General features: G+C 38.5%; 8 protein-coding genes across 10 annotated transcripts; 6 read left to right on the plus strand and 2 right to left on the minus strand.

Annotated features, from left to right (window-relative positions):
- The first annotated feature begins 9,183 nt into the window (after positions 1–9,183).
- On the plus strand, positions 9,184–25,914 carry LOC139732164 (uncharacterized protein HI_0077-like). The gene is made up of 12 exons (XM_071643034.1): positions 9,184–9,328; positions 11,422–11,510; positions 13,016–13,131; positions 14,043–14,160; positions 15,284–15,399; positions 15,829–15,978; positions 17,299–17,466; positions 20,099–20,168; positions 21,090–21,168; positions 23,890–24,093; positions 24,737–24,797; positions 25,619–25,914. The coding sequence occupies exons 1-12, from the start codon at positions 9,204–9,206 to the stop codon at positions 25,667–25,669; spliced, it is 1,347 nt and encodes a 448-aa protein (XP_071499135.1). The 5' UTR covers positions 9,184–9,203; the 3' UTR covers positions 25,670–25,914.
- Positions 25,915–45,505: 19,591 nt separating this feature from the next.
- On the plus strand, positions 45,506–54,363 carry LOC139732182 (procathepsin L-like). Its single transcript, XM_071643055.1, has 7 exons — positions 45,506–45,729; positions 47,326–47,605; positions 51,007–51,159; positions 51,524–51,748; positions 52,377–52,542; positions 52,963–53,068; positions 53,709–54,363. Exons 2-7 carry the CDS (start codon positions 47,345–47,347, stop codon positions 53,806–53,808), a joined length of 1,011 nt encoding a protein of 336 aa, XP_071499156.1. The 5' UTR covers positions 45,506–45,729; positions 47,326–47,344; the 3' UTR covers positions 53,809–54,363.
- An 8,200-nt stretch (positions 54,364–62,563) lies between these two features.
- Positions 62,564–74,030, plus strand: LOC139732179 (poly(A) RNA polymerase, mitochondrial-like). Its single transcript, XM_071643052.1, has 7 exons — positions 62,564–62,698; positions 63,615–63,863; positions 64,834–65,061; positions 66,867–67,078; positions 67,927–68,150; positions 68,921–69,019; positions 72,655–74,030. The coding sequence occupies exons 1-7, from the start codon at positions 62,564–62,566 to the stop codon at positions 73,107–73,109; spliced, it is 1,602 nt and encodes a 533-aa protein (XP_071499153.1). The 3' UTR covers positions 73,110–74,030.
- A 9,581-nt stretch (positions 74,031–83,611) lies between these two features.
- LOC139732183 (uncharacterized) lies at positions 83,612–125,829 on the minus strand. The gene is made up of 10 exons (XM_071643056.1): positions 125,754–125,829; positions 111,228–111,427; positions 108,295–108,498; positions 96,552–96,749; positions 92,214–92,442; positions 90,481–90,809; positions 89,493–89,653; positions 88,930–89,080; positions 88,592–88,725; positions 83,612–87,660 (listed from the first exon to the last, which is right to left on the minus strand). Exons 2-10 carry the CDS (start codon positions 111,274–111,276, stop codon positions 86,053–86,055), a joined length of 3,063 nt encoding a protein of 1,020 aa, XP_071499157.1. The 5' UTR covers positions 111,277–111,427; positions 125,754–125,829; the 3' UTR covers positions 83,612–86,052.
- Positions 120,500–122,004, plus strand: LOC139732165 (integrase/recombinase xerD homolog). The gene has a single exon (XM_071643035.1). The coding sequence runs from the start codon at positions 120,573–120,575 to the stop codon at positions 121,596–121,598; it is 1,026 nt and encodes a 341-aa protein (XP_071499136.1). The 5' UTR covers positions 120,500–120,572; the 3' UTR covers positions 121,599–122,004.
- Positions 125,830–131,651: 5,822 nt separating the features above from the next.
- Positions 131,652–135,013, plus strand: LOC139732166 (uncharacterized). The gene is made up of 3 exons (XM_071643036.1): positions 131,652–131,717; positions 133,975–134,079; positions 134,782–135,013. The coding sequence occupies exons 1-3, from the start codon at positions 131,685–131,687 to the stop codon at positions 134,947–134,949; spliced, it is 306 nt and encodes a 101-aa protein (XP_071499137.1). The 5' UTR covers positions 131,652–131,684; the 3' UTR covers positions 134,950–135,013.
- A 5,148-nt stretch (positions 135,014–140,161) lies between these two features.
- On the minus strand, positions 140,162–149,797 carry LOC139732168 (COMM domain-containing protein 4-like). Its single transcript, XM_071643037.1, has 7 exons — positions 149,731–149,797; positions 148,878–148,943; positions 147,499–147,538; positions 145,878–145,997; positions 145,190–145,270; positions 142,829–143,005; positions 140,162–141,487 (listed from the first exon to the last, which is right to left on the minus strand). The coding sequence occupies exons 2-7, from the start codon at positions 148,929–148,931 to the stop codon at positions 141,447–141,449; spliced, it is 513 nt and encodes a 170-aa protein (XP_071499138.1). The 5' UTR covers positions 148,932–148,943; positions 149,731–149,797; the 3' UTR covers positions 140,162–141,446.
- A 1,673-nt stretch (positions 149,798–151,470) lies between these two features.
- LOC139732186 (kelch-like protein 24) lies at positions 151,471–175,481 on the plus strand. Of its 3 annotated transcripts, none has more exons than XM_071643059.1 (2): positions 151,471–151,598; positions 171,738–175,481. In XM_071643059.1, the coding sequence occupies exon 2, from the start codon at positions 171,853–171,855 to the stop codon at positions 173,998–174,000; it is 2,148 nt and encodes a 715-aa protein (XP_071499160.1). In that variant the 5' UTR covers positions 151,471–151,598; positions 171,738–171,852; the 3' UTR covers positions 174,001–175,481. The 3 variants fall into 3 exon arrangements, with proteins under 3 accessions (XP_071499160.1, XP_071499158.1, XP_071499159.1); XM_071643057.1 differs by lacking the exon at positions 151,471–151,598 and adding an exon at positions 159,287–159,753; XM_071643058.1 differs by lacking the exon at positions 151,471–151,598 and adding an exon at positions 168,915–169,137.
- Positions 175,482–269,661: the final 94,180 nt, after the last annotated feature.

Consider the following 269,661-nt stretch of genomic DNA (forward strand, 5'->3'; position numbering starts at 1 on the left):
AGAGTACACAGACCCAGGGGGTGGGGGTTCAGAGGAAGAGTACACAGACCCAGGGGGTGGGGGTTCAGAGGAAGAGTACACAGACCCAGGGGGTGGGGGTTCAGAGGAAGAGTACACAGACCCAGGGGGTGGGGGTTCAGAGGAAGAGTACACAGACCCAGGGGGTGGGGGTTCAGAGGAAGAGTACACAGACCCAGGGGGTGGGGGTTCAGAGGAAGAGTACACAGACCCAGGGGGGTGGGGGGTCGGGTCCAATTTTTTTTTTTTTTTTTTTTGGGGGGGGGGGGGGCACTTTTTCTTGCACTTGCGAAGGACCGAGGGAGTGGGATACAGAGCTAGAGTGTGCAACCTATGACGTCATTATGAATATCAAAATTAGTGACGTCATTTATTACCCCTTTCAGTAATCAATACGTCCTATTTCATTATATGTTTTTATTTCATTCCTCATTCATTTTTGTAATTTCTTTTTTATGTATCCTATATTCATGTTTCGTAACTCATCTATCATTTTCATATTCATATTCCATATTCTATATTGTCCCGAACAATACCCACAAGTTATGACACCCGAGACATGCTATTAGTACTTCCCTTTCCCATCAGCATCATTGAAACGGATCGATGTCCCTGGGATCATTGCTTTATTTGACTGAAATCAATTGAGAAACACAATATCTACTACATTACATATGGAAATAAAAGAATATCTATTACGTGTATAACAACTACAACAAAGTATTGATACCACAATGGTCATTTTTAAAAAGCCAATAACAATAACGACTAAAACTAAAGCCCCGCTTGATAACAGAAAATGTGATGGAAGGATAAGAAAGAGAAGGAATAAATGACACAAATTGAGATTAGAAGGAAAAGAAGATATGAAGAGGGGAGCGGATATCGAACAGAAGGATTTAACATTTCAAACATATCATTGTTGTGATATTCTATTCCTAAATTGTCTCTTAAATCAAATGATAGACTGTCGATGTGTCAAATATGTTGCATATAAATTTGTTTAGTTTTATCTGTTGTTGTGAAGAACCATTAATGGAAGTACTAATATACAGAGGCAACTATTAATATAGCTAATGTGATTTTGATTGTTCCGGTACAGCAATTGTCAGTTATTTTGTGGGAGACATATTTTACGACCAACTGCGCTCAGGAGTTTCCATTTCAGAACCTGTTAATCGAACGACACCTTCCTTTCACCCGTTTGCAGTGCTGTGATTAGTGGAAAGTTAAAATTTTACTTCACTCAATAGCCCATATTTTGGGTATCGGAGTCCAAGGTCAAGTCATATTTCACGTTATCAATTCAATAATGCAAACAGAGTTGCAAGTAACTTTGAAAATAATTATACAAAATAACTATAATAAAGTAAATGAGAGTGAAATACGATTGATGAAAAGAACAAAGAAAATGTACAGAAATATAGAAAATGCAGAACTATTAATACACGATACAGGGAACCCAAAAAAAAAGAGGAAAATATGACGGGGGGGGGGGGGAGAAATATAAGGGAGGGGGATAGTGAGAAGGACCCAAAACTGATGACATGAGCACAGCTGTACAAATTTAGAATGAAAGAAATACGAGTCACATATTATAGTTGAGAAAAACAACGCGAAAATTTAAAAAAAAAAACAAAGACTTACGGAAATATATGTATATGATAAGTGAACAAAGAATGAAGGAAAATGGAGATGAGAGCGAGAGGAGGAGAAATGAAGAGAAAGAGGGGGAGAGTGAAAAGACACGTTACAGATAAAGAAGTCACGGCCTGGAAAAGGCTTATGCAGTAACTAAGAAAGGGACAATAATCATCTTAACTTTGCAACTGATTGACAAATTGCCCTACATCGACGTAAATAAGCACTGAATTTATCAGTGTTTTAGTAGTAGCCATGATAAAAAAATCATGGGCGTACATACTCGAGCAGGATTCGAACCCACGACCTCCTGATCACCGGACAGGCGTCATCTCCATTAGTGGAGATGACGCCTGTCGGGCAATTTGTAGGGCAATGTAGGGCAATTTGTCAATCAGTTGCAATGAAAACATCTCGACGGAAAAATAAATAAATTTGAAAAATCATCTAAACATGTGTCATTATATAACTACAAAACTTGGTTTATCTAGACATGACTGCCCCCTTTTCACAATAAATAATTGATCCACCTTCATTTCGGGTATTTCCTGTGACATCTTATTCAGTGTTTCTTTCGATGTTCACTATAGGAGGCTGCAATGAAAAGGTAATGAAATTCACCACTTTTATTCTTATCGCAATGGGAAAAAATCTTTAATTTCTATAGGAATTTGATTCCTAGAAATTAAAGGAAAAATTCTTAGGAGAGTATAGTGAATATCTTGAGGGACCCCTAACACCCCCTTCATCAATGTTTTTGTTGGTTGAGATCTGGCAAACGATGGCAGTCTGCAAAATGCAAAACAAACCGATATCTGAATTCTTTCATTCCATTTGCAATTAGACTTTTTAATAGTACCCGTTAACTCATTAGTAGCTGAACTACCCGAGGCCGCCCGTGAGGTTGCCCCTTTTAATGGGCTACCAGAGGCCTGCCTGTCCGTTATCTGATAATTTTGTTTCCACTGTTTTCACGTGGAATACTACTGCCATTGAGTAATTTGAGGGAGGTTAGGGGTCAGCAGGAGTTTGTCGGAATTGTTTCTGTGATGAGCGGGTGTTTTAGTGGAGTCTTGGGCTTTCAAAATTATGGACGAATTGTGATAGATATGATAGGGGACAAATTTGCGGTGATTTATGGTTTGGAAAGTTGTAGGGTTAGGACGGTATTGTAAAACAGTGAAACTGTACTGAAGATCCCACGTTTGCTTGTTTTTAATCACCATCATTATCATCTCAACATTATCGCCACCTTCATTATCAGCTTCACCATCATAATCATTGTCATGTTTACAGTCATTGCCACAGACGGGTCATTATCATCATCACCTGGGATCACCATCTTGGGATTTTACAGTTTTTGGATTTATGATGTAATAGCTGATGATGTTTTATATAAACACTAAACAAAAAGTAAGTTCCCCCTAAAACAAACATCTATATTTTATGAATCAGGAACCTTTGAGGAAATCTGAATACAGGATCATGTAGCTTTATTTCTCGGCTACCTTTCATGTGAAATTCAGTGGATATCACTTGGTCACGCTTGAGTGAGCATGACTTAAAGTCAAAATGGTCACTTTTTGAAGTTCACAAGCCCAATTTTGCAACTTTGATTTGGTGATATCGGAACAAATTTCAATTTTCCAGGATAAAAAGGCATGTAACGTATAATTTATGTGCTTCCTATCGTACCATGTGACTTGTGCACAAAATTTCACGGTTGAGTGAACACGGGGTGAAAATTACAAAAATGGCCGATTTGACATGCTTCTCGTGGTAATTTCTATCAATTGAGATTGAATTCGTGTGTCGAACAGTTTTTACACACAATTCCCGTAATTTCACGGTTGAATGAGCACATTAAAAACAAAGAAAAATAACCATTTGAATTGTGCAGTCAGAATTGTGATAATTTTGCGCACTGAAATCAACTGTATGATGCTTTTTTATATTGTGCTTATACCCAAACGCATATCAGTTACCACCTGACATTTCAGTCACGCTTCAATAAGCACATGAGGCTGGAAACCCCCTTTTTTAAACCTACATAATGAAAAATTGGCAGTTTGGCCATAATCCCCATGGTAAGTTCATGTGAAGAGGAGGAATTTATGCTTTTGAAAGCTAACAATGGCTTTTGCATGCAATGTGGTTCATTTTACGGTTGAATGACCACATTATGAAACAATGATTTATCTTATCAAAATCATCCAGCAGGTGTTGCATTGATCTTCTGCATTTAAAATCAACTCAGAAACATTTCATTATTGCGTTTAGGACCGATATAAATGTCTCAGTGATCCTTGGCATTCCTTCAAAATTTTACACGTCAAAGGGTACATGGTGCCGGAAACCCTCCTTATAATCCATGGCTACATTTGATTAAATATTGAAGTATTCGTGGGGAAATTGGTCTGCCTTTAGTTTGAAGATATCCCCTTGTTGGAGCAGAGATGAGAAGTTACGCAAATTAAATCTTCGGGCCTTTGTTCTCGCTACTGAATAGTAATTTTGGCATTAAGTTGTTGATCTTTGTAACGTTATGAAGTCATGCATTAACTCAAAGGGAAAAATGTAATTAATCATTGACATGGTACCAAATTTCACTTTTGTTCAACATGAATATCCTCCCGTGCTGCACATATGCATGGAGAGTCTGGAGACAGATATTGATTGTGGTGAGATACATGTAGTGGCCTTTGTTGTTCATGTGGTGTTGATGATTGTGATGGTGATGATAGTTGCTTAAAATGTTGGTTGACTATTATGCGATCGTTATAGCAATGTAACACAGATTGGGGAGCATCTGCACTCACTTTTTAGGCTCTATCCACTAACACCGCTGTACACGTCTTCAAAACCAACCAAATGTAAATCTTATGGGAATTTCAGCCACGAAAATGGTTTTGACCTGCACACTTTGCTCATCTTATGTGCTCACTGAAGCATGTCACAATGTCATTTTTTATCGAAAAGTTATTTTTTAAATTGAAATCAGAGTAATTTCCCAACATTTCAACTTAAACATAAAAAAACAATATGTTTTATATTACATAGGGTAAAAAAGGGTTTCCAGCCCCACATGCTCATTGAAGCATGACTAAAATGTCAGGTAATCACTGTCATGCACAGTGGTATTAAACACAATAAAAAAAGCATTAAAACAATTGATTTCAGTGCGCAAAATTATCGCAATTCTTACTGCACAATTTGAATTGTTATTTTTCTCTGTTTTTAATGTGCTCATTCAACCGTGAAATTATGTGAATTGTGTGTAAAAATTGTTCAACACACGAATTCAATCTCAATTGATAGAAATTACCACGAGAAACACGTCAAATCGGCCATTTTGGTAATTTTCACCCCGTGTTCACTCAACCGTGAAATTTTGTGCACAAGTCACATGGTACGATAAGAATCACATAAATTATACGTTGCATGCCTTTTTATCCCGGAAAATTGAAATTTGTTCCAATATCACCAAATCAAAGTTGCAAAATTGGGCTTGTGAACTTCAAAAAGTGACCATTTTGACTTTAAGTCATGCTCACTCAAGCGTGACCAAGTGATATCCACTGAATTTCACATGAAAGGTAGCCGAGAAATAAAGCTACATGATCCTGTATTCAGATTTCCTCAAAGGTTCCCGATTCATAAATTACAGAGGTTTGTTTTAGGGGGAACTTACTTTTTGTTTAGTGTTTAGATTATGTTATCTATGAGCTGTTATACCTCCGCTTCCTTTTCCATTCTTATTTTTCTTACTTTTCTCTACCGTTACTCCTCCCTTCATATTTTTTTTTCTGGCAAATTGAAATATAATTATAGTATGTTTGTTATCTTGCATATCTCAGTATTGTAAAGTGATTATGTGCAATATACAAATGGTGGAATGTAGAAAGAAATGTAGATGATGATATAATCGATCACTGTTATTGTTTTTGTATGTGTTAATTTGCTTGTGTCGTATTTTAGGGCGAGTTGGTTTGAGTTGTTTCAGTTTATCGCGGGCTGACATGGGGGGGGGGGGGTGAGACTGGGAACATAGCAACAGGGAAGGTTTCTGGAGTTTTGAACATCATGCCAATTGAGTCGGTTTTATGCCACGTTTTTATACGATTGTTCTTTTCAGTTTGACTTTGCATGCATGTTCAATTATCTATTATTTATCATGTACTATTTCATGTTTCTCTCTCTCTCATATATATATATATATATATATATATATATATATATATATATATATATATATATATATATAACTGTTGGTCATAAAGGTGGAATATTTTTCCCCTCAAACTTTAACGGCATATCTATTACAATGTGCTTGGAAAATAATATGTTTGATGTATATCAATCACTTAACTTTGTTATCTTGCCGCTTACACACTTTCACAGTGATTTTTAACAAGTATATGTCTAAATCACTCTTAACTATGGGCATGAAACAACATTGATACTATTACAAAAGAAACTTTATCAACAGAATATTTGTTTTAAACGTCATTCAATTTTCCAGAAAACTTGTTTTGTGATTTCATTGATAAGTTCACATCAAATTAAGTCATTATTCTTAAGATTTCACATTGGGGTGGACATTTCAGGTATGTCCACTCCGGGTATATCCGCCCCTAGCACGAATCAGTGCGCGTAGGCGCTGTGGCATGCTGTCCACCAGGTTGTCGATGACGTCGACAGGTATGGCTTCCCACTCTTCCCTCAACGCAGCTGCCAACTCCTGCAGATTTTGAGGAATGACCTCTCTGCCGTTCATGTTCTATGGGGTTCATATCTGGCGAACAATCTGGCCATGGCAACTGCTCAACTACCCCTCTACCTCTAGGAATTCTCTAACTACAGCTGTCCTGTACTGTCTAGCGTTATCATCTTGCAGTCGGATATTGAATCCATACACATGTCTTTCATATCTCCCTGCAGCAGGGGCGTTCACCAGATAAGTAAACGCCACTAGTGGTGCCACCCGGTACCACATAGAGGCGTTTTTCCTCCGTAATGGATTCCGGCCCAGACCATCGCTGGGCCTCTTCCATCTTGGGTTGTCTCGTAGACACAGTCATCCCGAAGGCTTTCCCCAGCTAACCGACGAACTCGCTGTCTCCCATCTCTACGGTCAAGGATGAACTGGCTCTCGTTCATGAAGATAACGTGTTGCCAATGTCCCAGTGGAAGCGTCCTGAGCTGCCTGCCCTAAAGGAGACGAGCTACCCCTTGGCGAACCGCAGACGTGGACATCTAACCAATCACCGTGCTCGGGAGCCATGTTGTATCAATCTGAGATTGACTGTTGATCTTGAGACGTTGATTCCATAATGTCTCCTCCACAGTGTTGAAGACGACTCTAGGGTAACTTCCGGTTTTTACGGCTAAGATTCAACAGTTGGCGATCATCTCTACTTGTTATCAGTCTGGGATGTCCTGGTGATTTCCGTAGCAGTACATTTCCTCTCTCACAATGACGCTTAAGAATTTTGGAGACTGTGCCCTGTGAACTCCATAGGAATCCTCCTATACGAGACTGCTTGTAGCCCTCATGCCTAAGCGCTATCACTCTCTCGCGCATTGCCGTCAGCATTGGACCAGGCATAGTCTAGGGGGATTCTGTACCGATTTTTAATGCACACAGTACAGGGAACTTGGAAAAAATAAACCTTCTCTACGCGATGCAAAATCAGCAAAAAAGGCAATATTTCAACTGCACAGGGCTTTATAGTCTGCACAAGGTAACTTCGTTACGTAATAACACATTCCTCATGTTAAAATATCACCTGAATAATGGGGTGACACTACGTAATCAATAACATACCAGATTGTCTACAGACAGCCTTTTCAAAACGGTTGACTTTTATTCAAAACAAAATTACTCCACCTTTTTGACCAACAGTGTATATGTATATATATATTGTATTTGTTATTCTTCGTATCGCTGAATTTACTGTAATTCTTTTTTATCATTATTATTGAACGATTAAAATGAAATGAATTGAATTGAAGTGAATTGATTATATCTTCAAGAAATAGTTGGGATGTGTGATTAGCACAACGGAATTTGCATGAAAATTTCCTTGCGAAACATTCAAGTGCTTGAGGTATTTCTTAAAATGAAGCTCCTGGTTGAAATTTCGATAGTGCAAACATTGGGGATTCAAATTTTTTCTACGTCTATGCGCCACTCTTTCTAATAAATGCAATTTAATCTGCCGCTTACTAAACATTTGCTTCTGCTAGAGTGAGCTTTGATGCTTGATTGTTCCAACTTTCCGTGAACATAGGTTGTTAATAATCTACATTTGTTTTATATTTTTGGGTGTTATTATCTTATGTGTGTATTCGTAATCAAATTAGGTCGTTTTTACATAGGGTAACGTTTTGTCTTTGAGTTTGCACTAATTAAGATTTCAGGGTGTCATTTTCCGATATTTGTAATCGGTTTAGGTCAGTTTCACATAGGATAACGTTGGGTGTTGGGGTTTGACTTAATTACTAGTACGCTAGTATTTCGGGGCGTCATTTTCCGAAATTTATAATCGATTTATGTGGTTTTCTCATAGGATAGCGCTGTGTCTTGCAGTTTGCGTCGAGTTTGCATTAATTACTAGAAGTATTTCGGGATGTCATTTTGTAATCGATATTACTTGGTTTTCACATAGGATAGACCCTAGGATAGCGTTGTGTCTTGGAGCATCCTAGCAGGGAGCTATGGGTGAGACCTTCCTGCTTGGAGTTTGCGTTGAGTTTGCATTAATTAGTAGGTCGGCCATCAATGATCGATCATTACAGTCCGTATTTCTGCGCTTCATTCTGTTTTACATTTTCTGAATTTTGAGAGCAAACTAAAATCTAAACGACATCTGTTTGGTCAAAAATATGAATTTAATGATTTTTCAATAAAACGGCTTTTTTTCGAGTTTTTGTTGACTGTTGAGGTGAGATGTGTGATATACTGAAGTAAACGTACGTGACGTCAGTCATTCTTCGATAGGATGGATTTACCTGATCGATATCTATTTCGAGAGGGCTAGAGTGGCCTGGGAAGAGCCAGGTCCAGGTGCTGTAATTCATCCTAATTTCACCGCTAGCGGTTTGTATTAGTTTGCATTAATTAGTAATTTGCGTTAGTTTGCATTAATTAGTAGTTTGCATTGAGTTTGCATGGAGTTTACATTGAGTTTGTATTAGTTTGCGTCAGTTTGCATCAGTTTGCATTAGTTTGCATTAGTTTGCGTCAATTAGTAGGACCGCAATACAAAAGCTGCTCAGGATCTCAAAAGACTCGGAGGAGGTTTGTTTTCGTATTTCGTGGAATTGTACACAAACACGTCGATCGATACCTAATCGGTGAGGGTGCGATAGCGGATGATCGACTTCGGTGCTTCCCCTCCACTCGTGTGATTGTGTGTGCGTGCTGTTGTTACTAGCAAAGAGTGTAGGCCTACGTGTATAAGATGCTGGCTACATTGCACTGCTCGAATGACCAAGGCCTAGGTACTTTGTAGTGCTACACAGTGTCCGGGTCTGTTAAGATGGCTAATTCTTCTACAAATGAATTCGATCAAGAGCTGGTCAACGAGCTCAGAGACGTGGTTGAAAATTGTCGATGGCAACGAGTTGGGACTGCAGGTGACCTGCAAAGAAAAACGTGCACAAGGTAAATTGAGTTGAGGTGAACGTCGAACACCCGGGCACTCACACAGGCACACTGCCACTCCTGCTAGTGCTACGTACATGTTGTAATTGACATTGTTGAGGATCCGAGGAGTGAGGTATCAACGACAACGTACATGTAAGATCGGGGTAATATTAATTGGTAATACTATTAATACAATACAGCGTACTGAAAATTATCTCATCTGTGTCTAGTTCTATAGATTAGATAAAGAATATTTCAAGACACTAGAGTAAGTAATTTATATCTGTTATTAATATGACATATGATGAATATGATCAAGGAGGACAGTACGTACGTCAATGACAAGTCAAGTCGGTGACAGTGCCCAGTGGGGTTGTCTTGTTCTGTTCAAAACACAAATTCCACAATCCAGGCTTAACCAGTTTAGGACAGGCTGATTTTGCTACAACATGCATTTCCCATAGACACTTAATTGCCCGAGTATACTCGGGGGGACTCGCCCTCAACAGGTTAATAGGGCTTTCTGTGTGCCCTCTGCTCTGTGTTTCATGGTATTCCTTAGGATGACACAGCTCGGGTCCTGTGCAATGTGATACTGAATCATATCCCCTTTCTGGCCAATATTTTGTTTTCCTTCTCTCACAGTTTGTGCATGGTACTCAGTATAAGTATGCCAGTTTTCTGTGTATGCTACGTTCTACTCCCATTCTTTTCTCTGGATGTGTGTGGCATTCTGCATTGGAATTGATTTGGAGGTCAGTGATATTCTTTCATATATGTTGGAAATGCATTTGCTTTGTGCTAATGGGACACACTGGCACTGGACAAGGTAGATGCCATTGCCATAATTTCCAGAATATATGCAGCACTGAGAGATAGGACAACAAGCTCAGGCAACTCCATTGACCCACTTCAAAGAACTCCATTCAGCTGCAATAAACAGAATTTAGTAGTGGAGGTCGAGGTTGAGTGAACATGAAAGGAACACGGGCAAAACACAGCTAAAGATGATTACCTACACTGGGACTATGCTCAGTCCAACATAAATATCCACATGGTACTTGTAAATATTTCAGAGCTGGAATGCAGAGACCAAGGTTTGGGCTAATGTCTATTATCTCTACCTTGTATGAAGTTGAAGTTGGAAAGTGGCTGTAGCAGAGACTCCAACCCAAAGCACCTTCTGATCTGGAGATTCTCCCGCCTGAAACCCCTAGCAAACGGGAGACTCCAAGTTGATGTGTGTGAAGCGCGAAATTCCTAGGGTTGTAGATGCTCTCTGGTGCTATCTAAGGCTTTTTTTTCAACATACAATAGCGATAAGTAAGAAATCCTTTCCATCAGGAGACACAGAGCCAGGGCGGGAGAAATTAAATCTCAAACGGGAGAACAGGAGATTTTGCAAAAATTAGTTTTCGGCGGGAGATCTCCCGTCAAAAACGGGAGAGTTGGAGTCTCTGCTGTAGCATTCAAGTAATATGAAACAGCAAATAGTGGACACAGGATGGCGCACTGCACGACTCGGCCCAGGTAGCCGTGTGCCCACTACCACGTCCGCATACACGTTATAACCTTTGTGCACGCACCACCATGTGTTATTGTACCTGATGAAGCTCAGCAGTAGCGAGCGAAACGTTGTATACCTTACTAAGATTTTCTTCGTGAGACAAGTGATTAATTTGTTCCCCAATCATAAATATCTACCGTGATGGTCAACATCTTCACAAGAACATAAATGAACTTTAATTTTACGGCCAAATTGCATGAAAAGAGGTGCATCCGTTCTTCTTGCTAACGGTTCAGTAGAATCACAGTACCGTAATGCTATATCATAGGTAGGTTCATATTGCTAGAGTGAAAAATAGCAGGAACCTTGAAAGCAGCTTCAACAACAGAGCTGATCCCAGGGCAGCCCATCAAATGCTCACTACTGGTAATTTGATTTAAAAAGAGAAGACAACTTCTTCATTTCAGAAACTGTTAAGAAAGTCTCCTTTACTAAAGTGCCATTATCGGAGGTTGTTTTTTGTTGTTTTGTAAGAGATCTGTACATGCCATTTAGTATCCTTATCAGTTTAATATGGCAGCAAATTTTTCAACCATTCATGCAGGATTATGTCGGAAGATGGAGAAGACCTTGTGCTGGTTCACTTACCCCCTGACCAATTCTTTGCTATGGATGCAAGCTGTTCTCATGCAGGTATTCTTCCAAGGATGTTGTATTTCATTGAAGTAGATTCTTTTTGATTTTCTTTTGACTTTGTGCAAAATATGATTTAGTATTTGTATTCATTTGTGGAAGTTGAAAAGCCATTCTAAGATATCAGGTTGTTCTTTCATTTTCATCTGTGGCTTTACTGTTCCAGCTTTCATATCTCTGTAAATTTAGGGTCCATAAAACATCTCAAATCAGGTAGAGATGCAAAAACTCAGCAGCAAAAGAGTGAAATGAATGATTGAGATATGTGATATAATCTTGTCAGCCTTTCCATGTAAGAGTCATTAACATTTGAAATATGGTTTCAATAAAATGGGGGCTGTGCTGTACCGGTTTTCATGTAATTCCTGGTTTCATTAAGTGTAACGAAACTGTTTTAGATGAGAAATGTGAAAAATTAATGTTTAGAAAAAAGAAGTCAACTATTAACCCAGGCGGGGGGCCTCTGAGGCCCCCCCCCTCGACGTTTCACGCGATGTATCGCTATCGCGAGAAGCTATCGCCGCGACGTTTCATGACTTTTTTCTTTCGAGTCTCCCGCATCTTTTGACACCTAATTTGCGATGCCCGGGTGCGCGGTTCCGAAGTTGCGCATAAATATGCACATGCATGTCAGACCAAAAATTGCTCAAAAACATGAATTTGTGTACAATTTCAATGCAAACTGTGTTTACAGACAAATTTCATAAAAGCATGATTATTTTGGGGGTTTATTGATTAAAATCAATTAATAATGCATTTTCTTGTTCGGAACAATGTCACAGACAAATTTCATCGTAAAAACAATGAAAAACATAAAGTCGAAAAAACAATGAAATACATAAATTCAAAAAACAATAAAATACTTAGGAATTTTTTTCTGATTGTGCAATTTTTTTCTCATATATTTGCTAAGGACATTAAAAAGAATATTTACACCAAAAATGTGCGTGTTTTGAGCTTTATTTAGTGATTTATACCAAATTGTCTGATTTCATGCATCATTATGCATAAATTAGCATAATTTAGTGTAAATGATAATTTTTGAAAAAATTAACTTCATGGTACTTTAGATTACAACATAGGCAATGTGTGTGCCAATTTTCGCGCGGTCGACGGCCGAGATCATCTACCTAAATAGCCCGGCCTAATTAGGGTTAAAATGAAAGGTGAAAATGTGTGGTAGAGGACCTTGTGTAGAAAGAAATATCGAAGGTGATTAAGTGCAATTAAATTGTTCATTTTAAGACATCCAAGTACCACTGTTGGTACCAACAGTGGAACTGCCATTCATAGAGAAAAAAGTCCTATGAACTGCAATGTTTCTTCGATGTTACAGTTTAGCTAGTAGCAATGTATATAAGGCATTTCAGATGATTTCAATTGGTCTTTTATACATGAAGATGTATTGTTCTAGGGGGTTTTATATTCCTTACATATTGAAAAGAACATTTTAGATCTATTCATGGCATGGTTTTTATGTGCTTTGTATAACTGTCTGGTTTTAGGTGGTCCCCTTGATATGGGTGACATCGAGGAGATTGAAGGTCACTCGTGCTTGGTTTGTCCATGGCACGACTATGACTTCAGACTAGACAACGGAGTATCTACTTCAGGACTTAAGGTGAGAATATGAGACTTACCTGTACAGGCTCTCAGACTGCCTACATTGTGAGGCAGTTGTGTATTCAAAATGAATGTAAGTGTGGGTGGAAAATGTGAACCCATCTTATTCTGTCTTTTCATGAATTTTGGCATGAATCGTTTATGAGATTTCTCATCAGCAGCATTTACTCACTAAATGGTTACCTAGAATGGGACATATTTTCTTATACCATTTCTTGTGAGGAAAAGAAAAATGTAATCTATTTAAAACAAAAATGTGTTATGCCATAAAGGATAGATCAGTTATGAACTCATATAAACTTGAAACACAAATATCAGTTGCGAGGCTGTGAGTAATTTGGACTGCATCAAGGTTACTTCTGATGTCCAGTGCTTATCAATAAGCACAGTAAAGCTGCATAATGGCTGTTATTTTACATTTTTTCCCCAGTGATGTCATTGGTTACTATAACCTGTCAACAAACATGAAAACATTGTTGAAGTCAGTCAGGCATTTTCTGCTTGACAATCAACTATTACTCCTATAATGGGGTATGCTGTTTTTATAACCTCTGCTGTTTTGGCATTATTAATGCCTGGTCATCTAACAGATCTATGCCTAGTCATTCTAGAATAACTGCATCATTTGTTATTTTTGAGTAATTTGATCATTTTGCATCATGGACAGATGCTTTCCATTTTTATCAAAGTGCACATAGTTCTTTTGTTTCATAGGAATTCGTATTTGATCAAATTATAGGAAGTTATTGATGGCAGGCCATTCTGCCTGATCATATGTAAGTAAGTGTGAAGCAAAATAGATATCAGCTCTTCAACTATATCAGCATATCAGCTCGCCAGTCATTTGATTAGGGTGTTAAATGCTTTCTGCTTATTATGTGTTCTTGATTTTCCATTTCCTGTCCACAGCAACCAGTTTATGAGGTCAAGGTGGTGGAAGGATCTGTCTTTGTCTACACCAGATCTGAGCTGATAGTTCCAAGAAGTGATGCAATGGTTGATGGCTGCAGGGATTCATTGTCTGTTGGTAATATCTTGAAGCCACTCATGTGGTATTTCTTATCTTGTGAGTTGAAAAGTTGTGCTCTTGGACAAATTAGTTGATACCTGGAACACATTTATAATGAATTTATTAGACATTTAGGAGGTTAACCATATGCACTTGAAATACAGGTGAAATGTAGTTGAGATTTAGGAAGTGTAAAATAAAGTTGTCAGTCATATTCTTCAGGTATTTTGATGTAGAACTTGTATATGAAGAGGGCACTGTAAGAGGGCACCGTGTTTTCATACAAATGCTGAAATACAGCCAAGCCATGATATAGTGGGCATGAAATGTAAATTTTTGGTAAATTTGAATGTGTATGAAATGCCCATTATATTTGTCATTGATGAATGATGTGAAGAAATGGTCTAGTATTGTGTTAACTGAAGAGTCCATGAGTGATTGTGTATGTAATGTATTGCTCATTTCATAGACTTTTGTCAGCATTCGCTTTATGTTTTAAGGCGAGATGCTTTGTATCTCAAGCAGGAAGTAGATAAGACCACCACCACAAAAAAGGGGGAAAAAAGGCGACAACAAACCAAAGAAAGAAACATAGTTTGATCTTGTTAAAGGTTTGTATCCCTCAACTAGAATCCCTCCCCTCTGATGCCAAGATAGGGGATAAATTTCAGCTCATACTATTTAAAACTGTGCATTGAGCTTAGGGGAATGAAAGTAGAATTTGATCTTCCTGTCATAGCAATGAGAAATATGCAGAATCTTTCAGTTGCCTTGCATTGGAAATCACATACTTGTTTTTCAGTCTCCCTGAATCGAATGCTGTTGTAATCACACCACAAAGTTGTTATTTTCAGCCATACTTAGACCAGGGGCCCATTGCATAAAAGTTACAATTATGGTAACTTTGCCATCCATTGGTAACTTCCATGGAATTCTTGATATTGATTGGTTGTTGAGTATTGTTACCATGGTAGTTACCATTGGATAGCAAAGTTACCATAATTGTAACTTTTATGCAACGGGCCCCTGGTCTTCTTCACACTCAACCCCCAGTACCACATAATAAAATGAGTTTCTGCACCCTGTATCATGTCATTTCATTGTGTTTATGGGTTGATTTTTTTTATCATTTGTTCCTCAGAAGTACCAGGAGACAAGGCACCAGATACAAAGCTTGTATCTGAAGAAGCATTAGACCATGGGAGCTTATGTGAGTGGGCTGTGAGGATTCTCCGAGAGGCAGATCCAGTGAAGAAGGTGATTTCCAACAAAAAGATTCAGAGTCTGTCATCCAGTACTTAATTTCATGCAATCCAAAGAAACTAAAGATGACTACCTGTTTTAATGCAGCAGAAATTCAAGCCTTACATTTTTATATTACAAGCTTGAAAATCATGTAATATCCTGTATCATATGGTGTAGCAAAATCATAATATATAAATGCCCTGTAGTGTTTTTTTTTAAATAGATATTTTAGCCAAATCATGGACCAACTGGGGATTACACAGTGATGAAGAACTGAACATGTATGTTTCTTAAAAATGTTTATAGCAACGATTCATCAGCGTGCTATTGCACTGAAAAGGTAGATAGTTTCAAGTGAATTGGGCTCTTAGTGGTAGAATCGCCTGAAAGCAACAGTTCATCTTCATTGCACTGTTTTGCCATGTGTCCAATCAAATTCAGGTGCAAATCACAAGAGATGTGCAGCAGAAATGGCTGGGAGGGGAAATCAGCGACGTTGGCGAGTGCACACCACCTTCTGAGCCATCTCGGGATGAAAAGCTGCAAATCCTGCAGCCAGGCAAGATCAAGAGAGGGAGAGGAGGAACACTGGTGAGTGTGCCATCTTTTATCGCCCTCTTGCCGTAAAACCAGAAACATTTGTGGCATGAAACTTTTGCAAAGTGATGCCAGTGGTCTTTTTCGTGACATGAACCTTTCACAAATTGCATCTGGCATTCAATGCAGTGTATTGTCAGAGCACAGATATTTGTTATTTGCTTTAGTCTCTTTTTTTTTCCCCTGCACGGAAACTTTGAAAAGTCTGAAATGTCTGGAGGGTATCATTATAAATATGTGGGTTATGAGCTCTCCAGAAATAGTAAACATATGAATTAAAGTGAAATCTTATAGAGTTCCATACTTTGTCAAAGCAAAATAGTTTGTAAAACAGTACAATAGAAAGTGCTCTGTGTATGATATATTGTGTTTGTGTCAGATGTCAAACTTCTCAGATGGAATATTGGGGTAAAACTTAAGACTTATAAGTTCTAGATTTTGATTGCCATCATTGAAGTGTGATTGTTTGGTGTTTTTTTTTTCTTATTCCAAATGGTATTACATGTACAAAGGTAGTTTGTTTATTATTGTTACCATCATCATCATTACCAGTATAATGAAAATTGATATGCTACTGTATGCACCCTATTTTTAGCAAGTCTAATTTCTCACAAATCGGGGGCTTTTAAATAAATTATTGCGCGTCTACTGTGTACTGCATACCAGTATATGTGTGTGCTGTGTGCGTCGCATTCATGTCATGATCAGAGTCAATATTTTTGCATGTTCTGAAATTTGCAAAATAGCGTGTTGATTTGCATAATTCACAAAAATAACAACCCTGCAAAATATATGGCATGTATTCCTACGTATTTCAAAATCTTTATGCATGTATGGAACATTAGGACATGCTAGTTTGATCTCATTGTTAAAATACAATATTGTTACATGCACTTTTATTGCACTCTTACAACAAATGAACTTGTTTCACAGCGCTTTACAAAATGATATCAAACTTACATTAAAGGAGTAGGGAAAATAATAGATGAAAAGTACAAAATGTACATGATTGATTCATCAATTATTGAATCGAAAAGTCTTTAAAGTCTTCAAAGAAAACTGCAATAGATGGTGATTCCTGGATACTCTGGGAGAACTGATTCCATAGGCGTGGAGCAGCAGCCAAGGATTTGTCTCCTGTATAAGTAAGAATCCTTCGGGATAGATAGCAGGATTTGGTCTTTATTTCCAGACTGCATACTGGTACCTTGTCTTTCCAATGTCTTCAGAACATGTAAGGTTTTGACTGCCAATTTTATACCATTTTTGTTACCTCAAAGACCTTTCTCTCTTATTTCATCTTCAAACTGTCAGCAAAGCAGGATAGCCGTTCTGCACTCACTTGCCAACATTGAACAGTGGGCCATTGACCTGGCGTGGGACATTGTGGCGAGATTTTCTACCTTTGTCCTTGGCGATGGATCCAGACTTCCTCGGGAATTCTTCACAGACTTCATCAGGGTGGCGGAAGAAGAGGCCAAGGTACTTGTGCTCATGACACACTGTTGGGTAATTCCGTGAAGTTGGGGCACAAAGTGTGACATTTTAGCATAACTCAGTACTCATTATGCTATACATATATTGTTTATAGGCTTTACATTTGTATTGAGATCATACATTTTCCTGGAAATTTTGTGCCATTCAGACTCAATTTTGATGAAGTTATTAAAACGATATGTAATGGTGTCCAGTAGCATCGTGATGTGTCCATGTAGCATCGTGATAGTTAAAATCTGGTCCTAAAAGACAAATTAATGCAATTGGCTTGACCAAAATTTGATATAATATGCATTACTAGATTAGTCAGATAGCTAAATATCTTAACTCTCCTTTCCACAGATTTACTTTTACAAGAAAATTACACAATGTGTCACTATGCTACGCGGTGTCCACCAAATGTCACAAAAAAGGACACCGCATAGCATCGTGATACATTTTGTAATTTTCTTTTAAAATTAAAACTGTGTACAGGAAATTTGAGATATTTAGCTATCTCATTCATATCTTGTAAATATGCATATTGCATCACATTTTTGGTCAAGCTAATTGCCATAATTTGTCTCTCAGGACCAAATTTTAAAATATCACGATGCTACATGGACACGTCACGATGCTACAGGACACTGTTACATATTGTTTAATAACTTCATCAAAATTGAGTCTGAATGGCACAAAATTCAGGAAAATGTGTGGCCTCAATGCAAATGTAAAGCCTACAAACAATAAATGTATAGCATAATTCATATTGAGTTATGCTGAAATGTATTTTTTAAATATCACGATGCTACATGGACACTGCCCCAACTTCATGGAATTACCCTGTTGGATTTCCTTTCATGGTATATTGTAGCAGTTTATTTCTGTGCTGCCGATGTACTAACCACAGCAGTAATTTCTACAAGTCATCACATTTGTAGAAACTGGAGTTTAGCAAATGTGTGTATCTCTGATTAATTGACAGCAAGTCTCCTAATGCTCAATGAGACCAAGTTATCAATCACTTTAACGATTTTGTTTAGTTATTTCTCTACAGCTGTTTATGAGTTTAAAGATATACCGTATGTTCCCCTCCCCCCCCCCAAAAAAAAACAAACAAACAAAAAAAAAAAAAAACACACACACACACAATGGGACCTTCCGCAACGATAACTTTAAAAATAATGAATCAATTCAAATACAATTTCAGGGTATGAAACTATAACTCATTACCCACATCTTACAGACAACCCCATCTGATTTGCTTCAGTGGTCAAAGAGAAATGATGATCTTTGCCTTTGTAGAGCATGTCAGGAATCCCTTCCCTCCAAGTTCTGTCCATTGTGTTTACACATTGATATTCAGGTCCAAGAGCATCCAAGTGCTGAACTTGTAAGAAACAGACCCATGACATGCTTTACTATGATCCACATGTCTCTGTGACCACTTAACCAAATTGAAGAATGGGGTTCTTCGCAGAATATTGTTAAGATGATATATTTCTAGACCCTGAAATAGCATTCAGACAGTTTAATCATATTGAAAGTTATCGATGCGCAAATCTGATTGTTGTTTTGTTGTTGTTTTTTATGTAGTTCAAGTCAAGTTGATTTATTTCACTTCCAACAAACAAATGATAAGAAATACAAAGAAACGCTCATATACACAGACGTCATGAATTCAGTACCACAATGCGATGAACAGAATAACATTGTAAAAGAGATACAAATACAGAGATACAAATAACTGTTACATCACTGTGGTAAATGCATAAACAATATTGCTGGAAATGGAGGGGACTGCTAAAAAGCAGAGCTTGTAGAATGCAGTCCCCTCATAGAGATAAAAATATAATTGCAAAAAAAAACCAACAACAACAACAACAACAAATTTCCCTAAGCGGTAGCAAAAAAAAAAAAAAAAGACAGACGGAGTAATACACGCATACATGCACACATACGGACGCACATTAACAAACACATGGCAGCTCTCTTGTAAGGAAAAATTGATGAGAGGATAGAAAGATATAGTAGTGAAGAAGGTAGTAAGTCCGAGGTGGACAAGGGGGGGGGGGGGGGGGAGGGGAGAGGAGAGGGAAATGGTGGGTCATAACCAGGGCACTGGAGGCACAGAAGCACGGGCTCGCTGATGAACAAAGAGTAGTGAGAATAACGAAGCAACAACAACTTTGAAAATCAAAACTAAAAAAAGAAGAATGAATTATTATGCTGCATACAAAGTTTTTAGATGATTCTTTAACTTTAAAGAAAATGTATAAAAACTTAAAGCTTCTTTTATATTATTATCCAGAGAATTCCAGAATTTTGGTCCAGAAAAGGAGAATATACCATATATTTCCATCAGGAATATTGAAATGTGTGTATTTGAGGCAAGTCACTAAAAGCACACACAGTTAGTATGCTATGAAGAGAAATGACACGACTTCACGTTTCACTAAAAGTGGTACTGGCAAGGAGACCATGTTCAGAGTTCAGGAATCTCAATGAACTCAGGTGTTGAGGTATTTGCCCCCCAGATAATTGTGATGAAGACGAATTAATATTGCTGCCTTTGAGCTCTGAGACATATTCTTTGTCAATAGTGAATAACATAAAGGCAATTTAATTTTCTTGTCAGCATTATACCATCCTGAGTGAGAGATTACAAGCCCTTGGAAGTCATTTTGGAGCCCTGCCGGTTCACAATGGTAAGTGTGTTTGTTTGTTTTTTATTTCTGCGATTTCATTACTACTGTAAAAGTGGATATTTTTTGCGCGACTAATTTTTCACGCTCGGCAGGGGTAAGAAGAGTTCCGTGTGTTTTTAATTCCGCGGAATCAAGACATCAACTCCTGGAACATGTGGCAAGCAAAAATATTCGCGTGCTTTTATTTTCGCGTTAGTTTCGGGTTGCACGAAATGCGCGAAAATTTCCACTTTTACAGTATGTGCTCTCTGCTTGGTAGCTTATTGGTCAAGCTGAAATTGACATTCCAAGGTTGATTCATTCCCTCAGATTTACCAAAACTGACAAAAGTAACAATTTTTTTTACTTTTTCTTCTTGTTTATGTGAAGTAAGTTTTAATGTAATGTTATAATTGTGATTAGATGACATATTTTGATAAAGCATGGAAATACCCAAGATATTGAATATTTTCTACCCAGGAGATACCTAGAAGAAAATGATCTTTTTGTCTTTGCAAACATATTGTAGCATATCGTTCCTTAAATACGTTGTGCAGAGAGCTTAATAAAATGTTCAGTCCAAAGAAATAGTGAAGTACTTTTGCATGTCTTGATTGATATCAAAGCCACAAAAAAGACACCTATTGACAGTGCCAATAGGCAGCCATTGTAGGAGGTCATAGGTTGTATCTTGTGACATAAAAGAACTAAAACTTTCTCTTTTTTTTAAACCATTGACTTGTGCCTATATTTCACCACTTTTTATAAAATATGCATGCATTCTTAGCCTGGTAGAATAAGCCTTAATAAAAAAAAGTGGATTCAGAATAGGTAGTTAAGATTTTCTGATAGTGGCCTTAAAAGGAGAATATGCTCTAAAAAGACTGATTTTATATGAAAGTTGATTGAAATCTAACCTTGTTGTTTCTGTTCAACTTGCAGGACTTTGGCAGTCTGCGAGTGAGACTAATGACGATCTTCTTGCTCGGCTGGCTGTGGTACACATGGTGCATGAAGCGAGGTAAATCAACAGAGTTGCAAAATATAGTTCAGTCCAGTCCTTATCATGTTCAACGATCAATAATGTTTTAACTTGCTGACCACCCGAGCATTGAGAATTAAGGGTTTCTGGGACGAACACTGCACTAGGGCTTTCTATAGCTCAGTCGGTAGAGCACCGGTCTAGCAATCCGGAGGTCTCGGGTTCGAATCCCGATGGAATCCCATTTTCTTTGCTCACTTTTCCACTAATAATTGTTTAAATACTTGGTAGTATTGTCAAAGCATCAGTGATACTGAAAACAGCCTCTCTGTGCTTATAGTAACTGTTAGAATTGTCACCTTTTGAGATAAGCAAGTTCTACTGAGTAAACTATCATGTTGACTCCACGCATGAGATTTGCATTGATATTTCCCTGTGTGCATATGAACAGACATGTCTGATCAGTTTAGGCTTCTCGCTGATCCGTGTTTGTGATAGTCTTGTTTTGATTTGTAATTGAAGTCCTTCTCATAATTGTAGTGTTTATTCAGTCCAAGAGTTGTTTTTACTATAAATCCTCTGAACATGTTCATACAGACAGCAGCAGATCTCTGTAGCACAGCAAATTTGCTGCTGTAGAAAAGGAATGTCATTCAAATACCCACTCAGTCCTGAATCTTAGATCATTACAACCAGTGGATCAAAAAAAAAAGACAAACAAAACAAAGCTTGTACATTACAAAATGTAACTCACAGAGTGGTGACTACTGATGTGGCATCCAAATGTGTGCAAGGAAATCTTCGGTTGACGTAGAAAGGCTAAAATGTAACAGTCATTTCATGGGCCAGAGTGTGTTCACTCTATCAGTTTACAAATTGTTCTTATTCTCCTCCACTTTGCTTGAAGATGTTTCAGAAACAACAAAAATGTGTGCGAAATCAATGCTAATAATAAATTTGATGAAACAGTAAGTCAACACTGTACCATCAGTGTTCAAAAGACTAAACAAAATGAGAGAGGAACACCCCAATTTAGGTATGTATTTAAGACATTTGAAAGATGTAGCATTCAGGAAGACTGATCATGATAGTGCTTGATGAGAATAAAAAAATGCAGAAACATAATTAGTCCATCAGTTCTCTTCTAGTTTGATACCAGACAACTCATGTTTGGTGACAGACAGACACAAGTTCATTTTTTAACTCACCTGAGCCGAAGGCTCAAGTGAGCTATTGTGATCGTTCTTCGTTCTTCTCTAGAACCAGAAGTGATAGAGCTAAGTTAATACTATGAGTTAGTACATCGATGACTGTGGTTTCAAGTTTGTTCACGGCTTAATCAGGGGTGCCCCCCTTGGGACCCAAGGGAGGGAGGTGGGGAGGGGTCCTAATGGGACCTAAATTGTACATTTTTATCTTCTTCTTGAGAACCCCATGACCCAGTTTCACCAAACTTGGCAGGTAGTATCCCTAGGGTGTTAGGATCTCAATTTGTTCAAATGGGCACCCTGCCCCACCCAGGGGGCCCCCATAGGGCCCAAACCCCCCCCCCCCCCCAAAAAAAAAAATAAATAAAATAAAAAATAAATAAATAAATAAATAAATTAAAAAATTAAGGAATCTTTAAAAATCATCTTCTCTAGAACCAGGAGAAGTGATAGACCTAAGATAATACTATGAGTAATTACATTGATGACTGTAGTTTCAAGTTAGTTCATGGCGGAATTAGGGGTGCCCCCCTTGGGACCCAGCGAGGGTCTTGAGAATCCCATGACCGATTTTCACCAAACTTGGCAGGTAGTATCCCTAGGGGCATAGGATCTCAATTTGTTCAAATGGGCACCGAATCCCACCTGGAAAGCCCCAAGGGAACCAAACCTCCCAAAATTAAGCAATCTTCTCTAGAATCAGAAGTGATAGAGCTAAGATAATACTATGAATTAGTACATTAATTACTGTAGTTTCAAGTTTGTTCATTGCAGATCCAGGGGTGCCCCTCTTGGGGGTAGGGGGTCCAAATGGGGGCCTAAATTGTACATTTTCATCTTCTTCTTGAAAACCTCAATATGGATTTTCACCAAACTTGGCAGGTAGCATCCCTAGGGGTAAGGATCTCAATTTATCAAAATGGGCACCATGCCCCACCCCGGGGGACCCAGGGGGGCCCTCAATCCCCCAAAATTTAGGAATCTTAAAAAAAAGGGGGGCCCTTATTGTACATTTTCATCTTCTACTTGAGGATGCCTGGTCAAATTTTGGTAGAGCTCTATATAATTAAGATTAGTGACTGCGTGAAAGGTGACCTTGTGATTCTCAGGTGAGCGCTAGACCCGCGGGTCTCTTGTTTTTTGTAAGGATGCCAGAAGAGACTCTGTCCTCTAGTTTGTTTGGTTATGTATTTGTTTATTTATTTATTTATTTATCTGTTTCCTTATCTTTTTATTTATTTATCTATTTATTTATTTATTTATTTATTTATTCATTCATTCATTACATAATTCATTCATTCCTTCATTCACTCATTCATTCATTCATTCAGTCAGTCAGTCAGTCAGTATTCTTTTAACCAGGGTAGCCCCATCAGCAGTTGATATACTGTTTTTCTTGGGGGCCCTGCAACAGAATGACAAAATACAACAATCAATTCAGAATACACAAAGTTACAAATCAAGGACGTTCTACTTTACATAGCAATATAAAAGAAATAACAAAGCTGTGTGTAATGTGCAAAATAAATTTGTTTGTTTTTTAAACTTGCAGGGGCCTGGATGTGCATCCTAAGACCCAAGAGCGCTTTGCACGTCAGGGAGACAAGGAGTCTGTGGACATCCTGGAAGTTATCTACACAGATGAGATCACACACGTTGCCGCTGGGTTGAAGTGGTTTACCTACGTGTGCAGGCACAGCAACCCTCCCATTGACTGCATCCCTAAGTTTCATGAATTGGTTCGAGCCCACTTCAGGTGGGTGTCATCAAACTTTCTCCAAGTAGTCTTAACCATGAAATGCATTTTTACAATGCCACAATATGTAATTGATTTTGGAAATGTGTGCTAGAACTTTTTAAAATAGTGTAGCGAGTGTTGCAATATTCAGTATGTAGATGGAGAGATATGTTTCTCAGTTCCCTATTACATGTCAGACAGTTGCAGTTACCAGTTTGGTGTTTATGTTGCCTTTTTTCTGTTCCTGAATGCGAAGACATAGCTGCACTTTATAATGAGGGAGGGGGTGTTGTACATGTATCTTTTGTTTGTATTTCTTCATTCAATGTAACTAAATGCTTTGTCACTTTGTTATTAGTTTCTTTCTCTTCTGTGTCCTTTGTTTGGAGGAAGAGGATGGAATTTTACTCGCATTCATTCCATTTGGAAAGCCATTCCCGATGGAGAAAGTATTGCTCTTACCACTACTATTAAGACTTTTACTACTTCTAATAATTATGATGATGACAACAGTAAAGTCATTGCTGAAAGCAGCATTAATGGCATGATAACTTAATAATCGTTATTCTAGAATTGAAAGTCATTGCGTAATGAGTGTTCATGTTTGTGACTTACAGTGAGTAATCATTCATCACTGCCATATCACTGTCTTTCTTTGCAGAGGCCACCTCAAACCGCCATTCAATGAGAAAGGGCGTGAAACTGCCGGCATGACAAGAGAGGTAAAGACTAGCATGTTGTTACCCTATGTGGTCAATAATCGGTAGATATCATGATTGAATGAGTTATGTATTTTAGAGGAATCTGTCGTTGAAAATTGCTTTGTTTGGACTTATCTAATTTTGCCCAGTTGGGATATGCAGCACTGCATTTGTGTTAAATAAAGAGTAATTTGCAATTTACTATTCTCTACGCGTTTTCACCTTATTACCACTCAAGATAAGTATCATCAGCCAGCCACAATAAGAGTTTACTTGTGATTGTCATAAAGCAACAAATTGCATTATTCTTAAATAATCACTCAATGTATGCTAACTTGCTGTGGAGGATACGTACAGAATATTCTATTTCGAAGGTTTGAAATGCTACCGAGATGGATTACAAGCCTCAATTTTTATGAAAGAACAGTAACAAATATTCTGCCCCTGGCCAAGAATAACAAGATGTTCCACTATCATTGTGATTATCTTCTTCTTCTGAAACCCCAGAATTCTCTCACATAACTGTCTCATTGAATTTGTAAGTTTATCAAGCAGCAGCGCCAATAATTAGTACGAACTATTAAATACCTGTTTATATATTGTCATGAATTTGTATGCATACATACCAATATACATACACACATACATGTGTACCTGTATACAAACATACATTTATGCAATAAATATAAATGAATAATTGTATGGGGCACGCAGTGTTTGAATGATTTATTGAGGGGAGTATTTCTGTGTTACTTTTTTTTTTTTTAGGGGGGGGGGGGGTTGTGGTAGACATATGTCTAATATTGATGGTTTTGATTTTGATCTCTTCTTCATTTTTGCAGTGGTATCTGCCTCTGGTTAAATCAAGAACTGACAGTAATACCATGACTTGATGATGAACAGGCCAGTTTTCATTTTCTGGCATAAATTAGAATCCTTGTGGACTTGCCTGCCTTCAGTACATTGTATAGCACATTTAGGAAGAGATGTTGTGATGCAAATCTACACTGGACATGTGCAATATTAGTGCTTTAATGTGGTCAGCTGACTTCACCTTTGGTCATGATATCTGTGCGTGATGATAGAGAATGTATCCAGGCACTATCTTATGGAAGATATTTGACTCTGTGTGACAGGTTTTTTGATGGGAAAATAGACATCGGGCATAGTCTCAGGAGCTCATTATTTTCTATGCAAAATGGATGCATTGAGCTAGTGCTTGTCGGTGATTTGGAGATGTGCACATATATCTCCTGGAGGAACCATCCCATCCCTGCAATGTTTCAGAGAAACTTATTTGTCGTGAACCAATATATCTATTATTATATCCCTCACAAATTATTTCTTGTTCTTGCATGGTCGAGGGCAGTGAAAGTGACAAACCATATTTCCACTACGAAAATCCTGATCCAACTATTTCCCTATGGATATCATGAAAAAAAATATGCATCCTGCTGCCATAGGAATATTTGTCGAGGGCATGTGCACCACCCATGTCAAAAGTGTGTACTTGCATTTCAGTGCCTGAGACATCACATCATAGTACTGTTTTCCATCAAATGCATGGCATCTACGCATTGCGAGAGATTGCGAAGTTGATGCCCACACTTTTTCATGTAATTCTGTGTGTGGGAAAATGTAACTTTAGATCGGTCAACCACAAAATTTACTGTGCTGATACTCTTAAAATTGATTGGGAGGGATACAAAACAAATATACCATGCCATTATTGAAAATTCTTGTTAAACTTCATGCCTTTGGTGACTTCAATAACACTATTTTCTTTTGAGCTGTGCCCCTCAGAAAATAATACTATTGAAGTCACCTCATGCACATGGTTTAAACCTGTACGTCTTATGCCTGGTAGGTATATGTGTATTATATGTGTATACTGTATACATGGAGTCAATCTTGTTTGTGATGAATCTGTCATGGTCAGGCCCAGTGATAGCCATGAAAAAAAAAAATCACTTTTACTCATCAAAGTTATCTGTATCCTTCCTGTACATCATGGCCTCAGGGACTTCCTCAAACAGGAAAATTGACAGGTGTCTGTCTTTAGGAAAACCTACTAGAGTACAGTGTAAAGGGAAATTCTTCTGTGTGATAAAGTAGACTGTTCTAACAAAAAGAGTTCAGTCAAATATACAAAACAGATTTAGCTATGTTGCACAAAGAACAAGGAAGTTGTCTAATTTTGAAATTCAGTGTTTTCATAAAACTGATGTTGTTAACAGTTACATGTATGGAGGCAATGTCATAGTTATACAACTTTTGATCAGACAGGAATGGTTATGAAATGTTTTGTTTTGTTTCGTGCCTAGAACATCTTGATTCAGTTTATATGTGAGTGTTACATGGATCAGTACTTTACTAGTTTGCTACAAACCTCTGGTCCCTGACTTTAGGCCACTAATAGTCATACTTTACATTCAGATGTTTCTGTTAATATTTTTGCTTTAGGTTTGAGTGTTCTAATTGCTTTAATGTTTATTGTGTCATGCATTGTAACACATTTAAAATATTACATTTCAAGAGAAGAGAAGTGGAAGGTTTGTCAAATTTTGTTCAGTTTGTTTACTCACTGTTATTTTTACTTATTAATCATATTTTCTTCACATAAAGCTCCTCTTCAATCTCTCCTGGTGCTCAATGCATCTCACAGTCCATAGGATGAAGTCTTATTTCTTTTTGACAGCCTTGCAAGGAAGACTTTGAAATGGTGTTACATATTATATAATCTTCTTTAAAGAAAACAAAAAAAAACATGTATGTTGTGCCCAGAGTTCACAACAATGTAATACACGTATACCTCAGAAATGTATGTGTTTGTCATCATCTTAGTTTGGTTACTGTAGTACAGTATAGTGAATGAGGGTCTGGACTCTAGAAGAAGAAATCGTTGATTCAAATCTTGCCCAGTGTATACATACTTTAAAAACAGGGTTTAGCCACTGCTTCCCTCTTGAACCAGGGGTGTATGGTTACATGGAAATGCTGCAGTAATAATAATGGTGGGGTCCTCTGGTAGAAAAGGGATGATTCTAAAGCTGCCACTTGTACTTGCATAACACCACTGCCATAAATATGGATGAATCTAAATCTTATTGAACTGTGATTAGCATTCATGCTGTTTTGGTTGACATTAATCCTGCATTAGTGAAAGAGGCAGACAAAAAATATTTTCACCAGCATATAAATTGGCCTTTGATTAAAGTTATGCAGTTTTTAAGGGTGTAAAATTACTCACGTTTATTGTGTACAAGCATTTGGCAGAAAGGAGGGGGGGGGGGGAGGGAATAAAGCAACATAAACAAGGTGAAACAACACCACCGAATTTTGTAGCAAGTCAGTAACATTCTTATTACCAGTATTGGGCACTTGATAGCGTCTTTATGAATCAATTTATGAATTAATGAACTCTGGCTACCTTTAAAATTCTGAATAATGGATGCTTATTTATGTCGATATAGGGCAAAAAAAAAGAGAGAAACTTGGTGCAAGAATTCATTCATTTGAATAAATACACAATATCAGTTGCTATAATGGATAAGAGCCATCACTGGTTGTTTGGTGAAAGCTTAGTAGTCTAACAGATACAAAGCCTGTCAGGTAATCAGGAGATTGTTGGTTTGAGTCCTTACCTGAGTATGTGTGCCGATGATTTTTATCATGACTACTGCTAAAACACTGAGTAATCGGTACATATTTACATCAGTGTAGAGCAGTTTGCCAACCAGTTGCAATAAATACAGCTCAATGCAAGAATTAATTAATTTGAACATCCTTGGCTTGTTGTATGTTATAGCTCACTTATACCTGTGATCAGTGTACAATTGGTAAACAAAGATGCCAATTTTTTTTTTTTATTTGAGGGGTGTACTTTGTACGGTTTTGTATTGTACTATTCATGTCTCTTGCACAAAAGGTAGAAATAATGTTTGGTCTTTTGTTGAAAAAACAAAAAACAAACAAACACAAACACACAAGAACCTCATTTCGGCCTTCAGAATATTCTTCAATGCTGTTTACAAGGCTGGCATACCTGGTAACATAACTTGTAAGCTTGCTCTTTTCTATGATAGCTTTGCATTCTAAACCTCGTGTGTGCAGTGAGTGCATTTCTGTGCGAGATCCCATCAATTAGAATGACTTGCGGTTTTGTGCAACTTCCATAGTATCCCAGGCATTCTTTTTTATGGGGGGGGGGGGGTGTTGGTTTATATTGCAACATCTTCCATCTCACAGTGATAAATATAAATGTAATAACCATTTTAAAAAAATCCTCGATATAGACCGGGATATGACCACAGCCAGAAAACAATGATTTTTGTTTTGGTTAATTTTTTTAATTTCCTGCAAACATGGTTCAGATCCTCTCCTGGTTTTCTGTTTTATATTGTTTTGTTTGTTTGAGTTTTTTCACATGAATTTCCTGATAAACGAATAAACAAACAAACACCGGCTTAGACAGGGGTGTCTAACCTCCCCTGAGATGTGAAATGCATCTGTTGTAGAAGACTGTATGCATTGATCACTCGAAGTATCGTATCTTCGTGTTAGGACTATAACCACTTTAGCGCTTCAATGATTGAATCTACATGTACTTCCATGCGTTTCCTTTTTTTAAATGAAAATGGAAACAGGATACAAGTGTATATAATGTATGGTGTGGTTTTGACAAGGATGTCAAGGATGAGGTTGGGGCTATCTAATTAATGATGGCGTTGATGTATTGAAGTTTCGTTAACATCAATATTTGGAGGAGCAACATCAATTATCAAGAGTGATGACAGTGATGTCAACTATTGTTATGGCGATAGCTCTGATAGTAATTGTATCTCCTTCAAATTCATACATAATTATCTGGTATGTTAATACGAAAATGAGACAATATTCGGGTTACCTTTGTTTATGTTTTTCCATAGTAAGATTTTTTATTTTCCGCGGATAAAGTTCAGTTGATCACTTATGGAAGGCATTGTGTAAAAGAGTATGTACGTATATAGTGCCTTCCCACATTCATTTTTTTTTCAGTGCAAGAGCAGACTGATTTCCTTAAACAACATCATGATTAATCGATTTTTCGGGCGAGGCTGTTCGTTAGGATTTAGACTCATTGCAAACGTCTTAGGATTGAAACGCTAATTCCTTCATCGAATCTACTCCCTACATTGCCGGTTGCCCTACTGGTCGCCAGGTGAGAGCTGTTTGCAAACAGAATCAGTCATGTTTGATTTACCGGCTAAGTTGGCCCCACAAGACTGCCATTATATCTTGCCATGCAGCTAATATAGTGGTGGATTTCACTATTTACCGCGTCATACCCGTAATACCGACGCTTTCACAAATGAGATGGGTTGTGTACATTTGGGCTTTATCGCGACAAAGATGCTTCCAGCGACATGTTCATTTACAGAAACTATCGTGAAAGAAGCCTGAAAAACAAATAGAGAGAGAGAAGGAGGGAGTGAGAGAGAGATTTTGGAAAGAAAGAGCGGAGTAAGTAGATGTGTGTGTGTGTGTGTATGTGATACGTGTGTGTGAGAAAGAGATGGAGAGAACGAAATAAAGAATAAGAACAAACTTTTTCACGCTGGATCTTCAGTAGCCTACATCGAGTCACAAGGCGAGATTTAGTACGCCTGATTTGTACCATTCTAAACCACATCAGCAACAGATTGACACCATGTAATATCATGTCCTCTCAAGACTATCGTATACGCACCATTATATTCAGCTTGAAACGGACGCACGGCAAGGTTATAGCGTCCGATTATGATTAATAGAAGTGTGACTTGCGATCTTGTGTATCTGATGCTGATCTCATCTACTCGACACTGCCCTGTATGTTGCCATGTCAACATGGTCTTGATCTCCGTGTGATTGGACCTGATCTTATCGAGGAAGTTAGCACCTCTAGAGCGCGGGCAACCTCAAGAAACCAACATCCTAGATTTTGTAGCTGCGGACTTCAGACATTGATAAACGTTGAAAAATCCCATGTGCAGTTTATGAACATCCTGAGAAACATATAAAAAGCATCGTCTACAGTGTAGACTTTGTAGTTTGTTTGTTACATTGTACTCGTTACAATAACGGCCATCGCTACAAAAAGAAGACGTTCTGTGGGCAAAACAGACGCTGACTTATGGAGGGATTTGGCAAATGAGTGTCGCCTAAGGCGAAACATCTCGTGCGTAATTGTAAGATGTGCATCCTGCAAAGGGATGCTCTAATCGGTGGGCAAGAGAGGGGTGTTATTAACAGTGCAACGGATTATTTCTTTCACTCATAGAGCAGGAGAATATTAGAGAGAGATAGAATTTCTCCTTCCCCCCCCCCAAAAAAAAAAAGAAGGAAGAAGAAGAGGACAGATATGGCCCATGGCTCCGATAAATGTGAGCGCAGAGGAAGGAATTGAATTTGTGACTTTAAATTTATCACTGTATGGGATCTCGAAACGGATAAGATATCTGGAGCTTCGACGGATGTGAAACTTCGGAAATAACGCCGATCGTTATCCGTGTTTCATGCAGTGAGAATATCGTACTAGTCATGTAATTGGGTGCAACTTGGATCGTCATGTAGGACTTTACTTAATTTTGGATGGACTGACAAGATCTTTCAATAGAGCATCAAAAAAGACACAATCGTCCAATCGGAGAGGAATGCCTGAATATTGTGGAAGGGCATTCCAGGACGCACTTACATGTATGGGGGCAAGTATAATCAACCCCCTCCCAATCATAATCTTCATTTGCTACGAGTTTCACACTTTGGACTTCAGCATTTCTGATACCATGATAGAGTTGGTTTAGACTTCGTCTCCGAGTGGCGTGGGGCAGTCCCATGTAGAATATCTACATTTGTTCAAACAATTCTGGAGAAGGACTGCTGTACCAGCGAAACATCCGAATCATGCGATTAACGGCTGTGTAAAGCGGTTCTTTTTCACATCCTCAGGAGTTCAGGTTACCTGTTCAAAATTTCGGTATGGAGACACCCAGTGATAACTTCATAAACTTCTGCGATATGTGAGTAAATATGTGAGGGGAGAAATTCTGCTTGTGCCAAATGTGAGAATTATGTTATTTCTTCCCAGCATTGGCATTTTTGCTCATATACAAGCTCATGGACCTGCTGCGGAAATGTGATCAGAACTGTGGACAATCAGATATAGTGTAACTTGTCGTCCAGAGATGCAGATCACGATGCCGGTTTTCTAATTCTGATATTTTGCTCAAGGCATATCATCTGCCGTGCATGGGGCCTGCCACGAGCTGTGGTTTTAAACCCAAATAATAACTACATTTCCACTAGCGCGCTAATCATGGCTCGTTTGAACGGTTGTAACAATGGTGACTTCAACAAAATGAACTCGATAATGGTAAAAACACGACGATTGTCAATGGACGACGGCAGCGGGAGTGCCAGTGTCGGCAAAAAGACTAAACGGGTCCGTTTCCTTGATAATTCCCTCGCTCAAGAATTGATCAAGAGAGAGAAGCTTCGTCTCCAGGATAAGGTGATAGCCCTGAGAAAGAAATATAATTTCTCAGCAAAGGACGAAGATGAATCGGACTGTGATAATGGAAACGAGTCAAACCTTGACGTTGGAATTCTACCTCTCGCGGTTGTGGAGAGAGAACGGTCTAAGTCATATTCCAGCGTTTCGAGTGTGGGTCGCGAAGCGAAGAGGCCCAGGAGTGAGAAATCGAGACCAGGGCGTTCCGGAAGTCTCAGTCGGATTGAAGAACTTGCCTTGCCACGCGGACGGGCTAAGTCGCAACTTTCTGCACACAGAAGCGCAATAGTCACTCTTTCGCCGGAACACCTTCGCCTAACCATTCCGCAACGGACACCGCGGAGCACGACCCAGCTGAGGGAGCTTACCGACGATGAGATGGACTACCTTTTGCAGCCGAAATCCCTTCAAGAGTTTCACTCAATGAGTAGCATGATAATGGCATCTTCACGCTCATCAAGTCGGCTCAGTGGACGTTCCACTCCAAGTGGTGGTCGTCAGGGAAATGGCCGTCCGCAGTCGTCAACCAGAACAATATCCAGGCCAAACACCGGTCATAGTAAGTCCAGAGGGGTGATCCCAGCAGCAACAGAAATCAAAGTATCTCAAGTATCCATCGGAAAGGCTGTGTATAAACCGTCATTCAAAATTGCAGCAACAGGACTAATATCGATGAATAATGGTAAGAACCCTCAGCCACCGGGAGAATCTTCCGCGTCGAAAGCGTGGACAAACGCTATGGGTGTGCAATCGCCAAACCCGCTGACCGGTCGCTATCATCTGCCGGGCGGACGCGTACTCAGATTACGACCGCGACGACCAGCCTGGCAGGCGAAAGACCGCTCTAGTCAAAGTCATCATGCGAGTCTCCATCGGACAGACAAGCCTGGCACGAGCGATGGGGACGAAGAGAGCCATGGAGGTCAAGGTGATGTGTCCAGCTCAGGTACTGGTGTCGACAAGCAAGCTAACAGGAATTACCCGTGGAAAACCGAGGCAAAGGCTATTGACCTTTCCCAGCTTACCAAGGACCTGACAAAATGTCACTACCTTAGGCAAAGAGATGAACATGACACAATTAATGTTGCTGAAATCTTCAAGAAATAGCGCATATCAAATCTACTTTATATACTTTCCAAAGGCAAATTTGACTATAAACGTATATGTTAAAGGACAAGTTCACCTTCATAGACATGTGGGTTGAGTGAATGCAGCTATATTTGTAGAACACATCAGTAAGAGTTTGAGCAAAATCGGACAATCCGATCAAAAGTTATGAAGTTTTGAAGTTTCAGCTCAGTCACGGCTGGATGAAAAGACTACTATAGCTTGTGATGTCACATGAGTACAACGATATAAAGAAAGAATAAGGAAAATTCAACATATTTCCATTTTTCTCGCATAACAAAATAACACTTGACTTCTGTCTTTCAGAAGGCAGGGGGAATTATATTACCCTTAACATACGTCAGTATAGCAAGTCGAAAATATATGCGCTTTATTCAAAAAGTAAAGTTTTGTGAAATTCTCTTTTTATTTTCCTTATATAGTTGTACGCATGTGACATCGTACACTGTAGTAGTCTTCTCTTCCAGCAGCGACTGCGCAGATACTTAAAATATTCATAACTTTTGAACGGATTGTCCAATTTTCCTCAAACTTTCACTGATGTGTTCTACTAATATTGCTGCATTCCCTCAATCCTTATGTATATGAAGGTGGACTTGTCCTTTAAACGTCGAAGAGTCCTTGAACTTTTTATTAAAGAAGCAAAACGATGCAGGGAGTAGGAGTAGTCGTTTAGATTATAATTATGATTTTGTGAAGCAGTAATGATGGTGATAAATGTGATTTTGTCAAGGAAAAATGATATACATGTACTAATGTAGATTATTATACTGGTCATGGTAAAAGCAATAACGGATGTACACGGTCTTGATAATAGTAATGACATGGTCTTATTTATCCAGGGTAGACCTTTCCGTGTACTGCTGCCGTAGGACCGTTTTATTGTTATTATACTACAACGTTGTCTGAGTCCCATTTATACACTTGGCTATAGAGCAGAAAATAACGCATCTTCTTCACTGAGCTCCCTCTGTAGATGCACTCGTTATGATGATGACGATTTTTATGTAGGGCCTAAAGCAGTGTAATGAAACGGCTAATAACCACAATACCTACGATAATGATTATAAACAATGGATATTTGCAGCGTCCGCGCAATTTTCAGTCGATTTCAAGTACGGTATAAAGATGATAACATTTAGTTTAATGATATAACATAATGTCTAACAAACTGCCGTAACACCTGCACGTTTGAACTTTGTAAAGTGAATGCCGAGTAGAATCATCATGATGATCTTCGTAGACACACAAGAGGTGACTGCAATTGTGGTTCTAGGGAGAGATCTACTTTGTAGGTCAGGTGTAGTTTGTTTAGATATGATTTGATTGGAATAGAATTCAAGTGTTTTCCGTGACCCCCGAGGAAGCAATACATTTTGTAAGCAATTGTAACCACGGTACCGACGATCCAAAGATCCCTACGGCTGAAACACTAGGCAATGAGGATAAATTTACATTACTCTATAGGGGCACAACCGCCGAGCCATGAGCGTAGAGACTCGAATCCGGGACCTTGTGATTGATGATCCGTAGTGTTATCCACTGAGTCACAACATCTCATCAAAGAATTTTCTTTTCAGCGTTATGTTTAAGGCAAGGCTGTAAAGTGATATCTGAGACACTTACACACACACACACACACACATACACACAACACCCATAATGATTATTATTTTAATGAATTTATGGGATTGATTTATTGTCCGTAATGTTAGTATGGTTCAGCACTACATTAAGATCATACAGGCGAGAAATTTATGCAAAGGGCCTACGATGAAGATACTGTTGTTCACCAGGAGCGGAACAAAGGTGTACTGATGTCTTGAGCACTCTTTGTACTGTGCCATTTTAAGGACCATAAGACCACAAGGTTCATGCTTTTAAGGCGATTTGATTCAAAATAACATCTTTATTGCATCATGGACCTGATTGCATAAAGGAATAATCCAATGTGTAAGAGAGATCATTGCTAAAGCAATTCTAAAGCATAATATGCTCCGAATCCGGAATAACATTACGTTTAATGATAATTATTTTCTTTGTCTGCGTGTACAAGGTTCATCATTTTATTCTTTGTGCGTAGCCAAGTGTAGTTTTATACAATTAAATGACTTGATATTATATGACACCGATTGACCTTGAAAATAATGATACACTTCGATGCATGTATAATCATAATGATTATGAATCTTATGCTGTACAATTATTGTAAAAAAAAAAACTGCATTGTGTGCTATTAAGTGCCGATTGGCACAGAAAACCCTTGTGCGCTGTACACACTGTCCAAAGTCCCCAGCACAGAACATAAACAAACATTATCACGGCACGTTCATTTTAATTGTATCAATGCTATTAGGACTCGCTCTTCAGGTACGTATACTGTACATTAGATTTTTAGATTTTATTCGACTCTTCCGACCCCATTCCGGGGTATGAGAGTACAACACATAAATACAAGGTATGGTCATTACAATATCAAAGAATACATGTTTGTGATAATATTACAATGATGTATATAAAATAGTCTCTAACTACTAGACATACAGTGATATACAAATTGGCAAGCAAGGTTAACTAATCGTATGAACCATACGACCGAACGATCGTGACATACAACTACAAAATATGTACTAGAGATCGAGTATCACCGGATGCTTAATTTTTCTACCACTACGAGTTACAATAATAATTTTCTTTCATGACTAAAGTACACTCAACTTGTTCAGGCTTCTGCAAATTTGCAAAATATGACATGATCAGCCTCACATAAATACTAATCTTTTAAGCTGTCCTAAATGCGAACATGAAAATAATCTGGACATGTGTACTGAGCAAGGACGTTTAACCAAATAATGATTGCTTAAATATAACTGTCTTTCCTTTTCAAAGAAGGGGCATACGAAAACATAGTGAAATTCATCACCTGTTTCATGTCTATCACAACAAGGGCATTTAACATCCCTTTCATCAAATGACTGTACAAATCTTCTATTAACTGGCAACGGATTTGACCTACATCTAAAACGGCTCAATGAAATTCCATTCCTCTTACTCAACTGGACTAAATACCTTTCAAAGAGACTACTTGTATTCGATTACTGGCCAGGGTTCAGGAGAGTGACAACTTTGGCTGAAACAACAGAGCGCCATCTCTTGTTCAAAACACTCTGCTAGCGTGCCTGCTCGCGATGTCTTGTCTTGCCGAAGATGCCCACAATTAATAGGTTGATTATCATGGCTGTACATTGAAAGTGATACTGCAACCTTTCAAAAACAGTAATGGTTATGACAACATTTAATTTCCTGCGTCTTCCGTCATCCCGACTGCCATCGCCTCCTCCTCTTCATCCTTCTTTTTCTTGTTCTTCTTCTCCGCCTCCTATCTCTTCTTCTTTTCTTTCTCTTCATATCCTCCTGCTCTCTCTCTCTCTCTCTCTCCTTGTGAAAAGGTTTGGATCTAGCAGAATTTGCCACAGAAAATGATCGATAACCGGTTATAGATGTATAAAATAGTACAACTTGAAACGGAAGAGTCAACTTCTACGTCTAAAAATTGGAGAAGGCGGGAAAACACATTTGAAGACCTGAATATAAGAACGACCCAAGTCCAATTTTTGGCCAAATTCAGTTTGACATGGGAAAATGTAGCTTATGCAAGGACTCATCTTGTGTATTGATGAATCCTAATTACCACCGGAAGTGCCTGAAATGAATGAGTTAAATCTTATATTAGTGTAAGAAAGAAGGACTTGGGTCATTCTTACATTCATATAATAGCGCCCTCTCTCATCCTTCTCTATCTCTATAGCAGAATATCATGTACATGTATATGAATCAAAGAACGACCCAAGTCCATATGAATCAAAGAACGACCCAAGTCCATATGAATCAAAGAACGACCCAAGTCCACCACACAAAATGGCCTCTCCACAATTAATGTAAATGTTATTTGTCATAATTAAAATGTTCTAATTTGTATATACAATGTTGCCTTCCCATCACAGTTAAATAGAATATTATTGGACAAATAAAAAAGATATGAAGTTTTCTTTAGTTTACTCGAAATGGTCTTCCATGGACTTGGGTCGTTCGTATATTCATATACTCATTTGCCTCTGATAAATCCACTACGACGACATTGAAAGATGGAAAGATACTTCTTACAGGAAAGTAAAATAAAAATCATTCAGCGACATTCAACCCGTTACCACAATGATATTGTGTATCATCGTGGTAACGATCATATAGCCATATAAATTTGACATTTGTAGATTAGTCTCCAAACTTGAGAGGAATGTATTTATATATGCAACATATACCTTCACCAGGCACTTAGTTTACGAAATATGCATTGTAGTAGTAGCAGTAGTATAGTAGTAGTAGTAGTAGTAGAAGTAGTAGTAGTAGTAGTAGTAGAAGTAGTAGTAGTAGTAGTATAGTAGTAGTAGTAGAAGTAGAAGTAGTAGTAGTAGTAGTAGTAGTAGTAGTAGTAGTAGTAGAAGTAGTAGTAGTAGTAGTAGTTTTTGTTGTTGGTGTTGTTAAGATTACTTAATAGTGAATGTATCAATGTCCAAATTTCGTGTTCTCTTGACTGTATCTTTATTCATTTGTTTTTTGGATGATTGTTTGCTTGCTGGATTGCCTTGTTTGTTTGTTCAGTTCTAAATGTTTTTCTTCTTTTGATGAAGTCTCCCTTTACCACGATGACAAAGCAGGCTAGTATTAAAGAATCGAGGAGGCCATGGTATAGTCTGTCTTTCTTCAAGCAGCAATTACAGCGCACTCCCTTTATAACGGACACGGTTATAACGAAATACTCATAACAACGAAATAAAAATTAATGTTCCAATATTATCATCTATATATTTTCCGGCTATAAGGAGATTTCGTTATCAGCAAAAGAAAACTACTGGTCCCTATATCACATCTTTGTAACGGGAGTCGCCTGGGGTTTTTTTAAAGTTCATTCTTATAAGACCTACTAAGAAGTCTGAATAACATCTGTCTTTTTTATAGCCTAGCTGTAAGGATAACATAATTATACCTGTTTTCATAACTGTATTATCGTGGTTATCATTTTTTTCTACTCCGGGGGCATCTTTGTGTGCTTGTTTGTATGTGTGTGCGTGTGTGTGAGTGTGTGTTTGTGTATATATATATATATATATATATATATATATATATATATGTTTGTGTGTGTGTGTGTGGGAGAGAGAGAGAGAGTGAGGGGAAATATAGGGCGGCGTTAATGATTATGTTTGTATTTGATTTGCACCTGGTATATGCATGTTACTCAGTGTACGAAACATGTTAATGAAAATATAGCAACAACAACAAAAAAGTCATTTACCACTGCACACAATACAAGTTCATTATCAGGATTAAATGATTATTCTATTAACTGAATTGTATATTTTATACAGCATTTAGCCTAGTAGGGTATGATTCATGACACAATGGAATTAACACCGAAATACGCTGAAACTTTACCATAAATTCAAGGACAACCTACTGAATTTCAATGGTATTTCAGTCGGCAACATAAGTCAACCCATTCTTTTCCCCATGCACCCATACACATCTAATGCAACGCCCCCCCCCCCCACACACACACCCCTTGGAAACATAACACGCCTACGAAACACTGTCTTACACGTGACTTATCTATGCTCAAACCCACTTCAAGAAGATTACATTTATTACGAGTATTTTATCAAGAATTATCACTTCGATGTCATAAAACTGATAACTTCGAAGCCCTACAACAATGGAGTGTTTGTATACATTGCGTATTGTCACTAACAGTGTCACGAGCACAATATATCAATTTAACCTTGTCTTTTGTCATTACATTGTTCTCTGCTCTCATGTGATCAGGTTATAGATCTGAAAATAGTTGCCAACTTCTGATTTTATACACGAACATGCACACACACACACACACACATACACACACACCACATACGCACACACAGACAAGCATAGGGTGTCATTTTCATAATAATATGCGGTAAGCCGCGGACAGGCTATTGTATTCGACAGGAACTTGGACATTGGAAGGGAAACATCAAAGCCTACCAGGCTCTACCAGGCAGAAAAAAACAAAACCATTTCTCGTGAGTTTTGATAACAGAGAAAAAAAAAGTGAAAATGACACCTAACACACACCATGTGACTCGAATAAAGTGGCATTGCATTGGGGACAAGTTAACATTCCCTGTATACTGCTGAAACAGGACGAGCAATTCAAGCATTATAGGAGACCTCCGGGTGGTATTCAGACTTTTACATTTGCACAACTATAAATTAGTTCTACTGAGTACAGATTTTCATAATCTATAGTGATTGGGTTGAGGAATAAGAATGTTTTCAAAATCTATAAAAAAAAAATTGCAATGAACAAGGATGATGACAAGGCAGCCTCACCGTAACAACGCATGCGCGGGAGCTCAAGGAATCAGAACAAATAAAGAAGGCATGCATAGATTTCACACAGGTAAACTTGTTAAGCAAGGGTAATGGAATTACACTGCTACATTAAAATTTTCTTAAATAATGAGGCTCCTATTATGTCATCAACAATGTCCAGTGTAATTTGTTTAAGATTTTCAGAGTATTGGTTTCTCTGCGCAAGGACCACAATAAATTCCACAGCATCTTTATATGGAACTGTCGATTTATGTAGAGTGATTATGATGTGAAATAATGAAAATCGTCTGGAATGCTCCTTTAATGACCTCGCTATGAAACGGGAAGTGATAGTATAATATTAACAACTACAGATCTTGGTAATAGTATTGTGGTTGTGCACAAATGCAGTCTCATCCTTAACGAATATGCGATGCCACGTTGAGGTTTATTTCAACTTATACATACCAAATTTGAAATTCTTTTGTTGCTGCTGTTGTTGTCGTCATTGTTGTTGTTGGAGAGAGAGAGAGAGAGAGAGAGAGAGGAAGAGAAGGAGAGAGGGAGAGAGAGAGAGAAGGAGAGGGGGGGGGACCGAGCCTCCCCACCCCCACCCTCAAAACGTTTCCTTAAAGGGAAGATAAACCCCAAGAGCAATGTGGATTGAGTGAAAGCAACAACATTAGTAGAACACATCAGTGAAAGTTTGAAGAAAATCGGACAATCGATGCAAAAGTTATGAATTTTTAAAGTTTTGATGTTGGAACCGCTGGATGAGGAGACTACTAGAGGTTATGACGTATGAGTGGACAACAATACCAAGAAAATATAAAGAAAATTCTGCAAAAATCAATTTTTCATGAAAATTAAAAATTCCATCAACTTGATGTTGACATATGTTAAGGGTAGCAATTATTACCCCTGCTTTCTGAAAGCGGTTGGTCCATTGCTCTTTCATAATTCTAGAAAAGTGAATTTTTGTTGAATTTCCTTTATATTTTCTTTGTATTGTTGTCCACTCATACGTCATATCCTCTAGTAGTCTCCTCCTCCAGCGGTTCCAACACCAAAACTTTAAAAATTCATAACTTTTGCATTGATTGTCCGATTTTCCTCAAACTTTCACTGATGTGTTCTACTAATGTTGCTGCTTTCACTCAATCCACATTGTTCTTTGGGTTTACCTTCCCTTTAACATTTGCTTCTGCGACTATTGCTCCCAAGAAATATCTGCACGTCAAGCAACGCATAAATTCTACCCACAAAAACACAACCCTACCCCTAATCCTCACATCAAACTAAGCCTGAAACTGTACCACATTCCTAATCCTGACCCTATAGTCCTTGGAGAAAATGAGACCGGAGCAATAAGTCGCAGGAGCAAAGTCGTGTCATCCCCCAAGAAGAAAAAGAAAAAGAAAAGAAGATCTTCCTCCGCAATGTGAGGGTGGTATACATACAAAAAAAGGTACAATAACAATAAAGTAATTGTTGTTGTTCCTGGGTGTGTGTCGATCATTGTGACGTTTCCACCATGTAGTCACGACTATTCTGCAGTGTGGGTTGGTCAATCTTTAATAATATTTGGATTGTCTATGCACCTCTCACACATTTATCAAGACCATGAAATTGCGTATAGTAAATGATTCCTTTACAATCGTCATAGATGGCGAAATCATAAATCAGATTTTAAAAAAAAAGGAAGAGTCTATTATGATTATCTCATGATAACTCACAATACCTCTCATCATCATTTTGTTCTCTCATGCTTCTTTCCTTAATTGTTGTTTTCCAGATTGATCTTTGATTCACTTATGGGTTCATGATGATTGCACCTGCCATGACCCTGCAGGGCATGGTGGCCTTGCAATAGCTGTCGAGTGTAGGTATTTTTAGTATTATGACCCTTTTACATTCCCATTGAGATTATGCAGCTCAAATGTACACAGTAAACTAAAAGTGTATTTGTTGATGGATGTTTGCGTCCACGTTGTTGACACACAGATATCTTCACCACGTGATGTGGACTCTGAATTCAACGTACCTTCTGATATACAATATCATTTACACACAGCGAATAGTAGGGTCGTATCAAAGTGTACGTTTCATTTCTGTATTTTGTTGTGTTTTAAAATATCTTGAACATTATTAATCTTTTATTTGATCAAACAAAACGGCTTTGTTTATGGGGAGGCGGGCTAAACTGTGAAATGATATACATTTAACACTATTGCCAGTGTACTCGGACTAAGAGAAGATGCACCATTGTTGAATTCTTGCATGTTGATATAGTATTCATGTATTGCCCTATTTCTTTGAAAATATTTTTTTTTTTTGTATATGCCCATGTGTTAGTTATTATTTCCAGTCTAGCTGTTGAGAGATGAGGATGAATACAATAGTCATGACAAAGGTTTGTACTATAAAACAACAGTTTGATTGTGTTCTTACGATGCCTTTTATACAGCGTGCAATTCACATTATTATACGTCCGAGTTGGATCTAACAAAAATCAGAGGAATAGAATTAAAGGAGTTTCGTCACAGTGAATCGGAACTCACATGAAAAAGTTACGGAATTTTTATAGTTCATAATTTCACGAAATAGTTTATTGCTATATAATGTGAATATTGTAACGACTGTTATGGTCGTATATGTCTCACTTGACTTTTACATGATATCCAACCTAATTCATATTGAAAATGTTGTGTAATTATGTATACATCAGCAGCGAGGGGACAATATTTTGTGATAGTCTGAGTTTCTAGCTATGCGCTGAAGTTGTTCATTGCAGGCCTATAAGAATCTAGTACATCAAGGTAGCCGTTTGATCCTGATCAAAATCGGTAGAGGGTCACCTCGATACACTTCCATCATACCTCGTCCGAAAGAAGTATACAATAATCCTTATGGTCAGATAATGCATGGTCACGACAGCTGACAGAATTATATAGTCCCGATGGACGAAGTGAAAGTTATCCCACAACCAGGATGTGAGCTTGGTGGTGCAGTCAGTTCCTGTAACCTGATAAATCCATCAAATCCGATTTAACGAAAGGAATGCAGTGATAGGTTCCCACTTGGCACTGTGGCACTCAGTATAATGAATGTTATGCATTTTAATTGTGAATTAAGATCACATGTATCCCCCAGAATCGGTCCAGGTGTATCCCCATGACACATTAAGCTTACCCACCTCAGTCCCGATTCTTGTTGAAGAAATGCCCGACTAAAAGCGCAACCTATATTGTGGCATACAAATGACTATTGTATAGAGACAAAGTATAACTATTTATAGACAATAAGGGTATATGGTAAAGGTCTGGACGACATTTTTGTTGTTTTAACAACACGATCATAAACACAGTTTGTTTATTGGCATCAGTCACAAAGTTGTCTTTAACATGACTGTGTCCTCGGGTTGAAAGGGAAATAACCAAAATCCCCCCGGATTCCCCTCCATGAAGGAATCGATGCAGTTGTGGAAAGATCAGACAATATTATATCGGTCAAAAGTTAAGAATATTTACAGTGCTTGTTCAATCCATTTTGTGACGTCCAAGTGGATAAGAAGGCTATAACACAGCATACTATTTCTTGTTTTTCAATGAAGTGGACGAATATAACCACACAGGCCAATTCCTTGATATATACCGGAAATATAAAAAAAGGATAAAGAAGTAATTAATTAGTAATAGTGGTGGTGTTAGAAGAAGGAGGGGGAGGGGAGGAGGAGAAGCATTCGCATAAAAAAAAATAATGGAAAAAAAATGTGGAAAGTCAATATCTATAGTGTTGGGCATCTAGACCTACATGCTCAAGAGTGCTTTATTTTATATTCGGTACATGTTCACCTCCCTGCATGGTATAGGCCCTATACGTTCCTATAGGCCTGTGACACTGGTAAACATGACATCCTTACTAACCAAGCAGGGTATGGTGTGTGAAATGCCTATAATTCTTACAAAGAACAGAGAAGATCGAGGTGTAATCTCTTTCCACCTCCCTGCTAAGAGTCAACCGTGTGTCTTTGTATAGCTTATTTGCGGCCATCCTACAGAGAAAGCATGGTTTCTTTTTGTTCTGGATCATGTAAAATCATGCAGCTCGGTCATGATTGTGTTTTGTATTACGGCTGCAGAGTAGAGCCGATCATTGATATAAAACCAGGTTAATACTCTTACAAGCTTCGTATATGTGTAGTCGGATAGAACATTCTCCGGAGTTTGTTGTTTTTCTCACCGATGTTTTCCATGATTGCCATCTATCGAATTCTACCGAATGTGTCTTTTTCGTTTCTTGTTCAGAATCAGATTCACAAAATCATTGTAAACACTGAGTGACAAACTAAAATAATTTACATGCATATATTATTTGAATGAAGATAAACTTTTTTTCTTATATGGCATTGACAAGATTTTCTGCGTACATTTCAATATTGCACACCAGCACAAAAGATCTATATAGTCTGTAACATTGCATATGACTTTGCTGCCCCACAATAAAAAGGATATAGCTTTATAAACCAAATACCTTGGCATCGAGTCATGTCGATTATAACACAAGGGGATGATAACGAAACAAGTGGAAAGTGCAACGTACTTCCTTTATGTTCATATTGTTATACGATTACATTGGACTGCATTAGTGTGGAGTAAAACTCAGTACATTTCAGCTGCATGCGCAAAAATACAGTCGCAAATCTTTCTTTTAACCTTGAATATCGACTGTACTTGATAATGATTATTATCAAATCATATTACATGTATTATCATAACTGCGTGAATATCCCTGGGATACCAAGTTGAAACCTAGTAACCCATCAACTCGGTATAAAACCCATAGCCAGTCATGTTGCCTCAAAAATGTATATGTATACCCATGCATCAGTGAAATTTTTACGTAACTACCACTTGCCAGTGTTAGGAATAGTCTGGACAGCAGGCGTGATTTTTCAACAAGCCTACCATTATTTTGAATCAAGGTTCTTAGACAGATCGTGCTTTTGCATCCCGCTGTATTTCATTTATGTGAAGTTGAAATTTTCATCACAAATAAAAACACCTCCCGGAACATTATGTTAGCATAAATTGATAACATTCACTGAAAAAACAGGTACTGAGTACTCCTACTAGTACTTACTAGTAGTAAACACACAGGCCTTTTTGCATAACAGATGCCATATAGGCTATATAGGCAATGCATAGACAGCACTGAGAGAGATAGGGAGAGAGGGAGAGGGGATCGGGATTCGTTGCCTACAAAATGCAATGACAAGATCATGGAAATTCCCCCCCCCCCCCTTCTCCTTTCATACAAAGACAGATATACACAAATCACAATGATCACTTGTACATTTTGGCCACTTTTTGACAGGAACAAGGGCGCTTTGACGACATACTAGTAAAGTGAATAAGTACATCTGCTTACAAGACTAATATAGTATTCTCATTGCATCACACGTGTCAGTCGTCGGATGACGTCACCCTTTGATCACATGCTTTACGAAGAGTCACGAGATCGAAGGATTGTCTGAGGAACGCGCGGGGTGGTGGGCCAATCCCAACGTATTGACACTGTTGTTGTGTAACTTGGTTGTACGGTTCACTATCTTATGTTCACTGGCAAGTGTGAGCATCTGCATGATTTGCGTCGCCGGTTTCCGAACTATTACGATCTAAATACCAGGAACTGGTGTGGTACTGTGGTGTAGATCGGCGAGTTCGAAAGTCACGAGACAATCGATCTAACCTTGTGTTTTACCGGTTTACCTGTATTTAAACGACAAGCTGCCCAGCGGCTACTTGTAGTTGACGATAGAAACGTTTTCGGTGAAGCACTGTAAACTTCAATCCGCTCTTCACTTCAGCTCAGCAGAAACACTTGTTGGTGAGTTAATTTGTATCTCAGCAATTTCGGACTTAGATTCTAACAACGTTACCACGGTTACTCTTATTTTTTAGATGGACGGTAGTATAGACTGGCAGACTTATGGTCTAGAATCTAGTTTATTTTGACTATTAACACACCTACGTTCATGTCACTTCCCTTTTTGCCTAACGTTACATTCATTAGGTGTAACATGTTAGAACTTCGTCTCTAACTGTTATAGTATAAACACGTTGTTAGACTGCGAGTCTAAACCGAATAACTAATTAACTTCTTAAAGTTAAACTCTTGAAAATCTTGTCCTAGAATCTAATTATATCTGATCAACGCACAGCTAGAAGCATTCATTTACGATTTAATACGAAGGTGAATGACGCTTGTTTAGTTAATTGTTTTATCACGTAGGACTCCAGTAACGTAATGTTTCAGACCCTATCGCTATAGCAGTAAACTAAAGTGGGAGTGATATCCACTTAAAGGCGTAACCGCGTATAACTGACTTAATTGACTTACCAACTACGCCACTGGCTCGATGCGCCTGATTTTCACGGGATCTTCAGGAGGTTTGTGAAGTTTCCATCCGTGAAGTTCCAGTCCAAGTCATCAAGCGTTGAGTCAAGGTCATGGGGGTCAATTGTCACCTGAGAGGGTTGACTGTGTCAGTCAGGTGACCCCCCAGTCCGGTTAAAGTTGCAGTCCGGGTCTGGTTAGGGTCGTGAAGTACAGTGAATAGAGAATAGGAGGGGAAGTCAAAACAGACCATCCCCCAAAACCCAAATCCCACTACAACCCTATTCATTGGATAATTCGGCAATTCAAGAACTAACGTTAGGTAGGGTCTAATTTAATTGCGATTTTATAGCGTGAGATTTTGATTTTATTATTCCTCCTGTTTGAGTTTAGGGGATTGGGGACAACGTCAGCAATAACTTACATTCATAGATTAGATGTATAGACTCTAGCTTTAATCTTACATAATCAGATCCTGTGTACACGTAGGCTGTAAGTATCCAACCATCATTTGCTGAAGAAGTTAATGCGTACTTTCAGTGCCAGTACTGTAGGCCTAACTGTGTTAGCCTACTTACAAATCAAAGGTCTGTGTAAAATTTTATTTCAGTGTAGAAGCTTGTATGTTGAAGCTGCCCTTCGGCCCTTGATAGTCAAGAGGTGGCTGCACTGCTCAAAGGCATCTTATCTAGAATTTAGGGTGAAGCGAAGGCAAAGTAATTTGACACATTGATTTCCAGCAGAGTAAATGACTTGCACTCAGTTGAATATGAGACAGAGATGAAATCTAGATAACTAACATGTTAGAGTCTAACTGTTTCTACATGTAATACATCTCAATATTTTCTTGCCAGAGGTGCCCCAAAAGGCAGATACATGATGATGTACAACAACACAGACTCTGTACCTGTTCCCATTCCCTGACGAGTTGTACCATTATACTTGTAGGGTATACAATTTCCAAACTGAAACTAGAATCTGTGTATTGTTGGGTGATCTCATTAAGTAAGCCTATGCTGTTATTGCGAAATGATTTTGAATGTACACTGTTTGTATAATTTGTACTCATCGTCTTTCCACTTCTAGATATAACTATCAGCCAAAGATGTCAAGACTGGCAATTCTGATCACCCTTTGCCTGGCTGCCATTGCCAGCGCTGCCATTGTCATGCCAACCAGAGTTGAGCTCGATCCGAAATGGGAAGAGTGGAAGGCAGCACACGAGAAGGTATACACAGATAGTGCACATGAGCTGGAGAGAAGGCTTGTTTGGGAAGAAAATATCAAGAAAATCACCTTCCATAACCTTGACCACAGTATTGGAAAGCGAAGCTTCACCCTCGGCATGAACAAATATGGAGACTTGGTGAGTAAATGGTATCAGCCACCATTGGGCCCTAGAGTCTAAATGTTTTTGTTTACAAATTTCTTCAACCAATAATATAACTCTGCATGTACTCTAACTTTGCCTTAAGGCCATCGCACACTATACAACTTTCGGTAACACGACTGATAGACTTTGAATCCGAAATACTGTCACAATACTGATAGCTCCAGAATAAACATGCTTATTTGTTTCAGATCCATAGTCGCTAAATAGTTGCATGACCGAAAGTTGTATAGTGTGTGGCGGGCTTATTTGAACTGAAAAAAAAAATAGCTTCGACTGGCATAAAAGTTGACTTATGAGGGATTAAAAGTAAAATGTAAAGAGAAGAGGACTTGAAAAGACCTTCGACTTAGGCAATTATTTGACATACAATGTATGCGAGATCGACTTAAGTAAAGGCTGACTTTATGTCCCTTTTAGTGTCCTTTTTTTTTCTTTTTAGAGGGGATGAAACTTAGAATTCGACTAGAAATTAAAAAGAATGTTGCCAGTAGCAGTGGTCATAATTAGAAATACAAGTGCAGTCATGGATGAGTCCCTTTTTCCCTTTCTGATGCACCAGTGGGTTCGAAAGTCCAGATACAAAAGTGAAGAAAAAATTGCTAAACTCTAACAGCCTTGTCTCTGCAGAAAAGGTGAAAATAGCAGAACTGTGTCTGTACAAGATCAGATATTAAGTTTGATAGTCACCATGGACATGATTGTGTAAACTTGGGTGTGAACATCCTGCTCAGTGATGTAATAGTGTACAGACATGTGCTGAGAGTATACAAGCTGTAAGTTTCCATAACATGTTTTGTCACTTGTAGACCGTTACAAGAGTCAAGAACAAAATTTGGGTGTGTGTTTTTTTTTAAAGCATGACTGAATCTTTTTACACTACCAGCATTATATCTCTTGAACTTTGCATTCTTACCTGTGGTGAGTATTTCATTCATCTGGTAAACACCCTTTGTGCTAAGAAAGGTGGGTGGATGACTACAGGGCAACTGACTGGTAATCACAGGACAATGACACAGCAGATTCCAAGAAACCAGTGCAGCTGTACACTGCATGTGCTGTTTGGAAGTTTTTTACCCAGTTGTTTGATGTGTGGGTGTGTGTGTGTGTATGTGTGTGTGTGTGTAATTTTCATGCTTGACTACCCAGGGTCGTTGTGCCTTTGAAATGGATACTGGGAGAATGCAACTGAGCCTTAAATGTCCAAATAAGGACAACTTCCTGTCTGCCAGTGCTTGGAATGGGAAAAACCCATTTGTGGAGTACCCTCCCCCCTTCCCCAAGGGGGAAAAAATATTAAAAAGTACTAGATCATTAATTTTGCCAAGAAAAGGGGGAAAAGATGTTTGTTGTTTTAGTAGTTTCATGGCTGGTGTGCTTGAGTTTCACATTTTCACCCAAAAATGAGGTTTACTACATATACACTCTGCATTGTGAGGATCATCTGATGACCTGAAACTGGAGCTGTTTTGTAGCTTATAAATGAAAGCTTCAGGAATTGCTTTATTGTCAGTGCATGTACTCCTACTGTTACTATGACCTTTTGAAACTAGTATAAATTGAGTATATGAATATAAGAACGACCCAAGTCCAATTTTTGGCCAAATTCAGTTTGACATGGGAAATTGTAGCTTATGCATGGACTCATCTTTTGTATAAATGATAAATCATAATCACCCCCGGAAGTGCCTGAAATAAATGAGTTAAATCTTATATGAATGTAAGAATGAAGGACTTGGGTCATTCTTACATTCATATTGTAGCGCCCTCTCTCGTCCTTCTCTCATCTCTATAGCAGAATATCATGTATATGAATCAAAGAACGACCCAAGTCCATCACACAAAATGGCCTCTCCACAATTAATGTTAATGTTAATTGTCATTATAATATATGTTCTAATTTGTATAATACAATGTTGCCTTCCCATCACAGTTAAATAGAATATTATTGGGCAAACAAAAAAGATATGAAGTTTTTTTTAGTTTACTCGAAATGGTCTTCCATGGACTTGGGTCGTTCTTATATTCATATACTCAATTGTATCCCATGTGATGAGGAAGACAGCTACCACATGATTGCTAATAAATTTTATGGCTTTCACATCTTCAAAAATATAGTTTGTGAAAAAACGTGGATCAATAACAACCCGTAACTGCAAACAGCTTTATTGTCACCACAGTTGAATTGTTCATGTTTTGTAAATGGGGTTTCAGTTTTGCCCGATTCACTAGAGGAAAAGTTTGACATCGTTATTAGTCATTGTGAAGTTATGACAGCTGGTTGTCCAAGTAACTCGGGCTCCCATGTCATTAGTCAGCAACAGAACTAAGTGACTGTAATGTGAATTGTGACAAGCCCTACTTCCCTTTCCTGTTCCTGGCATTGTTGGTTTCAGTATGATCACAGTCACGAGACCCTGGAGGGTTGTGGGTGTAAAATGCATGCTTCGACTGATTGATTTTACACAAGTGGCAGCAAACTTATACAAATTGATGTTTTTATTGTTGTTTGCACGTGTGGGCGCAAATATTGCTTTACACAGATTGATGTTTTAATTGTTGTGTTTTAATACCTTTTGTGAACCCTGATCATACATGTTTGTATTTCTGTACTCGCTCAAAAGTACAACAAACTCAAAAGCAGATATCATATATCGTATACTTTACATCTAAACAACTCTTATCCCTTACACAGATGGAAAGTTAAATTCCAGCCACGGACAGTGGCATATTTCATGTTGCATCGTGGTACAGTCAAAACCAATTTAGATTTTAAAACATTCTTTCCCCATAAATTGTATCTTTGAATGACCGTAGCATTTTTTAGGATGTGAGCATGACATTTTAAAGCCCATTTTATCGTAACAAAGACGAATGTCTTGGAAAACTTCGTCATCTTGATGACGCCAGTCTACTGACTGATTTTGATTGTGGCTTGACAAGATAAAGGTGATTTTTCTCACTTTGACACGACATGAAATTTAAGTCTGTTGCAAGACTACTGGACAAATTAATGTGTACATTTTTGTTCTCCTCATTGTAGCAAGTACAATGCATATCAGTCTAAAAAGAAGGTGCATCGTTTAGGATGACATTGATGTTGAACATGGCTCACATGTTACAAATATTTCAGCATGAATGGTCACCACTGATTGTCTGTCTTACTGGTACAATGTATGCATCTTGTTCTTAGCTTGACAATCTACATGTAAGCAGTGATCATAAATGTTGAGGATGATAATAGTCTCTGTTTCATCAGGTGATCAGTTGTGGATGCAAGTTTCATACTCTCTCTGTCATGTTCAGTGAGATAAGGCCTAGCCTTCTTTCATAATTTGGATTTAATAATTTGTTTGAACTTTGTTTTGAATGCACAGAGAACCAGTGAGGTGCGATCCACTATGAATGGCTACAGGCAATCCAATCTCACGAAGTCTGTTGGTAGCACTTTCCTGACGCCCAGCGCAATCCAGCTGCCAGATACTGTGGACTGGAGGACTAAGGGGTACGTCACCCCCGTCAAGGATCAGGTAAGGATCTATAGAATCTTGTTCATGTTGATAAGATGATAAGAAAAGCTTTAGTGGAATCACAAGCACATTAGCTTTCAATTGTAGATCCTTGGCAATTTCATACTTTGCATGAATAAAGTGAACAGAATTGGTTTGATCCCAACCACATTTTTTTTTAAATCCTATGTTAGGGCTTGTGAGATATATGCATGCAGAGAATGTAAGTAGTTTAATGAAATTTGTTAAAGGACACAACATTAGAAGCCTTCTGTAGAAGATAAAAACCATGAATTACCAGAACTGGTGAAGAAATTCTGCTGGTAACATACATCTCCTCTTGTTTCCCCCATTTTCTTGTATTATTTCCTTTCTTATACTGTAGGGCCAGTGTGGATCATGCTGGGCTTTTAGCACAACTGGTTCCTTGGAGGGACAGACATTCAAGAAGACTGGAAAACTTGTCAGCCTCAGCGAGCAGAACCTGGTTGACTGCTCACGCAGCGAGGGCAACATGGGCTGTGAGGGCGGTCTCATGGACCAGGGATTCCAGTATGTCGAGGACAACAAAGGCATTGACTCTGAGGAGTGCTACCCCTATGAAGCTGAGGTAGGCTTTCTCCACAGTATGCCACCTATAAATTAGATTTGTCAGGATCTTCTGTATAGGAGATAGTATGCTAGGCAGCACTGACGTCAAGTTTGACCTCTGTATGTGACGACCTCCCATGTTTGAATTCAAAATTAAACATCAAGGTGTTCAGAGTATCAAAAAGAGGTCTGGTGCTGTGTACTAAACTTGGCTGTTTTGTAATAAAGTTGGTTTTCAACCTTTCACATCCTTGTTAAATAACATTTTGCTGTATTTGTTATGTTGTTATTTTCTGGAGTAGGAGTCATGAAAGTAAGAATTTGTGATGTTTGGTAAGAGCAATACAAGGAGTATTCTTGTTTTGTTGTTGTACACTCCATGAGAAAAGATCTATATTGGTTAGGCAGATTTAGTCAATATCAGGAATTCATATCAATATTTCAATTTCAGTTCATGATGAATTTACAATAGGAACAATTCTTTTGACTAGATGCTTTATTTGTAAGTTTTTGAGGTGATTTCATAATGATTAATCCTCTATAGTATCATTACTCTCCGAATATGTAAGGTATGCAGTCAATTTGGGTGAGAGATTTGAATATTATGCCACATAACTTGGAACTCCTCTACTTCTGTGCTTGTCCAGGATGAGACCTGCCATTACAACGCACAATGTGACTCTGCTGAGGTCACAGGCTACACTGACGTTCCAAGTGGAGAGGAGGACAAACTTAAGGAGGCAGTTGCCACTGTAGGTCCCATCTCTGTCGCCATTGACGCCAGCCACACATCCTTCCAGCTCTATGAAGGAGGTAAGTTGCAGTGAAGTACTGTATATTCATTGTATCAAAAAGACAGTATAGTAATATTACCCCCGCTACTCTCAGTAAGAAATGCAGTAAACCCATAAAACATCAAATGCTTTTTTGTTTTATTTTGAGATGCAGGAAATCTTGCAAAAAGAACACCAACAGATTAGAATGTAAACAGACAGAGTACACTAACAAGTCTCTGGCTAGCTTCTATCCAAGGTGAAAAATCGCCCGAAGGAGATTAGCGTTAGACTGGTGACTGTACTGTATTCAATACATCATTTTCTTTTCGTAAGGGAGAGTTTGCATTTACCCTTGAAGACAACTAACCCCTTGCAACAGACAAGCGTGATACTTCAAAAAGAGGTTTGTGTGATTTCATGTGTTTGTGATTTGACTTCTCTTGTCTCTCTCAACCAGGTGTGTATGATGAGCCCTCCTGCAGCAGCTCTCAGCTAGATCATGGTGTCCTAGTTGTGGGATACGGAACCCAGGACGGACAGGATTACTGGCTGGTCAAGAACAGGTAATTAAGTTGGGCCCATTTCAAGTTTGAATTCATGGTTCATAGTGTCTGCTCAGGAAGCATTACATGCCTTTTAGGCGAGCAACCACGGAACCTAGTCTGAATGTCCCATCCAAACGACTAGGTAGTGAGGATAGAGTGCTTTGATGCAGAACACAACTTTGGAACTCTGTCATGGGACTCCAGCTAGGGACTTAGAAAATGGAGAGCTCCTAGTCTTATCCACTGAGTCAAATGATCATACCAGTGTCTTCTCACTTTTTGATGTGTTGGCACAGTGCACTCCCATGACAGCAAGCATGGTTATAACAAGATGTTACAGTGACATAAAAATTCAGGTTCCAAAATTATCATTTACATAAATTTTATAGTTAGCTATACATTTTATTTTTGGATATATCAAAAGCAAACTGCCTGTCCTGAGGTCAAAGTTATAAGGGGAGTGCACTTTACAATAATGATTAAGATAGTTATGTTGAGTCACGTTGATAATGCTAATGATGATGATTATTATTGTTATTGTTATTATTATCAGAGCTGTACTATTATGATAATGACAAGGCTAAAAAGGAAGATTAAAAAATTAAATGATATTTTAGGCTCATTGTTTCACACAACTGTTTGTGTCTTCATTTCACAGCTGGGGAACATCATGGGGCATGGAGGGATACATCATGATGTCTCGCAACAAGGACAACCAGTGTGGAATCGCTACCTCCGCCAGCTACCCCCGGGTCTAAAGCCTGCTTATCACCAAGACAATTCTCTTTTGGGTTTGTTTTCCTCCAGGGGTGCTTTGTAGCCACACCCTCTGCCCAGAAGCATTGTGCACCATCATCCCTATCGCACATGATTCATCAGTGTTTTATTGTAATTGCCAATTTGCTCTTCAATGAGTCCTTCAAATCATAGTGAGGAGCTCTCAATATTTTGGGTGAAATTTAATGAACTTCACTTTGACAGAATGCATCTAGGTACAGGGTTTATTTATGTGGTACTCAAATGTAATTTAAAGTTGTTGTTTTTCATTCCTCAAGCAGGTAGTCTGCCCAAGGCTGAGCGTACTTGAAAGAAAGAAGAATTTGAAATGACACCATACAGTGTACTGCTCTTTTGCAGCAAACCCTTAGTTGGAAATTTCACCATTTGGTGGGACGTTCAGCCCTTTTGTGAGGGGAAGGGGTGGTATCATTCTCTGTATCAGCTGTTCGATCTCAGTGGGCCTAGTTTGAGTGGGCACTGCCTTTTATTGATGGCAGTACATGCAGCCTGAAAAGTTGAAGACGGGGGGGGGGGGGGGGGGGGGGGGAAACATGTGTCTTTTGGTGTGACATATACCAAGGTATAATTCAGTTTCCTTGAAGTATTTGCAGTGCATGAAACTTTCAACTTCACTGAGATGACCACAGCAATATGGGCATTTTTACTTCTTTCCTCAGTAAAATTTTATATTCTGTTTTAATGCCAGTTATGTAGAGTAGATTTCCATTTTCTTTTATTTGTTTTTCCTCCAAGTGTGTGTTGTCAGGGATATATTTCAATCATTGAATGTGTTGTGTTGAACAATGAAATAATTAATGTGTACATTCTGTTCTTTATACTTCACTCTTGTACAAATGTGTGTATTCGATGTTTAATTGTATCAACTTCAATGCAATCACTCAATGACATCATACTTTAAAAAGAAGGACACTGTGGCAGATGTTCGTAGTAAGCTGCTGTGATGCCCTTCCTTGATATGCTGTCTACTTTCCAGTGTGGACTTCATGCAATGGTACTTTTCATTATTTTGGAAGGCTTTAAGTCATCTGATGAGAGTACTGGTTTGTTTTATGATGATGATGTGTCTGTTATGAACACTATCATCCAGTCACTTTGTCATTCTTGCAGACTTTAGTTTGACTGCAGGCTGTGATTAGCTGGAAAATTACAAATTCTGAATGAATGCTTCCAGTAGACTTGTGAATGCACCTTTAACAGTATACATGTACCTCAAATTTGGAAAAACACTTAGATGAGCACTTAATTTAATTATCTTTTATTGTGCCTTTTTCAAAGGATGAGTTTCTGCAGATTTTGTCACTAAAGATAAAGAGATGCTTTTCTTCTGTTTGCTTAATTGAGTTTCTTACAACGAGGTGTATTTCAAGTATCTACTTTCTCCTTTCAGCTCAATCAGCTTTCAATTTGCTTTATTTTAGCTTTGTTGACTGTAGAGTAGGCCTACATGGTAGTCTTGTTTTGTAATAGTGCAATCATTGCTGACACGTAGTAGGGTCCACATTTGCTTATTTTCTCATACATCTTGAGTTCTGAGGCTCTCATATTAAGTACGTATATCGTATTTTTCTTCCTCTTGCTTATATTTCAGTGTCTTATTGTATTTATTGACTTGTATATTGTGCATGCATGGATGGAAACTCTGACCATAAATAAATCATCTTGTCCTCAAACTAGCACTATCAAATTATTGTAGAACCACTTGGAAGCTTAGAAATGAATGTGTAAAGTTGTTTGAGAATTTTATGTGTTTCGTGTAAAATACATTTTATATGGAATGAGAATAAAATCATGAATTGTGTATGAACTTTTATAAATTTGTGATTCAAAGGTCTTTAGTATGGTTTGCATTCAAGTTGGACACCATTGATCTGTGTGTTTGTTTATGTGTGTGTGTGTGTGTGTGTGTGTGTGTGTGATAAAACAATATTGAGAGAGCTTGCTAGCAGTTCAAAGAAATTTATGTGATGTAGCCTTTTTATCCACACACCATCGATCTCGAACTCCTCCAGTCGCTGAAATTCTCATTCTCTGTGAAATCATATATGTATATATAAATATATATATATATATATATATATATATATATGTGAAGAGTTTGTTTGCAAATACCGATAAGTCCATTTTTGAAGATTTTGAAGTACGGTCTCTGTCATAAAGTACAAAATAATACCTTTTAAATGATATATTGGTCACTACATATAACGTTATATTTTTGAAGTTATGGTCAAAAGAAGCAAAAATTTTCTTATTATTCTCTTTGTTTTTCTTGACCTTTAATCGCAAATATCTCCATTTGACAAATATGGACTTATTGGTTTTTGCAAACAAACTCTTCATATATAATTTATTTATTGATGGATTTATATATACTTTCTTCTTCATACAAACTTATAACTTTTTTCCCGTAGGATTCTTCTAACCCTCAGTCATAGGGTTGATAAGAGCCCATAATGGCATGAGGAGCATAGAATTGAAGAGATTTCAGACATTTTACTTCAGCTTTAAACTGAATTCCATTCCTCCAATGATGCATTAGTAGAAAGATGAATGAAGGATATGGGAAAGGAGATACAATGTATGTGGACTCATGTTTGAACAAATGATCTTTCATATCCTGGATGTTGATCAGCAAACAGCAGCATAGTACAGTGTAGTTGTGACGACACATGCAGTAATGCAACATGCTATCTAGACACTTGCAGGTATTTGATCGGGGAGGTACTGTAGTACATAGCTGTACATGTACCTCCTTCATGTGTTTCAGCAGACACAGGTCAAAGATTCATTAACACGCAATATACTTTAAAGAAATACATAATTACTACTGGTAGTCGGATACGTTAAGCATTATACGGTCCTATGAAAAAGTGGCAAAGGACCTAACCAATACTGTACAAATTAGATATGGTATTGCTTCACAAATATTCACTGCTCTGCACACCGATCTGGACCCATTTCATTAAAAAAAAAAAAAATTGCAATGAGGGCAACTCTTGCTGGAACGGCAATTGTCATAGTAACAACAAGAATCCAGCTTCCTGATTGGCTGTTGCTATGAGAAATTGCTTTTCCAGCAAGAGATGCCATCCTAACATGTTTTATGAAATGGGGCCCTGAAGTACATCTCTTTTCTTTCGTTTTCCTTTGTGAAAAAAAAAACAATAAACAAAGCCTATTAGCGAAGCAGTTATGGCTTTGGGGAAAAGGAAGGAGACTCAAGATACAAAACTATCAGTCAAACAAAAACATGAATTTTACATGTACCTTTGCGAATATTGAAGAATTGTGAGCCAATGGCCTGTATTTCGTCTGTTTATACCTATAGCATCACAAAATTCACAACTATAGTCTCAACGACAAGTCATTTTTTTTTTTTGGGGGGGGGGTGCAGTTATGCAGTTTTGACAAAACATGATTTCATATTTTCAGTATTTTCTGAAGAGACAAATCTAAATCTTGAATATGGAATCAATGAATTCAATCTAAGCAGTGTCTTGATTTTACCGTGGTCTTGTAAGTTTGATCCATGCTATGCTTTTTCATTTCAACCCACGAGCCAACTACAAGCGAAACTGACCCCTCAACAGTCCATCTTACCACTATGAATATCTTAGAATAAACTGTGTGCTTATCCTTTGAAAGGCATAATCTACCATTTGCAGACAAAACAAAAACCCAGCTTTAGTGCTTCAAAATAGTTCTAAAATGTGAGTGAGGAATAGGAGCAACCAGTGTAAAAAAAAAAAGTTAATCAGTACGCTATAATTGTTATACACTGTATGTGAAAATGTGAACAATACAAAATTGTGTCTAGACTAAACCGTCTCCAGTTATGGTTTGGTGAGAAAATAGTGATATCTCCTTATACATGTATTTAGGCTTTATTGCAAAATTGTTACATGGTACCTCTGGGATGTTTTGTGATACAACTGGCCTATACAAATATGCGTCAAATGTGATAACTCAAGCATTTTTTAAATCACCGTTCCCAGTGGTGAACAGTACCTTTAAAATCCCTTCAAGGTGACTATGCTTCCTTAGAGATGTAAATCCTTTCTTTGTATGGTCACAACAAAGAGCAGCAACGCAGTGTCCTTCAATAGATTATACGCTTCAAAGCTCTTCTTTTCTGGCAAGTAAGTATAATTATGCTACTTTCTATGTAGTGTGTCAGTTGGTTTAGGGACATACCATAATTTTGATGAGTCATAGCTATATAAGAGTAAGTTTTATGGAGTGGTTGTTGGTTTTGCGATGCTTTTGCAAAGAGAGTAACTCATATCGAAGTGATCCAATATCGCATAACTGTACAATTACATGACCAATGTATGGATTCTTCTTCTTCTGGCTACTGCTAAAAAAAAAAAAACCAAACAAACAAAACCGAAACCCAAAACAAACAAACAAACGAATCAACAAACAGCAAACAAATTAACAAACAAACAAAATCAATCTTTTTATCATCTCTGTCTGTTCATTTATTATTAATCTAAGTTTCTAGCCCCCTCCTCTCCCCCTCCACATATTTTGTTTGGCTTCTATATCAAAGCCAGTTTTTACTATTTGCGGATGAAACAAAAACTTGTTTATAGTTCTTCAAAATAGTTTCAAAATGTGAGTTAGGGATAAAAACAACCCATGTAAAAAGTTAATAAGTTGAATATTCAAAATTTGAACACTATAATGGTCTTGAAATTGTACCTATAGAATAAACCGTCTACAGTTATGGTTTCTTGAAAACAATAGTGATACATGTAGGTCTATCTCTTTATATTTTAGGCTTCATTGCAAAATCTTTATGTTTTGTGACACATCTGACATATAAATATAAATAAATATTTTTGTATACATAAACATGTACTGCTTCTAGTGGTAAAAAGTATATTGCGAGATGGGTTTTGAGGTGAATAGCGGAGGTGGCTCCGCTGCTGCAAAGGTCAAGTGCCTCTTTTTTTTTTTTGGGGGGGGGGTTGTTTTGTCTTGTTTTTCCAGTTTCGGTCGATCGTCACCACGATCACACGGACGCGCACGTGCACGCGGTGGTGTCGGCCACAGAACTCTTGTGTAAGAGTTCTGTGGTGTCGGCTGGCTGCGAGGCTAGCGCTGCTCGTCATCTGTAAAAAATATATCGCCCCCTACGTTCCAGTATCGTACAGTCTCTGGCAAAATGGCTGCGCCCATGGCAAAAATGTGGTGGTGGAGACTCTCACGTGCATCGTTTAACAATCGAAGACGTACGCTGTATTTATATGATGGCCGTAGCTTCTACAATGCCCGGAAATGCTATTCATCATCCGGAGACACAGGCACAAGAAGTTTGTTATCAAGTAAAACTAGCAAGAACAATGGTAAAGTTTAATGATAATTTTAATTCTCATCTAACCCCGGGACGCTCCGTATACACAGTTACACACTGTGGGAGCCCCACACTGCGTGTTGGGGCTGGTCGCAGTTAATTCTCATCCAACTCTCACAGGCACACCATGGCATTGGCATTGCAATAGTGGCATTCCATTCTCATTGCACGCGGCGCGCTAAGTAATATTAATAATTAATAAAGGGACTGTACAGCAGTACTGGTAGCCTTTAAACAAGGTGACTCGCTCTGCGTGCCCCCGTATAGCGCGTTTACCCCACAAACCTGTTGGCCGGCGAGTGGAGCGAGCCGCCTTTATCCACTCGTTCAGGGATGTGTACTTTTGTCGTTGTTGTTGCTTTATATTCTTTGACAAATTTGCGTACAAATTTGACGCAGAAAATACACACGGCACCAAGGCAAGCCTCATTAATATTAAGTAGAATAAGAATAGTTACTTAATATTAACGAGGCTTGCCTTGGTGCCGTGTGTATTTTCTGCGTCAAATTTGTACGCAAATTTGTCAAAGAATATAAAGCAACAACAACGACAAAAGTACACATCCCTGAACGAGTGGATAAAGGCGGCTCGCTCCACTCGCCGGCCAACAGGTTTGTGGGGTAAACGCGCTATACGGGGGCACGCAGAGCGAGTCGCCTTGTTTAAAGGCTACAGTACTGGTTGAGGTGGGGATTCATGTTTTGAACATTCCTAAGTGAGATATGAGAAACCTCTTTATGAAATATGAAAGAGCATGTAATTTTAGGAAGGATTCAACATTTGTTTGATGGAAATTGGTTTTCAAATGGCTGAGATATCCAAAAAAGTGATTTGACTGATATAGTCTAAGTGATAATAATAAAAAGCGACAGGCCACACTTGTTATTAGGATCTCTTTGTTTCACCTTGTTTTTGGATATCTCAGCCATTTCAAAACCTATTTTCATCAAATAAACTTTTGATACTCCATAGAATTGCATGCTCTTTGATATCTATAGAGTAACTGCGGCAGTAAGCGGCCGTGCAGCTGTTCGCGGCAGGTACAACATACACGGTAATATACCGCTAAACACAGCATTGCACTGTTACATGCACACTACACATATACTAACACACTAGCAATCAACAAAAACCAACCGATAAAATAGGCATGATCTCTGACGAAAGTGAAATTTTCTCACCTAAATGACAACATATCGCATCCAAAAGTTTTCGGTACTTCTTAACATAGCGGTTAAGAAACAATGGTCCAAGAAACTGGATTTTTTGTAGTTTTCTCGATGTTCATGGAATTTGAAAAGATATCCTCACGTAAAATAGAACTTTCGCGAGCCGATGTGGGCCGCCATTTTTTTCGGAAAGTGGATGTTACCATCGAAAAAAAATGAGAAAAACACGAGAAAGACATCAACAACACCGCCAGAATTGCGATCTTGTTTGCGGCCAATGCATGTGCGCACGCTATTTTCACGTGCTTTCGCAGTGGGAATTGGCGCTTATGCAATGTTCGCGAGACATATGAAGGCGTTTAGCTAAAGATCGCGGAGCACGCGCATATTGCCTAGGGATTGTACATCGTGCCGCAAGCAGAAATACTACGTCGCATATCGCCCTTATCGGCGAAAATTGTGCCGGGTTTTGCCCTGGTAAATCATGAAAACTGCGTTGGTCAATGGTAAATTTCTTTTATGAAAACAATTGCGTTAATGAATAATCTTGTCTATGATATATGGAATGGTTGAAAATAATTTGCCTGATTTGTTTACAAGTTGGAAAAACCCTTAACAATGCTTAAACTGCCGCAAACGGGATATTTTACTCTAGAGTGGTTTCTGAATATCTCGCAAACCGTTCAAACTATCAAAGACTTAAAGCTAAATCCTCACCTCAACCAGAACTGTACACACCCTTTAAATTGAGTTTCTAAAGGCGTGACCTTGTATTGTAAGTGATTTAAATGCAGTTTCGCTCCTCCTGCTGCACACGCGTGTAAACTAGGGTCTAACTTTTGTTAGATTTCTAACATTTGTTAGTAAAATTAAGTAGGCCTACTGTAGGTCTACGTTTACTTGTATTTACTACTGCTGGCTATGCTAGTTTTTATACACAGCCTTGTCGCTGTACACAAGTGCTAGAGCACGGGTATGCCTAACTGGGACCAGCAGCCCCAGACGCATAGCGTAATGGGGCTGCGGACTATAGCATTCAGGATCATGACAGGGTAGTATCGCGGATAGATATCAACTTAAAATCGAAAAATTTCTTCAATTTGAAGACGTAACCAGTGAAGTTGAAGGAAGTATTGACAACAGGCTTTGGGCAACATTTGGTTCTGCCAAAAGTCCCTTTCTGTTCAAATTGATGACTTAATGTGACTCTGTCCAGAGGAACCTGGGAGAGCTACACTGAATTGACAGCCAGCGCATGCGCACACAGACATCTTATCCGGTCAATGGATTTGAAATTTGTGCGCATGCGATGTGCGAAAACAAGATTAATCGTCACCATCTTTGGGACCATCTCCGGGATCCCCACTCGAGATGCGGTTCACCATTTTGAACATATCACGTAAGAAAAATGATCTGAGCATGCGCGAATTAATATTAATTTCAGTTCTCAGCAAGCCGTCCTGCTTCTTTTTTTTTCCACATGCATACATTGTGTATTATAATATGTGCTATGTTTTATCCATACCCGATTGACAGCAAGGCTGTTAGCGCATGCGCTGTGTAAGTTGTACTACGATACAAAGTGCGTAAGGACTAAAATCTCCAATAAAATCTTTCACCGGGGGGGGGGGGGGGGGGGGGGGGAGTTGGGATAACAGTTTGCAGAGGGCATTTCTTGGCAAAGAAAAGATCTAATGTAGCTATGGTTTGAGGTCAATGTAGAATGTACTGCCCTAGGAAAATACAGCTGGTTCAGTAGAATTAAAGGTAAGTACCGGTATCTGAATCTACAGCAGATTGTGATTGATTGTACTTGAAATGAGTGAAAATTCAAATGTGTACATGATCTCAGAGAACATCTGCTCTTTATTTGTCTTTTTCTTTTTTACTCTCTTGCATGCCAAAAGGAAAATGATGTGAAATTGCACTTTTAAGCTTTACTGCCTTCCCCTTGCAAAATTAGCTCAATATGGATGTTTACAACAGGACTATAGGAATAACCATGTGACGCCAAGATTAGTATTCATTATTCAGATGGACATCTGAGTTTCAGTTAAGATACTTCATTGTTTTCCCTTGTACAAAATAGCACTGATGTAATATGTTCACTAGTATAGATTTGAATGTCAAATTTTGCTACATGTACTTCAGGTTCTTCGGGCTCCTTTGCCACTGTCTTCCATGACATGACGCAATCCAGAAAGCACCAAGCCTCCAGGAGTCTTCTTGTCCGTCTCTCCAAGGACACACCCTTGGATAGCCTTCTGCAGTATTGCAACAGTCAGGGAAGAGTCAAACACTACTTTACATACTTCCAGAAGGTGAGAAGTGTGCCAGCCACTAACCCGTTGAGGACTAGTCCCAAGTATACTCGGCAGGTGTCTATGAGAAATGCGTGTAGTAGCAAAATCAGTCCATCCTCAACAGGTTAAGAATGGATTGGCGTAGTATGAGAAGGATGAGCTATGGATGAGGTTACGCATGTTTGTTTGTTTTTTGTTTGTTTGTTTGTTTGTTGTTGGTTTTTTTTACATATTTTTGATGATTTGGTTGTCTTTTTTTTTGGGGGGGGGGGGTGTGGGGAATTCAGCCTTTCTTGATTCAATTTTGTCTTACATTTAAAAATCAGCAGTACAAGTAGATTGAAAGATAGTATATTAGTAACTGCATAATGATCTGAATCTTCTGTTTACATCTGCTGTGGCATCCTACATGTTTGGGCCATTCAAAACAGCAGTGTTGACCACATGACTATGATGATGATATTTTTAGTGACTCTCAATTCCTTATGAAAAGGCATCAAAGCAAATGATATTTTGATATATAGTGTGCATGAATGGGTAACTTCCTTTGTAAGGAGATATGTAGGGCACATACCAACTGCATTCTTCGATGTGTCTATAATGTGGACAACAGGGTTTCATGCTGAGGAAACAACCACATGAAATAAGTGACAGTTCACAAACAAACAAAAGGGATAAATACCATACTAGGAAACTGGTACATGTACACAGACTATGCTGACTGTTCTGAAATGTGTATAAGTACACTGTTAGGTTGTTGTAGCATGAAAATTAATCTTTATTTTGTATTGAACTATATCTATTTTTTAACTCGAAGCTTTTAGGAAAGAAAACACGGAAAAATCTCTTTCCTTCACCACTATTTTCTTTTTCAGTAATTCTTTCTTTTTTTACAGTTGTCAATACTCAGTTCATATCTACTTTCCTTTGCCAGCAAGCTCATTATGTTGTGGTGGAGTTTAGCAGCCCGGACACTGTTCAGCAAATCAGCCAGAAAGCCCACAACTCGGATGGCAGGCCTGGCAGTCAACACAGCAAGGAGGTGGCGGAGACGAGGTTCCTCAGTTTTTCACGACTGCTAAAGCAGAGGGAGAAGACGCTAGGAGTCAAGGAAGAACCAACCATCTTGAATAAAGACCTGAACAGCTCCGAGCTCCTCTTCTCCTTTGCCCAGGCAAAGACTGTAAGTTCAGGTTGCACATACAGCTTTCACTACATAGAAACTGAGTGACAAATTGCCCTACATCAATGTAGATTAGCACCGATTAATCAATGTGTTAGCAGTAGCACTGATTAAAAAAAAGTATTGGTATGGAATTTTTTTTTATCATGACTACTCCTAAAACACTGATTAATTGGTGCTTATTTACATCAGTGTAGGGCAATTTGTCAATCAGTTGCAATAAAAACAAGTAGATACAAGAATTAATTAACTTTCACTTTTTATTGTTTGTCAGACATCTGCAGTACATCATTGTTCACTTTCTGACATAAGTGTCCAATGTTGTATTTCATTTTTATCTCCTCTTATATAAACATTATGGCAATTTTTGTGTTAACCATGTGGAGCATTCTAATCTTGAATGCCCTGGGTTTTCAACCCAACAGCAACGTCTTCCTTTTGATGTAGACTATGTTGTGAAAACTTGTATATAGGTTATTTTGTAAATCTTTTCTTTCTTTTTTTTCTTTAAGGTCGAAGAAAATGGTTATACTCTCTGGAATGCATTATCAATTTATAACAAGTGATAATTACAGACTCAATATATAACATTCCAATCAAAACGCCGCCAAAGATTCATACAGGTGCACAAATATGTAAATTGTGTGTCAGTGACGAGCTAGGAGAATCGCAATATTTTACTTCAGTCATTGATTTCAGACAGCCATTATTGGCAAAGTAAGTATATAGAAATAAAACAAAATAAGTTTTTCTCATATTCTTCGTTTTTGTATGTATCAAGAAATTTAGATGTTAAGCTCATGAAGTATGTGTCATTGATGCACCATGAGATCCAGCTTGGTGATGAAACAACATCATATTGAAGAAATTACATGTTTTGCAAGATGTACGATTCCATGCACATTTGGTGACCGAACTAACTTAGACTTCTTCTGCATGAATACCTCCTATAATACCGCTGTCAAATCAGGTGGATGAGCAGTTGGAGTTGCTTGTCCGTAATCAGGAGCTGAGAGATGCCGAGACCAGGCTCCGGTTCCTGGCCTGCTCCCTGATGGAGGAGGCTTTCCAGCGCATCCTTCCGGACGCGACGCTCCATCCGTTCGGTTCGTCTGTCAATGGCTTCGGCAAGCGGAGCTGTGATGTAGACATGTACCTTGACAGGGGTACGGCACAGGGTGTCGTTCCACAGAAACAGGTAACCTATCAGCAGTTCAATTTAAATATGGTCTTTAACCCTTTGAAGGCAACTGGCTTTATCAGGTGTAGAGGGATTCATACCCTCAGACATGAGATTTCTGTCTGAGTTTTGACCTCATATCACTTTGTTTTTTGTTGTTGTTTTTTTAAGACAAACATACAGTGTATGTGATAAGCTCAGTGAGCAAACATAAGGTGACAACTCTATCATGCTTCCATAAGTGTACAAGTGATGTAGCCATTCCAGTGATGAGTAATGGAAGTGGACTTTGGGTTCTAGAACTTCAAAGGTTCCATGAATATACAGGGCCAGTGCCATATTTTTCAAAGTAAGGAGGGGGGGGGGGGGGGAGGTCCAGTTTACATTTCTGGTGCCACTTACTGGTTTCATCAGCTGACAAACACAGTAGTAGTTGTAATAATAATGATGATGAGGATGATGAGGATGATGAGGATGATGATGATGATGTTGATGATGATGATGATGATGATGATGATGATGATGATAATAATAATGATGATGATAATGATAATGATAATAATAATGATGTTGATGATGATGATGATGATTGATGATGATAATGATAGTAATGATAATGATAATGATAATAATGATAATAATAATAATGATGATATTGATGATGATAATGATGATGATGATGATGATGATGAAAATAATAATAAAATATATCATGTAAATCAAAATCAAAAAAAAAATAATAATAATGTTCTGGTGTTTAAAAAAGAGAGTGTTTTGCACTGACCCTGAGCTGAAGGCTGTCACTGCAGTCAAGATGACCTGAGCCTGTCTCTGGGAGTAGCATTTGTGTTGAAATGTGTCATCCAAAAAAAGAATTACTTAGTCCTTGCAGATGGGAAACACATTCTGACCCTGGTTTTCAATACATCTTTTCCATGTAAACCAGATGGAATCACTGCCATTAAAGGGGCCCTGAAATCCAAATGCACGTTGATCTGTGTTGATTTATGATACCCTCAACATCACTTTAGCGGTGAAACGAATATCTAGAATCATTCCATATATTTTTAATGATTTTTTTCTTTTATTTTTCTTCAGATTATTTGGGAACGCCCAAGTGCTGAAATGTTTAACAAAAGACATTGGAATGCAACTTCCCCTCGACTCAGCATAACTTGCATGTTCCCTCGCCATGTCTTTTGTTAGTCACATTAATATGACAGAAACATGAAAGTTATGATGAGTCGAGGGGAAGTTGCATTCAAATGTCTTTTTTAAACATTTCAGCACTTTAGCAATGATTGACAGATGATGTAATCTCAAGAATATGAATATTGATTGGTTTGGAAGGATTTTTTGTGGGCATTCCCAAGTAATCTGAAGAAAAATAGAAGAAAAAAATCATTAAAAATATATGGAATGTTTCTAGATATTCGTTTCACCGCAAAAGTGATGTCGAGGGTATCATAAATCAACATGCATTTGGATTTCAGGGCCCCTTTAAAAGCCTTTACAGCAAACCCAAAAAGGTCCATGTGAATAGGTAGCCATCAAATTCGCATTGCCCTGCATCAACGTAAATAAGCATTGAATTGATCAGCATTTGGGTAGCCATGATAAAAGAAATTGTGGCCATATGTACTCCAGCAGGATTCGAACCTACGACCTCCTGATCAATTCAGTGCTTTATTTATGTCGATGTAGGGCAATTGTCAATAAGTTGCAATGCTTGCAATGTCTTGTACAAATAACCAATCATCTCCCTGTCATCAATCAAACAGCCTTTTTTCATGCACTTCTCTCCTCACACATTTCCACGACAGGGCAGGAATACATACAAGCTCAGCTACGACAGGCAGTCAGCTCACAGCGAGCGTGCTGCCACTCAGTCCACCCTCTTCACGTTGGCAGAGTTTCTGGAGAGACATGTCCCACAGTGTAGTTTTGTCACAAGGATACTCCGTGCCAGATGTCCTCTGGTCAAGTTCAAGCACCAGGCCACGGGGCTGGCCTGTGACCTTACGGGGGATAACAGGTCAGTGGTCAATCTTGTGTCCATGACTGAACAATCCTGTTACTATAAAGTTTCTCAAGAAATCCATGTATGGCAAGGAAAGATTCTGCTTCTTACTTTGTTTAATACAAATTTTGGAAGGTATAAAAGAAATTCAATTTGCTTCCGTTTTGTTTTGTTTTGTTTTTGTTTCTTTTTTGATCAGCATAATGTTGCAAAAGCATTGGTAAAATATGTTACAATATTAAACAATCTGTTCTTTTTCAATTTATTGGCTTATATCCCTATAATTACATTCTGACCTTGACTATCCAGCCGTCTCTTATCTGGACTTCTCTTTCATCTGGATGCGTTCATGCCGTGAAGGATGAAAAAAAAAGGGATTTTAACTCAATTAGAACTCTTACTAATCTCACACAATTTTCCTAGTGTATTCCCAATGGAAACATGTGAATATTACATTAGAATTTTCAATTTCTATAAAAGTGGACTCTAATTATAAGTAGGCTATCATAGATTTCATCCCTGTTGCGGTGTACACTACCTGCCAAGCTACCACTCTGTTTGTAGTTACATGGGATTGAACATGTGCAGAAATGTTGTTTTTCCCATATCCGGCCAGATGGCTTATCTGGATGGGTGCTGGTTCTGACATGGGTGGATAACAGATGTTGGATTTCATACAGAATATATATTTCATCTTGCTAGCTTTCACATATTTGTTCACTATTTATTTATTTTTTTCTTCAAAATTTAGATTTAAATAGACAGTCCATACATTACAAAAAAGAAGAAGAAATGTTCTTGGATTTTTCAAAGGGACCATCAGTGAAAATGATTTCTTCCTATGTAATCTTGATTCACCTTAGGATAGCTTTGAAGAGCTCTGAAATGCTCTACATATACGGCCGCCTGGATCCACGAGTGCGCCCTCTGGTGTTCATGGTGCGTCACTGGGCGAGACTGAATGGTATAACGCACAGCAACCCAGGGTATTGGATCACTAACTACCCACTGACACTACTCGTTCTCTTCTTCCTACAAACACGGCCAGAGCCTGTACTCCCAGCTCTCAGTAAAATTGCCCTGTTTGGTAAGTTAGTGAAACCATGTCTTTGCCAACACCACAGCATAGACTTTGAGGAAATGAATATCAGTCCAGTGTGATTTTTTCTTTCTTTTTGTAAGCCAGCAAGACTTAGACTATGCCCCAAAACTTGAGCAATCCCCCCCCCCCACAACCAGCTGCACAAAGGGTAACTGCAGGGCATTATACCTGGAGACAATTGCTTCAGAGATTTATTAACCTATTTGGTAATTGGGTTTGGTCATTAGCCATGGGAATTCTTATCCTGGAAGGGATTTATGGTGGTAGATGTTTGCTTTGGATGATTTGACAGGAAAGGGAAGTTGTCATGAGGCTGTAAATCTCTTCTGAACTATTTAAAGTTACAAAATGGCTGTGAGAAAGGGGAACTCTGCCCATCTGAAGATATTCTTAGTCTGTGGTCATAGAAAAATCCAAAGTAGTAAAGAGCCAAATATTGAAACATTGAAATAAAGTGGAGTGGATACCTACACTAATTTTCTCATATTTGTGACACAGTTGTCAGTAATTCCATTTCATTTCTATTGTGGGTACTGCACCCCTGGCTCCTGAAGCCCCCACATTCTAATCTGAATACTAGGGAGCTGCATAGAATGTGCTTTTGTGAGCCAAATCTTTTTGGCTTTTTGGCATTGTGCTGGGAAAAGTATTGTGGACAAAATCTTAAAAGAATTTAGTGTCAATAGGGTAGAGTCTAGAACATGAACCTTCTCAAATTAAGTCCTTGTTGAATGGTGTTCACTTTGGTCTTGCAGAGCCCGCCCTTGAAGGCATGGAGGAGGAGGAGAAGGATGTTGAGCTAGTCTTCTCCAATGCACCTCACATACCTGCCTCTAGGAACACAGAGACTCCAAGTAAGAAGTGGCTTGTCAACTTTGTCAGATGGTTCATACAAGTAGACACCTCTCTACACCCAAGGATAAACATAGTACTTTCCAAAGACATAGATTAACACATATATTTAACAAATTAGGTCAATCATGTGACATTGAAAAAGAGGGATATCTGTAGTGTGTATGCAATAGCATTGTGCCTTTAATGAATATACCTTATTGTGATGTCTCTTTTGATGCAGCCTCCTGTTGGGTCACACATGCTCTAAGAAAAGATGCATGTTTTTTTACTAGCACTATGCACCGTCACTTTTATCGTACATTAGTGACATTTAAAATTATCCTGTTCACCATGTCACCTCTCACTGACGCACGACACTTCTACCATCCCGGGAAAGTTTCAAGGAACTGCTGAAAGGGATTACTACTTCAAGGTTCAAGGTTTTGATTCTTTGAGAATTTAGTGTTCTATTCCTTTGCGTAACCCTTTCATACTATGCTTTGTTTGCCACAGGCTGGAGCACTTTCTTTCTCTGCCATCTGGCACAGTCTTGAAACTAATTATCAATGAATAGAGATTACCTAATCCCCTAAATCCCTCTTTGTCACTATGGCCTTCTTGTTAAAGTGAAGCACTTTGCTACACCTGAGTGGGCTTGCTAACTGTTCACCCTGGTCAAGTTTGGAGGGATTTAAAGGACAAGTTCACCTTCATAAACATAAGGATTGAGAGAATGCAACAATAATAGTAGAACACATCAGTGAAAGTTTGAGGAAAATTGGACAATCGATGCAAAAGTTATGAATTTTAAAAATTTTTGTGTTAGAACCGCTGGATGAGGAGACTACTACAGCTTGTGAGTCATATGCGTACAACAGTATAAAGAAAATGTAAAAGAAAATTCAACATATTTTCACTTTTTTCGCATAATAAAAGAGCACTTGACTTGCCTCTTTGTAAAGGCGGGGGGAATGATATTACTCATAACATATGTCGGTAACGAGTCAGGGGAATGTGTACTTTTTGTCTCGCCCACCGGAGGTGAAGGCGAGACTAAGGGATCCAAATGGCGTCCGTCCGTCGTCCGTCCGTCGTCCGTCCGTCGTCCGTCGTCCGTCACAAATGTTAAAGTTTACCTGCAAGACTCTCTTATGATGCATAACTTGGCAACTGTTACAGCAATGGCAGCCACACTTGGGTGATAGAAGCACTAGGGGTATCTTCATGTTATGGTGTTGTCAGAGGTCATGTGATGAGGTCAAAGGTCATTTGAGGTCATATATTAAAGGGTATGTGCAAGACCCTCTTTTCTATGTTAAAGTTTACCTGCAAGACTCTCTTTTGACAAATAACTTCACATAAGTTGCTTGGATTACAACCTAACTTGGGTCATAGATGCACTGGGGGTACCTTCATGTTATGGTGCCGTTGGAGGTCACAGGATACGGTCAAAGGTCATTTGAGGTCATACGTTAAAGTTTACTTGCAAGACTCTCTTATCACTCGTAACTCGACACATGTTGCTACAATAGCAATCAAACTTGGGTGATGGATGCACTTGGGGTACCTTCATGTTATGGTGCCGTAAGAGGTCACATGATAAGGTCAAAGGTCATTTGAGGTCATACGTTAAAGTTTACTAGCAAGACTCTCTGATCACACATAACTCAGCACATGTTGCTACAATGGCAATCAAACTTGGGTGATGGTAGATGTCTCTTGGGAAGTTGAAGGTAACCACAAGGTCAAAGGTTACAGACAGGGGTCAACGAACTTTTAGGGCCGAATGTTAAGTTTTTAGGGTGCATTTCGTTTATGGCTCATAACTTTTGATCCCTTTGTCCATTTGTGACCAAACTTGGATGGAACATGTCCCTTGGGGAGGTGAAAGTCGTCACAAGGTCAAAGGTCACAGACAGGGGACAACAAACTTTCAGAGCCCAATGTTATGTTTTTATGGCACGTTGTGATTGTGGCTCATTACTTTTGATCCCTTTGTCTGTTTGTGACCAAACTTGGATGGTAAATGTCCCTTAGGGTATTGAAGGTCACCACAAGGTCAAAGGTCATAAGCAGGTCAATTGACTTCTGGGAGTTATAAAAAATATTAATTCCTTGTACGCGAATGGGCGAGACACAATTTGGCGATTGCCTTGTTTCAAAAGATGGAATTTTGTGAAATTCTCTTTATATTTTCCTTATATTGTTGTACGCATGTGACATCTAAGTTATACATACACTGCAGTAGTCTTCTCATCCAGCGGTTACTGCACAAAAACTTCAAAAATTCATAACTTTTGAACGGATTGTCTGATTTTCCTCAAACTTTCACTGATGTGTTCTACTAATATTGCTACATTCTCTCAATCCTTATGTTTATGAAGGTGAACTTGTCCTTTAATACCTAATGCTGATTAAAAAGCTGTACAAGTTCAGCTAATTGGCCAGACACATAACAGGTCAACTAAGGAATAGCACATTGTTCAGTTTGTAATAGGCAATGGGTGATTTCAAGTTCGGTGCTAGTGCTAGTGCTAGTGCTATCTCAGCACTAGTAGCACTGGCGATAAAACCGAACTTGAAATCACGTCGGTGTTGGGAGTTGACCTCAAAATTATGATGTATTTTCGGTTGCTGGTGCTGGGCTCGGTGTTGAATGTCGTCTGCTGAACCGAGCTCGGCCGTTTGTGTTAGCGATTTACGTGCTTTTTCCCCATTGACTAACACTAGCCCCTAGGGATTATCAGTTTCGTCATTTCAAGTTCAGTGCTGATGTTAGCGTTGCCGTGCGAGACTCATATTCACGTCCATAATAGATGCACGTTTTACGTGCAAAGTGTATGCTAATACAGTGGTCGCCCATGTAACGTACTCGAACACTCTCGACATGGCTTTATAGATCTGAGCCTGGGAGCAAAATTAAGATAGTTGTATTTTGGGGAGTGGATGAAATTTGTGGCATTTTAATTTGTTTTCCTCACTATGTCTCTAAAACTAAGCAGTTTTGGCTATATCTTTTAATATTTGACTGTAATCACACGCTATCACTTTTTTTGTCGCGCAATTCCCGCGGAGCTCGCGGTGCTGGGATTCCAACACCTAGTGCTGGTGATCGATAATTTTGATCGGTAACTTGAAATCACCCAATATCTCAGTATTATAGATTATTATCAAACATATCTGTAGATACGTACAGAATGAATGACTAAGTATAAGAATAGATAGAGAATTAAGAGCACATACTGGGAAGTAGATATATATATATCGTCGCTGGGGTGACAAGACCTCGTATCTACAAAATGTCAAATGTTCAGGAGAGCCAAAAAACATGGCGGCCAAAGCACTATACCGAATGGGAAACCCGTTCCTTTAACGTGCCATGGTGCCTTCATTTTTGGGGTAAGACAACTAGGATTTGGACAGGACATCACTTGACCGATTATTTGACCATACATGCAAAAAAATAATTTTCACCAAAATTGCAGATACGAGGTCTTGTCACCCCAGCGACGATATATATATATATATATATATATATATATATATATATATATATATATATATCCCCACCCACAAATGAATATAAGAACTTGTGTGATGGATGAAATTAACTTGCCCTTTTTAATTTTTTTCCCCTCTTATCCTTTCACCAAAGCGGAGCTGCTGAGAGAATTCTTCCACTTTTGTGCATCCTTCCCCTTTGAGAAGTACGCCCTCTCAGTCCACCATGGGTCAACCTACCTAAAGCCAGTCACAGGAAAGGCCCTCCCCCTCTACATTGAGAACCCCCTGGAGTTGGAATTGAACACCTGCAAGAACGTCACGGGCAACCTGGTGGACCGCCTGCGTCGCCTGTCTCGTGAGGCCGTCAAGACCATGGACCAGCTGGAGTTCTACCAGTGCGATGGGGACAGCAGCAGAGTCCACTCTTGGGGCCTGGGGGCCCTTCTAGTGGGCTCTGTCCACGGCAAAGGACGGAAGCGGTCTGCCGCCATGGAAAAGAAACTCGGTGCCATGTTTAAGGCTCTTGGCAAAAGGGACTATTCCACTTACCCCAATGTGGACAGCTGGTGGCACAGGTCATTGTACAATGGACATAGACCAAGATGACCAGTCAGTCACTGTGCACTGGGCACAAACTAAGATTTGAACATCGGTACCGACAATGTAATGTTCATCACAAATTTGTTTCTTCAAGAGCTACCAATGTCACGTGTGCAACCAACCTGTCTTCCGCTGCCCAAACTACAACGTTTGTCAAGAGGAGATTTATAAACAAAGGTGCTCCTGTGGCACAGTAACAATATATGGGCATGCATGGTCAATTTTGCACTGGTAAAACTCATAAAGACAGTTGAGAGTATGTTGCACATCAACCTATGCTAAATTCCACTCCGCTATATGTTCTGATAAATCTCTTTACCAGATGACAATCATGACTTTGGAGGATAGACATGTCTGGACTTACTACTGAATAGGCTTGCTTTGTATGGAACATGCATCATGAAAAACAAAACAAAAACACAGCATAATAACATTTCAGAAGATTAAACTGTGCATGCTGGTAAATCTTCATTGCATTTTAGATCAATCAAACAGCATCCAACAGAAAAAGCTTCTTTCTACCATTGGCAGTGAGACGAAATCCTGACTGACCAAAACTTTGTTGGGTAAACGTGATCAGACTTTCTGCTGCATAGGCTCCAACATGCTTTGTGTTGACATGCATAATAAGAACAGAACAAAACCAAAACTAAATATGATTTCAGAAGAATAAACTATCAAGTTCCATTGCATTTAGACTAACCAAATAGTACCTGACAGCAAAAGCTTCCTCCTAGCATTGGCAGTAAGACGAAATCCTGATTGCTGGTGAGCTAGTTCCATCAAAGGTGCTGACTGGGGAAGTGATATGACAACGTCCAGTTGGCACGTAGGCCCAGATATTTTTGAATGCTGTAAGTGCTGTTTTTGTTGTTGTTGACTTTCACAATTCAGTTGTGGCTTGTGAACTAAAAGAACACACACAAAAAAAAACTACTGCCACCTGCATGTGTCCTGTGTCGCCCCCCCCCCCCAAAAAAAAAAGAAGAATAAAGGTCTAAGTGCACACCAGTGCATGTACAGTCATTCCTGCATTATGATGTTGTGTTTTGATTAATATAATTTCACTGCATTATGAAGGTGAGACTCTGCAGGCTATGGTTTAAGTAGTGGCCCATGGTTAGCAGGGATTCAAAGTATTGCTCATGAGACAGGGAATAATTTTCCTGGTATCACATCGCAATATGCTATTCATTTTTACACCACTGCTACACAAACTATCTTTTGTGTAGCAGTTTTCTTCCATAGAAGTGTACAGGATACCATTTGAAATATTGTTCATCAGCTGAAATTGCTAATCAAATTTGAGTTGAAAAATCATTCCCTATGAGACTCTTCTCATCCTTCCAGATGTCAAAATTTTTTGAGGCATTACAACCACATGGGTAGAATTATGTAAATGCGCAAGACTGACTTTGTGTATAGTCTGTTAGCATTAATTCTTTGTTATGATGGATATGTGGTCGTGTGCAAAATGCGGAATACTTCCATAATCACTGTCCTATTTCTATTTGCATAGACAGTCTCTGTATCACATTTCATCAGTTATAATAGCGAGAGACTGATTTTTAAATCATATTACACTGAAATATATACACTGTGTATACATTTTTTTTTCTTTTGGCTTATAACATATTGCAGTTAATGTTGCTACATGCCAAAGGCTACAGCAAGTGGTCAGTAATGTCTGCCCTTTTATTCTTGTTTTTTCTTTTTACTTTAAAAAAAAATGGATTAGCTGTTTTCATCCAAGTCAGGACAAATAGTAAAATCTTGTTTAATATGCAAAGGCCTTGACTGTTTCTAGCAGAGCAGCTCTATTTGTTGTCCTGCCTAAGGGATCCTCCAATTGGCAACACATTTTAACAGATTAAGTTAATCTTTAAGTTTCAAATTGGCAGTCCTTTGTATTCCTTTGCTGATTATGAGCAGATTTAATGAATTGAACTGTTTTTGCATAGCAACATTCAGAGTGATCCATTTAATGTGGACAAGGTGATGATATCTGCAGCAAAATAATACAGTAGTAGGATTGGTTCATCCTGCCTAGTATTATTGGTCTTCAAGGTTAATGGATGCCCTAAATGTGTGTAATGCAGATTTGCTAACCACCAAGTTGAATATGCCCCTCACTTGCCATGTTAATATCATGAGCTGACAAGAAGGCTAACAATACAACAACAAATCACATTGGGGGGGGGGGGGGGGGGGGGCAAGTATCATGCCAGAATCTGACTATACAAGGACATTCCTTTCTTTATCAGACTTGATTTGTTTTCAACTCCCAGTGTTATGTAATACACCATTTTTGTCTATGCATGTTGGTGCCTTTAACACCATGATGTGTGCCAATAATTCTCCCCATTGCTTATAACTATCAAAGCTCAAACAGCGGTGGTGCCACTCAATTTCCATAACAAAATGTGTGCACAGCGAGAGTTCTCTCTGATCATACACAAAAAATATGGAGCACTGCTTCTATCTCCAAACTACCATAGTTTTGTAGATTTTCTCAGCAATCGCATGTGTTGGGAACAGAATATCAAGTTATAAAGCTGTGAAAGCATTTAAACATTTATGTTAAAAATACATTTCATATGCAATAGGAAGAATTGTGTGTGACAGTCTGTCCTTGATCATGCATAGTTATCAGGACAATGAAAATATGATAGAATTTTGAGTGTCAGAACATATTTTGTGTAGTAATTATAACCTACTGATTTGTATGGACTTGAAATCAGACTCACAAAGACTCTTTTCAACATTCATAGAATCAATCAAAAAATAAATGCCATTGAAACAAACATAAGTATGTGCCAGTTCTCAGCAATGTCCTGTTTTATATGTGATATTTAACTTATTCTGGTATAAATCCCCATGCTCTTCTTCTTTGTGCTTGACATACTACTGTTGATTCAGTCTTTCATGTGTGAATCATTGTTTTAAAGAAATTTTATGGTTATCCCCTCACTGAAATACATTTCAAGTGACAGTGTTGAATGGGATATTGGATACACAATGGAATGAATTTCTAGATGAAAAAAAAAAAAGTCAAATATAAAAACAAGTTGTTATCATGTCATAACAAAATGTTTTGTTCTGTTGTGGGTTTGGTCCCATGCCACAAGAAGAATTTGCTCTCAAACTGTGTAGGACAAGACAGATATATCTCTCTATCAGCTTATGTGCACAAAAGACTTCAAAATCTTTCCTGCATTTTGAAAACTGCAGAGCGGAGTGATAAATAAACCAGCATCATACGTAAAGGTGATGAAACAAGAAATATCTTTTGTGACAAATTATCACACCGTCCGTGTCTTCATGTGTAGCCTGTCCTGGAGCATGTCGAGGCATTGTCAATAGAGATCTTCTTCACAAGGGTTCCTTCCACATAAAGGCCCGAATTCATGAAGGTTGTACAAATGAAACCATGGACAAAAACCATGGAGCGCCAAGTGTCGCATGGAGTATTTCGTTAAAAAATTGTTCATTTCGTCGACAAAATGACCGTTTCGTTAATGAAATTATCATTTCGTGGACGAAATGTTCATTTAGTTACAAAATATTGTCATTTCGTTACAGAATAATCATTTCATCGACGAAAAGACTGATTTCGTAACAAATATTCCGTGCAACACTTGGCACTCCATGGTTTTTGTCCATGGTTTAAACCATGGTTTCATTTGTACCACCTTCGTGAATTCGGGCCAAAGAGTACAAAAGGAGCTCATACAGTATGCCATATTGCTTACGAGGGATATCTCTTGATGCGTATTATGTGACAGAGGTTTCACAAAAACTGAAACGAGTCTCTTTGCTGTCTGTCAGTCAAGCATGCAACCTTATATACCTTTGCATACATTGGTACATACAGTACAGTCTCAAAACTGGATGAAGCAGCTTTCACCAAACTTGGTCCAAGGATGATGTTAGATGGGACAATTAGTTGAGTACATTTTAGTGACATTGGCAAGAGGTCAAAGGTCAAAAGGTCAAGGTCAAATGCTAAAAATGTTGCTATTTCCCCCATATCTATGCAATGCCCGCAGTTATTTTCTTGAAACTTAGTGTAGACATGTACTACTGTGTAAAGATTCTCCAGAGAGAGTTTCATGTCATAAGTTCAAAGGTCAAAAGGTCAAAAGTTAGGTGAAAATGTTGCAATATCACTTTTCTCGCAAATGGTTCAATGTATCTTCATAGAACTTGGTACAACTATATGCATGTACTGACTGGCAGGGATTATCTAGGGAATTTAGGGGTCATGGGTCAATAGTCAGGGGTCAAAGGTCAAGGTCAACTCTTCAAAATGTTACTATTTCCCTCATATACTAGTACATATTGTATATGCAATTATTGCATTATTAGTTTTAAAATTTAATATATGTACATGTATTGCTTAATGGAGATTCTCTTGGAAATTTCGAGCCAGAAGGTCAAAGGTCAAAGGCTAAGGGTCAAAGGTCAGGTTTAAATGAAAAAAAAAGAAGATATATTTTGTACTATAATTACACTCTTTCTTTGATACCTTGAAAATTATACTCAGTGCTTAAACTTATAATAAGGTCGGTCAGAAGTCAAGTAAAAATTTTCAATTCCCCAAATATGTGTACCTGCACTCTTTAATAGACCATTATAGCAAACCCAGTTCATGGAAAGTGAACATTCAAGATATTTCTGACAAACCTGTCATTTCGATATTTTGCCAGTTACGTGAAACTGTCATCGCACATTGTGAAGACATTGTACTATACACCTATTGGGAGAATCATGCATTATGGCGGAGGCATCAGTCGCCATAGCGACATTTCTAGTTTTTTTTTTCGATGTAATGATTATAAGGAAAAGGGGAATTTCAAACTCAAACAAAATTCCTACACAAACTCACATGAATTACATATTATTGATGATATAATTAACATACATTCACATCTAATTTTCATCTAAAAAACATGCATTGAGACATTTACTACCCTCAAAGCACCACAAAAACATGGACAGAAAACTTTTTCATTAGTACGGCACGGTACCAGCGATCGTTCTTCGGCAGCTACGTGTATTAAACATTGAGTCTCCCATATCCAGCCAAATCCCTATCTGGATGTCCGGATAGGAGAGGTCAGACTGTACCTGTGTGTACACACCGTGGCAGGATTATTGCAGGGTAAACTTAAAGCACCACTTTTTCTAGTCAGCCTGCCAATATTTACCAAGTACAAGTATCCACAAAACTGGATGTGAAGGCAGGTCTGGACACCATGATTGGCCAATGATTCAAGCCACTTGTATGGATGGATTTCTTGGTGACACACAGAGCACTAATTTTCTTTGGGGTTACACCCTTTAGAAAACATACAGTGCACTCCCATTATACAGTGCACTCCCGTTATAACGAAATGCTCGGGACCGGCAGTTTTCTTTCGTTATAACGAAATTTCGTTATAACCGAACAAATACAATATATAACAAAACCAAGGAAACCACGCATATATATCATGTTCTGTTTGTTGAATACTCATCTTACACTGTGCAGCTATGTGAAACGGGATGGTACACTGTACCTTTTAAATTTCGTTTGGATAATCACATTAAAGAGAGCATAAAATTGACGGAAACTGTGCGTGACACACGGAGCGAACACAGCGTGATGTGAAGCGTTCGCCCATGCTTGTTCCGGTACGTATTTTCGAAAGCAATCCGCATTTCGTTGTAACGGAGCACATTTCTTTTGTTTTTCTTTGTCTGTGGGGCTCGGAAAAGACTTCGTTATAATGAAAATTTCGCTATAACCGTGTTCGTTATAAGCGAATTTCGTACCGTAGACATTAATGGCGATAATTTTGGGACCAGAAGTTTTACTTCGTTATAACCGTGTTCGTTGTAACGGGAGTGCACTGTAGTAGACACGGTTATTAACCCTATTCTAACTGGGCTATTTGAGACCCAAGTTTTTACTGGGGAGGGGGTCAATTTGACCCCCCCCACCTTCAGATCTCGGCCGCCGATCACACAATTGCCGCAAAATTTTGCCTGAACATAGAGCCGGATGTCAACTACAAGATTGCGTGGTCATACAATAGAAAAATTTTGATTTCATAGTTTTTAATAAATTAATTATGCAAATTAACGCATGAAATCATATTTTCACCTATAACTCCATCAAAAAGACTGAAGAATTGCTAAATTTTTGTGTCAGAGTTCCTCAAGACACATCAAACAATTTTCTTGTAAAAAAATAGTGCAATCAAAATCAGATTCTTTTGTTTTTATTGTTTTGTTAATTTCTTATGTATTTTATTGTTTTTTCGATCTTTTGTTTTCTATTGTTTTTTTGCCAAAATTTGTTGGAGGCACTTTTTCAAGCTTATCTACATTAGAATTGATTTATTTCAATGGTTAGAAGTTGAAATACTCTAATTTATATCAATTAAACAAAAAATACACTTTGCATTGGATTTACACCCGAAATCATGAATTTGAGCAGTTTTTGGTTGACATACATATGCAAAACATCGTGTAACTTCAGAACGATGTACCCGGACGTCGCAAATTTGGTCTCAAAATATGTGGGAGACTTCAATGAAAAAAGTCATGAATAATGCGGCAAAATCTTTGCGCGTTGCGGAATCGTGGCGCGAAACGTCGAGGGGGGGGGGGTCAATTTGACCCCCCCGCCCCCCAGTTAGAATAGGGTTAAGAGATCCCGATTACAACAAAGTAAAAATTCAGGCCCCAGTATTAACAGCTCTATATTTTTCATCATTTATTTGTTCCATTACAAAGGAATTTTGATACTGTAAAAACAAGGAATGTTCACGTGCATTTTAATTTTGCGAATTTTGCAAGAGCCAAGATTCGTGAAATTAAAATGCACGCAAAAGTTCTTGTCTACACTGTATGCATTGAATGTGAGAGGCAACTTGTGAAAATTTCATGCCGCAAAAAAGGCCGTCGGCTCCAATTTGTGAAAATTTCATTCCGCGAAAATATCGTGTTTTACAGTATAATGAAAGAAAACCGCCGGTCCCAAGGACATTGTTATAACAGGAGTCGACTGTACACAATGTATTCCTGCCACCTCAGAATCCATGATGTCAACTACAGTATCTTAGTGCATGGCACATATTTTATTTAATTCTTCTTTTTTTTTTTTTCTTACACACACTCACACACACACACACACATTTTTTTTAAAATTCTTTATTCAAATTTTGTTCAGTGCCACAAACACATGCACACACACACACACACACACACATTTTTTTTTTTTGAATTCTTTATTCAAATTTTGTTCAGTGCCACACACATAGACACAGACACACACACAAAGACAACCAGTTGACAGCTGTGGCACAGTTCAAGGTATCAACTACAACATCTTGAGCACCATAATAAAGCAGAATGTGTCTTAAATTTACACACACAAACATGGACAGCATAAATAACAAGGTACAGACAGGAAACGATCCCATATTTTACATTGCGTCATCCATTTAATGGCAGTTACTATTCACAGAAAATACTTCAGTTTGCATGACTTCCAAAGGATACACACCCACCAGATTCCCTTGCTCATCTCTCTCCTCCAGTCCTTCATATTCAAATGGATGTGGTTGTGGGAACTGATCACAGCTAGCAATGTGGAACTTGAGTCAGTGGAAACTAACAAACATAGTGGGATTCTTCATGTGACAGTGCTTGAAGGGCGAAGAGTTCGCACCCACCCCCATCCTCCTCCATTCATCAAAACATCTGGGGACTGTTTCACTTTGCTCTAAAATCAATCCAGAATTCAGTTCAACTCATCTTAGGGACAATTTTGGGAATCAATCAGTCCTCACACGTTAGGAACCGTTTCATTTAGCCATTTGGTAACAATATCTTGCACTCACCCAGCTACATTCGAGAATACATCTTGAATGTCTTGTGTATCCTTTCCAAGTATATCTGATCTGAATCTGTTCCAACTTTGAGTTCATTGTTTGGCTCAATATTGTTCCCATGTAAGTGGAACAGGGCACATGATAACCAAACCTCAAAGTTTCAGAGATTATATACCAGTTTTTGTTTGTTTGTTTGTTTGTTTTTTTTCTTCTGAATTTTGTAAATTGAGCCAAACTTTGCAGACCAGCTTTACTCATATATTACTAGTCTTTGCATACCTCCGCATGGAAGGGTCATACACAGGTTCCCCAATGCTTGCCCCCCCCCCCCCCCATGCCCCATGCCCCCATCATAACAACATACTGATATCTGTGTGACATATCCCACCCAGCTATGGAAATTGCCTAGAGAAGGTATAGAAAATAGCTCATCGCTAGTCATAGAAGGTAAACACACTGTCCTGTCTTCATACATCAGTCCACCGAGTTCTTGTATTGATTCTCACTTGTACTGTAGAGTCTCTTTTTGCTATTTGCAGGAGGCTTTCAGAAAATATAGTTTGCAGTCCAATACATTTTGATATCATTCTAGCTTTGTGCTGCCTCTTAACAAAGCTATTCATGGAATCAATAATACACAGCAAATTTACATGTAAACAGCCCAGTCATCAAGCATTCCATTGGACCAACTGAGCTGCCTTGTTGCCTGCACTCTCCACCTGTTATATCCATCAACCTATCATTTTCATATTGTGACAAGATGCCAAGAACATATCTGTACAGAGTGATGAGAAATTTTGATAGTAGATATACCTGTACAACACAACTTCATGCCTACTGCTTAATACTTGTGCCAACTTACCGTATCTATACAAGATAAGCGTAGTATTTACCTATAAAGCCATACATACTGCTACATCTACAGATACACATAACATCACTAAATGAAGGATTTTACTACAAAGTAAAGTATAAATTGGGTAGGATGTAAGAGGAGTTTATCTACAAGTTCGTATGACTGGAGAGATAAGGCAACATGCACTGTGTGAACAATTTATTATGTCCACGGTGGCGGAAAAATCTTGCGAAGTTGAAGTGAATGTCTCGCAATGCAAAATGTCTTGTATGGGAGGCTTTCTAAGCCTTTAAATGGATACAGTGAGCATGACTACATACAGGGAAGTACACTGCAAACCGGTTCATTGGCATCAAGTCCCTCAAATTCCCCTGAGCTTCAGGGAAGCCCATTAACGTACAGGTGTATGTGCATTTTGTGTTCGTAAGACTGCACTGTATGATACATTTACTTTTTGTACTACATCCAATAGTTTTTCATGTATGTGCATTAATACAAGCATATCCAAGACATTGAGTAGTTCACAAATCAGACTGGTTACATGCTGTTCATTAACAAGCAATGTGAATACCTGCCAAAAAAAAAAAATTGAAGGGGAAGAAAACAACATCAACCCCCAAACTCCCAAACAGTGCAGTGCTTTGGCAAATCCATGAAATCCCTTTTTCGATGCGTTGTCAGTTGAAAAAAAAAGAAAAAGTGAACCATACTGTGACATAAGAATACACCTTCACACAAAGTTGGATAAACCACGTATTAAAGCGACATTTTCGGTACATGTACCACTTCAGTTTCCACCTGGAACACCACAATTGACTGGTGATATTAGACTGCACTCAGCTTGCATGGTACATCATTCTCACCTGAAAGATTCAGATATCTTACAGATGCGTCACTGCAGGAATACAATGTGTTTTATTCGTATGCCATGCATATTCTTCTGCATTTGAGTATTAAAGCACTGGCACTTGGCTGCAATCTATGGCAATAACAGCACAAAAGATGAGCAATAGTTTATTTTCATATCAACAAAGTGGGAAGCTATCATAGAGTACATGTTACAAAGATCACTTCCAAATGATGCTGGGAATACAGATTTTCATGCACATAGCATTACCTTCTACTGATGCCATATACCATTTTCATAACACATATATCTATGAAGTCATCATTTAGGGGAATAGGCATACTACCTTCAGCATTTAAAAAAAAGAGCAATTTAACTTGTACTTTTCATTTTTGTGTCCACTGGGTATGCCAAATGTGTGTAGAGCATAGCATAAATTTCACATGATTTCACAACGACATTTATAATTCTAACACACTCACTCATGCACACACATGGAAACACAAACACACACACACACAAACACACACACACACACACATAATCTGAAGATATGATATAAAGTATATAAAAAGTAACATGCAAAATGACATCATAACAAAATACTAAAATACTGGTATTCACAAATAAAAAATTTGTAGAATTACATAAACTGGCAAAGTAATGTTTCAGTCACTTTCCCTCATCTTTTTTTTGTACCAAATAATCACAGAGTAAAAATAGCATGGTTTCAGACATTTGCACACAAAACTTTTCACATCATTAAAGGAGTTTGAGGAATTCATGAGATGTAAAATTTTTCTTCAACTTCATTAAAAATCAATGTGTTTACTGTATATGCCGAATATCTCGCGAGGTTTTTATTTTCGTGAATCAGGTTCTATTCATGAAATTAAAAACCTGTTAAAACATTTAACTCCGATTCTGAGACAAATGTGACATACACACATGTATATATCTCTGTTCAGCAGGCCTACTGTACTCCACAATCTCAAATTTTACCACTTGTGAAATTGTAGGGAATTCCCGATTTCCAAGAATTTAGACTCGCTAAATATATGGCGTATACAGTACATGCACATATCTTTCACTACAAACTCGTTTAACACATTTTCTTGCACTTTACCAATATACAAAGACATAAAGTCTGCCATGACCACCAAAGTGGGTTTTCTATGCACTTGGAACCAAGAGTTGTACTATCTTGAACATGATCTTTACAACTCCATGCCTCAACCACCATCCCAGTATAGCTTCCTCAGTGGGCTGCAAAGGAGAAAACTCTATGATCAAGTATAAAGTTTCCAGCATTACTGCCACATTTGAAATTCTTTCCTGCAAACACAAAATTGGTATTGGCAGGCCCTGTGAGAAATATCAGAATAAATAGTCTGGGCAATACAAATCATGAAGTCTATCTGAATTTTGATGGCTATTAATATCATACAATCTTGAAAAGAGACTAGACATTGAGACAGCAACACACAGTATTGTGGCAAATTTTCTGCAGCGCAGAGGACACGATTGTGAGGACTGTCTAATTTTCCTTCAACTTGAAGTCACTGTCTGTTCTTTGAGCATTTCAACAACTGTAAAACGAGGAAAATTTGCAAACATTTTAATGTTGTGAATTGCGAAATAAAAATGCATGCAAAAGTTCTTGTCTATACTATATGCGTTGACTGCCAGTGGCAATTTGCAAAAATTTCATGCCGTGAAAAAGGCCGTCGGCTCCAACTCACCAAAATTTTGTGCCGCAAAAATATCTTGTTTTACAGTATATGCAGAGTCATGTAATACATACACAGTTTTGAATAATACACTGTGCCTGTGATTAATGTAGACTGACAATATCTAATGTCATATTCTTATGATTAGACTACTGAGAAATTTTCAAAAAGCCCAAAGATGACTGCAATAAGCTGTTGGGATACATAAATTTTCATCACTTGCCATTATTACATCAACATACAAAAGGTATTTAACATTGACAAAATAAAAAGAATTCATTTATAACACTGAAATGAGTTATTTTGTTTTTCAAATACGAACAGTACAAATCAAGGCTTCTAAAATGAATATTTACAGCAACAAATTGACTTTACAAAGCCGAGTACCCTTGCATAAATCATATCAATTTTGGGAAGTTAAATCAGTTTTGACATGGGTCACATAAAATGCACATAGAGGCTCACAGCCTTTCATAGTCCATAGTGGTTCTCAAACAACCTTTTCTTACTCTTCTAATATTTAATAGCAGTTTCATTTATGCAACAAACTGTCTATGACAGCCTACTCATGGTGTTGCTTACCCATGTCACACTGATATATCATGTACAAAAAAAAAATGAAAGTGACAAATAACTGGCAATTCAGCACACAAGAGTATTACATACATTACACTGAAATGACACAACAAATCAGCAAATACTTCTGATAAAAGTTGTTCTTTCTATATCAAAAGAAAAATGAAAGAGTAAAAGACTGACACGAATCCCAGGAAAGAAGTACCAGTACCTCAAGTATGACTGGCAAGCAATGCCATAAAATTCTCTTTTACAACTAGCACATTCCTCTCATAAAACTGCAAGCAATAAATGAATTGATTTCAGTATATAAGTGTGCGCAGACTATACACTAAAATTGAATTGCATGTACAATAGCAAGATACAATACTGGTGCAGATAGTAGAAATATCTACAATTAAAGGCAGTAGCTCTTTTTTTTTTGCAAACCACCTCATCCTAAAAAGCATAAAATGATGGACACTGAGCTAACATTCAAAATTAAAACACAGATCTTCATGTGCCCATGGGCCAATGCTGACATTTTTGAGCCATTCTTACAATGCTGTGTAACTAGTGGTATTCATCCATACAAACAGTGATTCACTGTTTGAAGCTTGGAGGTAAAATGTGAACTATTTGAATTATCTGACATTTGAACTATTTGCCTTTTTTATTCTTCTTCAGCTTTCTTAAAATTTTTTTGAGCCATACTGAGGACATCTAGTGACACAGCAGACAAGTTCTTGTGAAAGTGCCTTGCTGAGACCACTGTCACTTGATCAGTCTTTGTTTTCATTTTTTTTTTCTTCAAATTTGAAAGAGCCACCTTAAACTGTTTTTCAGACTGCTAGCATATTCTCTAAATCTGGACAACTATTCTTGAAGATATGAGAGTTATGGTATGATTTGCATACTTCTACATGTAAGAACATTGCTGGCAATGCGAAGTCATTTTGCTCTTCCTTTTACATACAGTTTTGGAAGAAAAGGGCACTATCACACAGGTGAAAACGTCGCGGGTGATTTTAGAAACAGTGTACATCAAAATAAGTAGATCTCAGCAGTTCATCTGGCTTCACACGCACTCCAGTTCAAAGTTTGCCTGCAGCTTGGGGCCACCATTGGCAAGCTTGCCATTAAGGGGATGAGCCTCTCCGTTGAGACTCACCCCAGCGTGCCCATTGCTCATCTCTGAACAGGCTACAGAGTCACTCTCACTCCCATTCACAACTGTCCTGCTGTTATTGTTCACATTGGGATCCACTGGACTGGGACCGGACCCATTGCAGTCAGGACCTTTGGAGTCCTTCTTCTCCTTGCCCTTGTGGACAGAAAGTTTGTCGGTGAGAAGTCGGAACGGCGTCACCTTTCGCTTCCCTTTGTCTCCTTTGTTAATGCTAGATGATGACCTCATGTGCACATTGCCATTCCTGCGATCAATTTCGCTGGAGTGGTCGCTACCCGACGAACTGTCACATGCCCATGAATGGGGGCGCTCTCCATCGGAGGCCTGACTGCTCACACTTCCATTCCGCAGCTTTTCAACAGTGCTGTTGCCCGGCTGCTGCTTGTGGGTGTTGGAGGCCATCTTCACCTGATGGCAGGAGGGGGCCACACTGTCCATCTTAGCAATGCCTGTCTGGACTTTGGTGGTCGGGCCTGAATCTGGGATGTACACAGCCATCAATTTCTTCTTGGAGCCCCTGTGGTGGGACTGCAGTGGCAGACTATTTGGCCGCCTGCTCAGACTCGGAGACACTCCATTCACTGCTTGGTTGGAGCTCCCTGGCCCACTGGTGCTAGCTTCAGAGCTTTGTGAAGCATCGTAGCCCTGGTTCGTCTGCCTGGGACTACTGCTCCTGGCCTGCTGGCGGTGGAGGTTGGTGTCGAGCTTTGCCACATTGACTGGTGGATTGACACGACCTGACCTAGGGTCAGTGCCTGTCATGTGACCCCAAGATGGCATACTGGTAGATTTATTTTTCTGTTTGCTCAGGTTGTGAGACAGATTATCAGTGATCTGATCCTTGCTAAGCCCAGCCCTCATCTCATTGACAACCAGTGGTTTGCTGGGGGACACAGATGGCTCACTAAATCCATATTCCTCGCCAAACTTGGAGCTTGACTGTTTTGGACCGTACTTCAGGTCTGTGGTGTACCGCTCAATGCTGTCATCAGAGTGGTGCAAGTTCTTGGGATCCACAGGAGGTGCTGAGGCTGTAAGGTCAATGAGATTCAGGTCTGACTGTGTGGACAGACTAGTGCTGATGGTATCTGGAGACAGGAGGCGTAGACGCTCATTCTTCTCCAGTCCACTGCTCACTGACGAATGGTGCCCATGCAGGTTCTTGGCATCGCTTGTGGTACCAGAAGTCTCGCTGCCTGCACCACCGACTGGCTGGCCGTTGCCTCTCACAGCAATCATGGTACCATCTGCAAGGCGGGCTATGCCGGGATACTCTGTGGCGATGATCTCCGCTGGCCTCGATGTGTAATCGGTGATGGTGTGTGTGGGTAGAGTGTTCCCTTGGGTTGTGGGATTAATGGTGGGGCTAACGGTGTTGTGCTTGTCCCACAAGACCATGAGTTCAATGATGCGCTCCTCCACACATAGTGCTGTCAAACGAGCCTCAGCATCATGGTCCCAGCAGTCCTCAATGGTTTCTCTCAGGCTCCTCAGTGCCTACATGGTAAGAAATGAAAAGAGGTTTTAGGGAACAAAGAAGTATACGAGGACTCCAGAAGAATACTGCTCGGGTAGCCTATGATATATCATATACTGCATGATATATTTGTGGTGATGTAAGATAGACATTTCTAGGCAGTAACAATTACAATGCTGATTCAATAAAAACATTCTCACTTCTCAGCATCACAAAGTCATCAATTCTATCTGGGCTCCCAAGTTGGTTCTCACTCACATCTGAGAGTCACTTTCATAGCAGCTGCAATGCAATTTTGGGTTTGTGTCAATCAAATTTGATATGAACCAACAACCCAAAACAATACTACACACTAGTTCTGGTAAAGTTTATTTCAATCCTCCATATACCACTATGCACATCATAATTGCAAAATTGTATCTGTCTCATTTAATGTGAGCTTCCTTACCATCTTAAAATGTTTGAAACCTGCTTCAAGATTTCAAGATTCCAAGCTCAAGATGTGGCAACTCACTAGCAGCTATAGAGTACCGAAGTGATGATGTTAGTCTTTTGTTGTACCATGGTAGCTCGGGTTAGAACCATGTGCAAACATGGTTAGCAATAAAAGTGTTCACAGACATGGCATGGTAAGGTTGTTTAGAACCAGTTTCCATGGCAATGAATGATTATGACATCACACTTCGGTACTAGATTTAGCAGCCCTTTTGCCCATCCTACTGAAAAAAAAGAAAAAAAATCTCAAGGCAATTATAATGCACTGTCCCCTTGGCAAATGATAGTTGGTCTGAAAGGTAACCACCCACTCCAACTAAACTGCTAATGTCAAGGCCAGCATGGGCACATTTACTTTGTCTGTTCCTGAACTTTGAACAGGAAGCAAACATGAAACCAGGATTTTGGGGGAGTATTTGATGGACTTCTGATGGTTATTGTCCTGTCAGTTGTTACCTGGCTGTTTTCCTTCCAGGCATCTGGGAACTGTGGCCTCTTCCTCTCTCTGGACACCAAAATCTGCATGTCCTCAAAAGTTGGATGCTGCCCAACTTCCACCTCAAAGGGCATTTGGTAGTTACCCATGTCATCTGCAGATGTTGGGGGAAATTAAAGGATAAAATGCACAACCTTAATATTACAACTATATACATTAAAACACACACACATATTCATCTGAAACTGGATAATCATAGATGAAGCAATTAGCACGAGCAACCACAATAGCAACAAAACATTTATCATCAGGTATCACTAAAGTAATCAAGAGTCAGATTGTTCATTGACAAGTTTACCCCTCGGGTAGAGGTCTTTGCATCGAGTAGCTATCTCCCAGATGACCAGTCCAAGGGCGTAGACATCTACCTGTTTGAGGGCGCACTCACAATCTCGTAGATTCACAGCACCATCTAAGACCTCTGGTGACATGTAGCGGACTGTTCCAACCTAAATGGGATACAAATTTATGATAACCAATTAATCAGTCACAAGAAGTAATTGTCATTACAGGATATGCATTAAAACAAAACCCAACCCACACCCTACCCCCTAAAAAAAAAACCTTCGTCAAATCCATTTTCACCTTTGCATAACTGATTACATGCTAAACTTGGGGCATATGACAACATTGATACCTTTACTCCACGTATGACCGATGACATATGTTGGGAGTCTGGTATTAAAAGAAGATCTACTAAAAATATGTTCATTATCTTACATAACAGATACCTGGATGATACAGGCTTGTCACTGAATAAGCCCAAAATGACAAAAACACTTCACTACACTTAAATTTAATCTCACATATCAACAAGCTTCATTCAAGCTATATCCTCTATGAAATCAATATATCACTTACATCAGTGATGGTACTGTTATCGCCATCAGCCTCTCCAACCACACTGGATCCACAGACCTTCATGGCGAAGCCAAAGTCACCTATGACACAGTTGCCCTCCGCATTCACCAGGATGTTGCGGCTGTTGATGTCCCTGTGGACTACTGCTGGTTTGTGGTTACCTACAATGTAACAATGATTTGAGGAAAGTGTACAGCAAGGTTACTTGGTAGGGAAATACTTCAAAAGCAGGAAAACAGAGATGATGAAATGACAAAGAATAGAACAAATCAGTCTTGGAAATACAGACGAATAATCAGTCCTACCTCATGAGCATCTGCATTTGTTGTTTTGCAATGAACATATATTCTCGTAATTGATTATTTCTTACGGATATGTCTATTGACAAGCATTATGAAGCAAAGTCATTAAGCTTCAGCCCTGGAATTCCTGGTATCCAAATGGGCTAAACTTGTTGCCAGGTCAAACAAGTTTTGCTCAAATACTGTGATGACAGCAGTTACATTCTGACTAGGCAATACAATGCATGCAATTTTGACACACGTTCACCCCGGGCCCACACTCACTTGACAGCTTGATAAACTTTTTACAGGCATTTGCATCCGCTGAAAATTTGACATATCACCTTCCATTCAAATACTACAATGACCTGAAAGATTTACCTCAAGACCAGATCAGATAAACAATATACCCAAGAATATACATATCATCAAAGTAGGCATTGGTTGGAAAGATTACAGAATTGATAAAACCATGTTCATCATTTGAACTATTCCTATTTAAAGTCCCACAATTCTGTGTCAAATAAGGGCAAATAACTTTAGGAAACAACTCAACAATCTTGTCATTTCGTAAATACACTCTTGTTTACAAAATATTTTGACTACTGAAGAGCAGGGAAACTATGCAATGATTAGTGAGCGAAGAATCCAACATTTGATCATTAACATCATCAACTGCAGTGTTCAAATTTCTAACCAAGACCCACCTGGAGTGTCCACAACCTGATGCAAGTGGGCCAGGCCTGCCGCAGATGTCTGCGCCAGCCGGCACATGGTGTGCCAGTCGAAGGTGTTCTCCCGCAGGTAGGACATGAGGGAGCCCTTGCTGATGTAGTCTACCACCAGTAGGTGCTCCACCCAGCCGTCCTCCCCGATGCGGTCGCCGGAGCCCACGTACTGGAGCAGGTGGTTGTGGGCGAGGTGGGGCAGGCTCATGATGTCCACCTCGTTCAGGTAGCACTGCTTGGAGGCTCCCGTGAATACCTTCACTGCGACCTCCTTCTCACTCAGGGCCCCGCGGTAGACATTGCAGTATCTGAAAGCATATTAAAGGGGCATTCCAGACATTTCATATAACTTCACATCGGGTAGTACATAAATCGATGGTGCCATGTACAGATTTATGGAATGTATTTTGGTCCTCAAGCAGATAAACTGATACTATGAAAAACCCAAGATAATACACTGAACAAGGATGATGACATAGCACGCTCACACAGTCAGTGGCGGATCCAGGCGAGGGCGCACTGGGCACACGCCCCACTTTATTTTTGTTAAAACAAAAGAAATAAAAAGAACAAAAGGGCGCGTGTGTACCCCCCCCCCTTTAATTTTGTAAAGGCGCCCCCTCTTTACGGAAATCCTGGATCCACCCCTGCACAGTCCAGTAATGTAGCAACGCAATTCCATTACAATACCTCTTGGGTAACATGTTCACCTGTGTAGAATTTATGTGTGCTTTCTGCTTTTATTCTGCTTCCTTGAGCACCCAATCATGCATTCTTCCACCATCCTTGTTCAATGTGATTTAGTATGAATTTTTATTTTTATTTTTTGAAAAATGAAATCACTCTTAATTCTAAAACTTTGTACCCAGTATACTCAATTTAAAGATGTTCAAATGCAAAAGTCTAAACATAATCTAGAGGTCTCCTTTAACATCAGCATAGTCTTTGAATGTCATCCTTTAATCTGTACAAGCAAATGTACATTTCGTCGTGCGCATGGCAGATTGTCGTTAGCGCGCTTCCGTGCGCATGGCAGATTGTTGTTAGCGCACTTCCGTGCGCATGGCAGAATGTTGTTAACCCTATGCGCACTCCCACACCCTAACGACAATCTGCCATGCGCACTCCCACACTGTAACGACAATCTGCCGGGCGCAGGGAAGCGCGCTAACGACAATCTGCCATGCGCACGACGATTTGAGCAGGTCTTGTATAACACAGTGAATAACAGGTATTTCAGGTATTCAGCTATGAATCTTTGCAGATCTTGGCTGCAGAAGCCAATCCTCCTGGAAGACTTACACATTTGTAAACATTCTTCTCCCAGGTATATTAATTTATACAGCTTATATTGTGTGGTGTCTATGTGTTATGTTACTTTTTATTGCCACCTTGAATGTAATTTGTTAATTTGTGTGTCTGTGTGTGTAAAACGGATAATTGTAAAGCACGTAGCAAACATTAAGTTGTTAAAACATGCTATAGAGGCTCACTGTCATTACATCAGATCTGATTTGGCTACAGTCTAAGTAGTTGCTTTTGTTGGTGAATATCACTGCAAGTTTGTTTGAAATGGCACCTAAGACAGTTGAAAAACATCACTGATGGGCTTTGGATAATTGCTGGGAACAAGATGGACTTTGGATAATTGATGGGTACAAGATGGACTTTGGATAATTGTTTTTCTCCACTCATCTCTTTGTCCTCCTTACCTCCCTTGACCCACAAGCTCCATCATCTTCAGCTGGTCGAGGTCAAAGGTCGGCTCTGGGGGTGCAGCCTCAATCATGGGCAGCTGACTCATGTGGCCTTTGCTGGGCCGCATCCTCAGCCGGAAGATGAAGTACATGATCGCTATGGCAACCGACACACAGAAGATGGGTATGATGGCAATGAGGATGGTCCGCTCCATATTGTTGTTCATTGGATCTGACAGGACTTCTGTGAATGAGTAGCAAGAAATAAAAAATGTTGGAGATGAAAACAAGAAGAAAATAAAATATGTAGTCTTTTTGTCTAGTTCACCCATATACAATGTACAATCACTAACAAACTTGTTTTCATTTAGCATCAATGCCTATAAAAGGAGTGCCCCTCAATGCACCTCAAAAGGGGTCTACATGTAGAATATTGATGGAGTTTTTTTTTTTTAAAGTTCTTGTGAATTCCTCCTTCTAGTGTATTTAGTGTTGTTGTTGATCAGATTAGTGCATCTGGAATGTGACTGATGAATTGCACACTCCCATTAAATTTAAAACATTGCCATCCCTCTGACACAGACCCTTTTATTAATATTTTGAGCTGACTTAAGGATGAAAGATTGTTTTGTTCTCCTATCCATATCCATGCTCATTTTCATGTCTTCCTTCTTAATCTCTGTGGGGGCCCCTAGTTGATGTGGTGTACACACTAACCGTTACTGAACCAAATTTTGTCTGCAAGATTTTTTTTATGTCATCTCTTTTTTTGTACAGGGGAGGAAGGGATAAGAGGGAATGCATAAAGACTGTTTGAAAGAGTTTTAATGCAGCGCAAACCTAGAAGCCTCCAGCAATTACACAAGACAAGGTCTGCATTGGATAAGAAGGGTGCTGTTTCTTGAGACATGATAAATGAGAGGATGAGCCATAAGACCCGTCTGGCTGGCAGTAGGCTAGAACTACACCCTGCGTCTCTGAATATTAATGAGTGTCTGCAGCGGCTGTGAGCTCAGCAGCGAGTGGTGATTTACAGACTGCTGCTCCAGTCTGTGGGGTACCCTGCATTATGAATAGCAAACTGCCTGTCATCAGCCTGTTGTTCTCTTTACAAAGCAGCTACAGACAAAGCAATTGCGTGTTTACACACTGCCAGAGATAAAGTCTGTCTCCTGTAAAGCAAATAGAGAACAATGTACTATACAATATACACTGTGCCCCGTTCCAGATGGTGAGAATGAAAGCCAATGCACCCAACTGTATAAACTTTCTTTAAAGTTCATATGTCCCTTTTGCAACTCCGAAAATTGGATTCCTTCCATAAGCTTGTACAGTATATTGTAAAGGCAGATAATTCAAACCTTTCCTCGCAATGACAAAACTGGAAAGTTCTTTATGATGGAAAGGGAAACAATTTCATAGATTTCCAGTTAATTTATTCAGATCCTGTAAAAATTTTAAGTGTTGTATTCTCAAGGGACATGGGGTTAGTTTTTCATTTCTTTTAAAAAACCCTTGAGGTGTATTATCCAAAGACTTCATACGTGATGTTGGGAAACATTATTTTTTTGACCATGCAGAGTTGTTTTTTTTTTTTGCCATTTGCAAAAGGGTTATAGAACCTTTCAGACATGCTCTGAGCTGTTTTGAACATGCATAGAGCTTTGAGTGGTATCAACTGGCAGCCACTGTGGTACAGAATTGACATTTTACTTCCCCTTTGGCCTTCCAAGGAGAGAATAAGATATAAACTATCCCTTTGCCCATTCCCACAGAAAACCTACCCTTGTCAATCTTGGAAATTGTCATTCAAGTACAACTTGGAGTAGACTATATGAAGGAGTGCATAAAAGTACCATGTATAATGCTATGTCTACACATACATTGTACATGTACATTGTACATAGCTGCCAACATGTCTGTGCACAATGTAAATCATTCTCTTGAAAATCACGTGTGGGTTGAATTGCATAGAAGTGCATAGTATATCTCTTATGATACCGGTATATATATATATAAAAAAAGACTTAAAGCAGAATTTTATGAGGCCAAACGGAAGTCACATACTTAATCTACTAATACTAAATTTCACTAATTGTTGACAGCAACAGTGTACATGTTTATACTACTCTGTATGTTCCCGGCCGCCTGTAAAACCGTCAGACACCGGACGTGACATGAATGTAACAAGGAGCTACCATACACCCTACAAACACATAGTTGCCACGAGAACCTTGACAAAATATGGTCGAATGCAACAAAATGTACAGCAATCATAAGGCAACTGTGACAAAACATGCACTTAACACGGCACAACATGATAAAATTATAAAAGGACTGTGAGATGCCACGGCATACACATGCTTCCTGTCCCAGTACGGACCATCCAAGTTTTGTTGTCACATTTTGCCACTTCCACCCTGTACAGCCTGCAAGGTTTCGCATCCGCACCTTGCCTTTTGACAAGGCCGTCTCACAGTATGGTATGTGGACAAGCCATGTGAGCTTAGCAAAGGACGACTGTACAGCCTTTTGTGATCTGCTTCGTACATTATTATTCATGACCACAGGAACTCTATACTATTACTAAATAATCATCATAGGGTTCCAGTCATGTCAACCAATGGAACACATACTGCTAAAAGATAAATACAATGTACATTTTGATAATATTCCAGAGGTCATGTGATATTTTATCAATTACATAAGGGTGAAATGACCTGCGGAGTTACTCTGGACAAATGGAATGTTCCTAAGCCGTAACTTTACAAACATGGTCTTGGGGGTCTAGTAACAAAAAAAAAAAAAAAATTAGTTGAACTGTTAAAAATAATTGCTGGAAAATTTGTCATGATGCTATAACTGAAATCAATCAACTCTGTTTGCAGTAACTTACATTTTTGCAAACTTTTTCATCCATTCTTTTCTATATCATAGACCTGGGAAGGATAAACATGTTGTAAACACGATTTGCTTACATGTAACGATACTAACTGCAGAATTGCCTGTATGCAAATTGGGCACTGATAGACAGACACACATATTGGTCAATTTTTTGCTATCAAACTCAGGTTGCAAAAACTGGTAATTCACAGGGCTAACATCAGGATGTGAAGTAGATCTCATACACTATATTCAGAATTTTTATCAACAAGTCTGAGGAGTACTACTCAAAGAGAAACCATCGATTTATGAACTGAAAACTGCCAATAACAGTCTAGAATTGTATCATTATTCATCTCCTGGCTATTAATTTCAGTAGCCCTCAAATGATGATTATCGTGAATTTGATTAGAGAGAGTGATCATGTCCACATTAATGCCTTCATAACTCTCCACTTTATTGCACTAACAAATGCATCAGACTAAAATCAAGAGCTTCTTCCGGGAAGCACAGGTTATGAAATATGATGTCATTCATCGATTTCACCATACTATCGTGGCGTACATGCATACACACACACACACAAAAAAAAAAAAAACCACACAAACACATGCGCAATATCCCATTCTCCATCTCCCTCACCCCCCCCCCCCCCCCCCAACTTCATCACAGGATATGGTGCCTCTTCCAATATGAACAAATGGCATGATCAGAGGCACAAAATCCTAGCTGTGCCAAATCCACTAATTGGACTGAGTCATCTGGGTGCCAGTGGTGCGGCATCAAACCGGGAGGAGGATGGGATGGGCACAGAATATTAGAATACTGCAGGCAGCGTCCGACCTTTCAGCAGCAGCAGAAAGGCACAAACGATGAAAGGCACAAAGGTACAAGTATTAAAAGGGGGGATGGGGGAGAGGATTTATTATATCTGAAGAGGAAAAGTGGCATATTACGCTGTACACTGAATACATTCTAAATAAAAGAGCAGAAAGGGAAGTGAGAAAAAGACCATAGAACAAGGGATAGATTGCTTGCAAAACTGCAGCAGTTTTATGAGTTTCTCAGAACCATCACAACGTCATATGGCAAAGCTTCTCCTGGTAATTATTCCACTTGCATTTAAAGGAAAGTAGCTAAAAATTATGACTTAAGGTTCCACAAGGTTAAAAGTGTTTAAGGATAAATATTGTGAAAATCAGACTAGAGTCATAATTACTTTTCATGAATTTGATAATCCTCTGTCCAACCCAAAAGTGAAATTTAATTGTCCTTGTTTGCCAATGTACACATCTACACCTGTATCATCACAGGTAATGGTTTTGTGGTTTTGACATTGGTCCTAATAGAAGATTCATGCCTTTACAGATCCTGAAGTTAAAGACAAGGAAAACGATTAAAAGGGGTAGGTTCGTATGTTTTTATGTTCTAGCTTGTTTAATTGCCAGTTTCCATCCAGCAGGGACTTACTGTGCTGTGTGAGGGGTGGCTTTGTGGTTGGCATGGGCACATAGGCATCCGACACGTTTTCGTTGCAGTAGTCACTGGAGCAGCAACACAGACGGCTGGTTTGGTTCCTTGTCTCTTCCAAGATGGTGCTGGGTTTCATGTGTGCTGTACAGTTCCTCTGGCTACAGCGTAGCGTAGGGTCTGAATTGCCCCAACACCCTGCACCATGCACGACACAAAAGATACATAAAGAAAAGAAGGCCATTACTAGTCAACATGTCTACACTGTATGTACAAATGCAGTATGTGCAGAACACATACAAAATGTACTGCAATGAGCTGCATTTTACCAGCAGAGACTTACTCATGTACACTGTACATATTGTAACATATTGCACGTGAGCATGTCAGTGCAGTGAAATGGATGTCCTGTATTAGTCCCATTTCAACATTCCACTCCAGAAAACATGTCAGTGCAGGTACAATGTACATGTAATGCTTGGTCAGAAAGTCAAGCAGCACTGCATCCCAAGTAAACTGCTATGAATTGGTTCAGCAAAGATTTTCATACTGATTTTGACAGGGCTATGAAACAATCACAATCATGAATCAACTGAGATGTTTTCTGCTCTCAATTATGCTCCCACGCCATAAATAGTAAGCATACACTGAATTAAATTTACATCTCCTGTAAACATGAAAATTCTTGAGGAAAGTGAAAAGTGGACATTTTTGTGTGCTATTTCATGCTACCAGAAACTATCATGAAAATAAAAGCATGCAAATATTTTTGCTTGTGATATAACACTATCTATTGATTTGATAGTGCAGAAATGAAAACACACGAAAATCATTACACTCGGTACAGTGGAAAAAAAAATGCTCAGATGAAAATAACCACTTACATGTAATACAGAAACTTCATTTGATATCTGTTGTGATTTAAAGCTATAACTAGAAATGTCGCTATGGCGACTGATGCCTCCGCCATAATGCATGATTCTCCCAATAGGGGTATAGTACAATGTCTTCACAATGTGTAATCCATGACAGTTTCACATAACTGGCAAAAAAATAAAAATATGACAGGTTTGTCAGAAATGACTTGAATGTTCACTTTCCTTGAACTGGGTTTGCTATAATTGTCGAAGAGTGCAGGTACACATATTTGGGGAATTGAATTCTGACAGACCCTTTTATAAGTTTAATGCATTAAGTAATTTCCAAGGTACAAATGTATGAAGAAAGAGTGTAATTAGAGTACAAAATAGATTTTTTTTTTTTTTTTTTTTTGGGGGGGGGGGGGCATTGAAACCTGGCCTTTGACCCTTAACCTTTGACCTTTGACATTCTGGCTGGAAATTTCCTGGAGAATCTCCATTAGGTAATGCATGTAGATATTAAGTTAGAAAACTAATAATAAAATGCAAGCATTTCATATACTAGTGTATGAGGGAAATAGTAAAATATTGAAGAGTTGACCTTGACCTTTGACCCTATGACTATTGACCTATGACCCCTAAATTCCCTAGATAATCTCTGCAAGTCAGTACATGCGTATGTACCCAGTTCCATGAAGATACATTGAACCATTTGTGAGAAAAGTGATATTACAACATTTTCACCTAACCTTTGACCTTTTGACCTTTGACCTTATGACATGAAACTCTCTGGAGAATCTTTATGCAGTAGTCCATGTCTACACCAAGTTTCAAGAAAATACCTTAGGGCATTGCATAGATATTGGGGAAATAGCAACATTTTCAGCATTTGACCTTGACCTTTTGACCTTTGACCTCTTGCCAATGTCACTAAAATCTACTCAACTAATTGTCCCATCATACATCATCCTTGGACCAAGTTTGGTGAAAGCTGCTTCATCCAGTTTTGAGTTATCACGTAAACAGATAAATTTCAGGATTTGACCTTGATCTTTGACCTTTGACTTCAGTCCGATTTCACTAAAAAACTAATCAAGTAATTGTCCTATCATACATCATCCTCCGACAAAGTTTGGTGAAATTTGCTCGATCCAGTCTTGAGTTATCGCGTAAACGGATACAATTTCATGATTTGACCTTGACCTTTGACCTTTGACCTTCGGCGGATTTCACCCAAAATCTAATCAACTAATTGCCCCATCATACTTTATACTTGGACCAAGTTTGGTAGAATTCAAGTCAATATTACTCAAGTTATCGCGTAAACGAAAGCGGACGGACGTACGGACGTACGGACGTACAGACGTACGTACGGACGTACGGACGGACGGACGGACAACCCGAAAACATAATGCCTCCGGCACCACTTCGTGGCGGAGGCATAAAAACTGAGCATAAACAAGAACAGTACACACAATGTCAGCAGACCATGGAAGTTGCACCTGTAGGCAAAATTAAACAAAATGTCAATACTTCATGTTGTGGAAAGTCAAGTCAAAGGCTTTAAAATTGTCATTATACATTTGTACAATGCAATAAGAGACATTACAAATTAAACACATATTTTGTATAACTGTACAGCATGCAACTGTATTTGTGAGGTTCCCAACGTACATGTATATACATGTACAATTATACACACATTACAGTTTCTACACTAGTACATTTGTACTGTACACAGTTATGGTTCTCTCTTCATACACTGTATGAAGTCATATCAGCAATTACAAATTTGAAATTCTTTGAGAACTTATGAATAGCTGGCAGCATAAACACCCGTTCAAATGCATGACAGCAGGCAGCAGGAAGCATGATGAACAATCCTACATTGTATACAACATGTAAATATCATGCAATTAAACGAGCTTCTTACAAGTTGTATGTGTATGTAAAATTTCATAAATTCATTGTAAATATTTGAGTAAAATCTTCAGGGATCAACTGAATTTGATTTCAATATTCTTTAAACAGAAGCCTGCAATCTTGTACTCTGCAAGCACCATTACCTCCAGAAGTGTGGTAGACATTTTTCCAGTTAAATACAGTATGACAAAGCATGCCACTTCTTCATCTAAATACAAGTATCCTCTCTCACCAAAAGACAGAAATAACAAATATTTCCACAAAGAGAAAAACAAGAAGCATCCGCTTTTTGGCTCTGTCACTGGAGACAGTGCGTCAACACACATTTGTACAAATTGACGCCTAAATGTATGCCCTTGGTCCATGGAGAGTTACTGTCATTTCAACTGATTTTTTTTTTTTTTTTTTCATCACAGACTTGCAAAATGCCTGGCAGGAAGCAATGTACACTTGACTGCCTTTCAAAAAAAAAAGAAAATTAAAAAAAAATGTAATTTTATACATTATGGCCTACAAACATGTAGATGTACAATGTAATTGATTTACCCAGTAGAAAATGGCCAACATTTTTTTCCTTTTCCTTTTTTTAACCTACTGTACCTGGCATACAAACACAATGTAATGACATGTAGGTTCATTCAACTTCTGTATTGCATCACCCACTACTCAATGCTCTCATTCACAATATTTGTACAAGCACGTAATGATTACTGTTCATGTGCAATTGGACATCATTACAATGTACATATTGTACATATTGCATGAGATGTGACAATTGTATCATAAGAGCCGATATATTCAACAGTACACTTTTTCCCATTTTTTTCTTCTCCAGGACAAGGTCTGCAAACTCCCACAATGTGAAATATACAATGTATGCTTTTGCTGCACATCTCTTCCACTTAACATACTTTTCAGCATTTTATATTTGAACTCAAAACCCATCAAATTAGACAGTCAACTCATATCAAGATTAGTATGCCTGTAATTTAACTAACTTGTGTCACTTATTTTGTCAATGTTATGATACAAAGTCATTTGACTGTGTAGATTTTTTTTTCCTTAGTGTACATGCTTAACTGACAGGTCATCAATGTGCAAGCATTTAAATTTGCAGTATAAAGCATAATCATGTGATTCACTGTCGACATTTTCGTCACAATTGTCTCAGATTACACTGGTTTTCAAGGTACAGCATGGTGATAATACACAAAATACTTTGTGAGACAAAGCATGTATCAAAGCGCATGTCCATTTGTATATTTGAAGTAACCTGTTTTCAACAGAGATGTCAAGGTCTTAATATTGCATTTGAGGCAGTCCTAGCTAGCATTAGAAGAAAGCAAGCCTATACACACTGGTAGGTGAACGGCTGATACGTTAAGTTGTTCACTGTCCCTCTTGACTTTGATCTTGCCAGGAATGTTTTCTGAAATACAGAAATACAAGTATGTTGTATTATACATACAAGTGGTACATTCTGTCAGCCTTTGAAAGCAAGAACATACACTGTCCACTGGAAATAGTATACAAATGCATTGTACATTCTAGCGGTCAAAGTATCTGCCTTTGACATCTCGTATACTAGAGTATGTTTCTTTTTCCCACATGTACACATTGTAGCAAATGTAACTGGCTACTTTTTTTTTTTCAGTCCACGACACGTTCTATAAATGTAATATGCTTGATTGTGTGCCCTAGCAATGTTTCAAGGCCCAGCAGAAGTTCTACAGTGTAGTTGTACTCCTATACTTGATCTTTTTTTTTCTCCATACATTTTACTGTACAATTGTATCTCCCATCATATGAATGCATACCTGTACATGTACAGTACCTTTATCAAACAGTTGTACATGTACAGAATGTACAAGTTTCTGATATCCAGGGTGGTCCACAACTTGAAATTTGAGCATATTGCAAGCTCATCAGAATCTGAGAATATTGCAGAAATTGAATATGCGCGGAGCGCACACAATGAGTACATACGTAGTACACAATATTTTGCTGCTTATCTCTCTTTGTGCAGCTTACATTCAATGTTCTCTCTCATGTTTTGCACACAAATATCTAAGTACCAGGTAGTTTGATGTTTCTTATGTTATGCACATGTTTTGCACATTTTTGAATACTTTTACTTTGAGCTTGTTGCAAATTCTTGAGGATGTTGCATAGCATGTTGCTGGCTTTTGAGGATGTTGCACAAGAATTTTAGCATGTTGCAGCGACATGCTAAAACCCCTCATGGATCACCCTGACACCTGTGCCAATACTTGCTAAAATGCAACGGCATTGTATTTGCAATATAGAAATAAGAATTTCTTCCAGATGTTGAATCAAATTCAATACAAATTTCCAGAAATTTCTAGGATGAGAGAGTGACCGTTTTACACACGTACATGTATTGTAATAGCACGATATGATCATGAGCATGTGATTGCACAATGATCATTGCATACCTGCCAACATTTCAAGATGAAATACCCTGTATCTTACTCATGGATTGCAAAAATCTTATTTTATATGCAAACTGAAGTTAAAAATCTTACTTTTAGTCAAATCTTCAGAAAATACACATGAAAGGTATATCTTAATATTTTTTGTTAAATCTTATTTCTCTGACAGAAAATCTTATTTTGCTATTTTTAATGTAAAAAATCTTATTGAATCTGATAAAATCTTATTAGTTAGCAAGTACAGTTTTATGTCATTGTAATAGCCATTCTCATATGCTACAATGTAAAACGTTGTGTGATAATGACACTCACCAGTACACATCAACTACCCATCTGTATCATCTCTTGTCACGCTCAATTGATGCTGAAACAGTAATTATGCTTGCCTGTATATCTCAATGGTCTTCCAGCATGCCCTGCACTCGTGCAGATATCCCATCTTGCCAATTTTCAACTTGACGCGCAAAATGACAAGAAATTTCATTCCTTTCCTTGCAATCAAAGGGCAAATCTATCTAGAGCATTTGTTAGACGTTCTAGGAATTGACATGCAAAAATCTGAGCATTGTTCATTTACATTGTACCATAATTCCAAACTAGTATACAATAGGGTGTAATTATTCCATGTAAACCAAACAGCAAAGCTAGTGGCAAAATATTCACTAGGACATCAGATCACATTTTACAAATATTACACCATATCAATCAACCCAGACTTCTTTCAAACTGCATATTACATGTACAAAATTGTACATGTACTTACGATATCCATCGCTCAGGGTGATAAAAACTCACTTGTCCAAAGCAACTACTGGAGTTTGTAACAACATATTGTGCAACAACTACACATACATGTACATGTAGACACTTCTTATGGTGAAATCACAGTATTGTACAGCTGTACTTTTATCTAAATGGCCAAGAAATCAGAAGTATTTTTCCCTGCAAATCCCAGCGACTGAATATACTCGTATGCAATATTAGCTTAGTTTTATACCAAATACATTAGTATAGTACTTTAGTCAAAAATATCTCAGGGAAAAATAAATGTATTTGCACACACACACACACACATATCCACAGACACTGGAATACATACTTCGCATGTAAAAATTCAAGTGATCTGGATTTGCACAGAAGACTCCAATGCTATTGCCAGCAGCTCTACTCTGACTGCAAACAGCATGCATTTTAGAACATATGGTTCATTTTCCCCCTCAAATGTTGCTCTCAAAGAGAGCAGATCTTTGGCACGCAATTGCTACAACTAAGTCCATCTTACTCTTACTATACTTACATGATCAAATCCAACAATATTCTACAATGAGAGTGATTCCATACACGACGAAATAACCACTGCCGATCACTCACGGAAATCAGGATAATAAAAGCATCGGACACCGCTATTCCATCACCAACATCATCTCGATTTTTGGTGCCCTCTCCCCCTCCATCCTATAGTGTGTACTCTGTGACTCATTCATAGGGACGATGACTTGGGCATGCATCATCCACAACGTCTCCCTCCTGGCATCAGCATGATGGTGGAGGGGAAAAAAAAGTCTGTGCAGAAAATATCAAACAGTAGTATCTCACTGTTCCGGACCTTTTTTTTTTTAATCGATAATGAAAACCCGAGGCACCATATCATGGTTCAATATGTTTGTTCAGGTTTATTCAGGTGTTTCTTCACTGTCAAAATGCTATGGGCATCCACTGAGCGAGGGGCAAAAGGTTACAAAAGAGGGTCATACATACGACTGTACAAACCTCTTTTTATCACAGAAACCTACTTGTAGATCGTATCTGTTTTTATACATATGTGTAATATGCACAATACAGAAACTGTACTTACTTTGGGGAAGGGTGATAAATCATACAACATCATATGGATACAATGTATGTTTTAATTCTTCAATTCTTGTATGACATACTTGTACATTTGTATGCAGTCATTTTCAATTCTCTCTATCGCATATACATTATAACTTACGGTACTATAAAAACTCAAATGGCAGCGGCGCTATTACATTTCTACAACAATGAGTCAGCGCTACAGCGCCAGCTCTATTTGATCATCATGCACAAATAACATGGAGTACAGATGTGCAGTATACATGTATCTTGTACATTGTATCTCGAAACTACACTACAAGTAGTTTTGTAGATTTTCTTGAAAGACATAGGAACGAGAGATTTAAATAAGGAAAATCATATGAAAAAGGTGTCAGAGCAGAGAAAAAAACGTCTCCTGAAACAGATTATTGATATATGACCCAATACAAGATATTCGCGCCATTAAGAAATCACAAGTTAAAACTGATGGATTCACTCCACCGATTTTTGCCCCGGAACAGCTGTCTTTTTCAAACCCTAAATCACAATGTCAGGCAAGGGACCAAACCCTATACAAGTGCAGCGGTACATTGATGCAGTCATTCATAATGCACAATATATTCCCGGGTGACCAGATGCAATATCTGCGTTGTGTTTCCTCGCATTGGCTTTCTCAGCTGAACCATTAAAACGTCCAATTCTCACCCTACAATGTAGCGTGTATATCTTACCATAAGAATTTGAGTTTGGTGACAGAATTAATTGAGTGATGACGGTGACAATGACACTGATAGTGACAGCGGCAAAGACGAGCAGGTAGAAGAAGAAAGGGCAAGGCGATGACACGGAGTGGGGTGAATAGATTTTTTTGTTTTGTTTTTAAGTTCATGTTGATATCTGCGCGCATCACAAGCAGCATGCGTAGGGTTCCAGATGTTGCACATGGGTGCATGAAATCACCTCATTCATTTGCACGTTGCCTATGGCCAGCGCACGGACCTGACCGCTAGCAACTAATTGTGTACATTTATAATGCGATCCATCAAATTTACAGTGAATGTTCTAAACTGCAATATGTTCACTTACAATGTTGTGGTTAACCACATTTTTACGTCTTGCATTTACATGACATAAATGCCAACAATACTCTTTACATAACTGTAATTGAAGCTACATTTGTACAAGACAATCTTTGCCACAAGGTCATTACAATCCTCAGGAATGAAGGGAGGAAAGTCTGGTTTTTAACAAGAACTCTTTTCTCTGATAAATTCCTTCATGTTTACGCATAATTGCTTTCAGAGTAAAAACTGGTTCACAATTTTTTTTTCTGAAGTGCCAGTTTGCTATGCAAGAGGTTATGATTTGTGTATAACAACATACAAATATACGGTACACTCGTATGTGCAATGTATAAAATGTGTAATAATAAGTCATAATTTGGACATCAAGTTATTTTTGCATATTGAACTTGCATGTTTGCTTGATGAGTCAGTGCGAACAAGTCCCCTTCATCATCACAGAACAGTCTCCTTAGAAAGACAAAACACTGATAAATGAAATCAGTATTAAAACTGTGAATTGTGTGCAGTGCACTGTAATGTCAATACACACTGGGACAGATGACTCATGCCTAATCAATATTATCATTTGGCCTGAAAAATCAAATTGAATCATTCTGGATTTTGCCTTGATATCATGATGCCTGTTTAAGTCAGCATCATGCATGAATTGAATAGGCATCCACGCAGAACATATTAAATTATGTACAACTACAATGTATAAGTATGTATCAAAACAATACAACATATTAAATTATGTACAACTACAATGTATAAGTATGTATCAAAACAATACTGTACATACAGTAAAATCGGAACTATCAAATACAAACATGAAATCAACGATATCTACATTGTACATCTTGCAATTTGAATGTGTTCTTACCGATCAGCATGACAATACTTTTGATTTTGGCTTTGAGCAAACCTGTTACGTGAAATTTCTACATTTACATGCAAAGTTCCATTTATTGTAAATTTAGTAGTCTTGCCATATCTATTGTCATATACATTGTAATTTCACCTCATTTTGTCTCCTATGCAATATTAAGTTTTGTTGCACATGTTGAATGATTAACTATTCTTGAGAGCATGGAGATTTTGCAGTGAGGACAGCAGAGCAAAAATGAGGATGACAACTGACTAAATTCTGTTTCAACTCTTGGTTACATCTTGTCTCGAAGATGCTTCTGGTATGTGTCACCTGCCAGACATTGAAAAAAAAAAGTATTAAGAAAAACCAAAAGAACAATATCTGCAAGTACACAATTGTAGGGACCTCAAAATAAGTAGGCATGCATCCTGGAGTGGAAGTGTGGCACCGAGTTCTAAGCAACCATTCAAGGATATCATACATAAAATCTACTATGTATTTGTGGCAACTGGGTGGAGTGGTGAGCATTTGAGTCTTACATGTACATGTACATGTACATACTGAGTACAAAATGTACAATATGTGTACAATTTTTTGTATTATACCACCTTGTACCATAGGAAATGCAGAGTCTGATTCCTATATTTTGCCTGGCTACATAGTCCTTTCTATAATTTTCTTATAAAATGGAAGATATACATTACGCCCTACATGTACATTGTACACACATACATTGTACAGTACTGTACTATTGCACAGTACAGCACATGTACATGTACAACTGTACATATCTGACCATACACACAAGAAATAAAATATACAATGTACATCTAGAACTACAGGGTATACCAACAACTAACATGCCTGCTTCCAATACAGCTGTATGATTGCATGCACCCAGGTGTAGTGCCCCACCTGCTATGACCTTCACCATCCAATCTACTGTATGTATATTGTAATTATGCTGTGCATGTACACTCTTACTTTTACTTTTTAAAACACAAATCTAATTAATCTAATTACCCACCTAATACTGTGATTTAATAGTGAATGTTACATACAGAGACACACTTACAAAACTATATTACTGCACATCTTTCCGAAAAGCAAGTCACATTGAAGGTCAATGTTTAATCTACTGGTAATGCTAATAAAAGATTTTTTTTTTTCGTTTGGACAAAAGGTGTTATAAAACAAGACTAGAAATGTCACTATTGCATCTGGTATGCCTCCAACATGTTGCATTATTCTCCCAGTACTTGAAATTTACTGATCTGTTGTGTTCGAATATAAAACAACTGTATCTTTGGGCCACACTTCCCATCAAACATACTACATGTATTAAAGCATCTATCGCCTGTAACAGCATGGTCTGTGTAATTTCTTTGAGAAATGAAACATCTACTTATTATAATCAATTCAAATACATCTCACATCTACTTATTATAATCAAATCAAATACATCTCATTCCTCTTTGTGACCCTACATTGTATTAAATAATCTTTATATATAAATTTTCCTCAGATATTACATCCTGTATGAAACTTGACGCACTTCACAGCACATTATTGCTCTCAGTCCCTGAAACCAAAATCCCCAAATTATACTCTAAAATCATTTGTCTCCCTATGGACACATCTAGCCAAGGTGCAACCTGAGGGTGAACGTATGATATTGAAATCACACTACAATAATGTTCACCAAATACTGCATGCCAAGGCGGTAAAGCTTTTTCCACGCTCAGACTTCATTTGGTCCCTGGTCTGCCTGAGGGGCAATTATGAGAGCTATAGTATATTGAAACCAACCAGATTACACCCACACAGCCTATGCCATGCATGCACAGGAAACACAAACACACAAACACACAAAAAGAGTGGACAAGTAGACTTTACATACAATCTACACACAGTGCCATTGCATATAATGTATAGAAGCATATACAAATAAAGACATTGAATGTAATAATGATGATTATTGATGATTACAATAATAACTAGAGAAGCACTCTGAGAGCACAGACCTCTGCCAAGCAGCTAATTTCCACCAATGATCTTGTTTTTCCATAGAGATCAGTAATTTCCACCCATGTATGTGCATGCTGAAAATCACCCAATTTCCCAATATAGAAGCCTTTTGTTACATCATCAACTTCCAGCTGAGCAGTGAGTCTTGCCCTAGCAGAAACAAGAGCATGCACTGTAGTACATGTATGAAAAACTTTAAAATGTGCAGCTTGAACTCCCAAGTGCATTGATCCTACCTGCCTAAATATCAAAAATCCTTCATAAAATCTATAAAAATTTCCCAATCATCTGTTCCTTGTGTCATTCTCAACTTTTCCTGCAAGTTTCATCCAAATCCGTTCACAACTTTTTGAGTTATTTACACACAGACAAACAAACCAACAAACAAACAAAGGGTAATGAAAACATGACCTCCTCCCTTGGCGGAGGCAATAATAACAATAATAATAATAATAATAATAATTACAATAACAATAATAATAATAATAATAATGAAAAAATTATACTGATATAAATTGACAGATACAGCATTAATAGTGGATATAAACAAGATAGAAAGTGCAAAAAGTGTCATGATAATGGAAGGAAAAGAAAGAGAAGAAAAGAAGAAGAAGAAGGAAAGAAGAAGGAAAGATGTAGAAGGAAAGAAGGAAGGAATGGAGGCTGGGAAGAGCTGGGCTGCAGCAAATACTGGATCTTACACCGTACCTTGTTTCTGGATCAGAATCTCATTCTCATTGGTCGGGTGGACGTACCAGAAGGTAAAGCAGCGGTCGTTCAACTCTGGGCAGTGGATGGTTTTGTTGTCTGGCAGGATGCGCCCCATGACCTCATCCTGGCTCATGGGGTCATGCTGGTTTTCAGATGGATGGTAGGCACAATAGATGGCCTCTACACCTCCCATGCACATACCTGAAACAGCAACATCAATGACTGATACAATCACCAGTCCACTAGATTAAAGCTAACAACTTGACATACACCATGCAGTCAAAGAGGTACATCAAGAGACATATTGCATAAGAAAAACTCAGTGTGGACCAGAATTAAAGCACAGAAACATACTCCCCCCCCCCCCCCCCCCCCATAGTAAGTTCATCTCTCAAGCCTGTATAGTAACATTTCACTGTACAATGTGGGTATTATGTTGGAGCAACACTTAGTTTGATAAGCGGTACTGGTACTATGGCAGGAATTCATACATTTTCACAAATATGTAAACACCAATCTGATAAAATATCTATAGTGACACTACCCACTGACCTCTTACCATGTCATTCCATTCATCATTATGTCTTTCTGTGAAATGCACTGTAATTTATCATTGGACATTACAAGCTAAGTGGCTGGGAAATGACTTTTTTTTTTCCTGCAAAAGTTTAGGTATTTTGCATCATTGAAACGAGTGATTTCTTGCACATCAAATCACACTCTTGTGTACTACATGTACAACATACTGTACTTGTAGATAAGGGTCAATTGATAATTTACAACACATACAATTTTTGCAAATGCTTAAAGATGATATAAAGTTTTGGTACCTCAAAAGTTTCCCTGAATTTCCTTGTCTTAGTTTGTGTTTCAGGTTAAAGTACCTTTCATATTACTAACACTGTGAGACTTACACGCCCCAAAGTGCTCTCATGTCTTAGTAATCATGCAATAATGGTTTCGTACCAGAGCTGCCGTATAGGCGGCGAGGTAGTACACATATTGTACGAAACCATTATTGCATGATAACTGCGACCAGCAGCGTGCAGCCCCATACGCATAGCTATGTAAACTGCGACCAGCAGCCCCATACGTATAGCTACAATGTACAATGTAAATGGGGCTTCGCATTGTGGCATTCAGGATCATGACAGATTTAGTATCGCGGGTAAATATCAACTTAAAATCCAAAAATGTCTTCCATTTGAAGACTTACCAGTTAAATTGAAGTATTGAAAACAGGCTTTGGGCAACGTTTGGTTTTGCCAATAGTCCCTTTCTGTTCGAATTGATGACTGAATGTGACTCGGTCGAGAGGACCTTGGGAGAGCTACACTGAATTGACGGCCAGCGCATGCGCTGCCTGTAGTATTCAGTGTATGTAGCTCTCCTAAGGTCTTCTCGACCGAGTCACATTCAGTCATCAATTCGAACAGAAAGGGACTATTGGCAGAACCAAACGTTGCCCGAAGCCTGTTTTCAATACTTCAACTTAATTGGTAAGTCTTCAAATTGAAGAAATTTTTGGATTTTAAGTTGATATTTACCCGCGATAGTAAATCTGTCATGATCCTGAATGCTACAATGCGAAGCCCCATTACGCTATGCATATGGGGCTGCTGGTCGCTATGCGTATGGGGCTGCTGGTCGCAGTTAATTGCATGATTACTAAGACATGAGAGCACTTTGGGGCAAGTAAGTCTCACAGTGTTAGTTATATGAAAGGTACTTTACCCTGAAACACAAACTAAGACAAGGAAATTCAGGGAAACTTTTGAGGTACCAAAACTTTATATTATCTTTAATTATCTTGGACAAATAATCACAATGAATGAAAACAAGTACATTGTACCTGGAAACTGACTAACTATAGAAGGAATCTAAACATACAATTCCTAAAGCCTACTGCTCTAGAGTACACTGATAAACTGTTCCATACTACAGATTGCACTTCAGAGATTGCTTATCATGTATGCAGTATACACAGACACAAATATACACAGACACAACTTCACAGTAAATTTCCTTCAATTTGTCTCCCTCTACAAATAAAATTTGTAAGATTGCAAATGCTGATCTGTATTTAACAAACATGTCTAAAACCCCCCTCTGATTATAATATTGAACCACTGCTTTCAACTTCACAGTAGACAGCATTTATGACTGAATATATGTAACAACATCTGTATCACAAGCTCAATAGGGACTCTTCTGCAACAGAATTGAAAGTTACAATGCACAGTGTACCCTGCAATGCATATAATGCACGGCAATGTATTCAGTGCACATACACCATTGAGTTGCAAGGTTTATTGACCCTAGATAACCTCACATCGGGATTTGTATCCTGGAAAGTTTGCCGAGGTCATCATGACTACAGTACATTTTCCCAATAGAATGGGGAACAGTGGATTATTTCACATTCCTATCACATTTCCCTTTGTCGTAAAGTGGTCTGAATAATTTTCTGTTCAAAAAGTCCAAAAGTGGGGTTCTACGTTTGCTGCAATTCATAGAATTTTAACACTGGAGAAAAGTATATGGAAATAGCATATGCCAAGGATATTGGCAAACCTTCAATGCATGCACATTTTTTTAGACAGTGCACAACAATGAAAGCATAATGCTCTTTAATACCACAGTAAAAATTTGAAGAACTTCTTCAATTCAGAAAAAAAAGAAAACCCCAAAACACATAATTCTTTGCTCCAGCATATCCCAGATTAGTTAATAACTTTCTTCTTCCAGATTACTTCTAAGAAACTGCATACGTTGAAGCATAGTGTACAATATACATGTACAAGTATGTTTAGTTGCCTTTGCTTTGAAAGTAATCTACAGTGATACTGCCAGAGGAGATTTCCACAGAATGATATAACAAACATGATATCCGGAGGAGGGTATGACATCTAAATCACATCGATTCTCACCTGACAACAGAAGGCTCAGTGTTGCGGTGATCACCACCATAGTATCCATGTCTTCTTTTATGTTTCACATACAAGCTGTACCTCCAATTCAAGTAGGCTACTGGTTGACATTCTAACCTTAGAAACTAAGGTGAATGATTCTGCTCATCTACCATCTCAGCCCCAAACAATTTTTTATGGCATCTAGCAGAAGTATTAATCTAAGGGATGAAAAAGAAGAAGAAAACAACAAAGAGAGAAGATCATTGAACTGGTTATATGAACAACAAAACAACAACAACAACAACAACAACAATTAAATGGATGCTCAGTTCTACAGTTATCATATTTTCATGACGCTGGAACCATGCAATATACTATGTTATACTGATGAGAAAGAAACTACACTGTAAAAGACACTTCTAATACAGGGAATAATTTTCCTGGTATCGTATCACAATTTGCTATGCATCTTTACACCACTGCTACAAAAACTAACTTTTGTGTGGCAGTTTTCTTCCATGGACGTGTACAGGATACCATTTGAAATATTGTTCATCAGCTGAAATTGCTAATCAATTGGAGTTGGAAAATTATTCCATGTAAATACAAACTGTACTCACACACAGTACAGTAGTTGACTTGGGAATTCAAATCCACCGATTTTACCATTCTTGTTGACTGATTGTTATTCTTAGGCAAAGGAAGACAACATGGGTACACTAAAGTAACAAACTTGGCTCTACATACTGTGGGCATATTTTGTTTGTACTACAGGTAATGCATACAAGTTTGTTGGAAGTTTAATAGAAATTCAGATGTGATGTGTTTTGGTTTGCTCCACACAGTGCTCACATGAATACAATAGCAACATTGCATATCATATGTACAATATACGTATAGTGAGTTGGTGCTCTTTCAGACGAGAAATATCCAGTGTACAAGTAGATGTGCCCAAAGAAAAAAAAAAAAAGGCAACGAGTGTGACCAGTAGCATGTACAATTTATACAAAAGTCAGCAAACCTTAAAATGACCTTTGACCCTACTTGTATATACTAATTTTTTTTTTAAAGAACACGGATAGCAGGATCACCAAAAACAGCAAAAGTTAAGATTTGACCATAATACATCTACAATTTAAGTACAAAATTACAACAATCTGTCAAAAAATGGCACTTGTATGCCTCAAGGTGCGGTGACACCACACAAGACACCACATCAAAATATGACCTTTGACACTAAAAAGGCAGAATACTGGGACCAGTATTACCAGAAATAGGGGTCTTACCAGTATTCATCTAATGATAAAGGTCCACATGAGTTTAGAAAAAAAGGGAAAAAAATCAATTAAGAAATAAAGAGAGTACTCACATACATACAAGAAATATAACATGGTCTCAGGCCTTGACTCTATAATAAAAGGCTTCCAACATTGGAGGCAGCAAAGAGCAGATCAAGATTTGACAATGACAGGGTTCTGCACATACAGTGTAACTTGAACAAATCTGTCAAGAAACGTTAAGAAATGTGGCCAGTAAAGTGTGATGAGGAACCCCCTCCCCCCCAAAAAAAAAAAAAAAAACGAAAAAAAAAAAACCAATTGATATTTCACTTTGTGTGTATTATACAGAACAAGAGGGCACTACCACCAAAAGTTAAAGGCAGAAAGATTTTCCATAATACACTCCCATATATCGAATTTGAATAAAATCTGTACAGAAACACAGCTCATATGCCGCACACTACACTGCAAACGTCAAACAAAATGACTTGTGACCCCAGGTAATACTTATTTATTACAGTAGATGGAAACACTGGCTGGTATCACCAAAAAGAGAGGTCAATGTTTCACCATGATGCATGTCTATACACGTTTTGAAGAAAAAACTAGATATATCGCTACGGCTACTGATATGCCTCCGCCATAATGCATGGTTCTCCTAATACATGTAGGTCTATAGTACAATGTCTTGACAATGTGTGATGACAGTTTCACACAATTGGCAAAATATTAAAATGACAGGTTTGACACAAATGTGCTGAATGCTCACTTTCCTAGAACTAGGTTCAATTGGATGAATGATTAAAATGTCAGAGTGCAGGTATTTGGGGAACTGATGATTTTTACTTGACTTTTGACCCTTTTATAAGTTTATGCATTGAGTAATTTTCAAGGTATTGAGAAAAAGTATAATTTCAGTATCAAATGGGAAAATAGCATTATCTAAACCTGGCCTTTGTCCTTTGACCTCACAGTTCCAAAGAGAATCACTGTTAGGTTGAACATGCATTTGAAATATGTAAGTTTCATGATGATACCTTGAGTTACTTTCGAGATATGGAGGAAAAAGTGCAATTTAGCACTTTCACTTGACCTTTTACCTTTTGACCTTTGACCTTTTGGCAAGAAACTTCCCCAAAAATATATATTGGGTAATACATGCCATACATCAAGTTTTTTTAAAAAAAACCTTCAGGCATATTGCATTTTAAGGAAAGTAGTGATATTTTGAGGAGTTGACCTTGACCTTTGACCCCCCATGACCTTTGATCCATGACCCCTAACTTCCCTAGATAATCACTGCCCATCGGTACAAGCATATATACTAAGTTCCATGAAGATACCTTGAACCATTTGCTAGATATGGAAAAAAACATGAAATTTCAATTTTGTTTTCACAAAATAACCTGTGACCTTTGACCTTTGACCCTGTGACCCTAAAATCCACACAAAGTATTATCCCCCAAGGATATACACAACTGTACCCTCATACCAAGTTTGATGTAAAACCACCACACGGTTCTTGAGATATCGACAAAAACAAAACGGGACGGACGGACGTACGGACGTACGGACGGACGGACGGACGGACGGACGACCCGAAAACATTGCCTCCGGCCACTTCGTTGCGGAGGCATAAAAAATGATTTAGAAATTTGCAAGAAAGAGCACAAACAAGAAATACAACATGGCAGCTGCCGTTGACCATCTAAAAGGCAGAACATTGGGGGCAGCATCACCAAAAGTTACAGGGGTAAACATTTGATAGTGATTAACCTCTGCAAAAAATCTTGAATGAAATCTGTCAAGAAGTGTCGCTAGAAGAGCCCCCACATGCAGACCCCACAAAAAAGAACTTTGTATACATGTATAATGTACACTGTTTAACGATGGAACAAGCGAGGGCGCCATAGTTAAAAGTTAAAGGAAGGAAGATTTTTTTTTCATGATCTACATCTCCATAATGAATTTTAATCGAATCCCCCTCCCCCCCCCCCCCCCCAACACGTAGCCAGCATTGTGCATATAAATGTGATGCAGCAGCAGCATAATACTGCCGAATCCTCCAGTACACATACCAGGGGAACACACTACTCCATCAAATAAATTGTCATTACACATGGTAGAGATATGAGATCAGCCATGACAGCAATCACTACCTTTCCAAACAGAGATAGCAATACAAGTGTAGCTTTTCCAAATTACTCGCATGAATTTCAATCAAATCGGTTGTCTCAAAGCGTCAATATGGATAGCGACTTTCATATTGTTTTTCAAAACAAACACACTCTTCACGAGAGATAGCAGTTTGCATTACCTGCATGATCTGAAACTGAAGTTTGCCATCTAAACATTATGCAGGGTTGCATTATGCCACATACTGAATAAGCTGTTATTTTCGCATACAGATATTTTCGCAAATGAGGTCACATCATTTTCGCAAGATGTTTTTGTGAATTCAACAATGCTGAACCTGAACCAATGCTTATTGTAAATGCGCTATTATACCCTTGTATAAGTTGTTATTTTCGCGTGCATATATTTTCACAAATGAGGAGGTCACAGACATTTTCCTGAGATGTTGTTTTCGCGACTTGACATCAAGGCTTATTGTAAATGCGCTATTACCCTAGGGCATGGCAACATTTTCACATGTTGTTAAATTCGCAAAACTTAAACCCTCACGAAAATAACAGCCTACATGTATACAGTATCTTTCAAGTCATAACCGCGACTCAACGTGGGAGCTATACAACACATGTTATGGACAGGAAAGAAGCCAGTTTAGAAATGCATACTACACGTAATCATAATGTGTGTGTTTGTGTCTGTCTTGGTCCTGTGCATTCCACCAAATGCATTTCTCACCCAACTTCATCTAACTTGCCATAAATCATTGCCTTTCATGTCGTCGCTCAAAACATCATCACTCTTCATGAGACTCCAGTCTGAAACTGAAGTTAGTCATCTAATAAGATTTACGCAACATACAAAGTAACCAGGAACTGAAAATCAGTACTTTTAGAGTCTACAATGAATATGGCAAATTGAAAGAAGTCTTTGAGAAGAGTGTGTGAGTGTTTACCTCAGTACAAAACTGTTATATGTCTGTGTGTGTATCTTTGTAGGTTCGAGTGCATACCCAAGTGTATACCCTGAAGCACAAAATATTACACAAGGCTCACAAGGGGTGTTCAAGGGTATGGAGATCATAATGGCTCATTTAGGCCGCGTTCATGCGAATTTCGTAGCCAGAATCACAAACATGAATCATGATTCAAAACGGTGTTTCAAATCACGGTCTCGGCGGAAGAGCGTTCATGCGGGCTTTCGCAAGGCTGATTCTGGCTCTGCTCATCCTTTGCCATTGCGCAGCGCACTGCGCAGTTTGACATAGAATCGGTGTATGGCGTTGATGTAAACAAACAAGTGCAAGTATGGTACCGAAACACTGCACGACTCATAAGACGTACACAAGCTTGCGAACAGAGCAAGAAGCTGTGGGATACCCTACCAGACACGCATGCGCACAGCGCACAATGACGTCATAGAATCATGATTGAAATCACGGTTGCGTTCAAGAAATATATTTTCAATTGTTAGCTGAGCTAACCTATTAGCATAAGAATGTTGACAGGTGCCGGGTTCGAAGCTTTCGCAGGCGGAGAGAGCTGTAGAGCTCACTGACCTAGTTCGACACGCAGCAGAACGGACGTCTTATTCCTTCTCGCTTCCATTATTATCGTGCACTAGCGGCAATGTGACTCTGCTCTCCGAAATCAAAATGTCGGATCAGGAATTCAGCAGAGAGCAAGACCACACCCTGGGTTCTGAAGTCCCCACAGTTTCTCAACCCGCAACACTGACCCCGTCATTTGTGAGCGACGCCATTAAAGAGGCTTTCGGTTCCTTTAAGGAGTATTTTGACTCTTCTATCGCCCAAGTGAAAGAGGAAAGCGAGAAAAAGCTCTCTGCCGCTTCCACGGAACTTCAACAACTAAAAAGGGCGTCGGAATTGTCATTTCGTTTCAAGGGCAACAGAGTTCAATTCGAATTCAACTCTAGTTTGCAGGAAAAGCTAGAGAAGGGCGTGGCCTTACTGGAGGAAGGCAAGCACGTTGCTGCCCTTTCCAAGTTGAAAGAGGGCATAGCCGACATCAGGAAAAGAAAGAAGTTAATCAGGCTTGCTGATAAATCTGATGCAGGTTAGTGTTTCAAAAGAATTATAAACATTCTTTGTGAGAGGTTCTAATCGTTGGTGTGATAATGAGGAAAGCGAGGGCGCGGAGCGCCTGGGCTAGAATGTATGTATTTTTAGAAGTGAAATTGAGTGATTGTTGCACACTGTGAAAAATTGAAAAATTGTATGATTATGTATGGAAATACAGTATGGAAAAAAAAAAAAAAAAAAAATTGTGGGGGGGGGGGGGCAAATGCCCCCCCCCCCCCCCTGCTGGGTACGCCGTAAGGCCATGGCGATAAGGGCTGAACACTCGTTATGGAAATTCCATGATATATTATATATATATACAACCTGCAAATTGTATCGTGACAGAAATATGCATTACATTGAGCAGGCTGCTGCTATTATGTAAATAAGTTTCAGTCTGCCAGCTTCGGTGAATTCTTGAATATGTGATTCTCTACAAATTATTTAATTGTTATGCAAAATAGCACTAGGTCTATCTCATTTTATAGGGTGGTCAGCAGTTGACGAATATCTGAGCGATGACCTTGCAAGCGATTCTGAGGATGAAAAACGTATCAGGCAGGCACAGGCAAGGGCGGCGAGAAAACGCAAATCGTCTCGGAACATCCCAGCCGCCAAGGGCAAACCTCCGAAGAGTGATGGATATAGGACTGCAAGCCCTTCTTCTGGTCACTTTTTTCGCGGCTTTAGCGGAAAAAGTAGATACGCTTATGGGGGTACCGGTAACTCCCCCACCCTTGGTTGGCGAGGGGCCAGCAGTGGGCCAAAGTCGACAGATTTCTGCTTCGCTTGCGGAAAGCAAGGGCACTGGAGAAGGGGGTGTCCAGGGGCCGGTAACCAAGGTCCCCCGATCAGGGATAACATCGCGCAGCAACGCTAATGGTCCTGCTTCTATGGAACAAAATGAGCAAGGTAAATTAGTTTGATCGTTTAATCCGTTGACTACGATGCACGAGTTATCTCGTGATAGCCGTTCCCCACCCAGATACTAAGCATGAGTTATCTCGGGGAAAAAGGAGCCCTTGAATGCACACTTTAAACCTAGAAATTCACATATAGTGGAATGTTAATCTGACTGAAAATAACATTCAATAATTGATGAATCAAGGGAACTGACATAGACTTCCTTGGGGTAACACCTTAGATATTAGAAGTGAAAATGGGGTGGAAAATCAAACAGCCAAGTCCGCCCTGTTAATGCGGCGGTATCGAGCGAGACTCGCGTATTCAACTAGACCGTAAGCAACGGGATAACTGTGTTCTCAACATGATTGCGATGAAGAACAATGAGATGATAGTGTATGAGAGAGGTCAGAGGAATAATTAAGAATGTTGTCATCAATGATGAATGGATAATGTAGTCTACTTCTTGTTGGAAGCGGGCATAACCAATTCGTGAGCTAGTACTTCTGATCTGAGTTCTCTTGTGATTTTACCACGTACAGGCGTTCGGTATGACACGCTGCATGGCGATGGCGCCAAGTTAATCCAGTCTTCCCTGAAAGATGAGTTGGAAACAGCTTCCGGTACTTCTCGAGATATTTCGGAGACAGACTTTAACTGCCCTAGCGGAGCTAGCAGTATCGCTTTTGCTGAAAGTGAACGGTACGAAGAAGAATTTTACTTAAACAATTACTTTGAATATGAGCAAGGTAGCTCAGAACCGATAGTCAAAGGAAGACTAAAGGCGTCAATACAATTTTGGAAAGACATTGGTGCATCTCAATTTGTGTTAGATACCATTGAACACGGTTATATGTTACCGTTATTGCAGACTCCTCCCCGACTAGAATCAAGAAACAATAAATCTGCCTTGTCTCACCCTGAATTTGTCAATGAAGCTGTTCTTGATCTATTAAAGAAAAAACTAATTGTTGAGTCTTTTGTTGCACCTCATGTTGTTAACCCCCTTTCAGTGTCAATTCAAAGCTCTGGTAAAAAGAGACTGATTCTTGATTTACGTTTAGTTAATAAATATTTGTGGAAGGACAAAGTTAAATTTGAGGATTGGAATATAGCACTTACTTATTTTAAAAAGGGAGATTTTATGTTTTCATTTGACCTTAAGTCAGGTTATCATCATTTTGATATTTTTCAGGACCATACTCGCTTTTTAGGATTTAGTTGGGATTTTGGTAATGGTCCTAGATATTATACTTTTCAAGTATTGCCGTTTGGCTTGTCCACAGCTCCGTACGTCTTTACAAAATGCCTCAAACCGATTGTTAACCATTGGCGAAGTAAAGGGATATTCATTGTTTTGTATTTAGATGATGGTTGGGGTCGTGCTGCTTCGTTTGATACATGCGAAGCCGTGGCCAAGGCAGTGAAAGATGACATATTAAAAGCAGGTTTGGTACCTAATGTCGAGAAATCGCAGTGGATCCCAGTCCAATGTTTGGATTGGCTTGGGTTAACATGGGATAGCAGTATTGGTTGTCTAAAGATTACCAAGAGGAGGATGAAGGACTTGGAGTCATGTTTGGACACTTTTCAGACACGTTTGCCAAATGTTTCAGCAAGAAAAATAGCGGCTATCGCTGGAAAGATCAATTCTCTTTACCCAGTAGTGGGTGCTTTAACTCAGTTAAAAACCAGATTTATGCATTACGAAATCATTCGCAGAGATCATTGGGATAAAGAGTACAATATAGACAGTGACAATAACTTGATTGCCGAGTTATTTTTCTGGAAGGAAAATCTTGGCATCCTTAATGAACGCATGTTGTTTGAGTATTCTATTCCACAGACCATTGTATACTCTGATGCCAGCAAGTCAGGCTGTGGAGCCTGGATTGGTGAGTGTGCTGGCATGAAAATGGCAAGAAACTGGACTAAAGTAGAAATGTCGAAAAGCTCCACTTGGAGAGAACTTATGGCGCTAAAGTTGGCGTTGAAATCATTTGCACCCTACTTGCGAAGTAAGGTTGCGAAAATAATCACAGACAATAGAGGTGTAGTCTCTATCGTGGAGAAGGGTAGCATGATTGCAGAATTGCACGAGCTTAGCTTGGACATTCTTAATTTTTGCAGAAAAAGTAGGATCACTTTACAGGTTCACTGGGTTCCCAGAGAGGAGAACCGTTGTGCAGATGCACTTAGTCGGATTATTGATTTCGATGACTGGGGAGTTTCTGTTGAATTCTTTAAATTTTTGGATGAGTTGTGGGGGCCCCATACTGTTGACAGGTTCGCAGATGATTCTAATTTCAAATTACCGAAGTTTAATTCTAAATATTGGTGTCCTAATACGGATGCAGTAGACGCGTTTTCGTGCGATTGGGCGGGCGAGAATAATTGGCTGGTGCCCCCTATCGATAGTATTGGGCAAGTTTTGAATCACGTTAGAGTGTGTTCCGCTATGGGAACTCTAGTTGTGCCATATTGGCCTTCTGCCCCATTTTGGCCCCTTTTGTTTTCGGAGAATAGAGAATCTCGTTTATTAATATCGCGTGTAGTAAGGATTGATAATCCTGAAGGAGTTTTCGTTCAAGGCAGAAATAGGAATTCTATATTTGGGACAAAGAAATTCCAAAGTCCAGTGTTATGTGTACGATTGAATGGGGTGGCGAGCGGCAAATGAAAATTCTGCATAATTTCATAACGTATCAGTCGTAGGACTATATTATGGCATCAGCCGCCTGGCTATGGAATCAGCCGCATGGCTATGGAATCAGCCGCATGGCTGTGGAATCAGCCGCATGGCTGTGGAATCTGCCGCAGGGCTGAATGAAAACTATGTAGCTTTCTTTCCGCGGTTTGACGAATTTTTATGCTGCGCTTGGCAGCGGCGAATGAAATTCATCTAAAATTTTAGCCTTTGGGGTCTATACACCATGTTGTTTAGGTGTCGAATGTATAGCATGTCTTGTAATGACCACACAGGATAGGTGTAAGTTGTGCTATTCCTCTTTTTATATTCCCCCCAGATTTTCGCCACAGGACGAATATGGTAAAACATTGACCAAGATTTTGGCAGCTTCAAGAGCTGATAACACGGTTTATAAATACAAGAGAGCTTGGTTAGCCTGGGAAGAATGGTGTACGCAATTTAAGGTAAATTCAGCTCTGGCCGAACCAGAAGACATTAGTCGATACCTCATTCATTTATACCAAAGTGGTGCTCCTTACTCCAGGATGGAGTCGGCCTTTTACGCTATAAAATGGCATTATGACTGTAATCCCAAGGTACACATTAACCCGTGTGATCGGAAGTTTCTACACATTGTACTTCAAGGATTGAAGAAGCTGCTGTATAAACCAATTGTAAAAAAGGAACCTATTACACCAGAAATTTTGAAGGCAGTTGTAGAGAAATATAGTTCTTCCACTAGTTTAGTGGATATTCGTTTATGTGCCATGATACTGATTGCATATGCTGGATTTCTACGATATGACGAACTGATAAATATTCGTAGGTGCGATCTTGATATGTATGTTTCCCATGTGAACATTTTCATTATGAAAAGTAAAACTGATATTTATAGACAAGGAGCATGGGTCCTCATAGGTGCTACTAATACACCAACCTGTCCGGTTTCGGCTTTGCGGAAGTATTTGTTGGCTGCGGAGTTAGATGATCCAGTTGATGAGAAATTTCTTTTCAGACCCGTCAATTATTGTAAGTCCAAAGAATCCTACAAATTAAGGGATGGACAATTGTCATACACTAGGTGTTTGGATCTGTTACGGGAAGCCCTGTCAGCAGTGGGTTTAGAACCGAAAAAGTTCGGCATGCACAGCCTTCGTAGCGGCGGTGCTACAGCGGCCGCAAAATTTGGAGTCCCAGATAGACTGTTTAAGAAGCATGGTAGATGGCGTTCAGAAACTGCCAAGGATGGATACATTAAAGATAGTATGAATGATCGTCTCTCGGTATCTTTGAATTTGGGCCTCTAAAACATTGCGTATGGATATAACGTTGATGGTATATGATAACGTTAGTAAGCAAATAAACTGCCTTGTTTATTCTGCACTATTATGAAGCATGTGAGATATTACTGACACATTGTTTATGGAATGAAACTTGGATTAAAATCTCCTAAATGAAATTGTATGCGTTTTGTTTCCTTGTTACCCGTTCTTTAATTGACTGAGAGGGGAGGGCATAGGAATAGCCCTGTCTTGCCGTCGAAGCTTGGTGCTCCCCTAGGATTCAGGTATTATGTATATATTATGTTCTTTTGCAGGTTATGCGTTAGGGAAGGGAGGCGGGATTGAAAATAATTTATTCACGTTTGAGTAGCGAATTAGGGAATAAATATATTTTCAATTGTTAGCTGAGCTAACCTATTAGCATAAGAATGTTGACAGGTGCCGGGTTCGAAGCTTTCGCAGGCGGAGAGAGCTGTAGAGCTCACTGACCTAGTTCGACACGCAGCAGAACGGACGTCTTATTCAGAGACGGAATTGCGACGTCCATCACTGGTATTGTCGGGACGGCCTGCAAGCTCAAGATAGAGGACCATATGACCAGGACGAAACATCTGTCGGGATAAGAGCATCGGGAGGCGGTAATGGTTCCGGCATGTCAAGAAGCAGTTCGTGAGGGTGGTTTCCAGGCGCGTACGTAAGTCATCAGTTCTCTCCGTCCGTTCTGTCTTGCCGTCGAAGCTTGGTGCTCCCCTAGGATTCAGGTATTATGTATATATTATGTTCTTTTGCAGGTTATGCGTTAGGGAAGGGAGGCGGGATTGAAAATAATTTATTCACGTTTGAGTAGCGAATTAGGGAATAAGAAAAGTGAAGAAAAGCAATAGGGAGATGGTGATAGAGAGAGAAAGCCTATACCTCGCGAGCATGTAATGTGAAATTACAAGTAACAAACTCAATGTAGGCTGAACAAAGAGAGTTGATTATTGCGTTGTATTCCTCTCTAGGGTGCATACACATGTGTACATGTACTCACACCACGTGGATCATAATTGCACCTGTCTCTCACATATACACTATACACTACAGTCGTATACAGTAAAACACGATATATTCGCGGCATGGAAATTTCGCGAATTGGAGCCGACGACCTTTCTCGCGGCATGAAATTTTCGCAAATTGCCACTGATCTTTAATGCATATTGTGTAGGCAAGAACAATCGCGTGCATTTTTATTTCGCGAATGTTGGCACTCATGAAATTCACGAAACTAAAATGCGCGCTAACATTCGTTTTACAGTAGTTCCTTGACTTGCTCCATTAACCCTCTTATCTTCATCACTATCAGAGCAAATTCTTTGCAATGTATACAACACCTGCTTGCAGCAATTTGTACAGTTAATTCTAAGCCGACTTTGAACTTGTACATTGTAGGTGGTCTTATATTACATCCCATAATGGAATGTGCCCCGAATTTGCTCATTCCATTCCAACCTTAAAGGTCCTGTTTACCTTTGGGAATAGTGATCAAAAAATTTTCAAGATATCACATTTGACGCATATGCGTAGGTCTGTTGTATCACAAAACATCCTACCATACCAAATTTTTGCAATAAAGCCTAAAATATAAAGAGATATCAGTATTTTTCTTATTAAACCATAACTGTAGACGGTTTAGTCTGGCAACATTTTTATTATAACTGTTGTTTATATTTTGTCTATTTAACAATTACTTAACATTGATTGTACGGATTCAAATTTTTACAGTGGTTGTTTCTATCCAAAACTCACATTTTGGAACTACATTGTATTTCAAAGCACTAATGCTGGGTTTTTGTTTCATCTGCAAATGGTAAATTGTGCCTTTAAGCTACCATATCATTTCTTGAATAGGGGCCTAGATGGTCTACTGAGTATTCCGTACAAATGGCATGTTAGGGTTAGAGTCCTTTCGAAGTCAAACTTGTGTAAATTACAGCCCTAAAATACAACCCCTGCCCTGGTTCCTCTGGCCTTGCCAATTGCCCTACAGCTTGGGCCTTGTCCACAATTACTGGACAGTAAATTTTGGACGCACACATCTCTGCGTATAGATGACATTCAATACGTGCAGGACTGCATAGACTAGCCTTACTGAGCATTGTAGGGGTCGAAATCGCCAAAAATGCGACACAAAATTTAGAAACACTAAGAATTTCAAATTTCACCTCAGATTTCAATTACTAAGAAGATGTTAATCTATCACACGATTTTATCACATAAATTGTTACTGTACAAAACGATATTTGAGCCTCATTTGTCAATGTTCTCTCTGTCGTCCGCTCGGTACAATTGTGGCCACGAATTGAAATTCCGGTGCATGGACGATGCAATATGTAAAAGACGTCGAATAATTTACATGCACTTGTATATTCCATTGCAAAAATTGTGTCCGGAATTAGGCCCAAAAAAAAAAATTGTTGCATTGGCGTAACCCGCCCGACCCTAAAAATTCCGCCGACCCCATGTTTTTTTATTATTTTTTTTGCTATCGATATCAAATATCTTGTTGATTGCGATCGCGATCGCACAAACCCGGAAGTGGAAACGGCTCTGGGGATATCGGATGTACGAGGGAGAGATCTAGCGCCTCGCATAAGCCTTCCTTGATCAGTACGTCATCTGTTTCCAACACGGACACGTACTCCAACAAGATTTATTCAGTGTATACGTAGCATTCAGACTGCGATGTATTGTGCACAGTTTTGCCATAGGTTTCTTGTGTGGAGAACTTACACGAATCTGTATATGTGGGACTGTAATAGAGATCGCCGTGTGCGATGAAAAGATCGTACATATGGGTCAATTTGCATCTATCTTATCTAAGTCAAAATAGTAAAATATGAAGTGAAAACATTCAGGATAGGGATTTCAACATCTTTAAATTCTGTGAAGGGGTATAATTCCAGTAATATCGGCCTCATAAATGATTTGTAGAATAGATGAACACAGCACATTCGGTGCAGCAGTTGTAACTGTTTACTGAGCTGAGCACGAGTTTTACACGTAAAATGCAGGTAGCAAAAACAAAAACAAAAAAAACGAAAAAAAAATCCGCCCGACCGACCCTATTTGAAAATCTCATGTTACGCCAATGTAACAATTTTTTTTTTTTGGCCTTACTGCGATTTTACACTGTGCTAAAAAATGACTTGTTGTAACTAGTTAGAGGGGGTAACTTCATGTCTATTTTCCAAAAATTGCAGGGGAAGGGGCGGAGTGAATAATTTAGACCATAACACAAGCCACCCATGACTCGACTACAATACCTACCGGCCTGATCCGAGTAGTCGGATCAGGCCGCTAGGTGCGGCAGTCTTGCATTGTGCGACTACGCTGGCGCCCGTGTTTTGATGGGCGCTCTGCATCGGTTGATTAAAACTCGATTTTTGAAGAAAAAAAAAACAGACAGGATTTTTTTCTTCTTTTCATCATGGATAGTGGACATGTGTGTGTAATAAAAAATCACCGTGCAAAGTTGCGACAATTTATACGTCAGATGTGAGATGAATAAGAAGTGAATAGGGGGCCTCATGAGGCGTTCCCCCCCGGGCCTCATGAGGCGTGGGGGCGGTCCTCATGAGGCGGGGCAGTCCTCGTACGCGGGAGCGGTCCTCATAAGCGGGTTTCCCGGACTGTCCTGATTGGCTGTTTGCTGTGGAAAGTTGTCATTCCAGCAAGAGTTGTCATCCCAACATCTTTACTTTATGAAATGGGGCCTGCAGGACTCGACACGCGACAAGCCAACCCATGATAGCTCAGCCTCAGCCCAGTCAGCCACTGCACTGTACAAGCACAACTGCTAACGCACCAGAGTGCGTAAACAGTCAAGTCTGACTGAGAAGCGCCAAAAAACTCAACAAAAACAAAAACAGCAACGGCAACAACAACAACAACAACAACAACAACCTGGCTGCAGTTGAATTCAGGACGTGCAGTGACAGTGTAGTGCAGTGCCAGTGCAATGCCAGTGGTGAGCCGAGTCTGGAGTGACGCGACGGAGAAACTGAGCTTTCACCATGGCCATGTTCACTAGCAAAGATTAAGAATAAGATTAAGGCTAAGATTACCAACGGTAGCCACAAGACAGGCAATCATTAGTTTGCACGCATATCATGTAACAGCGTCAAGACAGTCACTCACCAATACTGAATGAGCCAAGCTGGTTGCTTGTTCTCGTATTAAGCCAGCCGATCATGCAAAGTGCGGGTTGCGATCAGATCATGAGCAATGGGCCTGGGACAAGCAACGAGCGCCGTGCCTATGCAGTGTGGGCCCATTTCATGTCAGGGGGGTAAACAACGTAGACCCTATCTCTGGCAGGCAATAAGCGTCAATGGCTCTGCAATAAACACAACACGGCAGCGTAGTTTGTCAATAGGGTAGTTTTAGTCGGAGATTTCGGTCAAAGTTGCCAAACTAGTACTTCCTCAGTTTAAATATTTAAAATATGATGCGTTAAGTTATAAGACAAACTATATATCCATAATAAATATAAATTTTGTTACATAAAATCTTTTTATAAAAAATTATCATATTGTTTTTCTTTTGTGCCAAATTTTAACACTACAGAAAACTCTTTTCATAATAAAACTTCTACTGTCGCCAGCTTGTCGAACGTTTCACTCACACAAGCCAAATGGTGTGACTACGCGCCATAATATAATTCTATGAATCCACTTTATTTCCCATAAGTGCGTGTCTTCTAGTATGCGCTGTTCGAATGAGATAATCCTGATTTTCCTATTCAGATACCAAAATCATGGGTTAATCTCAAGAGTTAATCTGTATTTTTGTTGTCGGTGCGGATAAATATTATGTCCGGTATGTGAGAACACGCAGAAAATGTAGTCTGCTACCTCTCGCGAACAATTTTGATTGTGCATTATAACTGCGGTTTTCGAGGTTGAAATATTAGATGATCATCGTTTCTAGAATGTGAACTAAGACGTGAAGGGAGCATCTATTGACAGAACAAGATCATATGTGCAAATGTGTAGGAATTAAAGCAGATCATTGACGTGCTGGAAGTGCTGGGGCAATTACTGTAGTATTCATGGTGTAATGAGTCCCAAACGTATCGGTTTACGGCGTAAAAAAGAGCAAGCAGTGCATGTTGTTAAGCAACTGCTCATTGACAAACATTATTCGAATTCATATTTTGGTTTCAAAGATCACCTTACACATCAAATGCGAAATACTAGAAATTCAATGAATTTTGAAATCACAAAAATATTGTAGGAGCCTATATACCATCCAAAATGTGAGTTTGTCAAAAAGTAATTAGAGAAACCCAGTGATAAAACGATTAAAAATACATTATGCTGATTCAATCATTAGATCAAAGCTCATCCATTCTGTCTTCCTTATATCTTTGATAGACATATTTTCACAGATTAAGACAATCACTGAATATCATACACGTGTCCATGTGTGTGTGTGCGTGTGTGCAGGGGCGGGTCTAGTAATTTCGTAAAGTCGGGGCGCCTTCACAAAATTAAAGAGAGGGCACACGCCCCCCCCCCCCATTTTTTCCATTTTATTTCTTTTGTTTTAATTAAATTAAATGTTTTTGTTTTGTTTTAATTAAAATTAAAGAGAGCGCGCGCCCGGTGCACCCCGCGGGGATCCGCCACAGATGTGTGTGTGTATGCGTGTGTGTGTGAGGGTGCTCTCTAAAAAAAAATCGAGTGAAAATATTCACTCTTAAAAGAGTGAATACAAAAAAAGAGTGAATTTAGAGTGAAATTGGAGTGAATTTTGAGTGAAAATGTTCATTTTCACTCGTTTTAGAGTGACCTCAGGGATCACTCCAAAATCTTCGAGTGATCCCTGAGGTCACTCCAAAATGAGTGAAAATGAACATTTTCACTCAAAATTCACTCCAATTTCACTCTAAATTCACTCTTTTAAGAGTGAATATTTTCACTCGATTTGTTTTAGAGAGTGTGTGTGTGTGTGCGTGCGTGTGTATATATATATATATATATATATATTAATTTTATTGTTAATATGAATTTGACATTGAATGAAACTCAAATAAAGAATATCATAAAACAAAAAATATATATGTGTGTGTACTTGTGTACTAAAGTTCCATTTTCCGTAATGGTCATTCATTCGGCCTTGATTCGTTTGCAGATCCCACAGAGTATCGTTCATTGACAGGCGTGAGAGATCCTTATGAACTTTGCGCTTGATTAATTACAATATACCAATTAAAGGGGATGGCTAGTAACCGATCAGTGGGAATCAGTGAGAATGCTGAGGGATGATTGTTCCAATCCTTGTGGGATTCATTTAAGAGTACCATATCTACTGTTGTGTGAAAATTATTTGCTTCAGAATGGTCTCATATTCAAGTAATGTGCAGATTAATGCCCCGTAACTGACCAGGCACGCTAACCTGGAAACATTAAACTGCACATTACTTGAATATGAGACCATTCTGAAGCGAATGATTTTCGCACAACAATAGATATATAATGTACTCTTAAATGAACTCCACAAGGATTGGAACAATCATCCTCCAGCATTCCCACTGATTCCCACTGATCAGTTACTAGCCATTCCCTTTAAACATTAGGCCTATATGTAAATCAGGGTCATTTTATATTCACACACGTTTTCATTATTTTGAAATCACGTACAAATGTCTTCAGAATTGTGCTCCATCTTACCTCATGAGTCTACTTTCACGTCACCAATCTAAAAGACAAGGAATGCGGTCAGGCCAAGACCCAACCCGGCTGTCTGTCCCTATGACTCTTACTCGGACAGGAGACAGATCCTTCTCAGCAGCTGCCCCACGCCTATGGAATCAGCTCCCTCAAAGTATCAGGGAATCACCATCTCTGTCAGTTTTCCAGAAGTCGTTGAAGACTTTCCTTTTCAATAACTGATTGATTCATTATGTACTTTATTTTCTTTCTCTCCTTGTTTGTTGTATTTTTTTTCCTATCTTTCTTTTCTCCTACCTTACGAGTGAAAGATGGATTTGTGAAGCGCTGTGATACATTTGTACTATTTGTAAGAGCGCTATAGAAATACTAATATTGTATTGTATTGTATTGTAAATATTTTGTTGTATTGTCTCGTCTTATAGTGTTTTGCAATATTGAAACCAAAGAAACAGAGTAGCGGGACAGTAGAAAGGAGTGTTATTGAAACAATACAAAAGTCCGATAAAATGCAAGTTTGATAAAATGGAAAACATTCTAGCAGGGAGGTGGAACTGATTCTAGGGTATATTGTAAAATAAGATTGGGTTATTATTATCATTATTATTTGCCATTTCAACGTAGGGTACGAATAGAAAGTCATATCACAGTCATGATACAAAGAATGTGGTGATTCTAGGTGTATATACCACTGGTTGCAAGGGGAGGGACATTTTATGAAACCATTACGTAAAGATTGTATATGAAACATAATTGAGAGAGGGAGAGAGGAGGGGAGGGGAAGAGAGAGATAGAGGAAGACGAAGAAGAAGAAGGAGAAGAAGAAGAAGAAGAAGAAGAAGAGAGAGAGAGAGAGAGAGATGGAGGAATAATGTTAGGAATACACTATTATGTAATGTATACAATATTGCATGTTACAAATTAAGCTCGGGTCTCCATTATTGTGTCGAATTTTTCCAGCCAGCTTCAGAGGCCAGTATGACAAAGCATTGTCATGAACTCACTGTGATAACATGATTTTTCACATCTATTATAAGTGACAATATTGTTCTCTTACTCATTTACTTTAGCACGTTAATCTTTCAACATCAGATGTTTTCTTTGCTCACACGGAGTATAGAGGAATATGCAAAGCGACACACAATAATTGTCATGCTGTACTGCAACCGGTACGCTTGCTGCATCATTCACATTTTTCTTTTCCTTAAAAAAAGATAAAAATGCTAAACTTTACCGAGAAGGGGTGGTGGTAAGTCGCATGGTGGCAGATAATAAATGCTTAATAAAAGGGGTGACTTAATAGATTTACAATACTATTACCAGCCATAAAGACTACTGTGACAGCTAGGAAGCTCGCATTTTGTATACTAGTATTTGTTATTTTTTTCGGATTCATATCTGGATGATATGATAAAGACAGCAGTCATTTTCTGATAACTTTTCTTTTTGCTGACATGTCACTCGCGATCACTATAGTTGTCCTCTTTTCTGTACCTCTGTTGTAAGTGGCGTGCAAATATAGAAAAAAAAAAGTAAGTTTAATTTGCGTTGGTAAAATGTTGTAAAACTGCACGAAGTTGATATATCACATATACATGCAGACGTATTATGATTATGATAAATGCCCGAATATATACGGAAGTATAAATATGAACATAATTCCTTCACAAGCTTCTGCTTTGTTTAATTTCGTTTTTTCGAAATTAGGGATGAGGTCTGTCGTATTGATTCAGCTATACGTGTAACATTCATCCAAACTAAGTGAAGTGAAACTAATGACCATTATGAGTCGTAGGGACAATTTATACTGTGCTTATCGCTTTACTTTCTCGTCTTGCAGTATATCATATTGATTTGTGTTCGCATCGATTGGTACCCGACAAAGAACAAGGAATTCTCCTTTTAACTCCAACGAGCTCTAACGATTAAAGGACAAGAATGGTAATGAATGGTGAGCACCTACAAAACCTAAATAATGGTGACTGTGATACCCTCTTGTTGAGTGCTTCGCTGCTACAGGCGATCGACCTTCTCTAAAAGAATGCCCGCTGTTTTTCCAATGAGGCAGCGAAATGCAGTCTCCGGCAATCGATTTTGTGTGCGGTCTTTAACATCCGCAAGAGGGCATATCGACATCGCAATGCGATATACAGGCATATATATATATATATATATATATATATATATATATATATATATTACATATATATATATGTATATTATATATATATATATATATATATATATGTGTGTGTGTGTTTTTGTGTGTGTGTGTGTGTGTGTGTCAGAAATAAGGTCAAAAGAATTGGTATGAATGATTCAGAACAGTGCTATGATCTTGATGATTCCATCAATGTACCACAAGCAATTATGACATTGTTTAGATTTACTCGCTCTGTCTCTCCCTCTCCCTCCCTCTCTTTCCTCTGTCTTCTCCTACCCCACCTATCTTTTCCTTTGTGCAAAGTCTGAATCGTAGCAAAGATTGAAGCAAAAGCCTATTTGCAGAATGTGAAAGGTGGCTTGATAATCAAAGAACAAAGTTGCATATTATGACACCACGTGACCTTAATTTTTGTATAGGCAACGTTCATGGCAGTCCACATTTCAGGGTTAAATTCAGAGCTGTAATATTGCAGAATGGAGAAATTTGCTTTCCTTTGTTTTGTTCAATCATTGGTGGAAAAGGTGGAACTTATTGCGAGGATACACTGTAAAGGCTCTCTATAAATGTCTACTATTATTAATCAGAAATCAAGTGGCGCTAAAAAAGGGGGAGGTATGTTCATATCGCGGAATTATGAACTAGTATGGGGAGGGAGGGATCCTCTCTCGTCTACCAAAAGAAAGTACGAAGACGGAATATTCCGATCGATTTTCTAGGAGAATGAGAGAGAGAGGAGACCCCTTTAAAGTTTGATATGCACGCACCTGGGACAACAACAATGTTTTTTCTTAGGCCCTGTACCTCTGTCGCGAACCCAGCAGTGCGTAGCAACCAGAGACGCGTCGCACGGGGCAAGTCCGTAGGTCGAGAGCTCCTATCCGGGACCCATTGCAAGGAATAATAGCTTTATATGAACGTTTCACATGTGTGGATGCCAACAAGCCATAATATTTGCACTTCTCTCCAGTCACTGGTCTCCGAGCTTGTAATATTACACCAGACTCGCACAGCGATGTGAAGCTAAATTCTTCCAGATCCTGCACAAGGATTGCCATATTATACGACCGGTTACAACAGGGTGACTTTGGAAATGACCCATCCGCACTGTAATAACTGGTTCTATAACAACTGCTCTACCTTGATGTCATTTCTCGACGTGATCTGAGTGCACGACTGTGTTGGAAAAGGATAAACTTGATAATATACCTCTTAGTCGTTGTATGCAATATGTGTCGATGGGGCTGTCCAACGGTAGACACGGTGAGTATACATTGTGTCCCTAACGCGAATTTAGGCAACGAAGGGGATTTACTTACGAAAAATAAATTATAATCACTACGGACATTTCACTACCCCCTCACAGAAAAGAAAAATGCTGATATGGCCATAGACTTTTGATATTCTCGCTTTCATAATATTTCTTGCAATAGCGACACCCTGTTGCACTGCAACATAGAATATGTAATCTGCATGGTTTTCAAATAAAGGAGATACATACAGATGAATCCGACTTCAGAGCACTGTAACTTATATGGCGGCCATAACTGGTTGGCTTCCAAAGAAGAACAAAAGCACTTTCAATGGTTAGGCATACTTGAAGCTCCCCCCCCCCCCCCAATTAGAAATTATACCATAACAGCATAGTAACCAAACCGAATTGGTCCCGATCGTGCAGAATGTTGGTGCCAAACGAATCAGACCTGCAGTACACAACCTCCCGGACTGTCAACACAATTCAAAATACCAGTAGCATTAAAATTTACATGAGTAATTGCAAACGCTACTACATTATTATAAGCATAAATAGGACAGATTTCATCTGAAACTATAAAGTTGACGATTTCCCCCTCTCAAGCTCTGAATTTGTTGCGATCACATCCCAAAAAGCAGACAACGTTCAGAGAGGATGACTATCTTACTTTGGACCTAAAACATTTGTGTATAGTTTTGTATGAGTTCCCTTTGTCCAGCTAACAATTCGCGTGTTTTGGAAAACAGCTGTACGTCGTTTATTGTGAAGCCGTTAATCTTCAAACCACCCCAAAAGCCAGCTCCTCTGGATATAAAGGGCAATTCTTGTGAGAGATAATGCAGCTTAATACACGACAAAGCAAGATTACAAAAGGAACTCTTCTATTTCTGATCGGATTGGCTATCCTCAGTAACCATAAGCGCGTTAAGTGATAGTCATGGGCAACAATCTTCACGTTTTTCTCGTTTCTCGGCAACATAACAGCCTGAGTCTGGCACGCATACACAGGGAGGTGCATCTCCCTGCATAAGTCATGCTATATAATACGCATAACTTAGTTTGTATTCTTTCTCCAGGTAACATAATGATATCTTTAGGCTAGGCTGAGATTGAGATCTGTGAAATCACTGATTTTTTTTTTCGGCAAGGTTAGTCATGAACTTGTCGTTATCCTGCACGATTTACTGAAAGTAATTCTCCCTTTTCTGTGCTTTAATTTCTATATGGGCATCCAAATTAATTACATTTTTTAAAGGATGTTTCCAACGCCCTATTACAAACTTAATTGTGTCTGAAAGCAAATATGATTACTTGCATGTTTTCTTGCTTGTAGGGCAACTCCCAACTCCATTTATCCCTAAAAGAAGAAGAAGAAGAAGAAGAAGAAGAAGAAGAAGAAGAAAAGACTACTTTGATGATCTGGAGAATACAGGGCTAGTAACTGCATCACTTTTTTTCCTCTGACAGTGGGTATAATAGGATCGATTGGCTTGGAGACTATAGGTTACAACCTGGTGGCGATTCGAGTCTCACTGGTCGCAGAGACGTCTCACGTCTCCTAATAGGGACTAGCTGGATTTCAGGGCAGTCGCGAGAGAATCGAGCATATGCGATTTTAAATAGACTTCGAGTACCCAGCTGGTCTCAGAAACGTCTCCGCGACGTCTCTTCAGTTGCAGCCAACTCACGGAGCTTGTCCGCGACTTATAGATTTGTCCTTGCGGAGACCCGCGGCGACTTACCGGCGACGATGTGGAGACGTTTCCCGATGTCTCCGCAACTGAGAAGGTCTCTATAAGAGACGTCGCGGAGACGTCCCCGCGACTTCTTTGTCACATTGTTTGGAGATAATCTCGGAAGTTGCCCTATGAGTCGCCTTTTTGGCGAGAGCGCAAAAAGCCATTTTTTTAGTCTTTCGAGTCGCAGACTCGCGGCGACGTCCTACATCACGAGATAGGCCATATACGGTGGCAATAGCTTGATGAATCAACAACAAACTGTCAATGCAATTTGAATATCGTTATTCAATGCTCAGTGGTAGAGGCATATTCCGAAATCAACTACAAACTAAAAATGCGAAACAATGTCAGGATCTCCTTTGTGCATGTCATATCATTAGGCTTATCTGTTAGCATGTGTTTAGACGTGAATATGCATTATATTTACATGCTTGTGTTATACGTAATGTAGTGTAATTTCATGCTCAATATTACACCTTGTGCTATATTATGATATGGTAATGTCATATCCGTGATTTTGATCCAGACTTACCAATGCAAATGGTGCGGCACACGATACTGTAAGGCCTGTATGAGGGGGGACTTCACTGGGATAATGCTGGAATCGGCGAGGTGCCGCACTTGTAACCAGGTGAGTTAGAGAGAAATCCTAGCTGTTTGTCATTTCTCACTTCTCATCTCAAGTCAGCCACATAAGCCATCTTCGAGCACAGCCAGAATAATTTTCGAGAAGTCGGTGTAATGGTGAAAGAAAAGCATATTTTGTCAGATAGGATGGACCCCGTGGCAGAACAGTGACACCATCATGACGATGTTATTAGACAGCTCTATAGGGTAATCTAGTCATGTGCCCTTAAACTGCATTCCATTAGCTTGTAATTTTACATGAATGATATAAATTTTGAACTTTTGTGGTACATGACTGAATTCATTTCTTCATTCATGATCGTTTGCGGTTTCGTCACACTATCATTAGAAATACGTATGATAATTACGTACCATGGAGAGTAACTCGAGATCACATCAATATTGTTTTGATTCTACACAAGAGCCAAATTTTGCTACTTCACAGTGGATCCTGCTATAGTTATTTTGCTTCTTTGAGAAGTTTATTGTTTTTTTATAGCATGTATTGGATAATCTTTTCACTGACTATGCCAGTGATAGCTATCGGTTGGACAGTATGCATAACTCAAAATTTCCCTCATGATAATGATAAGAACTTGTTCACGAAGTCGACTTCAACCAAAATTAACTTTTGATCCTATACATGGAAGTTCTGTACAGTGATTTTATGCCGCTTTTTGTACTCCTTTTCTTGATGCGCATGCAGAAAAAATGTCAGGGACCTCGTGTGGAGTACGTGGAGCCCAAAAACCTGCCATCAGCGGACAAGAAGGGCCGAGGAAGATCGTCCAAGTCATCCAGATCGAGTAAATCTGGAAAGTCGAAGAAATCTGCAAAGTCGGGAAAGAAGTCCGGAAAGAAAAGAAAGAAATGAACCTTTTTTTTTTTTTTAACGAGTTTTGCTTGCGGGGTTTTTAGTGTGTACCCCAAAGCCGAATATCTAGCTGCGTAGTTATCTTTGGCACTGTCGCGCATGCTGCAGTATCACCTCAGGAAATACGTATAATTTTTACACGCTGTATTCACAGCAGTAACCCACGCGCACAATTATTTTTCGCATGTAGAAAGATAATACGGTGTACACTCGAAGCGGCAGTTAGAGGCACTATAGTTGCAACTTAACATTCTCTGAAGATAATGATGAGCTATCGTGGCTGCCAAGCAAAGGACGTTGGACTGTTGATGATCAACGATCATAGAAAAATCAGGTCATATCATAAATATACATGTATGTAGCTACATTGGAAATTCTGTCTTTTGAACCCCTCCTCCCACTCCCCCCCCCCTCCTCCCCCAACACATCTACACCAAGGGAAAATAAACGTAAATCATACGATTCCAATGGTTAAAAGAAAGTTTTCAGATATCCTTGGATTGTTTCCATCTGGAGAAAGGCAGATAATTGTGGATTGTATTATATTATGACTGATTAGGTTTTGATATTAACATGTCATATCTGACCACGAATACACTGGAAATGTTTGCACTGATTATAGAATGTATAAGTCTAAAAGGATAGTTGCAATACCTCTCTCTTTTCTGCCTTGGACATCACTACCCGTTGGCGATGATCGCTGATGAAATATTCTTTTTCCAGCCTTTTGATCTGTCGTCACACGAGGGCAGCATTGTGGATGACCTTTCGCCATGGATATATATTTTCCGCACGACGTCTCCCCAAAATTGTATCCGTCATTAAATTTTCCTGACCGTCAAAAGCAGCTCTCGGCCTCTGTATACCACATAAGATGCAGCAATCTTCTGCATTTGATTTCCTTTCAATCTACGATATTCTCATCATTCTCCGATGACATCACAGATCAAAACTCTCTATTCCGCTTCTCATCACTTTGCTAATCGTCTCTGTGCCATGATTCGTCAAAAGCTGCAATCCATATGAATAGCAATAATTTAGTTGGGAGCTGTATCATAAAGGTTGTCTTGCTATTTTTGTTTACAATAAACAGAGCTAGTCACTGACCTATCTACAAAACAAAGTTTCATCAATTTATTCTTTATGATGGTGGACCCACACTTATTTCGTTTGTTGTATTTCTTTTACAGACGATAGAGGAGTGTTAATGCTTCTGAAAGGCTCTATCATACACGCGTTTCAAACGTTATTACGTTTTATGGTCAAAGAGAAGAATATGCAATGGAGGTGTAAACTATACATTGATATCAGAACTAAAATGTTGAATGCAGTGAAAGAAAATAAACCGTGACTGATTTTCAATGTGGAATATGACGTTGCAAACTTTGTTGTATGCTACTTTATTGTCAGGTCGTAACTGTTGACTCTTCAAGAAAGCAAGTTTGCAAACTTCAGAATGCACGGCTTATAATATACATGAACAATTATGACAAATCTTTATATTGCATTCGACAGTATTGTGTACAGGTGGGAGTGTTGCGCGTTGTCCATGCCAGTTAGAAAATTTACCGTGAAAGAGATATTGTATTATTTGAGTATTCAAGATTTTTTGATATATTATCCATGATTTTTTCCTTCATCTTCTTCTTCTTATCATTATTACTATCGTTATCATTATTATCATCACTGTAATCATTGTTATCATTATTATTCATTGTGATCATAATTATATTGAACAGATTTTGCACAAACCACCTGGTTTTTTTTTTATTGTCAACTCATGTTTCAGTAAAATTCAAGCGCGTGCATGGACACACACACACGAACACACAATCTCACACACATTCAAACAAAATACTTTTCCATCTCCCCCCCCCCCCCCACACACACACAAACATGCTCACTTTTTCACACAATTTCATCGTATAAATCAGAGTGATGCGTATAATTGCCGAAGTAGGTAATGCGATGTCAGCAAACGAACGTGCATTTTCATTTCCATTCCCCCTCCACTCCGGCCCCTTTAATGCAAGTAAAAGCAAAACAAAGCAAAACTAATAACAACAACAGCAATAACCACAATTAAACAAAACAGCTGAACGATAACAACAAGGCATAGCATATGTGGGGCGCTGTGGCATAGTGGATAAAACTCTCGACTCCTAATCGTAGGACCCCGAGTTAAATTCCCGCCCAGTGCTTACGTCCTTGGACAAGATGTTTTTATCCACTATGTCCCTCTCGACCCAGGTTTATAAATGGGTTCCTAGCACCGTTGGGGGTAATAATAATGGCAGGGCCCTCTGGTAAAGCAGTGGCAACACTCAAGAGGCCACTGTGGATAAATACAACAATATTATCATTATTATTATTATTATTATTATTACTATTATTGTGATTATGATTATGATTATGATCATGATTATGATTATGATTATGATTATGATTATGATTATGATTATTATGATTATTATTATTATTATTATTATTATTATTATTATTATCATTAATAACAATAACACGAAAAGGAAAAATGCACTGCTTCGTCACCCATTAGATTCCATGCCTAGATGGCTGAAACATATTCAACAATACTTCGAGCTATACACATATTATATATCTTACTGTCAACATGTAGCATGCAACAAAGTAATATGAAATCTGATATCATTACAGAAATAAGAAGAAGAGGCAGATAGCAAGGTGACCTTGTTTGTTGGTTTGTGTTTTCTTGCATGCTGGAGTGAAACTTACTAAGCAGAAAATCAAGAAGTATTAATGGCAAAGTGATCAGATCACAACAGTATTCATGTTACATAAGTTAGTCTCTTGCATAAAAACCGAAATCAACCAGTCTCACAAGTATCCAGAGTCTGTAACGCATTTTGAAATCATTTTTCAAAGACACTCAAACTGTAATTGCTTAATAACTTACAGTTTGATATCATCCTACCCTTGATATCAAAATAGCTACCAAGTAGAACATGTAAATACCCAACTTGTCTCACTCCTTCGTCTGGTTAATATGATGCTTGAAATTCACTGTTTGACACACAGTGGTGGTCCCTTTGGTACTGTACTATTTGAACTACATGTACTTAGGATCCCTTGTTTCTGAGAATGATTCCTGCAAAATTTTGTAGAAAAGAAAAATCTCGTAAAGAACTGTAGATATGGAAAAAAAAAAATAATAACATCACCACTGGCCCCATCGCCTCATCTTTGACAATGGCTTCTTCCTCATGTGTGGGGACACAGCTGTTATACATGGCTTGATATTAACGACACTCGTCTAATCAGACATAAAGAGTTAATACCAAGGGCAAGGGGGAATGGCAAACACTGATCTCCAGTCATAATGGTGCAGATCAGCACCTCAGGGGGGAGGCAACAAGCACTCATCTGCGGTAAATTATGTCACCTCAAGGGAATGCACTGGCAAGTCCCTATAAACTGACATGGCCCAGGGGTAATAGTCTTTTTGAAATTCCAGTGGAGGGGTTGCAAATCAATACGATACTGAAATAATTTCATGGGTATATAAGCTGTAACTTTATTGCAAGTATACTATGAACAACATGTCTTTCATTTTCTTTTCTTTTTTCAACATTAATAGAGAATTTACTCAAAGCAGATGAATCTTCCAAGTGAATCTGTGAAACATAAGTAGCAGGGTAGTCTAAATTTTGGCATTCATAGACAATTAATCGCTAGAAAGTTTAGGCTCTCAAAACATCATGTAATCAAAACATGAAATCTTTCAGCATATATATATATACAATGTAATATACATACTACGTAAGTACCAAGTAGCATCTTAGTTCCTTGACAAAAAAGTCTGATGGAAATTTTTAATCATCATTTAGACATTGCCAATAGACTTTCTAAGTGTTTGCTTGAAGTTTTCCCTTATCTACCTCTTTGCTTCACTCATTTCCATTAAAGTGACTCCCTCTTTTGGAAGAATTCTTGTTTGAACTGTGAACTTCCATGGAATGTACAAAGACTTACATTTCTATTAAACATGAAGATTCGACTGGTGATGAAAACAGCTAACAACAATATTACAATAAATCTATATATCATAGTAGTCAAGATTAATTGTACTTCAGGAGTGTTTATATACATGTATGACTGATATGAGATGCTCCTTTGTTATAATTTGTGGCACACCCTGTCCTGCTGTATGGGTCACTATTATGAACACTTGCCTGTTAACTGAATAAGTTCACGTACTACATGTATAAGCTGTAGCTGAATGAATTGTCACTAAAAATTTCATCACTATATAAATTTTCACACTTTACCAATTATTTCACACTGAAACTTTACTTAAACTCACAGAATTGTATTGAAGAAACATAATCCATGTCATACATTTAAAAATGCAATTCTTTGTAGTCATGTACAAAAGTAACACTAACATTTGCATGGTAAACTCTACAGTAACATTGAGGATCAAATTGACATATCTCTACGTGTTAAACCCAAGTAGGAAATATCATGTACAGTACAACACATATCTTTACGTCATAAAGTGTGAGAACAGACATCAGATCTTCAACTATGATAAATTATAGCAAAATATAGTCATATAGATGTATAGAAATGATCACTAGTGGATTTACTACAATTTCTTCACAGTCTCATTAGGTGGTACCTACCTACAATCTCACTGAACCTTGACCACAGCAATGGATTTCAATTTAATGCTGGATGAATTATTTTCAATCTCGCGCAAGGCACTCTGGCATAATAACAGCACTGTGGACTTTCATAATGGGCCAACAGGCAGCCATAAACTACTAAATGTATTTGGGAAGATGAATTCCCACAGGTTGATGCAATTGTCACCTGCATGGCAGAAGGGCCCTAAGGCTTGGAGGCTCAAAAAACAACAAAAAATGATGATGACATCATATTCTATGAAAGAGTATTCAAGACTCTGTCAAATTATGTCACAAACAGAAATTTGATTTGGGGGTGACATTTTGTGCTTGGACCCATCTGCCATGCAGGCGACAGTATGTCAAAGCTTGGACATTAGCATTATATAAATACAGTATGTGAAACACTGTTCTAAGTGTTACTTTTAATGTAAATAGATCGCAAATGGTCAGACTGGTAAAAAAAAATCAGTCTTTTAACACAAGCCAGACAGTGCTATCTCTATGTTGAAATATTTTGTCCCAAGTGACAGCAGTGCAATGTATGTGTTTGATTTAATGAGGAAGTACCCATTGGTAGATTTTAACACAATTCAACCTCACATCCTGCCATTTGCTGCACAAATCAAGGAAAGGGTTTGAATGCTCCCCAATGCGTAAAAATGTAAACATTTCATCACTAGGGGTCGGGTTTGTACGCTGGCCATATCCTACATACAGCAAATGAATGTGGTGATTTTATGCACCCACATGCAACACACGGAGGTCAAGTGGGGTCACATACACACAGAGAATATATGCGGTAATCGCATCTAATTTTTCCCTTGTTATCATGACTAAACACTGTCACTTCAAAACAATTGTAACAACTGCTGAGAAAATTGACAAAACTGTGGTAGTTTGGAGGTAGAAATAGTGCTCCATGTTTTTGTGTGCGGTCAAATAAAGCTCGCTCTGTGCACTGGCATCTGTGCACTGGCACAGCATTGTTGACACACTGTTACAGATGATTGAATAGCACCCCTGCTTTTTGAGTTTTTACAGTTATATGCTACAGGGAGAATTGAAATTCCTTAACATTGTTTTATTCATCTCAGCAGGACAAGATTGTGAGCACTCTTCACCAGGATGCCTCACCCATGATACCAGTAGCTGACACAAAAAGAATCAATGCATCACTGAAATGGCATGAAATGACAAGTCACACCTCTTCCTAGGTCATAGAATGAAATTTCAACTCATGATACATGTGTTTTACTTAAGTACAATCAAACCTATACATAGCCATTATTCAACTGAAGCACACACACAAAAAAGACCTTCATACACAGGTGGCCACTATCAACATATTGGGGACAGATTTTATGTTATCACTACACTGATTCTATCAAATACATGACTCAGGCAAGTCTTTCAGATGCAATATAATGCAAACAGTTGTAAGATGTTACCACATAAGTGTGGAAAATGGTTACTGTTGGGTGGATGTTTACCATTGTTACTTTCTTTTACTCTCAGTAACAATTTGGTGTGCCCCAATAAAGGCCATTACGCATGATATGCACAAACCCTTGTCAAAAGAATAGTAACTATACCTCAGCAGACAAAACTCAACATGGAGTCTGCCACCACTCTACAAAGTGAAACACAAGTCTTGGTAAACAAATTGGTCGGTTGTGTGGCTGTATGCACGGTCGTCTGTGGGAGTTTCTAGTGGTTGTGTATAGCAGGTAGCCACTACCATAGATTTGACTGTATTTCAAATGCATCGTGAAGTAAAATGATTAGTCTGCATAAAAATATATCTCAATAATCCTCCATGTATTCTTCTCATGACAGTCCCTCCATCAGTGTCAGAGTCTGCCTCAGCTCTACAGGACACAGAAAATACACATAAAACAAACAGAAAATGAAGTTTAAAAATGATGGTACGCTCAATAAATCATGCATATCTCAACAGTTTCATCCATGCACAAATTAACAAGAGAACAACAATGTATATGGTCAATGTGGGGTGCCAATTACCTTCACTGTAAATGGATTCTCTTTCATACAACTGTAGTTCAAGACACCCACTAACTGAGTTCAAATTGATCCTTCAATTCCTTGCACCGTTCTTTGGAAGGGCATCACCATGGCTGGATTTGGGTAAAGCACTGAATAGATATCCTAGGAAACTAGGTACTTTTATCGTTCACTGTCAACCAAGGAGAATGCTTAAGGTGAAATCATTGTTCATTTTGTTGTTGCTTTCAGGCGACACAAAGGTGCCTTAAACACATCAATAGACATTACAGGTAGTCATGTGTTATGTGATTCACTGTCAAAGCAGGAATTTGCTAGAGGTGACATACAACATGTCATCTGATACACACAATCAATTGACTTTAATTCTTGCAGAATTTTTGTGGAAGGTTTTTGAACTTTGTAGCAAACTTCACAAACTCCATCCATACGTGTTATCATGCCTTGAAGTCTTTGTGTTGCCAAAACAGCAAGCTGACTTTTCTCAAAATGTGACTATACTTCCCTTCATTCATTAACCCATTGAAGACATACTGATTTTCATATAACAGACATTTCTCATTTACCCTAGCCCGAGAATACTGGGGGTCTAGTCTTCAATGGCCCGAATTCACGAAGGTGGTACAATTGAAACCATGGTTTAAACCATGGACAAAGACTGTAGTTTTTTATGGGGCGCCAAGTGTCACATGGCCTATTTCATTATGAAATCAGTCATTTTGTCGACGAAATGTTGACATTTTGTAACGAAATGGTCATTTCGTCGACGAAATGACTGCTTTCGTAACGAAATGGGCCATGCGACACTTGGCGCCCCATAAAAAACTACGGTCTTTGTCCATGGTTTAAACCATGGTTTCAATTGTACCACCTTCATGAATTCGGGCCTAAGGGTTTATATGTATATCAAATCAAATCACTCACCTCAAAGTATGCAATAAGCATCACAACACATCAAACTTGCATGCATTTGTTGTTGTTTTTTTTTTGGGGGGGGGGGGAGGTCAGGGGTCATTATAATAGTACATTATGCACATGCCTAATATTTAATATATTATTATGGCAAAGAGATTAAAGTTTGCTAAAATGCGAATCACTAAAAATGATAACAAAGAAGGTGTTGTGACTGAAAACAAACAACAAATCAGTCTCAAAGTGGAGGAATGACAATTTACAAACATATCTACCATTTATGAGAATCCGGAACTTGTCTGACGAGACTGAAAAGGAGGTGACATCCACGGTGTCCGCGTCTGGGTTGCGCAGCTTCAGTCTGAGTTGTAGACTAGGCTCATTGATAGCCTGAATCTCACTGGAGCCGAGAATGTAGTCCACTCTCCAGTCAACGGAATCAAACTTGGATACTGTTGGGTTAGAAAATGCAATGGATGAATCATTTTTCTTCTACCAGAATAATTTGATTGTTTTTGTATGAAAGTTAAAGGATTTAAACCTGACCTCACCCAAAATACATCAATCAAATGATGTTAATTGCTCTACTGTAAACTTTTACAAGAACTTTAGTAGAGACACTTTGCTCCAGTTTTGCACCTTGGTGAGTAGGGACATCGTGGGCAAAAACATCTTGTCTACAGACAAAGGTTTGCGGCATATTCACACTCAAGACCTTTGTCTGTTCAAAAGTCAGTCACCCATACAGCAACTTCTCTCCATAACATTTTTCTTAGCCTAATCTCACACAACACAGATGAATATGACATCAGTGTTTTCAAACAAGGTGGGCTAAATTGTTTTCAAAAGTTGTGAGTCTGATGTGCAAGCAAGTCACCTTGTATAGCACAAAACCACTAATATCGCTAAGCGGTAGTATTAAGAATTCATAGACGAAAGTGACACAAGACATTCTGCATGTATGCAGGCTTCACAGAATCAACAATCTAAATATTAATAAAATATATATAATGACATAAACATCAGTTGCCTAGTACACACTTAATGTTTGAAGTGGCCCTATGATTGCTAAAGCATAGTTGAATTGAATGTGGCTTATTTTGAATAGTTCTGAGTAATGTAATTCAAAATATAAAAATTAATTTAGTGATACTGAGAAACACTGCTGTCACCCTTCTGAAGTCCAGCAGTAATTTTCCTGTAGATAATACCATCCTGTCCTTTCTAAACTGACAACACTTTTTTTCAGCATATCCTATATTCAAGGAAGATTAGTTGGAACTGGTTTAATTAATTAAATCTAAACAAAATCAGGGGGAAAAAATCTACAAATTTGCCAATTTGAAACATAAACATGAACTTCAATCTTGAAGAATGGGTTGCTGATTTAAGGGTCTGTCATAAATGCAGCAATAAAGAAGCATTCTATAGTTTTGTGACCAAAATGAACAACAGTATTATGAACAAAATAGGGCTCAAATGAAAGAGAAGTATTTATTCCATCCTATGGAACACTATCAATGAATATGGATACCTATTATGGGATACGGAACCTAACCGTAGAAATGTGGTTTTCAGGACATGGCTGGTTAACCCTTACTATATCTTATTCTCTGATTGGCATCTTGATCTGCTGGAGTGCTTTCTTTAATGACCAGCGCAGATGTCTGTAAATTAACTGCCAATGAATAAGACTACCTAATGCCCTAAATACCTATTGTGTCACCTTGGCCTTTCTGTTGGACTGAGGCGCATTTGCTGCTCTGGTGTGCGCTTGCTTACTTTTACTTGGGTCAAATTTGGGGAAATTCATGGACGACAGGTGAAAAAGCATGGCAAGAAACAGTTAAATGCCCAGGCACATAAAGATCTAAAAGCATGGGGATTCATGGCTGGCTGGATTGAATCCATCTTAATAGAAATCTATCTTAATTCACTACCCACAGGGGTAGATTTGAAAACCATGAATAGCGCCCTTCAGCTAATATATGCCTCAAAGCACATGCTCACTGGTGACAGTAAACTCCAGACAAGATTCTTTGGCTGTGTGTGTACATGTACTTACATAGAGATAAGTGATAAAGCAATTCTCGGTATCGCCAATACCTAAGTGCCATCCACAGAGAGCGTTTTAGATGCGTCATGGGATAGCTCAGGGGACAAACTTGCCCCGGTTTTGCCTGCAAATGCACTCAGACCACGCTCTGCTTTATCCAGGGGTACTTTTGGTTGAAGATTTCGTCGCTTTATATCATGTGACAAGCACATTGAAGCCTTGCAGTAGTTAACCATGACTCTAGTGACCACAAATCAGCAAAATTTAGAAACTTTCAACTCTTTTATGCTGAATTATAGCCAAGAAAAAAGGGGTAATAATGGAAAAGCATACAAATAACTCCATTGAATCGTATGGGAACTGCGACTTGCGCGAGACAACAGGAAGCGAACAATGGCACCCAGGCACACTCCATCTGTGACAGGGCTCCTCAGCGTGCGCAGATGTTTTCTGCGCACTGGCAATACCGAGAATTTGTTACAGGATTTCTCAAATATATGTGAGCCGGGCCAGTCTCGAGCCGGGCCAGTCTCCCACTACATGATATCCCCCTGCTAACAAAGGGTTGACTATGACTTACATCTGAGGCTCTGTGACCTCAGTCGCTCCTGCATCTTGTCCCTCTTGTCACCATAGGACCTGCTGAGGGCAGTAGAATGCTCTGCATAATAAACAGAATTAGAATTCATCAATCTTAATATCACATCTCATCATGACTGTCATACCCAAATCCACCACTTCGGCTCATGACCTTCCTTCCATGCACACTGTATCAATTCAAAAACTTCAGCAAGTATGTGATTTACTATCATGTGAGTTCATCATCAACATGCCAGGAAATTTTCTGGTTTACAAGAACTGTGTCACAATGTTGAACATATCCTGCTGTGCCTACTCTTTATTTTTATCTATTATGATTATTTCTTTCTCTTTTTTGCAAAACAATGCAGCATACCAAATGATCATAAAACTGGCATATCTTTCACAAACCATCATGGAATGTGCACCAGACACAGACCTCAAAGAATGTATTTCTGACTCATGGTGTGCAGTCTTAGCTCCGATGAAATATGCTGGTATTCTCCTACACACCTCCCATTGTCATTGGCATCATTTTCATACTACTCCTTCTATATCATCACTTATTATTCTATCATCATAATTTTGGCTGGAACTACAGCAGCATTATCACTTCTATGATTTTGCACAGTGTATGTCCTGTATGCAAACCATGCATCATGCCTTAAATGCTGCACTGTGTACTATACCTTTGGGAAGACCCAGCTGTTGCAGTTCATTGGACAAAGATTCCCCATCTACGTTGTACTTGGCTGCACTGGTCAAGATGAACGTCAAGGCAGCAATACTGGCCTTCACATCCCCTGGCTCTGCAGATGCACAATAGGAACACCACAAACAAGATTATGGGTATGTTCATAATATTAAAATATATATATGTGTATACGGTGAAACATTGGAGCTGATTTTACAATCAAGAATGTCTTGCTGCAAGAAAAGACGGGGGGGGGGGGTGGAAAAAGAAAAAGTAAATGTTAGTAAAACAAAGATTAGTATATCTTTAAGTATATATATTGTCCTTGGATTCCCTTATGAATGGACTCTAAAATACCGTTCCGCATATATGCATTCATATAATGTGATTTAGAATGACGGCATGAACACCAAAGTTGATTTGCTTTGCATTCCTTTCTGTTAGAATTCTAAATGATATATCACGATCAAGGCCCATTAGAGAAGCTGATGATATACAGATTATAGACAAAATAATATCCTGGGAATATTCTCATTTAATGCACATCCATTGAACAACTGGTAGAAGATTCAGCATTATGATAGAAACCTAAAGCAGTATTTATTCATTCTATTCAAATCATTATTTTTGTTTGTACTTTCTGGTTTTTCCTGTGTGTTTTTTTTTTTCTGGGGGGGGGGGATGAGTGAGCAAGGTATTCTTTTTTTTTGTTTTTTGATAGCAATTAGTGTTGATTCCCATTACAAAAGATGCCATTCCTGCAACAGTAAATGTTCCAAACCTTTGATATTCTAAAATCCAAACTACAAAATACTAAAATAACAAACAGGATTATTCAGTGGGGAACACTTGGAGCTCAAAAAGTTAATATTCATCAAAAGTGTTGATTAATGGGGCAGAAATAATGCTATCAACATTCTCATATGTTAACATCATTAAGAGTTTAAAATACAACATTATATGACAAATGCAGATGATCAAAGTACTGGTAAAACACTGGAAATTAATGCTTCTCACCATATTCTAGAATTCTAGTTAGAATTCTAAATGATATATCACGATCAAGGCCCATTAGAGAAGCTGATGATATACAGATTATAGACAAAATAATATCCTGGGAATATTCTCATTTAATGCACATCCATTGAACAACTGGTAGAAGATTCAGCATTATGATAGAAACCAAAAGCAGTATTTATTCATTCTATTCAAATCATTATTTTTGTTTGTACTTTCTGGTTTTTCCTGCGTGTTTTTTTTTTTCTGGGGGGGGGGGGGGGGATGAGTGAGCAAGGTATTCTTTTTTTTGTTTTTTGATAGCAATTAGTGTTGATTCCCATTACAAAAGATGCCATTCCTGCAACAGTAAACGTTCCAAACCTTTGATATTCTAAAATCCAAACTACAAAATACTAAAATAACAAACAGGATTATTCAGTGGGGAACACTTGGAGCTCAAAAAGTTAATATTCATCAAAAGTGTTGATTAATGGGGCAGAAATAATGCTATCAACATTCTCATATGTTAACATCATTAAGAGTTTAAAATACAACATTATATGACAAATGCAGATGATCAAAGTACTGGTAAAACACTGGAAATTAATGCTTCTCACCATATTTGGCATCAGCTGTCAACTTGTAAACTTTTTCATACTGTGAAGAAAGCCAATAATTGAATCAGAGTATGTTTAAGTAACTTATACTGATCATGTCACAAAAAGGCATGCATAATTGAACGGAAACTTTACCACACTCTACACATTTAGAAAAATCCAAATATTTGAACTGTTAAAAATTTCCACATTTTGCATTGCATTCAAACTCACACTCATATAGTTTGAAAATTGTCAATACTTCTTTCTAACCACAGCTCCCTTTAAGCTTTATGGCTGTAATAATCATTCTAACTCCATGACCAGAACTTAAGCATCAAACATTTTATGCAGGTGATATTACTTATGTTGTATAGCACATGTTTTATAAGAATTCCATATATGCTGTATTTGTCAATTCTTTTGACTTCTAAAAACAATGTTTTGTTGTTTTTAAATTGAAAGGTTAATCGCAACTAAAACATCTGAAATATTCATGTATGTTAGATATTTACAGGAAATCCTTTGTTGAACAATTTTGCAAGAGATAATCTTAGATGCAAAATCCAGATGATATAAGTATCCCCCCATTCCTTCTGATTTATATGGAAGATACTTACAGTGTACATTTGAACATCAAATCAGACAGCATTACCATAATATAAATTACTACTATCATGGGCACTGTTAGCAATTTATCTGCTAGTTTTGATGAATTATCATCTGAGGCATCTAAGTACATTTATGCCATATTTCACATGTTACATTTGTATACCAAAATAATGTGCACACTTTCTGAAACTGTATGATTTACTTCAAATATATGAATATCAACTAACAGATTCATGGGGACGGACGGCGGAGTTACTGTAAAGAACAGAAGTAGTTCAAACAGTCTCTTTAAGTTGAACCAAAATATACGGCCAACATTGTATAAATGGGAACATGGCTTTATTGGGACAATCATGAAGAGGTCATATCAGAAGCCTGTTATTGTCAATACTTAAAGAAGTGGAGGAACTGATTTGGGACACACTTTCATAAAGTTGTCATATACAAATTGAAATTCTTATCCTGCTAATGGCACAAACCCAATAAATAAGCCCAAATTGAAGCCATGGGTATTCCCTACATCTTACTTGTTATAGAACTACATAGAATGCTGAACGGCAGCACATGACTTATGGCCAGACTAAACATTATTTGTGTATGTATGGGGTGATATGTATGCCCATTTTTTAACTTTGAGTAGTACATGGGAAACTGAACTCTTGCCTCTATTAATCGGAACAGCAAATCATATTGGGTGCTAGTCTTAATCCCAACTTGTCCCAGAAGAGCACTTGGGATTGTATTGTATACTGGCATGGCAACACAGCACTTCATTTCTCATCACTTACATCAATTTGCTCTCCCAATAAGTCCTTTATGACTTGGCCACAAAGTTGTTTCATCTTTATTGAAGTCTGCAGAAATGAAGTACAAATCAATACAAAAAAACAAAATGATGAGAAAATGTTTCAATTCTAGCTTGCTTATTGTGCAAAAATAGTCAGTGTTATATGGGATCATGTCAGTTTACTTGCGGTTTACCTGTTTACCTATTTGACCTTTCATTGACTATTTCTTTTTTTTCTGGAATTTCAACCAAATGAAAGTTGAATATTTTATCAGACAGGATTTTACCTTCACTTTCTTTCTTTTCAATTGATGTTTGTGAGAATTACAATTCATCACACTGCAAAAGTTGTGGATGGATTAAAGAGAATTGCGATAATCTATATCTCTGAATGCTGAAAAACATGCTACTTTTCAGTTTCAAACTTGAAACTATAAAATTTAGGTGACTTACTCAGAAGAGAGAGCAGAAACAGGAGAAGTAGTACAAATTATCTAACAGAGAGACTAATATAGTTACACTGACAAAATAGTGCACATGTAGATGGCTACCACGGACAGGGAGATAGGCCAAAAGATACTACAAAAGGGAAAAAGAAAAGATCAGGCCATGAATTTGATCAGATCAGTACACATCACATGTGTTGAATAATATTGTTATATGCTCCATCACTTTTCATTAATTTCAGTAAGGTAATTAGGAAATTACAATAAAGACATCTTAAAAAGAGCCAAACAGCCAACCACTGAAGAGGTGCTGACATTGGATGCCATCACATGCATACAAATACTACTCATTTCTTGCACCTCTAGAAAAGAGCAGCAAAGACGAATGTGCTTGGAAGTAAAACATACTATTTTACTGAGAATGCTGATTTCAGCGAGGACCCAGTCTGGACAATCCAAGTCTCCACAAAACCTGAACCTCTGTAATCACACAGAAAGGAAAATGAAATAAAAAAGCACTCTAGGATTATGTAGAGGATATTCATATTCAAAGTGAGGAAGACATAATATTCTTAAATCTGTTGTTTAAAGCCAAAACAGACAGTGTAGTGCTATTAAAGGAGGGCTCAAAATTCATCTTCCACTATCTAGAATTTGCTTGCAATACATTGAAAGGGTCTACCAAGATTTGCCAGGATGACAAGTTGTTTTGGAATATTTTGAGATTAGAACTGTAGGATAATTTCGATCATAGTGCACAATTTTTATTCCCGAAGAGCCCTCCCCATTCAGCACTGTTGGGAGGTGGAACGTTATAAATGTGATGATCAATTTTGCCCTTGCAATCATGTTCTTCAACAAGCTGTATACATGTACATGTGATTCACTATATCATAGCACGGAAGATCGATGGACCCTGATCATCTTTATTGGGAGGCAGACATGCTGCCAAATGAGCCAAATCACCACCCTTGATCTTGTCCAGTGAGTAGGTAGTACTATACTATACGGTATCCTACACGGTACTAACTACATCGCGGTCGCGAAGCGACGCACTACAGCGGCTGCGTGTAGCTATGTTGGTACTAGCTTCATCTTTATTTATGGAAAGGGTACCTTTCATACCCCACCCAACTTTTTTATTTCAATCTCTAATCCAACATTCCAAAAGAGGTCAAAGTTTTAATGGGGTTGCATGTAAATGGGATGTGGTATTTTCAGCAGGGTGAACATTAAAGAGAAATTATCAACCCAAACATAAACCCTAACCCCATCCCTAAATCAAGCTAACGCTAAACGAAACCCAAATCAAAAGACACCAGAATCTGCATGCCCTATTTATGTCTGGTTAGGAGAGGACTCTAGAATCCACCACAGGCCCAATTTTTTCAACTTCCTCAGCCTTTCATGCGGGTGGTACTATATTGTACATCTTATCTTTAGACCATCCAACTTGGCATTTTTAAATTACCAATTTCTGTAATCCTGGAGCATCGTCTACAAAAGTCAAAACATCAACGTAAACTTACAACCCCTTTTGTGTTAATGCACGGAGATCGGTCATGGGATCAGGATCAATCTGACAATTTGAATAAGGAGATGGTGTACTATGTACTAAGCATAGAACTACTGGCTGAAATACTACATAGTAGATTAGTACAAATTGAATTTAGCTGGTGCAATCATTGACCGAAAGATCGGTCTGTATCTGTCCGTCGGGGAATGTTCCGCGGAGACTGCGTCTGGCTTCACGGATCCCTCCGTCTACGGAGGACAGCGTTAATGGCAAATATAAAAGAGTCCTCCGGACGGACGGATCTTTCTGTCTAGTGCAATCAAGGAGGTAAATTTACGGTACGAGTAAATTTTTACCTTCTCCTTGCTGCTGCAATACCCAGCATAAAATCATATAGGTGGGGCTACATTCTAGTTGTACGTTTAGCTTGACGATTGATAAGTTGTTATGCCTAAACGCAATACAAGTGTATGTTTCAAGGAAATCAAATGATAATGAATGGTGCAAGAAGTGGGGGCTATACTCACCATTTTGCATTTACGCCTGATGAAAATCAAAAGAAACAGTTGGGTGTCTCTTGCGAGCACGACACACTATCGGGTCGGGTGGGTGAGGGTCAGTAACTTGCAGCTGTAACGTTTAGGCCTATATCGTATGTGACGTTCTCTGTGGATCACGAGTGCGAGTACGAATGCCGCCGCCCATCGAGCCCTGAGAAAATGCATGAACGAGCCCTCTGGACGTGTCTTCTCAGTCCCAGGTAGGTGTGTGCACAATCATGTTATCTGTGTGTTGGGGGAGGGGGAGGGGGAGGGGATGGGTGGGGGGGGGGGGGTAGATGTGAGCGAGGGTGATGACGGTGGTGATGGGGGGGGGGGGGGGGGGTGATAGGGTATACCAAAGAGATATCTCTTTGGGTATTACTAGTACGTTGCACACTGTACCGATAGGTACACTTTTTACTCCATTATCGCAAATAGGGCAAATAGACAGCAAGTGCTAGAAAGACCATTTTACAAGCAGATCTCTAGCATGGTGATACTTGTTCTCGGTATATAGTGCTGACTTTAAGTTGCACATAAACACTCAGTATATAGGCCTACACATACAGATAAAGCAACGGAGAGACTAGAGATGTCGCAACATCCCAACAGAAGGGGCTTTTACAGTTGTTGAATATTATGTCTTTTGACGCAAAAACATACAGAACTTGAGCTATAAAATGACATTTTTTTTTTTTACTCATTTAAACTGCGGTTAGAAACGAGTGAAAATTCAGAACCTAAGTTCATAACTTTCTTATTATTTTAGGAAGTCATGCTCGATTTCGATAAAGCGTTCACCATATGAAGGTTCAGTTGATTTTACTCTGTTTGCTTCAAAAACTTGAGCAAAGACAGGCATTTTCAAGGATGGCACTTCAATGTGCGTTTACACTATAATGCATACATACCGAATTATGCATTAAACGTGGCCATGTGGAGTCATATATTATCAGCTTGAAATGCATGGGCAGCTAATACCTCGGTGGTAATAGTCATGATAGAGTGCAGACTTCGTTAATTGAGTCTGGTTGTATATAAGAAAACAAGAGCATCGACTCAACTTCACTTCTATTGGACCTTTCAAGATACCATTGCGTTTCTTTAGAGATGTATGATGTATGTGTTGATTTAGATTATTCATCGCAACCCTCCCCCTCAAAGAATACACTAACTCATATCTTTTAAAACTTTAAAATAGTTATTATCAATTTGACACAATTTTACAACCTGCATATACGCACATCACGTGCGGACACGATGTTGACTTACAAATGGCATGATACTGGCATATCAATATTTCCTCCAATGCAGTGGCGGATCCAGGCGGGGGCGCACCGGGCGCGCCCCTTTGATTTTTGCTAAAACAAAAGAAATAAAAAGAAAAATTGGGGGGGGGGGGACGTGCGCCCCTTTAATTTTGTAAAGGCCCCCTTAAGGAATTCCTTGATTCGCCCCTACAATGGCATGTATCTCTAATATTGATATTGATATCATAATTGGCGTATATCTTTTGTATAAATGTCTATCATGCTTATGTATCTATACACTTATAGTGTTTTGTGTATGTATCCATTGGACGTAGGCCCATTTACCGATGTAACGTATATGCATGCAAACAAAACAAATTTCAATTATCATTGGGCCATAAAATAAAAATGAATTCTACCTTAAATGAGTGCCCGACTTCCTGTTGCATTAAACAAAATACGATATTGATCGCCCATGACACAGAAAATCGGAAGTCTCCTCAATCCCTAATTTCATTCCATAATCTGCATGTCTTCATGAATGTTCCGACAGGCAAGCGATTGCAACCATACAGACAGAAAAATAGAGCAGGAATATTTAAATTGTTGAAAAAAGAAATGACGTAAAACTTGAATCGTTTAGGCTTGTCTCTTCGTGGAGTCAATTCGTTTCCACGTTTTTTTTATGGCTTTTATTGATACTCTTCGTTTTTATTTGATAGCTCGAGAGCTTTATCCTTCATGACGTCATGCATGATACAGTCGTGCGGCATGCTGAAAGTTTACAAGACAGGAATGTGCCACCATTTACATCACGACAAGACAGTCTCGTGGCTCAGTACAGCGTGTGGCATTTACTCTTCCTTTCGTTCGAGACAATGACGTCATTAGACAGATGAAGCGAATGTATCCATTAAACTGCAAAGAATGTGCAGTGAAGCTTACTGCAAATTGGCCATTACAGACCATCCAAAACCCGACTCGAGGCAATGAGACAAATTGTGTTCATGTCAATTAAGACTTGACTATCTATCAATGAACGTTGGTCTCGATCCAAGTTCCAATTATGGTAAGGAAAAGTAATAGGAGAGTTATGAGGGCATGACATCATTGCCCTTTCGGGTGGGGGGCGGGGGGGGGGGCATTTTATGAAGCATTTTGTCAGATTTTTTTTTCTGACAAACTGTTATAAGGTACTGAAATCCTTGCATCTGATTGGCTGAGTGCAATTTTGTCCGACAAATTTGTCGGACAAAACGCTTCATGAAATGCCCCCCCTAATTTGCGTATGAGACAATGACAAGTGTATAATCATTTTTGCGCGAAAACATGCAGGGCCTGCGTGAAAACTACAGAATTTTAGAGCTTGTACTTTTGTCCGCTCTTTGTGGAACTCTCTTGGTTTGACTTCTCGCTTCTTGTCAATTAAGCCTTTGGCACCATCAATCGTTCTCTTTAAAAACTATATCTCATTGGTATACGGGGGAAGCCTTGGGAGTGGTCGAGGAGGTGCACCTCGTTGGACTGACTACCTCTCTGACAGAAATTGATTCGTTTCATATCATGGTTTTGAATCTCATACTCTCTCAGATTCGTGATGTGTTTCACAGGGCTCGTTATTGGATGCTTTTGTTTGCTTTATACATTCATACTGATTTTCAGAGTTCACCCGATGAATGGTCTGTAATATTATTTGCTAATGATTCAAATCCTTTTTTTTTCACATCTTGGTTGAATAACAGACGATTGATTGTCATGGAAACTTCACAATAGTCACTCAGATATAAATTTTAATCAAGAATGTATACAGGAATTCTACGTAGATTGAAAAAAAAAATTCTTGTAATAATGCTGGTACATGTATACCATATTATACCTTAATTCTCCCATACCTTCCTCATTGTGTTCCTGCCTGGGACAGGTCATTTAAGCCATACCTTGATGATTTATAAGTAGTTCATTAGAAAGCAATGAGGATCATATATTTTGCATGTAGATTATCCCCGTTCAATTATATCCCGAATGGTAAAATGCTAAAGTGATTTATATCATTTTCATGTCTAAACTACACAAACAAGAAGTCCCATCACCGGCAGCGCAATCTATTTTGTTTGTTGAAAATAATAGTTTTCATCATTACCCTACAAGACAATATTCTCTTCATTTACCTCTGTTGAGAACCCAGGTCATGCAAAGAATAGTTATTAGTTCAGACTGGCCTCATATTTTGTATTCCTATGCCATCAAATGTAAAGCTATCCCCAAACTTTTTAAGAGCATGGCGTAATTAGTGTATGTTGAAATATATAAGTTACTATCAGAAGAAAAAAAAGTAGGCCCTATTGTTTGTTATGTCCATTTTCCCCACATCTTGCTAGTATTCGTCACTTAAGGTTACCAGTATTTGCATTCAAGCTATGTTTGTTTGTTTGTTTGTTTGTTTGTTTGTTTGTTGTTGTTGTTGTTGTTGTTGTTGTTGTTGGGTTTTGGGTTTGTTTGTTTTTTGGTGGGGGTTAGATTTCCGTCCATAATGGTTTATTGTAACATTTTTTTTGCCAGTTCAAGAAGAACTGTTCTAATACATTGTTTATACTATACATGTATTTTGTTAATGTTATCTAAATGTTGTTTCATTGGCGTATCATTTATCATCATTATGGAAAAACAAATTAAATCAAACAAAATCAAACGTCGCACTGAACACGCGGACTTTTCTTTAATACTCTTGTTTACTCTGATGTATTGCTTCTTCTACCCTTTCATGACAAGATAATTTACTTATCAAAATATAACTTATGTAATAATGAATGGCTTTCTACAATAGTCACATAAAACTCTGCAAACAGAAAGGGTTTATGTAGAATAGTCTCAAGTATATAGCTAGTCCTGTCCAGTGAGAGTGTATAGAAGGAAACAAAAACCCTTTTGAAGGACAGGCATCATATTAACGGAAAGAACATCGTTGACGTAATGCGGCAAAGTTTACCTCTAACGTATACTAATCTACCTTTAGTGATATGGACGATTAAAGGTGATGATGATTACCGACAATGATATCAATTGACAATTCTCGATATTGGCGGTGGCCAGGGGGCCCGGTGGCCAGGTGGCCCGGTGGCCCGGTGGCCCAAGGCCACATAGGAATTAATGTCGGGCCACCAAATTTCCAAAAAGGTTATGTTTTTGTGGCCGAATCAGGCGACTAAGATTCAAAATGGATCGTTAATATCCCGGGCCTCCAAATTTCAAAGTCAAGGTTTTTAGTGGGCCACCAGAGAAAAAAAAGTTAGTGTCGATCCCGGCAATAAGGTAGGCCTATAGCAATAATGACAATAATTATAGTCACTTTCTCACTTGTAGACATGGTTAGACACAAATAAACACACACACATATATACAATCGATACACACAATAGCTTCTGTCAAATATAAGATACGTGCCAAGTCTGCGCTTGCTGACGAGTGTGCGAGACTATAATCCTATATGATACAACATTCCTTCACAATGAGCCACATGAAATCCCTATTGGAAAATATGACTCACCTGTTAACCCGAAGACATTACAGTCAGCATTCCTTCAATCTTTAATTACGTGACGTCATATCTTAGGCCCCGGTCACGCAGACGCGAAGACTGGTCGCCGACCTCCAGCAACCCCAAAACACCGGCGACTATCGACAACCGTGGGTGACGAAAACCTCCAAATTCTCAAAAGTGTTGATCTGGAACTAGATGCCGATCTGTTACTTACCAGTTGCCGACTATTTATTTGCAAACATTTTACCTGTCAAGTTGTGTCATGTTGTGTTTCTCCTGTTTTGTTCCGTCCTGTCTTAAATTATTTTTGTGCTATATAAGTATTTGCAAATAAGTATTTCATAAGATTTTTTTAGTGGTTCACAATATACAAGCATGCTTTTTAGTGGACCTCTCAATTCTTTTTATTTTGTCAACTGAAGCATAACTTTGTATTTTTGCCGGTATGCATGTTTATCTTTATCTGTATCATTTATCCTTTGCAAAACCGAATGTATATGCTTAATATAATTCCTGATTTATTCTGTGTTATGTTTTGTTGGGAAAAAAAAGAATGAAAATAAATGAACAGAATTGAATTGAATATGTACCGGTTGTCAAGCGTCTTGCAAACGTTTTGTGATCAATAATTATGTGTGTTCTTGGAGACAAAGAAACATTGATGAAATAAAGGAATACATTTGGATAAAAAGAAGAAGCCGAGATACTTGGGAAACAAGGAAAGGAAGACAGGCACAGAAAGAGACTGAGAATTCAGCACGTGCCTGAGTATTGTTCAGCTGACAGTCTTCATGTTCCAATCGTTTCTTTCTATAAGATGCTCTATCCTGACGTCTTGTCAACAGACTAACCGACACTGAGCTCTTAATGATGTCTCCTGATTTATCACCTTGTGACATGTTGCTGCATAAACATGAACGCAATTCAACCTCAACCATAGCGAAAGAAGAATGGCCAATGCCAATGTAAGCAGTCCTATTTACATACCTAAAGCAACAGCATCACGCCAAACAGTATACGTGTAACGATAGGTCCGAAGCAAAAAAAAAATGATATATACATCAAACTATGTCATACAAGAAGAGCCATTAGCCGTGTGTTGTCAACGTCCTTCCGACGACAAAAATTTCACATACACCCAAGCAGCATCATTGGTTCCAATTTTTCTTAAAATTTCATCTGAAGACATCTGGGGACATTCAATGAATCGTTTTGTCAGATATTTCTTCTTTTTTTTCAGACAAACTGTTATAAGCTGCATATATCCTTGCATCTGATTGGCGGAGAGCAAATGTATGTCAGAGAAATAGCCGACAAAACGCTTCATGAAATGTCCCAGGTCTCAATCTAAGCGCGTAAATATATATCATGACTTTTATGACATTACACTTTGTGTGGACTTCAAAAAGACGTTTCTATCAGGCATCCTTGGACTTCATCTCATGTACTTCATGAATGTTGCATTCTGTCATTTTATGAAATTGCTGAAGTTAATGTTTAAGGTATGACTTTTCAGTTCGGACAGAACCGAACCTATAATCGGAATAAGGATACACCCCTCACCCAGAGAGAGAGAGAGAGAGAGAGAGAGAGAGAGAGAGAGAGATTATCTATGACGATTTGAAATCAAGATTACTGCTTTGAAGGACTATACTCCAATGAACAAATGCTTTGCCAAGACTTGTCGGCTCTGTTTGCACGCCCTCTTCTAAATCACACTGTTCTTCTAGGTGTCAGACGCTGTGCTTCTCTCTTCTGTTATGATCCCCTTACCCGGGCTGTTTACCATCGCAATTCTCTCAGCTGTTCGTCTACAGCTGATGTAGAGTCCTCATACCGCTTATTCATAACTTGTGACTATCAATTTCGATGGGCCACCCTCCTCATAACACCTACACACATTCCCACCTCAACGGAAGTGTCCATGTCAATCACTGTTTAAGAAACTAGCCAGTGAAAGGGGCGAGGCAGTTTTGAAATACAGCATTCGGAATGGTGGCCAGCGAATGATGCCTTCAGCCAGCCGGCAAAGGGACTGGCACACGGCGCATGTTTCTAACGCAGGGGCATAGCTGGACCTGTGACGTCACTGGTACGCTGCGCTCCATTTTAGGAATGGCGAGACCGGGGCGGGCAGGCGGGCGTTCACTATTCAATGTGTGATGGATGTTTGCACCTCCTGCTGATTTTATCGTCATCACTAGAAGGAGTTTACGGTCTGGGAGGAGAAAGGGGCGGTGCATGAATGCAGATCAAAATGAGTGTAGTAGTCATAACATTCTTACTCTGTTTAAAGATAAGCATCGTAAATCGGTGAAGGAAAGCTGTACTGATCTATAGCACCATCTCGAGAAACTGGCACCTGCTTACACTGTTGCCCGCTGTCTTTCTTTTCCCCCACTTTCTTTTGTCTTTTCTCAGTTTTCTCCAATGACAGAAGAGTGAAATGAAGAAAAAAAGGTAAGCCCAACAACTTTATTTGATAATCTGACAAAATTCTTTGTCATTGGGTTTAAGTATACCTTCGTACATCCACGAGACTTGTCCATTTCTCTGACATACTAGTTTGTAAATATGTTATTTAACTTAAGTATGTTATCTTTGTATTGTATCTTTGCAAAACAAAATTAAGTATCAATCATATTAGATCAGGTAACTTGTTTCCATTTTACCACTTCTTTTTGTCTTACACTTTATAATACTCCTAATCTATACAATTTTAAAAATTTGCAGTTTAGTATGAATATACACAGTATTTTTTTACAAAGATAATGCGTGTGTTTATTAATATTTTAGAATTACTGCAAGGTAATGTTTAAGGTTAACACTGAATTTACTTTGAAATAAAAAAAAAATAAACAACGTTGGATGTCGGTTGCAAAGATTTAGAGATTCGGTGGTGTGCTCCTTACATCCTCATCACCGAGGTTCCGATGTATGACTCGTTTTGTGGAGCAGACGATTGTTGCGATGACACAGTACGGTTCGAATTCGTTGGTCCCTCTTCTGCGTGACCCGACCTTTGCATGCCATCGAGCTGACGTCCACAGCCCCAAGATCCGCCTGCCCCCACGATGCACTCATTCCAATCGACAGGCTACACACGTCTGCATACCAGCACCTCAAACCTTGTTTTCATCACAAGATACTGATCACCACTCGGATACGTCGATGGCAGCGAGGCTCTAGCCGGTCTATTCTTAGTAGGTCCAAAAAGTGTTATCGTAGAGCTATTCCCTACTCCTACTCGGACCAAGAAGCGGGTGGCACCGCGATGCCAAGGCACCGCCGACGTATGCAGAGAGATAAGGGACCCGAAGAATTGTTGACGAGCCGCCGCGATCAAGCTGCGTGGAAGCTGTAGGAGATACGGCTTCAGGAAGTATTTACGGCGCCACCCCCACTCGCCCATCTACCGAGCTTGTTTGGTATGGTTGCGTAAATGGTCTCCTCCTTCGTGACCTTTGGGGATAGCTGACAAGAACCCTTACTACTCCCCGGCTTTCATACCGACGAGCTGGGTTTATTTTTTCTTCATTTCAGTTGGACCCAAGCCTCGGCCGTCACAAGACATCTTCTGCCACTGTAAGTCAACCTCTTCTTTATGTTGATGTTTTAATTCATCAAAATCCTCCTATCAAAGGGTGTAGATATTTCTACACGTACACTTTGTTTACTTCATCCTTACCTTTCAGTATAAGTGTCTGTGTGTCACGAGAGAGTGAAAGGTTTCTCGTAAAGATACTATTGTTTTCACATGCAGATTTTGAATATCTCGTGATGTTTCCTGTAATCATGGGTACTGAGTAACTTGTGATGCACAACGCAAACACAGAATGATCGAGTTGTACTTGAATGATAATTGTTTGTCCCGAGGTCAAAATACCTTTGATGGTTCCTTGTGACACTTGAATTGATATACCTATAAGAATGTATATGCTGTAGAGAATCGGAGTAAACTTGTCACAATTTCCAAAACGTAACACCAAAACTTCAAGACGTCTTCCCTCAGGATCATGGAACAACGGAACGGAAAATGTGTGTCATTTGAGGAGCAAGGAACCATGATATCACAAACTGGAATAAAAAGTTGGAACACCACACAGAGGATTATCCTGATGAATCTCACCAATGATGTACATAACAGAGAACCAGCTGCTGAATACCACTTAAAAATGGCACCACCGGAAATCATATACGAGATGCCAAACACGACGGGATACACGGGTAACCTCATGGTAAAGTGGGCAACGGACACATGTGCTCTTTAGACACTGACGTGGAACGTACCACTGCTATCGTCGCCGCCATACTGTGCGGATATGTGTTACATCGCTATAGGCCCTCCCACTGCGAGTTCAGGGAGACGGCCTCACCTGATACCAGAGAATGTCACGCCTGTTTTATTCGCTTCTGAAGCGAAGATACCGGCTTGACCATGGTCAGTAGGTTTCCTGGCGAGCTGTAGATTTGGCTATAATCTACGTCCATGGAATTATAATTACTCCTGGTGCGGAGGAGTTAAAGGACCGCATGAGATATGGGTGGGGTATATAGTTTGCTCAGTCGTGAGGCTGTATGACACATCGAATGCCACAAAAAATTTGAGACCTTCCAAACTGTATGAATTTAGCTAAGAGGTACAACGATGAATAATTATGGTCAGTTCCTTGTAGCCCGCGGGCAGCAAGTGACATACTTTTGATATATATATTCTTGATCTCTTGATATTTAGAAAAAAAACTACAAAAAACAGCAAAAAAAAAGTAAGGAGAACGTTGAATATTTTCATTGGTGGGTCGACATTGGCCTCTAAAAGCAATCAGAACGTGTTCGCTTACTATTCACAAGTCCGTTCTTTATGATGGAACAAGGATATTCTAACGAAAAATTTCAAAAGTGGAATCCAGCAGTTTGCAGACAAAATAGTGAAAAATTTGTAAAGTGAGTCAAGAACAATGTCTCGTGTCAGGGAGCAAATTACGTCGATTAAGGCGACGTGATATATATATATATATATATATTAATGGTGTGATCACGTATCTAAGTACGTATGATTCAAGTATAAACGCATGTGATGTGAAGGCTGTTATAAACTTCTACTCGGAGTTATTAAGTGTGTAACCAAGTATTTATGCTTTTGATGAGTATGAAGATATCACATCCTTGTGGTTGATATTCGACGGATGCAGGGGCAGGCAGGAATATTCAAAAAGTCATACAAAGAAGAGTCATTTTGTCAAAAGTTTTCTTTTCTGTGATGTTAATAACTGACAATAACGACGGTTAATCTATACTTCCAGGCTGTATTTTCAAACTTGCATGTAATGCGTGAAAAAACTTTTCTTCACTTTGGTATACATGAGGATTTTAAGACAGTGCGCTTACCACCCCTGTGCAGTGTTTTGAGAATGTCTGGCCTCTTAAATGATATCAGATGTCTTTCGCATCGCTTTCGCATTCCTATACAGCTCTGTGTAGGTCGTTAGAGATGACCCATGTGACCTTTCAATGCACGCCAACAAAAGACGGTGATTCATGCATAATGAATAATATTCATCAGTCTAAATAAGACACATATATCTTGCTCTTAAGATTTTTTTTTCTTTTTTGTTAGTCAAAGTTCGAGAACGCGTTACGCTTATGAACGAGAGCTTCTTATCCGTGCATATGCATGTTTAGAAGTTTCTGTTTACGTTGTACCTTTGCATGGGTGTCCATGTGTAAAGAAAGACATCGCGCTTGCCTTTCTAAATTACCATAATGACTTAAACCTTCTTAGAGTAGATCAGACAATTCTTTTTAACTTTTTAGCGTATATTTAGTATATCAACAAGAGTGCGTAAGGATGTACCGACCGAAAGCGCAAAATATTGTCCTAACCGTGATACATATTTCTTTGACGTTATCAATGTGAACATTGAAGAAATGGATGGTAAGGCAAACAAAAGAACAATTTGCTTCGAGACAAAATCTGTTAGAATATCACACAGGACAATCAGTATAAGTTGGATATGGCAGATTTATCAATGAAGTGTTATGACATTTCATGATTCATAATATTTAATGGTAAATTCACACTATTTTATCTCATGTATTAAAAACAAGTTTGTTTATATGATTTTACGGTATAGGATTTGTGACACCATACGTTGAAAGCATTGGAATAAAACATTGTCTGGTCATCGATATTGTGATTAATTATGTATATGCATATATATGTGTATGTATATTGATTGTATTCCATTATTTGCAATGATATTGATTAACTTATATACATCTGTAAGTTTTTAACTGTAGATAAACTATAGGCTATATACTGTATAATGCTCTGTGAACAACGATACAGACATTTTGCTCACCACAAACATCCTGCTCGCTTGTGTGGCATTTTTGAAATAGTTCGCATGTACGTGCGATCCCGCCGGGTTTGGGATGTCTCAGATCTTAACTGCGCCTTCTCTCTGTAAGATAGCCATATGATCTCTATTCACTGTGGAAGGATTTAGGTATGAAGTCCTAAAACTGTATAAGGTATTGACTTTAAAGTACACAATATGCCTTTCAAATAATGTCATCGCATATTCATACATAATATATATATATATATATACATATATGAATTATAAACATTGTATACATGCACTGTACATATATACATCAAAGGTATATAGTATACAAATATACATACACATATACCGTACGCGTGTATCTGATAATTTAACGCGTGTGGTCATGCAATGTCATATTGAGTGTCTGAGTGGTCTGTCGCATTTACCAGAACTTACCTATTTAAACACTTAACCATCATAAATAAATGCACACTGATAATTTTTAATGCAATATAATTAAAATATAATGAGAGTTGACTTTCGATAGCATTAAATAACATTTGAAATAACATTCAGAATTACACAGGCCTAAAAAAAGATTACAATATAGACATCAATGCTTTTCTGAAATGCTGATTTAATGGGTGATGTAGTACATATAGTATAGTATAGTTAGTGAGTGAATGAGATGTAAAATGTTGTGCGAGCCGGGAGCCTTTGAATACTCTGTACGGATTGATGGCGCTGTTCTTCATCATCATCATTATACACACACACACACACACACACACACACACACTGTGTTTGTGTGTTTCTGTATGCGTGTGGATCTGTGTGTGTGTGTGTCTGTACTCAGTACTAAGGTCAAAGTAGTAAAAGCTCTTCAGAACCCCATCATGGATTTTGATTGGTGCAAAACTCGATACATAGGTTCAAGAATATTCGCGGTTGAATGAAAATATCAAAAGTTTTCGATGAGGATCACGTTACTTTACTTTGCTCTCTTGCACGGAGCGTTTCCATTACTTTCGGGTTCGAAATACATCTACATCTAAGGTAGATAACGGAGGGATTTTCAGCAATGCACAGTCAATTTACGTTAATACCGGGATAACTTGAATTTGCTTATCATTGAGTATATCAACAAGCTATACAAATAATCTACCAGTTCTATCAGGGTTTTTTTCTATACCAATGCAGGTAAAAAGGGGAGTGAAATCTTTCGAAAAATATTGTGAATACATGTATGCAGTAAAACATTCATCGTGGTATGTTCAAAACGGTAGTATCTTAAATGGTTAATGACAATCTTTACTCTGTCAAGAAAGTGAAAAGAAATCATTACTCACAAAATGTTTGAAAATAATCTCACACAAACTTCATTCTGAAACAAAAGTTGCGGCAGCTGAACGAAATGTACATTTGTAAAACCATATTTCTATGATATCCTTCAATTCTTCACTATTGTCTTACAGAAAGAGTCAAATTGATCAAGTGCCCCCCCCCCTTCTCTCTCACTCTCTTTCATAGAAATCATGCAAGTGTGACGTCTGAATATACATATCTATGTAGAATTTTTCCCTTCAATTTTTCAATTTCAATTTTTCTCTTACTCTCGTGTATGTGTACATACATGTCATCGAGAGTAAGCATTTGTCATGTCACTATAGCCTGTCACCGACCCCCACCCCCAGTCAGTCTCGATTAATGGGAGCCTGCTTTTGCTGTGATAGGCCTTGGGCGGTCTTTGCAAGACAAAATGTATATAGGGACCGGATGTATCTCTGAAAGCTATCGTCAGCTGATATCCGATTTCACTCTGCATATTGTTGTACGTCCAAGAGTGGGAGGACGCCAACCTTTGTGCCACTCACAGTTAGATCACAGCTGAGATTTATGAGGTGATGAAGTCAAAAGAAACAAAAATGTCGTCAGGTTCTTACAGTATTACTAGTTCTGTTGGTGAACCCATCTTATGTAGCATTCTATTTGCAAACTGTATATATAGCTGTGAGTCACTCGTATTCAATTATTTATTAATTTCATGTACACCTGTACACATAAACACACCTATACATAGTCATAATATCAATGTTCCACAATAATTTATTTTCACTTGCCCAAAAGGAAATCCTACTTTAACGGAACTAGAAATAAAAAGTAACAATAATTTCTTCTAATTGGTCTTAGGTACCAATACCTTTTTATGGTATTTGAAGTTTGAGATAAATCTTGGTTTGAGAGCTGCAAGAGCTGTCATTTATTATGAATTCAGATATTTTCGCAACAAAGCTCAACAGAACAAGAGGGTGGGCGTTATTATCGTTTTATTGACATCTCAGAACCCTTTTAAAATATTTTTCATCTACTTTTTCTTCAGATCTTTTAGATGAAAAGATGAGGAGAAGGGCAGGAGGGAGCCCTAGTTTTAATGTCCATGATTTTGATGATAAAGTTATCCGATAATCATTTCTGTCTGTTGATCATACTGAAATACCTCAACGACTATAATCAGATTCAAGTCAGCGGGGCTAATTTTGTTGTTGATTTTTATGCGAACATATTCCATTCTATTCCATTCTATTTTATTTTGTTTTATTTTATTTTATTTTATTTTATTTTATTTTATTTTATTTTATTTTATTTCATTTCATTTTATTCTATTCTATTCTATTCTATTCTATTCTATTCTATTCTATTCTATTCTATTCTATTCTATTCTATTCTATTATATTCTATTCTATTCTATATTCTATACCTGATTGGCTCGCTGTGGGAATTCTGATTTTAAGATAGAAATTTTAGATTTTTACATTTCTACTTCCCATGACATAAGATTTCGCATGCTCCATGCAAGCGGACACACACACACACACACACACTCACACACACACACATATATATAAATATAAATATATAATATATATATATATATATATATATATATGCATATATATTTGTGTGTGTGTGTGTGTGTGTGTGTGTGTGTGTGTGTGTGGAAAGAATGCACATAAGGACACTCTGTCATTGGAAAGCATTCTGTACTGTAATGCTTTTTTTTTTTTCCGAAGAGATATATATTCATCGTTAGGTTCATTCCACTCTCTTTGAGATCCAGGGACTCAAATGAAATTACGGGGACATTCCAATCACCAGATATTGAGTTGCTCCCGCTGCTCATAACTACCTCATTCCACAGTCATTCCATGCAGTTAACATTAGTGTGCTCGGCAATGTTCTTGGTTGTTGGCACAGTAAAGTGCCAAAGGAAATTGCCTCACTTCTTACATAGGGCAACGTTCGCAAATGTAGCATGGTGAACATAGATCAGCGTGCATCACGATAAAAAGAACAGGTGCTTAACAGAATATGCGTTTACATCTATCTCAAGTCTTCTATGTACAATCATTCAGTGATATTTCAGTCTCTGCAGAGCTACCAAGTAACACAAACACACACACGTACATGCACACACACAAAACATAGATTTCCAACCACCTAAAAAATTCACATATTTTAATAATATTTTTTGTTATCAGAATATCAAATCCAAAATGTCAGATCACAAGATTGACAGCTTAAAAATGCTAAAGCTCCCTGCCGTAGGAGGGGTTTGGTACATCCCCCACACATACACACGCACACACACCCTCCTCTGCTCGGTCACTTTGATCCCTCTGGCACTGACAGTCCCGCAAAATCTCACACCTATAGTTGCTCTATGACCTTGGCATATCTTTCGCTGCTGTCTTCTTATAGTTTGCAAAGCAAATGATTTATACTACAGCAGCGAAATAACAAAATACTAGCATATGCTGAGCTGGTCTTGGGTAAGACGTGAAACACAGTAATAATGTAATATTGCGAGCACTCGCGTCGTATAATCGCCTACCTCCCTCGGGAACACATACCTATCGATAACATTGTAATGTCGATTAGATAAGGTCACGAAGAAGGCGGAGTCACGGGTTCACTATCAGAAGAGTGAAAGGCCATCAGAGACGGGACGGCATGAAACATGTTGCAATGTAAATGCGTACTTATAAACTGTGCATGTTCTTCAATGACGTTGTCCTGCGCTGACATTTCATTCTATTTGGTCTGGCTTCATCGTAATTATTAATTGCAATTCAATATTAAAGGACAAGTTCACCTTTATAAACATAAGGATTGAGAGAATGTAGCAATATTAGTAGAACACATCATTGAAAGTTTGAGGAAAATCAGACAATCCGTTCAAAAGTTATGAATTTTTAAAATTTTTGTGCAGCAACCGCTGGATGAGAAGACTACTGCAGTGTATGAATAACTTGCGTACAACAATATAAGGAAAATATAAAGAGAATTTCACAAAATTCCATCTTTTGAAAAAAAGTACACATTCCCCTGACTCGTTACCGACAAATGTTATGGGCAATATTATTCCCCCTGCCTTTAGAAAGAGGCAAGTCAAGAGCTCTTTTATTATGCGAAAAAAGTGATAATATGTTGAATTTTCTTTTACATTTTCTTTATACTGTTGTACGCATATGACTCACAAGCTGTAGTAGTCTCCTCATCCAGCGGTTCCAACACAAAAATTTTAAAAATTCATAACTTTTGCATCGATTGTCCAATTTTCTTCAAACTTTCACTGATGTGTTCTACTAATATTGTTGCATTCTCTCAATCCTTATGTTTATGAAGGTGAACTTGTCCTTTAACATGGTACGTGGTGCAGTATATCATTAATCCTAGGTATAAACAGGCAATGAATTATTATCCTATAAGGGACGTCTTTTACATGCAATTAATGCGGGCGTTTAAGAATGCATTGCTGTTGAAATCACAGAGTGTATGTATATTGCCTCGACCTCCATCCTATATTGATGGAAGACCTCACATTAGGGAATGAAAATCGTCCTTGACTTTCCCCCCTTTTTACTGAGCAAAATACACTGTCTAAACTAAGCTATCCAAACAGTCCACACGCTTGCACTCGGCGTATGCAGATTGTAAAGCGGTATCAACAATGTCAAAGGGAAAAAAAAATCATATTTCAATAACCTAGAAAAAATAAAAGAGTGAATGCAGGCATTTCTCCTGCAGAGATTGCCATGTTATTTATGACCACGAGATTTATGACCATGATAACATGTTAACTAATTTTTGGTAACTCTATTACTTTTGTAGCCTACAATATTCAGTGAATGGCTGCTGAGAATAAGCACTGCTCTTCTATCGAGGAAATTATTTAAGCTGTTTTGTTCAAAACTAATATGTTATTCAAAACGTATAGTTTGTACTCAATAAATGAGTGTTAACATTTATTGCTCATACATATTTTGCACAGAAATTTTCATCTGAACAGTGTCTGTCTATTGATTACATTGCTTTTTGGCCAGCCAGCATCGGCCGATTGAACGTAACAAAAAACCTGTACAATATCCAGTGGACGTGAAGACAAGTTTGATCCTCCCTGGGTCATCAGTATTCATCGCCTTCACAGCGGTTGCATTCTGCCCTTTCGAATCGGCGAAGGCCTTCTCTGCACCTGGGATTGTCCGATGCCATGTTGCATTAAAGTCGGAATTTGCAAAACGCGAGGGACTGCTAACTGTAGGAGGCAATCCTGTCAGAAAAAAAAAGAGGAGCCTTGTCCGTGTGATATGCATGGCAAAGAGGCTTGGTGTACCAGCAAACGTTCAACCCATTGGGCATGGAATCTTCCAGCCTATGATTATGATAATTCTGACATGAAGATTCTTCACGCTTCACGCTTGTCAAATCAGATAATTCGGAGGTAGATTGATAGTTCTCTGGACAATTTGGGATTTACTGCAATGATACCATGGTGATGGATTATGATAAATTTGAGAGAACGAAATGCATAATGGGTATCTTGTAGTTACACTTCTATCGTATATAGCAACTTGTGAAATTTTGTTTCATCAACTTGCTTGCGTTTCATCTCCCCGCGATAAAAGTGTATTGACTTTAAGTCATTCATCAGGGCAGGGCCTCCCCCTCTTCTTGTTTTCACTTGCTCGACGGGGCGTGCACTCATCCTTTAAAGTTTCAAGGAAGGTCACGGTAAGCGGCACTATAATCAAGGCTGACATGCGCATGTTGCTCCAATCATGGCCGCCAGTCTGCCTGCAGCAGAGGAATATTATGGCTTGAAAAATGGCTTGATACGCAGCATGGTAGGAGGACAAGGTTCCATACGACGCCCAACAAGCTAATGTATTACTGGGAGTACGAACGGTCGGATATAGGAATGGGTTTTTTCCCCTCGCCATTTACACAGGGAGCGTTCATCACCGGACATCTTGCATTCGTTTCCACGCAATTTTTACCGTGTACTCTTTTTCGTGGTGCATTGTCAAAGCGGAGTATATCCGTAACGAAAGAGGAGGAAAATGGATTGTAGGAACCCGCAGAATCGCCGCATTGCGGCTTTCATTGCCCTTCTCATACTCGTCATCACAATTGCGATTGTGATCATTGTCATAGTATCGTCATCGTCAAAGTCATCAGACACTTTGTCGACAACTACGCCGATGCCCCCATCACCCTCGGAAGAAATACCTCCACGGACCACGCCCATGTCCGAGTGACGATGGCTTTAACTGCACCATGTTGATACGCCTACCAAGTACGTTTTCTGCACCTAATCTTGTACGTTATCTGAAATACTCGCAGTGTTATGAGGGAGAAAGAGAGGATGGGTGCGATAACCTTTTCTCCCCCATTCATCCATCACAAAGGTTTGGAGAGTTGTCTCTTTCATAGCTTGTTTCATCTGACATTAATGATAGTGTCTGGTAAAGTGAACTCACGTGTCCCTTACTGTTTAATGAGATCGTCGGCACTCGCCACTCGGTTTCATGCTGAGTTCAACTGAGCATGACAGTTTGAGCATGTTGTTACGTAGCATAACAGACGTACTTTTTTCAGCTACCATGTCTGAAATATTGTAATGAATGGTAATCGGTCATTGCAATGTTTGTTGCGGTTGTTTTGAGACATCATGCAGTTTCGGTAACACGGTTAAGGTAATGCAGCGAAGATATACCCACTAATATTTGCAGCAACATCAATGTCACTGTTGACAGGAAAATCATGTAGCTGGAATTGTATAGGCCATGACTGTACGGTATGTGGTTTACTTGTTTGTTTCTTTGTTTGTTTTGTTGTTGCTGTTTTTGATGGAACTACAAGCGTTAGAATGTTGTTAAAGAGCACACGTATTTCCGTCTTAAGCGCTGCCACGTGGACGGCTGTATGGTGTCTGAGCTAGAAAGTCTAACTCATCATTGTTCATCGATTGTTTGTTTGAATATGTGATCACATGTCACCTAAATCAAGTATATCGTGCGTACAGAAGCATAATTTTGCAAAGTGATGATTTAAAAGGAACGTATACAATAGGTGCATAATGTGGTTAATGGGCATCATCTGTAGTATGACACACAGCATTATGCTAGGGAAAGAAAATGGAAAGGAAGCTCCTATTGGCTCTCATCCGTCATTTATCTTTCATGAATGAATTTCTTGTCAACATCTCATCTATTCTGTTTTTGCAACAGATTTGTTGCGTACTTATATCACAATGACAAGTTTCAACTTATGTAGATGAAAAAAACTTGCAATATCTAGGTGATAGTTTTGTGAAAACCTGGTCTTAAAGGGGCATTCCAGACGATTTTCATAATTTCACATCATGGAGTACATAAATCGAAAGCTCCATGTATAGATTTGTGGAATTTATGGTGGTCCTTGAGCAGAGAAATCAATACTCTGAAAAAAACCAAAACAAATTACACTGAACAGTGATGATGACATAGGAGCCTCATATAAGATTATTTCAGAAATGTAGCTATGTAATACCATTACATTACCACGTGCTTAACAAGTTTACCTGTGTAGAATTTATGCATGCCATCTTCTTTTGTTCTGCTTCCTTGAGCCCCAACTCATGCATTTTTATAGTGAGGCTGCCATGTCATCATCCCTGTTCATAGTAATTTGTTATAAATTTTGAAAATATTCTTATTTCTCATCCCAATCACTATAAATTCTGAAACTCTGTACCCAGTATAACCAAAATATACAGTTAACAACAAAATTATTCATACCCCTGAGAAATTATTAGCTTTGAGCAGATTTCTTACAAGTGAAGGATGGAGTGATGGTGATTGGGCGTTAACATTTTACTCTTATTCGTCCTCTATAAATTGACATTAATTCCAGTTTCACCTCATTTGCATAACAATAGAAATGTTGGAGATATAACACCCAATCACTGTCACTCCATCCTTTACTTGCAAGAAATCTGCTCAAAACTAAAAATTTCCCAGGGGTATGAATAATTTTGTTGTTATCTGGACATAGTTGTTCATATGTAAAAGTTTGAAAATCATCCGGAGATCTCCTTTAAAAGAGGTTAAATCTACGAATTAATGTATGGGAAAGTACACCCGTATTCATATACGTATGTAACTGAAAGAATTTGGAGATGGGTGTGTGTTATATCAATTACCTGATGCAACAGTTGATTATCTTATTCAGTCTTTTGTACTCTTTGAAGAAAATGTATCATGCAACGTAAATTTTAATAGAATTTAAAATAAAGTTTAAAGATCAAAGAAAATCGACGTTACATTTTAAATCTAGCAGTGCCGAACCAGTTTGCAGCTTGATGAAACATTGAAAAATACCTGCTAGTTTGAATCCCATTCGTGTGACATTCGCTCCTCTACGGTGCAGTGGAAAGTTGCTAGAATTGTTACACTCTTTAACTCTTAAACATAACTTATAGCCACAGACTATATTTCTGTTAATAATGTCAATAAATTTTTGATTTAAAGTTCCTAAGAGACAGAGTACTATTAGAATCTGCTTTTCCGTAAGCAGATTGTATTTTCTATACAGCGGCAATTCGTCTATAAACTATGAAATGAATGGTAGTGATGTCTCCACTGTATTTCCTGTATCGTATTAGGCATACTTGAGTTTAATTTCAAAGATGAATCGTAGTATCAGATTTCAATCATTTTTGCGGGTTCTCAGCTTCAACTTCAGTTAAAATGTCATGGGCGTAAAGTGTGAACCTCGTTCGTTGTGCTTTCAAACGAGACTTCTTTACCTGCACTAACATTTTATACCGTAGGCCTTACGTGTTATTATTATGAAATATCTGTGAGTGCCTTTTTAATCACTTCATATATATTGTTTGATTGTTCTTTTACACAGATCCCACCGGTTTCATCCTTTCTTCTCTCCGTAGCAAACACAAGAAACTTTCTTCTCTCCTGGGTACAACTTCCTCGGCCTCACGATAGGGACCCCGTCGCGCCGCAGACGTAACATGACAATTGCTGCCATGGAGACGTCTGCATCCCTCCTCGGTGGTGGTGGCGACGACTATTCGTACTCCTATCGGGTCCGTGACCGTCGCAGCATTTCAAGCAGCCCTACTCCGTCAACGACATCGAGTTCGAGTCATTCGTCTTCGGGCTTGTCGTACTCTTCGACGACATCGTCATCCCCATACAGCAGCGGCAGCTCCCATTCGACTTCAAGATCGTCATCGGGTCAATCAGGCTACGGTGGATCTTCAAACTACAGTGGCTCATCGTCTTCCACTGTAGCGCTAGCATCGATGTTGGCCGGCATAGAGGTGGTAGGGGAGAAGCATGCTGCAATTATCGAGCGACAGGGCAGCAAAGCAAAGCTGCGAGCAAAGCTAGAAACACAGGACTCTCTTGACAATTTTCCTGATAAATATCAGTTTGAAGATAATAAGCATGTGGCAGAAGTTGTTCATGGACTGAAGTCTTTGTATGAGCAAGGTGCACTGGTTGATGTTACGTTGATAGTCGATGACGAAGAGTTTCCTTGTCACAAATGTGTGTTGGCAGCCAGCAGTCCCTACTTCAATGCCATGTTCACCACCAACTTGGCTGAGAGCAGACAGAGTAAAATCCGCCTGATTGGTATAGACGCCCCTTCGATGCGCCTCATCCTGGACTACGCCTACACATCACAAATTGAAATCAATGAGGACAATGTACAAGGATTAATGCTTGCGGTCAACATGTTCCAGATGCCTACACTGCGTGATGCCTGCGCAAGGTTCCTGGAAAAGCATATCACCGTAGGAAACTCTATCGGCATCTACTTTTTTGCTGTTGCGCACAATTGCGAAAAGCTGGAGGCACTTGCTAAAACCTTGGTCATGGACAACTTTTCCGAAGTTTGTCGAGAGGAGGAGTTTATGAGCCTCAGCAAGGACAAAGTGATTGATCTCATTTCCAGAAATGAGCTGAATGTTGACAAGGAAGAGATCGTGTATGAGGCCGTGATGGCGTGGGTCAAGCATGACCCTGAATCTCGCCGTTCCGACCTCGCCGATGTAGTTGCTCACGTTCGCTTTGGCCTTATCAGTCCCTACTATATCCACGATGTGGTTGAGCGGGATCGCGTCGTATCGCACAACAAGGGATGCCAGCAGATCATTGACAGTGCCTTGCAGTATCACGTTTTGCGTGACAGACGCCAGGATCTCGACTTATCCAAGGTCAACACAACTGCGCGCAAGGGAATGCCGTTCGCCGATATGTTCGTCTTCCTGAGCAACACGAGCGAGATGTTAAGCGATATCAACAATCCGACAACGTACCGCGTAAAGGCGCTGCCGGAGCTCATGGAGGATGCGGAGAGCGTCATCACCGGTGAGAACAGCATCTACGTCATGGCACGGCAACCGACGGAGTTCAGCGGGCGACGTTTGTATTCCAATCGCAGAGGCGGTCTATTTCTCTACGATCATTTCGAGAAGAAATGGCTTCCGCGTGCCGCGATGAACGTCGCCCGCTGCAACTTCAGTATGGCGGTGTTAGATGGTCTGATCTATGCTGTTGGGGGTAGTGATGGCGATGACGCTCTTGCGAGCGTTGAGTGTTACAATCCTACCACCAATATCTGGAAACAGATATCACCAATGCCGCAAGCTGTCAGGTTTGGTCACAGGGCCGTTGCTGTCGGAGGACGTCTCTACTGTATCGGCGGTGAATCCGAAGACACTGTCCTTGATGGACTCTACTGCTACAATCCACGACTCGACACTTGGGAGACCGTAGCCAACATGATTCTTCCTCGTACCTGTGCTAGTGTCGCCGTCACCAATCGCGAGATCTACGTGATAGGCGGAAGTGTGGCCATGGGTGAGGTGGGACCTGAAAACATGTTGAAGTCTGTCGAGATCTACAACCCCGACAACAACGAGTGGCGCTTCGGACCGGAGTTGCAGGAGGGTAGAATGTCCTTCGTCACCGCTGTCTTGAATGGAAGCATCTACATCTTTGGAGGAGAAAATGGGATGGAAGACTGTGAGGCGGAAGTGTGGCGGTTAGAGCCTGGTCAGTCGTCCTGGGTGGAAGACAAGGAAACGTGGCCACCTTTGGTGTCTCCATATAGCTGCGTAGTAGGGCGAATGTCTAAGGACTCGGAATAAAAAGTATCTGCATTTATGCTTGCAAATTATGTTACAATCGCAGCGTCATAGTAGTTGTTCTTGAAATGAGGACAATTTCATAAGGTTGTTGGTTTTTGTTTTTCATTTTGTTCCTTGGTCATTTCTACTTCTAACACCAGGTGATCTGAAATTAACCCATTATCTTAAATGGCCTTTTGAATTGGATTCTCAAACTGGAGTTTCACGTTAGCTTAATTGTTGTTTAATCCCCATGTTTGGATGTTCTATCTTGCAAAGTATAGGGTAGATTGGTGTAAATATACATTTGTCATAGAGACGTATGAACATTCTACTGTTTGAAGCTTAATGTCTCATTTTCGCCCTTGACTGCATGCTTCTGAATCCATCCAAGTAACTTTGAATCTTTTTCACTGGTTGTAATGTCTATATCTTTATAAGTATGCCATCCTGAAATTATTCATTTAAACTTTTGTACTTGATATGAGGTTCTAATATGCTTTCCCGTTGGACTGGACATATCAGATACCCATCCCAATAATGTACCATTTTCAGGGCAGTTGTATGATTGTAATGTATTTACTCTCTCTTTTTTTAGTCGTTGTTATTGTTGCAATAATCGCATATAGCTTTCGCAGTTCTGTTGATATCGGTGGAAATAAGTGAGAAGGGTTGGAAAGTTTAGATCATGTATGGTATGAGTGCTCTAACACCGTCACTATTTCGGCTTTGATTGAAAGGTATTTTAAATTGAAGATTTCGCAATCTGCGCATCTGCTTCAAAAAGCTCCATGACCAAGATGCAATTGGCCATGATTTTAATGTGGTAAAGAGTAGGGAATTGTTTTGCTGATGTGGTGGAGTTGACACTGTTAATGGTACGTGACAATGATCGGCGGCATCATATCAACTCGAAGTCACGATTCAAAGAGAGTACGGGCTAATACAACTGTAGTGTGGAAACCGTTGGATTAGCAAGAAAGTTATTAAATGCAAACCTGTATTGAAATCAGAAATGTAATTGGTTAAGGAATGTGGTTCGAACTCATGTCGTCCTAATGGAATAAGTGACGAGATTTGGTCCATAAGGACAGTAAGAAGAAAAAAAATGAGACGCTTACTTTTTTGTTACTTGGTGTAAAGGTTTGTAACTTTGTGAAAGTCGGTCTTACTCGCTAAAACATTGTTTGAACATACTCACCTCTCGTAGCGCATGGTAGTTCGTGTGACATATAAGAGCATTTCGTGTTATTTATCATGAAAACGAAAAAAAAATAACCTTAGCCATTTCTACAGGTACAGTTGGCGATAATCCAGAAAATATGATGAAAGTCATCATAAGATTGCAAATGATTGTGACAACTATCGTTTTTAATGAAACATAATCTTGGTGCTGTCTTTAGTATTGTTGTCCTATCATCGTCAGAATTATTCTTTTATCTTTCAAGGTGTTTACTGATGTCCTTTGATATCTATTATTGTTTCATGACCACTGCAAGACAAAAGCAACATCCCCCCCCCAAAAAAAAAAAAAAAAAAAAAAAACACGATGTTGAAACCTGGCAGTTTGAATGGTCTTGACCTGAAAGTCGACTTCTCACATAATTACACTTGTCTACCCAAAATTCATCATAGATATCACATCACAAGAATTCCTCGAGCAAAATTAGCATGTCTTCTTTTGTATTGTATTGCGAACACACGACAGAAAGCTTTTCTTGGTTGTTATATAGGCAATATATTTCAATTCTTCGGCTAGCTAATGTATTATCGAGTATAATCAAATGCAATTTTTAGTCATACCGCCGCGTAATTTGCATGTTTTCCTACCCAAAAATTCGCAAGTTTATAACATGGAACAAATCACTGCTATACTAGATTATTTGTCAGATGGCGAATATATTTCCGTTGTATTCACCCTTTTCGTATAGCTAGCCATAACCCTGTCCAGTATATATGGAGCTATGTCACAACTTGTTCGACTTGTTTACATCATTGTACGTTACTGTAAGAACGCATTTTGGCCTTTACAACCTCTTGTTCAAGCAATAACAAAATGATTTACCAGTACTTGTTTACGTAAGTATTCACATTTCTGGATATTTCCCCGAAGGACGTACAGCCATCTAGTCATTTATTTATTTCATCTGTTCATTGTAAATACGTTTCGATACGTGAAATCTGTTGCTTTGTCAGGAAAGCCTGGAGTAAGGATTCTGCTTGTTAGAAACATTCTTTGTCAGTAGTTTATGTTTAAAACTTGAAGAATTTTGTATAAGCCCGTTTCTTCATGCGAACAAAATCGCCACCCCTGTCAAAAGTTGAAACCATTCCATTAAAAAGAATTGAACAAATCGATCATGAAATTAGGTTTAAATAAGACACAAACCCTTTACAGTTTGATAAGGCTGATCAAATAGTTTTGCTCTTTGAAAAGTTAACGCTTTCGAGTTTTCAAGATGTAAAAATGCGGAGAATCATAATATGTACTGCTACATGGATATATACAATCAAATATGGTCTATCGAACTACACTTTGTATATTGACCAAAACACTTTCGATATCACCGGCCTTTCAATATGCCAGCTTATCACGCGAACACGAAAACGTAGTTTACGATAGGTAGTTGAGAATAATCAAGAAAATGTACCACTTACCGCTAGTACCCGTATTGTGCTCAAGGAAAAACAGGTTCGCAGTGTCTTTACAGACAATCGTAATTGTGCACTTGAAAACACCACAAAACAAAACAATATCACTTACATTTTGTTGCGGGGTTGCAATGGGAACAAAATAATAACATCTGTGACATGTGACGTCTTCATTTGAAAGTGCTTGTAACATTAATGTTCGGTTATTTGTAGTTGCATAAGGTCGAAAATATTCTTTAATTGGTCATAAACGTGGAATCGTCTGACAGGATAAGGTGATTACACTGTAGCCGTAATGGTGTCGTCGTATGCATAGTGTGTCAATGTCATAACATTCATTCATTCATGTTAGTATACAATAAACGACTGTTGCGCACGAATGTTGTTCCTGTGTTGGTCAACTGTGTGTTGATTATGGTGTAAATTTTGTCCTGTGCTATCAATACTATTACGCGTTGTAATATTTACCTTATCAATCATCTCTAAGTAAGTTATGGAGTTTCCAGTCGCTTCAGGACACTACACTGAAGCAAAAACCTTCAAAACAACTTCTCCATCCAAAGACAGGTTGCCTTTTAACCCACATCGCCATATAGTTTATAACTATTTGCTTAAATCTTATGTGCTTTTATACTCAATTAACGATAAATTTACCCTGAAATAGTGATGGTGTGATGGTGTATGCACTTGATAGTTTTCTTCTATTTTCGTTATATCACACCGCAGACACTATGGAATGGATAACACAGATACACATGTACACGTGTGTAGAAGTAACAGAGAGCACAACTGGCTCAAAAACGAAGGAACGTATGAAATGTATCTCGGCTAAATGTCAGTGAATAAATTACCGACGTACATGCCCCAAGCCTTGTAATTTCTATCCTGACCACAATTTATCGGGGATACGTGTCCCGTTATCAGTCCGTGAGAGAAGCGCATTTTGTTTCTCTGCATAAGTGGATTTATTCTGCAAGCATAATCTCACTCGAAGTACCTTGATTCTCGGGTTTGTCTTTTTTTTTATAATGCAAGCAGATCACTTTAACCATATAATTATGTTGCAAATGTGCGGCAGCAGATACATTAGGCTATATCGCAATAAAGACTTACGAAGCAAACACATTCACATGCAAACTTACTGAGCATGCAAAACACTGAGTAATCAGACAGCACACAATCATGTAGAATTTAATAAAGATGCCTATGATATGGCGCAAATACACATGCTGAGATGATAAGCTAAAGAGTAATGCAGTCATAGCAAACGCTTTTCTGTATATTGGATTTATTGATTGGTTAATACCCAAGTTTTGATCTGATGTTCCAAACTAGCTTGTGAGCGAGATAATAATCGGTAACAATTAAGGCCTTCTGATTACAATATTCTGTGAAGCCAAGACCTATCGATACACTATATTATACTATGTGAGCAGAACAGCTCCTTATTTGCGGTCATCGCATAATGATGCGCTGCGGGACCACTAGATTACATCTAAATCGACTTAAGCTGCATGAGGTAATCAACGCCTACGATGTTGCAGGGGGGCAATCTCGGTTACACACACACACACACATCCAACAAAAAACAACAACTACGATTTCGTGACTTTTGAAAGCCTTACGTAAATTCATCTTCTTCCTTTTCCCTTATTGTGTAGTTGGAAATATAGAATAAATATTGAAGACATGTCTTCTATCATTTTTATCATTTGGTGTAGGATTTTCTAATGGGGTCACATTTCCTGCTTCATACAATGATTTTTAAGTAGCCAATCTTTCTCTTTCCTGCAGGGATCTGATGTCACTGGTATGGCATCTTATATGAACGCGTCATGCCAATCACCAACACCATGTTGAAGATAGATTAGGTAGCCTAGAGCAGCCCTGGTAAAAGAGAACCTTGGCTGTCATCTGGCTAACTCTACATTTTCTTACTGACTTGTTTTCTGCTCGCGGTTTGGGTATTAGTTCATCACATCTGAAATATGGGACAATGAGAATACAATATCCGCAGTACACGGCATGCCCCAGTTTTATAAGAGATAAATACAGGTGACCCTGGCACGTATCTTTTTCTCAGTATGAACAACGGCAAAGGTCTCAGAGAAGATTTAAAAGTTCATAACTGGTATCCTCGACATTTTTGTCAACAGTATCATACTATCATCCATTGTAATACTCAAATTTTACTGATTAAGGAAAATGATTTATGACATGCAATGAGAAGCACATTTCTTATGAACATTAATTAAGAAGAGGATCGCAAATTAAACATGGGTAGCGTCTTATAGTAGAGACATAGGACTAAATGATGTATTAACATTGGCTACGTCGACGTGAATTAACTTATGTATAGGTGTTTATAAACGGGCGAGTCACTTGTAGTGATGCATATATATATATATATATATATATATATATATATATATATATACATTCAATGAAAAAAGTAAGTTCCCCCTAGCATTTTTGGATATATCTCAATAAATATTTTACCGATTTTCATAATTCAAACGGGAATGGATAGGGAATCTTATTACTCATAATATGAATGGCATATCATTGCCACCAGATATCATTACTGGTGTGAAAATGCATTTTATGTCAAAATGCATGGGGAAAAAAGTTGCATTTAAGGTTATGTGAAGCATATTGTGTACATTTCCTATGCAAGTTAGCAAATGACCTTTTTAAACTGTTATGTAATTCTCAGGAATTTCTTCAGGTACAATGTGCTTCCCTATTAAATAGATGTTATGCATATTTTTTAAACAATAGGCCTTTTCAATATGAAAATGTTTGTCGAAGCCATGTGCTTTTTGCAGAGAGCATGGACCAACATTGAGCCGCGCCAAGTACAAACTTTAGTTAACAGTATGAGGAAGAGATGCCGGCTGGTCATTGAAGCGGATGGTCGACATATTGATTATTGAATACTTCACTGTATGCTCATGAAAACAAAGAGATAGAGAAATATGCAATAAACCATGCTTAAAAGTTCAGAATCATGAGTGATTGTTAGATTATTTGTGTAAAAGTCAATGCAATTTTGACATAAAATACATGTTTTCACACCAATAATGATATCTGGTGACAATGATATGCCATTCATGTTATGAGTAATAAAATTCCCTATCCATTCCCGTTTGAATTATATCGGTAAAATACTTTTTGAGATATATCCAAAAATGCTAGGGGGAACTTACTTTTTTGGTTGAGTGTATATATATATATATATATATATAGATAAGTAACAAAGCTGCAACAAAGTTCATGCTGTATTCACCAACGGTTTATTTCTTCTCACAAATTTTCGGGCGTCTCGCCGCCCTTTCTCAAGTGTTGATACTGAGAGAACAATAACAAAATTTTGTTATTGTTCTCTCAGTATCAACACTTGAGAAAGGGCGGCGAGACGCCCGAAAATTTGTGAGAAGAAATAAACCGTTGGTGAATACAGCATGAACTTTGTTGCAGCTTTGTTACTTATCTTTATATCTTGCCAACACGTGGACTACCTTATCAACATATATATATATATATATATATATATATATATATATATAATATCTGATAAACTCCATCTGGATGTCGATCCCCTTTATGGTTAGGAAAGTTTCTGCTGATAAAATGCGGTCTGTCGTCAACGTGAAATTATATTCTTTTACAGCACTGTTTGCTTATAGGTACAGTATAGAAGAAGGTTTACCGTTATTTCCATATCTAAGTGAGATTATGCCAATACGAGTAGAGGAAACACTGACTCATGCGAATATTATGTCTCACTGGAGAGATTCACACACATATGAGTGGAGTTTTATACAAATTGAGCCAAGTCAAATGTTACAATTTACCACATACATTCATATAATTTCACCGTAGGGAGTGGTTTAATTGTATTACTTACAATACACACGCACACACTTCACAAAATATACATAATCGTTTCTTTATGTTAAAGAATGTATGTATATGTATATATACAGGGCCAGCGAAGCGTTTTCAAAAGTGGGGGGGGGGGGGCACTTCCGGGTTTCATGAGCTGAAAAAGAAAAGGTCTTCAGCTCATGTTTCTCCTTCCACTTCCGGGTGTCTTCAGCTGACAAGTAAAAAAAGAAAAGAAAAAAAGCTCTTCAGCGGAAAAACAGAGCCTTCCCGCGCTCACACTTCAAGATCTCTATCTATTTCTTTTCAGTGCCACTAACGTACTTCCGGATTAAAAAAAGTGGGAAAGTGATGACACCATATATATTCCTTGCATGGTGCACAAAAAGTGGGGGGGGGGGGCGAGCCTCCCTGCCCCCCCCCCCCCCCCCCCCCGGTTCCGCCGGCCATGATATATCATAAGAACTAGTAAAAAAAAGTACTAGTATACACTACACTGACGAAGGCCCGAGGCGGGTTGAAAATTTTGTGAATAAACACCTTCTTGTTGGAACTACAGATGGCGTATTCGAGACTCCCTCTTCTTATAATTAGGTGATACGCTATCAGCGTATCACCTATTGTGATTGTCAAAATCTCTCTTTATTAGGTGATACGCTATCAGCGTATCACCTATTGTGATTGTCAAAATCTCTCTTTATTTCTTTTTATTCTTCTTTCTTTCTGGACAATTTTGTGTCATCAATATCTCAAGAATGACATTACGGAATAACATGACATTTTCAGGGAACATGTCTCATGACAATATCTAGCCACAATAAGGTTTTCATGACAGTAACATATCTATGACGTCGTCTAGGCGCCATTTTGTGATTTTTGGACCATGTTACATGATCGATCATAACTTCATAACTAAAGGTCATTTCTGTATCATTTTTTGTGGACATAAAGTTCAGGTCACGTTCTATCTTACTTCTTTTGATGCTAATTACCTAGGACATCATTAAGTGCGCGTAAGCGCGCGTCAAAATTTTAAAAGGCTCAAAACAACTTTCCAATGGGAAATCTCGAAGTTTCAGACAATTTTATGCGTTTCAAACAATTTTGCGCGTGCGCGTCCGTCCGCGCATTTTCGCGCGCACAGCGCGTCAGCAACATGAAAATACACTTTTTTTGACAGATTTGGATTCCTGATACTTTGAGCAACAATATCCATTGATTTCTAATCGATTCCTACAAATAACAAAGCAATGCACTTGCGTCAAAGTTCAAATTTCGCGTGCGCGTCTATGTGCAAATATAGTGAAAAAACATGTCTTTGTTTATTTCGCCATAGCTCTTTAAAACGTCAGGTGACCCTATGTTTTTATTGCATATTACAAAAGCATATAAATTGGACATGACGTTTCAAGTATCATTATTTCCATAATTACATTATGACGTCATCATATCGTCATCTGAAATCAAAAAAGTGGAATTAATTTTTTTGAGGTACTGTTTCTGACATTCATTTGCTCGTATCTCTGTTGTTTAAGCTCAATATTATCCCAAATTCAGATATGTTGTACTTTGAACATTTGCCTTTCAAGTCCATGTCATGGTTTTGAAATTTGATGACGTCATCATGCTTTAAATTGTGTTTAAAGGTAAAGACGCAAAATCGGACAAGTTTACGTGTTATGTCTATGGGAGGTGATTTTTTTAGAAACCATGCATTGACTTGACAACGTTTAAGCACCTTTATCTCAGCTGATTTTGCTTCATTTCCTCTGAAACTTATTTATGTTGTAGCTGTGACAATAAGCTGCAGTAATCATGCATTTTATTCTTTGAAATCTCCTCATGAGGTTGACAATTTTGCAATTTAAAACTGAAAATGAGAATGGAATGCGGACCAAACGATTCCTGATTCATCTTTCACGTACATAAGCTTACGTTCCTCTAATTTTCTCGTCGAGACGTATGGTCGAGTGGTTAGAGGCGTCGTCTTAGAAACGTGAGGTTGCACACGTACGGGTTCGATCCTCACAAGAGCACGAAAGAAAATAATATATTTTTTTTACTTTTTTTCTTCAATAGAGTACTACACCTTCGTCCATGTAGAAATCACGTTTGCATGTAAACACACCTATACGCACACACTCACACAGTATACCTTTGTTTTGCGTTGGAGACTGCATTACTTCGACTGCTGCAAAATTATAGTTTTGCAGGTTGGGCTTTTCAAACTGATATAGTATACTGTCACAACATGAAATTTGTTCATATTAATTCAGTAACACAATGTAGTCGTGGTTACTTTGTGCTGATTTATACATGTAACAAGCTATACATTGTAAAAAAGGTATTCAGTCTTCTGTATTGATGATTATTTGTCAATTAGTGGTTTTTGTGGAGTTTCAGATAGTGATAAAAAGTATGGATGATAAGTGCAGCGATAATTCCTATAGTTAGTTCAAAGCTGTGTTACAGATGTTTGATACATACATTTAGCATTGTGTGTGTGTATATACGTGTGTATACAGGTTGGCCATATGACACATGCTAGACAATTACTCTTAATTGATTAGCAAACGTGATCAGCTATGGAACTGAATATGGTACTAATGTATGATGTTAATGATTCTGATTAAACTGTGACGAGTTTAAAGGGATAGCGTAACTGTGTGTAAAAATAAGGCAATTATAAGGATATTTTAGGGCAATTTGATAACCATGCCTATAATAATTTCATACAGGTACTAATGCCTGCCTCATATTCAAATGATAGATCGTCATGTCAATAGCAAACTGACAACGTACGATGAATGTGTTATATATTGAACAACTGTCTTTCAAGTCCATAACGTTCCCCATATTTTCCCGTCGAGACGTGTCGCCGAGTGGTTAAAGGCGACGTCTCAGAGACGTGAGGTTGCGGGTTCGAACCCCACAAGATCACGAAACAAAATAATTAGCTACTTTACTGTTTTTTTTTTCTTCAATTTTGTATTACATATTCGTCCATGTAGAAATCACGTTCGTATATAAACGCACCTATACACACACACAGACACACACACACGCCATATCCCTCTTTTTTGTGTGTTGGAGACCACATTGCTTCGACTGCAGCAACATTTTGCAGGTTGACTTTGTCAAACCGATCATAGTATGTAATGACGACGACTGAGGTGTTGTACTTTGAACAATTTTCTTTCAAGACCATGTCATTGTTTTGTAATTTGATGACGTCATTACACTGAAAATTGTGATTAAAGGCAAGGTATCAAAACCAGCCGATTATAGGTTTTATGTCTGCGGGACGTATTTTTCCCAAGTTGCCAGAAATGGCATAGCGACCTCAGTCGTTACAAGGCCGCTTTTCCGTCTAGCAATGCAATAGATGTTCACACGGCCACGTTAGTTGAGTGGGCATTGACTTTCCCCCCGTTATATCTATACATTGTTGTTGTTTTTTTGTCTTACCATTTCCGTGGATGACCCGTGGTCGAGTGGTTACAGATACGGTTTCGCATGCACGCTCAATATAACTTCAAGGTGCCTATATCACATTCTTTTCTTTGTCGATCACAGATGACTGTCATCTCATGACCACAAGCGTATCACCTAACTCGTCCTCAATGTGACGAGTTTTCATGTCTCGTTTTTAGGTGATACGCTTTTAGCGTATCACCTATTGTGTTTGTCAAAATCTTCCTTTCTTTCTTTTTATTCTTCTTTCTTTCTGGCACATTTTGTGTCGTGAATATCTCAACATTGACATGACGGAATAGCATGACATTTTCAGTCAACATGTCTCATGACAATATCTAGCCACAATAAGGTTTTCATGACAGTAACGTATCTATGACGTCATCTAGGCGCCATTTTGTGATTTTCGGACATGTTACATGATCGATCATAACTTCATAACTAAAGGACATTTCTGTATCATTTTCGGTAGACATAAAGTTCAGGTCACGCTCAATCTTACTTTGTAATGCTAATTACCAAGGACATCTTTACGCGCGCGTACGCGCGCGTCAAACTTTTTAAAGGCTCAAAACAACTTCCCAATGGGAAATCTCGAAGTTTCAGACAATTTTAAGCGTTCCGCGCGTTCGCGTCCGTCCGCGCATTTCCGCGCGCAGTGCGCGTAAGCAACATGAAAATGCACATTTTTTGACAGATTTGGATTCCTGATACATTAAGTAACAATATCCATTGATTTCCGATCAATTTCGACCTATAACAAAGGAATGCGCTGGCGTCAAAGTTGAAATTTCGTGTGCTCGTCTATGTGGAAATATAGCGAAAAACATGTCTTTGTTTATTTCGCCATAGCTCTTTAAAACGTCAGGTGACCCTATGTTTTTATTGCATATTACAAAAGCATATGAATTGAAAATAACGTTTCAAGTGTCAATATTTCCCTAAATACATTATGACGTCATCATATCATCATCTGAAATCAAAAAAGTGGAATAATTTTTTTTCAGGTACTGTTTCTGACATTCATTTGCTCGTATCTCTGTTGTTTAAGCTCAATATTATCCCAAATTCAGATATGTTGTACTTTGAACATTTGCCTTTTAAGTCCATGTCATGGTTTTAAAATTTGATGACGTCATCATACCTTAAATTGTGATTAAAGGTAAAGGTGCAAAATCGGACAAGTTTACGTGTTATGTCTATGGGAGGTGATTTTTTTTAAAACCATGCATTGACTTGACAACGTTTAAGCACCTTTATCTCAGCTGATTTTGCTTCATTTCCTCTGAAACTTAAGTATGTTGTAGCTGAGACAATAAGCTTCAGTAATCATGCATTTTATGTTTTGAAATCTCATCATCAGGTTGACAATTTTGCAGTTTAAAACTGAAAATGAGAATGGAATGTGGACAAAACGATTCCCGATTCATCTTTCACATACATAAGTTTACGTTCCTCATATTTTCTCGCCGAGACGTATGGCCGAGTGGTTAAAGGCGACGTCTCAGAGACGTGAGGTTGCGGGTTCGAACCCCACAAGATCACGAAACAAAATACTTAGCTATTTTACTTTTTTTCTTCAATTTTGTATTACATATTCGTCCATGTAGAAATCACGTTCGTATATAAACGCACCTATACACACACACAGACACACAGACACACACCATATCCCTCTTTTTTGTGTTGAAGACCACATTGCTTCGACTGCTGCAAAATTCTGCAGGCTGACTTCGTCAAACCGATCATAGTATGTAATGACGACGACGGAGGTGTTGTACTTTGAACAATTGTCTTTCAAGACCATGTCATTGTTTTGTACTTTGATGACGTCATCACACTGAAAATTGTGATTAAAGGCAAGGTATCAAAACCAGCCGATTATAGGCTTTATATCTACGGCGCGTATTTTTCCCAAGTTGCCAGAAATGGCATAGCGACATCAGTCGTTACAAGGCCGCATTTCCGTCTAGCAATGCAATACATGTTCACGCGGCCACGATTGTTGAGTGGGCATTGCCTTTTTCCCCCTGTAATATCTATACATTTCTTTTTTGCCTTACCATTTCCGGGGATGTCCCGTGGCCGAGTGGTTAGAGAAAGGGTTTTGCATGCACGCTCAATATAAATTCAAGGTGCCTATATCACATTCTTTTCTTTGTCGAGCACAGATGACCGACATCTGATGACCCCAAGCGTATCACCTAACTCGTCAGCGTGACGAGTTTCATATCTCGTTTTTTATTCTTCTTTCTTTCTGGACAATTTTGTGTCGTCAATATCTCAACAATGACATTACGGAATGACATGAAATTTTCAGTCAACATGTCTCATAACAATATCTAGCCACAATAAGGTTTTCATGACAGTAACATATCTATGACGTCATCTAGGCGCCATTTTGTGATTTTCGGACCTTGTCACATGATCGATCATAACTTCATAACTAGATGTCATTTCTGCATCATTTTCGGTGGACATAAAGTTCAGGTCACGCTCTATCTTACTTTTTAACGCTAGTTACCCAGGTCTTCATTACGCGCGCCTACGCGCGCGTCAAAATTTTAAAAGGCTCAAAACGACTTCCCAATGGGAAATCTCGAAGTTTCAGACAATTTTAAGCGTTTCAAACATTTTCTCGCGTGCGCGTCCGTCCGCGCAATTTCACGCGCAGAGGGCGTAACCAACATGAAAATGCAATTTTTTTGACTGATTTGGATTCCTGATACTTTGAGTAACAATATCCACTGATTTCCGATCGATGTTGACCTATAACAAAGGAATGCACTGGCGTCAAAGTTGAAATTCCGCGCGCGCGTCTTTCTGCAAATATAGTGAAAAAACATGTCTTTGTTTATTTCGCCATAGCTCTTTAAATCGTCCGTTGACCCGATATTTCTATTGCATATTACAAAAGCATATGAATTGTAAATAACATTCCTAGTATCAATATTGCCAGGAAAACGCGATGAAGTGATCATATCGTCATTTTGAATAAAAAAAGTGGAATTGATTTTTTTGAGGTACTGTTTCTGACATTCATTTGCTCGTATCTCTGTTGTTTAAGCTCAATATTATCCCAAATTCACATATGTTGTCCTTTAAACATTTGCCTTTCAAGTCCATGTCATGGTTTTGAAATTTGATGACGTCATCATACTTTAAATTGTGATTAAAAGTAAAGATGCAAAATCGGACAAGTTTACGTGTTATGTCTATGGGAGGTGATTTTTTTTAAAAGCATGCATTGACTTAACAACGTTTAAGCACCTTTATCTCAGCTGATTTTGCTTCATTTCCTCTGAAACTTTAGTATGTTGTAGCTGAGACAATAAGCTGCAGTAATCATGCATTTTATTCTTTGAAATCTCCTCATCAGATTGACAATTTTGCAGTTTAAAACTGAAAATGAAAATGGAATGTGGACAAAACGATTCCTCATGTATCTTTCATATACATAAGTTTACGTTCCCCATATTTTCTCGTCGAGACGTATGGCCGAGTGGTTAAAGGCGCCGTCTCAGAGACGTGAGGTTGCGGGTTCGAACCCCACAAGATCACGAAACAATTTTTTTTTATTTTACTTTTTTTTCTTCAATTTGTATTATATATTCGTCCATGTAGAAATCACGTTCGTATATAAACGCACCTATACACACACACAGACACACACACACGCCATATCCCTCTTTTTTGTGTGTTGGAGACCACATTGCTTCGACTGCAGCAACATTTTGCAGGTTGACTTTGTCAAACCGATCATAGTATGTAATGACGACGACTGAGGTGTTGTACTTTGAACAATTGTCTTTCAAGACGATGTCATTGTTTTGTAATTTGATGACGTCATTACACTGAAAATTGTGATTAAAGGCAAGGTATCAAAACCAGCCGATTATAGGTTTTATGTCTGCGGGACGTATTTTTCCCAAGTTGCCAGAAATGGCATAGCGACCTCAGTCGTTACAAGGCCGCTTTTCCGTCTAGCAATGCAATAGATGTTCACACGGCCACGTTAGTTGAGTGGGCATTGACTTTCCCCCTGTTATATCTATACATTGTTTTGTTTTTTTTGTCTTACCATTTCCGTGGATGACCCGTGGCCGAGTGGTTACAGAAACGGTTTCGCATGCACGCTCAATATAACTTCAAGGTGCCTATATCACATTCTTTTCTTTGTCGATCACAGATGACTGTCATCTGATGACCACAAGCGTATCACCTAACTCGTCCTCAATGTGACGAGTTTTCATGTCTCGTAATAATATTCGAAGTCCAACACACACACACACACACACATATATATATATATATATATATATATATATATATATATATAATGTTTATAAATATATATTGTAGTTGCTCCGCGTATTGGCAGTACTAGAAATAGCAATAATAATGTCACAACAGAGGAATGCATTAAATGCCAATCTTGACTTTAACTAAAAATCCGAATTTTCGGGGGTCCTCCTCCTTCGTCAGGGATGACAGTGTGAATATCATCCGGACATCATTCACACTGCCATTCCTGACGAAGGGGGAGGACCCCCGAAAATTCGGATTTTTAATTAAAATTAAGATTGGCATTTAATGCATTCCTCTGTTGTGACATTATCATTGCTATTTCTGTATATAATATATTATATATACATTACATGATATCATATAATATAAATAGAATTATGCATATGTACGTACTCTGTAGTTATTCATTTTGTCACAAATCACGAGCATTTCAAAGATTAATCAATTACATTGGATTTCGTGATCTGTTTGTTGTGACGGATATCAAGCCTATCATTTCCGTTAACTTACAAGTTCCTCACACACACACACACACACACACACACACACACACACACACACACACTCACACTCTCTCTCTCTCTCTCTCTTTCTCTGGTGTGCCTCCAAACAGCTTTGAGTAACATATACGGCCATATATACAGTCAAATACGAACTCATATCATCGAGTCACACACAAAGTGCCACAGTATTTCCTAGATAGTAAAAACATATCTACACATTTACAATCGCAAGTATGGTATATGCAATGTCAGCCAAATAAGTTAAAAGAAAATCTGAAAATATCAAGGCACTCCCATCACAAATGAATATTTACGGAATATCTTTTTTATATAATATTTATAATGTCAAAGAATCATTTTGGAGATTTTTTTTCCCCTTCTTGTATGTATTGGCATTATCGAAGATAGATGGCGCTCTATTGTTTGCTGTTTCTGTTCACATTCAACAGTTTGCGCGAGGTATTTCAGCTGAGTCAAAAGCTGGACTGGATTGACATTTTGACCAGTTTCGACATACTCACGGGATGAATCGATTCTATTTGGACTTTCAGAACTGCATGGCAAATGTGTAAGCTTAGAGCGCCCCCTTGAGTCCTGGGTCGTTTCATTAAGGGGGGGGGGGGGGTCCTTTGAATCCTTTAGCACTTGGCATTGTCCTTTCTTCCTTATCTATTCCCCATTCTACGAAATTGCTTCCTTGCAGTCATTGCTTTACTCCTTTGGTTCGTCCCTGCTATATCAGTCTATTCATCTCTCTCTTTTATTTGTTCTTTTTTTTATTCTTGGTGTATAAACTTTACGTCCCTATACTTTTTTTTTTCATTAGTTGACACTTATCTTTTTTATGTTTAGGGTAAAAACCCGGATGCTAATTTTATGTTATATATAATCGATGATACATATATATATATATATATATATATATATATATATAAAACATTGAGCAAAGAAAATGGGTTTTCATCGGGATTCGAACCCGAGACCTTCGGATTACTAGACCGGTGCTCTACCGACTGAGCTATTGAAAGGCCTTAATTCTCTTTGCTCGTGTGGTCAGAAGCTATAGTGTGTGTATGTGTGCCACACACACACACATTAACCTGACATAAACCCAAAGGATTTAAATCAAAATTGGAATAAATGCGAGGGATCGCTTTTACAGCTTTTATAATATATATATATATATATATATATATATATATATATATATATATATATAACCCCTCAAAAAAGTTTGGAAATCTGAGTTTGATCAATCATTTCTCATTTTCCTTAGAAATGATTCATTAAGATTTTGTGCTTTGCATAGTACCACACAAAGATTGTTTAATTCTCTTTAAAATGATACCATACTTGTTATGATTATCGTATACATGAAGGTGCAGTGCCTGCAAATATGAGGTAAAATCAGGATTTAAAAGCTGCAAAATGGCCCATTTTTTGACGTTCTTAATGGAGTTTCCTCGTTATGAGTGAGTTCCCCATTGTTTCTTTGGTGTTCATTTACTGTAACATCAGCATTTTTATCTAGTGAAACATGTATGCGTTCAACCAAACAGATAAACAAACACACACACACACACAAACACAAACGATCATGACTCAAACCATTTTATCTCACAGAAGCTCACCACATTAACCACAACAAAGACATAAAGAAGTGAAATGGCATGGTCTTGGTTTTATTGGAGTTTAATCTTTATTTGGTCTTCATTTTGTCGTTATTTTTGTCTTTACTTTATGTTTACTTTGTCTTTATAATTGTCAATGAACATGATCGGGGCTCAGTATCTGGTGGACGACCCAAGTGCTTGCACCACTGCTTGGCACCGTGTCCTCATGCTGTTGATTAGCTTCGTGATTCACTGCTGAGGAATGGCGTTCCACTTGTCAACCAGTATACCTGACGGAGTCCTGCCAATGTCGTTGCATTTGTGACCCTCTTCCCCACAGCTCGGCCAAGTTGATCCCAAAGATGTTCTATGGGGTTGAGGTCGGGGCTGCATGCAGGCCAGTCCATTCTAGTGATGCCCTCTCTCTCGAGAAAGTTGCGCACAAGTCTCGCTCTATGTGGTCTTGCGTTGTCATCTTTTTGAAGCATCTCAGCTTCAATTTGCTTTTTGAACATTGCTTACACGTGGCATGATGTACAACCATAAAACATGATGAACTATCAAAATTGCCTGGCATGGCACCACTGAAAACTTGAATGTGAAGTTAAGATGTCTATTGAAATTTGCCTCCATGGCTGACCAGTTGAGAACAAAAGACATAACACAAAAGAACATGTTCTCTATTTACTCTTTACGACCATTCTCATTCATACGGACAGTTCTTGTTCATTTTGCAGCTTTTCAATGCAGACCTTATCAGACACTTTTGAGTACAGCCCTTTACTTGATAGCATAATCATATAATGAGTAGGATATCATTTCAAAGAGAATTTGATGATCCTTCCATTGATATCAAGCATGTATTGTACAATGCTTACAAACTGGAGAAATTTACAGCTGAAGTCAGATTTCCAAACTTTTTTTGAAGGGTTTATATATATATATATATATATATATATATATATATATATATATATATATATATATATACATATATACATATACATATCATGCATAAAGCATTGATGAGTGACACATTTATTTAGTATGTTATTTTTTCCTATCATGGAACAATATATGAATAAAGAAAATAGTGTGCGCGAATATATGTATGAGTAAATATGCACGGCCATATTTTCCACCTATGACCTCTTTACGAATTCATACGAGTTTAAAGTCACAGAGTAAAAATCTATGAAAAAAAAAAGGTATTCAACATAATTGGAAAATCTGCATATCTCCCGTAGATTTACAAATGCGCTGGAATATTTGACAAGAGGAAGCATTTCAATTTGCTCTGGACTCCTGTTGCGTTGTTTCACCTTGTCTCCTTGAAAAACGTTTAGGGTATACCAATGATAGAAAAATAATAGTAACACTACAATGACATAAATCAAGTTGATAAATAGCAGCAGTGCATACGGGTTGGTACTTTCATTTTAGAATATCTATTCAGTTGATGAATCTGAAGAGATTAAGCTTTTCATTTCTTTTTTTTTCATTTCATTTATTTCATTCTTTCTCTCTTTTTCGGCAAACATAACACGAAATGAATCAGAAGATATAACATAGGCATGTAATTCGACTTTACATGGTAAATGATAGTTAACTATATTACAAAATTATACATGCATACCGGCAAAATACAAAGCCATGTCTGGAGAAAAAAAAAACGAGAAAGAATTGAGAGGTCCACTGAAAAGCATGCTTGTAAATTGTGGACCACTCAAATGATTCGTAGTTTTCTACTTTCTTCTCCGCGGTCTATTTTTCGGTGATATGGATGGTGATCTATAACAACATCATCTTGGAGCGTTTTTATATTCTCAGGGTCATTTTTACCTTGGAAACACTCCCAATAATTTTCACCAGGGATTGAAATAGCCGGATAGCGTGAACTTAAAACATAAGATTAAACATAAAACATAACCTTTCTTCCGTTTGTACTGCGATGGGATGGCCAACTAGGGATTTTTAATCAATATTATAAACAAGTAGTATTTGACTTCTGAGGGCATATATTCATTGTTTGCTATTGTTGATAATCCACTAAAAAATGATGGATTTAGCGCCTTTTGGAAGCAAGCTCTTCATATATATAAATCATATATAAACCACATACGTTGATCACTAGCTACGTCCGCGAATGCTCTTATCTTCTCGCACTGAATAAATAATGAAGGAGCTACACTGGTTCTGTACACGGTCGGGACCCCTTCTCGCATCTTGATATATATATTTCTTTATTTTTTCCATTTATTCATATGTGATCATAATTTTTGAGTCTATTGATCATCCATGTCATTGTTTTGCTGAGGCAACAACAACAACAAATAAAGAACAATGCAATATATTACTGGACTATTCAAGTGAGCTGTTCTATAACATCCACCTTCCTACAAACACATACACACAGACAAGAATTATTTACACTTTCACAGACTACAACACATTCTGTATGAAACGATGCGAGTCTTATAAGCAAGTGCTTACCAACGATGACATAAAAGGGGACATACAATGCGCAAAGGCAAACCACGTTCACGCCATCCGGCTATTTCAATCCCTGGTGAAAATTATTGGGAGTGTTTTCAAGGTAAAAATGACCCTGGGAATATCAAAACGCTCCAAGGTGATGTTGTTATAGATCACCATCCATATCACCGAAAAATAGACCGCGGAGAAGAAAGTAGAAAACTACTAATTTGCAACTGCGTTCTCGTGACGGGAAAAATAAATAGAAGTTAAGTTGTCGCTCACGACAATTTGCGGCATACATCCGTTCGTTAGCTTGCATCTGAGATAGGCTTCTTGGATTGGTTAGCAATGTGTGTTTTCGAACATCCGATGAAGTCTTTGAATTCGCACATCGTGGAAATGGGGATCGCCGCGTTTGCTTCAGGCAACTTGCTATTCCCTCTACCATAACGATGAGATATCGCTATATGGTGATATCACTATAATATATCCAGTGACGCATCAATATTCTTTTGCATTGAATTCATCACTCTACACTAAGCTCTCTTTACTCATAAGAATAATTTAGAACTGTCGGAGTGCCTCATGCACAATATCTTCTTTGTACGTTGTGCTTTCCTTTGTCCTATGTCATCAGATATCCATGAATAATTGCATAACTTAACGCGGCTTGAATCGTCCAGAGTAGATTCTGTTATCTATTTGCTGGTATATTATAGCTTTCGAATATCATAAACGATTGTTTTAAGGAGTAAAATTATTTCGAAACATTCAACGTGCATATGACGTATCTTGTTCTTTTAATGAATGACTACTGCGTCATCAATTGACGTGAAATTGAAGCACAGGCTGCAGTGTGATAACATATATGACATGTGATAACATATTTTGACCGAAGATACTACCAGCATCTTAAAAGCATGATACCTTCTATACAAATCTGTATCAAGTAATATATACAGTGAGAGTAGGAATAGAGAACATTGCAGGATATCATAAATCCTTTTGAGTGACAATGAAGGAAATACGACAAATGAAAAAAACACACACACAAAGAATAGACTGTCTGTAAATGAATCCTTGTAGGTAGGATTTCAGTTAAGAACTTGTTGAAAAACGCCATGAAAAGGCTTAAAACTGTACTGCATTTATCTTAAATCATCACTTATGGCGTCATGAGTATTCCGTAAATTACTTATCTAATGATCATTCGTGGTTATTGTAAACACTACAAGGCAAACACGCATCGATACAAGTCAATCATTTGCCTACAGCTCTTTATATGGTATATTGAGAAAGAGAAAAGCAGACCCTTCTTATGTTTCGGATTTGCTTGTCTGTTGTTGTTTTTTGGCATGAATCTCCTTGAATTGACTCAGCTAAGCTATTGCATAAAAATGCTTCTTTTGTGCGTATTGGATGACAAACACTGTTTACACAGGTTTGAAATAGGGCGGGATCATCGCCAGGCTTTGTAATGGCCTCGTTACCTGTTTCTGTATGTGAATGAAATAACGGGTATCCTAATGCGTCACTTAAAGTCTGTAATTCTGCAGTTTGAGTACAAATGGAGAAACGCTGAAAGCTGTTACAATACGCAGATGGTTCATCATTGACACCCAGTACTTGAAGCCATGACTTGCAAGGTTCCCTCCTATAGTTTAAATGAATAATAAGATGGAATGATAGACATTGATAATAGAATGATGCACTGTGGCATAGTGGATAAGACTCAGGACTTTCATTCAGAGGTTCCGAGTTCGAATCTCGGCAAGTGCCTACATCCTTGTACAGCTTTTGTACAAGATGCTTTTACCCACTACATGTCCCAATCGAGCTATGCGTATAGATGGATACATAGCAACAATTTAAATAGTAATGGCATGTAGAGCAATGGCAACACGGAAGGGGCTACCCTTAAAGAAGATCATGATAAGTTTTATCATGAACATTATTATCAATATTATCATTATCATAAACTAATTAACTAGTGATGGTGGAATTAAGAACGGGGGATGACTATTTCTTTTTTTTTGGGGGGGGAGGGGGACGCACTTAGAAAACTCCGTTTGGCTAGTGACTGTGTATCAAAAGCAAAACATGAAATCAACACACATATATACATGTATATAAGTATATAATATGTTGATTTAATGTTTTGCTTTTATTTCTCTCTCTATATATATATATGGATTTTATATGTATATATATATATATTATATATACACATATATATGTTATATATTATATATATATATTATATATATACACATATATGTGTTATATATTATATATATATATATGTATATCATATATATATATATACATATATATGTTATATATATTATGTATATATATATATATATATATATATATATATATATATATATATATATCATTATCCTCTTTAAGTGTGTAGTACTATCAGACTAAAGATTTAGTTCCAATAATTTCGGATTTGATTATTTTTCTTAATTTCTTTACACAGGTAAGGATTGCATCAAATTTAAAGGAAAAAAGAGAAATCTGTAGCTAAACAGCTTGCCGTCTCACTTACGCAAGCAAACGGATATCCGTATAAGAGTGGATAATTCCACCTTTTCTACACAATCACGTTTGTATTCATATGATTTAACTGGATAGATATTTGCCAGTTAAGATAAAAATCACCAATAACCTTTACAAGAGTGTTACAAAAATTAGTTGGAAATGAAATTTTACCCTTCTCTGCATTCACGAGCAATTTGTCGAAAGGTAAGAACACCACATGGCTGACCCCTCCTTATCATTACTGAGTCACCAAAGTGCTCAAATGAGGATTTTGAACGGCAGTTTTTGGCAATAACAAAATACCTCAAAGGCCGCCTCTACAAGGAAATATTTTTATCATGTTAACCAAATTTTTGTCATAGGCTGCTTTGCGTGTTGTGTTCTCTCTTCTTCTACTTCTTTCTCCCTCTCTATCTCTCTCCCTCGCGTACCTGTTCTTTCGGTCCCTTTAAGCCATTTTATGTGATATTCATGAGCTCGAATTATTACTCCCGTCAATACCTTTTCAAGAGGATATGATAACAGGTCTGAAATGTTGTTTTTTGAAGAGATATGCCTGCTCTCCCTAATGCTTCTTTAGCCTGTATACTCTTACCGTAACCGCAAGGGATAAAAGGAAAACAAGCATGAATATATTATTCTTTCCATTTTAAATGCCCCCGCGGTAATAATGCGTCAGTGCGATTGAATCTTTTGTTCCCATGCTGATGATAATCTGCCGTGTCTGAAGAAAAAAAAAGGATAACAGTTCGTCATTCCGAAGATTGGTAAAGCCGAAAATGAAATAAGGTTCGTGTTCCGAAAGTTCATTAGCACGTACCTCCTTTTCATTTTCGGATTAAACGAACCTTCGGAATAACGAACCTTTTTCGCTATCGGAAATACAATGTACCACCTTTCGGAATAACGCCACAAAATAATGTTCGGAATATAATGAACCCTTTTCGGATTACCAGTCCTAACATCTATAGGTACACTTGAGTGTTGAGAGGGGTTGAGCTTAATTTGTGTGTGAGTTTTGATTTGTGTTGAGTAATTTGATTTGATTTGGGTTAGTTTGAGATAATTCACTTCAGTCACATCGGACAAACAATAGATATTGTGCAAGGGCTTATGGCTTCAAGTACAGGGTGTCAACAATTATTCGATTTGATTTGATTTGATTTGATTTGGTTCAGCGTGAGATAAGTCAATGCAGTCACATCGAACAAAAAATAAGGTGTGGAAGAGCTCTCAAAAGCATTACAGAAGTAAAATGATACAAGATTTCGGTCATTTTTCTCTCTATGTATTTCGAAAATATGACTTTTTTTGCTACTGCTTGACTCGTTAGTAAGGTAATATGTAATTATTAAAAGGTCATTTTGAAGAGAAATTGTTTTTGAGCAATCTTGAGTAATTGATCGGAGTTCAGGCCTGTTTTTAATGAAAGGAGTTTTTCCTTTTGTTGAAAATGAATTAACAAACGTGCTTTCTCCCACTGTCGCGTAGGGATGGACATTCCCTACAAAGTTCACAGAAATTGCCTTTACAATTCCTTCACAAACCTCTAAATTCACCATTCTCGGGATTCTTCTGACCAAGCCTGCGGCAAAGGATGCGTGATAAATGCAGGTCTGTATCCTATCATATAGTGTACTGAATGACTAATTCAAATCCGTTTTGTTGACATGTTGTGACGATAACAGGTTTGGTGTTCTGTGGGATTTGCAGAGAATATGCCTTCTGTAATCCAGAATACACATTTTAAAATCACAAAATTATTCGTAACCACTCTTTCGATTAAGCCTGCACGTCATTCAGCTCTTTGTATGGTTTTTTTCATCTTTACTCTACAAGGCCTTGCCCTTTTATGCCCTGTCAAATTGCTTTATTTCTTAGTTTATTTGTTTGTATAGTCTCTAATACAGATTACTCTCGAGCATAATTATGGGTGAGCAGGGTCAGTGCCTTTCTGTATGGCTCCCACTTACTGTTTTGTATTCGAAACAATCTACTTTATCCATATTCATCTCGACGTACACGAAAAGTGCACATGGCATTAAGTCAAGTATCAACAACGCTAATAGTGTTTTTAACAAGGTCATTATCGATGGTCAGTGTACGTTGACATTGTATACTTCATGAAATGAAGAAAGCGAACTTTTGAAAACAGCTAATCTATTTGCAACTGATTGACAATTGCTAAGTAAGCTGATTGATTATATAGCTTTCAGCAGTCAGCAGGAACTATATGTTACTTTTCCACCGATTTCCTCGTATAGGGCCTACAACATAAAATACGCCCTCGTCTTGCACGAAGAATTTAGAATTTGTCATCGCAAGTTGTTTTTCTTTTCTTTTCTTTTGGTACTGTGATACTGTTTTGCCATCATTAAGTGTAGTTGCAAAACCGTTCTAGATATTGCCTTCTATTTCGAACTTCCCTATTTTGCATCTTCTGGTTTCCTTCTAGCAGGAGTGTGAAGAAGCATGTTCATTTTCTCTCTTACTCAACTCACATTATTTCAGTGCATTCTAATTGAATAAACTAATTTTATTCATTTACCCGACAGTAAGCAAACCATTTGATTTATTCAACATATTTCAAAACAGAGTTAATCCACCTTTTTAATCAGATGCATAACATGTCAGATGTAAAACACCGCAAATAAAAACTCGTTGACTCGTTTTAGTTTGAAACAAAAAAGATAAACAGGCGAAGGAGAGCAGATTAGATAACTAAATGTATGATGCGATCCATAAACACTTGTAATAAATTATGCAAATCTACTCTAAAATGTTGATTAGAATAACAGCATTCATATTAATACAGACACAATAGAAATAACTTACTTGACCCAAACGACTCTTTCGAAAACTTTATTAGGATCTGCTAACGGAAATTGAACCGCATGCCACTCCTACAAATAATCGTCATTAAACTATCAAATTATTCAAGGAACTCAAACAGTCAAACCAAGAAAATCCAAGCGGCATATTACGTGAACTGTTAACTGTCTTGCTGAGTTGATATTTTAATGTATAATCTAAAGTATTTTCTAACAAATTTGATTTATCTTTTTTTTTTATCGGATCGTTGTCTAGACTCACCAAATAAGGAGAAAGGTCGTAGTTATTTCAATACCAAAAAGAAAGAAAGAAAGAAACAAACAAACAAACAAACAGGACATCCCGTGCCAAATACAGGATCCCCATCCGATTCCATTACATCTCTCCTTATCTAAAATCATTGAAAAGAGTGAACTCGAAATAGTTTATGGATTTTTGAATGACAATGGATTGTGCTAATCCCTGACCAGTTTGGCTTTAGAAAAGAACACTTACCTGGTTATGCTGTAAACCGTTGTAGATGATTATTCATCAAGTCGAAGTGCAACCTTCAAATCTTTATAAGCTTGAAACTGGTCTTTAAACTTACGTCGTGGGACGTTTCGCCGATAAACAATCAGCTTCTGATTCAGCCTATCACATTCATGAGACTTGCGTTTGATACAATAGATCATATTATTTTTCTTGTACACAATGACAAATATACGGTATTCAAGGATACATTCTAGGGCCCCTGTTTTTCTTCAGAATAATCATTTTATGTAAAATATAATGATCTGGCATATCTCCCTCCGTTGCTTAGTATTAATCTGTTCGTGGGTGGTACGAACATTTTCCTTACTGGTCACATTAATTAATTTCAAATCACTTGAATCATTTCAATATGGTTTAAAGGGGATGGCAAGTAACTGATCAGTGGGAATCAGTGGGAATGCTGGAGGATGATTGTTCCAGTTCTTGTGGGACTCATCTAAGAGTACACTATATATCTATTGTTGTGTGAAAATTATTTGCTTCAGAACGGTCTCATACTCAAGTAATTAGCAGTTTGATGCCCCGTCACTGTACAGGCATGCCAGCCTGGAACCATTTAACTACACATTACTTTAATATGTTTAGATTTATTCCAAACAACGAGTTTAAGGTGATGATATCAAAACATGTTTCCCACATAACATGAACGTGCAATATTTAATGTATAGTGTACTGAACACACTTTTACAGGCAGATCAAGATCATCGGAGCATAACGCATACACCTCATAACACTGTACACTCTCTGCACTGCTGTTCACTTTAGTGAATGCCGGTATAATTATATGATGTACTCTTTTTTTATGTCGTAAGTTTATCTTCCTAATCAAGCTCTGCTTATGAGGATGTCCCCCTGCATTTCCAATTTCATATATACATGCATTTGATATATATGAAATGCATGTATTCTCTTTTAACTTAATTTTTAACTAAATTGAAGGTACACTGTACCTTCAATTTGACATTGTTTTTATATTTTATCCTTACATGTTTTTTATACAATCGTACTTCAGCATGCGCATTACAGCTTTTGAACAATTCATAAAATTTATGACATATTGTCAAAGTTTGTTACATGTTATATTAGAAAACGGAATGCAGAAATAAACTCAAATGAACTGAATTGAACTGAAAACGAATAATATCCTCTGTAAAAATATTCCTATGTGCACCGTTACAACGTATAATTCTTCAACATGTGAATGCGAAGTGGTGACACTGAGTGTCTAGCCCATGGGCTGTATGACTCGTGAGCTGTGTAATTCATGGGCTATATAATTCCTGGGCTGTGTGACTCGTGAGCTGTATAACTGGTAGCTTGTTTGACTCGTGAGCTGTATGACTCGTGAGCTGTATGACTCGTGGGCAGTATGACTCGTGAGCTGTATGCCTCGTGGGCAGCATGAATCGTGGGTGACGTGACCAGTTGGCAATCCGTTTCAAAATATTGAATGCTGAAAACTGACATTCAAACGGTACACTGGAGACTAGTGAGTGTATTTAGCAGAGACGACAATATGTGATTTCTCTGTTGGATATTGAAACATGATGGCCCTAGTATGTTGCGGGTATCTCTTGTGATAACGCATCCTGGTAAAGAGAGTAATGTCATTTTGCGTTTCTTAAGGAAAATAAAATTATATACTTTACAAGCACAAAGTGTACTCAGCATGGTATTCCTAAATTGCCAAATTGCAGGTAAAGTTGATAAGATTTATCACCTGATCATTATATCTACAAAAAGATTGCTAAATTTGAGAGTGTTATATGTGTAAAAAGTAAGGAAGCAAAAAACGATTTAGACAGGCACTCGTGGTTCAAGAGAAAATGCACCTGACATGAATATTGATATACTGTAGCACAAAACTGGCACATTCATGACATTTGACGTTTCATAGAGTTGAGCAGTTATACGAGTGTCGGCAAATCGCCTCAATGACGTCATAATCATGCGCAGCTCGGGATGAGTGCTCATCGTAGAGACGTAAGGTCATCATAATAACTGCCATGACATAGGTCTCCACTCATAGTTTTAAGGATGCGCGTGGATCACTGGCGCAGTTCATCGTGTAAGTAATCTCATCAGCAGTTCAGTAAACTCAATCCCCATAAGGATTGTAATGACGTGTCAGTCCGCATCTACCCCAAAATAGGGCAATGTCAAACGCCCGCTAATGCGTCGGTCGGCGACGAGTTCCCTGCCCTCCTGAAGTCGATGCGAATTCTGTTCAATCGAGTCTTCCAGTCAACCACGATAACGAGCCAGGGCGCGGGAGATCCAACAGGCCATGCGATGCGATCAAAATGCATTGACTTTGTGTTAATGGCCAGTTACTCATCAGACCGTGAAATATTGCGAATTACGAAAGGGCGGTACAAAGTATTGGTTCCCTGAAATGGTCACGTCATACACGTGACCATCCCCACTGCTGTGCGAGATAGCACAAGCTATTATGAATAACTCTTATCCTGTATGATAGAGCTACAAAGCGACACCTTTGTTTGTTTGTTTGGTTGTTTGTTTGTTTTGTTAAGGTCATGACTGTCTCCTGATGATGGAGTGGACAGTCCATGAATGCGCTGGTGTAATTATGTACACGTGAGTACGGACAGTTTCCCGCTTCAAAAAGATGAACCAAAAAAAAACCCAATTAAAATCTCCGAGCCTAATATTGTTCAATACGAATTATTTCTGTCGTGATAAAGCACAAGACGCTTTGAGTTTTGCATTCAGGGAGAAGAAAGGTTTCCTCATCAATTGCAGTTTCCAATTACCTTCCCCGGAAATAGATGAATAGATAAAGGGTTTATCAATTGTTATCTGTGTGTTTGGGAAAATCCCAAGAAAACCTGTGAAAAAAATTGTTGATGATGATGATAACGGTTCGTTGCCGTAGGGATGGTCACCAACGGTGATTTTTTGTGCCCTGCAGCATGGATCGATCCGCGTTCATACCTAATCAAATCGATGACGTCTCTTTGGCGGAAACGTGACACCGGTTTGAATGGAATTTGAAAGAAGAAGTCAATTCTCAGATATTTATGTCCATTCTGCATTATGCGTCATAATATCCTGTACTCCCGAATAAAACAAAGTTTATCTCTTCTTTTCGCTCATATTTCCTCTCACCTCCCCCCTTTTCTTTCCCTATATTGACTCCTTGCATGCCGGTGGTTGTTGCGTTATGTACATTGGACTGACACAAAATAGAAGCACATCCCCTAGCAGTATCTCAGAGTTGGGGAAAAAAAAACCCGAATATCTGCTCAAAATTGCAACATCTGTTGATATGATGTAGATCTCTAGTTTGCCTGATTATTTACATACGTGTTTCCTTCCTCGATGTTAATCCCATGCATTTTGTAAATCATTCCTCCTCTTCACATGAAGCCATATACACATATAATGTATCTGGGGAATCTGGTGCAAGGTGAAGTGAGCTCTACTTTCTGAATAACAAGTTTGAGATTGGGATTTTGGTTGCTCAAGGCTTTCCAAGCGCTATGGCCTTCCAGAGGCAAATGGTAAATGAGTGACGTAACGCCTTCAGCACTCCAATAAAACGCGTTTATCTTTTTGTTCTAATGATGCCTTACCACTGCCTGTGATCCTTCTGAATCTCATGAAATGCTGCCTACCAGAAATACAAGTTCTTCTGTATGATTAGCAGTGACGTAATTTTTAGTTGAGAGTCTGTTTCATGTTGCTATATTTACACTGTTCGAAAATGAGTGTAAGCCATTCTAACGAAACTATGATTCTTACAGTTTTATATCATCTTTTTGTTTGGTTATAATGTCTGACCTTAGTTAACATGGTTACAGTGATCCATGGATTATCTTCGTACACAATGTGTTCACTATGTAGGATTTATAGAAGTTTTGGTTTTGCCTTCATCCATAAAGTAGAATCATTTGCAGTATTTTTGTTAGCGATGTCCAGAACGTGTTAAAGGCCAATGAAAGCACTGATTATGCTCCATTTAAATCCGGTCTTACATTTCAATTCGATGAAAACAGCTAAGAGGGCTTAAATCACAAATACATATTTGTTGTGTTTAAAAAACAAGCAAACAATAATACACTCAATTATGATTTACTGATATAACTTTAACATGTTATATCCATTTGAGGTGTTATTTTGCTCTGACGTAGTTATATACTTGAGCCTTCTTTTTTATTTGGGGGGGGATAATTTGCTTGCCTTGTACTGATTTAACATTAACATCTTATATCCATTTGAGGTGTTATTTTGCTCTGACGTAGTTATATATTTGAGCCTTCTTTTTTGTGTGTGGATAATTTGCTTGCCTTGTACTTTAGCATTTTGTACAATACATAATTCTAGATCTATCCATGGATTATTAAGATTGTGAAATACGCTAGCTTCTTTCACCTCTCCTGAGACTACCTCTTCAATTTGATCATCTAATTCCATTTTACCACATTTTCTTTTTATAAATGATTTCATGTGTGGTCCACGAAGTGTATTTTATCGAGAAAGTTAAGTAGTACATAAACGTGTCATTGTTTTTTTTTTCACTCTGCACCTCCTCTACTTAATGTCCGTATGTGTGTATGTACATGCATATGGCTGTGTATGTATATAATATACCTATATGTATGTATTATATTCACATATACATATTTGGGTTAGTAAAGCATGCAGATGCGCAACTCCAGCAGTAGTCACTTTTTCACCTTTCCGCTTCCTATTTGCTCACTCCCTGCATGTTCCACTGTGGAGCCGGGAAATGTGCAAACGCCGGGAAATGTGCAAACACCGGGAAATGTGCAAACGTTTCGCCGGGAATTGTGCAAACGTCTTGCCGGCAAATGTGCAAACGCCGGGAAATGTACAAATGTCTCGCCAGGAAATGTGCAAATTTCATAGACGGGAAATGTGCAAACATGACGCCGGGAAATGTGCAAAAGTTCAATTTTGCCGGGAAATGTGCAAACCATTTACGTTAGCAATACTGTGTATAAAGATGATAGATAAGGCCCATGTCAAAACTGCGCAAGAACCTCCACCATTAATATTTTCTTTCAAAGATCCTTGACAGATTATTTAACAAAATTGGCAGGTAGCACCATCATGGCAATGGGATCTCAATTTGTTTAGATTAGTCGTACTCCCCCCCCCCCCCCCGTAAGAAGGGGGGGGGGGGACCTCAAAGTCCCAGAACTACGGTTTTATCAAAATTCTTCTTATATTTTATAACCAAATAAGATAGAGCTTGGTTGGTGCTATAAAGACATTGATGACAGTAGTTGAAGTTTAATGACAAATCCAGGGATGCAGGGCACGAGGCCATGTGTGTGTGTGGGGGAGGGGGGAGGCTTCAACTCCCCTCCCTAGCCCCCTTTCGGGGGGGGGGGAGTTGAAGCTTAAGATTCCTAAATCTCTGGAATTTTTAATCTTCTTCTGAAAAAAAATGAAAAGATAGAACTATGTTAATGCTATGCAGACACTATAGTTACTGAAATTTCAGGTTTGATGATGACGGATCCAGGGGTGCCCTGATAGGGGGTGTGAGGGGGAGGAGGAGGATCTTCCACATTTTCTGTATGTTCTTGAAAAATCTTAACGGAATTTCACCTAACTTGATTTTGATTTGTTAAAATGATCCCCTCCCCCGCCGAAGAGGAGGGGGGGGGGGGGGTTGAAGCCTCAGAGTCCCTGAACTCTGGATTTTTTTTTAAATCTCCTGTAGGACCGGAAAAGATAGAACTAAGTTAGTGCTATGAAGATATTAATGACTGAAATCTCATGTTTGATTATGGCGGATGCAGGGGTGCCCTGATCGGGGGTGGGTCGGGTGAGGGGGAGGAGGGAGATTTTCCAAATTTTCTCCATCTTCTTGAAAAATCTATGACGAATTTTCACCGTCCCAACCCCAAAGGTGGGAGGAGGTGGAGCCCCCCCCCCCCCCCATCTCAGCCCCTCGAAAGGGGACGAGACGAGGGTTTGGGGTCGTTCGGGTGGAATTCAGAATTTCAGGTATTTCTTGAAAACCCTACGCATGACAAAAGGAATACATATTTGAAGAAATTTTCTGTACAACTAAGAGTAATAGAACACAATTTGATCACAATTTTTAGAAGGTTGGCATACTTTGATGAAATTTCACGTCTACTTATAACTGTCAAGTGGTGGCTACCCTCGTCTTATAGCCCCCGCTTTGGGGAAAGGGAACAAATTGGACTTGTTGCCCCTTCGAACAAAGTGGGATTCTATTACCCTAGAGATGCTACCTCCCACGTTTGGTGAAAATCCGTCAAAGATTTCTCGAACAGATGCAGAAAATGTGGAAAATCCCCCTCCTTCCCCTCACTCTACCCTCCCCCCCCCCCCTCCCCCCGGATAAGGACACCCCTCGATCCGCCACAATCAAAAATGAAATGTCAGTCATTAATGTCTTCATAGCACTAACTTAGCCCTACAGAAAAAAGTAAAATTCCACAGTTTATGGACTCTGAGGCTTAACCCCCCCCCCCTTCAGCGGTGTATGTGCGTATGGAGGGGGGGGGGGGGAGGCTCATTTTCTCAAATTAAGATCATATCACCATAAAATGCAATCTGCCAAGTTTTGTGAACACCCGTTGTAGATTTTTCAAGAAGATGCTGAAAATGTGGAAAATCCCCCCCCCCCCACATCTGGGCACCCCTGGATTTGTCATCAAACGTGAAATTTCAGTCACTAATGTCTTCATTAGCACTAACTTACCTCGATCTTTTGCGGTTTGACAGAAGAAGAAGAAAATCCAGAGTTTAGGGACTCTGAAGCTTCAACCCCCTCCTTTGGCGGGGGGGGGGGGGGGCTCATTTTATCAATTAAGATCATACTACCATAAACATGCTATCTGCCAAGTTTGATGAAAATCCGTTGTAGATTTTTACAGAAGATGCTGAAAATGTGAAAAATCCCCCTCCCCCCCCCCCCTCCCCCGATCTGGGCACCCCTGGACCCGTCATAATCAAACTTGAAATTTCAGTCATTAATGTCTTCATATCACTAATTTACCTCTATCTTTTCTGGTTTGACAGAAAAAGATTTTAAAATTCCAGAGATTAGGGATCTGACGCTTCATCCCCCCCCCCCCTCCTTTGGCGGGGGGGGGGGGGATAGGACTCATTTTAACAAATAAAGATCATATCACCGTAAAGATGCTATCTGCCAAGTTTGGTGATAATCTGTCGTGAGATTTATCGAGAAGATGCTGAAAATGTGGACAATCCCCCTCCTCTGCGTCACCCCCTCCCCCCCCCCCCCAAAAAAAAAAAAAAAAAAAATCAGGGCACCCCTGGATCCGCTCTAATTAGAAATGAAATTTCAGTCATTAATGTCTTCAAAGCACTAGATTAGCTCTATCTTTTTTCGGTTAGGCAGAAGAAGAGAGAAAAAAAATCCATAGTTCAGGGACTTTGAGGCTTCAACCCTCCTCCTTTGGTGGCGGTGATTGTGGGCGGGGGGGGGGGGGGACTCTTTTTAACAAATTACAAACATATCACTGTTAAGATGATATCTGCCAAATCTGGTGAAAATCCGTTATGGGGTTTACAAGAAATTGTTGAAAATGTAAAAAAAAAAAAGACAATTTGTCGCTATAGACAGGTGGTGGCTACGACATGTGGTAAAGGTAGTAATGATTCATCCGCAGGTTTGATTGCAAGTTTCTCTTCCATCTATACATAATATAGGTGAAATGAACGGTTTGCACATATCCCGGCGGCTTTTGCACATTTTCCGGCAAAATTGAACATTTGCACATTTCCCAGCGTCACGTTTGCACATATCCCGTTGATGAAATTTACAGATTTGCACATTTCCCGGCAAGACGTTTGCACACTTCCCGGCGTTTGCACATTTCCCGGTGTTTGCACACTTCCCGGTGTTTGCACATTTCCCGGCTCCACATCCCTCCCCTTTTTGCTATTCCATACCCTCGCCCGCTCCGCCCGCTTCTAGTATTTCTCCTCTCCTGCTGCATGCACTAGTAGCAATTTGTCAGCCTGCCAGTTCATAATCGCCTCTCTGTGTGTGCTCCATCCCCACCTCCTCGTGGCACTGCCTCGTGGTACTAACCTGGATACCTGGGCTCTACAGCCTGGGAAATCAACAGGGCTCTGGATAGGGAAGGAAAACCCGAATCAAACCTCGGAGGGGTCAAAAGCTCTCTCCCGGACACGGCATACCATCGCTGCACCCGGCTGGGAATTCATTGGCCTTGTGCCCAGTCTTCTGCACTTCGGTGCAATGGCCACAACTCCTTCGGGAAACTTAATCTAATCCAATCCATTATGAAAGTTGATCCTAAACCACGGCCCCGAGTCCCGGTGGCCACCCATGGCAGAAGGGTGGCAGGGGTGCTAAGAATCTGCCGGTCGACGACACTTCAGGGCTGCCATCCTTACAGGTACCCAGAGTGAAGACAGCAGGAAGAGCAACAGTCCACCCCCGGAAGAAGACTCCTACGATCGATAGAAAGAGGACATCTACAAGGAACAGCGCCAACAAGAACAACACAGGAAAAGAAGACCACTTAAGAAATGTAAGTAAGCGACCAGGAACAAGTGCCAGGATACAAGGTAGTCAACAAAGCATGACGCATATTATACATGAAAACACTTCCCATAAACACAGGAGTGGTGACATACTCAACATAGGCACATGGAATGTGAGAACCATGAGGACGGATTGCCTGTGGGACATTCTCACTGAAGAAGCACTGCGATTCGACATAGATATCCTTGGCCTCAGTGAAACGCATCTGACAAACAGAGAGACGTTCATAACCAAGGACAAATTCACAGTCATCCTCTCCAGTAGAGCAGACAACATCGGCAGGGAAGGAGTGGCCTTAATGATATCAAACAGAATGATACAAAGCCTGGTTAGTTATGCAGCAGTCTCATCTCGACTTATAACAGCTAAGTTTAAGATGAAGGAAGGCACTCTGAACATCATCCAGGTCTATGGACCCACATCAGCCCATAGTGAGCAAGACAGTGACCTGTTCTACGACATTCTACTCCATCACATCCAAAAAGTCCCAAAGAAAGAAGAGCTCATTGTCATGGGCGACTTAACGTAAAAGTAGGATCTGATGTCAGCACATGGGCACCAACCCTAGGCAAGTTTGGACTGGGCCAGAGGAATGACAGGGGAGAAAAACTCTTGGAGTTTTGCACACTTCATAAGCTTGTCCTATGCAACACACACTTCCAACACAAAGACTGTAGGAGGACAACCTGGATCTCCCCATGTGGAACCTACAAAAACCAGATTGACTTCATGGTTACAAAACAAGAAAGTCTGAAACTCTTCCACAATTGCAGATCATTCTCATCAGCAGAAATTGGTTCAGATCACCGTCTAGTCTTGGCAAACATAGAGATGCAACCAACAAAGTCAAAGCGAATGAAGAGCCTTCCAAAAACTTTTGATGTGAGCAGATTTAAGGATCCTGCCATCGCAGAAGAGTTTAGAGCAAGGATTGGAGGAGCCTTTGAAACGCTACTTCAGCTCGAGGACAAAGATGTTGAAACCTTGTGGACGAAGTTCAAAGACACAACTAATGACATCACTGAAAAAGTTGTCGGGTTTAATATTGGTAAACGTGTAAAAGGTTTGCTTGAAGACTTGCGTAACGCCTGTGAAGAAAGAAGGAAGGCAAGGATTACAGTTTTAAACCATCCAAATTCAGAAAATAAGAAGAAATACAAATGTCTGAACCAGAAAGTAAAGCGTGATGTGAAACAGTGGAAGAAGAATCTGCTCAATTCAGAAGTTCAAGAAATGGAATTAGCGTATGCAAAAAAAAAAAAAAAAATGACAGTCATGAGTTATTCAAAAGGGTTAGGCGATTAGCTGGAGAAAAAGAAAGACTTCAACCGGCTGCTTAGAATAAGGATGGAGAATTGAAAACTGCTCCTGCTGAAGTCCTGGACTGCTGGAAATCTCATTTCAGCTCTCATCTAAATGTGAAGTTCTCAAGAGATGAAAACATTCTCCGGACTATACCGGATCCTCCTCCTGCAGTTTCACCTAGTGAGCCATTCTCTATTGAAGAAGTTGAAAAAGCCGTCAAAGCAATGAAGAACAATACAGCCTGCGGTTTGGATAAGATATCTGCAGAAACTCTGAAGTCCGGAGAACCCTGTATGAATCAACTTCTCCTTAAGATCATCAATACTGCGTGGGCTGAACGTAAAACACCGGAAGACTGGAGCAAGGGACTCGTCACCCCAGTACACAAGAAAGATGATAAGCCTGACCCAACTACAGGGCTATCACTCTACTATCCACACCAGGGAAAGTGGAGGATGGTACTGAACAGAATACAACAGACCATCGACAGTTACCTCTCAGAAGAGCAATGCGGCTTCCGAACTTCCAGAGGAACGACAGATGCCATATTTGTAGTACGCCAAATCATGGAGAAAGCTAGAGAGAGGCGGATCCCGATTCACTGGAACTTCATAGATTTCAGGGCAGCGTTCGACACTATCTGGAGGGATGCCTTGTGGAAATGTCTCCGTTCCATTGGAGTTGACAGTGTATTGGTGGACCTGATTGAAAGTATCTACAATCAATCGAAATGTGCAGTGCTTGTGAATGGAAAGATCACTGAATGGTTTGATGTTCTCACAGGTGTAAGGCAGGGATATCTCCTCTCGCCCAGCTTTTTCAACCTCTTTCTCGAATATGTGATGGATGGCATCAAGACATCAGATGGTGGAATCCACATTTGCAGAATGCATATCAATAACATACGTTATGCCGACGACACCACGCTATTAGACCTGGTATTTGATAAACTACAAATTTCTACACAGAAACTGGAAGAAGCATGTAAAGCATGGGGAATGAAAATTAATATCTCAAAGTGCCGAATAATGTCAAGCGAACAAGGTGACATCACAATAGATGATGAAGCGATAGAAAAAGAAAGACTTGTCTTTCTTGGCAGCACTGTCCCATCAGTAACAAATGATGTTAAACGAAGGACTACCCTTGCAGCCTGGGTTTCGGCCGTCTGAAAGGAACAATATGGTCAAACCAAAACATCTTGAGAACCTTAAAAGTGAGAATATTATGGTGCTGAAACATGGACCCTAAGGAAGGCAGACACAAGCAGATTGGATTTCTTTGAGATGAGATGCCTCAGGACCATTGCAGGCGTTCAGCTTCTAGACCGCATCAGGAATGAGGACATCAGGAAGTCTCTGAACGTCACAAGATCCATCAGCCAAGAAATCACCTCAGGCATGAATGAAATGGTTTGGGTATGTCATCCCCATGCTAGAGAATCGCCTGCCACGTGAAGCTTACTACAACGACTTCCACACAGCACGACCACCTTGTCGCCCTCCCCTCATATGGAAAGACCAACTTCGCTGTGATACAGGATCAACTCTACTGACCTTGAAAACCAGGCAAAGGACAGGAGAGGTTGGAGTGAGCTCACCCGGAGGAGTGCAAAGGGACACACCGTCCTACGCCTATAAGTCGAGTAAGTCATACACATTTCTTTCTTTATCTCTCATTCTCCCCTTCCCGCTATCTCTCTCTCTACTCCTATTTTTTTTTTTTTTTTTGGTATTATTATGATACTTATTTTGTGAATTACGCTCACTATCTCACTATTTTCCCCGTATCTCTGCAATTTCAAATGGGAATATATAAAACTTAGTTCATATAAATGTATATATATTCTGGGACAGCAAGAGGTATTGTTATATTAATTTGATATCGTTAGTTGGGGATTATTTGAAGAAGGATGTGGGTCACGGGGTCTCAGAGTATGGGTCGGGGTCGGGTGAGAGTGCGAGGGTTCCCGATTATTTGTTTTATGAGATAGTCTAGTCATTTAAATGAAATTTGGAGAAGAAATATATAAAGAGTTAATATATGTCGGGGTTGTGCAATCACATTTCCAAACACGTTATTTTTGGCTTATTATTCATGTGAAATTGTTGTCTTGATTATTGGATATTGCTCAACTTATTGATTTGTGTAATCATGATACTTTCTCACTCATTTGTACTATACGTGTCAATGCTTCATTTTGTAACTGTCTGAAGGTCATTGACACTATCCCGTGGGCTACGAGTTGGTCATACGAATAAACAAGCCTTTCTGATATTATTATTACTATTGTTATTATTTTCATTATTTTTATATAGACGTATTTCACTTCTGTTTAACGGTGTATGTACACATTTTGCAATACTTTCACAGTAAATGGCCTTTTATGGCCCATTCCTGTTTGGGGTTTTACTTTGCTTGATTTACTTCACTTTTATGGTTTGTTTGTTTGTTTATGTTTGTACTCTCTGTGATGGACCCCATGGAAGAACAGCATTGTCATATTAACAAAGCTGATTATGGGCAATCCATCCGTGTTTTTTATTGTTCTTTTGTGGATGTAAAATATATTCGTGGCAGGGCTCGACACGAGCTTTCTTTTTTTTTTTCGTATGGTGGTCCGCCGTTCGGGTCACTAAACTCTTTAAATCTGAAATTTTAGTGGCCCGAGAAAAGATGTATAGTGGCCCCAAATAAATGCAAAAGTAACAATCCATTTGGAATCTTATTTGCCCTATTGGGTCACCAAAAGATGAATTTGGTGGGTCGACACCAATTTTTAGTGGCCCTTATGTAGAGCCTATACATACATGAAATATGCCTACTACTACTACTACTACTGCTGGTGGGAGCACCGCGGCATTGCAGGCGAGGTTTGAGACTCTAAATAGGATATCCTGCGATTGAGCTCTTCCAAATCTTTGGATTAAAATTCTTTCAGTAACTATGTCGTATTTAGCCAAGATGTTTAAATGAGTGCCCGGCAATGCTTGTGTGATCGAAGAGGCATGTTTCTCTCTAAAAAAAACCCCAGTGTTTACACGGTAATGATTATCCCTAAAAAATATCAAATGGAGATTTATTCAACTCCATCACAACAGAACCTCTAAAACTAGAACTTGAGCCCAGCAGCTATAAGTCGCACTCTTCATCCTCCATTGGCCACATACCCTCAAACAAATTATGGGTATTTTGGATGTGCTATTCTTTGTTTCCTGTCTTACGTATCAAGATACAGGAGAAGCAGAAGATATGTCGTCAGATCAAAGTCACGACGTTATTAAAGGCACACAGCCTACGGGCATTTCGCGTAACTTGCTGTTTAAATACAGGTTGATCCATAGAAAAATGAGTTTTAACGTTCTTACATCCAAACACCCATAAAAATATGAGCCGACACATCGGCAATGTAATTTTATGCCACCAGCATTTTGGATCCTTGTGATGATTGCTTGCATAAGTACATAAGGATTGGTACAGTTCTGGTTGAGATTGGCTGCAGGTTCCCATTTTTTTTTCATGAGATGACAAAGGTCTTATGAAATATTAAAGGCCATACAATCTTAACAGGAATTCGAAGTTTATTTGATGAAAATCGGTTTTTAAATGGATGAGGTGTTCAAAACAAAGATGTCCAAACAAAAGATGGGACCTACCTTTAATTATGTCCACTTTGTTTCACTTTGGGGTTTTTTTTTGGTTGTTGTCTCAACCATTTCAAAACCGACTTTCGTCACATAAACTTTGAATTCCTCTAAGAATTGGACGCTTTTGAATACACCATTTATATGGTTTCTAATTATCTTGCAAAAAGTTTAAATCTGAATCTTGCATCTCAACCAAAACTAAACCATCCCTTTAATTGCGACATTTTGGAATCGCTGGCAGTCTTGCCAGACTTTTTATTTCTCACGTCCAACTAGCTCCTCCTACTAATACGGATATGAGAAACGTACTCCACGTGACATTGTCAGCTGAAGAGAAATTTAGGGGGAAAGCCATTTTGACACTTTGTTAAGAATGTAGTGCACTGACATTTGTTTCCATCCCTAAGAATTGCACATAAGATCAGTGAAGAAAATTGTTGTGGAGAGATTTTTGTTGATTCCTAATTTCTTGGTGCTCTCTTGACATCACATCATTAATGTTAAGAGAAGCGTGTTTTTTTTTTTTCATCTTCCTTAACACTTTAGGTCTGAGTGTGTGTTTATTTGTGCTGTGTGAGTATTTTTGTTACCTGTGATGTGTATCTTTGTCTGCGCAGTTTATGGTATCTTTTCAGAAATCTTCTCATGTGGCCCCACGAGGGGTCGGCGTTTCCCACCGGGGTTTTTTCCGTGTATTGAGGGAGAATCTCTTCACTGGGTTTGTCGTTGTCCATGAGTGAAGAGGAATCATACACAAGCAATATACAACATTGCTCATCTAACATCTTCAGTGGGACTCGAACCCAAGTCATATTTTGACTGCGAGGCGGACACCGTACTGACTAAGCAACCTAGTTTCTCTTTTTAAGCTATTCACAAAAATTAACAGAAATGTGTCTTTCTGTACTCATGTTTTGATGTATGTGTGTGCGTTCATGATTGCGTCAAAAAAACCCAATAACAATGTTGATGAAACACTGAGTTTTACAAAAGGGAGTCATGTGAACAAACGCAAAAATACCACAACCTATTTTAATCGATTTTTCATTTCATTTTTCATTTTGAAAAACAAACAAACAAACAAAAACAAACTTACAAAGAATTGACGCGTCTCCTGACACTATACTCGAATCTATTTGGGAGTGGACTAAACCATTTCCTGTCCGCCTATACAAAGCTCATGAACATTTTGTTTACATCACTCACTTCCACAGGAATATTTTAACACGTATGATAAGACCAATAATTAGTCCCTTGAACATGGTGATTTTTTTTTTCATAGAGCATTGCGGTCATTAGCTAGTATGCTTCAATCACGAACTGATTATCATGATATGAAGAACACAATCACTTAATGAAGGACACCTTAGATTTTTTCCTTGATTTAGAAATTATCGATATAAATCAGTATTCGGTATCATATAGGTCATTTGAAAGTAGCTATGATTTTCCAATACTTAATTGCTCGAGTTGCACTAGTCATGTATTTAGACGCAGTCAGTGAACCACATCATTCATTGATCGGGCTGACCAGATAATGATACTAATGCCGTATGTCTCACTTGTATGCAACTTTTTAAAAGCAACATCTATCGATTGTCTAGGATAAGCAAATTATTTCTGCCGAAAATCACAGAACTTCGATGCATTTTCCTTCGTAATTAATGCAATTTTTTTTCACATTCCGCTCTGTGGAACATGAACAACATTTTAGATTGTTACTCTAGCAGTCTAATTACTCGAGAATTGAGGATTACATTCATTTTGTATATTCACTTACGTGTTACTAATAACATGGATGAATCTCCATTCAAAAAAAAAATGACATCACAGATGATTCTCCTCAGTACAATCTCAAGCCATTTCAATTACATAAATTAGCAAGAGAGTTTCTCGATGACATGTCCATAGATATCCTTAATCTATATCGAGGGTGATCACTATGAATGATTAATGACATTCGCTATTTGCCCTGGGTCCCTCCATGAAGTAATTATGTCAACGACCTCATGTTTGTTCATATTGTAATAATATAAACTTATGATACGTTATTAACTTATTCATAAGTACTTCGACACTCCATGTGATCTAATTTTAAAAGAACATTCAGTTCTACAGCTTCACGGTGAGCTGACTTCCTTGGCATCTGTTTTGTCACTTGATATCTGTAATTGACAAACATCATTCACGGGTACACACCTCCATCCACGCTTCGTGGAATATGCACAGGACACCAAGGTAATCGACGAAACCCCGAGACCATGCAAGTCCCCGTTTCACATGTGAAACTGCTGCGTAAGCCGGGCTTTTATCGGACTTTTATCCAGACGTGTATATTTGTTTGTTTGATTTATTTTTCTTCCAACACAATTTCATATAATAATATACAGTAATATCACATAAAATATCAGTATACATTATACATGGAGGAATACAACTCACAAAGAATCAAGGACTGCTCTGGAGACTCAAAACGACTGTTCAAAATTGCAAGTGATCTTCTGAACAGAAAGCAGAAATCACCTCTTCCAACACATCTGGCCTCATGTTTCAACATGTTCTTCACCTATAAGGTTGATGCTATACGTGCATCATTGCCGGATGTTAGAAGACCTTCTGGAGCGCGTCAAACTGCTACAGTAATGGACACTCTGACTGCTACCAGTGAAGATGAAGTCCGAAACATCTTGTCAGGGTCACCAGCGAAATCTTGCAAATTAGATCCTATCCCAACATCTCTTCTGAAGAAGTGTTTTTCTGTCATTGTTCCTGCCATGACAAACATCATCAACATCAGCTTCGCCACTGGAGTAGTTCCTGCGGATCTGAAGAGAGCTGTTGCTCGTCCGACACTAAAGAAACCAGGAATGGACACTGAATCTCTTCAGAGTTTCCGCCCAATCTCCAACTTGTCATATCTCTCCAAAGTCTTGGAGCGTGTCGCTTTCTCTCAACTTTCAGAATATCTGTATGATAACATGCTACTTGACAGCCATCAATCTGCATATCGGCCTAACCACAGCGTGGAAACACTCCTGACCAACTTAGCAGATGATGTACTACAACAGATGGATAGGGGAAACGTTACAGCTCTAATTCTCCTTGACATGTCGTCGGCATTTGACAATGTTGACCACGACATTCTCCTAGACCAACTTTTTTCTTTGGGAGTCAGTGGGACAGCCCTGCGTTGGTTTACCTCATATCTGACAAATCGTCGTCAAAGTGTGATCATTGGTGATGCCTTGTCCCAAGAAAGCAGTCTGATTTATGGCGTTCCCCAAGGTTCGGTAGGAGGCCCCCTCCTATTCTCCCTGTATCTGCAGCCTATTGGTCCCATCATCAAGAGTCATGGTATCAGCTACCATTGCTACGCCGATGACATACAGCTCTATGTGTCTTTTCCTCCAACCTCCACCTCGATGTCATTAGCTATAAGACGCCTTGAAGCTTGCATCAAAGACATCCACGAATGGATGTATGCATCTGGTCTAAAACTGAATCAGCAGAAGACAGAGGTTATTGTTCTGGGCTCAAAGCAAATGCTCGGCAAAGTTGACATGAAGGACTTTGGCATCCACGTTGGCGATAACGTCGTCTACCCATCTCCCCAGACTCGTAATTTAGGCGTTATCTTCGATGTCAATATGTCTTTCAATGCCAATGTTTCTCACATATCAAGATCCATGAGATACCAACTCCGCAACCTTAGCTTCATTCGTAGTTATCTGACCAGAAGTGCAACAGAACAGCTTATCCACGCTCTCATCTCTTCTCGCCTTGACTTTTGTAACTCTCTCCTCCTCGGCCTTTCCCAACGACAGCTCTCCAAACTTCAACGCCTCCAAAACTCTGCAGCTCGACTTGTCACCCTCACTAAGAAATCCTGTCACAATTGATTTATAACTCCCGTTCTTCAGTCACTTCACTGGTTACAATTTGAAAAGCGTATCATCTTCAAAGTTCTCTTACTGGTCTACCACACAGTCCATGGATCCTCGCCACTCTACCTCCAGAACTCCATACATTTATATCAACCCCCTCGTAGACTCCGTTCAGCTGGTACTTCACTTCTCCATGTTCCTCGATCCTCTCACTCTTGGGGAGACCACAGCTTTTCCCACGCCGGTCCTTCTCTCTGCAACAATCTTCCCCTTTCTCTTCGTCAGGCTTCCTCAACCAATTCCTTTAAGCAACTCCTTAAAACACATCTGTTTAATTCCCAATCGTGAATGAACGTGATTGTTATAATTTGAGTCGTTTTGTACACTGTATAAGTTACTGTATGATTTGTACATGAAGGGTTTTTCTTATGTTCTGAGATTGATTTCGTTATATATAATAAGCATCTTGTTTTGTTTGTATTTCATTTGCTATTTCATAATGTAAGAGCGACATGAGCATCATTATTGATGGACTTCAGCGCTTTATAAGAGGCCACTATTATTATCATTATTATTATTACATGATACGAATATTTGGCGGTCCCGCGCAAATTATGATACAATATTGAAAACACCAGAAACAAGCCCCGCTTTTTAATTACCTCTTCTTTTTTTTTACAATCGAATACATGGTAACTGTCCTTATATACAATGTATAACGACTAATAAGACCCTACGTCTAGCATGATTATACAACAAAATAAATGTCAACACAACAGCACGCTCGCAATAGAAAGCTAGCAAAATTGCTACAAAACAAAACAGTTACTCCCCACCTGCTTTGTCCTACAAACCATATGTTTTTCTACAGAGTTGGTAATTCACTCCACATTTGTACCAATATATTTGAGTGACCACTACCAGGGGCGTCACCAGCATTTTTTCAAGGGGGGTGCGTTTTGACACTAAAATGTTTACGAGATTTTTTGGACAGACATTTGGAATATAGGATGCTCTCAATCCCTAGACTTTTACTGTTTTTTTAGGGAAACCAAGCGGGGAAAGGGCACCGGCGTAGCTAGGATTTCATCTTGGGGGGGGGGGGGGGGAGGGGGGTTAGTATGCGAGGGAGCGAGCAAGGGTGGGGGGAGGGTGTGGAAGTGCCGGAGGGGGTTGTACCCCTTGTAAATGGATTATGGAATGACGGTGTGAAACGACAAATTACTGGCAACGATATTAGGAGAATGGCATAACGACTACATGCGAGCGAGCGGAGCGAGCGAGCTTGAAAATTTTGACATTTTACAGTCCAAAAACTGCCGTTTGTAGCCATATTTTTGTGCTTTGTAAATTAAGGGGGGGGGGGCGTACCGGGCGCAACTGCTGGCAATTACTGGCAGCAACATCAGGAGAATGGCATAATAATTAAATGCGAGCGAGCAAAGAGAGCGAGCTTGGAAATTTTGACATTTTACAGTCCAAAAACTGCCATTTGGAGCCATATTTTTTCGCTTTGGAAATAAAGGAGAGGTTGGGGGCGCAACGGGCGCAACTGCCGGTAATTACTGGCAGCAACAACAGGAGAATTGCATAACAATTAAATGCGAGCTTGAAAATTTTGACATTTTACAGTCCAAAAACTGCCGTTTGTATAGCCATATTTTTTTGCTTTGGAAATTAAGGGGGGGGGGGCGCACCGGGCGCAACTGCTGGCAATTACTGGCAGCAACATCAGGTGAATGGCATAACAATTAAATGCGAGCGGGCGAAGAGAGCGAGCTTGAAAATTTTGACATTTTACAGTCCCTAAACTGCCATTTGGAGCCATATTTTTTCGCTTTGGAAATAAAGGAGGGGTGGGGGCGCAACGGGCGTAACTGCCGGTAATTACTGGCAGCAACATCAGGAAAATTGCATAACAATTAAATGCGAGCGAGCGAGGGAGCGAGCTTGAAAATTTTGACATTTCACAGTCCAAAAAACTGCCGTTTGTAGCCATATTTTTTTGCTTTGGAAATTGAGGGGGGGGGGTGCGCACCGGGCGCAACTGCTGGCAATTACTGGCAGCAACATCAGGTGAATGGCATAACAATTAAATGCGAGCGAGCGAAGAGAGCGAGCTTGAAAATTTTGACATTTTACAGTCCAAAAACTGCCGTTTGTAGCCATATTTTTTTTGCTTTGGAAATTAAGGGGGGCGCACCGTTCGCAACGGCTGGCAATTACTGGCAGCAACATCAGGTGAATGGCATAACAATTAAATGCGAGCGAGCGAAGAGAGCGAGCTTGAAAATTTTGACATTTTACAGTCCCAAAACTGCCATTTGTAGCCATATTTTTTCGCTTTGGAAGTAAAGGAGGGGGGGGGGGGCGCACCGGGCCCAACTGCTGGCAATTACTGGCAGCAACACCAGGAGAATTGCGTAACAAAATGCGAGCGAGCGAGCGAGCTTGAAAATTTTGACATTTCACAGTAAAAAACAAACAAACTGCCGTTTGTAACTATATATATTTCTTCGCTTTAGAATTTAAGGGGGCGCATCGGGCGCAACTGCTGGCAAATAATGGCAGCAATATCAAGAGAGCATAATGATTACTTTCGAGCGAGAGGAGCGAGCGAGCTTGAAAACTTTGACATTTTACTGTCCAAAAACTGTCGTTTGAAGCTATATTATTTTTTTTTTCGCTTTGGAAATTAAAGGGGGGGGGGGGACGCCCGGTGCGCCCCTCCCCCCGGATCCGCCACTGTAGTCAAGGGTGTGAGTTTATGTTCATGACTGGGGGAGGTATGACTAGCGAGGAAGCGTCGTGGAAAGGATGTCCAAAATCTGCACTTTAGAGCATTCCCTAAACTAATTGTGCGTGTTTGTTTGTGTGTGTGTATTATATACATGGAAAAGTTAGGAATTAGCCCAGGTCAAGTCTTTTTATTGGCAATGCAAGACATTTAGTATGTAAAGCAACACTGCAAAATCAATGATCTAGCTTTGATGTAACGAAGCGTGAGGTACAAAGGTGTACATTCTACATCACATTGCGCAACATTGTAGCGACTCTTCGTTCGGTTGTACTGAGTACACTGCGCACATCCTGCGTATGATATACAGAATGCCAACCAGGAATCACGCTAAATCACAATCTTTTGTCGGGTTCGGTTTTTGAACAATGTTTCACACTATGTACTTAATAATGGTTAAAAGAAATCATAGAAAAAATATCTTATTTCTTGATCACCCTTTCATTCAAAAAGCAGTTTACTAACACTTAAACTACTATTTCGGTAGGTTTTTTTTTTTTTTTTTTTTTAACCAGCGGATTGGGAGGGGGCGCACCCCCCCCCCCCCCCTCCGTAGTTACGCCACTGCTTTTGGGTGAAATAATTGGACAGATTTTTTAAATTCTAACAAAAAAGCAAGAAAATCTTTTCATCGCGGGAATTATGATTATGTGGGGTGGGGAAAATGGTGCGCTTGCCTTCCAATATTTTTATGGGGGCAACATTTTTGTTTTCTTTCAAAAGCAAGAAAATCTTCTCATTACGGGAATTATTAATTATGGGGGGGGGGGCAAAATTAAAATATGCTTGCCCCTCCAATATTTTTATGGGGGTAACATTTTGTTTTTCTGTCAAAAAAGAGAGAAAATCTTCTCGTCTCTGGAATTATGGAGGGGGGGGGGTGGGCAAAATGATATGCTTGCCCTTCCATTTTTTATTTATTATTTTTTTTTTTAATGAGGCTAAGGCTCGCTCTTGGGCTGGCAACATGGATTGGTCAGAAGTAACGTACATAGACCCTACATACTTGTAAGTAGCACACGTACGTGCAAACGTGTATAAGTGCTCCGTATCGCACGGATGTACAGTACGATAAATAGTAAACACTGTAGAATACTAATAGATATGTATATATAAAATCAGTGCTGCCGGAACCAGGGGTGTGAATTGTTTTTGCCGACGATTTTGTGTGTGTGTGTGTGTGTGTGTGTGTGTGTGTGTGTGTGTGTCCCTGGTGTCAAATATAAAAAAAAATAGAAAAGAATAATTATTTAGCGTCCGGCGTTGAGGTCGCTCGCAGACTGATATATATTTTTTTTTAAAAGGATCTGAAGGGGGGGTGCGTTCGCACCCAACGCACCCCCCCTGGTGACGCCCATGACTACCTAGTATTTTGTATTTGGGATATGAAAAACAATGGTCATAAACAAAATGTACATACATATGTGTCTCGAAATGATGGTAAATGTAATGTGAAAGCATACATTGAAGATTTCAAAGGTACAATGGGATGACGTAGAAACACACCACAATGGTATTTAGGGATATGATAAGTTTGAGAGAAAATCATTAAGTGTGATATATGCATTTGTACAGCTTAAAAAGAAAAGATTAAAGAAAAAAAAATCCCCTTGGATAACAGAAGATATTTTGTATCGAATGCGCCAAAGAGATACACCCATCAATTATTTCTAAATCAACTAAGACTCGAAGAGAGCACGAACATACAAAGCTTAGAAATTAAGTCACTATGAAATGTCGTCAGGCGTAAAAAAAAGATTAAGTAATATTATTTATTCTAGCAATAGTAATTCAAAAGATGTTTAGAAATCTTTGAAGTTTATTACTCCTAGAAAGGATAGACAATTACAATTCATTGCGAGTAACAGCACACAGGTCAATGATAAAGTGGCAATGTCAAATTGTTTTAATACATATTTCACTGAAATAGGAGATGTTATTTTGCAAGAGTATTCATCATTGAAGAACAGCTTTGCTGAAGCATATTGCCGTGAGAAAATGAACTAAACTAAACTAAACTAGAAAAGCACTCTGAGAGCCGTCTCGGTGAAGTTTGAGGGAAATCGGACAAGCCGTTTACAGGTTATGAATTCTTAATGCCCCTGTCACACTTTGCCAGTATAGCAAACGCATTGAAAACGAATGTCGAATTTTGGCATCCGTTGATATCCGTTGAAATGCGTTTCATGTCCTTTTTATCCTGTGGATGGACATTTATCTTCCGTTGATTTCCGTCAGAGTGGAGAGAAAACTTTGTACATGCACAAAGTTTTTTTCTCGCCAAAAACGGATAGCGCGATCTGATCCTTGTCCGATGGTTGTACGTCTTCTCCTGTTTCTATACTGTACTTTGTCGTTTTCCACGCGTTTCCATCCGTTCGGCCTCTTGTAGAGTCCGTTGCTGCAAGAAATGGAACGGATGGAACGGCTATGTACAGCATGTAAAACGCGTATACACGGTTCTCTGACGTTCGATGTACGTCTCATGTGTCACCCTTTTGTTTCTCGTGCGTTCTGTCCTGTGGGCATGCGATTCTTATTCGTTTCTCATGCGTTTGAGCGCGTTCCACAGCACTGTCCTGCACACAGTCGCCAAAGGTGCGTTTTGTTCGGCCGCTAGACCATGTATGTACGCTCCTCTAAAACGGAAAATTTACACGTTGTCCACCGAATTGACGATTTGAACAACGGATAAACAAAATCTCGCCTGATTCTTTTGCGGTGGGCCTATCCGGCTAAGTGTGACAGGGGCTTAAGTTTTGTGATTTCCCTTACTAGTACAGTCCGACCTCTCCTTTCCGGACCTGTCGGGACCGGCACTCATCCGGATAAGGGATTTGGCCGGATATAGAAGACTCAATGTTTAATACACGCAGCTGCCTACCCAATGGTAACTTATACATGCACTTATTTTTGCGTGAACGTGTCACGTCCTCGTCAGCCGGTCTGCTTTCAGAATTTTCTGATAATTTGCTCAATGAACGATCGCCTGTACCACGCCCTGATATATCTAAAAATTTTCTGTCGGTGTTCTTGCTGTGATTTGGGGATAGTAAATGTCTGGATGGATGTTATTTGGATGAACATTTGATGTGAATGTACGGTAATTATTTTGCGAATAAAATGTAATTCATGTGAGTTTGTGCTATAATTTTGTCTGAGTTTGGAATCCCCCTTTTCCCCGTAATTATCAGATTGAAACTATAAAAAAAAAAAAAAAAAAAAAAAAAAAAATCACGGCGAGATCGCGTCCCGATAATAGAGAGATCCGGATAAGGGGAGGCCGGATAGACCTCTTCATGTCAGTGTATGGAAATACCTGCCTCTGCATCCTCTCATGACGACCGAGCAGGGTATGCCTGAAAGTTTGGTCACTCACTTAAATCACTCTCCTCCCTCTCAAACCTCCGCGTCTCGATCATCTCAAGCCAACCCTGAGTGCATACGCAACATCACTTACATGTACTTGTGTATGGACGTTTCAGGGAGGGACACGTTTCATGCAAATTTGGGGGTTCATTACTAAGATCAATCATTATCTTAATACGGTTTTAACAGCTCTCCAGAGATTTTCCACCCTATGAATGTAGGAAGAAAGAACACATTAAAATGACACGTCATCCTGATTGTTATGATCGGTCGTCTGTATACACCACTGATGATCTTCTTCCATTAAGCTCCAATAACACCGCTGTTAAAATCAGATCCTTCATTACTGCAGAAAGCTCAGGATCGCCCACTTTACCTAATCAATGAATGAATGGCAGCTTTTGCACATGTTACCCTCTTCCAGCAATGAAGATAACACACTCGATGAACTCACACACGTACACACACGCACACACACCTCCTACACATTTACACGGACAATTTTACTGATGTGTCAGCTCCTAAAATTTGCCGTGCAAATTTCGCTTTAACTCTACCCTAGCTCCAAGTCAAACCTCCCATGCGTATAAGTTGGATTCATTGGCTGCGAGTATCTGTCTTGGAAGCCGGAGGTGTGAGACGCAGTAAATTGTGTTTTTGAGGTTTCCTGTCCAACGTGCACTGGTACACACCAAACCTTAGCCGGGAAAGCGTTCGGCTCGAACTTTTGCTTTGGTATCTGATGCACGCACCGAGGAAGATATCTATAGTATATCCAGAAATTATCCTACTTTCATTTTTCCAGCTGTCTTGCATCTATTTCAAGTTGTACCTATTTTGCTGTCGCCGCGATGACGCTTATTCCGAGCATGCTGGTGACATGTCTACTCCTTGTCGGTCCTGAATGTTCCTCAAAACACAAGCCGACTGACTTACGTAAGTATTTTTCAAAATTCTAAAAAGTTTATAAAGATGGCAAGTTGGTGAAAAGCATAATTTTTCACTTAGCTTCATATCATTTAAGTACATTATCTTCTCGCGAAAAAAAATGCATGCATGATAAATTGATAATCTAATGAGGCGATTATTAGACTACGGCAGGGTGTACAACCTCCTAAAAGACGAGTGTTATCATGGTTATATGACCCAGTATGTCCAACACGTAATAATGACAACAACTTGAAAATGGTTGCTCAATTCGGGCATGAGGAGCTTTCGACTTTTAATCAAAGGGAAATGTTCCTCGCTTAAATGTGTTTCGGACACATTTTGTTCTTTTTTTTTTTTGGCATAATGCACGATGCTAATAAAGTTCTCTCCCAAGCTCAAACGTTCATCTATAGTAAGGGTGTAAGTACAATGGCCTTTTCAATTCCATGCCCCTTTCTCATTGTTCATCCCTCAAAAGAAGGATCTAAAATTCATCTATCTTGAGATATACAAGCTCTTTGGTGGACAACGTGTATAAGCACTGCTAGATTCAAAAAGTGTTATTGTTGAATGCATTTACGATTTGTGCTCACGCATACACACACACATATACACACAAATACACACAAAGAATATGTAATGAGAAAATACAGAAACTACAGCAGAGTCATCGCTACTCTTTTTGGGCAAAGTCTAATTGCCATATTCTCCCTCTCTCTTCCTCTCTTTTTTTTTTTTGGCAAGAGAACGCAGACTATATACTTGTCCGATAAATAATATCGAACAGTTTCCTTTTATAGACAATCTTAAAACTGCGTCAAAATGCGGCAATGCTTCAATTTTCCTATGATGCTTCTTTTCTTTGCTTTTTGAAGCAAAGTACCATAGAAAGTGCCGGCAAAGTTTAGTTTTGTAACTCCACCTTAGACGATACCCCAGTGCCTTGCATGCGGGTGTCTGCGGATGTGTTACGTCGTTATCCCCAAGATTCGTTATTCCGGAGGTTCGTTCAATCCGAAAGCGAAACAAGGTTTGTTATTCCGAAGGTTCGTCGTTCTGAAGGTTCGTTATTCCCAAAATCCGTTAGTCCGAAAATAGAATAAGGTTCATTATTTCGAGGGTTCGTTAATCCGAAAACGAAACAAGCGCATACCCTCTATTCATTTTCCGGATTCAGCAAAACGAAGCTTATTTCACCTTCGGATTAACGAACCTTCGGAATAACGGACCTTATATTATTTTTGGAATTTCGAACCTTCGGAATAATGCCACAAATGCTCGAATACCTTTTTCATTTTCGCATAAACAGACATGCTGTAGGCACCCTATATACGCAAGGATGTGGTGTTCACTGTTAGACATTCAGAATACCGTAGTCTGTATCATGCGAAAAGATGTGGTGCTTACTGTTAGATATTCAATAAACTGTAGTCTGTGTACTTCTCAGATTTTCTTTGAACATTCATAACATGGATGATTGCCATTCTTAGATAGGATTATGTCATGAAAACAAAGCTTTGCCTCCCCTCCTCCTTCAAAAGAGAAAAAAAAAAGAAAAAAAGGGGGTATTATGATGCGACTATCACTCTGTCGTTCACAAATACCTCTGTTATAACCGCATCTTCAAGATGTCAATGACCGGGTATACGTGGTATTATGTCCGTGATTGTGTCTCTGAATCGAGGAATCAAAGTACTCGGTGTCCAACGTACCGATGATGTTTTCCACGTTATCATTAGGCGTTTTCACATCAGCCCGATGTTTCGAAATGGCGCGCTATTTTCTGACTTGGGAAATAGGAAAATATCTCGAGCTTGGATTTTTATCGGGCTGATGTGAAAACGCCTATTTTGTCTTGTCTTGCCGAAGATGCCCACAATCAATAGGTTGATTATCATGGCATTTTAGGTGGAGATATTTAGGAACTAACTATATAGCTTATTCAACCTGCACGTACCCATGTTCCTTATTGTAACACTATCACATGTTGATATTTACAGGGAAATCACTAAATAATGATTTGCAAAAACTGTTGAAATGAACAGGTTAAAATGTGGGTACAGGTAGTAATTTATGATTGAATGGAATTCTTTTCTCTCTCTTTCCCTCTCTCTCTCTCTCTCTCTCTTTGTCACAAGCCGTCTCACAACCAAATGCCATGTATCCTTTTTCTTAGCATCCCAATAACTTAGTCTCATAGTTACCAAATGTTTTATACAACAAGCCCTTGCACGTAATTGCTATGTTTCTTCACGAATAAATATGCTGACAAAGTTGTAATCTGTATTTTCCTTCTCACACGTCAAGTTGGTTGAGACATCGGCATCGAGTCTTCAGAATTTCTTCCTGAGCTTTGCGTATAATTCAAAATCTGATGTAACTTTAACATTGTTCTGCATATTTATTCGTGTGGAAGAGAAAGTCCGATTAACGATATAGATTCATTCGCAATCGTAAGTGCTTTCGGCTGATACTCATGCATATTTCAAGTGACATGGTCTTCTTTTCGCGACGCTCCAAATCTAGGTATCAGTAATTCATAAGATGCCAGTGTGCGGCAAAATGTTTCGATCGCTGGAACATGGGTAATGCGAGGTAATTATATTTATGATGTCTCGGTATGAGACTCGACAGATACTTAAATGTTAAAATTTGATTTGTTGTTCGTCCCCGGTGTATTTTCTTTTCCAGCCGGTTGTACTTGAGTTTCTTGCGCAATATAATGTCGGGGCAAACGAAAATAATATTACTTAAGATAAGATTATACAAGCACTGTTTGAATGAAAGATGGATCGATATGAATCTAATAACATATTGCATGGCTATGAATACGTTCTTTAAAAAATCGACTCGAAGGCAACACCAAGTCTTTGATTGAAGTAGTATGCGGTATTTTATATCTGTAGCTGCGAAACAATGAAGGAAAAGGCACATCAAACACACACACACACACACACACACACACACAAACCCACGCACACACTTTTTGAAATGATATTCTATATTTGAATTTCATTCAATATCATGCTCATTTTCACAATGAAATTAGTGTGAACAAAAATAAGCAGCTGTATCCTCACTTGTGCTGCTGAATCACACTTTTTAAACAAACAATACGATTTTGTTTTTTTCAAATCGTACCATATATTATTTTTCAATTCAATTTCAATTCAAAGTTTATTTCATTTTTCGACATAACATATGTTTCACTTCTTTTGATAACAGAGAACAAGGTAAATAGAACATAGTGAAATGAAAAGACTGTACAATAATTGAGGACCTATAGTAATCATACATTGTATAGTAAAAAAGAAACAGAAGTGATCGAAATGAAGTACATGTATACCGTGCGAAAAATGGAGGGACCCACTAAAAAGACAGAGCTTGTAGTGTGTGGGCCCCTCTGGAAAAGAACATTGATGGAATCGAATCATCGTAGATACAAAAGATAACAAAGTGGAAGAAGTCTGGATACAAAAGATAATAAAGTGGAAGAAGTCTGGAAGCCCACTAAAAATTAGATTACCAGATATACACTTTCATAGACGCGAACAAACATGAAACAGGACTAGACAACGAGACAACTACTGAAAAAAAAGGTTGTACAAGACAAACGGAATGGACAAGACTGACAAACTGAAGACAAAATAGCAGACAAAAATGCACAATAGAAACAGAAACAGAACAACAGAAACAGCGATCTTCGGCAGAAGCATGCCAAGAGAATAAGAGGATAGTTGTCGGGGAAAAGTAATATTTTGACGCCTGAAATAAGACAAGAAAATAGAAAATAAAGGGACGTATGAACAGGAGTAACATACGGAAAGTCAACTTCAAGACGCTATGGGCAAAATGGCATAGGTGACAACATTGCGAGCATCCAGGAAAAAGATACCATTAATTCTTAGAAGAGGGGACAAAGTGAGCAGGTAAGTGTAACTGAGAAAAAAGGCCAAATGGTTAATTCGGTATTGTAGAGTCGTACGATTGCAATAAAAAAGACTTCAGTCTCCTCTTGAAAGAACATATGAATGGAGCGTTTTTTATGTCTTGATTCAAAGAATTCCAATAATTTGGGCCTACATAAATAAGTGTGTTTTTAGCAAAAATCGTTCTTAAAAGAGGTAAGTGAAATTCATTGGAACGCCTAGTAGGATATTCATGAAATGATTGATTTTTTAGGAACATAGAGTCAAAAATAGACGGAAGCAAGTTATTACAATACTTGTACATAAATTGCCCTAAATTAAACAAAAACAAATCTGCAATTTTTAAGAGCTTGTTGGAGGCAAACAACATATTTGTATGAGAACGTAAAGGGGAATAACAGATAACACGGAGAGCTTTCTTTTGTAAGAGGAACACTCTCTCTAATAAATTCTGATGCGTGTTGCCCCAAACTAATATTCCATAATGAAGATGAGGCAATATTAACGACGAATATAGCATAAGTAATGATTTTTGTGGAATATGAAATTTCAATCTATTTACAATGCCTATATTACGTGAAATTATATTGCAGACATTATCAACATGTGATTTCCAGGAAAGTTTTTCATCCACAATGACACCCAAAAATTTGATATGTGAGACTCTTTGTAGATGAGAGTCATCTAATACTATATTTGTACTTAAACTATCAACAATATTACTAAAAAGCATATATTATTTTGTTTTTTGAGCATTGAGTGATAGCCTATTGGCCCTGACCCAATTTGTCACTTTTTTCAATTCAATGTTAATTTTATGAAAGAGAAAATCAATATCATTATGGGCAAAAAATACATTAGTGTCATCTGCAAAATGAATAAAAGAGAGGTCGTCGGATACTCGACAAAAATCATTGATATAAATAATGAACAATAACGGCCCTAAGAGACTTCCCTGTGGGACACCACATTTAACTTCTCTGACAACGGAATCATTGTTTTTAATTGTAACGAATTGTTTTCTATCAACTAAATAACTCTTGAACCACTCCAAGGCCTTCCCACGTATTCCATAATGCGATAACTTATAAAGTAAAATATCATGATTGATAGTGTCGAAGGCCTTGGAGAAGTCCAAGAAAATACTAACTAAATGAGAATGGTTATCGATTGCGTGAACAACTCTATCAACAAAATGCAAAAGAGCATGCGTAGTACTATGTTTCTCACGAAAACCAAACTGAAAATTCGTAAAAACGTCGTGTACCTTCAAAAAATTGATCATTCTCTTGTAAATAAGTTTTTCTAAAACCTTAGACATTGACGATAATGAAATTGGGCGATAATTGCTGACTTCGATAATTGCTGACTTCGATTATATAAGTGTTATGAAATTGAAAGACACATACGCACACACGCACACACACCACGCATACACATACACACACATACACACACACACGACACCACGCACGCAAGCGGGCGCATTATGTCATTTTTTACGCTCAGCCTCAAATTACCAACTGACCTTAAATTGTTATATCCAAACGCTATAAAGCTTAAGTTCTTAAGTAATGTGACTCTATCATTCTTTTTCTGTCACAGACACCCACTCACACAGACAAGCATACGCGCGCGTACACACACCCTCTCTCTCTCTCTCTCTCCCTCTCTTTCTTGTCCGAGCACTTATCATACACCCCATCAGTTACACAGGGCCCTTAGAGCAGGGAGGTGTTGGAGAAGGAGAAGAAACAAGAATCTCTCCCAATCGTGCCTATGCGCCCTGCCGCGGAGAAGTGATGTGCTCTATCGCAGGTGGTAATGAATTGCTTCGACAAAAGATAGCTTTCCTCTTTCGAAAACAAACAGAGCAAGTAGCAAATCGTTGTCCCTTTCATTATTATGGGCAGCAATTATTTAGTGTGTGGAGAACAGGACGCATTGACAAAAATTAGTAAAAACAAATCTGTACTTCTTTAACTGTAAAATGCTATCAAACATGAGGAAAAACTTGTAAGGATATCATTTAATCCGAAATATATCACATTCAGCACTAAATCTAGCAAACAAAATTATGCAAAATTCCGCTCAAGATGGTTTAAATGCTAACTTTTTATATGCGATACTAATGTTCCTTTTTTTCAGTCCAGGGTGTTGATAACAAGAAAAAAAAACAACTAGAAGGATTTGTTCCATAACATATAACCTAAAATTTCCATATGCAGGATTTCAACATTTCTTCTGAAATACAACATAAAATGGTCAAAAATCAAGAACCTCTTATTTGGTCTCCATATCAAAATTTAATGCAAGAACGGCTTGGAGCATTGAACATCAAAACCAGTGGAATGCTAAGCATTTAATCGTCATGGTATAGTACCAGTGAATAAATTTGCAAAAATTGGAGTAAGAGATTTCACTCCTTCTCTAACACTTCCCTGCCTAGAGCGTTTCAGGAGCATTCATGAAGTGCAAGTTCTATACGGTGTAATATGCTAATTGAAAGAGGTAAAGCAAGTGTTCTGAAAAAAAGTCAAAATATTATGTTCAATTTTCTTTATAGCCCTTTATGGCGTTGTTACCCTGTGACGCCATGAACAGTTGTAATCTTCTCATCCAGCCACTTCGGCAACGAAAGTTTAAGATAGTGGGGCGGCATGGCTTGAAAAATTAGAGGAATTGTGCATTTTATGATAAAAGCACCAAATTTCGCACACATGTTGACAATAACATTTGAAATAAATTCAGATATTGGGCCATCGAAAATAGCGTCCTCAACGGCCATGGCAGCCATTTTTAAAAATGGCCGCCATAAATGCCATTTTTCGTAAAAATTTACAAATTTCAGAAGGGAAAATCAATAAGATTTTGAAAACGAGTGAGAAATAACATTCAAAATAAATTTAGATATTGGGCCACCGCAAATTACGCCCTCAACAGTCATGGCAGCCATTTTTCAAAATGGCCGCCATAAATGCCATTTTCGCAAAAAAATTACAAAGTTCAGAAGGAAAAATCAGTAAGATTTTGCGAACGTGTCGGACATAGCATTAAAAAAAAGTTCAGATATTGGGCCATCGCAAATTGCGCCCTCAACGGCCATGGCAGGGATTTTTCAAAAAGGCCGCCATAAATGCCAGTTTTCGTAAAATTTTACAAATTTCAGAAGGGAAAATCAATAAGATTTTGCAAATGAGTGGGAAATAAAATTCAAAATAAATTTAGATATTGGGCCATCGCAAATTGCGCCCTCAACGGCCATGGCAGGGATTTTTCAAAATGTCCGCCATAAATGCCAGTTTTCATAAATTTTACACATTTCAGAAGAGAAAATCAATAAGATTTTGCAAACGAGTGGGATATAACATTTGAAATAAATTGAGATATTGGGCCATCGCAAATTGCGCCCCCTAACGGTCATTCGCTCAATCAGCCTACATGTATACGAGGTGTGTCAGAAAAGTTCCAGGAATGGTGTCAGAAAAGATTTATTTCAAATCCAAACTTCAAACTAAGAGGTTTCACCTTCAAAGTAATCTATCTGGAGTATTTAACTGTGATCGTAACTCTCTGCAGCCATCAGATTTTTTTTTTTACATGATTTTATATACACACCCTCTGTTTCAGGTCGTTCAGCAATGAGCACAAGAGCAACGAACAAACATGAAGATTTTGGTACGGTTGGGCAAAAACTCTGTAAGAAGCCCTGAGATTGTTGCAGCAAGTGTACAGAGATGAGACCATGTAACGCACACATGTTTTTGAGTGGTGCAAGAGGTTTAAAGAAGAGCTAGAGGACGTGACGGAGATGAACCCAGGAGCGGAAGGCAGATGGTGGCGATCGTCAGCTAACTGTTCGAATGATGGCAAATGAGCTGGGGGTGAATTGAGGCAGCGTCTGGAAGATTCTCACTGAAGATCTAGACATGGGAGAAATCTGCTCAAAGATGGTGCCAAAAAAAAAGTGATGACCAGAAGAATCGACGCATGCCAGTTTCATGCCCAGCTCATTTGCCATCCTTCAAACAGTCAGCCAGCGATCGCCACGCCCCATCTGCCTGACGTGCTCAATGTTGACCTCAGTCCTGGTTGTTGAGTCCTTCCGCTCCTGGGGTAATCTTCCATGTCCTCTTGTCTTTTGAAACTCTGGCACCATGCATTCAAAAACACGTGTGCGCTACATCGCCTCATTTCCGTACACTTTCTGCAGCAATCTCAGCACTTCTGACGGAGTTTTCCCCAACCGTACTAGAAACTTCAAGTTTGTTCGTTGCTATGTGCTCATTGCCAAACGACCTGAAACAGAGAATGTGTATATATAATTATGTAAAAAAAAAAAAGTCTGATGGCTGCAAAGAGCTAAGATCACAGTTAGGCCTACATACTCCAGAAAGATTACTTTGAAGGTGCAACCTCTTAGTTTGCAGTCTGGGTTTGAAATTACTCTTTTCTTTACTCTTTTAGTTATCATAATTGCTAGACAGGTCATGTTATGGGCACTATTCTAAAGCCCTGTTATAACAGACCTTACCGCGACAACGTCCGGACAACAAAATTCCTTTAAAGTTCCAATGCTTTTGGATCTCCTTGAATAAACTTGTTTTGGACTTGCCGGTCTCCTCATAAGGCTAACTTCAAACGATTAATGATTAATGATACCGAGAACAAGCAAACAACACAAGCAAATATCATCGGCTCTTTAAAGTAGTTACGTAGTTATGTTTGGCTTCAAAGACGAAATCCACGTAAAAAAATAATAACCCTCGAAAAAAAGAGAAAAATTCCCTACAGAACAATAAAAAATGACAAAAATCGGTTAAGAAATAAGAAAGATATGACATTTTGAAATTTCGCATTTTTTCGGAAAACAATTTTTTGTTCAGTCCTTATTAATGTTCAATGACAGAGTTGATGATGTAATACCCTCACAATTTTTCATCTAAGTAAGACATGAAATTAGGAAAAATTGTTATAGTTAGCTAATACAAGTAAAACCACGTTCCCTTACTAAGATATGTCAGAGTATAATAACATTTTGAATGGTTTTTAAATGTTTTTTTAATGTGTTTTTTTAATATATTTATACAGATGAAATTATGTGATTTTTGTCATTTCTGTGTATGAAATGAATAAGAAATTGTGCAGGCATTACATAATCGACTTGCTGATTTGAATATTCATAATGACTGGTCAAGAAGTGTTTTCCGGGAAAAAATGTGCAATTTCAAAATGTCATATCTTCCTTATTTCTTATCCGATTTTCGTCATTTTTTTTTTGCATCATTCTGTTGGGATTTTTTTCTTTCTTTTAAAGTTTATTCATTTTTTTCATGGTGGATTTCCTCTTTAAGTGTACAATGTGAAAGTTCTTATTTCTCCCGTATGCACAGATATTTTTTAAATAGCTGTACGACTAGATAGGACAAAACAGTCGCAGAGTAAACACAGATAATTAAGTCAACTTTCATTACTTTCAGTATTATGTTAGTGACGTAGGTGTGATGGAGTAGATGATGGTTTGATGTATTACAGATTCCATTTCCGGGGGAAAAAAGAGCACTCGTGGCGATTTTCCTCAGTTTAACAAACTAGAACAGAACATGGAGTGCATAATTATCCACATGGGATCTTGTACGTTCGCGTATCTTTACGTAAAATGCGCATTCAATCATTATGTCAAGCATTCTCGTGTGACTTGCTTATATTTATCGTGCCTGCACAATATTCTTTTCCGTGCTCACAAATGAACCTCTATTCACAGATTGATTCGCAATAGAAGTAAAGCGAGACTTTGAGGATTCTGGGAACAGGAATTCTTCAATCTGTCAATAGGGGAGGCGGAGAATCCTGTTTCTGGGAGCTTTTTGGAGGCCCGTATGATCTCTTATGCTTTCATCTCGCGTTGTCATGGAATTCTATATAAATAGAAAAGAAGCGGAGAGATCGTTTTTTATCCTAAAAACAAACTGCCTGGCATCAAAGACGGCATTGCCTTGCTTCTCCTTGAAATCTCCTTTTCTTCCTTTACTTAGAAAGTGATAAGTGTCTGGAAAACGGATGAACGTCCAGACATAGTGTGGGGTTTTTTTAATCTGTGCTATAGATACGTGTAAAAAAAAATTATGAGGGCGTTTTCATCGCAATGCTTAGCCTCTTATGCTAACGTTTAGCTCCAAGTGACTGTCCATTGAGTGGCAAGGGGTTTATTTTTTAAGCTTATTCTAATCTATAGAATGAAATATTCTCCTCTTGTGGAACGCTTATTGGCTACGACAATATAAGGGCGATGTTTACGGTACAGTGTATCATTGACTATAAATAGATTGAGAAGGCCCTCATTCAAAAAAGAAAAGATACAAAAATGAGCTGTCTCATCCCTGCTATATGACTGAAATACCACAATGACAAAGGACGCGTTCAATGGCATATGTTTGTTCTTAATGACGTGTTTTTATTCTACTAAAAAATAAGCATGAATGCCACAGATTCCTTGTTCGTATGGTCATAACGTATAGTTCATATTGTACAAGGTAATCGAAACCTGTGAAAAGCACTAATACCCGCACAGTATGAAAAATCGAAAGAATGGAGAACACACACACGCAAAGAAAAAAATAATTATATACCTCGGCTCTCTGCCTTTGGAAACCGTCCATTTATTTATTTTCGTACTCCTTTTGTCACCGCCATTTCCCCTATCTTGGGAACACTTTATGTGTAAACATCTCCGGGAAAGAAGTTAAGCATAGAAATGTATCCTTACCATAGCAGCTTTTTCATACCGTTTAGATCTATATTGAAAAAAAAAACATATATTTCTATAGGCGACGATGATCGATTAAGAAAAAGATTTCGCTACGGTGTGGAAGCAAAGTATATATCTGATACTGAAAGACGCGATGGATTTCATTTCCGCAGTAAATTATGGTCCATCGACATGGCAAAGAGCAGCAATACTTGCGGCCTTTATTGAGCATGAAATGGATATGATATGAATATGAGAAATGTTCATGACACGGAAGACAACAGCGAGTACAGTTTAAGAATTCAGAATAAAAGGAGAAATTCACCCCAAATAAAAGTCTGTGAATCCCATGGATGTAGTTACCTTAAAACACAAACAGGAACGATATATAAAATTGACCTGTGAGATCATCACTCGTGTCTGATGATATTCAAATTTGGATGACAAGTTACCAACAGTTCTCCACTGATTTTGCACATAAAGATGTCATTCGTATTTGATGCATTATCTTCGTTTGACAGTCTACCCTACTGGAAAGAACACAGTGTCCTACACAGTGTGGGAAACACTGTGTGAACACAATGTAAACACAATGTGAACACATTGTGAACACAGCGTGAAATCTCTTCACACTGTTAAAGGTCCTGTTTACCTATGGGAGAAGTGATTTAAACAAATTTCAAGATATCACATTTGATGCATAAGTAGGTCTGTTGTATCACAAAACATCCTATACCATATAAAATATTTGCAATAAAACCTAAAATATATGTAAGCGGATTTCAGTATTTTTCTTTATACGTCCTACACCATAACTGTAGACGGTTTAGTCTCGAAACATTTTTATTATAACCATTGTTCACATTTTGTGTATTTAAGAATACTTGACATCTACGGATTCAAATCTTTACAGTCGTTGTTTCTATCCCTAACTCACATTTTAGAACTCTTTTAAAGCAGTAATGCTTGGTTTTTGTTTCATCTGCAAATGGCAAATTATGCCTTTAAATTCGAGCATTTTTACAGTGTGAACACATTGTGAACCATCAATTCACAGTGTGACACAGAACATTACCATGTGAACACTCTGTGAAAACCAAACCACAGTGTGAAATCATCTCCACACTGTTAAATTGTTAAAACTGTTAAGACTATATGACCACACTGTGAACACACTGTGGGACACTGTGTTCTTTCCAGTAGGGTGACGTGATGACAATTCTAGGAAGACTGCATGTAATATTTACTTTTTAAAGATATCTCAACCAATATAAAACAAGGAAAGTAGATAGCATAATGTTTCAAGTCAAAAATTTTATAGAGGGTTCAACAACTTTTCACAAATTTAGTGTCTGTCCCGATTTCTTTGCATCAAGTTTTTGGTTCGAATTTTGACAGGTTCATTATTAGTCTTAACTGTCGACATTGCAAGTAATATCAATAATTGTCGTTGAGAAATTTCCCTGGTATGGGGACCGCATACAGAATCACAGGGTAGCATTTCTTTTTTAGATGGGCACGTCCTTTATGTTGCAATCGATACAATATTACATTTTCAAACATCTATTTTTCTTGATGTTCAGTGCAGTCCATCCTGCAGACCAAACATTTGCCTCATTAATAGCACTTTATTTGCGTTGAGAATAACTACTGGAAAGTCATGGCCAAAGTATTTTTCTTACCAAATGATACCATAATGTTTTGCATGAGGTATCAAACGTGCAAAGACCTGTAAGTTTTTAAGCTATTAGGAAATCTACTGCAATGTCAGTGAGGATAATAACCAATAGAGGGTCCAAAGCACTTTCATGGATATAGACTGAGCAATTTATGAGTAATGATTTTATACTGGTGGTTTTTTTTTCCGCGGGGATTAATACCCCACTGATCAAAAACGATCCGATGTTAGTGAATCAGATTTATGCTCCCCCCAAAAAAGAAATCTATATCTATATATCTATATAACTATTTCTTTATAATTTCTTTATATGATTTTTATAATATTCATATTTATATTTATATTTATAAATATGTTTTGATTTATATTGTCATATAATATATTTATATTATAATCATAACATAGTATGATATCGTTGCTCAAAGTTTTCACTGTCTGTATAATTAAATATATATATATATATATATATATATATATATACATACATACATACATATATACAGCACTCATTTTATTTCATAAAAATCGCCACTACTCCTTTCTTTTTATCCATGTCATCGTATATTTTATTTGCTGGGTGTTTGTATTTATGTCTTGTGTTTTTTTCCATGTTTTAGCGTGAGAAATATGAAGTTATGACATTAATATGTTCATGTTCCTAGACGGGTAAATGAATCAAAGTACATGTATTCATATTGGACGTATCATTAAACCAACAATACCAAAGTAAGCGCACCAACATTGTGTCTTGGGCCCACATGCCTTGGGCGAGTGTGCAGTGATTCTCGCCAGCGTCCAACCAAGGGTGTTGCAGTTGCCGATAAGGAATAGAAGCTGCTGGCAACAGCCTGCACCGACAAAATGCACTCATCTACAGGACTGACCTGTCTGTACTCTGCCATCATAGATTATTTTGGGCCGCCACTGTTGAAGAGGCACTTTCGCCATTTCCAAGAACCAAGAAGTGTATATCTCTATAATAAGACTTTTCGCCACATCCTTTGGGGCCTAAGCTCGACAAAGTGCGCGTTGCCTTGTACTCGGCGCCACCACATGATTCATCAGTGGCGTACATGCGTGTCAGCTCGGGCGGAAGCGCACGTATTTGATGCATCATACCTGCCGGGATACCTGCAGCAGACATCTTATATGAAAACACACTTCAACATGCACACACTTGTGTGTGTATGTGTGTGTTTATCTGGTTACTTGCTTGTTAATATTGGTCTCTTTCATTCTTGTCCTAAGACAGATTGAAATTTTTGTTGTTGTGCCTCCTGACACCCCTACATAAGCATTTACCCATTTCTCTACAATACTTGCAGTGTGTGTTGGCCTATATAGCTCCCCTTTCTTTCTCTCTTCTTTTTCCCTTTCTGTCTGTCTGTCTGTCTCTGTCTCTCCCTCTCTCTCTTTCTCAGTCAATCAGTTGCGTCCAACATCCTATGATTAAAAGACTCCCAAAGGTAGAAAAAAAATCAAAAAAGCTGCACAATACTCATTTTTGTGGAAGAGTATAATCCATCAAAAGTGACAAAAAAGAACCCTTAGTCCCATCAGATATCACGGTGTTTCAGAGCTCGGAGGTACGTGCCTAGTGTCGTTCAGTACAAAAGAGCAATATAGTCTTTCAGCGTGCTAAGGTCTATGGAACACCACAAAAGAATACACAAGGAGCACGAAAGAAAGAAAAGTAAACAGACAGACAGACAGACAGGAAAAAAATGTGTCTATGTACGCTAAAAGGGACATTCATCAGTCATAAAATAGATGAATAGAATGAAATAAAGAGCTAAATTTAGAATGACATTTTTGTAGTAGTGAATATTTGATAAATAGAAAGAATAAACCAATATTCTTGATTTCACTCATTCCCGTACTTTACCATGAATTGCACTGGCAAAAGAAAATTTTGTGAAAATCCACGTGGATTCGAATCGGAGTATGAGAACTTCCTAAGATTGGTAATTTATGGTTTCAGCCATCTCTCTTTAAAAACTTTACTTGGACTGCGTCATGGTCCACCTATATAAGTACAAGTTTCAAGTATTACCAAATGAGAATTTTGAATCTTGAACGATCCCTGTAACTCATACCTGTAGTTTTGTAAATAGAAAATAGTAAGATATCAAATAGCAGCAAGTATTCGGTCAGAATTATGAGAGTATCGCAGAATCCTATGGAAAGGGATATCGAATGACCAAAAACCCTCGAAGCAGGAAGGAATAAGGGGGGCTACTGCAAACCACCGGAAATATCACGCTGTGGTGGGAAAAATAAACCCCCCAAAAAGCAAAAAACGAGCAAGAAGTAAACAAACGTAGGGAATCTGTGAACTGCTTTAATTTAGCAGTGTCCCCTGTGGTCGCCCGAGGTGTCTTTAAACAGAGTAATCAAAGCTGTCATCCAAAATCTAAATCTTACTTCTTTCAATACCACTTGCGTGTGGGCGCCATATGAACAGACGTCTGAATTAACTCGTGTGAGTTCATGTGTGTGTGTGTGTGTGTGTGTGTGTGTGTGTGTGTGTGTGTGTGTGTGCGTGTGTGTGTGTGTGTGTGTATGGATGTGGGTGGGTGTGGGTGTGTGCACCTGTGTACCTTTTTATCCCTCTCTTCGTTATATCTTTGTTTCTACTTATATCTCCTTTTATAATTTTTCTATCATTATTTCTCTGTTTCTGTAATATATCCCTCATTGTCCATCCATCTTTCTATTCGTTTTGTCGATTGGTCGTTTTCGTGCCTGCTTCTCTACTTTTTTTTTTCTGTCATTATATACCACTCATTCTGTCAATACCTCTTAAAATCACCGGGATATAAATGGAAACAGATATAGATATCCAGGGATGAGGTTAGAAAACAACTGTCATGAGGTGTCATCCTTTTGTTTGGTCATCTTCCCACAATCGATGTCGGCAAAAAATGGAATTAGGGAATATCTTCTTAAAAAAAAAAAAAAAAAAAAAAACTACCGCTCGTCAGTAGTTCACGGGTTCAACTATTATAAAATTGCAGTCTACCGTGTTTATGTTTCACTCAGACATACACACTCGAATGGTGAAAGTAAGAAAAACTAGAAATGTTGCTATGGCGACTGTTATGCCTCCGCCATATCGCATTATTCTCCTATTGGCCTGTTGTACATCTTGACAGTGTGAGACCGCAGTTCTACGTGATTAGTAAAAAACTTAAATAACATTTTTGAAAGTTTGATGCCATAACCCCACATGTGTTTAGCATTTATACATTCCTTGAACCAGTGATTGGATCACTTTTTTTTTTGGTTTCAGAGGACAAGCATTCCGGAATTTCATCCAAGATAAATATCAAGTTTATGAAATAGGATGGGTGGGTGGGGTGTTACTTAAAGCTTGCTCACTTTTTTTAGATATTGTTTAAAAGTTATAGTAATGTTTGTTTTTTGTTTTTCGCATTCGATGTTTTCTATTGCATTTATGATTTACTCTGTTCCTGGACCCCTCGGTAGAACAGCTGTGTCGTGTAGGCACAGCTGAGTACGGCAATCCAGCCGTATTTTAAATATCATTCTGTTGACTGTACGATTGTTGCTTTGTTGTTGTTTTTACACGGAAAATAAATAAAACAAATAAAACAAATCCTAACATGTAATCATTATATTAATACAACTCTCTTCACAATGCCAGCAGGTTAAGTATGTCACGTTAATAGCACCACACCTTCATGATCACATTCACATCAATCCCCTCAAAGGAAAACATGTTAACTGTGTTTTTCTTTCTTTTTCATTCCGTTCTTAAAACAGTGTCAGAAAAATCACAGTTTTTAAGCGAAGGCTGTTAGAGAGTGTATTTCTTACTATATCTGCAGTTGCTGATTCATATTAATTCATCTTAAGATATGAAAAAGAAAAGGATTACCAACAGATATGAAAGAAAGACAATGAAAAAGGATAAAATGCCGTTCAGCTGGGATAGCATAAAGTGAATCATGATACCTTCTTTTATTTTCAATCGCCATTAAGCTCTTCATTCATTATGTACAAGATAAAAGAAATACAATATTCCTTGATTTTTGTCCGAGCATGAGCATCATATTTTAGCTACATTTCCAACAAATCATGCAAAATCTAATTTGCAGGAATGATTGTTATTGACGTAGTCATGCTCAAACTAAAGGCTTTCCGTAAACACATGATGATGATTTTGTAGACCATCTAGTAACTTGACCATGGCGGTTGTTTAATTATCGATCGAAGAGACTCTAATTTGGATGACAGCCGCGTTTTGATAATTTTAGTACATTTGAGACAGGCTGCTTTCGAATACAATGAAAGCACACCGAGTATTACTTAAGGGAAATCGACATGACTGCATTTCCATGTTAACCGCCATCTTTGGTGTCAACTTGAATATCTCTTGAGAGGTCATTTAAAGCCGCTGATAGTATCTCCAAGTCTCTCGGGGCATTGCTACTTACTTCGGGTCCTATCTGATTATGACGCCATCATAATGGAAACTTTTCTCAACTCCTATTTTTGTGTATTGACACGTTTCTCATCTTATGACGGGAAACCAGTATAGATATTCGCTAATTTCCTGCTAATCCCTAATTACGCTGACCCTTCTTACGATTGAATACTTTATTTTGTTTCTTTTCATCTTTTTTTTTCTTGTTATCTCCAGAGGACCGGCTGGTGTTCTTTATTGTGTCAGGCTTTTATAGGGCAATGTTATTATGAGTGAGTTGTGTATGCGTGTGTGCGTGTATGTGTGTGCATAGGCGCGTGCAAGTATTGTGTGATTGAGTGTGTTCAGATGTGTGTGTGTGTGTGTGTGCGCGCGTGTGTTTTTTTCTGTTGTGTTGTTTTGTATTTTCTCCCCCTCCTTTCCCATGCGTTCCTGTCAGCCTGTTGGCGGGCTGATTATATAACTATATTTACTATATTGTGATGTGTAGGCAAGAGCAGTTAACCAAATTAGGTGCATGTGTATGTGTGTGTGTGTACGGGTGTGTTTTGTGTGTGTTTGTGTGTTGCATGTGTACAGATAGGGGTGGGGGAGGAAACAGGAAGGGAGGGAACTGATGGGGGTGGTCATAGGGACTCAGGAAGGGATATGAGTAAGTAGGTGGGTGGGTATTGGTTGATAAATAATATGGTTCCATTATTTATTACTGTATAATTTTGCTGCATAATTTATTTGGATGATTATTAAGATTAATGCTAGAAGAATTGAATTATCACTGTTAAATTTAAGCAATTTTTTTGAGAGCATAGGGGAAGTGACTGTAAATTGATAATTGTTCATGAAAATGTAATTTTTGTTATGTCATTATGTACAGCAATAGCAAATTTGCTATCATGATCACAAATGTATATTTTCGTCATTTCAATTGTAGCAAATGAAAAATTGTTATTTTTTTCTATTACTTTGAATGGAACAGAATAAACATCGTTGAAAAACAAAAAAAAAGTGTGTGGCGTGTGTGTGTGTGTGTGTGTGTGTGTGTGTGTGTGTGTATTTGTGTGAGAGTATTTATCTGTGTGCTCATTTTTGTGTCTACATCAATGGAATAAATTACGTAATGCTTAGTCCATTTAGTGTGTAAGTTGGCTTATCAGTATATTGGGTTCAACTGAAGGACATTATTATCGATCAGCATTCATGATACTACTTGTACTTACGTGCTTCATGCTTGCTAAACAGCCAATGTGTAGTGTAAAAGGAGTCCGAGTCAGAGTTTTTATTGGTTGAATGATACGATAATACAACGCCTTCTGTGTCCTCATTCAAAAATAACTTGGGAAGATCTTGATATTAATTAATGCATTGCTATGTAAAATACAATGGAAAAGTGTCACGAAAATTTCACTTCCCTTCCACGCACTCCGCTCCCCCTCCCCCCCCCCCCCCCCTCCTCCTCTTATTTTTCTCGGTAAGAATAAATCGCAAGTGTGTCTCCCATAAAAAGGTATGTGAGATCAAGAATTTCTATTTCGCATTCCTGGCCACAGGCACCTGCAATAAAATTGTAAATCATGTTCCGACAGTGTCTCCAGTCCATTAGCCGCCTGGCAGTATCAAGTGGCGGTAGCGTGTTGCATATCAATTTCTCGATTCAATTCATCATGATTCAAGTGATTCTCACGTCACCATAACCTATCAAAGTGCAGTCGTTCTCGTCCCTTTGGATGACACACGTACTTGTAAGTGGCGCATAATACCATAATTTTTTTTTTGGATCATTGAATGCTGTATTATCATTATGTTAAGGCCTAATAACCTGGGGAAAACACTTTGATATGTGGACACAGTCCACGGCGACTGAAGGGAGGTAACAGGTGATCATATCGCATCGTATCTATTGTCACGTCCCATCGCCCTGCATCGCTTCCTATCGCATCACATCGCATCGTGTCACATCACATCACACTACTATTACATCATCATATCTTGTTTGTCCCGTCCCGTCAATAGTCTGGTTTCCAGGCCCTTCGCTAAATGTAGTGTCTGCCACCAAATGCCCCCTCCGCGAAGAAGTCACCCCCTTTGCCGAAAACTGCCATCTCACGCTGCGTCGTTATGGAGGGCGTTTATATTCTGGGATGCAAAACAGTACAGGTCTAGAAGCCAGACTAGGACATCGATATCCTCGCTTTTATCAATAAATCATGAATAGATCAACAAATTGTTAAATGTAAACCTCATTTGGCAGCTCATTTATTGGTTGCTTATACTTGTTTCTCTTTCTTTCTTTTTTTTTGGGAGGACTTGGACTTTGGACATGGATTTATTTGACACGCTGAGAAAAGGTACATGATGATGTCTGAAAAATGTTTTGGGCACTTCTATATGGAGAAAGATTCATGACACATTTGGACATGAAGAATAGTCAGAGTGGGGGAATCAAAGTGGGGGATCACGATCAGATGTGATTACTGGTATCCCTCGTGATTACTGGTATCCCGCGTAAGAAGTTAATCTGTAAGGATATTTGCCGCCATTTCGAAGGGAGCGATCATCCTTAAACTGGCGACCCAATTATTATAAGAATCACAAATAGACTGGAGTCAATACCCTTTATTTGAAGACTACTCGCGCGTCAATATCGTGGCAGGAAGACCTTAAAGGCAATCTTGAAGCTTATCCCATATTCCTTATACCTATACGTGCTTTTGACACGCAATCAATTTCTTATCTCCCCTCTCCACAAAATGATACTTGTCTGGGTACTATATTTTGAATATATTCTGCTTGATGTTGATGGCCATTTATAGTCAAGCTATCCGGAAAATCACCAGGCAGTTCGTTTGGATGTCAGCGATAACCTCAATCCTTAGGCGTAGCCCTACGGTCATAACAACCACACCTGGGATGGTACGAAAATGCATATGAAAACATGCTGAACAGCAATGAAAAAAAAAATCTCACCCACACTGTAAAGACGGAGAAGTGCCTTGGTTAAAGTGTCTTTACACGATTTATTCTTGTATTTCCGCTTTATCCTTTTTACAAACAATCAGGATAATATAATTATAAAATAAGGAACGGACATGTAAACAGAAGGAAATGTATGGTTTGAGAATAGATGATTCATCAAATCAAAGGTGGAATTTAAAAGTGGACGCATGTGGGAAATATTCAAGAAAACTTCAACATCCATATATATAGATATGTCTACTTATTCATTGGAAAATATGAATATATGAATTGAATGACTACACGAATGAATGAGACCTTGAATGAACAAAAGCATAAATGAAGATATGCTCTTATTGATAAAAAGATGAATGAATGAATGAATGAATGAATGAATGAATGAATGAATGAATGAATGAATGAATGAATGAATGAATAAAAGAATGAATGAATGGCCTGGAAGATTTTACCGGTGAGTCATGGTTTACGGCACTAGTAATCCACACCAGTCCTCTCTTTGAAGCATATTTTACTATTAAACATTGTGTTTATATTTGCCAGTCCATAAAATGATTTTATTTCACTGAGATGTCGGGCTGTTGGTAGTCGCTCTTTGTTTGTTTGTTGTTGTTGTTTTTTTCAGAAAGTGTTTTCTCCTGTTTACTTATATCAATCCTTCTTGTCTGTATGTTTATCTCTGATTGTCTTAATATACGTTTGGAGAGCCATCATTATACATTCATGTTCCATCTCATTTTAATGTGTCGGCATTTTACATTCAACTTTCTTCGGAGCTTTTCTGGATTTTAACACACAGCGTATATCGACAATGGCAAGCCGTGTTGTACATGATTCCTACAGTACTTGCTGAACGTAAATCATGATAACAATCATTCAAATCGTTTTGGGTGAATCAATGAGTACCTGTTTGGTGATTGTTCGATGGAGGCCTATATTCTATAAATCTGTGCTCCGATTTCGGTGGATGGGGTCAATATTGTAGTTAGGATATTGGCTGTTCTTCGTATTGATGAAGGCGGTAGCGTATTAATGGTACAGAAATGGCGTTACGTATATACACACCTATATATATGTGTATATATATCATTTATAGTTAATTATGTACTAGTTTCCTAGGTGTTTTACCCGAGGAAAGTTGAGATTTTCAATAACTCATGCTACCAAATATTGTGCCTGAATGGAAGAAATGACTTTTATTTCTGGGGTTTAGAAAAAGACGAAAAAACAGACCTCGTTTGGACTGAAGTTGAAATAACTGCCCAACAGTCATTGCATCTTATTAATATTTCATAAATATGATTGCGCATTTAAGCTTAAACTAAAAACACAAATCACCTAAATATCTGTCGGCACTAGTGGCCTAGAAATGTGAGATTTGCCTCCAATTTGCTGTTTTAACAATGGATACAACACAATGCACCCATACAAAAACCCAATAACAACAACGAAAAAAAAATAGTGTAGAAATGATTATGCCTACTCGTTACAAAATCATTTTGCTCACGTCAACATGGTCAATGCTGGATTACTGATGGTAGGATTCGTTTGATTCTTTCTGGTCGGGATGGATAATTCGTAGGGGTGGTCGTTTTCTGGGCCACCAAAACATTCAACTTTCTAATATTTACTGCGCAAGCTGATATAAATATTTCATTAAATCCCTTCAAATCGAGAATAATATTGATAGTAATAACCATGTTCATGAATTGAAATGATGTAGCGAAAACAAAAATTCGAATTCACTCTACTGTTGTTGTTTTGCGTTTGTATATTGTTGGTACTTGATTTTGATTGTTTGTCTGTTTGTGTGTTTTTTTAGTTTTTGTCATTTTTTAGGGGGTGGGGAGGAAGATAGCATAATTATGTCTGAGCGATGCTCAGCCGAAGATATGAATATGCTTTAGGATTAGGGTTAGGGTTTACTCAGTTTAGGATTAGAGTTATACAATTAGGGTTAGGGTTAAAGCTAAGGCAGGGCTCGACACTAACGGTGGCCCGGTGGCCACCAAAAACGCACGTCGGACCACCAAAATTTCAGAAATGAAGAGTTTGATGGCCTGGTCGGGCCACAAAAAAAGGTCGGATGTTTGCCTTTGGGCCACCAAAAAATAAAAGTTAGTGTGGAGCCCTGGCTAAGGTAGTATTGACCTGAATGTCCTCGGGTAATAAACTGAGTAAACTCTAACCCTGATCCTAAAGCATATTCATATTCTCGACGAAGCATCTCTCCAACGTATGCTGGGCTGCCCTCGAGCTATTACAGCGTTGAGGAAAAGATCTTCTTTTTTAAGCGGCCCATACCTGCCATAAAAGATCTTAATGACCATGACACTCCTTATGTTATTAAACCACCTGGGTCCTCTTTTCAAACCGCACGGGGCCTTTGGCGTTCTGCTCGAATATAGAGCACTCCACTAGCCTCAAGTACAACCTGTTAGATGCAGACCAATAAAAGATATACAAGATGACACATTGGATAATGTGTGTGCGACTAGTTGCAGCTATTATTTTTTTTTTCAAATGTCTTATCTGGTGTTTGATTTTGATGAACTTTCAAGACTTTTGTTTTCCCTCATATATACAGTATATATATGTATATACTGTATATATATATATATATATATATATATATATATATATATATATATGTGTGTGTGTGTGTGTGTGTGTGTGTGTGTGTGTGTGTATGAATGGTTATTTCAATAATTACGATATTGATATGATAGTGATGCAGGACACTTTCACAACTGTGCGTGTAAGAATTACTCTGGTGTTTAGAGATGAGGTAAAAAGAGAAAAAAATCCCACATATTTGCAAGGTTTTTTTTAAATCAGAATGAATAACAATAAAGAAAGAATAAATTACGACGAGTTAACTTTCATAATCATTGTGTGTATAGTCTTAAATTGCCTTATTGTAATTGGTGATATTTGCTTCTTAATGTGGATTACTATCGGGCGGACATAGGTCACGTATGTACCGTATGTCCCAAAAAAGAAAAATACAACTGGGCCCTCCGCAATGATATCTTTAAAAGTAGTGAATCAATCCAAATACAAATTCAGGGTATGAAACTATAACTCATTGCCCACATCTTACAGAAAACCCCATTCGGTTTACAACTGTACTTCAGTGGTCAAAGAGAAATGACGAATTTTGTAGAGGATGTCAAAAATCTCTTCCCTCCAAGTTCTATTGTATTCACACACAAAAGCATCGAAGTGCTAAACTTTGAAGAATCAGACTCATGACATGCTTTACAGCTTTTCACATTCCCAAATTGAATGGGGTTTTCTGCAAAATAGAGCTTAGATGTCATATTTTAAGACCCTGAAGTAGCATTTAGACAATTCAGTCATATTGGGTGTTATCAATGCGAAAATTTGATTGTAATATTTTTTTAACATACTGTATTTGGAATCTTCAACGTGATTGTAAAGTAAAACGCATTTCAGCCATTGACTGCTTTGTGTTACCTCGTCGCTCTTTGAAACGAAACTGAGACCAGGGAAGACAGGAAGAGAGCAGTTTTCTTTCTATTCTACATCCCTGCTGAGACAAAGCTTTGTCCTGCATGGGGATCAGAGGAATCCATAGCATGATTAAATGGAAGATTTCTGGCAAGAGACGAATAGATCGAGCCTCCTCTTTCTGTACCTTGTTTATTTCATGTGCATCAGTGACAGGTGCATGCTCTGCTATCTCAGATACGAAAAAAAGAAAGGTAATTTGGTATACAGGGGAATGGTGTTATCATTTCGTTGTTGCTCATGTAGACGATCCGTCGTTCACTTCATGTTAATACCTTGGAAAATGGTACAGATACTAGCAATCGCAAAAAAATGAGATGTTTTGCGTCATTTATGTCGTTGAGTGCGCGTTCGCGTGCACTGAATGTTAATACGCGACTACAGAAATTATATCAGTCCTCCGTAGCCTATGTCGCAAGGTGTCATTTATGGCATTGACCTGATGGTGAACATTTTCATGAGCAGGCGATGACCGATTGGAAAAGTGCAGCTTCCTCGAGATCAACAAAGTTACGTCTTGCATCCTTGTTGTCGTCGCAATGGTCGCCCCAATCTATAAGCCCTTTGTAGTCGAGAAATGACCCGTCTCTACGCGATACTTTAACGCCTCGCCTATTCCTGAAGGACACAAATGGAACTCTGACAGATCTGACGAGTGCGTGTTCAGAACTCGTACACAAGTGATTTGTCAATGTTTGAGGAAACCCTCAAGATTCGTCACTGGCGATCTTTTGAAAGGTTAGCCGGAGAAGCGTCGGAAAAGGCAGTATCGAAGAAAGCTTTATTTACAGCGTTTTGGGATACAAATTGACTTCTCTGTACCAGCCTTCCATGTGCCCTGTGTCAAAGTCGCTTGTTACTTTGATCAAACGAGCGTCTCAAAATCGACGTCATCAAGTACGCCAAAAGCTGTTGTGTGTGTGCGTGTGTATGCGTGTGTGTGCGTGAGTGTGTGCAATATCACATCTTAAAAGTAACTATACTTGTATCAAATTGCGCGAACTATTGTTGGAGCATAAACTGATGCTAATGAGGATTTTATCACTATTGTTTTATCTATCATCCAAGGATGTGTGTGTGTATGTGTGTGTGTGTGTGTGCTTGTCTTTTTGTTGTTATTTGACAGTTTCGAAGCTACAACGTCTAAAAATGATTGATAACGTAATTGCTGACTTTAGCAGAACTTAAGTCATATTTTGCAATCGCTGGGCTAGAAAACAAAATGAACATTCTGTGGTTGGCTCTTAAAAGTGCCGATTGGCTGTGTTGTGTCATCAACAACTAACAGACATAAAACGAAAAATGTATCTCAAACAGTTATCATAGAATCATATTTTTCTTTGGAATATTAGCACATAATTATGTTATGTTATGCGATGTGATGTGATGAATTGTGGTGTGTTGTGATGTCGTGTCATGCCATGTCATGTCATGTCATGTGATCTAATGTGATGTGTTGTGATTTGATGTGAAGTGATCTGTTGTGATGTGATGTGATGTGATGTGAAGTGATCTGTTGTGATGTGGCGTGATGTGATGTGATGTCATGTCATGTCATGTCATGTCATGTCATGTCATGTCATGTCATGTCATGTCATGTGATGTGATGTCATGTGATGTCATGTGATGTGATGTGATGTCATGTGATGTGAAGTGATGAGACGTGAAGTGATGTGATGTGATGTGATGTGATGTGATGTGATGTGCAGTGATGAGACGTGATGTGATGTGATGTGATGTGATGTGATGTGATGTGATGTGATGTGAAGTGATCTGTTGTGATGTGGCGTGATGTGATGTGATGTGATGTCATGTCATGTCATGTCATGTCATGTGATGTCATGTGATGTGATGTGATGTGATGTGATGTGATGTGATGTGATGTGATGTGAAGTGATGAGACGTGATGTGATATGTTGCTATGTGTTGTGATGTGATGTGATGTGATGTGATGAAGCATGATACCACTCTTACAACGATTCGTCAAAAGATAAAAAGAAAGTTTTAAAGTTCAGAGCCTAACCGACCGTACCAGTGTAGCCTTTGAGGAAACACGTGAAGTAATCTGCAATCTATGATAAGTTGTGATAAGAAACAACCACGATATCCAAATATCCAAATATGAGATCAACTTGGTGAGCAGCAAATGTATGACCCATGGGAACTTGACGGAATTGGGAGACGATGGGCGCTGTATCTTTAAAAGAAACTTGTCTCTCTGTAGGGCTGTGACTGATCTAATACGTCTTTTCTCTTTTTGGCTTCCAGCCATGATTTGATGACGTAAACTGTGTGTCTCAAAAAATCTGTGTCACTACACCCACATTAGTACTTTTGACTTATAACGGATGATGAATTGTTCCGCTGGTTTCGAGATATTCCCTATACACATCTCATGTAAGGGCGGTGGTTGAAGGTCAAAAACTGTGTGTATGCAATGGTGGAGATCACGATCATGTACTGCAGGACGGGAAACCTTACTGCAATATTCTTTCATATTTTCCTTATATTTCATTTCGTTTCTTCTGGACCACCCACCCCACCCACACATGCACAGTATGGGGGTGGCATGCCACAATACAGAACCTCCCCCACCTCTGTCCTTCTCCTGGACAAAGGCACGATCAATACATTTCATATAATGAAATTAGAATGTATCATATATAATACATTATATCTCATACATCACTTAATATAAGATAACAATTATGTAATATATAATATAAAATATAAAACATTTATCATAATATGATAATAATGTCGGAGATTTTTGGAAGAGGGAGAGAATTTTTAGCCGCTTGGCTAAAGAGGAAAAACTAAAAAGATAAAGAAAAGAACATCTACCCCAACACAGCACTACGACAGGCATAAATCCATCTACTATTTCGGGGAATCTCCGCCTTCAAAAGGTCGAAACTCTTACGTCATTTTCCTCGTACATGACGTCAGCACTTCGTGCCAAACTTTCAATGTTTTTATCATGGAGTGCATTAGAAATAACATGTTATCAATTGTAATGAACAAAAATCATCTTTAATTAAATGCTTTTCTCCAAATTGCTTCATGTTGACTCAAGCTAAAGTAAGGACATTAGAATACGCTGAACGCTTTGTATCTGTATGTTATGTCTGATCTCCGGTTCGGGCCTATTTTGCCATACTTATTTGGCCAATGAAGCTCCCGCAGGAAAGAACAAATGAAATTGTATAGTTTCTCTCTTGTAAAAATGTTGAATCTTTTCTTTCTTCTCGTACGTGTAATTGAATGATAACAACTTCTTTATTGCCTTTCAAGTTTAAACCATGACAGTAAAAACACCATGAAACAGGACGTCTAATGGTGGAATGTATTTTGCAATGCGCTTTTAGTCATAACTTCATTTCTGTTCGAAACCTGCCATGCAATTCACGTCCTGTAACATCACCTAAAACAAAGAAACTTATTTCTCTCCAAGTGTGTGTAGTACAACTGTACCATTTTGTCTTGTCTTGAAATTATATTTGTACATATACAGTACATGTACATGTATGCTCATGTATAATGATGATACAGGAATCAATAAATCAAATCAATTAAAACTAGAAATGTAGCTATGGCGACTGGTATGCCTCCGCCATAATGCATGATTTTCATGATAGGTCTATAGTACATGTGGACAATGTGTGATTACATTTTCAGAAAATTGGCAAAATATCAAAATGACATTTTTGTCACAAATGTGTTGAATGTTCACCTTCCTTGGCCTAGGTTTAATTGGATGAATGAGAGAGCATGTATTTGGGGATTTTAGGACTTTTACTTGACTTTGACCCTTTCATCCATTGAGTAATTTTCAAGGTATGGAGAAAAAGTGCAATTTCCGTATTGAATAATAAATTGTTCACCATTTTCATCTGGCATTTGACCCTTGACCTTTGACCTTAAAATTCATAAGAGAATCATTGTCAGGCAGAACATGCATAAATATGTTCTAGGTTTCAAGATAACTTGAGCCACTTCCGAGATATGGAGGAAGAAGTAAAGTTCAGCACTTTCACTTGATCTTTGACCTTTGACCTTTTTTTTGCTAAAAAACAACAACAAAAAAACTTTCCCAGAGAATCTCTATTGGGTTAAACGTCCATACACCAAGTTTAAAAAGTAAATAATCCTCCAGGCATTGTATGAATATGAGGGAAATAGTAAAATTTTGAAGTATTACCCTTGACCTTTGACCCATGAACCCAAATTCCCTAGATATTGTCACTGCCAGTCAGTACATGCATATATACTATCTTCCATGAAGATACCTTGAATCATTTCCAAGATATGGAGAAAAAAGTGATATTTTAACATTTCTACTTGACCTTTTGTCCTTTGACCTTTGATCTCATGACCCCAAACTTTCACCAGAGAATCTTAATTGGGTAATACATGTATACACTAAGTTTCAAGAAAATATCTTCAGGCATTGCATAGATATGGGGGAAATAGTAAAATTTTGAACATTTGACCTTGACCTTTTGACCTTTGACCTTGAGTATGTGCACTCAAAAGTTGATAGGCACAACTTCACCGCCTAATACACATACATGCCAAGTTTCATGAGGATACCTCGAAAGGTTTTTTAGTTACGCTGTCCACAAAATTCATTACGGACGGACGGAAGGACGGACGGACGGACAACCCGAAAACATAATGCCTCCGGCACCACTTCTTGGCGGAGGCATAAGAATGGTATTATGGTTCATAGTTTGTTTTTCATTGCAATGTTGTATCATTAGTATACTTGTGTATTCAAATGTTGTAGACATAATGTGTCTGAAATGAAATAGAACGAAACGAAACGAAGCATTTCGACGTCGTAGAAATATGTTGAGTTTAAGAGAAAGAGGGGGGGAGTTAGGGTGCTAGGGTAAGTGGCAACAAAAACGATTACGTGAAAACTTAATTATAAAGATTCAGTTTTTGTTTCTGTTTTTCTTTATTTTATATACTCGTTTCCTTTCCAGACTCATTGGAGAAGAGTTTATTGACAATGGTGCCGGGAGAACAGGGTCCCTTGCTGATCCCTCCTCCGCCAGACAGCGGATGGCAAGGCATCGGTGTACCTGAAATGGGTAAGCATTATTATACTGAGTATGGATTAAAGAAGTTCGTTAGACAATTTTCAAGTCCAGAGAGCTATTATTCGAAAATGTTATATACGACTTTTACGGAACCGTTGCTTTTCATCCATATTTTTGGGGTCCCTGTGTTGTTAAATTTGAGGCGATGTCATGGGATCGTTAGCATCAGGCTGTGCAGGTTTTTTTTTTTTCCAGGGAGCGTGGCATTAGGCTTTATTCAAGACGTCACGATGCTCTCCGGGGGGATAAATCCCTGCTGACCACATCCGCAAAACTGCCTACGGCAAGGTTGTGCAGCTTGCAGGTCATAGAGAATATCGCACTCCCTGGAGACACCACACAGTTAAAGCGAATTGCATTAGAAGGCATCGATACTGCGTTAGATGGAACCTTTTTTGGATCGAAGAAACTGGCGAAGGCGTGGCTTGGTGAGATGAAACGACTTTGGAGTTTACCGACTGTCATCCTCAGAAAACGCGTTACTTTGAATGATTAGGTATGTGAGACGTTGACCACTTATCAAAGAAACGTGTTTGCGTCTAATTAATATTGCCAAAATGGCCTTGAGCACGATTCAAATCATTGATCAAAATGCCAGAGAGGTGGTGAGGATTTCACAAAATATGTCATACAACCTTTTGAGGGGTCGTGTTAGGTCCGAGTTTTTCTAGTTTCTTTTATTTATTTATATTTTATTTTATTCATTAAGTAAACAAGAATCCTACACGCTGATTGTGGCAATAAGAAATTGTGACTTATCTCCCAGTACCCTATATGCACGTCTGTAAACTATTTTGTTTATATCTAAGCTATTTTAAAATTGTCAACATACGGCGTTATCATACTTGTGATGTGTGTGCTTGTTGTATGTTTCTGTCCCTGCTTTTAGTACTATTTGCATTAAATTCATTGATTTGCATTAGATTCAAAGCAACTATGATTGAAAATCTTTTTAACTTCGTCGCTGAGTTTGGATAAAATGTAGGTTTAATATTTGCCTAAGTCACAAAATGTGAAATACTTGATTCCCTTTTAACGTGAAATGGGTAAGTGCTTGTTTACAAGGCCCACAAAGTTGTACAATCTTACAACTGCCATCTTGGATACTGCGTGAATACAGTCAATGTGTCGCTGTCTTACAGTAGTACCAGTAGCGCCCCCTACGATGTATACCGTGTCAATTTGTGACGAATTTAACCAATCTTGCATTTCAGCGACCCACCTTCCGCTCAGGACAACTATAAGATGTGATATGGGACTTATGTTTCATTTCATATTCATCACTCGAAAGAGTTGTATTTCTTCTTCAGTAGGGCGCAAATTAACTTCTGGACCAGTCTGCAATTGGATGTTTGCCCAAAGTGCAGAAATTCTTCAGTTGAAACCCTAAACAACCCAATAATAACCTGTACTGCAATTTTAGGTATTGAACAAATTCAGCGTCGCCGCTTAGTACGAAACAACAAAAACACAGACAAACACACACACGCACAACAGACTCCCACTCACCTACACACACACACACACGCACACGCACACGCACACACACAAATGATCCTTGAAACAAATAAGTTACTTAACACAATCCGCCAATGTATGCATTTACATATTGTAGCTAAAGTCAACCATGTAATAAAACAATTAGAAATATTAATAAAAGCAAGGAATAGATTCTAAAACAAAAGGCTCACTATTAACCACGTATTTGAGTTTATCTAAAGGTGCACCGTCAGTCTCTCTGTTATGCACTCGATGTAATTGATTTATGGTGGCCATGCGAAATGAATCTAAACCCAAACGTTATAATGTAGTAAGAAAAACGGTTACTGTACTATTATGGTAACAATGCCGAACTCATTCCCGCCGATACGTCGTCTATGAAATCAGATATTGGACATGATATGCGCTTGTCCGTGTAGTTGTGAGTGCCAAAAAGAAGAAGAAGTGAAACCAGACTGCTAAGAAAAAAAGAGAGATGTCAGTTTGATGCTCGGTCACTCACAAACGTGTAATCGCTTTATAGTAAGTGACCAAGTGAACTGAAGGAAAACTCAACGTCAAACGTAAACTCAACAAAAGTAACACAGAAACTTCAGGTAAAGAAACTTACTTCTGCTAGTACGACGCTTGAAAAGAGCGCCAGCTACAGTTCAAGATTTTTTTTTTTTAAATCCCATCCCTGTCGACATTGTATGCATGACACTGAATTTATTTCCATGGCTTTAAAGCCTCAGATTTAAACGTAGAGGTACCCGAAACTGAATAGGGTAACAGGTTTATTCACAGATAATTATCACAATTTATGGCAGCAAAGATTTGGCAGAGTGTTCTGAACAGTAATAAGATTAGGGCTGGAAATCTTAACCGATTGGCTCTGTACATACAACCAGTGCATCTTGCATTGTGTAAAAAAGCAAATTATGCAAAATGAAAAAAGAAAAAGAAAAAAAGTATTGCTTCAAAATAACTGAAAATCTGTGTGTGAGTGGTTTCTCCAGATTTTCCTATGGACAAGAGTTTTAGGATATATATCTATTCCAAAATGTTTAGTTTTTGGATATATAGTGATAGCGACATTATGATTTTTTTATGATTATGTGTCACAATCTTTACTCAATCATCGCTATCCATCTCAGGTATGTTACGCAGAAAAGTTTGAAAAATTCTAATTTGGGCCACCACCTTAATGTTTTCACAGCACACACATCTATAATCGCTATGAGTTGTTACAGCACTTACGGTGGTAATTGTAATTAGCAAAGTTGATGCCCTATTCATTAGGGGTATGTTGTAGTGAGGGGTTCGGCGGTGATGCGAGGAGTTAAACAAGGTTGTGCATGAGGACGAGGGTTGTGCAAATACGCAGCGAACGAAGGACGTGAATGAAGCGAAGAATCAAGGCTTTGAAGGAACAGATTAAAACCAGCTTCCATTTGCCAGTACTGACACGATACAGATGCAAATGTTTAAATCCGTTTGCATGCGCCTAAAAATCGTCATTATCCATGACACATGGAATAGTACAATCAGGGAGATTTTCTTCCCACCTCCCTGGTACAATGCAGCATTACGTGGCTAGATTTAATTGTAATGTTGCGTAACCCCAATGCATTGTGTGGACTGCTTTTACGAAAATATAATTATAAGGAATATATCATTTATTACCATTTATAAATGTACTATCTGACCGTAATTGATGATGTAATAAATCGCCAGTGAGGGTCAAGAGGCAACATCATAGTCCACCTTTTCTGGAGCATTACACGTTTTCGTTTTCCATTCCACAACGGATTTACAATAACTGAATAAGGAATTTTATTACACAATCCACATTGCAAGGACAAGAGAAACAAAGAGAGAGAAAGAAAAAAAGAAAGAAAGAGGGAGAGAAGGGATGGAATTACGACCTTTTTTCACTTGTGCAGTGGCGGATCCAGGCGGGGGCGCACAGGCGCCCCCCTAATTTTTTGTTAAACAAAATAATTAAAAAGAAAAAATGGGGGGGGGGGAGGCGTGCGTCCCCCTTTAATTTTCTAAAGGCGCCCCCTCCCCCCCCCCCCCCCCCCTTCACGGAATTCCTGGATCCGCCCCTGCTTGTGTAAACTATAGAGAATATAAATCTCTACGGTGTAAACTGACATACACACTCACGAATTATATTACTATAACTATTCTATCAAAACAAGCGAAGTTTGAATCATCACATTGTCTTATCATGTCATTGCTCCAACATTTCTAGGGGTCGTGTTACCTTATCTAACATGAACACAATGAACGCGTCTGATATATGCCCTTTCTGGTGATTTTTGTCTCGCCCACCGGAGGTGAAGGCGAGACTAAGGGATCCAAATGGCGTCCGTCCGTCGTCCGTCCGTCGTCCGTGTTAAAGTTTACCTGCAAGACTCTCTTATGATGCATAACTTGGCAACTGTTACAGCAATGGCAGCCACACTTGGGTGATAGAAGCACTAGGGGTATCTTCATGTTATGGTGTTGTCAGAGGTCATGTGATGATGTCAAAGGTCATTTGAGGTCATATATTAAAGAGTATGTGCAAGACTCTCTTTTCTATATTAAAGTTTACCTGCAAGACTCTCTTTTGACAAATAACTTCACATAAGTTGCTTGGATTACAACCTAACTTGGGTCATAGATGCACTGGGGGTACCTTCATGTTATGGTGCCGTAAGAGGTCACATGATAAGGTCAAAGGTCATTTGAGGTCATACGTTAAAGTTTACTTGCAAGACTCTCTTATCACACGTAACTCAGCACATGTTGCTACAATGGCAATCAAACTTGGGTGATGGTAGATGTCTCTTGGGAAGTTGAAGGTAACCACAAGGTCAAAGGTTACAGACAGGGGTCAACGAACTTTTAGTGCCCAATGTTAAGTTTTTAGGGCGCATTTCGTTTATGGCTCATAACTTTTGATCCCTTTGTCCGTTTGTGACCAAACTTGGATGGAAGATACATGTCCCTTGGGAAGGTGAAGGTCGTCACAAGGCCAAAGGTCACAGACAGGGGTCAACAAACTTTAAGGGCCCAATGTTATGTTTTAAGGGCGCGTTTTGATTGTGGCTCATAACTTTTGATCCCTATGTCCGTTTGTGACCAAACTTGGACGGTAGATGTCCCTTGGGTAGTTAAAGGTCATCACAAGGTCAAAGGTCACAGAAAGGGGTCAAGAAATTTTTAGGGCCCAATGTTAAATTTTTATGGCGCGTTTCGATTATGGCTCGTTACTTTTGATCCCTTTGTCCGTTTGTGACCAAACTTGGATGGTAAATGTTCCTTAGGGTGTTGAAGGTCACCACAAGGTCAGAGGTCATAAGCAGGTCAATTAACTTCTGGGATTTTTAAAAATATTAATTCCTTGTGCGCGAATGGGCGAGACACAATTTGGCGATTGCCTTGTATATGTGTGCGTGTGTTGTGAGTGCGTGGAGGTGCGCGCTCATGGAATCTTTTGAAAGCAGCTTTCCTTCACAACCTTTACTTGATTTGATAATCGTAAAAAATAAAGATCTTCTCATATGAAAATTGCATTGACACAAGATGTAGAAAAATCCTTATCAATTGTCTCATGTTTTAAGGGTAAAAGCCATATAATGCCTTGTCCTTGTCATATTTTCCCGGTACACGTGGTTCAGTGAGCAGTGTCCGGGCACTATATAGCATTGGCATTCTATATTGTTTTCCCAACCGGTGTATCTCAAAATAATTACATGTATATTATTATAGAACAGTATATAATGTACTCATTATTTATCTAGCGATCCACGTCCGACAAGCTTTGCTTTTTAGTGGATCACTATTTCCCATAATCGAATTTATTTTCCGCTCGCCCACCCCACGAAGAATTTATACAGTGTTTTTCCTAAATATTGTACATGTTAAATGTTGTTCTATAATTTGTCTCGTATATATATTACATGAATCTTTTGCAAACGTTTGAACCTTATTTCATCACATATATACCTTGTACTATGTTTTTTGATTTTCGATGATTGGAAATAAACTATGATTGAATTGATTGTATTGAATGCGACTCACCCAGCGAATGTCGAATGAAGATGAAGTGTTCGAGCCTTAAACTTTATGCATTTTTCATTTTGCCGTTTCATTTCCTATGTGAATTGCAAGTAACTTCCTAAATTACCATGAACGATTATTCAACGATCTTCTGTATTAAACAAACATCAGATCACCAGAGCGAAAATGACAAGGAAAGGCGTGTCGGACTCAAAATTGAAAGAAATAAAAGACTCATCTCGCTTTTTTCCCCTACAAGCTCCGTATTAGGAGCCATTAAGATAATTTACGATCTCATTAAGAGATGAACAAATATACAAATGGACGAGGCGGTCTGAGTCATGTTTCGCACGCTTCACTGCTTGGCCGCAGCTTGTCACCCCATCGAGACACCGCCAGGCATACGCGAGTGCGCTACCGAGCTCAACTGAATTACTATTAAATTCTCCATGGAAGGTGACGGTTTGTCTTCCTGACCGTAAATGATTTAAGGGGCAGATAAATATGTAACAAGTTGCCAGGAAATTGATGTTGCTCAGGGCGATGATGAAAGCTGTATAGAGATTGTAGACACGCAATGACTCATTATCTAATTATGGTGTCATTATTGAGGACAACTTAAATGACATCAGCGCTTTGCACAACACGTTGCCACTTATATCAATCACCGACCCTACTGGGTTAGACATGGAAAGAGGAAAGGAAAAAGATGACGAAATCAATAGAGAAGGAGAGAATAGGGGAGAAACTTGTAATACTATGTGACATTATCTTTGGAAAAAATGAAATTTGTACAATTAAAAAAAGTTATCCTTTCTTCAAAATGTTTTCATTCGTGAGGGATACAAACTTTTACAATATGCATGGTCGTCTTTTCTTCTTTGATGCCATTCACCTTGAACTATCTTTATACCAAACAGTCAATGATATTCTTAATCATCCCCCTAATATATATATATATATATATATATATATATATATATAAACAAGGAAGGAAAAACTGACCAGAAACAATTGTAATAATAAATAGCGAAAACTTTTCTTTGCTCAAAGTTTTCGCTATATATATATATATATATTCATCTATTTAACTTAGTTAAGGAGAGAGGACACATAAGCGTGGCAGGTAACAGAGTCGAAATGATGAGAACAGCTATCACACTTCGCGCTAGCAGGCCCACAGGAGTGTTGATGAGTTAAGTGACCGATCATCAACACTCGATGATTATTTGTGTTCATTAATGATAGAAAATGAAAATGATAAAGGCAGGCATACAGATACTTTATTCCTATATCTCTGTCAATTCAAACTTCCCTATGCTTTTTTGTTTTGCTTTTGTTTGTTTTTGTGTTTTTGCAGGGTCATATATTCAGGGACAACTTGTTGAGCCATACCTTCCTCTCAAAGCAATATACTGTTCCAAAATTGCGTTTGAGAAATTTTCTTCCTTACATCTCTCCTAAAGACAGTGTGGTATGTCATCAAGTCCCTGTCGGTGTGAAAATTATCTTTTTATATTTTTCAGGAATACTAGATGACGATTTTCGGTGATATATTCACGACTTATTCTGTTATCTCCTCTGAAATTCTCATATATATATATATATATATATATGTATATATATACCTGTATACATATATTATGCATATGTATATATGAGCATTCCAAGAAACAGAGAACACCAAATCATGAATAACTTATAAGGTCAATGGCGTTCAACAAAATATACAATTCGAAGAAACTGAAGGGCATAAAAAATAGCTGTACGTATTATACACTGCACTTTCCCTGTGTCCGCGAAATAGGCCTCAAAAAGCCGTCAAACGTCCGTATCGGATGGGTGCAACGTTAGACAAGTCCGGCAGCCAAATAACCGGCATTGATGGAACCGTGACGCAAAACGAGAGAACGAAGTTAGTTATTGACGGCCGACGCTTCCAAAGTGCTAATTTCCCACAACCCTTGCCCCACCATGCATTATGACCGACCCTTTTACCGTGTTTACATCGACTGTTGGCAGCGAATAGAATTGGACTGGGGCGTGAAACTAGGGGTTGGAGGAGTACTAAACTTGTAGAGTCAAGGGAAATGACGATCGTGATATTGACATGAAATCGTAGAATAGACTAATGATGATAATGACAACTTATAACGACAATAATTTCATCGGAAATTAATGTAATGATAAAAGTAATTGTACATTTAAAAGCAATGACGGTAATAACACTGAATGTTAATGGCAAGAATAGAACGGCAACGCTATCATTACAAGACTATGTCCTACCTTATCAAGTGATAAAGTCGCTTATAATCTTGGTTATCCGTCGCTACTCAAGTTGCCACTTTAGTAGGAAAGAATCTCAACGATTTGCGCAGTAAATAGAGATATTCGAGTTGCCGGGTACCTATTTTCAAGGTTCGTCGCCTATTCGAGAAAAAAAAAATTTAAATGAGTCATTTACCTCACTTGTGAAAGAGAATGCATTATCATTGCTAGATCTAGGCTACGATTAATTTCCATCAAGATAACATCCCACAAGACGCATCATTCACATGCCTCTTTTTCATCAAGTCATCATTTGGTCAAATAGTGATTCAACAATTTTTTTTGAATCATATAAATTTCTTAGCATCTCAAGTCATTTGCAACTCACTTTTAGCATCAAGATTAATTTAATTTCTCTCTCCTTCTCTCTTTCTTTGCACTGAGGACGCCATATATGCTTTGTAAAAGAAGAAAAAATCCTACCGATGTAAATTTTATACCCGTTTTAGAACTAAAAACTGTTTCATCGATAAAATTCGATCTGAAAAGAAGAAGAGTGACATGTTGCTTGAAGGAAGGGTTATCATGTTTATCTTCTTCCGAAAGTCCTTAATGATATCTTGAATAGAAATCGCGAGGTTTTAATTGTTTAATTCAACCCACCTACGTCAAAGAGTTTGTGGGTGTCATCAGTGTTGATTCTTTGGATGCAAGGCGCATGGGACGAGGAGAATAAGTTTCCACCCACACGTCACACGTACACACGCATAAGTCTGACGTCACTACATTCAACTATTGAATGGACACATCCACATCCGGTCCTCACCACCCCACCACACCCCCCCCCCCCCCTTCTATCGTGTACTTGTTGCACATCGTATTCCGAGGTCGATGGTAAACCCGAGAAGTACCTAAACCGATGACCTTCTTACGTCTAGTTCAAGTTCAAGTTCAAGTTGGTTTATTTCACTTCCAGCATACAAATAATAAGAAATACAAAAAAGGCTCATATACACAGACGTCATGAAATCAGTACCACAATGCGATGAACAGAATAACATTGTAAAAGAGATACAGGTAAATTATCAAAAGAGATACAAATAACTGTTACGTCACTGTGGTAAATGCATAAACAATATTGCTGGAAATGGAGGGGACTGCTAAAAAGCAGAGCTTGTAGAATGCAGTCCCCTCATAGAGAAAAAATGTAATTGCAAAAAAAAAAAACAACCAAATTTCCTTAAACGGTAGCAAAAAAAAAATGACAGACAGAGTAATACACACATACATGCACACATACGGACGCACATCTACAAGATAATACTCTTGTCTTTTGTGGTATTATTGTTGTTGTTCTTGTTGTTGTTGTTGTTGTTCATTTTCCATCTGTGAAGATGGCTGGATAGCCCATATTCAGCTACACTAAGCTGGTCTTCCATGGGGTCCAGTTGGATGTGGGGTGGGAACACTTCACCGGGTTAGACACCCTGCTTATCATTGCTTTGCTACCATATCAATGTCATCACTATCATTATCAATAAAGTAAATCATTTTCACCAGTGTGATTATTATTGTTATTGCTTTATAACCATTATCATTATTCTCGCTTTCGTATTATCTTCATTATCATTACCATGATCGTTATACTTAACATTATTTTCATTAGTTGCATTAGAAGTAGCAGTAGAAGTAAAAGTCTGAGACAATAAAATTTGTAGCCCTTTGCCATGTTTGCTTGATGCATCGCTTCTGTTTTTCGTATCATTATTGAACACAAAAGAGCTATACTTTATTTCGCTTACATGATGATTTGTATCTTGAGTCAGGAATGAGTGATGATGATGCACAATGAAATAAATCCACTTAACCCAAGTCAAGAAGCATTGTGTTTTACACCCTGACCCCTCTGCAAAACAGCGATGTCAATTTATTTGATCACCTATACAATAGAAGTAGAATAACATTCAGATACGGATACAAATGAACAGATAGAGATGATATTTTCTTTACTAGTTAGAAAAAAAAAATATGATTGCCATCCAGCCGAAAACAAATGACAAACAAGTCATGACATGCACAGATCGGACAAACTCATGGAAAAATAAATTGCTTGAGCATTACATAAGTTACGAACTCTATTACGCATGTATTACGAACAAATTGAGAGTAAACATCTAGATATTTCCGACACGTACTTTCTTAACGGTGATATTGAAGAGAAACTAAATATAAAGAATAGAGAAAGGGAGGAAAACCGTGAGAGAAGAAACGTCGGAGAATGGTAAGCAGCACAAAATAGAAGGAAAGAGAAATGGAAGAATTACCGAAGGAAAGGAGAGCAGTGAGAGAGGAGAGGTATTAGAGTATTTTTTTTGTTGAAAAAAAAATCATAGGTTTTTGATATTCATTCAATTACCACATAATAAATCCAAAACATTAGGTTCCTATGAATATTATGTGATTAATGGATATGAATAGATTCTTTGCAAATTACTAGAATTTTTTTCCATTCAATCATCTCTAAAATAAATGAATATCATTAAGGAAGATACGTCACACAAACCAACAATAGGATGCCAAATAATTGTAAATAGTATCATTTAGATAGTCCAAACTTACATTAGACTATCTGTCCAATTTTACTCTAATCTGCGGCTGCATCAAGCAGCTTCCTCATGTAATACGGTGGATTTACTTTACGGTATGATTTATATTAGAGCTTGATGAGTTCAACCAATCTAGCAGATCTGCTTCTCATCATTTGCTAATTACTTACCGGTCCTATTCCCGTCACACAGTCATGGGCACTCAGAAAACAATGACGGCTTATTAAGTTGGGTTATCATATATTTTTTAAAGATTCTCTCTAGTGTATATTGGGTACGATTGGTTTGTTTGATTAATTACACATAATGGGCAAAGTTAACTTAATTTGTGAAGCAAATTGTACGGTACAGTGATTCGCTTCATTTTCGGGTGTAGTAACCCAAACTCGTAGATTCATCGTTGTAATTCCATGAAAGTGTTCAGGGCTTTCGTGCATCCCCGTCAATTTAAAGATAAACGCATTACGTGCGTGTGCGTATGAAATGTATGTATAGATGAACATTATTTATAGTTCCGCCTCCCTGGTCTACCTACTGATCGTAGGAGAGCTCGGTAAAAGAACCTTGACCGCCGAGAGAAAAAAAAGGGGGGGGAGAGAGCTGAAAGACTGACCACGTAATGACATCAGTCCGGTTGATAATCGGAGTGGTCAGAGAGACACAGGGCGATTGCCAGAAAAGCGTCAATCTTTGCTTTATCAAATTGTCGTTTCTTAATTTTTCCCCTCGTTTGTTCACCAATTGTCAATTACCGCATAGAAATATAGACATCAGCTCTAGCGGGCAAAAATTGTCACTTTATTGTAGGAGATTTGTTAAGAGAGAGAAAAAAAAGAGATAGACAGACAGAGAGAGAGGGGGAGATAATGAGAATGAGAGAGGCATTCCCTGATTACCATTTACATTATTATCATTGTGTCTGGAGAGACCTACCAAAATGGTGTTTCTTTAGATTTCAAATACTAGTAGTCCTGGAATCCCCCAAATCCATTTGGTAAGGATGGAAACAAACAAGTTATTTATGGAGACGCTATAACGTAAACATTGTTTGGTAACCTCTCGATTTTTCAATGTCTCGTGCTTTTGTGATATTTGAAGGAGAAATATTTTGATCTATAAGTAACCTGTTGTTCTTCGCTGTTACACGCACCGCTTTATGTGTTTTCTTACTTTCGATTCAAGCATATGATTAAATATTATCTTTACTCTGAGAAGCGCCAACGCCTATTTCTTTAGTTCAAGTTTCCACCCACAGAATATTGAGCTGTGAATCTCATCTCCTTTGATAAGCTCCATTGTCATCTAAACACGCTCGACAAATCCGATAAGGACTCCTTGCTCCATTTGAGGGAGTGTAGATTAAGGATACCGCTCTAATTTTTTCAAGAAAAATCGCAACACTACGCAACAGACAATGATTTTTCAAAAAGCAGATATAGAAAAAGAAGGAGGGTGACCCTTTTTTTAAAAAAAGGGACAAAACAAACCAGGACGATAACCAACGATGATTCACACTAATACGTCGCATATCTTTCTCGTTACATAAGTGGGTGCGGCGGGGGGGGGGGGGGGGGGCTGAAGTTTGGTGATTGGGTTGTTAGAGGCCAAATAAGTTGCATCTCTGTGAACCCAAACAACAATCATCCTTTGTGTTCTTCTGAAATTCTGATTTTCTATTTGCTTTTCTATCTTTCTTTCTTTTTTGGCAACACAGGTATATTGTAATAGGTTGAGAATAAAGCTCTGAAGTATGAAACACGTCTTTTTCAGGTTTTTAACACAGTTTAACGGCTTTTCCATTGGAAAAAAAAGGTACACTGACTGACTTAGATACAGCTGAAAGAAAAATCTTAATCGGACGTCCCATTTGAGGTATCTGCTTATCATTTCACGCATAAATCCGACAGCTTTGCAGTGACAACCTGACACATTTTTTGAAAGAAATATTCAGTACTAGTAGCAGCAGTGGCAGCAGCATGTGGTAGCGTAGAAAAGAAGCATTGATCCGATTTTTGTTATAGACATCCTTATTATTGTTGCATTATCATTAACAACAACAACATTAGTATAATGATCTAACAACAACAGTATAGTAGTAGTAGTAGTGGTAGTAGTAGTAGTAGAAGTAGAAGAAGTAGTATAGTAGTAGTAGTAGTAGTAGCAGCAGCAGCAGTAGTAGTAGTATAGTAGCAGCAGCAGCAGCAGGTATACACTTTTACTTCACTGTTCCTGAAATAGAAGGCGTGAAACCAACCATCCTTAATCAAGAAGAGATGAACCACCCGAAACTATAATGAATATTATAGATTTCATCCTATATTTACTAGTTCAATATGAGACGTATATATGTATACATGAGTCCATTGTATTAGGGTATATCGCTGGTTGATTTTTTTTTATTGTGCAACGATATAAGGGCATTATTGCATTTCATAGATAAATCACCCACTTCGTAACATTTATTATCCTTACAACCATGTAGATCGTTCAATGTATTATAATCATCTACAATTACCGCCTTCTGGATTTTTTTCCCTAAATAGTCTTTTTGGTCACGCTGAAGCGTTGCATGATACCCTTTGATGGGACCTAAGAAGGTGAACCATGCATCCATGTGTAACTAAAAACGCGGATGGTAATTGAGCCACGCTGTTGCGCTCCGAAGACGACACTCAGCGGCATTCTCTGTGTTTGTGATTTAAAACGAAGTACATGCGACCCCAAACAAGATCTTGCGCAGATGGAACATGCAACAGCAACGTTTATGTAGCTGTGATTTAAAAGAGCGCGCAGACACACACACACTCTCACACACACACACACACGCACAAACACACACACACAAACACACACACACACACACACACACACACACACACACACACATCCTCTCTCCCGCTCTCTCTCTCTCTCTCTCTCTCATACACTATGACAACAACCAAAGGAGATGACTTATCTTGAAAGTGAATGACGATCGAAACTGCGCCCTCATCGATAACTGTGGTATCCGAGGCTTATGCGATGCGAGAAGGTGACTTGTTGAATAATGTCGCCAAGGCAACAGGACGTCTTGGCGCCTTGGCACCTTGGCGATTTTTTCATCAGTAGCTGTCTCACCTTCCAGATGATTTTCAGACTTTTACATTTGATCAACTGTGAATCAATGTTTATACTGGGCACAAAGTTTCAGAATTTTTAGTGATTGAGATGAAGAATAGGAATGTTTTCAAAATCATAACAAATCACAATGAATTAGGATGATGACATGGCAGCTTCACGTTAAGAATGCATGAGTAGGGGCTCATTGCTCATGGAAGCAGAACAAAGGAAGAAAGCATGCGTACATTCTACACAGGTGAACTTGTTTTTTAAGCAACTGGTTTTGTAACGGAATTACACTGCTACATTTCTGGCACAGTATTATATGAGGCTCCTATGTCATCGTCCTTGCTCAGTGTGATTTGTTTTAGGTTTTCAAAGTATCGGTTTCTCTGCTCAGGGCCCATGATAGATTCCACAAATCTATGCAATGGAGCTGTCGATTTATCGTACTGCATGGTGTAAAATTATAAAAATCCTCTGGGGCTTCCCTTTAATACAGGTATTATTCTTTGTCTGTACCTCTTGCCCGGCGGTTCTATTAAAGGTTGTCATACATTTTTCCTCATTCCCCATTCATCTTTCTCTGTCTCTGATTAGTATTTCTTGTATACATGTACCTCGTCCACATCTCCAATATATTCCACGCGATATGAACAGTTACTGTAATGTAAGGGTTGCTCCATCTAAGTTTTAATGTATAAGAAATCTTACATTTCTGGTGGACTTGCAAATTAATGTCTACCATCCTGTATCGACAAAAAGAACATTACTCTGAAACACTGGTGAGCTGTCTTATATGTCAATCATTAATGTTCAGTTGATTTGATTCATCCACATCAACTTTTTGTTTTGTATCATCATGCAACTCTCCAAGGAGTAGAACATCTGTGTATACTTACAATGATAGCAAATTAAAGTTTCAAAACAAATATTACATACCTTTAACATGAAAATTGGCCACAACAGCCTAGAAGCAAGGCTTCCAATTTCGACCATTTAGTCTTGTAGCAAAGGTACTGCAGGTGGCAGACATAATTATTTCATTTTATCAATGCATCAGCCTATCTACACACGTCATTTTCATTATTTATCAATTGATCCATCTATCCGTCTGCTTCACACTTTTCCTCTGCTCATTCTCTCTATCCCTCCCCGTCTCTTCCCCCCTCTCTTCCTCTCTCTCTCTCTCCCATACTTCATGGTGGTTTCAAATCGAAGATAAATTAGCAGACACCTCTTAAGGATGTCCATGATATACTAGGACGGGTGGAGCGTCACACATGGTCGGCCGGTCTCCGTCGGTTGATCTGCGATGGTATGAATAATTGACGGCAAAACTCATTATATGGATCGTAGTGAAAGGGGCTGCTACGCTTAGTATTGGTAATGATACCTGCTTATCAAACTTTACCTGCTGCGACCAATAAAGGGATTGGGGAGACCTTAATTTCAGTGGTTCGTGGGCTGAAACCAAACGATGTTTTATCTTTAATCATGATTATCTGCATTTTTTTTTGTTCCAGTCTATCCCCATTGTTGCCCTATCGACATTTAAAAACAAACAAACAAAAATAGGATAGTTTGACATATACGACAGGTGGGAATAAAGTTATCTATGCAATGACTAAGGGACGTATGGTTTTTCTGCCAGAATAAAAGGTTGATCGATAAGCCAAATTCCCTTTACACTGGCAAAACCCAACAATGGAAAAATACAAACAAACATGTTTTTTTAATTAAATCTATTTTGATTAGAATCAGGCTTTTTGGTCGGTAGTGGGCAAGCGTAACTTAAACAAAGAGCAACAACCCAAACATGCTATTAGTCTATTTTGTGTGTGTGTGTGGGGGGGGGGGGGTTGAGGGTTTGGCAGTTGCATGTACACTTCACACGATGCATGTACACTTCACACGAAAAACGGGTTTTCGAAAACTCGGTGTTTTCTGCCAGTGTAGACGACCCTCATACTTTCTATCTATTGTAAATTTCATTTTGCTCTGAACGCTTCTCTCATCGTTTTTCCCCACTAACATCTAAGGTTGTTATCAGGCTTGCCTTCGACGTCCTATGATAGTATTAAAGAAAAAAAAAGAAAAATATCAAAGAAAACAATGTTCATGGTAAAGGCCTCAGCACACCGAACACGGTGACGGCAACGGTCTGTTTTTTGTTTGTTTATTTGTTTGTTTGTTTGTTTGTTTGTTTTTGTTTTTTTGTTTTTGTTTTTGTGGCGCGCCAAAGGGAACCATGTCTTGTTCTGTTCATCAATGATTTTGGTACAAAATCACAAAAGAAAATACTCTTATGCTAAAATAAAGAGCAAGAAATCACCAGTTGAAGATTTCTTTTTTGTAACAAAATCATTATCGAGGTTGCGATATTGTGACAGAACCAAACATGGTTCCTTTCGCCGCACAGTAGAAAAAAAAAAAAACCAGACCGTTGCTGTCACCGTGTTCGGTGTGCGGAGCCCAGGATCATACGTTTTCCCTTTTGTCTGCTAAACGGTCACAGGCGTAGACACGTGACTTCTCATTAGACAAAGTTCATGTCGCAGGGTACAGAGCATGAAGTACCTTCACTTCGTGTTCATTCACTCAGTAATTGATAGATCGATTCATTTATAGATTAATTCATTTTCGCAGTTATGCATTTCTTGACCACCTATTTGGTGATTGTTTGATGAATGAATGAATGAATGAATGAATGAATGAATGAATGAATGAATATGAATGAAAGAAAGAATAAATGAATGAATGAATGAATGAATGAATGAATGAATGAATGAATGAATGAATGAATGAATGAATGAATAAAAGAATTAATGAATGAATGAGTACATTGGGTGAATGATTTCGGCTTCTTGCTCGCCTTATCGCTCCCACGCCAAGGAATTCCTGCATCGATCCCCCCCCCCCATAATACCAGCGAATCGACATTAAACCATTAGTATGATAGTGGAAGAAGATCACTAGCTCTATGGCCAGGATCTAGAAGATTTGGGCCGACGAGTTTGCTAATGCGAACGAAAAAATAAACCAGGTAAAATTGTTTCTGAGCTTTGCCAGAGGAAAGGCATAATTATTCAAGGTTATGTGTTAATGGTAATACCCTATATTTCGACAATCCAGGCTGTCAAGAACAATGTTGAAGGATTTATGTCGTGGAGAGCTGATAAGTATATAAAGATTTAAAATTAAGATTTAACATTTATCCATTAATGGATGGGCTATTATATCTTTGCCAATTTCATAGTTATTTGCTTGAAGAAACTTTACCAAAGGAAGAAAAGAAAAGAAAGCACCAATGTTTTACTCTTTCAGGATCAGAAAAAAGTAATTCAGGGGTTACATCATTCAACCTAGGGGGAAAAAAAAAAACTTGTCCCCATATCTATCTCATCGTTTGCGTGATCCCAGTGTTTTCTGAGTCAACGGCTTAAGATTGAATATATATATATATATATATATATATATATATATATATATATATATATATATATATATATATTAATATGCGGGCTTCCTACCCAGCCACAAATTAGCCTCGCAGATCGATGTCGATCACTGTTGAACTTGCGGTGAGCAGCTATGGAAAAGTTGCATATACAGATGACGAAGGTATCAGCGTTCGTCAACAGAGGTTTTTCCCCCTACTTGTAGGAAATGTATAGACCGGTGTGTAGAAATCAAACATTTCAAGACATGGGGCTCTGTATCATTTCCCAAACGTGATCAACTTACAGCCCCCATCATCAATATCAATTATCATGAAATCATTGCTAATATTATAACGACAATAATGCTAAAAAAAAGAAGAAAACAAACAAAAGTTACTCGGAGTAGGCTTGTATTGGATTATTTACTCTCTTTACATAAAACTACGAAGTTTGTCTGTGTAATCAGATTTCCTGATATTTTTTCATGCGGGTTATCATTGTACATCTTTCGTCAGTCAAGATAGAGAGCGGGTATCTGGAGAGTTCTCATATTCATTTATTCATCATTCTTTGTTTTAGTTTTGTTGTCCAAATGTAAAGAACATTTTCTCTCTTTGCCAGAGCGGCATCGACTGGTTAGATTTTCAAATCGCTTTTGCCACATCCCTCGAATATTTGAAAGAGTATATTTTGTAGATGGCACACTGTTGGTTCATTAATGAATTCTCTCACTCCTCCTCGGCTCAATCGTTAGTAGGATATGTGAGGGATTTCCAAACAAATCTGTTAAAAGTGGTCTCTTGACAAGTGTTATGCTTGTAAAAACGGACGCCGCCGGCCGACAATCGCCTGATTTTTTTTTCTATACAACCTTTTTCTGTGTGTGTATGTGTGTGAGTTGTGTATCAATTGTTTATATCAGTTGTGTGCGTGTTAAAAATCCCTCAACAGGCTTGCATACTGTGGAGAAAATCCACCTTA

Source organism: Diadema antillarum, unplaced genomic scaffold, assembly GCF_040938485.1.
Source record: "Diadema antillarum isolate AM-2024a unplaced genomic scaffold, OU_Dant_1.0 seq00000403_RagTag, whole genome shotgun sequence".
Taxonomy (NCBI): domain Eukaryota; kingdom Metazoa; phylum Echinodermata; class Echinoidea; order Diadematoida; family Diadematidae; genus Diadema; species Diadema antillarum.

What these genes read in the sequence shown, in the direction of transcription:
- LOC139732164 (XM_071643034.1), top strand. Translation starts at nt 9,204, where the DNA reads ATGGCTAATTCTTCTACAAATGAATTCGATCAAGAGCTGGTCAACGAG. An exon ending in CAGGGATTCATTGTCTGTTG is followed by an intron (nt 14,161 to 15,283) that starts GTAATATCTTGA and finishes TTTGTTCCTCAG; the next exon opens with AAGTACCAGGAGACAAGGCA. An exon ending in GAGGGAGAGGAGGAACACTG is followed by an intron (nt 15,979 to 17,298) that starts GTGAGTGTGCCA and finishes TCAAACTGTCAG; the next exon opens with CAAAGCAGGATAGCCGTTCT.
- LOC139732182 (XM_071643055.1), top strand. Translation starts at nt 47,345, where the DNA reads ATGTCAAGACTGGCAATTCTGATCACCCTTTGCCTGGCTGCCATTGCC. An exon ending in TGAACAAATATGGAGACTTG is followed by an intron (nt 47,606 to 51,006) that starts GTGAGTAAATGG and finishes TTGAATGCACAG; the next exon opens with AGAACCAGTGAGGTGCGATC. An exon ending in TCACCCCCGTCAAGGATCAG is followed by an intron (nt 51,160 to 51,523) that starts GTAAGGATCTAT and finishes CTTATACTGTAG; the next exon opens with GGCCAGTGTGGATCATGCTG.
- LOC139732179 (XM_071643052.1), top strand. Translation starts at nt 62,564, where the DNA reads ATGACGCAATCCAGAAAGCACCAAGCCTCCAGGAGTCTTCTTGTCCGT. An exon ending in CCTTTGCCCAGGCAAAGACT is followed by an intron (nt 63,864 to 64,833) that starts GTAAGTTCAGGT and finishes CTGTCAAATCAG; the next exon opens with GTGGATGAGCAGTTGGAGTT. An exon ending in GACCTTACGGGGGATAACAG is followed by an intron (nt 67,079 to 67,926) that starts GTCAGTGGTCAA and finishes GATTCACCTTAG; the next exon opens with GATAGCTTTGAAGAGCTCTG.
- LOC139732183 (XM_071643056.1), bottom strand. Translation starts at nt 111,276, where the DNA reads ATGGATACTATGGTGGTGATCACCGCAACACTGAGCCTTCTGTTGTCA. An exon ending in GAGCTTGTGGGTCAAGGGAG is followed by an intron (nt 90,810 to 92,213) that starts GTAAGGAGGACA and finishes ATATGCTTTCAG; the next exon opens with ATACTGCAATGTCTACCGCG. An exon ending in CCTGGAAGGAAAACAGCCAG is followed by an intron (nt 87,661 to 88,591) that starts GTAACAACTGAC and finishes CTTACCATGTAG; the next exon opens with GCACTGAGGAGCCTGAGAGA.
- LOC139732165 (XM_071643035.1), top strand. Translation starts at nt 120,573, where the DNA reads ATGACCACACAGGATAGGTGTAAGTTGTGCTATTCCTCTTTTTATATT.
- LOC139732166 (XM_071643036.1), top strand. Translation starts at nt 131,685, where the DNA reads ATGTGTCGATGGGGCTGTCCAACGGTAGACACG. An exon ending in GCTGTCCAACGGTAGACACG is followed by an intron (nt 131,718 to 133,974) that starts GTGAGTATACAT and finishes ATTTTGATCCAG; the next exon opens with ACTTACCAATGCAAATGGTG. An exon ending in GGTGCCGCACTTGTAACCAG is followed by an intron (nt 134,080 to 134,781) that starts GTGAGTTAGAGA and finishes ATGCGCATGCAG; the next exon opens with AAAAAATGTCAGGGACCTCG.
- LOC139732168 (XM_071643037.1), bottom strand. Translation starts at nt 148,931, where the DNA reads ATGAAACAACTTTGTGGCCAAGTCATAAAGGACTTATTGGGAGAGCAA. An exon ending in TATTGGGAGAGCAAATTGAT is followed by an intron (nt 147,539 to 148,877) that starts GTAAGTGATGAG and finishes CTTTCTTCACAG; the next exon opens with TATGAAAAAGTTTACAAGTT. An exon ending in GAGGTCACAGAGCCTCAGAT is followed by an intron (nt 143,006 to 145,189) that starts GTAAGTCATAGT and finishes CTAACCCAACAG; the next exon opens with TATCCAAGTTTGATTCCGTT.
- LOC139732186 (XM_071643059.1), top strand. Translation starts at nt 171,853, where the DNA reads ATGACAATTGCTGCCATGGAGACGTCTGCATCCCTCCTCGGTGGTGGT.